Genomic DNA, 239,694 nt, shown 5'->3' on the forward strand with positions numbered 1-239,694 from the left:
GAATTGCTGTGCTATTCTGCTCTGGGCTGGAGAAACCTGTAGTTAGAACAAAGGGACAGCTAGAAACATGGTGTCTGGCCTCCGGGACCCAGGGCAGGCTTCGCGGCTGTTTGCAAACTCCTGCACATAGATGTGGGGGGGTGGAAGCAACGTGGGTCCCCGCCTCTAGTAAAGTGAGGCTGGCGGATTGAGGACGCTCCCTGTGACCACCCACATCTTTTGGTCTCAAACAGTTGTCATCCCCGAGGAAGAGTCCCTTTGGGCAAAGCGAAGAGAAGATCCGTAAGAGCTACCGAAAGTGAAGGCGTCTTCTTTCTTCCAGCCTTAAATTCATGGCCAGGCTCTGGCCTTACCATGGCCTTATCATTCGTCTTTGAGTTATAACTCAGAAATAAACATGTCCCAGGAATGCAGGTTATCATTCTCACAACCCCCCCCCCTTTTTTTTTTAGCGGCCGCATCTATGGCACCTGGACGTCCCCAGGCTGGGGGTCTAGTTGGTCGAATATCCGCAGCCACAGCCACAGCCGCCACAGATCCGAGTTGACCTTATGCAGCAAAAGCGACCTACGCTGCAGCTGTGGCATCACGGGATCCCGAACCCACTGAGCGAGGCCATTGGCGGAACCCACATCCTCATGGACGCCCTACCAGATTCTAAACCCCTTGAGCCACAAGGGAACTCTGACAAGTACGTTTTAAAGGCCAGTCTCTTGGTGGTGGAAATTGTCTAAGTTGGCTGATTGAGATGACAATGATGGCTAATTTTGCCAATTAGGTTATAGGATGTAAATTTTCCGTAAAATGAATGAGCTAATCAGCAGTTGTAAGGTTTTGATGGAAAAATATTTAAGGCATGTGAGATTAAAGAAATAATGTGCGTTTGGGTGTGTTTGTGGAGAGAGGGGGCAAAAGCGTGTTGAAGCTAATACTCTTTCATTTTGTCCAACCTAAGTGTTCAGATTGAGCTGGTGCCCTCAAGAGAAAGAGCAGTAGATATAATCAGTAGCAATATGATCTTAGAAAGCCTTTTTGGTGTACTTCCCAAGAATTTAAGAGGTAAATAACTCTGTTGATTAGGTGTTGACCCCCTTTGCATGAAATGCCTTTTGTTAAAATTAAATTCTAGGAGTTCCCGTTGTGGCGCAGTGGTTAACGAATCCGACTAGGAACCATGAGGTTGCGGGTTCGGTCCCTGCCCTTGCTCAGTGGGTTAACGATCCGGCGTGGCCGTGAGCTGTGGTGTAGGTTGCAGACGCGGCTCGGATCCCGCGTTGCTGTGGCTGTGGCATAGGCCGGTGGCTACAGCTCCGATTCAACCCCTGGCCTGGGAACCTCCATATGCCGCGGGAGCAGCCCAAGAAATAGCAACAACAACAACAACAAACGACAAAAGACAAAAAAAAAAAAATTAAATTCTAATAATTTTATTTTGGAATATAATCATTACCAAGTGGTTTGTTTATATCACTCTTTCCCAAAGTGCTTTCTATGGAATAAAATAAGGTTCCGTGATCAAATACGTTTGGGGAAATGAAAGGTGAATGGGCTAAACGTGTTTATCGCAGGCTCCTTGAAATCCTTGTGTCAGTCAGCTCTTAGTGTGTAACAGCCATCACAAAATCACAGTGACATATAGCACTAAGCATTTTTCTTCCTTTCTTTTTTTTCATCTTTTGTCTTTTTAGGGCCACATGCATGGCATATGGAGGGTACCAGGCTAGGGGTCCAACTGGACCTGTAGCTGTCAGCCTATGCCACAGCCACAGTAATGCCAGACCCCAGCTGCATCTGTGACCCACACCCACAACTCATGGCAGTGCTGGATCCTTAACCCACCGAGTGAGGCCAGGGATGGAACCTGTGTCTTCGTGGATACTAGTTGGGTTTGTTAACCACAGAGCCACGATGGGAACTCCAGCATTTTTTTTCCTAACTTTCATGTCTGATAGGGCATTTCTCCCCAAGGCTAGGTGTGGATTTCACGATTGTTCCCCTTGTCTCTGAAGCAGACTGGAAAGGTCACATTCTTAAAAGCTCCCAGAGGAGCAGGTAGAAACATACAATACCTCTTAAGGTCTACACGAGGAGCTGGCACCCTGTTACACCCACCCTCTTTCTGTTGGCCAAAGGAAGATGCATGGCCAGGGCTCAGGTCAATGGATCGGAGAACCATGCTCTGAACATGGAGGCTACAGAAGCAGTGAGTTGTTGCTGCAGCGTCATCTACCCTCGCCTTTCATGTGGTACCAGGCATTGAGCATCTTCAAAAGGGAAGATGTAGTACATGGCATTTTCAAATCTCACACCAAAGAACCCCTATGAATTTCATAGGACTTAACTAGTGTTTTTTCTAATGCACTTTAAGAAATGCTAGTTTCGCTCACAGATATAGAAAACAGACTTGTGGTTGCCCCGGTTGCCAAAGGGGAGACCAGTGAGGGAGGGATGCACTGAGAGTTTGGGATGAGCCGATGCAAGCTCTTATGTACAGGATGGATAAACACACCAGGTCCTACTGCATGGCCCAGAGAACTATATTCAATATCTTCTAATCAACCATAATGGAAAAGAATATGAAAAAGGAGATATAGATATATATCTGAATCACTTTGCTGTTCAGCAGTAATTAACAAATGTAAATCAACTACAATAAAACAAAACCTTTAAACATTAAATTTTTAAATAAATTTTAAAAAAAGGAAAGGAATGCCAGTTTAAATGTATAACAGTTGGAGTCCAATCAGGAAAACCAAAACCACACAAGATGTTTCCAGCAGAGAAGGTTTCATACAGAGTTGATGACACACATGTTGAAAGGCTAAAAGAAAAAGGAAGGGGCCTGAAGTAGCTGCAGGAAGAGGGTCCCACCCCTAGCGCCCCCTATGGCAATTTCTGCCTTAAGACGCAAGTTTAACCCAAAGTCAGAGGAAAGGGAATAATATTCTTACGAAATAGAAACAAATTATGGTGAAATAGCAGTGATTGCCAAGGTGTGGGTGACTTGGCAGTGATGTGAGGAGATTTCCTTTGGAGAAGGAAATGTTTCATACCGGGATGAGGGTGGGTTGCTTGGGTAGTTTGTCAAAATTGGACAATTTAGATCTGTAAATTGCATTCTAATGTAATTTCTCCTCAAAGAAAAGAGAACCGTCAATAATGAGGAGGGGGGATTGGGTGGGGATAGAAATGAAACAAGAATGGTGGAAGATGAAAATTCTAGAAACTGGGTGACGGTACATGGGGTTTCATTACGCTATGTGTACTTTGTATATATTTGAAATTTTCCATATTAAAAAATTGGGGAAAGTATATCTTTAATAACGTTTCTAGGATACAAGTGATAAGGGCCTATTTTTAAAAATCAGAAAAAATAGAGCTTTGTTAATCAACTATAATTTAAAAAGTAAAAAAAAATGAAAATCAGAAAAAAAAAATCACCTCTATGTTCCCAAGAGATAACCATGCCTGATTTATTTATTTATTTATTTATTTTTTATTTATTTTTTGTCTTTTTGCCATTTCTTGGGCCACTCCCGCGGCATATGGAGGTTCCCAGGTTAGGGGTCAAATCGGAGCTGTAGCCACAGGCCTACGCCACAGCCACAGCGATGCGGGATCTGAGCCTCGTCTGCGACACACACCACAGCTCACGGCACGCTGGATCCTTAACCCACTGAGCAAGGGCAGGGATCGAACCCGCAACCTCATGGTTCCTAGTCGGATTCGTTAACCACTGCGCCACGACGGGAACTCCCCATGCCTGATTTTTGGAGAACTGCAGCTACTTTTTCTTTCTTTCTTTCTTTCTTTTTTTTAAGATTTTTGATTTTTTTCTATTACAGTTGATTTACAGTGTTCTGTCGATTTCCGCTGTACAGCAAAAGCGACCCAGTCATACATAGATATACATTCTTTTGCTCACATTATCCTCTATCATGTTCCGTCCCAGTGACTAGATAGAGTTCCCTGTGCTGGACAGCAGAGAACTGCAGCTCTTGGTGGTAGTAGGAATGGACCTGGACCTGTCTAAGAGATGACATTGCTTTTCACTGGTGGCACCGTGAATACCACTGTCAACCTCATGGTAGGGCGGGCTTTGAATCAAGTCATCGGTGCATCAGGGGGCTTTTTTTTTTTTTTTTTTTTTTTTTTTTTTTTTTGGTGGGAGGTTTCTGTTCTTTGCATTTGCTGGCTTCTTTTTTCAGAATGAGAGTGCCGGGGTCCTGGGTGTGTCAAGCCAATTGCTGGTAATTACAAATTACTGCTTTTCTCTGAAAGCCCTGGGGCTTAGGATGGGTAATTAAGCTGGCAAGCGCCACCAACCGAATGCTCCAAATGCCAGCCCCACTGTTTCCAGAGTTCTTGCAAAGCAGGAAGGGTCCAAAAATTCCTTTAATCGAGTTATTTCCTTTATTTTGTTCATGTATTCATTTGTAGCCACTCAGTTTCAAAAAGGGAAGACTGCAGTATGACACACCTTCTCTGGGATACAGGCACTAAAACCAGGGTAAAAGCAAAGAAACCTTTCCGGCGATTTTTTTTTTTTTTTTTTTTTGTCTTTTTAGGGCTGTACCTGCAGCATGTGGAGGTTCTCAGGCTAGGGGTCTAATCAGAGCTATAGCTGCCGGCCTACACCACAGCCACAGCAACGCAGGATCCAAGCCTTGTCTGCGACCTACACCACAGCTCACAGCAATGCCAGATCCTTAACCCACTGAGCGGGGCCAGGGATCAAATCCACAGCCCCATGGTTCCTAGTCGGATTCATTTCCCCTGTGCCACAACAGGAACTCCCGTTTCTGGTGATTTAAGTGTAGAGAAGCCAGAGGGTTAAATGGTCATTATGTGGAGACCTGTGTAGGGTTTGAGCTTTTACTCTTTGCCAGCTAACACCTTAGCCTCCACGCTTCCATGGATGTTGGCTGAAGCCATGAGACTCTTGGGTGGGAGAAAAGATGGGTTCAGAGCCACAGCAATAGCTAGAGACCCAGCGTTTGGTCATGGGTTTCCAGAGCCTCAGTTCCCATGGGGTGAAGCAGAGGGGCCGGGGGCACTAGGACATGAAGGGTCTGTTACAGGAGAGGGATGGTGAGCTTCGGGATCAAAAACCACAAGATCTTCCAAGGCTATTGGTCACACCAACGTCCTTCGAAAGAACCAAGGCATCCAGGGACTCAGCTCACAAATGCACAGGCTCCTGAGGGATCTGGGAAATTGCCTCCCAATCACTGGGGCTTCTCAAACATCAACGTGCATGGGAATCACCTGGGGAGCTTGTTAAACTACAGGCTCTGATTCAGGAAGTCTGGGCTGGGGTCAAGATGTTTCTTACAAGCTCCTGGTTCTGTGGGCGCTGCTGGTCCCAGGCTGGCATGTGGAGCCTCGAGCCTTGGCACCATCCTCGATGCAAGCCGTGGTGGTAAGTAGCTACAGGTGGGAGCATGGGCGTGTGACAAACTCAGACCCTTCCCAGCGATGGTTAGAAGAGGGTGTGTTCCAAAGACAGGATTTGACCATGAGCAAGTACTCAGCGAATGAAGCCTGGCTCCTGCCTGCTGTGCGAGCTTGTCGGAGACACGCAGCATAGCAATAAAGAAGAGCTGGCCCTTGGGTACCAGCCGGTCTTGGGTGTGACATCCCAGATTCTCCCCTAAGTCCCCGCGTGACCCTGAGCAGGTCCCTTTCCCATCTGGGTCCATTTTCTCATGAGCGAATAGGATCCTGACATCTCACATCTCAGAGGTGGCCGTGAGGGTGGGATGGAATTGCACAGGTGGGGTCTGTAATTCCTGTCTCCGTGCTGGACCAGGAGGAGCCCATCTGTGGGGACAGTTGGGACCAGGGAAGTGTGGACTGAGCAGTTGCTTGATAAACATTTTCTAAAACCACCATCACCACCTTGGAGTCAAGGTCGGGGAGCAAGCGACCTCTTCTAAGCCTAAACTGTCACATGGGGAGAGTAATTCCCACCCCTCGGGGAACAGCTTGACTGAGGGGCCCGAGGGCTGGAAGAACCCATACGCCAGAAAATGACCTCAGACGGTATCATGACAAGGGGGCGGGGCAGGACCCAAAACACGGACCATGAAAACGTAAAGAGCTAAGGACAGCTCCACGTGTGAGCATAACAAGTAGAAACCATTTAGTCTTAACTGGCACTTAACTCACCCCGCAGCCCCCTCAACCCTGCCAGACACAGCAGCGTTTCTGGAGATGAAGAAGCCTCCTCTGAGCGCTGGTGGTAGGAGTGTGTGAGGCCACCTGTCTTAGTAACAAAATTACCCTCGGAGTGAGTGGCTTCAAACAACTTGATTATCCGGAGTTTCTGTGGGTCAGGGATCTGGGTGCGGCTTGTTCTAGCCACGTGACCAGGCTTCAAGGTAGAGACCCACCCTGGGTGCCTCCAAAACCAGGTGAAAATCACCGACCCAATTATGATCACTACACGGTGCTGAGCGGCTGATTCTGCTCCAAACAACTCACGGACCACGGCTGGGCAGCCTTGTTCATCTTTAGTTGAAAGATTCCATAGTGTTGGCCAAGGGTCAGCAGTTCTGAAGATAAGTGTACAGTCAATCCAGACCGTTGAGATGAACTCCTGCCGTGCAATCCACCCCCGTGACCCTTGGCCGACGTCTTTTAGAAATGAATCATTCTTTACTGGGAGGGTAATGGACAAGCCTACTTGGCATCTCTTTAGGGAGTCACTCTGTGTTCTATGTAGGTTTTATAGATTCCATGACAATCTGTTGGGTGTATGTGTCTGGTGGGGTTGCCTCTGCCTACCCGTGCCACATCCCCACCATACCCTAGATCTGTGCAGCAGTCGAAGTCTCCGTGCTTCCTTGGCCCCCGTGCTTAGTCCAATGATGGGCATAACCCATGCCAGGCCAGAGACATTCTCTAGGGTTGATATGGACACTAGATAGGGACACATCTGTTTTCTTTGATGAACTATGAGGATGTGGGTGGCCATCTTTGCAATCCTATTATGAGAACCTGCCTGAATATGAAGCCAAGCAGGGGAGGCAAAGGCAAGATATGGAGCAAGAGAGAAATTTTGATGACATTCTACGATCTTCTGGATCCAGCCATGCCTGAAGCCACAGCCAACCCTGGACTATTGGCCTTATAAGTCAATCACCCCCTTTTGTTCAGAGGCCAGTTTTCACTGGGTTTTCTATTCCTTACCATTGGAAGGGTCCTCACTGCAACAGCCTGGCTATAAGAAAGATACATAAAACATCTAACCCCACATAGTTTGAGATGAAGCCACTTCTGTGCTTGTGGGAAAGTTAATACCCACCTGCTTCTTCTATTCATATCTTGAACACAGACCCCCATTGGGTTCTAGGCTACAAGCAGGCACATTCTTATTTAGCCCAAAGCCCTCTCCCTAGAACCCTGGGCTTTGAGACCCTCAATTCACTCCTCACCCCTTCCCTCTTGCTCCAGACCCCTGTAATTTTGTTGGGGTTTTTTTGAATTCAATCAGCCACCCACTGACGCCATGTTTCTTTGTGAAGCGCACCCTTTGAGAAGGGGAGCGCTACACCATCACCCAGGACAGTCTTTCCCGGGGCTGTGTAGCTACCCCAACCAAAAATGTCACTGCTCAGGGAGTTCCCGTTGTGGCTCAGCAGGTTACAAATCCGACTGGTATCGATGAGGATGTGGGTTGGATACCTGGCCTCACTCAGTGGATTAAGGATCTGGCATTGCTGTGGCTGTGGGATAGCAGCAGCTCTGATTTGACCCCTATCCTGGGGACTTCCATATTCTTTGAGTGTGGCCCTAAAAAGAAAAAAAAATCATTGATCAAAACTCTTATAATAGATTGGGTGATTCCTAGGGGCCAGGAGCTTTATGTAATTACTGCATTTGATTCCCGTAACACTGAGGTAGGTAGGTATTCGCAACCCTGTTTCCAGATGTGGTAACTAAGGCGCAGAGAGGTTTAGCGATTTGTCTCAGGTCACACAGCTAGCACATGGTGGGAAAAAGAAAAGATGCAGCTCTGAGGTCAAAGTGCAGAGTTTTCACCACTATCCCAGCATATCTTGTGGCAGAAAGGTGCCCAAGGCCCCCCCCACCCCCGCCCGTGGAAGACAATGCAAAGCGACTAAGGCACCCTGAGGCGGGGGAGCCCTCAGACTCCCCCATGCACCGCGGCTGAGCCAGAGGGCACAGGAAATGCCACTTCTCTGCCCCACCCTCTGCTGTGTTCACCTGGAACCCGGGGCCCTGGGTGCGGTCTGAGGCTGAGTGTTAGCACATTTCCCATCTCCTCCCCACCGAGCCGCACCCGAGCCCTCGGTCCGTTTTGCTTCATTCAACCTGGCAGCAGAAGACAGGCCTGGTCGTAGCATCGGAAGGGCCCCTGCCAGACCTGGCTGCCAACCTCCTCTCCAGGAGAGGGCAGGGCTCTTCTGAAAGCCCCTCCGTGTATCTTGCCCGGTGAAAGTCTGTAACTGGCCTTTTAAGGAAGGGGGGAGAAGGCGGCTCCGTCAGTCGGGGGGCGGGGCGGGGACGGGGCGGGGGCGGGGTTTCCGGAGACCCAGATCCCCTTTCAAATAAGCATTCTGAGATGTTTTGCGTTGGTTTTCAGCTTCTCCCTGAGAACACCGCCTGTCTTTAACTCCTTGCAAGGCAGGAGCCTCATCTTAAATGTCCCCTCTGTCCTTCTCGGGACACAGGTGTGCTGGACACAGGTGTCCGATGCTCTCCCAGGACCACCCCACCTCTCCGACCTTTCAGGCTGCATCTTTGTGCCTAAGGGCGATTTCCGCCCCCACCACTCAGGCTGGCCTCTAGCCCTCGTGTGGCCCGCTGGAAATGCCAGGGAACGAACACCCTGTAGGACCCTTCAGCCAATGCCTTTGGGAGGTATAAATAACACCAGCCCCCCACCCGCCCGCGGGCGGGACAACCCTGGCAGCGCTGCCCAGTGTGGAAGCTGGCTTCACAGTGTCCCTGGACTGGGTGGCTCCCCTTCCCTGCATCCTCTCTGCTCCTCTCACCTGCTCCTCCCAGACCAAGTACCTGCATTGGAGTCTTTGTCCGCTTCTGGAAGAACCCAAACTGAGGCAGCACATGGCCCTCACTCAATATTTGTGGAAAAGAAGAATATTAATCTAGAATATGTAGAATATTATTTAGAATATGTAATTTAGAACTTGGCTTGAAATGCTGCTGTCTTGGGGGATTATGGAAGGATCATATCAATTCAGAGAAGCAATATTCCTTTTGAGACTTCCCATAAAAACCTCCCAGGAGCGTTCCCTCCCAGGGGAGTTCCCAATGTGGCGCAATGGGATCTGCGGCATCTCTGCAGCACCAGGACAAAGGTTTGTTCCGGGCCAGGAACAGTGGGTTAGAGGATCTGGTGTTGCTGCAGCTGAGGCATTAGGTCACGACTGCGGCTCGGATCTGATCCACCTGGGAATTCCATATGCCGCAGGGTGGCCAAAAAAGAAAAAAAAAAGCTCCCAGGGATAAAGTTTTGGAACTTACTTATCTTGAAAACCACGTAAGGACTAGGGAGTATATTGCATTAAAGCCTCAAGGACGTTTGGGGCATTTTCTTTGGGCCTTGGGCATGCTGTGCGAGGAGGTTTACCCATGAAATCAGTTCAAGGTTTAGAACTGATACAATCTACAACGCTCTTTTTTGTGGGTGGGGGAGGTGAGAGAAATCTAACAGTAATGGGAAGTTAAATAACAAAGAGATGGCAGCTTATTTGAGAAAAAGGACACTTGGAAAAGAACTGCATTCATTCAATGGCTTACTCTGCAGGAACCACGGCTTCCTGGGCAGCGAGGGGCCTTGTGGTGGAAGGAGGGCTGGGTTCAACCCCAGACGTCTGCTCCCTTCAGAGGTAGGTCTGATTTCCTTTTATTTTTATTCTTTTTTTTTTTTAACACATCAGCTTGCAGTAGGATAAATGATAAGCGCATCCGTGTCCCGAGCGGGCTGTCACTCGGGCAGAGTAGTTGCTAAATCCGAGTGGAGGAGCTTCGGGATAAGGTTTCCTTCAAAGCCGAGACTGGAGCGCTCCGCTTTCAGTGGGGCTGCCGGCCACCGCCGCCACCGCCGCCACCGCCACCATCCTGATCCGAGGGGTAGGCTGAGCTCTCCGGGGCCTCCTCAGCCCCCGGGTCTGAGTGGAAGCCCTTCAGGGCCCACATCCGGTAGCGCTTCCTCCGGTTCAGCTTGTACACGCGAATCCGTTCGTTTTCGGCCTCTGGGTCGGCGAGGACTCCATCCCACCGCAGACTTTCGTTGACCTGCTTGGAAAGGGTCTCTTCTATCTCAGCAAGGTGGGGGAGGCTTGGGGTGGAGGGGTAAGGACGGGTGAGCTCTGGCTCCGGGCCGTGACCTTTGCCGGGGCTCAGGACGTCATGGCCGGAGGAAGACAGCTGCTGGCTCTTCGCGCCTCGGCTCTGATGTTTATCTGCTGAGCAGATGGGCCGTGTTAGTGCTCGGGATGCGGGCCCTCCGCCTGCCAGGACGATCCCAAACCCGCGAGGACCTAAGGGGGGACTGGAGGCCCCTCCTTACCTAGGGCTCAGCTGGCCACGCCCACCAGCTTCACTGTGCACCTGCTGCCTGCACGCTTCGGGTTGCCTTTGGGGGGAGGGAGAAACCCTTTACAAGCACGTGCTGGGAGCCGGGGTCTCTGGATAAAGGCTCTCAGCGCTATATTACAGGTGAGGAAACAGACTCCACAAGTCTCAGTCACTTGCCAATGTCTCAGAGTAGGGGGCAGTGCCAGGGTTGGAACGCAGCCCCGACTCCCTGTGTCCGGTTCTCTCCGCGCTGCCCGCTGCTTCACCTCGCCACGTGCTCGCCAAGGTACTTCCCAGTCCTGGGACTCTGACTTAGCCCTGTCTAGACACTTTATGGGGACGAAACGGAGAACAACAGCAAAGCTTCCTAAATCTGACTGCGGAAAGCCTTATGCCAAGCCAGGAAATACTTCTGCTGTGTGGCCTGTACGGATTTAGAAATATATGTATTAATAGCCCTTCTGAATTATATAACATGTGTATAAAATACTACACGTTGTGATTCTTTCATCACTTCATCCTCTTTTGGGGGAGAGAAGAATTTCCCTCCCCCCCCAACAATAAAAGGGGGGGAATAAGAAAAAAAATCTTCTCTTGTCATTCCTACCCCTTCCTTCTTCCCAAAAACTTTTGGTGTCCCCTGCTGACGGTATGAAGTACGTGCTGCTATAATTTTTAGAGTCAGAAGCTAAGCCAAAAAGATAATGAATTCCCTAATTTGGTTTGGCAGACACACATAGGGCTTATTGACCTAAAGTCCAGAATTGTTTCCTTGCCTTGTTCTTATGATTCCACCTGGAGAAGTAATTATACTTGGCCCATTGGACCCTTCCCCTGACTGCAAGGTTGACGTGGGCAAAGCTGCTGCCCCCTCTGCCTGCAGCTTGCCAGGGAGGCCTGCTCTGCACAAAATGAAAACTTGAAATCAAGACCAGGTGTGCTGGAGGTTGGGGTGGCCATGCCAGGCTCAATGAGAGCCACCTCCCTGACAGCCAGAGCTACCGAGGTGAACCACACAAGTCCACAGCATCCACGGAGAGGCGCGTTCTATGTCACTGATGTGCTCTCTCCGTAAACGAGTGCTCAAGGCCTTTGTCCAGACCCCAGGGGTTTTTAGGAGAGGAGCTCGGGGAGCTGCAGGGCTCTGTGGGTTTGTGACAGCTGTTGGTGTGTGTATGTCTGTTAGATGTCCACAGAGAGCCTGGAGCCAGAACCCCGTGCATGTGGTTGTATGTGTGAGTGTGTACCAGTGTCTGTTTGTGGGTGCAGATTGTGATGTGTGTGCCCGCTGGGGTGTCTGTGCTTTAGCTTTATTTGGTGGTTCTATAGATATAGGGGCGTCGTGTTGGGGCTGCTGGGGAGCATCAGAGTGTGTGGCAGCGACTGGCGGGAAGGTGTGTGGTCAAAGGCTGGCCTTGGTGGATGAGGGCAGGGCAAGGACTGTCTGTGCAGGGAGGAACTTTATGTGCAGGTACCGGGTGTCTGCATAGCATCCAGAGACAGGGGGCCCTGACCTGAGAGGGGTAAGGAGGGCCTCCAGGTGGAAGGCAGGAGTCTGCATTTCGGTGTATGAGTGGGAGCGTGCGTCACTAGTGCCTGAGTATCTTAGGATTGGGAAAGTCTCTGTGTGAGGATGGGGGCATCTCTGTAGGAGGGCTTGATGTGGGGAAGGTATGGATGCTCAGGATTTTGAGTTTTGGACTGATGGATTAGGAAGATGACTGTGTTAAGGTAGGAGTCGCGTTATCTGTGGGGATAACGCTGGGTATCTGGGGGGTGTCTCTGTGCGTGGTTGAAGATCTCCATGGATGTTGAGAATTCTTGAGGCAGGATCTGGGGTCTCGGCGGACATGGATGGTCTTTGTGGGTAGCGCTGGGGCATCATTGTACGGGGAGCAGGAGGACCTCTGATTGGGACTGGCGAGTTTCTGTTTCTGGGCTCAAGTGGTCTCCAGGGGGTTGGGGGCCTCTGAAAGGTGGGGTGGGTGTTCTCAGAGAAGAATCTCAGGTGTGGGGGCTGAGGCTCCCGCCCTAGCTGTTCTTCTTACCGTCCCCCTTGCCCGACCCCTTGGTCTTTTTCTTCTTCCTTTTCTTCTTCACCTTCCGTTTACTCAGTTCCGCAGAGCAGCCCGCGATGGGGGGCAGTCTGGACCCCTGCGAGCCCACCGCGCTGCCCTCTCGCTCCTCCTCCTCGTCCTCGCCCTCCTCGCCGCACCCCGATGTCCCAGCCCCTCCGTCGTCCATCCGCTTGCAGGGCTTCCCCCAGTGCCTGGGGCAGCCCAAGGCCGGCGGCCGCTGAGCCGGGTGGCTCTGGGCGCCGAGCGCTGGGTTCCGCCAGGCGTCTCCATGGCGACCGGTACACATTGCGCGCGCAATCCGGAAGCAGCCGCCCCGGAGCCGCGCTGCATGCGCAGATGTACGCATGCGTGTTTCAGCCGGAGCGCTTGGGTTGGTCCGCGGTGCTAAGCAGAAGACTGGACGGAGAGATTCTGAATGTCTGCGGGCGCGTGGCTTCTTCACTCCTGTGCCTTTTAAAATGCTGTGTGTTCTCTCCTAAATGTTTATCTCCGAGTTTCCAATCTCGTATGACCACCTTGGCCTTTCAAGCCCAGTGTATCCAAAACAAATTCATTTCTCCATCGTTTTCCATCTCCGAGAACAAAAGCAGCTGGTCAGAGACCTGGCGGCATTCCTTGGCCTCACTCTCTTTCTCTGTGGCGTCACTTATGCCAGGGCTGACCGCCATGTCTGGGACTTGAACTTCTGGACCGTCTTCCTAAATGGTCTCTGCTTCCAAACCCACCCCACAGATTCCTTATCCACACAGCTGCTAGAATAAACTTCTTATTTTTATTTTTTTATTTTTTGCTTTTCAGGGCCATACCCACGGCATATGGAGGTTCCCAGGCTAGGGGTCTAATCAGAGATACAGCTGCCAGTCTACACCACAGACACAGCAATGCCAGATCCGAGCTGCGTCTGCGACCTATATCACAGCTCAGGGCAACGCGGGATTCTTAACCCACTGAGCAAGGCCAGGGATCAAAGCCACAACCTCATAGTTCCTAGTCGGATTCGTTTCTGCTGCACCAGGAAGGGAACTCCTAGAATAAACTTTTTAAGCTGATGGATAATTTCACTCTCTTGCTTAAAACCCTCCAGTGGGGCCCTGTCAGCAGTCCGTTCAAGACTAAACCTTAGGGAGTTCCTGTTGTGGCTCAGTGGGTTGTGAACCCAACTAGCATCTGTGAGGATATGGGTTTAATCCGTGGCCTTGCTCAGTGAGTTAAGGATCCAGCATTGCTGTGAGCTGTGGTGTAGGTGGCAGACGTGGCTTAGATCTGGCCATTGCTGTGGCTGTGGTGTAGGCCAGCAGCTGCAGCTCCGATTTGACCCCCTAGCCTGGGAACTTCTCCGTGCTGCAGGTGCGGCCCTAAAAAGAAAAAAAAAAAAAAAAAAAAAAAAGAGAGAGACTGAACTTTAGTGTGGCTTATAAGGCCTGGTGTGATCTGTCACCTTTTCTTTCCAGTTTTATCCACCATAGATTGTATTTTCCAAATATGGCTGCAATAACATCCTCGTCCCACAGGCTCTTCTAGAATCTTGCCACTCCCTCAAGAGACAAAGGCTGATTCCTCTCCCTTTCAATCTGGGTGACTTGGTGGACTCACTACTATGAGTCTGTGGTGAAAGTGACAGCGTGTGACTTCTTAAACCAGGTGTAAAAGGTAACGCACATCCACCTTGTTGGCGAAGACTTGCTCCTGGAGGCCGGAGCCTCCTGGAAGGATGGCTGAGGACCCTGAGGCCGCCACGTTGTGAGGGCAAAGCTCTTTCCATGTCTTAAATATAAACCTTTGGTCAGATGTATTTTGTGAAGATTTTTTCTCCATGTCTGCAGCTTGTCAATTCATTTTCTTAGTGGTCTCTTTTGATAAGCAGAAATTTTATATTCTGGTGAAGCCACTTTAGAATTTTTTTCTTTTTGTGTACTGGCCAGGGAATCTTTCCCTACTCTGAGATCACAAAGACGGGTCTTCTGTTTCCTTCAAGAAGCTTTATGGCTCTGGGGCTAAAGGTTAGATTCACAATCTATCTCAAATCAATTTTGTGAATAAAGTCAGATAGGGATCGAGATTCATTTTTTCCCCCAAATGGGTTTCCAGTTGTTCTAGCAATTTTCATTGAAAAGACATTCCTGGAGTTCCCGCTGTGGTGCAGCAGAAACAAATCCAACTAAGAACCATGCGGTTGCAGGTTCGATCCCTGGCCTCGCTCAGTGGGTTAAGGATCTGGCGTTGTGGTGAGCTGTGGTGTAGATGGTGGACGTGGCTTGGATCTGGCATAGGCGGGCGGCTACAGCTCCAATTCCACCTCTAGACTGGGAACCTCCATGTGCCGCGGGTGTGGCCCTAAAAAGACAGAAAGATGAAAGGACATTCCTTTTCCCATTCACTTGACTTGGTACTTCGGTGGAAAATCAATTAACTATATATGTCTGACTATTCACGAGGCCCTATCCTGTTCCATTGATTTGTTCGTCTCTCCTTACAGCAATGCTACACCATCCTGATAATTGTAGCGTTATATTAAGTCTTGATATTAAATAGTGTTAAGTCTTCCAACTTTGTTCTTTTTGAAAATCGACCTGACTCTTCTAGGGCCTTTGCTTTTCGATATTCATTTTCAGATCATCTTCCTTATTTCCTTAAAATAGCTGGCAGGGATTTTGATGGGACTGGCATCAACTCTATGCAAGTGGGCACTCTTAGTCCTCAGTGATGACAGGCGTACCGGTCCCTACACAGGCCTGGGAGGTGGATACACTGCTCTGTAAAGGACGTTTCTGTTTTTCAGTTTTTCTTAGTCTCTTGTCTGCTGTCAAGCTCCCGAAAAGTTTCCAGCACAGCTCTGCACACAGCGAGTGCTTGGAGGCTGCCCTTTACCTGCCTGCTTCTGTCCCTGGGAGCCAAGTGAAATGTAAATGACAGAGGTCCTTTGTGCAAGTGACCCCCTGCTGGTGGAGCTGTGCCAGGCTTGCTTTCCGGATGCCTTACCCTGCTGACCCTCACGCTCGCAGACAGGTGCCTGCAAAGAGACCAGCTGCCCTCCTTTCCAGGAAAAGGCTGGCCTTTCTTCCCTCTCAGCCGGTCCTCTTCGCCCGGATGCTTATCTGGCAGGAGGCAGCTTGACTGCCTCTCTTCCTGATTTTCGTGAAGGGTACATCGAGGTTATGTTGAACCACTCGGTCAGCTTCGAGAGAGAAAATGCACATCCAGCAAAGGAATACATGTTTTTTTTTAGGAATTATTATCATAAAAATCTCTGGCAAGTAGAAGGAGACAGAGCAAGTATATCCCTGTCTGATAGATGCAGAAACAGAGATACAAAGTGATGGTTCACCTCTCAATGCTTATTAGCCTCCACGTGGGGCCCGGAATCCATATTCCCCTTGCAGGAAAGCAGCTGACGTTACAAGGATGTACATTGACCAGTGGAAGAGATGGCAGTATTTTCTTTCTTTCTTTCTTCTTCTTCTTTTTCTTCTTCTTCTTTTTTTTTTTTTTTTTTAATAGCTGTACCTGCAGCATGCAGAAGTTCCCAGGCTAGGGTCTGAATCAGAGCTGCAGCTTCAGGCCTATGCCACAGCTACAGCAACACCGGATCTGAGCTGCATCTGCAACCTGTGCCACAGCTTGCAGCAATGCCAGATCTTTAACCCACTGAGTGAGGCCAGGGATCAAACTCATATCCTCACAGAGACTCTGTCTGGTTCTTAACCCATTGAGCTGCAACGGGAACTCCAGTAGTGTTTTCTTTTTATGTTACAGCTTCCTTGTTTATACTTTCTCTTTGTGGTTTTAGCGGCTGTTACAGTTATGAGCAGGTGGGAGCTGAGGTTTCTTCCTCCGTTGGCATTAGCAGCACTGGTGTGGGCCTGCTTGGGTAGAGTGTGTAGCTCTGTCCCTTCCTGCTGCCTGTTCAGCTCAGCTGGCTGGGCTGCTGGTTCCAGCTCTCTGCTCTTTGCTGCCCACTCTTTCCATGCTGTCAGTTCCTTCCACGAGGAGGCAGGCAGTGTCCACTCTTCAGCAGCACTAGCCTTAGACCTGGGCAGGTGGGCGTCCTGTCCTGAGCCTTGTGCTTCCCAGGACCTCGATTTGACTCTCCCCCAGCTTATCCCAGGTGGTCTCGTGGAATCAAGGTGTCCTGCCCACCCAGCACCTCCCACTTCTCCCAGCACTTCTAGCACACAGTCTAGAAGTGTGCAATTCCTCGCCCAAATGGCCCCCACCTGCTGGTAGGGTGAATGTGGGCCTCGTTCCTGAATCCATGCTTCTGAGTGGCCTTAGGCCAAGGCCAGCATAGGTGGAAACTCAGCAGGCAGGTCGAGGTGTCCAGACCTGTACATTCGAGGCCCTTCTCAGTGCAGGATGGAGCTGGGAGTCGGAAGACGAGGGGCAGGCCATGGGCTGGGTGCAGAGGCCCAAAGCGCAAGAAATTCTAAATTGAAACCTGACCTTCCACGCTGGTACGGGCATCTATTTGTCAAGGTGGGAAGGTAGTATGTATTTTATTTAACACTGTGTCAATTTGTTTTATAACTTTTTTTTGTGTGTGTGTGTGGTCTTTTTAGGGTTGCACCCACAGCATATGGAGGTTCCCAGGCTAGGGGTCTAATCGGAGCTGTAGCTGCCGGCCTACACCACAGCCACTGCAACGCAGGATCCGAGCCACATCTGCAACCTACACCACAGCTCACGGCAATGCCGAATCCTTAGCCCACCGAGCGAGGCCAGGGATCAAACCTGCGTCCTTGCGGATGCTAGTCAGATTTGTTCACTGAGCCATGACGGGAACTCCTGTTTTATAACTTTTAATATTTAGCTATATGGTACATGGGCCTCCATTTCTACTCTCGCCTTGGGCTTTGCACCTGTGAAGAGCAGGCTTGCTCTTTATTTTTCCTGCTTTTGTGAGCCACTATCTCCTTCTGGATTTTCACACCATACCTCATGGTACCCCCCCCAAAAAAAAAGGAAAAGAAAAATCTTACAACCTATTAAACAAATCGCATTATATCCTTTTGGCTGACTACTTGGGAGTGTCTAAAATAGAATGAGGCAGCCTGACCTGGGCTGACTCGGGACAGAGGCCAAGAGCATGTCGATGGAGAAGCAGCAGAACCGTGTAAATGGGGTGCTGACACCGGCTCCCCTGTTCTCCTCCCCTCCAGCCGCACCTGCCGCCTTGCTGTTTCTCCTGGTACCCAGACATCTCAGCCCAGGCCTTTGACTTGCTTCTCCCGCCCCACCCAACACACCTGCTCCAGAAGTCCTGCTCTCATCCCACAGGATACCAGAAGAGGCCACCCCCAAATATGCGTTTTTGTAAGGGTCGGGGTGTTCTTCGGTTGTGAATGGTCTGTTTCTCATGTCTGAGCCATCGCTACCTGTCTCTTTATATGGCAAATTGCAGGAAGCTGGGAGCGACACAGGCAATTCTGTTTGCACAGGCCTCCCCCACAGCATCTATAGTTAAGGGCTGTGCAAACGAGGATGCTGAAGCCTCTGGAACTTTAGTTTCCTTCTGAATGTTCACTGCTTGTGTCTACAGCTTGGCCCCCAGGCTATTTCCGGAACTCAAAGATTTACATTTCTTCCTTTATTTAGTTGTTTTTGATTTATGCCGCCGTCTCTATAGGAAGCCTTGTGCCTCTTGAGGCCCCCCCCCACCTAGGCAAGGGAAGATCTTTTTGTGCCACTAGATCCAGGCCTTGTCAACTGCCAGCTGAACAATTGCCCCGTGTTTGGCTTTGCAGGCTGCTATTTAACTCCAAGTCCCGGAGGCCTGTTGGTTCAGAGGTAGCAAGGGAGCCCGAAAGCTCTGAACACCAGGAACATTTCTAGAAAGTATTAAAGAAAAACAAAGCTGGAGTTCCTGTCGTGGCTCAGTGGTTAACGAATCCGACTAGCATCCGCAAGGACGCAGGTTTGATCCCTGGCCTCGCTCGGTGGGCTAAGGATTCGGCGTTGCCGTGAGCTGTGGTGTAGGTTGCAGACATGGCTCGGATCCCGCGTTGCTGTGGCTCTGACGTAGGCCTGTGGCTGCAGCTCCGATTCGACCCCTAGCCTGGGAACCTCCATATGCCATTGGTGCAGCCCTAAAAAGAAAGAAAAGACAAAAAAAAAAAAAAAAAAAAAAAAGGAAGGTAGAAATCAATGAGGTCATCCTGCTGAGGTTGTGCGGGACTCAGAAATGAGCAGTGTTTGGGCCCATGTTCTGCGCATGCCCAAAAAGAAGTAGGCGGCAGGGGTCAGCTTGGCGTCTGTAGGAAGAGAGCAGACAGAGACCCTCCCTCATGTGGTACCCTGACTGTGGATGTCCCATCCTCTCAGAAAGGGTCGGCCTTAGAGCGCATCGGAATCCTTGGGGAACCATATCAAGATGTGATTCCAGGCCCACCTCCAGATTCAGTTCTAGGGCCTGTGAATCTGCTTATGTAACAAGGTTCTGACACACAAGGCCTCGAGGCCACATTTAAGAAACTGGTTTAAAGCATAAACCGGTCATCTCTCAAACAGAGAGAACCAACTTTATATCAAGCCTGTTTAGACACTCCAACTTTCCTAATCCTTTATGTATTATTATTATTTTGCTTTTTAGGGCTGCACCTGTGGCATACAGAGGTTTGCAGGCTAGGGGTCGAATAAGAGCTTTAGCTGCCAGTCTATGCCACAGCCACAGCAATGCCCGCCAGATCCGACCACGTCTGCGACCTACACCAAGCTCATGGCAACGCCGGATCCTTAACCCACTGAGAAAGGCCAGGGATTGAACCCGCAACCTCATAGATCCTAGTCGGGTTTGTTAACCACTGAGCCACGAAGGGATCTCCTCTTCACCTTATTTCTTAATAACCACTTAAACGTTTCCTCTACGCTTAAACCTGTCCCTTGACTCTCTCTGCCTTTCCCTATTTTCCTGTTAATTGACTGAATATTTTATTAGTGTAAGACTCATGAGGGGAAGCCGAGCCAGAAAATTTGGTGAGGCTTCCCGAACTGCTGTTGGGTTTTGAAGGAGGAAGGTTATGTGTGGGGGGCATATAAAAAGCACCCCATTAACCACAGCATTTATCATGACCTTGGTAATAGACACTAGTGACTAGTGACTTTCCCAGTCATCATAAAGCCTGTCCTGTGGGGCTGACATGACAGCATGTGAGCTGCTTCATCTGGGGCGCACCACTTGGCATCTCTAGGGAAAGATGGACCGTCCCCTTTCTCGGGGTGTTCCGCTTTTGCGGTGGCTTTTGTCCCATCCGGCAGGTTGACTGTTCCCTTGGGAAGAAGGTGCTCTTGTGTCTGGATCCTATCCGTGGTCATTCCCAAGTGAGGTATTGGTGCTGAATTGACGCTAACGTGCCCTCCTGCTCTCAGCGTTTAAAATCAGTCACCGCCCCTAAATTACTCTAACACCCCTTGTTAAGAAAGTCTCCTCAGCCTCTACCCATGACGCTGACCTACAGCAACCAAACACCCCCGTCGCATCCTAACCCTCGCCTTTACTGGCTGCTCAGTTTTGCCCTCTCCACGTGTTCTTCTTGGTGACCAGAGGTCTCGGGGTACTTTCCTTTCTGTTGCCCCTGCATGATTTTTCTCTCCTGGGGTGGCTTTGAGGCTAGTTGCCACAGTTTAGACTGACCCCAGCCTGGTCCAGCATAAAGTCCAACTGAGAAGGCCCTTGTAATTTCATGTTGGCTATTCCGACAACAACAACTAGGGGATAGACTATTTTGCCTCTTCTTCACTCGTTTGCCTTTCCTCGTATAACCAGTGGACCAGCTGCCTGGGAAGGGCATCCATCTGTACATTCCACTGGTAGCTTTGACCTTCAGGAACCATTGCAGCCCAGTGGCTGCTTCATACCACGGGGCGATCCCGGGGCCACCCGGACATCAAGGGTGCCTCCCCCTGCACCCTTTCCTCCTTTCTCTTCCCCCAAACACTTTCCCACCAGCCAGGGCCATTTCAGCAGATCCCACCTCTCCGACACCCAGAAAGGAACACTTTTCTAGTTTCCATTTAGTCACACAAGACCTCTGTCATCCGTTCTGTGGGTTCTGTTACACGAAGCAATTCTCCAGTTCTTGGCAGATACCACTTGGAGGACCTACAATTTAATTCTGTTCTGACCCTAACTTCCCAGAGTTAACGCAGACCCTGCCGATAAAGGGCTCGGTCCCACAAGACGGTACCTGCCCCATTCAGATGTCAATTGCAAGTCCAATAGTTCTGACTGGCTGGTTGTAAATCAGGGCTTCCCGGGACCTGCTCCTCAGGTTCAATGATTCGCTAGAATGGCTCATGGAACCAAGAGAATCAGTCTCTTTATTATCACCAATTTATCACAATAGCCATACTAAAGGGTACACGTGACCAGCCGGATGTAGAGAGGCAGAGGGCAGGGCATGTGGGAAAGAGAAGAGGGCAAGGTTTTCATGGCCTCTCTGGGGGCACCGCCTTCCCAACCGCTTGATTCACCAGCTTGGAAGTTCTCCAAAGCCCTTCAGTTGGGGCGTTTATGGAAGCTTCATCACGTAAGCACAACTGATCAGATCATTGGCTACTGATGATTCAGTCAACTCTTCAGCCCCCCCCCTCTTCAGAGGTCAGGAGGTGGGGCCAACCCCCTAATCACTAGGTTGGTTCCCATTGCAACCAGCTCACCCATCCTTTGGGGCTTCCTAAAAGTCATTTCTTGGATATAAACTCAGGTGTAGGCGCTTGTTATGAATAGCAAAAGAGGCTCCTTTTACCTTGCTCACTCTGGAGCTGCTTCAGGAGCCCGAGACAAAAACTGAATATTTTAATGAGGTAGTTCTATAGCTCTTACCACTTCGGAAATTAGATGTTTTGTTGTTGTTGTTCTTGTTGTTTTAGGAGCTCTGACTGGAAGCCAGGAAAAAGACCACTGTATGTGTGTGTGTATATATCTATTTTATGTGTATATATATATTTCTTACTATATCATAGTATCATAGGGGAGAAGAGACAGGTCTCTCATATAGAAGAATTCCCAAGAAATTCCTAAAGGAGGGGAAACATAACTCTCTACTCCTTAAGTGTGGGTTGTGTATTTTGACTTCCAAGGAGAGGGTAATTTTCAGTGGAGAAACTTGACAAGTCCTACCTCCGCCAAGTAATCAAGGTCAAGCTCAGCAATGGGAAATCACTGAGCAGTATGTGCGCTTGATACGATGTGGTGAAAATGCCTCTTTGCCCCTACTGTCTTCCTCTCAAAACCTATGGCCCCTGTCGAATCAGGAGAATACCAGATACATTTTTTTTTTTTTTTTTTTTTTGTCTTTTTTGTTGTTGTTGCTATTTCTTGGGCCGCTCCAGCCGCATATGGAGGTTCCCAGGCTAGGGGTTGAATCGGAGCTGTAGCCACTGGCCTACACCAGAGCCACAGCAACGCGGGATCCGAGCCGCATCTGCAACCTACACCACAGCTCACGGCAACGCCGGATCGTTAACCCACTGAGCAAGGGCAGGGACCGAACCCGCAACCTCATGGTTCCTAGTCGGATTCGTTAACCACTGCGCCACGACGGGAACTCCACCAGATACATTCTGATAATGGAGCATCCTACATTAAAACTAACCTGTACTTTTCAAAACTGCCAAGGTCATCTCCGATAATGGAGCATCCTACACTAAAACTGACCTGTGCTTCCCCAAACTGTCAAGGTCATCAAAAACAAAGAAAGGCTGAGAAACTGTCACAGCTAAGAGACGCCGGAGGAAACATGATAGCTGAGTGTAATGTAATATCTTGGATGGAAACGGAATGTAAAAAGGATTTTAGGCCCAAACTAAGGAAATCTGGAGAAACTATGGACTTTCATGCTAAGGTATCGGTATTAGTCCATTATTAGCCAATGCACCACCCTGATGTCAAATGTCAATAGGAGGGGAGACTATGGGGGGGGGTAGATATGGGAGCAGTGTATCATCTACTTAATTTTTTGTCAATTGTAAAAATTAATGAAGGGAAATCTCATTAAAACGGAATCAGGAAGCCAGAAGGGGAACAATCACAGACATGCCATTCAAGGTAAATAAAGATCCCAGCTGGAAGAAAGACACCTGTATGGCAGGAGAAACGGCTTTACCAGAACCAGCAGGAGGAAGAGTGGTTTTCTCCTTGCCTGGCAACAGCAGCTCAGCCAATGAGAGACTGTTACCACTCAGCCAACGAAGAGCCACCATACATTGAACTCCAAGTCTCTTTCCCTGGGCTTTTTGTTTATGACAGTCCCTCCCAACGTCCCCCTTCTCCTCTGTCAAAGAGTTTCTTCTCCTTTGCTTATGGTTCAACATAGTTACATGTCCTGAATTGCAATTCTCTGCTGCTCCCAAACAAAGCCCATTTTGTGGGCTAAATAATTGGCTGTTTTATTGCTTGGGGTTACCAACATTTAAAACTGTTTTTAAAATAGTCTGTTATTTTTTTAAAGGCAAGGAGGGGAGGTGAAAAAAGCACTGGGAAACTCCCTGGGTGTCAGAGGAAGGAAGGTGAGGGACCGCCCCCCCCCATCTCCTCCATATGTGACTCAGAGGGAGCTAGGGCTTTTACAGAAATGTCCTGGGGTGCTTATAGCTCCAAACCAACCTGGAGAGATGCCATTTGGGAAGCCGAGCGTGAGGCTTTCTGGGTCTTCCACCTGATTAGATAGCCAGGGGGTGCAGGCCAGGAGGGTTCTGGATCCCTAGGGATGCCCAGGAATTCTGTGTTCTTAGGGGTGTCCTACCACCTGACTTGTCCCCACGGCTCCTCATCACCAAGCTTCTGAAAGTGTCATAGGAAACATACAGAGGCTGCTGTGGTTTACGGGATCAAAAGAACACCACGTGCCTTGAGTATGAAGAGACTGAGCTTTTTTTTTTTTTTTTTTTTTTTTTTTTTTTTTTGTCTTTTTGCTATTTCTTGGGCTGCTCCCGCGGCATATGGAGGTTCCCAGGCTAGGGGTCTAATCGGAGCTGTAGCCACCGGCCTACGCCAGAGCCACAGCAATGCAGGATCCGAGCCGCGTCTGCAACCTACACCACAGCTCACGGCAACGCCGGACCCTTAACCCACTGAGCAAGGGCAGGGACCGAACCCGCAACCTCATGGTTCCTAGTAGGATTCGTTAACCACTGCGCCACGACGGGAACTCCGAGACTGAGCTTTAATCAGTCATTTCTGCCCGTGTGTCTCTGGGCACATAACTGAGCACATCTCTAACCTGAGGACATAAATATCTTTGCCACAGATTATTACATCAAGCAGTGGTACTTGGAAATACATAAAACTCTATAATCAGCATGCATCTTATTCATAAAGTCTCCTGTTAGCAAGCAGTCCCATCTGTGGGAGTGAATCTGTATCAGCCAATATCTATTTACCTTTGTCTCTTAGACCCAAGAGAAAAGAGGCGTGTCTTCTTCATGCACATGCACAGAGATGGCTGATTCTCTTTACTTCTTGATGGAGCCTCAGATCTCAAGGATCCGAGACTAGCCATGGCTGGCTGGCTGGCTGTAATCCACAGCCTCGGCAGGGTGTCCGGGACCCTTCGCACCCTGGTTCCAACCTCCCGCTCTGGGCTCCTCTGCTCCCTCTCCCCGTGCACCATTCTCGACTTTCCCACCTTCCCTTTCTTGCCTTCCCTGCGCCTTGCCGTCTGCTCTTCCTTCTCTCTGCCATGTCCTTCCCGCCCTGGCCCACCTGGCAAACTCCTACCCCTGTGTGTCCCAGAGCAAAGGTTTCCTGATCGGAGCCCTGCTGCACCATCCTCTGTGTCTTTTGAATCTTATGCAGCCGCAGTGGTAGGGTAGCATGGTGGCACTGCCACTACCTGGCTGTAGGACGTTCGGCAAATTTCTCAAGGTGTTTGTCTCAATTTTCTTTCTTCCTTTTTTTTTTTTTTTTTTTTTTTGGTTTTTTGTCTTTTCAGGGCTGCACCCAAGGCATATGGAAGTTCCCAGGCTGGGGGTTTAATCAGAGCTACAGCCACAGCCATGGCAGATCTGAGCCGCATCTGCGACCTCCACCAAAGCTCACGGCAATGCCGGATCCTTAACCCACTGAGCGAGGCTAGGGATCGAACCAGCAACCTCAGGGTTCCCAGTCGGATTTGTTTCTGCTGATCCACGACGGGAACTCCTTCTCAATTTTCATAGCTATAAAATGAAGATAAACAATGTCCTGGAGTTCCTGTTGTGGCGCAGTGGCTAACGAATCCAACTAGGAACCATGAGGTTGCAGGTTCGGTCCCTGCCCTTGCTCAGTGGGTTGAGGATCCGGCGTTGCCGTGAGCTGTGGTGTAGGTCGCAGACGCGGCTCAGATCCCGAGTTGCTGTGGCTCTGGCGTAGGCCAGCGGCTACAGCTCCAATTCGACCCCTAGCCTGGGAACCTCCATGTGCCACAGGAGCGGCCCAAGAAATGGCAAAAAAAGTCCTGCTTCCGTGGGACACGTCTACTGTGAGATCAGCACACGGTAGCCAGCATGTTGCAGCAGGTTTGCCACTGGAGATTATTTATGTTTCTGTGTCCCCACTTAACTATGAGGTTCTTGAAGACAAAGTATTTTATCTCACGTAGCAGATTTCAGGGCCCCTCCAGGTCACACACCTGCTGTGGCCTCAGGAACACTGGGCCTTTTTGGCAGTGCAGGGCGCCAACCTGCAGAAGCAACCAGACAAGACCGCTTAATGACTAGGATGTCAGCTGGAGCTCCCTCAAGCCTTGAAATCAAAGCCAGACCCGTCCCTAAAACAATGCGCTTACTGCCAAGGCTCCCTGCCTTGACCCCTGTCCTTGCTGTTCTGTCCTCTCAAAACGCAACACTTTGGGAGTTCCCGTTGTGGCTCAGCGGTAACAAACCTGACTAGTATGCATGAAGATATGGGTTCCATCCCTGGCCTCCCTCAGTAGGTTAAGGATCCCGCGTGGCCACGAGCAGTGGTGTAGGTCACAGACACAGCTCGGATCCCAAGTGGCTGTGGCTGTGGTGTAGGCTGGCAGCTGCAGCTGCAATTTGACACCTAGCCTGGGAACCTCCATATGCCGCAGGGGCGGCCCTCAAAAGACAAAACAAAAAAACACAAAACAAAACCCCCAAAAACACGGCACTTTGAGTTGTCCAACAAAATGAACTCATACAGACACGAAAGAGAGATAAGTAGACTTCACTGAGGGTTTTTAGGGGAGCCACTCATTTTTTCTTCTGCAGTGTCTAATCTGCCATTAATTGCATTCAATGTATTTTTCATCTCAGACATTTGTAGTGTTCATTGAAGTTCCATTTGAGTCTTTTTTTCCCTTCCATATCTGCACATGACATGGTCAAGCTTTCCTTTAGCTTTTTGAACGTATAAAATACGCTCTTATAACCGTTTAAATGCCTGTGTCTCCTAATTCTATCATCTGTGTCATGTCTGAGTCAGTTTCAATGAATAGAGTTGGCTCCTCGCTACGAGTTGCATTTTCCCGCTGCTTTGTGTGCCTGGTCATTTTTGTTGGATGCCAGACATTGTGAATCCTTCCTTACTGGGTACAGGATATTTCTAAATTCCTATCAACATTCTTGAACTGTGTTGCAGCAGCTAATTTACCTGAAAAAGTGCGCTCCTTTCCAATCTTTTAAGCTTTTGAAGATTTTAAGCTTAAAACCTAAGGGTGGGACCAGCCCTGGATTTCTGGATTTAGTCTGGGGTTAAATTTTTGTTTTTTTCTAGTCTTAAGGCAAGACCCTTCTGGGTATTCTAACTAGTGGCCCCTGAACGGTGGTGTTTTCCACTTTGGGAAGAGGCATCATTCCTGCCCTGCGTGAGTACTGACTGTTCCCACAAATCCTGTTGGGTGGTTCATCCTCTAGGCATGTGTAATTTTCTCACACACCTGTGCTGAGCGGTACTCACTGAATATTTGAGGGGAAACGTCATCACATCTCTAGATTTCTCTCTGTGTGCTCCTCCCTCCTCTCTGGTCCTCTGCCCTGCAAACTAGTTTCATTTGCTCGGGTTGCAGCTCTGTCTCTTCCATGCAGCTACGCCGTTGGACTCTGGCTGATTTTTCCTTCTCGGAACCACAGTCTGGAAATTCTCCAGGTGGCAAGGCGGGCAGTGCGGGGGTCCCTCCGCTGTTTCCTCTCTCCCAGGGATGACTCGTCTTTGCTGCCTGATGTGCAACGTCTTGAGTGTTGTCGTTTCCTATATTTTGTCTGATAGTTTAGTGATTTCGAGCCTGACGCTAACTGTGGCCCCTGCTACTCCATCTTGAACGAGGCAGAAGTCCAGCTAAAAATATGCTTATTCGACGATGTCGTGAATTTGTTGAACAAATGCCACTCGATGGGGCTGAACCAGGAGATAACCTGGTCTTTCCCTGGGGGAGGAAGGGGGAGCGCTGGCTCCTCTCCCTTCTCTTTCTCCTGCTTCGATCTCCTCCAGAGTCGAGCATTTGAGACTCGGGAGACCCTGCGTGGTACCCTCTCTTGCTTCCCTCTGAGCATCTGTCTCCAGAGCAACATCCCACAGCCTCTTCCGGCCAGGGTTCCTCTGCCCCACAGCCACTTTCTTGGAGAGGAGCCTCCTCAAGACCAAAGCCTGCTCTCTTCCACACCTTCCTCTTGGCCTTTAGGAAACGTCCCTGGCTTAATCGTGGAAATGTGCACCTGTCCTCCTCTACCCACAACTGCAAGCACCGAGCAAGCCCCCCCCCCCCCCCGCCCGGTCCTCTAGGCTGGAGACACCAGGCTCTGGGTCAGTGGTTCTCATGGTAGGGGGTAGGAGGGTGGCCCCTCCCTGGGAAAGGTGACAATGTCTGGTGACATTGTGGTTTGTCACAGCTGGGGAGTGGGCGCCGGGGATGCTGCTGAACACCCTGCAAATGCACAGAACAGCATCCCCTCCACACACGAGTAACTGCCCCAAAGGTCAACAGAGCTGTGGTTGAGCGACCCTGTTCTAGGTTCATGCCAGCCCCAGACTCTGGAGGATGAGTCAACTTCTCTAAATGTCTTCTCTCACCATGCTCTGCTCCTGGAGTAGGAGAGAGTCACCAGCTCAGCCAGGATCCTGCTGGGAACAAGATGCCAATCTTATAGGCACCCTCAATTAACTAACTTTTTCCTTCCTTCTTTTTTTTTTTTTTTTGCTTTTTAGGGCTGCTTCCTCAGCATACGGAAGTTCCCAGGCTAGAGGTCGAATCAGAGCTGTAGCCACCAGCCTCAGCCACAGCCACGGTCACAGCCACGCCAGATCCAAGCCGCGTCTGCGACCTACACCACAGCTCACAGCAATGCCGCCGGATCCTTAACCCACTGAGTGAGGCCAGGGATCGAGCCTGCATCTTCATGGCAACTAGTCGGGCTTGTTACTGCTGAGCCACAGTGGGAATGCCTAGAAATCTTTTTCCAGTGGTCAGCAGTCCAGAGGCTAGGTCATCCCAGAGATGGTGAGGATTCTGTGACAGGCTGTGCCAACAGCAGCGTGCGAGACTCCTGGAGGCGTGATTGTGGGAGGTGGGCTACAGCCTATAGAATCCCTGTAGCCTTGAGGTTTCAGGGTTGGTGAGGTGGTGATGGTGGTGAGAGTGATGCCAGCAACTCAGCCGAGCTCTTCCAGCGAGCCAGGCTGGGAATCAGGGGCCTCCCCCACACTGTCCCATGCAGTCCTCACAAGAGGACAACCACACCCCTTTGGCACATAAAGAAGCTGAGGCTTGGGGATCCCGCTGTGGCTTAGCAGGTTAAGAACATGATATAGTCTTCATGAGAATGCAAATTTGATCCCTGGCCTTGCTCAGTGGGTTAATGATCTGGTGTTGCCTCAAGCTGCGGTGTAGAGCTCAGATGAGGCCTGGATTTAGTGTTGCTGTGGCTGTGGGGTAGGCCGGCAGCTGCAGGTCTGATTTGACCCCTAGCCTGGGAACTTCCATAAGCCACAGGCGCAGCCCTAAAAAGAAAACAAAAACAAAAAAAGAAAAGAAAGAAAGAAAATGAGGTTTGGCCACTAGCTACATTAGTGGTTTAAATTTAAACAAAGTAAAATTAAGTGAAATCAAAAAGTCCAGCCCCTGGGATCACTGGTTGGTGGACAGCATGGCCATATGACATGTCCATGATGGCAGGAAGTTTACTGGACAGGGCTGGCTTACTGAGATTTGCTCCCCTACCCAAGACCACATCTCCCCTGGGCCAGATCCAGAACCTAAACCGAAGTCTGACCCAAGGACTTGTGGAGGCTGCTTTGTAAGTCTGGAAACCAGGACCTCCAGGTTTGGTCATCACTCAGCTGCAGATTCTGGGGTTAGCTCCGGAAATCTGTTCATAAACTGGGTTTTGCTTTTTGTTTTTGCTTTTTTTAGGGCCGCACCAGCAGCATATGGAGGTTCCCAGGCTAGGGGTGGAATCAGAGCTACAGCTACTGGCCTGCACCACTGCCACAGCAACGCAGGATCTGAGCCATGTCTGTGACCTACAACCACAGCTTATGGCAACGCCAGAGCCTCAACCCACTGAGCAAGACCAGGGATCGAACCTGCAACCTCATGGTTCCTCGTTGGATGCGTTTCTGCTGTGCCACACGGGAACTCCCATAAACCGGTTTTTGATTGAATTCGTCTTCCCGGTCGAGAATGAAGGGTAACAGGGCTTTAGCGCTGCCTGTCCTCACTCGCACCCCGCCTGGATCCAAAAACCTGGGCACCGAGCCTCCCGGCGGGTGGAAGTGGAGAACACAGCAGTTCTTGAAGTGGTAAAGTCGACAAGAGGCTGGTGAAAGCTTTAGGGTTCCGTGATGATTTCCTTTAGTGACTGTGGCAAGTTGCCTCAGCTTGCCGGCCCATGAGTGGCGCCTTCCCTCCTTCAACCAATGAATTGAACTGAATTGCAGCAGGTGCCAGGTGCCGTTTCCGGCCCCAGAAATCATACTTGCCCTCCTCTTGTCTCCTGGGGTTGTTAGAGTGGGTCATTTGGGCGGGTGGGGACGTGGAGCTGCTTGGGGAACAGAGAGTACTGTTTGTTACTCAGTAACAGCAAGGGGCCAGCCACCCCGAGGGGCCCTGGCCTACGGGGTGACCTCAGGTCCCAGGTCCGGGCGGGGCGGGGCGGGGCGGGCGCCGGGTACCCGAGGCCGCCGCCAGGGGGCGGTCAGGGAGCGCGCCGGCGGCCGGGCGGACCCCGGGTAAGTCTGGTTCCCAGGGGCCGCCCCCCTTTCGGGGCCGGGGCCCGCCGAGCCGGGGCGTGTGTAAGGCTCGGGGGCGGGGGCCGCGGGGCCGCTCGGGCCGGCCCGGGGACAGCAGGCGGGCCCGGGAGCTGTTGTGCGCGGGTCGGGGGCGAGCCCGGGGCAGCGCCTGGGCCCGGCCCCCGGAGCGCCTGGCGCTCGGCGTGGGGCCCGCCGCCTGCTTGGGGCCCTCGGGGAGCCGGTGGTGCGCCGGTGCTGGGGGTCGCGGGCCCGGGCCGGCCCGGGGCGGCGGAGGCGGGGAGCAGGTGGGCGGCCGAGGTCGGCGGCAGACAGCAGGCGGCGCTGGGGCGAGCGCTGCGGGCGAGCGCGTCAACAAGTGCGGTGTTTACCGAGCGCCTGCGGGGCGCGCACGTGCGCGGGCAGGGCCCGGGGGTCGCCGCTGCCTCCGGGCCCGCGGGGACGGGGACGGCGCGCACTGCCCTCCGCGCCCCGCCTTGCCTGCGGTGAGGATCCCACGCTCCAGACGCAGGGCGCGGGCACCTGGCTGGGCCTGGGCCCTGGCCGTTTGGGCTTTCGGCCCTGGTTAGGTGACCAGGAGTGGGATTCCGATGGCACTTGGTGCCCAGGAGGGTGTGAGGAGGGCGGGACGGCGGTAGCTTTCCCTGGCCAGGCAGGATTCCTCACCCTGCGCGCCTCTTTCCTCCTGAGTGTCCTGCCCCGGGTTGGTTTTCCAGTCCTCCTGAAACCCCAGGTCAGGCCCACCTCCGTTTTTTCCAGGCCGGAGGTCTGGAGGAATTGTAGAAATCCGGCCAGCCCTGCCATCAGAATGAGGCTCTGGCCTCACGACTCACGATGGTGCCCTGTGACACCTGCGCTGTGGCGGGAGGCAGGGCGAGGGGTGAAGCCCCCTTTCTTGGTTTGCTGTGAGGGTTCTGCAGGGAAGTTTGAGAATTTGGGCCCCTGCCCGGCTACTCAGAAGGCTGAGGACCCGATTTTCCTACCTGTGTGATCTGTGACACCCCTACCCACCCCCTGGACGCAGTCCTGGTGAGAGGTGCATGCGAAAGGTGGAATAACCCATCCTCAGTGAGTTCAGGACCGAGGGATTCGGGAGAAAGATCAGGCCCCATGTGTGCGGCTGCGTGGGAATCTTTGACCGCCCCATCCCCCACCCACAGCATTTGGAGGTCGGGGGGAGTCAGTGTCTCTGACACCCTAGGAAGAGCATGGGCCGAGCCAGGGCAGCCGTCCAGGCTCTGCCCCTCCCCTCCCCCACGCCTCGAGCCATCCCGCCCTTCCGCGCAGGTCCAGGCCCCTCCGTCCTCCTGCCTCTGACATCCACTTGGCTTCCCATCTCTTGGGGGAAAAAAATACATCAGAGCAATAAGCTTCGTTTCCTCTTTTCTCTCACTATCGCGTTTTCCCGACAAGTGCTCTGCACCTGCCTCCTGGCTCCACGCCTCGCCTCTTAATCCCTCGCAGTCTAGCTGCTGGCCCCACCGCGACGCTGAAACTGCTTCTCTGAAAATCGGCTTGTTTCCAAACACTGCTCTTCTGTCGGCTTGTCCTGCTGCCGGCCCTTCTGTCCGGGAAGCAGACCCCTGTGTGCACGTGCCCTCTTTGCAGCCTTCTGTGCTGTGATTCCTCTCTTGGATTTGCTCTTATTTTTCCTTCCTTCCTTCTCCTCTTCTGACCCCCACCCCCTTCCCTCTTTTCTGGGGTGTTTTGTGAGGCCTGGTGTTTAGCTTCTCAGAGAACTTGCTTCAGGAGCCCTCAGCACCCGCCCCCAATTCTAGTCCTGGTCCTGGCTCCTTGGATGCCCAATGACACCCAGACTCAGCGTGTCCCCCCCTCACAGGCAGCTGCCCGCCCTTGTGTCCCAGCAGTGGGTCTCCCCTCTCCCTGCCCCTGCCCTCCATGACCAGGCTACTGCTTTAGGTCTTGAATGTCTCAGGCCTGAGTTCAGAGGCCCCTTTTCTGGGCTGATGCCAGAATCCCTTCCGTCCCCACAGTCTATGCAGCATGTCATCTCTAGGTGGACGGACCCTGCTTTTACCCGATCGCCGTTCCCCTCTGCTGGGAAGTCTTTGGAGGCTCCACTTCCCCTCCCCTGCAGAGCCCAGCTCCTCTCCCTCCTGTAGCCTCAGCCGTTCTCAGAAGCCACTTCCCTGGGGACGCCCTGCCTCTCCCATCTGCACAGGGCCCCTGTCCTGGTCTTCCCACCCCACTGCGCCCTGGGGACCACAGCTGACTGTCCCCAGATGGCAGGTCCCTATGTGTCCTGGAAGCCTCTTCCCTTCCTCCTGGGCCCTGGGGCTGGGTACCCTGCTGGCTGTCAGTAAAGGAATTCCTCCCCCAAACCTCCAAGAAGACGTCCTGTCATCCTTCAGAGTCTGGTTCAGATCCCACCTCCCTCCAGGACTGTTTTAGTCGCCCGGATTCCCACTGCCTGGTGCTCCTGCTGGGCTCACGGCTGGATTCATTTACAGTCCGTCCACCCAACTTAATACTTTTTTCTCTGCTATTAGCCTCTGATTGTATCAAGGCTGAGAGAGACACTTTTCCAGCTCTTAAATCACAGCAGCCTTTTATTGGGTGGTCGGCATGTGCCGGCCTGTGCTGCTCTTTGCAGCACCCCTCCTGTGCGTTATCCTTGCCACCCCCAGGGGGCAGGGTGCCAGGCTCCTTGGCTTCGTTCTGCCCGTGAGGATATGACCCCAGCGAGGTCCAGGGACCTGTCTACACCACACAGCTTGTAGGTGGGCAGCACATAGCTTGGCACTCCAGTCTGTCTGACTTTGGAGGCTGTTTCCTGATACTTGGATTTGCAGTTTTTCCAGAAAAGCATAAGCCTCAGTCCGCAGTGTGTTACAAGTCCTTTGGTACCTGGTCCTTTGGTGTGCAGGTGTACTGGTTGCTTGGAACTCCACTGGACTAAGAAAAGGACTTTGTTGGGAGTTCCCATCATGGCACAGTGGAAACGAATCTGATTAGGAACCATGAGGTTGCAGGTTCGATCCCTGGCCTCGCCCAGTGGGTTAAGGATCTGGCGTTACTCTGAGCTGTGATGTAGGTCACAGACCTGGCTCGGATCTGGCATGGCTGTGACGTAGGCTGGCAGCTGTAATTCCAATTTGACCACTAGCCTGGGAACCTCCATATGCCGCGGGTGCAGCCTTCAAAAGAAAAAAAAAGAAAAAAGAAAGAAAAGGACTTTGTTTTAGGTTTTTTGTTTTGTTTTGTTTTTCCCTTTTGGTCATCCCCAGCATATAGAGTTCCTGGACCAGGGATCAGATCACAGCTGCACTTGTGACCAATGCCACAGCTGTGGCAACGCCAGATCCTTTAACCCTGTGCCAGGTGGGGATGGAACCTGCGTTCTGGTACTATAGCCTTGCCACTGATCCCGTTGCACCACAGCGGGAACTCCAAGGAAAGGATTTTGAAACACAACAGATGGTTAAGGGCGGGACCAGTGACTCAGAGAAGCTGTGACAACTGCCCCAGAGGCCTTTGACACAGGCTGTGTTTTTGTGTGAGTGTGTGTGTGTGTGTGCGTGTGTGTGTGTGCGCGTGCGTGAGAGTTGTGGAACAGAGAACTGCGAGGAGCCCTCAGGTCATTTCTGTCGCTTAGGACACTTTTGAATGCCTTTTGTTTTTTTGATGCAGAAATCAATGCCACCCTCCAAACAGGAGCGCCTCCAGTTAAGTTTCTTAGGAGCTGTGCTTCCCTTCTGTCCACAGGTCACTGTCATATGAAAACAAGTTCCTCTTGTGAAAAACAGTTGCCATGGCAACTGGTAGTGCAAGGCCCCGCTCTGGCTCCTAGGTCTCTGCACCGAGTGCTTCGAGGGGCGTTTTCCATCTCTGTCTCCTACACAAAACCATCAAATGCTTCGCTCCGCTCTTCCTTTTGCATGGACATCGGAGCCATTGGGGTTTTTTGCAGGCTGTGATTTCTGGGCACTGTTAGTGCCCCAGCAGCTTGTCCCTAGGCTGCTGGCACACCATTAGTAATGACCCCGAACGGCGCCCCTGGTTTAGGTCACATTTTGAGTGAGATCCAGTGCCCTGTGGGTAAAAGGACAGTAGCTGTGGCCTTCACGCATCCTTGATGACAGGAGAGGCCGAGGGAAGAGCGCAGTCTGGCGTAGGGCGGGCACGTGGGTACAGCTCTGTTCCCGTGGGTGGTGGCGGAATTGTTTGTCTGCAGTTGGTGTCTCCTCCGATGTGAGGGCCTTGCTCAGCTATCCTGGCAGGGGGCTGCCAGAGCAGGGGGCCTCAGGGGTGCTGAGAAAGACCGGGTGCCTTTGGCAGTAGTAATAGCCACTAACGCCGAGGGGTTCTTAGCTTATGTAGACCTTGTTCCCATGTTTAATCCTCAACCAAATGAAGACAGAAGTACTGTTGTTTTCTCCATTTTATTGGTAAGGAAAGTAATGCACAGAGAGGTTAAGGGCTTGCCCAAGGATGCACAGCCAGTAGGTGGTAGAGTAGGGCTTTAGTCCTAGGAAGTCTGACTCCTGTGGCCAGTGCTCTTTACTCGGTGCTGCATAGCCAGTGGGAAGACCGCATTTAATGAAGGAAAGGGTGAACTGGAGATGTAGAGCAGGTTGGTCTTTCTCAAGATGTGATTTAAAGCAGTGATTTTCAACATTTTATGTCTTCGGAGAGGCAAAAGGCTGCAATGAAAAGATGTGTACTAGCATGTTCACGGCAGCACTCTCTGCAAGAGCCGACAAACTGGAACCGCCAGTGTCCGGTGGCGGTAGAGTGGCCGGGGACATCGGGGTGAATATGTGCAGTAGAACGCTGTCCCTCGAGACAGCTCGCCGCCACGCGGAACGACAGGGATGAACCCGCAAACACTGAGCAGAGGAGCCAGACGCAAAAGAGCACGTGCAGAAAAAAGGTGGCATGAGCGTAAGTGCTGGAGGTCGGGGAGGGGTCCCCGGGGGCATGAGGAAGGCCCCTGGGGGGCCAGCGATGTTCAGTGTCTCCGTCTGGGTGTTGGTCACATAGGTGTGTTCATATTCTCAAAATTCACCAGTTTTGGGGTGTGTGTGTGTGTGTGTGTGTGTGTGTGTGTGTGAGAGACACTTCAATAACATTGACCTAAACAGGGAAAAGGGCAACAGGGACCCTAAAGTCGGGACGAGAATACCAACACTCCACTCCTGTATGAGGGCCACACACTAGTATTTTTCTTTTTTTCTTTTTTTTTTGGTTTTTAGGGCCACGCCTGTGGCATATGGAAGCTCCCAGGCTATGGGTTGAATAGGAGCTGTAGGCGTCAGCCTCCCCCACAGCCGCAGCAAGGCCAGATCTGAGCTGAGTCTGCAACCTATGCCACAGCTCATGGCGACACCCGATCCTTAACCCACTGGGTGAGGCCAGGAATTGAACCCGCGTCCTCATGGATACTAGTTGGGCTCATTAGTGCTGAGCCACAGCGGGGAACTCCCAAGGGCCACACTCTTGACACTGTACCTGGAATCTTGGATTTCTTGTGAGAGGTGGGAGGTGACATGAGGGTGAGCGCCTGGGGTTCTGGGGCGGGGGGACGCCTCTGGGGATGTGGCAGCAGGGCCAGGGGCAGCTCTGCTTTCCTTCTGTCTCTCTCTACTTTGTTGGGTTTGGGGAGCGCTTGCTCAGCTGGGAGGTGGCTGGTTGGGTTCTGCCAAGTCCGTGAAGTGGCCCTTTTCTCTCTGCCCGAGGCCTGGGGTGGGGGGTGACACAGATCCCTTTCTGCTGGTCAGAGCTGTCCAGCGGGGCTGCAGAAACTGCAGAATAGGGCTGGTGCTGTGGCCCTGCAGCACAGACATCCCCGCCCTCCAGCGGCAGCCTGCTGCCTGCAAAAACAGCAGCATTTCAAGGACTGCCCCAGCCCGGGAAGCGAGCAGCGTTCACTGGGAGATCTGCTCCTCCTCTCACGTGACAGCCACATGCTGCTAAAAATACTGGAGCACCTTATGTAAGACGGCAGTCACATGGTTCGCACCTTATGTAAAGGCACTTCGCGTCCCACGGACAGCGAATCGGTCGGGTGTTGCGGTGCGGTCGGGTGTTGCGGTGCCCGTGGCGGGCATCGTCTTGGAGTTGCTGGTTGTTGGGCCTGGTGAGGAGAGCGAATGGTTGACTCACTCAGCTGCACTCACACACCATCGACAAGGTGATGCTGTTTCACCTTTGGGTCCGGTGCGTCCAGCCGTGGAGCGGATGCGGGGGTTTGTACAGATGCTTCTTGCTCAGCCCTCCGCCCCTTCTCGTTTGCTGGGAGAGCAGCCTCTGATTCCCAGAAGCTCAGAAGGGGCTAGAAGGGTCTCATCCCCGTTCCAGAGGCCCCTCGGTGCATAGCCAGGAGAGAGGCTGTTGGCTTGAGGGCTGCCAGGGAGCAGAGTAGCCCATCCCATGGCCGGATGATGATTGGAATAGTTAAGGAAGAGCAGTGGAGCGAAACCAAGGTGCGGAATATGCCCGGCGGGCCAGACTGTCAAGCTGAAACTGACAAGACATTTCACAGGGATGGGGGTTTAAAGCCCGGGGGGTCTAAGGCTTGGAAAGGAACTCTGTGATGGACCACAGTTTGGCAGGACGTGTTCAGATAAAAAGCATCTGCCCTGCATCGTGGGGATTCTGCCTCTCAGGGCACCCTGGCATGCATGCACAGGTGGAAAGTTCTGGAACAGCCTTTGTGGCAGGATGCCGTCAGCGGTGAAAAACTGTGTGTGGTTTGAATGTTCGTTGGTGGCGGGACAGTTAACAGCTCCATCAGCTCACATTTTTGTACCTGGGAGTATTAAGAGGTTTTGAGAATTGTGGGATCTTTCTATACCAATAATGATGATCCTTATATAAAGATTATAAGGTGAAGGAAGCAAGTTTCAAAGTGATAAATACATTATGATGCTTTTTATAGAAATGCTTGCACATCTGCCTTTGTACTTTGTATGAATACAAATATATGTAACACATACCTACATACAAAAACACATAAAAAGGTCTAGAAGGACACATTCCAAACCTATAGTAGCTGCTCTCTCCAGGTGAAGGGGGAGGGAAAAAGGATTGTACGTATGTGTGTGTGTGTGTGTGTGTGTGTGTGTGTGTGATATTTAAACCTTTAAACATAATTTTATTGCTGTATCATTTTTATGTCTCAAACAATCCATTCATTTTAAGTATACAATCTGCTTTAAATTTTTAAAAGGAAAAGTAATTATATAATTAAAAATTAATGTCTAGGCATTCCCGTTGTGGTGCTTTGGGTTAAGAATCTGACTGCAGTGGCTTCGGTTGCCATGGAGGTGTAGTTCGATCTCTGGCCTGGCACAGTGGTTAAAGGACCCATCGTTGCCACAGCTGCAGTTCGAATTTGATCCCTGGCCCAGAAGCTTCTCTATGCTGCTGGTGTGGCCATAAAAAAAAAGAAAAATTAATGTCCAATTTAACCCCTTCCCTGATAGAAGAAGCCTTAAGTTGTGGGTGGACCATGACACAAAGCTCACCCCGTGGTGGTTTGCATTTAGGGGCGGCTCACATAGGTAGAGCTTCTTCCTTCTCTTATGTGTTTACTTTGGCCATGCCCACGGCATGCAGAAGTTTCTGGGCCAGGGAGGGAACCTGCGCCATAGCAGTGACCTGAACCACAGCAGTGACAATACCAGATCCTTAACCCAGTGGGCCACAAGGGAACTCCCAAAATTCTTCCCTCTTTTGAGCTGAGATCTTGAGATCCACCTCTTTGTCCCTCTGCTTCTGGGCCTGTCCCTTTGGAGCCAGCTCAAATTTAGTGTCCCCTTTTCCATGGGGCAGGATTTTCAGCAATACAAGATCCCTGCCATGCCTGCTTCCTCTGGGAAGAAGGACCTGCCTCTTTCAGGGGCTTCTTGTAGAGTCTGTAGCTGTTATGGATCACCCTCCAGGCTGTGCTGGGCACTGGCTCATCAACCATCCTCCTAACATTTTACAGAATTGGACCCTCTTACCCTGATGAGGCTTGACCTTGCCATAACACCTTTAAAAAAATAATGGTCATCTGGAGTTCCCGTCGTGGCTCAGTGGTTGACGAATCCGACTAGGAACTGTAAGGTTGCGGGTTCGATCCCTGGCCTTGCTCAGTGGGTTAAGGATCTGGCGTTGCCGTGAGCTGTGGTGTGGGTTGCAGACGCAGCTTGGATCCTGCATTACTGTGGCTGTGGCGTAGGCCGGTGGCTACAGCTCCAATTAGACCCCTAGCCTGGGAACCTCCATATGCCTCGGGAGCAGCCCTAGAAAATGCAAAAAGACAAAAAAAAAAAAAAAAATTTAATAATAATGGTCATTTTCAGTGGGTTAAGGATCCAGCATTGTCACTACTGTGGCTTGAGTTGCAGATGTGGCTCAGGTTTGATCCTTGGTCCAGGAACTTCTGCATGCCGTGGGTACAGCCAAAAATAAAAATAAAAAAAATAAAAAGGAAAAATGTCGTTTTTAAAAAAATCTTAAAAGTAATTCAGGAGTTCCCACCATGGCACAATGGGATCAGCGGCATCTCTGGAGCACTGGGATGCAGGTTTGATCCCCGGCCCAGTGCAGTGGGTTAAGGATTCCATGTTGCCACAGCTGTGGTGTAGGTTCCAACTGTGGCTTGGATCTGATCCCTGGCCTCGGAACTCCATATGCTGAGAGGTGGCCAAAAAAGAAAAAAAAAAAAAGTAATTCCTATTCATTATGGAAAATGTAGACAAATACACAAAAGCACAAAGAAAAAATAAACATCTGTGATTCCCGACCTCCACAGATAACCACTGTTTAATATTTGAGATTATTCCATATAAATGATTTTATAACCTCTGTTTTATTTAATGTTTGCTTATCCATAAGAATATTGACCGACCTATATGTCGTACATTTTTTTCAGTGCAGTGCCTGTTTTTCCGTTATTATCATTACACGTAGAGAAGGTTCTAAGGTTTTGGGGTGTTGTGAACACACGTTTGTGTTCTCCTGAGATGCGTATGTTGAAGCCCTAATTCCAACCTGACGGTCTTTGGAGATGGGATGATAGGGAGGTAATTAGGGTTAGATGAGGCCGTGAGGATGGGGCCCTTGTGATGGGATTAGTGCCTGGAAGAGAGCCCTCACCAGGAACCGGATGGACTGGCACCTTGATCTTGACCTCCAGCCTCCAGAGCTGTGAGAGAGAAACATCTGTGGTTTAAGCTGCCCAGTCGTGGTATTTTGTTTCGGCAGCCTCAGCAGATGGAGCTGTGTGGTTAAGTCTATCAGACCTTTCATGACTTCCTTCTTGCTTTTGGGTTTGAAAGCTCTGCCCCACCCCAAGTTCAGAGAAATAGTCACTGATATTTTCTTCTAGTTCTTTATTTGGCGTCAGCTTTCCCATTCAGCTCTCTCTTTTGCATTCAACTCTAATAAACCAAAATGGTTTATGGTAGGAGATAAGAGCCTGATTTTCTTTCTTTCTGAATTGTCCACCAATTCTTTTTTTTTTAAAGGCGTGGTTTTTTTGTTTGTTTGTTTGTTTATGTGTGCTTTTCAGGGCCTCACCTGTGGCATATGGAAGTTCCCAGGGGGCCAACTGGAGCTGGAGCTGCTGGCCTACACCACAGCCACAGCAATGCCAGATCAGAACTGTGTCTGCGATCTACACCACAGCTCACGTCAACACCGGATCCTTAACCCACTAAATGAGGCCAGGGATCGAACCTGCAACCTCATGGTTCCTAGTCAGACTTGTTTCCACTGAGCCGAAAGGGGAACTCCTCTTTTTTTTTTTTTTTTTTTGGCTTTTTAGGGCCTCTCCTGTGGCATGTGGAAGTTCCCAGGCTAGGGGTTGAATCGGAGAGGCAGATGCTGGCCTACTCCACAGCCATAGCAACTTGGGATCTGAGCCACATCTGCAACCTTCACCACAGCTCATGGCAATGCTGGATCCTTAACCCACTGAGCAAGGTCAGGGCTTGAACCCACATCCTCATGGATCCTAGCCAGGTTCTGTGGTGAGCCACAACGGGAACTCCTCCACCAATTCTTTTAGTTTCGTTTCTTCTCCTACCAACTAGATTTGAAATTTAAATTTATTTTTTTGAATAGCCAATTGACCCTTGAACAACACGGGCTTGGACTCTGTGGGTCCGCTGGTACCCAGATGTCTTTTCCCTCAGTAATTACTACAGCATCACCCAAGCTGTGGTTGATTGACCCTGAGTACGTGCGACTGTGACAGTGGATCAGGGGGGCTGACTGTCAAGTTACACGGGAATTTTCAAGTGCAAGAGGGTTGATGCCTCGGACCCCCCCCCCACATTGTTCGGGGTCAGCTATGTGTGATAACCATGTTGTTCAAAATTCAAAAAGGCAAAACACCAGCGTCTCCCTCCCCCTTTACGCTTCAGCCTCCCAGGTCCAGTCCCCCGTGGTACTGGGTTAATAGATGTTAGTCTTGGATCCCTGGTTTCCTTCGCTCTCGCCCCGCCTGACTCTGAATGTTAGTTTTATGATTGTGCGCAAACATTCGCGCTTCCAGGGTTTCTCTTTTTTCATCACCTGACCTTTTTCTTCCCCTCTCACATTTTTTATTATGACTTTATATAACCCCTGGCAATACAAATTCTTTCTCAGCGTGTCCTTGTTCACACCTGCCCATTGATTCACTCCTCTATGTAAAATTTATAATCATTTTATTGCTCTCCTGCCCATGTCATTAGACTCTCATTTGGAGTGACATTACATTTATGAAATAATAATGATACTGAGGTTTCCCTCTCTGGAAATATGGTCTGTACAATATTGATGCGTGTCTTCTCTCCTGTCATTCCTTTTTTTTTTTTTCTTTTTTTTTTTTTTTTTATGGCACCCACTAAAGTTTCATTGATGTCTTTATGGAGGCTGTGAACATTTCTTGTGAAGTTTGTTCCTAGGTGTTTTATGTTTTCTGTTGCCAGGGAATAGCGTCATTTCCACTCTCCCCTCTTATTTTTAACTGGATATTGTTGGACTATCAGAACTAATTAAAAGTTATTATGAGATATATGTCTACACATATAAAACACATGTACAGTTTAAGGAAGGATAACAAAGCAGGCATATGCCCACCTAACTGAAGACAGAGCGTTAACAGCCCTTTAGAAAAATTGCTTTTATGCCTCTTCCTACATGGATCGTCCTCTCTCCGCATTCCCACGGGGCGCTCTAACCTCAATTTCATTCTCATCATTAACCTGCTATTCTCTATAGCTTTATCATCTTTATCATGTAGGCGTGTGTCTTTTTTTTTTTTTTTTTTTTTGCTTTTTAAGGCTGCATCTGCAGCATATGGAAGTTCCCAGGCTAGGGTCGAATTGGAGCTACAGCTGCTGGCCTACGCCGCAGCCACAGCATTGAGGGATCCGAGCTGCATCTGTGACCTATGGCACAGCTCATGGCAACACTGGATCCTTAACCCACTGAGCAAGGCGGGGATCAAACCACATTATCGTAGAGACAACAGTTGAGTCCTTATCCTGCTGAGCCACAACAAGAAATCCAAATTTTGTATACTTTTGAAATTGCATTAATGGAGTCACACTGTATTCCAGTTTTTAATAGATCCATTTGCATGTGTGTTTATGTTTTTGAGATTCATCATGTTGTATGGAGCTACAGGTCATTCCTTTTTTACTGCAATTGTCAGGTACCCAGTGTTTATCCCCCTGCACTTGATTTTTTTTTTTTAAGGGCTTCACCCTTGGCAAATGGAAGTTTCCAGGCTAGGAGTCCAGTCGGAGCTACAGCTGCCAGCCTACCCCATAGCCACAGCAGTGCAGGGTCCTAGCTGTGTCTGCCACCTACACCACAGCTCACAGCAATGCCGGATCTTAACCCACTGAGCGAGGCCAGGGATCGAACCTGTGTCTTTATGGTTGCTAGTCAGATTCATTTCCACTGAGCACTACGGGAACTCCCGAACTTTGGGCTTTTTTTAGTTTAGGGCTAATATAAATGGAGTGGCCATAAGTCTTATTGACATAATTTTCATTTCTTTTATGTATGTTATTTCTCTTCTATATTTTACTTCTGTGAGGAGTAGAATTGCTGGTTAGTTGTAATTTTGTTTTTTATTGACACATAAGATCCATTCACGGAGTTCCCTGGTGGCTCAGCAGGTTAAGGATCCAGTGTTGTCACTGCTGTGGCTCTGGTTACAACTGTGGCACGGGTTCAGTCCCTGGCCCAGGAACTTCCACATGCTGCAGGTGTGGCCAGGAAAAAAAAAAAAGATCCATTCAGAAACAGCATACATTCTAAGTGTACTCCTTGTCTACCTTTTTTTTTTCTTTTTCTTTTTATGGCTGTACCTGTGGCATATGGAAGTTCCCAGGCCAGGAGTTCAATCAGAGCTGCAGCTCTGACCTACGCCACAGCTGCGGCAATGCTGGATCCCTAACCCACTGAGCGAGGCCAGAATCGGACCTGCATCCTCACGGAGACAACATTGGGTCCTTAGCCCTTTGAACACAGTGGGAACTCCTGCTGGTCTCATTTTTACAAAGTGAACACACTCATGTAGCCATCACCCAGGTCAAGGCCTGGGGTCTGGCCCAAGTTGGGCCACGCTGCTGGACCGGCTTTCGGGATCTGGAATCTAAGGAGGCGAAGCAGGAAGGGAAAGGGTATTGGAGCCACTTATTCTTGAGGCCCCGGCTCTGCAGCTGTGAGGGATCCTGTGTTCTTCCACGTGGGGATTTTCAGGCTTCCCATCAGTTCTGAGTTACCAGGTATCCTGCCGGTAGGTCCCTTTCTGCTTAAGTCCACCAGACCTGGTTTCTGTTGCTCGCCATCCAAGAATCCTGTTGATACAGTGTGCCCACCTGCCAGCACCAAAAATGTAGTGGAACATGCCCCTCCTATCGCTAAAATCCAGCGTAGAAGCTGCCTCGAACCAATCCTTGAGTCTTTGCATGACCCCCCTTGAACGCTTGGATTCCTGGGCTGATGTGACAAGGTGAACTTTCAAACAGAGCGTCGCTTGACCTGTAACTTTTTAAAATGGGAGGCAGAGCCACTTCAAACATTTGCACTTGGTGAAGGCTAGTTTTAATTTTTTCCCTAACTTTAAATTTAGTTCCCAATTTTAAACACTTTTCTCTCTCTCCCCGGTGGAAAGTTAATGGAGAACACTGGCTTAATTTAGAAGGGGAAATGTAGGAATGTATATGATTTTGGACTTCGTTTTTGGAAACCAGGTTTATTTCTCTTCGAGGTAGAGCACAGGGGGTTGGATGAAGAGGTGCTTGGTGCGGTGATCAGAAAACAAGGGCTAGGAGTTCCTCCTGCACTTGGTGGGTTAATGCATCTTGTCTCTGTGGAGGCCACCAATTCAGTCCTCAGCTATGGTGTAGGTCACAGCTCTGGCTCAGATTCGATCCCTGGCCTGGAAACTTCCATATGCTGCAGGTGCACCCGAAAAATAAAAAAATAAAAAAAAAAAGATTAAGGAAAAGGAAACAAGGGCTGGATCCCAAGTTCTTTGGCACCGCCCCCCGCCTCCCAGGGATCCTTTGTCTAAGAAGATTCGCATTGAACTTGTTCTGCTCTAAGTGGGCCTCATTTACAAGTAAAAAAAGAAATGAATTCTCTTCTGGTTTCTTTTTTAATGTCATTGAATCACACAGATTAGTGGCAGGAAACGACCCAGTTTCAACTGGTCTCAGAGTTGTCAGTGCTTGTCCTCGTTAATGTCAGGGTTTGGGCAGGTGTTTGATCGGGGGCATCGGTACCATGGGCGAGGCTCACCACGAAAAGGTCAGAGATGAATGTGAACTTCTTTCTACCTCCAAACAGTCGTGATCCAGCCAGGCCATGTTTGGAGCAGCGCCAGGCTGCCCACCTTTCCCAGACGTCATCCCTCTGCTTTTCCGAGGTCCCTGCAGTGACGTTCTTACCGCCAGCTTCTGATCCTGCTGGTGGTTCCCCTCATTTGCAAAAGTCACTGCTTGGGGACCAGGGACCCTGGTCTGAACATAAAGCCCTTTCTCCCACTCCCTGGCTTTGTTCGGACCTTACGCTTCTGCCCTGAGCACAGTGGAAAGGGCGCATGGCTCTTGGCCACGTGATCGCCCCGTCTGCAGGCTTCTGTGGCACAGGTGACCAGCCGCTTTGAGGGTCTTGCTTGGCCTGAGCTGCAGGTGGGTGTGGGGTCTGCCAAAGGCGTATTTGTGGGTTGAGTGCCATACGGAAGAGGGCACCGCACAGAAGAGGGTTTCCGTCTGTGGTTTATGATGGCAATTTTCCCGCAAAGGGCTGTGAAGCATCTTGTTTCAGAACTGTCCCGTTACGACAGAGATTTTTCCAACTGGTGGAAGAGATAATGCCTCCAATGCTTCTCACTTCACGTAAAAGGGCCTCTTAGGCTGGATGGCCTCAGATTTCCCCAAACCCATCTTCAGGTTTGGGTGGCATGTGGTGAACTGGGTCACCCCGGACGGGGAGTTGGGGGATAATTTAGCAAAGGGAGAAACTCGGGGTGAGAAGGCCCTGCATGGAATCTAAATTGCCTTTACAGAATCGAGACTTTGCATCTAGGTCACTCTGAGGTCAGGGCAGAGAGGACAGGCCCGGGGGACAGCCAGACTCAACTGTGGGCTGGCCTCACTTGGTGACCTAATGTCCACAGGGTGGGCCCACACAGCAGTGAGTCAGGAGCTGAAGGCTGGACTCTAATCCCAAGCCAGGGGGCAGGGACATAAACTGCCCACCATTAGGCCGTGGCCGAGCGTGGCTGCCTCATACTGTAACAGAGAGTGAAGGATGGACGCCTGGTGATTCGGCCGACTTCAGGACGAGTTTCATTTATTTACTCAGTAAATATTTTTTGAAAGGCTACAGTATGACCAGTAGTGTGTTCCCTCTGGGGATAGAGTGCTGAACAAAGCAGGTTCATTCCTTGCCTTGTCCTTATGGAGCTTACATTCTAGCGATAGAAACAAACTAGGGGCGTTCCCATCGTGGTGCGCTGGAAGGGAATCCGACTAGGAGCCATGAGGTTGTGGGTTTGATCCCTGGCCTCACTCAGTGGGTTAAGGATCCAGCTGTGGTGTAAGTCGCAGACACGGCTTGGATCCTGCGTGGCTGTGGCTGTGGCGTAGGCTGGCTGTTGTCTCTCCAATTGGACCCCCTAGCCTGGGAACCTCCATATGCTATGGGTGTGGCCCTAAAAAAGAAAAAAAAAAGCAAACAAACTAGGGAGCTACTTCTGTGATTGTTTAATTACAATCATGATCATCTCTGATAGCTATGCAGCCCTGGGGGGGGGGTCATATACAAAAGGGAGTCCAGGGAGAAAGAGATGGTTGAGTCCGAATTGAAGGGTAAGACTTCACTAGACAAAGGATTCTTAATCAGACCAACCGTCAACTTCTCATCTGAAACTGGAAGCCAGAAGGCAATGGGATGACAGTGCGGAGACAAAAAGATGGGCAACAAGAAGTCGATATCCAGAAAATGATATTCTTGAAAACTGAAGGGGATGCGAGTTCCTGCTGTGGCACAGCAGGTTAAGGATCCAGCATTGCTGCGGGATAGTCGTGGCATAGGTCACATCTGAGCCTCGGATTTGGTCCCTGGCCCAGGAACTTCCATAACCTGCAGGCACAGGTGAAAAAGAAAAAAAAAGAAGGTGAAATCAAGACATCCCAGATAAATAAAACCTGAATGTGTTGCTATGAGACCTGCCCTCCACGAAATACTATAGGGAACCCTTCAGGCCGAAGTGAAAGGACCCGAGACAGTGACTCAAATTCACATGAGATGAGGAGCACCTTTAAAGGTAGAAAGGTATTTTGTTGTAACTCTTTTCTTATCGGTGTAAAGCAAGAATTATAAAACTGTATTGACAAGCTTATAATGTACAAAGACGTCATTAGTATAATAATAGCATAATAAAAGGGGAAGAAAGCTATATTCGAGCAAAGTTTTTGTGTGTATTAAAATTAAGTTGGCATTAATCAGAGCCAGATTGTTTTAAGTTAAAATGTTAGTTGTCATCTCCAGGGCAACCACTAAGAAAATAATTTTAAATATGTAATGAAAGAGAATTAAAATGGTATGCCAGAAAATACCTGTTTAACACCAAGGAAGGGAGGAATGGAAGACGATAGGAACAAAGACATATCAGACCACGTAGAAAACGAATAGCAAAAGGACATAAATCCTATCAGTCAGTATATTAATTGCTCCAATAAAGAGACAGAAATTGACAGAATAAGTTAAAAAAAAAACCCAACTCTATGCTATCTCCAAGACACTTTAGATTCAAAGATACACATAGATGGAGTTCTCACTGTGGCTCAGTGGGTTAAGAACCCGACTAGTATCCCTTAGGATGCGAATTTGATTCCTGGCCTTGCTCAGTGCAGCTTAAGGATCCGGCATTGCCACAAGCTGTAGGTTGCAGATTCAGCTCATATCCTTTGTTGCTGCAGTTGCAGCTCCGATTAGACCCCTAGCCTGGGAACCTCCATGTGCCGCAGGTATAGTCCTAGAAAAGACAAAAATGGCAAAAAAAAAAAAAATAATAATAATAAGGTTACAGCATAAGAAAGTAGAGAAGAAAAAGAGCACCTGTTGTAGGATCCCATTCATATGAACTGTCCAGAATATGCAAATCCGTAGAGACAGATTAGTGGTTTCTTGGGGCTGGGAGAAGACGGATGGGGAGTGGCTGCTAATGGGGACAGGGTCTCTTTCAGGGGTGATGAAATGTTCGGGAATAGTGGTGATGGTTATATAACTGAATGTGCTAAAACCGGTGACGTGTACATTTTAATAGGGTGAATTTGCTGGTATGTAATGGTGTTGATACAAAAATCCAAACAGAGGTAACTAGGCAGCAGGGGTTGGGGAGGAGCAGGGTCAGGGGACGCGCTCCCCAGGGAGGAGGACCAGGGCGTCTGCAAACCCCATGGGGAAGGGGTGTGGGCTTACGGAGGCCCTGGGTCGGGTGGGACGTCTTTGCTTGTATCGTTTGAGCAGGGGAAAGCCACGGGAGGATTTTTGCAGGCGGGTCTGCTGCGGGGCTGGCATTTTGAAGAGCTTCTTGTGACCGTGTGAGAACAGACTGGAGAGGCCAGGAGTGGGTTTGGGGAGGCATCTGCCATACCTGTCAGGGAGGTTAATTGTTCAAGGTCCCCTCACCAGACCAAGCCGGACCTGAGTCCCGCCAGCCCCACCACCTCTGCTGTCCATTTTTTTGGCTGCACCCACGGCATATGGAAGTTCCCCAGGCCAGGGTTTGAATCCAAGCCACAGCTGCAACCTACGCAGGATCTTTAATCCACTGCACCGGGCCAGGGATCAACCCGAGCCCCTGCATCAACCTTCACTGCTGCAGAGACAACCCCGGGGCCTTAGCCTGCTGCACCAGAGTGGGAACGCCTCCCCACGCTCCCAGGTATTCTTAAATCAGCCGGAGAGCAGTGGAGATTCCCCTGTTTACTGGAGAGGGTGGGAGAAAAACGGACCTGATATTCATCAGGCTAACGAGGGCTAGCCTCCTTGCAAATAGTAGACTTGAACAAAAAGGGGATTTATTTCCAGGACACTGGAGTATCTCGCAGAAGCCCAGGCCCCTGGAAGGGCTGGATCCAGCATGTGGACCAGAGGGCAGCCCGGGAGCCCTGGCTCTGCCTTTGTTTGCTCGCCTCTCTTCGGCTCTCCTGTTCTTTCCCCCACTGATCAGCACCTTTCCCGTCTCTGGGCGTTTCCACCTGGGGAAAATGCCCCTCCATCAGCGCCTCACTTTGCATCCTGGTATTGCAGAGAGCAGCTGAATCGAGAGGTCGGTCTCTTCGCTTGTTTCCCAGGTTCTCAAGGAAGTGACTTCCATACGCCAGCTGGGCTGATGGCGCCCCTGGAAGGGTCAGCTGGGCCCAGGGGGCTCGTCCCAGTGCCTACATGGGGCTTCTAGAGCCCACCCTTGAAGGCCACTGGGCAGCTACGTCGGGCCGAGGAGAAGAAAGGACATCCTGCAGGATGCCAAGGGACCTTACCTCACACATCCCTGACCCCCACTTTGGCGAAGTCACTGCCTAGCATGGGTCTGCCTCCGGGATAAACTACACAAGGCCTTATTTTGTCCCTTGAACTCGTTTGCACAACAGCCCTCTGACTGTCCATCCCCCCCGCACTTCCCCCCCGACCCCAGGCCCTCACGTTCAGCCCCTGCCTGGGCAGGGAACATTCCAGAATCTAGAATTAGCCACATTACCTTTGTGACGTCTGTCAGTTCCCCTAGAAGAGCAAGGCCTCGCCCATGCTCTGCTGAAAAACTTGTTGAAAAGGAGCCCAGTTATTGTCACGGTCTCATTTTCACCTGCTGTTCGACACGCAGGGCTGTCGATTCAGGTGCCTGGAACCCTGGTGATTGTGGAGTGAATGGGCCTCTGATGGGGGACAGGAGGGGTCAGGAAGTGTCGGGGAGGTGTGGTGGGAGCCCTGCGGGAGGGTCACCCGCCAATCGCGTCCCTAGCGCCACTGTTTCCAGCCTCAGCTCGTTTTTCTCCAGCTGGCCTGCCCTTAACTGCGCAGGGCTGCCCTCCCTTTCTGCAGGGGATGCTGTGGGCAGGGGACGGTGGGCAGGCGCTGACGGGGCCTGGGAGCCCCAGCCCTTCACGAGGGGGGCAGCGATTTCCAGTGCCAAGGAGGGGGATGGGTCCTGGACGGGGCTTTTTCTCTTGCCGGGAGAAGCAGGGAATTGAAGTCCTTGAGTCAGGCGCTCTCTCAGACATCCGGGGTGGGGGACAGGAAGGACACTGCATACAGATGTCTTTTCTCTTTGAATTCCTGCAGCATTTATAGGAGGCCGTGCGGTTTGGCAGGTTCTTCACGGCCGTGTGCTGGTTGCCTGGAGTGTTGTGCCCGATCTAATAATGACGCTGGTGGCGTGCCCGCAGCTGGTGCCTTCCCTATGATTGGCAGTCACAACCCTCTCCGCTTAATTTCTGCTGTAACCTAGCAAAGGAATAAGGCAGATGGTTGTAAATGCATTTAAGAGCTGCGAAGCTCTCAGGTCGCCTGGGTGTGTGGTGGAGGGGGTGTGGGGGCAATTTTTTCCCCTTCGCAGCCACAGAGCTGATCAGAGCTGGGACTAAAAGCCTGCCTCCTGATCTCAGGTCCCAGACTCTGGCTCTGTTCACAACAGAGTGTAATGATCTGAATTCTCTCAGGCACAGACTGTAGCTTCTTCTTCCTGGTTTTCCTGCCTGTCATCCATCCATCGCTCCATTTATTCCTCCATCTTCTATCAAGGAAGTAAGATACTCACAAGAGCATGTGCTTCTGTATGTATCTTGACTACATAAGAAATATAAAATATATATTTATAAGAAAAAGATACTGTAGATGCTAAATGCCAGAGCTATGGGTTGATGTTTTTTTTATATATGCTTGTATACGTGTGTATGTAATTAAATAGAAACCCATAAAAATAAGATCAGGAAAAACACAGATTAACTGGAAGGTCACAACCAGGGAGAGTCAGGATATATATTCAGGCTGCAGAACTGTGCACCGTGTACTATGCTTGAATCAGAGATTTAGCTCTGAGCTAATGAGAGATCAGAGCAGGAAAAAAATGTGCTATTTACATGGTTCATGGGGTCCATAAGGAGCAGGAGACCAGACGCTGAGTGCTTTTCCAGGCAATTAGATCTGAAGGAAATTTCTTGCCTGGGTGGTCATCTACGAGACCCTGAGTGGCAAGGGAAATACGTGGCACGCGTGCCGCTGCTCTCTGCTCCGCTTCCTGTGCTAGGCATGACGAATCAATCATGGCCCTTTCCCACGGAGGCCAGAAGAGCCCAGTGAACGGGGTCAGCTTGCAGGACACAATCCACTTGCTATTCTAGCCCTGGGGGGGTGATGGTGGTATCGGGAGTCAGGAGGGAATTCTGCCGGGAGAGCCACATGAAGTTGTGGCAAGACTTCTGCAGGACATGAATGGACACCATGTCCTGTTGTCTGCTGTAGGTGTGTTTGCTGGAAAAAACCCTCTAAAAGCCATTTGGGGGAGTTCCCACTGTGGCTCAGTGGGTTACACACCCAACTAATATCCATGAGGATGCAGGTTTGATCCCTGGTCTTGCTCAGTGGGTTAAGGACCTGTCGTTGCTGTGAGCTGTGGTTAAAGTCAAAGACATGGAGCAAATCCTGAGTTGCTATATCTGTGGTATAGGCTGGCAGCTGCAGCTCCAGTTCGACCCCTAGCCTGGGAAGTTCCATATGCCACAGGAGTGGCCCTAAAAACAAACAAAAAGCCAGTTGGAGGCACCCATCAGGGTGATGATGGGTGGTAAGTATGTCTAGAGGGGTGCAGGGGACACACCAGGAATCTCCTACTTGGTACATTCACTTGTTTTGCAGATAGAGACACCGTCTTGACTCTTCCTTTAAATCAGAGCTCACAAATCGTGTCCCCTTTGTTACCAGGTCCAAGCCTGTACTGATAGCCCCACGACAAGCCAGTAAATCGAGAGATGAGTTGTTGGGACAAGGAAAGCTAGTAGACCAAGAAGACGGTGGGCTTGTGTCCCAAAGAACCATCTCACCCGAGTTAGCACTCAGGCTGCTTTTATACACAAAGGGGGAGGGGTGGGCTTAGTTGTTGCCAACTTCTTGGTGTCGAACCCTTTGCTCTTGCACCCGACCGCATAGATCAGGTCACCCTGGTCCTGTAAACCTCCAACAAGAGAACTGTTAGCCTCTGTTCTGTAACTTATTACCTCCATATGAATGGAAAAATGTTGCACCGTTAAAGGTCAGAGCCTTGAGAATGGGCTCTCCTGTATATTTTAGACTCTAGGTAACATTCTTTTTTTTTTGGCTGCACCCACAGCATACAGATGTTCCTGGGCTAGGGATCAAACCTGAGCCACCGCCGTGGCCATGCTGAGTCCTTAACCACTAGGCCACCAAGGAACTGCACAATCATCTTACCTTGTAGCAAAAGCAATAGAATGCAAAGGTTAAGGTAAAAGAAACAGATTCAATATGGAGTCAGAGTTGTTCTTCCCGGTATACCTGCACCTGTATCATAATGCTTATGGGTTTATTTAGTTATGTTTCTTTGTTTGTGTTTCCCCCTCTGAGATGTGAGTTCCAAGGTGGCGGGGACAGTGTCTGTCTTGTTGGTTATGGTATCCCCAGTCCCAGCACAGGGTCCGGCACGTGGTCGGTATTCAGCACATGTGTGTGGAATGACTGAAGGAACGAATGAATGAAGAGGGCACAAAGGTGAGGCAGATGCAGACTTCCCATTAGACGACAGAATGTATGTATAGCATAAGGCGGCCGATGCTCAGTGCTACAGGCGAGGAGCTGAAGGACTTCAGGGAAGGAGAGGCTGCTTCCAGAGGGAAGGGGAGGGCAAGGCAGGCTCCGAGGTGCAGCAGGACCTGGAAGGATGAGGTGGAGGGAGGGACATCCTGGGGCCCTGGGGGGCAGCAGGAGCTGAGGCAGAGAGGCAGAGCTGGAGGAGCGAGGAGCCAGCATCACGTTGGGGTGCTCTTAGGGCAGTGATGGGGGGGGCAGGAGCAGCGACACCAGGAAAGGTGGGTCTGACCCAGTGGCTGGAGCTTCTGCAGCTTGATTTGGAGAGCAGATTTGTGCGTGGAGCAGAGATGGGGTGGGAGGGGCCCCAGGCAGGCCGGGCAGGCTGGGGGAGAGCTGGAGAAGTCAGGGAGTTTGCCCTGGGGCGGTGGAGGTGGCGCTGGGGGATGCTCAGCCTTTGCTCCCTGGCCTGGATTTACATCCTTCCTCCCTGTGGCCTCTTGACCCTTGGGGACCACCCTCTGGTGGGTTCTGGCTCCAGACCTCAGCCCCAGCCATGCTCTGCCCCCCCTCCACCTGGCCCCCCTGTCTAGGGGCCTCTATGTAACTGGTTTACCCAATGACACTGTTGCCAGCAGATTTCTAGTTTTGTTTATTTTTTTTGTCTTTTTGCCATTTCTTGGGCCGCTCCTGCGACATATGGAGGTTCCCAGGCGAGGGGTCTAATCGGAGCCGTAGCCACCAGCCTACACCAGGGCCACAGCAACGCGGGATCCGAGCCACATCTGCAACCTGCACCACAGCTCACGGCAACGCCGGATCGTTAACCCACTGAGCAGGGGCAGGGACCGAACCCGCAACCTCATGGTTCCTAGTCGGATTCGTTAACCACTGCGCCACGACAGGAACTCCCAGATTTCTAGTTTAGAAATAGAATGTGCATTCATCACATGTAGCATATTATCTTGAGTGTAGTCTTTGATCCTCTAGATTGAGGTTTGTTTTCCTAATTTCCTTCCTCTTGAGCTCTTTAAGGTTTTTTTTTTTTTTTTTTTTTTTTTTAGTCACTTATCTAGGGAGCTTTTCTTTCCTATTTATGTTAATTAGCAAATTATTCCATTTCACATATGGGTCATTCAGTTTATTGCTATTGGCCTCCTTGCAGTTCTTACACGTGGCTGTGTTAAGCAGTTTGGTACCTATTTTCACCTTCTAACCTGCTTGGTGAGGTTTTGACTGGGAACAGGAGAGGCAGCAGTGATGGGGCCTTGCTGCTGGTGATTCATGGGTCCTCGGACGATGCTGGATGGAGAGATGCTGAGGGATGCCCGTGTTCGTGCGGAAGCTTCTGCGTTCATGCTGGCTGCGCTAGCCTGAGGCCCGGCTAAGCTGGGGTGCTCGGAGGTGGGGGATGGCACTTGAACTTGGAACCTGGGAAGTGGGCCAAGGGACCAGGGTGACCGGGGACAGTGTCTTGTGTCCCTAGGGGAGTGAACAAGGGTGAACTTCCTGTAGTGGTCTGGGCAGATGCCGAGGCAGGGGAGGTTTCCATGCCATCCAGGGGCCATGAGAGATGCCCTCAGTGGAGGGGCCACGTGACTGCTGCAGAGCTGCCAGAGCAGGCCTAGGAGAAGCGAACATGGGGTGCTTCAGAGGAAAGCAGCTGCCGCCCTGGCATCTCTGAACCAGACAGCTGCTGGCACAGACTCCAAAGGGGCAGTTGACATGGGAGCAGGAAGCTGACTTCCAGGGTTTATGTCATTTCTATAAAGACGTCAGGCTCACTCACGTTAGTACCTGCCATGCATTCTCATTCCTTCTCGAGCCAAGACGGGCGACTTCATTCCAGTCCCTTGATTGTGAATGGCAAAGACCCAACTCAGAAAGCGGACTCTGTGGCGTTCCTGCTGTGGCGCAATGGGTTAGGAATCCGACTGTAGAGGCGCAGGTTCATCCCCAGGCTTGGCACAGTGGGTTAAAGGATCCAGCATTGCCGCAGCTGCAGCCTAGGTTGCAGCTGCAGCTCAGACTGGACCCCTGGCCCTGGGAACTTCCAGATGCCGTGGGTATGGCCATAAAAAAAAAAAAAAAAAAACGGTAGGGGGTGGGGACTCTGAATTTGGCAAATTGGGAATCAGCAGAGTGGTTCAGGCATGGCTGGATCCAGCAGTTGACAACACCATCAGGATTATCTAGCCTCTCAGCACTGCTTGGCTTTATTCTCAGGATGTTTCCAAGTGGCAGCAAGATGGCCATCCCAGGCTAACATTGTTCTTACAGCTTGCTGTCACAGAGAAAGAAGGTGTTTCTCGGTGACTCTAGTGAGAGCCCAGGGAAGCCTCTGTATGACTGAGATGCCACATGCCAGCCCCGAACCAGTCCTGGTGCCCCGTGGGTGGGGATATTCTCATCAGCCGGCCCCAGTCACATTCACCCCGAGGAAGAGGAAGGGAGAGCCCGTTTCTCCCACCCAGAAGGACTGGGAGTGATTTCCTCAGCCCCAAGGTGGAATCATTCTCAAAGAGGAATTCGGGGCAGACAAAGTGTCCATGCGTTGTGACAGGCCAGCAGAGGCCCCGGCTCTGCACGGGGGCACACAGCCCTCTGGAGGCTGGAGGCAGCCTGCAGGGCGCCATCTGCACAGCAGGGCAGCAGCATACCCGCTGTGGTCTGTTGAGTGGATTGTGGACACTCAGGCCTCCTCAGTCTCAGGTCTGGTCCCTCCAGGACCTTTCAACTATACGCTGGCCTTTCTGGGCAGCTAACTGCTGGGAGCACATGGAAACCAAACCCTCACCACTGTGTCCAGAAGTCACCCCCAGGCACTGACCCCGCATCTCTTTGGTCTCTGGTCCCTGGATCCACACATCTGGCTCTGGTGTCTGCATTTGGTCCCCATCCCTGGAGAGGCTCGCTCTCTTTTTTTTTTTTTTTTGTCTTTTTGACTTTTCTAGGGCCGCTCCCGCGGCATATGGAGGTTCCCAGGCTAGGGGTTGAATCGGAGCTATAGCCACCAGCCTCCACCAGAGCCACAGCAACACGGGATCCGAGCTGCATCTGCAACCTACACCACAGCTCACGGCAACGCTGGGTCCCCAACCCACTGGGCAAGGCCAGGGATTGAACCCAAAACCTCATGGTTCCTAGTCGGGTTCATTAACCACTGCGCCACGACAGGAACTCCAAGGCTGGCTCTCTTTTCTGGACACTTGACTTGGCTCAAGGCTTGTCCTGATTGTGGTGACACATGCAGTGTCCAGCCTGTGGTCCTGCCAGGAGAAGGGCACAGTGGCCAGGCTGGACCTGGAGAAAGAGGTGCCCTCCTTCGTCACCTCTCCTAAGTCAGAGTGCCTGCTGAGGATGAAGGGCCCGTTGGTCCCGACACACCTGCCGGCCACACGCTCAGAGAGGCTCGCATCACATTCATTCTCCCGCGTGATACGACCGGAATCACACAGTCGCATGTCCCAACATTTTTAGCTACAGCATCTTTTCTTCAAAGGCCCTCTTCCCTGGAAATCCGGGATGAAGCTGACCTTGTCAGCTGTCCTGGGCTAGGTTGGAATATATCCCTTTATCCACCCACCTCCACACCCCACCTTGGCGGCCCCCAAAGAGGTGCATGGCACCCCTAGGGCTCCTTGGAACCCAGTTAGAGAACCTCTTCAGGATGCTGTCCCTCTCCACAGAATTTACTTTTACTTTTGTTTCCCATGGGGGAGAGGCGTCAGATGTGGTGTTTTTCTTCTCCCTACACCATTTTTTCTGTCGTGAGCTTGTTTGCATTATGAAAAGGTCAGCAAGGGGATCCTTGTCACCTTCTCCCTGCAAGCAGATGACACAGTGTGTCATCTCCCCAGGGCTCCTTCATGAGACTTGTCCTTTTTTTTTTCCCAAGGCCACATGTTCGGCATATGGAGGTTCCCAGGCTAGGGGTCGAGTTGGAGCTACAGCTGCTGGCCACAGCAATGCCAGATCCTTCACCCACTGAGCTGGGCCAGGGATCAAACCCACGTCCTCATGGATCCTAGTCAGGTTCTTAACCCGCTGAGCCACAACAGGAACTCCGTCATGAGCCTTGTTCTTCTCAAGCTGCGTGTGGGAGGCTGTTCCCTTTGGGCCACGGGTTCAGTAACCTCGGGCTTTGTTCATCTTCTTCCCCGGGGAAGATGGGTGCCCTGCCCGCAGCAGTTGAAATTTCAGGAAGTTATGAGATGCTGATGTCCCATGTATGACCCCTGCCTAGAATGAATATTTTGGATATTTTTCCCTAAAATGTGCTTTTTTTTTTTTTTTTAAATGGCCCCACCCTCAGCTTATGGAAGTTCCCAGGCAAGGGACTGAATCCAAGCCACAGCTGCGGCAAGGCCGGATCCTTTAACCCACTGCGCCAGGCTGGGGATCAAACCTGCACCTGCACAGCAACCTGAGCCGCTGCAGCCAGGTTCTTAACCCACTGTGCCACAGCGGGAACTCCACATATGCCTTTTTTAACAACAAATTCCTCAAAATCTTCTATGCGAGGTCAGGCTTAAAGAAAACCCCCTGAAAAGAATGCCACCATTCCCACAGGAGGCCCCCCTCTAATAGAAAGTGTCCTTTATCTGTTCCGTTTTAGAAGATGTCCCTGGGGGACTCGGGCACCCGCAGACTGGCCATGGGCAGCCTTCCGCCGGGCTTCCGTCCACCCCAGAGAATCCAGGCCTTGTTTTGGCTCCAGCTGGGCCTTCCCGCGGCCGCCACTTATTGACTTAAGGCCGTGATTCAAATCTGCATCAGGGTTGCCCCTGACAACGCGTGGTGGGCGGGAGAGTGCCCGCCTCTGCCTGCCTGCCGTCTGGGGCGCCAGCAAGCCCCCCTCGGTTCCTGGTAGGTGTTTGGGGGTCTCTGGCGATGTGGAGACAGGAAGGTGTTGTGGTTTCTGGAGCCAGGGGGGGGTTCCCCGAACTTTGCTGGCTCCCGGGAGGGCGTGTCTGGGCCGGGAGAGTGTTGTTAACGGTTGACTTGCCTTTTCCGGCCGATCCCAGGGCCTGCTGCTTCCCAGGAAGGGGCCCCTGGGTGGGAGGGGGGCGGGGAGCCCCCAGCGCCTCCCCGAAGGTTGCTGCACTCTCCATACCACCCTCAGAGGGACGCCGGGGGCCAGGGATTGATTTGGGGGTGGCCGGAGAAGGGGCGGTGTGTTTTTGTAGAAAGTTGGGCAGCACGGGGGCCCAGGGCCAGGTGGGGAGTGGGGCCCTGTTACTGCAACTGAGCAAACTGGAACTTTCTGTCTGCTAAGTATTTTCATCGCATGCGATGCTGTGTTTAAGCGCTGGGAGAGGGGCTGCAGCCCCCTCAGGTGCTCTTTGGGGTCACCGAGGACAAAACTGTGACAAGTCCCCAGATGACGAAGACAGGACCAGAAAAACCAAAGACCGGAAGGAGGCAAAAATAAAACTCCAAGGCAGCGTTTCTTAGCGTGAGAGAGGAGTTGAAGTATAATTATACAGTAATATTAAGTCTTTTATACAGATGAGCATTTAAACATTTTAATGATTATTTTCAGGTGCATTAGAACATAACTTTTTTTAAGTTTCCTTTATAGCTGCTTGATACGGTTTTTAGGGTGGGGATACACAGTTGCCTTTGAAAATAAATTTAAGATAATGAGATGATTTAAAGGAAAATATTAAGTAGGAGTTCCCATCATGGCTCAGTGGGTTAAGAACCCGACTAGTATCCATGAGGATGCGGGTTCGATTCCTGGCCTCGCTCAGTGGGTTAACAATCCGGTGTTGCTGGGAGTTGTGGTGTAGGTCGTAGATGAGGCTTAGATCCCATGTTGCTGTGGCTGTGTTGTAGGCCGGCAGCTACCGCTCTGATTAGACCCCTCGCCTGGGAACCTCCCATAGGCTGCGGGTGTGGCCCTAAAAAGACCAAAAAAAAAAAAAAAGGGAAATATTAAGTAAAGAGTAATGTGGGTGGCAGGCTCATGGCTGTGCTGAGGTCTGGGAACAACGTGATGGAGAAATTCAGAGGCTCGGAAGGGTCAGCTGGGGTCGGGGAGGAGCAGCGTCTAGCCAGGTGGAGACAGGAGAGGGTGCGTGTGTACTGGCAGGTCCAGACATGTGCGTGCACATCTCTGTATAATCGTTTTAGCTGCGACGTATGAGTCCTGCAGGCACTGGAGGGTGGGTTTGGACTGTCCTGTGGCGGATCTCCAATCCCAGGATACAGACTCCGCGCTTAATTCGGGAGCCCTTGCAGGTGCCAGGGGGTCAGGAGGGAGGGGGCGTGATGCCTGACTGTCTTGGAAGAGGCTCATTTATTCTTAGCGGTCCCAGGACTGGAGGCAGGATGATCCATCCGCCAGGGGCCTAAGGAAAGAACATAAGAGGCCACACTGGGACCGCGGTGGAGGGCCGGCAGCCCAGCTCCCTGGCCTGTCTCCCACTGGCTCTGGCCAGCAGCCTAGAGACGTGGAGAGAGACAGGTCTGGGGCGGGCGAGCCAGCTGGTGGTCTCTGGGGGGTGCTGGGGGTGGGGGCCCGCAGTGAGAGCCAGGCGGAGGGTGCGGGTCAGACCCTGCATGGAGGCCTGGAAGAGGGGTGCCTGCCTCTCCCCTCCAGACCCAGGAGCTTGTTCCTGGGCTCTCCTGGCTGAGCATGGAATGTTCTGGGGGAAGCGGGTGGGGTCGGCTGAAGGAAACCCCTCTCTGGGTGGGAGTGCTGATCCTGCAAGAGGAGGAAGCACGCCCTTTCCTGCCCTGCACTTGGGCCCAAGCAGCCTGGCTGACAGCTCCGGGCCAAGGGTTCATTCATTTGCTGGGCCCTGGTCATTTGGGCCAGAGATTTTTTTTTTTTTAACTCTCGCATTTCCTCCTTCTAGTGCAGAGACGTTCCCCAGGAGTTCAGAGACTGGCTTGGTTTTAAAAAACAGGGTTGTGGAGAGTTCCCCTTGTGGCTCAGAGGGTTCTGAACCTGACATAGAGTCCATGAGGATGTGGGTTTGGTCCCTGGCCTCCCTCAGCGAGTTTAAGATCCAGCGTTGCCTCGAGCTGCAGCCTAGGTAGAAGATCTGGCTCAGACCCCGCATTGCTGTGCCTGTGGTGTAGGCTGGACGCTGCAGCTCGGATTTGACCCCGAGCCTGGGAACCTCCATATGCTGCAGGTGAGGCCCTAAGAAGAAAAAAAACAAACAAAACCCACGAAACACAAAAACAGGGTTGTGGTGGCTCAGCAGGTTGGGGACCTGGTGCACTGCTGTGGCTCAGGTCACTGCTGTAGTGCAGGTTTAATCCCTGGCCTGGGAACTTCTGCATGCTGTGGGTGTGGCAAAAAAAAAAAAGGCGTTGGCTTTTTCTGCCCTTTGAGAGCCAACTATGTGCCGGCACTATTTGAAACTTTTAACTCTGCTCACCTTGCCCAAAACCTGCTGGGGAAGATACCACTACCCGCGTCATACCGAGGACAAAGCGGGTTGTGGGGAAACCTGATTTGTCCCCAAACTCTACACTCGGTTCCCTGCTGAGCTGATTCCAAATTCACACACTGGGACTGTCGTAGGAATGAGGCCGTCACCTGGGAGAAAGAACTCACCGTCCATGCTGCCCTGTCTGGAGTGGGGCTGCTCCCTGCAGCGTGCTGGGGTGCATCTGTAAATTGGGGGTGCTGGGCCCCCAGCAGTGTTGCGGTGGGGATTGCATGAGTTACGGTCGAGCTAAGGTGCTGTGTGTTAGCTGCTGTTACTGCTGTTATGACATAAACCTAGAATGTATGAATCCTGAACATCAGTTTTACTGGGGGACATTTTTTGGGAGGGCATGACTCAGGGTGGGGGAGAAGCTTTCTTTTAATTTAAGAATAATTAATACAGGAGTTCCCGCTGTGGCACAATGGGATCGGTGGTGTCATGGGGCGCAGGTGGGATCCCTGGCCCGGCACAGGGGGTCGAGGATCTCGTGTTACCGCCCCTGCGGCTTAGTTCAAAACTGCGGCTCGGGTCTGATCCCCGGCCCGGTTCTCCATATGCCTTGGGGCGGTCAAAAAGGAAAAAAATTAATATATATGGTGAAGAATGGGAAACTTGACCTTGGAGATAGTTTGCCTTTGGGCCGGCCACATCCTCCATCCGGGGGAATGTGTGTGGGGAGGAGGGGGAATCCGTGTTCGCTCTCCTGTTACTGCCCTTACTCAGGTGAAAGCTTGAGAATCCAGGTGCACCTTGTTCGTTTCACCAGCTCCCAGGAGGCCCCAGGTCTCTGGCCTCACCTGCCCCAAATTGGTGCCCGGGAGCCGCGTCCTAACTGCCTAAAGCCCTTAACTAGCTACTCTGAGTTACTTTCCAGCTCTAAATGCAGAGAGGCTTCTTCCGCTCTGGCAGTTCTACCAGGGTGATTCTCTTCCTGGAATGCCTGCCTGAAGCCTGCCAAGGCCCTCCTTTTCCCGTTCAGCTCTCGGCCAGACTCCCCTCCACTTGGGAGACCTCTGGGATTGCTGCAGAATGAAGTCCTTGCTGAGTCTGCCCTTTGGCTCCGCTCTTGTTGGTACAGCCCCAGCGTTTTTAGGGCTGTTGTCTGATTCATTCAGGATTCATCCCGCTCCCTTGCGATCCGCCCTGGGTATTTCACAGTGCACAAAACAGAGGCAGCCCCTCTCCCTGTGGACCTGGCAGAGATGAGCACGTAAGCAAAGAAATAAATGCACGCATTCAGATGGTGACACATGCAGTGAAGACAAAGCATGGGCAGTTGGTGTTTGTCGACCTTGCCATCTTCAGCGCTAGACTCTGTGCCCGTGTGGGTCGTGTGGTGTAGACGGAAAAGATGTTTGTGGACAAACCGTGTGCACTTTCTTCATTTGCAGACAGAGGTGCCATCAAATTGTTAATCAACACAAAAACAATGTGAGGGAGTTCCCGGTGTGGCTCGGTGGTTAAGAACCCGACATAGTGTCCGTGAAGTTGTGTGTTTGATCACTGGCCTTACTCAGCGGTTAAGGATCCAGTGTTGTCACAAGCTGCAGTGTAGCTCACAAATGTGTCTCGGATCTGGCGTGGCTGTGTCTGTGGCCTCAGTTGCAGCTCCTATTCAGCCCCTAGCCTGGGAGCTTCCATATGTTGCAGGTGCAGCTACAAAAAGAAAAAAAAAAATTGAAAAGTACACATTATACAAATCTGACTTTAGTAACAGTAGTGTTGCCGAATTCTTTCCCATTGATGAAAATTGGGGTTGTATTTTTTCTTCTCTGTAGAAAAAAATTAAAATTTTGTCCATTGCCTTGGTAGCATTTGACTTTTCTAGACACGATTTTAAGTTTACCAAAAAAAAAAACTTGAGTGAAATGTACAGAGTTCCCATACACCCTCCTCCTTCCCCAACTTCCTGTTATTAACATCTTGCATTGGTGTGGTGCCTTTGTTGCAACTGATGAGCTGAGAGTGATACCTTAGTATTAACTAAAGTCCAGGGTTTACATGTGGGGTCCCTCTCGGTGCTGTAGGTTCTGTGGGTTTTCACAAACATATAAGGACACATATCCACTTTTAGACAGTGTCATACAGACTAATGGTTTTCACTGCCCTAAAAATACCCAGTGCTCCACTTACTCATCCTTCCTTTTCTCCCCTCAAACCTCTGAGCTCTTTACTGCCTCCAAAGTTTTGTCTTTTCCAAGTTTTCAAACAGGATGTGACCTTACAGATTGGGCTCTTTCATTGAGCAATATGCACTGACGTTTCCTTCATGTCTTTTCGTGGTTTGGTAGCTCATTTTTGTTGCTAAATTTTATTCCCGTGTCTGGATCTACCATAGTTCATTTACCCATTCGCCTGTTGGATGACATCTCGGTTGCCTCCAAGGTTTGGCAGTAATGAATAGAACCGGTCTAGATATGACTGTGCCTTCTTCGGGGTGTGTGGATGTAGGTTTTCAATTCTTTGGGTAAATACCAAGGCGTGTAATTGGTGGGTCACGTGGTACGAGTATGTTTAGTCTCGTAAGATACTGCCTTCCAAAGCAGCTGGACCATTTTGCAATAAATGAGGGTTCCTGTCGCTTCGTATCCTCGTTGGCATTTGATGGATTTGGGCCATTCTGATAGGTCTGTGGTGGAATCTCATCATTATCTTAATTGGCAATTCCTTGATGACACGTGACATGGAGTCTCTTTATGCTTGTTTGCCATCTAAGTATCTTCTTTGGTGAAGTATCTGTTCAGATCTTTTGCCCATTTTTAACTGGGGTCGTTTGTTATTTTGAAAAAAATGAAATGTATGAATCTTATTGTCTCCAATTACCTGAAAGGATAAGGAAATATTGTGTGTGTAGGTGGGGTGATTGGCATGAGAAAAGGCCCCAAAACACACATAGTTCTGTTAAGTGCCAAGAAATTGGGATGCCCTTGAGAGTAAGAGCTGAGCTTGGAGTTCAAATTCTGGCCTTTGTCACTTACTGTGTAACTTTGGGTACATCCTTCACCTCTCGGAGTCTCAGTTTGCTCACTTGTAAAGTGGGGATGTTGAAACCTGCTGCCGAAGTTCTCTTACAGTGCAGCAGGTTAAGGATCTGATGTTGTCACTTCAGCAATTTGGGTCACTGTGGTGGCACGGGTTCGATCCCTGGCCCAGGAACTTCCATATGTTGCAGGGATGGCCAAAAAAAAAAAAAAAAATCCCCAAAAACCAAACCAAAACAAAAAACCAACTGCTGCAAAAATAAAGGAGGTGATTCTATAAATTGCTTGGCACCAAGCTTGACAAATAGTAGAGGCTCAATAAACGGTAATTAGCAGACATACCTGTCACTTCTCCCACGTGATATTTTGGGTGTCCCTTGTGCCTTAGTGTTCGAGACCCCAGAACCCAGTAGGACTCCGTTTGTGCATTCAGTGCCAAGTTGGGGTGTGTGTGCATGTGGGGAGCGTGCCATGTCCCAGCAGGTGCCCCCTTCTCAGCCTCAGCCCTTCCCCAGCCTCCTTGCACTTCCCTTGTCAGGGAGCCCCATTCTCATGTCTTCTGCCCACCGTGTCCCCTGGGCTGCCCTTCCTCCAAGCCTGGCTGTCAGGGCGGACCCCCAGCCGCTCCCCGCTCTGACCTCTCTGTGGGTGACCCCTGGGATGAGCTCTGAGGGCACTCCTGCTGGTGGCCGTGAGACGTCAGAGAGATGGGAAAGTGACCAGGCCGACGGGGTCCTCCCAGCAGTGGCCCTGGACTGGCCGGCTCCTGGCTCCTGTAGAGATGGGCCTTGGGGTCAGTTTCCAAGGTGGCCTCATCAGCACGTCTCCCGCCCCCTCAGGAAAGCCAGCCAGCCTCGCCCCCCTGCTGACTTGTCTTCCCAGACGGTGTACAGTCTGCTCACCAGGCATCCGACCTGCCCAGAAATGCCCCCTCTGGGCATTTCCCCCAATCCTGAATGGGAGCCCCAGAAACCATCCACACTGATGGGAGACAGAGCAGTTCGTTTGCAGGCTCTTTGTAGAGTAGTCTGGTGACAGGACTGGTCACAGGCAGGGGGTGAATTTTTGCAAAGCCTCTGTTTTCCCACCAGGAAAGCAGCAGTTCAGTGCTTATGATCCTAGTGGGAAGTAATCACAGAACATTATTATAATATAAAATATGATTCTATTAGGAACAGACCTCCCTGGTTATTGAGAGAGTGAAATGAATTAACACGTGTAAAATGCTTGGAACAGAACTGACACATATTCAGTGTTGGGTTTGGTTTTTTTTTGAGTCTTTTTTTAATTTTATTTTTTTCTGACTGCACCCAGGGCATGTGGAAATTCCCGGGCCAGAGATCGAACCCTCGCCACAGCCATGACCTGCGCCGCTGCAATGACAATGCTGGATCCTTAACCCACTGCACTACAAGGGAATGCCACATATGTGGGCTGGTATCACCATCATATGGCACCCCTTTCCCTAAGGCACCCCTGCTCCCACGCCCCTTACCCACCTCCCACCTCCTGCCTCAGGCTGCTTCTGTTCCCTCGGGTGAGCTTAGGGGCTTGAAGGGACACTTTGGAAGAGGGCAGTGCTTAACCCAAAGGAACGCCTGTCTGTTCAATGTGTTACCGACCAGGGTTCTTGGTCGTCCTTAGTCAATAGAAATTGATGAGAGGGAGTTCCCGTTGTGGCGCATCAGAAACGAATCCAACTAGGAACCACGAGGTTGCGGGTTCAATCCCTGGCCTCCCTCAGTGGCTTAAGGATCTGGTGTTGCCTTGAGCTGTGGTGTAGGTCACAGATGTGGCTTGGATCTGGCGTTGCTGTGGCTGTGGTATAGGCCGGCAGCTGTGGCTCCAATTCGACCCCTAGCCTGGGAACCTCCATATGCCACCAGTGCGGCCCTAGGAAAAGACAAAAGACAAAAAAAAAAAAAAAAAAAAAAAAGAGAAATTGATGAGAGGCCAGACAAGAAGTTCAGCCAAGGCTAGACTCTGGGCCCCTGCTGCAGCAGGAGGGGTGAAAACAGCAGCAGGTGGGGCAAGCTGGTTTCTCATACAGGGTGATGGTGGGGGCAGGTCCGGGGCTCAGCCCAGAGGAGTGGCTTAGGGGTTTGCCCGCCCCCTTGGGGGTGCTGTGTGCAGGCGGCATGCTCAGGAGCCTGCTTTTGCTCCTGGCTCTTTGGAAGTGGCAGGTGGGGAGTTCTCTTATGGCACAGCATGTTCAGGATCCAGCGTGGTCACTGCTGTGGTACAGCTTCGACCCCTGGCCAGCGAACTGCCTGCCAAGAGGGTGGCCCCCAAAAAAGTGGCACTTGGGTTTTTGATCGTTATTTATTTATTTTTTTTTGTCTTTGTAGGGCTGCACCCAAGGCCTATGGAAGTTTCTGGGCTAGGGGTTGAATCTGAGTATAGTTGCCAGTCTACACCACAGCAACGCCCGATCCGAGCTGCATCTGTCGCCTATACCACAGCTCACAGCAATGCCAGATCCTTAACCCATTGAGCGAGACCAGGGATTGAACCCGCATCCTCATGCACACCAGTCAAGTTCGTTACTGCTGAGCCACAACAGGAACTCCGGGTGTTTTTGTATCTTGTTGGCTGTAATTGGCCCCAACGGTGCATGCACACAGTCAGCGTTAGTCCCATATAGTTTCTTTGTCTTTTGTGGCTGAGGAAGCACTCCTGAAGGTGCGAACACTGCAGCAAAGGGTCCCAGTCCCAGCCTGTCTCAAATTGGGTACAGCAGAGTTCCCTGATGCTCCCTCCCTCTGCTCCTCCGGGTACCGGAGATTCCAGGCCAACAATACTGATGATGGTGAGAAAGACGATGAGAAAGACGATGAAGTGAGGTGACGATGGTGGTGACGATGCCGATGGCAGCCTGCCCTGAGGGTGCACAGTCTGTGCGCGGTGTGTACCATGTAAATCAGGGTTTTTTCAAACTTGGGGCCTTGACCTTTTCAGCTGGGTAATTTGATGTTGTCAGGGGGCCATGCTGTGCCTTGTAGACTATTCAGCAGCATTTTGGCCTCTACCCACTGGGTTGTGGCCAGGGCTACCCCCGTCCCCCACCTGTCTCCAGGGGGAACAAAATCACCCCGATTCAGAACCTGATCTAGTTTATTTTTTCCAACCGGCCGGGAGGCAGCTACTCATTTTGCAGCGGAGGCAGCTAAGGCTTAGGGCAATGACCGGAGCTGCCTGCGGTCCCTGGATTACTAATTCACACGGGGCCAGGATGCAGATCCCGATACCTGGCCCAAAGAAGGCTTGGAAGGGACCACACTGCCCTTTATTATTTGGCAGAAGGAGAGAATTCATCAGCCATTGGCAAGGCCACCTGGCCTATGTGACCAGGTTGGGGCCTGCTTGGTCAGCCGGGCATCCAGTGCCAAATTCCTTTGGAGCTCATAAAAACCGTGGCAGCCGCACATTTTCTGACTTGGTTGGCACCCAAGGAGCTGAATGTATTTATGTGGAGATTGTCCCCACAGGCCCCCGGCCTTGGCCCTCACCCGGCAGCCCCACTGCTTCTCCTGCCCTTGGGCAGCCCTGGGGCCTGCTGACACCTGTGGGGAGAAGGGACAGGCGTGGGCGTGTTTTCCTGCAAATGGGGCGTCCTGGGCGCGTTCTCCCGCTGAGGCTGTGGATCTGGGTTTACAATTTGAATGCCCCAAATACTCATTTGTAATTTTACTTTTTTTAAAACCACACTTTATTGTGAGAAATTTAAAATATAAGGCAGAGTTAAAAAAATTTTGGAGTTCCCGTCATGGCACAATGGTTAACTGAATCTGATTAGGAACCATGAGGTTGCAGGTGAGGCCTATGCCGCAGCAACACCGGACCTGACCTGTATCTCTGACCTATGCCACAGCTTGCAGCAATGCCAGATCCTTAGCCCACCAAGCAAGGCCAGGTAACAAACCTGCATCCTCATAGACACTCTGTTGGGGTCTTAACCCGCTGCGTCACAATGGGAATTTCTATATGCCTATCTCTTTAGCTTCTATTTTTTTTTTTTTTTTTGGCTGTGCCCACAGCATGTGGAAGTTCCTGAGCCACAGGGAGCTCCTGCTGTGGCACAGCAGAAACGAATCCAACTAGTATCCACAAGGATTTGGGTTCGATCCCTGGCCTTGGTCACTGGGTTAAGGATCCAGCGTTGCCGCAAGCTGCAGTGTAGGTCATAGATGCAGATCCAATCCCACGTTGTTGTGGCTGCTGTGGTGTAGGCTGGCAGCTGTAGCTCTGATTTGAGCCCTAGCCCAGGAACTTCTATATGCCACAGGTGCGGCCTAAAAACAAAAAACAAAAAAACCCCAAAACCCTGACAATTATCATAATAATGAAAAAAGTTTGTAATATTGCAAGAATGAGAATCACCGAAATGTGACACAGCGACACAAAGGGAGCCAACACTGTTGGAAAAATGGCCCTGATAGACTTGCTCCATGCAGGGTCACCACAAACCTTCCATTTGCTAAAAAGCACAGTATTTGCCAAGCACAATAAAGTGAAGCACAGTTGAATGAGGTGCATCTGCATTTATTAACTGATAGCCTTTTTTCAGCACTGCCTTCTCCCCTATTGATTTATTCAATTATTTATATCATATGGGCTCACAGATATTTCTTTTACCTTATGGGTTATCATCCAATACTTTGTTTCATTTTGGCTGCACCCGTGGCGTGTAAAAGTTCTGGGGCCAGGATCAAACTCATGGCAAAGCTGTAACCAGAGCCATAGCAGTGACCATACCAGGTCCTTAACCTGCTAAGCCACCAGGGGACTCTGCATGGTTATTTTTTGGTTACTCAAAGTCTTCAAGCTTTAGCCATTGAGAACTCGTTATGGATGTTTTATTGTGAAAGTTTTCATCCTTTATAGAAAAGCCGGACAAACAGTGCAAAGAGGGCCTTCTACCTAGATTCAGTAATGCTTCCTGGCACTCAGCTACATCTGCTTTCTCTCTCTCTCCCTGCCCCTCTCCTGCCGTGTTTTCACAAATGCACCATCTGTTGGTTTTTTTAATTGAGTTTAATTTGCAGTTAATCTGTCCCCAGACCATCAGGGGGTTGACAGTAACATGAAAGTGGCCAGTTCTTTGTCCCCTGGAGACTGTGTACCTGGTTGCCTTGTCCAGACCCCCAGTTCATTCTCCACTGTACCCCATACCTTTTTTTTTTTTTCTTTTTAGGGCTGTACCTGCAGCATATGGAAGTTCCCAGGCTAGGGGTGGAATCAGAGCTGCAGCTGCCGGCCTGCGCCACAGCCACAGCCACACCAGATCCAAGCCTCGTCTGGGACGTATACCACAGCTCACAGCAATGCCGGATCCTTAACCCACTGAGCGAGGCCAGGGACCGAACCTGTGACCTCATGCATTCTAGTCGGGTTCATTACCGCTGAGCCACACCAGGAATTCTCCCAGGCTTTTTAAAAACAGCTTTATTGAGATGTAATTTGTATACCATATAGATGACCCACGTAAAATATATAATTCAGTGGGCTTTAGTATAGTCACTGCTGGTTGCAGCCATCACCACAGCTGGTTTTAGGACATTTTCATCTCTGTAAGGAGAAACCCCATGTTCTTTAGCTGTTACCTCCCCTCCTCCCTGATACGCCCTAGGCAACTACTAATCTACATTCTGTTTCTAAAGACTTGCCCATTCTGGACATTCGAATCAGTGGAGTCACCTGCTCTGTTGCTGTTTGCAGCCAGCTTCCTTTAGCAGCATGTGGTCGAGGTTCATCCCCGTTGAAGGGGGAATCGGCACTTTGTTCCTTAGGCTCAGGAGATGCTCTCTTGTGTGGTTACACCACGTTGGTTTATCCAGGCATCAGCTGATGGATGTTGGGTGTGTTCCTACCTTTTGGCTACGACGAATAGTGCTGCTACGAGCCTGTGTGTACAAGTTTTTGTTTGAAAAACCTGTTTTCCGTGCTTTGGGGTATGTCCTTAGAAATTGCTGGATCATAGGGTAATTCTGTAACTTTCTGAGGAACTGCCAGACTTTTCCACGGCGGTGGCACCATTTTATACTCACCCCGGCAATGGATAAGGGTTCCAGTTTCTCTACATCCTTGCTAGCTCTTGTTATTTTCCATTCTAAAAATTATAGCTGTCCCGAGTTCCCGTCATGGCACAGCGGAAGTGAATCAACTAGGAACCCATGAGGATGCAAGTTCGATCCATGGCCTCGCTCAGTGGGTTAAGGATCCGGTGTTGCCGTGAGCTGTGGTGTTGGTCACAGACGCGGCTCGGATCCGGTATTGCTCTGGCTGTGGTGCAGGTCAGCAGCTACAGCTCCGATTCAACCCCTAGCCTGGGAACCTCCATGTGCCGAGGGTGTGGCCCTGAAAAGACAAAAGACAAAAAAAAAAAAAAAAAAAAAGAAATTACAGCTGTCCTAGTGGGTATGAAGTGGTGTGTCCTTGTGGTTTGGGTTTGCTTTTCCCTGGTGGTGAATGGAGTTGAGCATCTTTTCCTGTGCTTTTAGGCACGCGTGGATCTCCTTTGGAGAAATGTCTGTTCAACTCCTTTACCCATTATTATTATTATTATTTTTTTGCCATTTCTTGGGCCGCTCCTGCGACATATGGAGGTTCCCAGGCTAGGGGTCTAATCGGAGCTGTAGCCGCCAGCCTACACCAGGGCCACAGCAACACGGGATCCGAGCCGCGTCTGCAACCTACACCACAGCTCACAGCAACGCCGGATCGTTAACCCACTGAGCAAAGGCAGGGATCAAACCCGCAACCTCATGGTTCCTAGTCGGATTCGTTAACCACTGCGCCACGACGGGAACTCCCCATTTTTTTTTTTTTAAGCATGTTGTCTTTTTATTGTTGAGTTGTAGGAGTTCTTTATATTTTCTGAATACTAGACTCTGTCTCTCTTTTTTCTTTTTAAGGCCACACCTGAAGCATGTGGAGGTTCCCAGGCTAGGGGTCAAATTGGAGCTGTATCCACTGGCCCACGCCATAGTCACAGCAATGCCGGATCCGAGCCACATCTGCAACCTACACCACAGCTCACGGCAATGCCAGATCCTTAACCTACTGAGCGAGGCCAGAAATCGAACCTGCATCCTCCTGGATACTAGTCTGATTCATTTCCGCTGAGCCATGACAGGAACTTGTCTGAATACTAGACTCTTCTCTGATGTGTGATTTGCAAATATTTTTTCTCCATTCTGAGTGTTACCTTTTTACCTTCTTTTTTCCACTCTGTGAGTCATTTATTTATGCATCTCCCTCCACATGGACATTTGAAACTATTTCCTGTTTGGGTGCATTAAAGACAATTTAACTCCAAACATACATACACATATCTTTTGTCGCACATGTGAAGACATTTTTGAGGGTTGACAACATTCCCAAGACCAAGGAGGCAGCTTTATTAGTGTTCTTAATAGTCATATACTCAATTCTAAAAGATCCACGTCCACGAGGGTCGCACTGGCTGTGTGAGCCCAGATGGCAAGGTGCAGGCTATGAGGCCACCCATTTTGTTCAAGATCGTGAAAGGCAGGGTTTATTAAAAGACATTTTTCTTTTTCTTTCAAACTTCCTGAGATAGACCTGAGCCTAAAAATCAGGACAATAATTTGAATCAGGCTTATGGAAATAGGGACGCCAGACCTAGGAAGTGAAAGACCAAAAGCAGCAATAATTCTGCTGTTGATGACATTTAATAAAAGGTATGTATGGTGAGCATTCTTGTCATATTTCTTCTATAAACACACCCTGAAATACTGAAATAAATATTTGTCCAGGAAAACATTTAGGATTAAGGTTAATTCTTCGGTGCGTGAATTTTTTTTTTCTTTTTTGGCCATCCCACGGCACATGGACTTCCCAGGGCCAGGGATCAGATCTGAGCCGCAGCTGTAGCAATGCTGGACCCTTAACCCACTGTGCCAGGCCAAGGATCGAACCTGTGTTCCAGTGCTGCAGCAGTGCCTCTGATCCCATGGCACCACAGCAAGAACTCCAGTGTGCAGAATTTTGTCATGTTGATGGCATCCACTTTTTTTCTTTTGTTGCTTTGCTTTTGGTGGGTAGGAAGTGGTATCTCACTGCGGCTTGGGTTTGCATTCTCGTGTCTAAGAATCCACTGCCAAACCTGAGGTCATGAAGATTTAACCCTCTTTTACCTTCTAAGCGCTTTATAGTTTTAGTTCTTCCATTTAGAAGCTGTGATCCATTTAGAGTCAATTTTTTAAGTGGTGTGATGGAAGGGTCCAGCTTCCTTCTCTTGCATCTGGCTGCCCCATTGTCACCGTACCATTCGTTGAAGAGATTCTTCTCTCCCCCATTGAGCGGTCTTGACGCCCTTGTGGAAACATCCGTTGCTCACAGATGTACGGGTTTATTTCTGGACTCTCAGTTCGATTCCACTGCACGTGTTTTGAGTGTCATCTGGGCATGAGCTTTGTGCTGCTCTCAGGGCGTGTTTGGCCCAGTAGGAGAGGACACCTTCCTAAATCACCAGAAACCGGGAAGTGCTAGGAAGAGGCAAAAAGTGTTGCTGAGGATGCCAAGGAGGGAACCTTTGCTCCAGGCTAGGCCTGTGATATGGATTGGGGAGCAGGAGGAGGGCTGCCCGGAGGCGGTGTGGCTTTGGACACACGGAAGGATGCCAAGTGTTTCTGCTGGACTCGAGACAGATTTGGCAGGTGGCATAGAGCCTGGGGATGGCCACACACTCCCAGGTGATGATGCCAGGATTGATGTGCCAGTGTCTGAGCAGAGCTGGGCTTTGCAGGGCCCTTCCAGTGGCAGAGTAGGCTGGGTTGGGTGGGAGACGCTGGTGGCAGGGGAACCACTTAGGATCGTGGGGAGGCTGAGGTCTGGGTGCTCACCTGGGTCGGGCCGTGGGAATGGTGGGGAGCAGGGGCTATCCACGACCTGCGGGCATAGATGGGGTCACAGCAGCCCTTGAGCCCTTGCTGCTCACCTCCCGATCGTTGCGCCAAATCCCAGCCACGGGCTGCCTGCTCTGGGAAAGCCACGCAGCAGCTCTGCTCCAGCCCAGGTGGCCCCAGGCCTTCTCAGAACTCCTGTTGGGCCAATTCCTATGGGTCTTGGTTTCTGGGAACTCCTGGCATGCTCTTCAGTGCTGGGTGGATGCGCCCTGGCTGATTGCTTCCAGCAGGTGCCACGTGCTGCAGCCAGGGGCAGAGAGGGTGACAGTGCCAGGGTCCAGCTCTGTGGCCTTGAGCGAGTGGCCATACCTTTCCAGCGTGGGGTCCCGAGCCTCTTCTCTGGAAGGGGAGGATGGTCACGCCATGCTCTTGAGATGGCGATGAATTTCACAGGCCAGCCTGTGACCCGCACCTGGCAGGTCGGCGGGGCCCTGTTATGTCCCGCTTCCCCTTCCGGGTTAGGTCTCCCCGGGCGGCTGAGCATGCGCAGAGACACTGTGACGCGCGAGCTCCTCCTGAAAGCCCCCTGGACACCTGCCGACGAAGTGCTGGTGGTTCTTTCTGGCCGGTTCCCTGCTCCTCTCCTCCATACCAAGCCATGTTCTCCCTCTCAGGTGTCCCCCCCTCGTCCCAACCTTGCTTGAGGCTTGGGCAGTCATTGGTGATGGGCACCCTCACCTCTGCAGGGTCTGAGGCTCTGCCAGGGGAACAGGGAGTGTGCAGAGGAGTTGACAGCTGGCACCTGGGCATCACGTGCTTCACCTTGGAGCTGGAACAGAGATCCGTCTGTTTGCGTTTCCATGAACGAGAGGGGACAGCTGGCCGCAGATAGCAGCGAGGTCAGCGGGGTTGCCTTGGCTGCCGGCCTTAAGCAAACAGCCCGGGCCAGGGTCCCCCCCGCCCAGCCCAAGGGAAGAGGGAGGAGGGAGGTTGAAGGGCCTGGCAGAGCCGGCGCCCTGGCAGGGTCGTCAGAGGCTGCTGTTCCTGGGACCTGAGCACATGGAGGACCCGCCCGTCAGCACACCTGAGGTTTGGGTGAGAAGGGGTGGGCCTCTTTTCCTTCCAGAGGCTTCTCTGTTTCATGGAGAGGTTTCTCTTGGGCTCCTCTAACACGCAGCTCTCAGGGGTGAGCTGAAACCAGATTTCCTTGGCAAAAACTCTGTCTGCCTGGGTCTTGCCACACCGGTTGCATAGATGGAAGGTGGCTTGTATTTCTGCATTGGAAGACACACAGCAGGAATTCCCGCTGTGGTGTAGTGGGATCCTCAGCATCTTGGGAGCTCTGGGTCGTGGGTTCGATCCCCAGCTCGATGCAGTGGGTGAAGGATCTGGCATTGAGGCAGATGTGACTTAGGTCACAACTACAGCTCGGAGCTGATCCCTGGCCCCGAGAACTCCAGATGCCGTGGAGTGGCCAAAAAAAAAAGGGGTGGGGGAGACACACAGCATCCAGACCCCTCGCCATGTGCCCCAAGGCAGGTGCCTGACAGAGATGGGGGTGACGCAGCACTGCCAGCAAACAGCAAAGCGAAAGGAGATTCCACTCTAGACGGAGTCTCCTCTGGAGCCTTCGGAGCGCATTGGCCTTGCTGTCATCTTGGCTTGGGGCTTCCAGACTCTTGGACTGCTGGAGGCCTCCCAGCTCGTGGTACTTGTTACAGCAGCCCTAGGAGACTGATGCCACGTGGTCTGGCGCTGCTTTGGGCCTGGCAGCCAGCCTGGGAGGCCTCCCTCCTCCCTGTGTGTTTGGGGGGGTGAGTCCTGCCCGAAGCATCTGGTCACCCTGGAGTCAGCCGCCGTCAGCTCTGTGATCCGGGCCCTCCACCTGCCCTGTCCCAGGCCTTTGAGAAATGACAAAAGCCAGCTGTGCCTCCGGAGACCTGTAGGCCGAGCTTGTGGCTGTTGAAATCGGAGGGCTGGCCCCTGAAGGGAGAGGGGGAGGAAGTGGGAGGCTCTGCATTTCATTTCAGTCGGGGGCTGCAAGTACCATTTCAGCCCGGGAATGGGAAAATGGTCTCGGCGAGACAAAGAGACAGGCAGGGATTTGGGTCTGTGGGAGTGGGCGTTCGGGGTGAGGATTTGCTTCCCTGGGGAGAAGACCCCTGCAGCGATAAGTGGGGCTCCTTCCTGTGCACCATGTGAGGCCTTCTGGGGTACAAGATCCTGCCCCTGCCCGCCCTGCAGTCCGCGGAGGTGCGGCACGTGCTTGGTGCTGAGTCGACACTCTGAGCTTGTTTGTTGAATGACTGAATGAGTGAGGGCAACGAAGCCAAAAGCAGGCCTGCTTGTCTTCCTGAGGACAGCAGGCGACTCAGCCCTGTGACTCAGGGGCATCCAGGAGGGAGTGCTGCTCACAGGCCATAGACGGGAAAGGCCGCAGGAGCCTAAGCAGGGCTGTGGGGCCTTGGGAGCCCTGCCCAAGAGGAGGGATGTGAGGGGGCCCTGAGGACAGGCAGAGTCCCCTCGCTTGTCTGACTCTTAGTCATCCTTAGAAAATGGTTCCCGAAGTTCGTTCACACGTAAGTCCAAACCCAACCCTCTGATGGTGATTCTGCTTATGTTGTGTCATAATATGTCGTATTGTCTGTGACCTGGTCTACCTCTTACCCCTACTCTGGCTGTAAACCCTTTCCCAAGTCATTTTTGACACTGACTGTGACGTGGTACATGGATCAACCACTGTTGATCATTCAGGATTTAGAGCCCTTTGGGGCTCTAATTTCCCGTGGTTTTAGTTGGTGTCAACCGCTTTCGCAGAGCGGGCCCGCGGCAGGACAGGTGAGCTCTGCTCAGTGCAAGGGCCTGCGTGTGGCCGGGAGGAAGGTGAGGAGAGGCAGGTCATGCTGCCCAGCCTTAACTTCCAGGCCTGGGAAGCTGGGCTTTATCCCTGGGCTGCAATAAACTCTCGAAGGTTAGTATGCATTCTGTAGAGGCGATCAGGGGAGTTCCCGCTGTGGCATAACAGGATCAGTGGTGTCTCGGGAGCTCTGGTCCACAGGTTCAATCCCCAGACCAGCCCAGTGGGTTAAAGGATCCGGCATTGCTGCAGGTGCAGCGTAGGTCACAGCTGCTGCTCAGATCTGATCTCTGGCCTGGGAACTCGTTATACCACAGGGCGGCCAGAAGAGAAAAAAAAAATAGGCAAACTGGTACCTGCTGTGTTCTGAGCATTTCGCAAGCCCAGGGACCCTGAGAGCTGCAGGCTTTGCAGCGGTAACAGAAGTAAAGACCCCTCTCCAGGACACAGAGTGGAGGGAAATGCTGAGGGAAGGCCAGGGGGGCCGAACCGAGTGGAGGTTGGGTAGGGAGGAATTGAGCGTCCAGAGGAGGTGGTGCTGAGCCTCTGCAGGTCGACGGTGAGCAGGAAAGGTGGGTCACGGGAGAAGTTCCAGAGAGAAAGCCGAGTAGCCAGAGCGTGGCCAGGCTCCTGGTGACAAGAGTGTGGGCTTCGTGGAGGGATGTGGTGGCAGGTGACACTGGAAGGGTGGTTGCGGCCAGATCATGAATGACCTTGAGCACTGCTTGGGCGTTTTCCTTTGGCACTGGGGAGCCATTGAATGTTTCGGAGCAAGGGAGTCGCCTGGTCTGGCTCCACGTTAAGGATGCCTCTCTGGATGCAAGTGCAGGGGGTGAGGTGAGCCCCAGGAGATCCAAAGACTGATTGAGAAGCTTTCGCCAGAGTCATGGAGAAGGCGGTGGGCGGGGGAGGATCTAGCGGGGGTGGGGGAGGGAAGTCACCCACAGGAGCCGATTTGGCTGGACTCCCGCGGACAGGGTGAGTCGTAGGGACGTTTGTCAGGCAGGAGCTTCCCCAGGGTGCCCATCTCATCGCCCGAATCCTCTCCAGCCCTGCCTTGTGCATAATTAGCTCACAGAGAGGTTCCCTGGAGTTTCAGACAGGCCTTTGAGGCTGCCTGTCTGGGTCTTTCATCCCCAAGTGCAGTGTGACAGGTGGAGGAGCTGTCGATGTCTCCGCTCACCTTATCTTGCTGCTCTCACCATGTTTCCCGTATCATAGTAACAGAGCAGGTGTCAGGGCCTGTTGCTAAGGGTTCCAGGAATATTAATACCTGGGTGTAGAACTGCGGGCTCCCACACGGTGTCTTGGAGGCCTCGGGAAGCACCAGCTGGGGGGCAAGTATTCTTTTGTATTCGTCCCTGCTTTTTTCCCCTCCTTTAGACCCCCTCTTCCTCCCCCGCCCCCGACACCCCAGTCCAGGCCCAGCTGGTTTTGTCTGGAGGACAGACTCAGCAGCAGCAGTGACCCAGGGCAGGCATGACTAAAGGATCACAGCGTTCTTTCCGGAGGCTGAAAGCAGGCTCTCCAGGCGTCAGCTCAGATTTGACCCTGGGGTGACGCCCCTTTTCCAGCCCTGCACAGGCCCCCTGAGAAGGCTCCGGCCCTCCCCCAGCCCCCTCTCCTCTGGGCTTTTCCTCTGGCACGTGGGTCGGGAGCAGCGTGGGTTTTGCTTGGTTCTTGTGCCTCCTGTTTTGCTTGGTTCTTGTGCCTCCCTCCTCTGGTCTTTTGGCCTTTACGCTGCTCACAGTTTGAAAATCAGACTCTGGGAGTTCCCTGTTGTGGCTCAGCAGAAATGAATCTGAATAGCACCCATGAGGATGTGGATTCAATCCCTGGCCTCGCTGGGTGGGTTAAGGATCTGACATTGCCGTGCACTGGGGTGTAGGTCGCAGGTGCAGCTCGGACCTGGCGTTGCTGTGACTGTGGTGTAGGGGGTGGGGGCTGGGGGCCCGGAGGGCTACAGCTCTGATTCAACTCCTTAGCCTGGGAACCTCCATATGTTGCAGGCGTGGCCCTAAAAAGATGAAAGGAAGGAAGGAAGGAAAATAGAAAGACCAACCGACCAGACTGTGAATGGCTTTGGGAGGTTGGGCTCAGCAGGATATTGAGGTCAGGCTTGGGCTTTTGTTTTCCAGCTGCTGTTTGTATCAGTTATCTCTTGCCATTGTAAGGCCGCATAACAACCACTCCCAAACTGGGTGGTTTCCAACATGTCTTTATTATTCCTGTGTCTGTGGGCCAGCTGCTGCTCTTGGCCGGGCCTCACGTCTCCTCATCATGGTTTAGCCACTCCCAGAAGACACACACACACACGCACAACTGTGTGGAAAGATGCACTTTTGTTTTCTCGGTGGCCGTTTGGAGCCAGCGTCCTGCACTTGCTGGTGACTTGTGTTTGCCTCCCAGATTTGGCGGCTCCTTTCAGCCCTTCCACCCCTCCTGCCTCTTTCCCTCGTTATCCCTGCATCATCTTTGCTCTTCCCATGAGTTGGACCCTATGGTGGGTTGGACCCTGTGGTGGGTCCATGAGAGCCTCTCCATCCGCATCCCAGCCTGGGCCATCTGACTCAGCTCCGTCGTATCAGTGACGGTTTCCCTGAAAAAAAAAAAAAAAAAAAAAAAAAACCACAGAGGTGAGAGGGTCGGGGTCTGAAGCTGGGAGAGGAAACTCCACCAGAAGGAGGTGCGGGTGGTGAATGCTGAGCATTGGCCTTTGTCCCCACGGCCCGGCAGGCGGGGCAGAGCCCCAGTGAGTGTGTGTGGTCCTTCTCAAAGGGCAGCTCGTTCTGCCCTCTGGCATCTTTTTCAGAATCTGGTGCATCTCAGAGACTGCTGCGGGCTGGAAAGGGTGTAAGTAGTTGTAAGACTTGGGAGGGTGGGTCACACGGCCGTGTTTTCCTGGGTTGGGGTGGTGCCCACGCTCTCTGGAGTTCTCAGGCATGGGTTTTCCCTTCGCCCTCAGCACAGGCCTGTGTGGAGGCAGAGGCCCCGGCCCTCTGCAGGGAGAACTTGCGGCTGGCACAGTGTTACCTGACCGCCAGGTTGCCGGATTCTAAGCCCCTGAAGTGCATTAGGAGGGAGAAGGCTTCTTTTCTTTTTATTTATTTATTTATTTGCTTTTTTTAGGGTTGCACCTGTGGCATAGGGAGGTTCCCAGGCTAAGGGTCGCATTGGAGCTACAGCTACTTGGCTACACCACAACCACAGCAACGTGGGATCCGAGCCGCATCTGTGACCTACGCCACAGCTCACAGCAATGCCGGATCCTTAACCCACTGAGCGAGGCCAGGGATCGAACCCATGTCCTCCCGGATACTAGTCGGGTTTGTTACCGCTGAGCCATGATGGGAACTCTGGAGAAGTTTCTTTTAAATAGACGTGAACGTTTGCAGAGAAGAGGTCTTCTTTCAGTGATTAGGACCGTGCACATTATTAAAAGCAACTTATTGGAGATTTTCAGGTAGATTCTTCCATCTCAGTGCTGAGTTTGAAAACACAAAATCCACATGAGGCTGACGGGATGCCGCTGCCTGCAGCAGAGTGTTTTGTAGTGAACCATTCTAGATGCACTTTAGAGACACATCATAAAAAACAAAAAAATCGGAGCTCCCATCGTGGCACAGTGGTTAACAAATCCGACTAGGAACCATGAGGTTGTGGGTTTGATCCCTGGCCTCGCTCAGTGGGTTAAGGATCTGGCGTTGCTGTGAGCTGTGGTGTAGGTCACAGATGCAGCTCGGATCTGGCATTGGTGGGGCTGTGGTGTAGGCCGGCAGCTACAGCTCCGATTTGACCCCTGGCCTGGGAGCCTCCATATGCCATGGGTGCGGCCCTAGAAAGACAAAAACAAACAAACAAAAAAACCACTTCCCTTCCTTCTGGGGAATTTATCCTGAGGAATTAATGAGAAGTGGGCACAAAGACGTGGTCTCCCAGCAGAGCCGTTTTAGGGCTGAATCTAATAGAACAACATTGGCAACAACCTGTTGCTTCTCCCAACAGGAAAATGATAAACTATATCCAGAATACTAAATTACAATTAAGAATTATGTTTTTAAGGACTTTTGATAATGTGATAAGAGAACGGAGTAGGAGTTCCTGTTGTGGCACAGTGGAAACGAATCCAGCTAGGAACCATGAGGTTGCGGGTTCGATCCCTGGCCTCGATTGGTAGGTTAAGGATCCGGCGTTGCCGTGAGCTGAGGTGTAGGTCACAGACGTGGCTCAGATCTGGTGTTGCTGTGGCTTTGGCATAGGCTGGTGGCTATGGCTCCGATTAGACCCCTAGCCCAGGAACCTCCATATGCCGCGAGTGCTGCCCTAAAAAGACCAAAAAGAAAAAAAAAAGAAAACAGAGCAAACAGCATATGGAGTAAGAACCCAATTTTATTTCAAATCAATACACAAAGATCTCAGAAGAAATGGGAAGAGGGAGTTTCCATTGTGGCTCAGCCGTAATGCTAACAAACCTGACTCGTATCCATGAAGCTCAGGTTCAACCCCTGGCCTTGCTCAATGAGTTAAGGATCTGGTGTGGCTGTGGCTGTGGCTGTGGCTGTGGCTGTAGAATAGGCTAGGAGCTGCAGCTCCATTTGACCCCTAGCCTGGCAACTTCTATAAACCACAGGTGTGGTCCTAAAAAGCAAAAGTTAAAAAAAAAAAAAAAAGGAAGAGAAAAAGGAAAAAGAAATGGGAAGAGCTTACGTGATGATGGTAAGATCTTCATCTGGGGGTGGGTGACAAGGGTGTTTTCTCTGGTGCCCGGAGAACCCACAGGAGGTTGCATCTTGACTGTTGCCCAGTGGAGTTCAAGGGTGACTTGCCTGCAGCAACTCATGTCTAGGGTGCCGAGGTTTGAGAGGAGACTCTGAGAATGTGTTTGCTTTCATAGATCTGCCCAACCTCCACCCCCTTGCAATTTTCTCAGGACATCACCACCAGGCAACTCCTGTTCCTGTCCCCCCACCCCACCCCCCAGGGTCCCCTGAGCCCTGCGCTGCAGGCTTCAGAAGCTCTGGTGAGGGAGCAGCCTCCGCTCAGCTAGTCTCGCCCATCGGGGAGCGGGCGGCACCCAGGGGCCCTCGTGGGCACACCAGCCCCTCTGCGGGGAGGTGGCTCAGCCGTTAGATGGAGCCCCTGGGTGCTGACTCCCGCGCGGGGGATCCTGAGGAACAGACTGCCTGGGAGGGAACAAGTGACAGAGCCCAGTCCTGCTCTGAGCACTCTGGCAAGTTGTCTGAATGCCTCCTTGCCTGGGAAAGGCCATCTCTCTGAGGAGGTGGGGCCTCTGCACGGTTGCCATGGACCTTGTAGCTGGTCCTGGGTGGGGATGGAGAGAGGGCGCAGGCCCCCAGGGAGCCCGGGCTGGTGGGGGAGAGAGGGCGCAACCTGACCAGAGGAGGAAGAGGTCTGGGGAGGGTTCCCAGGTCCAACAGCTGCCTCCCCCAGGGCGGCTGGTCTCACTTTCCCAGCAGAACACACGTGTGTACACACACACACACACACACACACACTTTAGGGCAGAAGCGAGCCCCATCTTTTTTTTCTTTTCTTTTTATGACATATGGAAGTTCCCAGGCTAGGGCTTGAATCAGAGCTGCAGCTGCCAGCCTCCACCACAGGCCCACCAACGCCAGATCCGAGCTGGATCTTCCACCTACACGCAGCTCACGGCAACGCTGGATCTTTAACCCAATACGTGAGGCCAGGGATCGAACCCGCATCCTCATGGAGACTAGTCATGTTCATAACCCTCTGAACCACGGAGTTCCCGTCGTGGCGCAGTGGTTAACGAACCCGACTAGGAACCATGAGGTTGCGGGTTCAGTCCCTGCCCTTGCTCAGTGGGTTAACGATCCGGCGTTGCCATGAGCTGTGGTGTAGGTCCCAGACGCGGCTCGGATCCTGCGTTGCTGTGGCTCTGGTGTCAGCCATCAGCAGCAGCTCTGATTTGACCCCTAGCCTGGGAACCTCCATATGCCGTGGGAGCGGCCCAAAGAAATAGCAAAAAAAAAAAAAAAAAAAGGACATAACCCTCTGAACGAGAGCAGAAACTCCTCTTCTCGGTCTCAGCCTCACTCTTTTCACTCTAGGACAGTAGCCTGTAGAGTTGTTTTGGCTCAAGTTAAAAAAAATCCAAGAAGAGCAGAGAAAAGGAATGGAAACCTCACATGGGCCAGAGGGCAGAGGAGTGTTAGTTTGGGGGCTCTCTTGCCAGGGATCTCAAAACACTGGCCCCCTAGGAAATGACCCAAAAGGGGCAAAAGAGGTTCGTTCCGTAGAGATTCCTTTGGGGGTGATGTGTTTGGGGCTGTGAAGGGTTGCTGCCTCTCCTCTGTGTTTGCTGCTGTCTCCTGGGCGTTTCCCCCACCCCCTCCCACCTTAAAGAGGTGAAGGTTGGAGCTGAGAGCACAGGGTCCCTTCTTTCTTCCCGCCGCCTCCCCCTCCACCTCCACTCCCTTTTGGTTTGGAAGTTTCTGTACAAGATGGAATAATTCCCACCCCCAAGGTTTGCTGGTTTGCTCCTCCCTCTGGGGTCACCACAGGTGCATCCCTCCTCTTGTGGGGGTGCCTGGCAGAGCAGAGGGGCCACCTCCATGCTCACTGCTCCCAGCCCCAGCAAGGGCAGGAAGGCTCAGGGCCTGGTAGTTCTGGAGCAGTGGCCCCGAGATGTGGTGCCCCCTGCAGGCCATGTCAGGAATGACAGTGCCTGCGAAGCTTACGGCCTGGGCACCCCCGTTTACCCCACAGCCTCTCCCGGACAGGGACACCCCACCACTTCCATTTCTTGAAGCGCTCAGAATAGTTTTAAAATGATAAGGAAACAGGGCTACTGAGTTGCAGCATGTTATAAATGTTTACTTGAAACAGAGTAACGCTTTTCACACCCATGCAGCAGTGAGATGGCACTATTCGCAAGATAACAGAACTTTAAAAACCTAACTATAGCTAGAAGTGGGGTACTGACTGGTTTAAAGTTGTCTGATGACTGGATCATTTTTGACCCCACTTGTGTTTTGGACTGAATGTGAGCCTCATTTGGGAGAAGGTCAAGGCTTTGGTGATGGTGGCACCTGCAGCCCTCCCACACCAGGCCTGGCCATGGGGTGTCCACCTGCAGCTCTTTGGGGCCTGAGGATACCCAGGTCTCTCTCCTGGGGTGGCTCACAGTGGGGAGTGGGTGCCTGGATGAGCTGAGTGGGGTGGAGAGACCCCTGCAGGCAAGGTCAGTTAGCAGCTTGGTCCCTGTGGGGGTCAGTTAGCAGCCATCTGCACGCTGCCCCCTGCTGGTCATCACCGAAATGGGTGACATTGGTCTGGAACAGCTGGTCTCAAACCGGGGTCCAGGGATCTCTGGGGGTTCCCATTGCTTTTCAGGGAGTCCCTAAGGTCAAAACTGTTTTCGTAATAATGATAAGACACTTGGTCCACGCTCTCACACAAATGTACAGACACAAATTTCACTGACATGGTTTCAGATGCCACATTGGGACTAATCTGCCACCGTCTGATCAACTATCGTCTGTGGAGTATGAATGTAGGATGAGAGGAGAATTTCCAGCGTTACGGGAAGGCTCTTAAAACCCTCCACCTCCACCCTTTTCCAACTGTAATGCACATCTGGGAGCGGCTGGGTGCCCTTCATGTGCTTTAACAAAACTACATGTCACACTTCAGATATGAAGTGTCAGAAACGCACATCCACCTGTCTTTGGTGAAGCCACACATTACACACGTTCATAAAAATGCAAAACAGGAGCTCCCATCATGGCTTGGCGGTAGCACACCCACCGAGGATGCAGGTTCGATCCCCGGCCTCGCTCAGTGGGTTAAGGATCCGGCATTGCCGTGAGCTGTGGTGTAGGTCGCAGATGCAGCTCGGATCCAGCGTTGCTGTGGCGTAGGCCAGTGGCTGCAGCTCAAATTCAGCCCTTAGCCTGGGAACCTCCTTATGCCAAAGGTTCGGCCCTTCAAAAAGAGAGAGAGAGAGAGAGAAATGCAAAACAATGCCATTATTCTCAGTAATTGTCTTGTTTTGAAAACACAGTTTTTAAACAAAATATGTGAGCATCTCATGGGTTTATTGTTTCGTGATGAATTAACTTTTTTCCTCAGTGTTAAATACATGGTAAATAGCAGGAGAAAATAGCCCATACTGTTTGGAGGTCTCAAGAATTGTTTATGACGGTTTGATGAGGTGTCGTTCAAATACCATGAAATGCAGACATTAATGGCTATGATACGGCTGATTGAGGGCATATTCGCAAACGGGGCAGCCGTCTCCACTGCCTCATTCCAGACCATTTTCATCACCCAGAAAGGAAACCCTGAACTGATTAGTCACCCCCATTCCTCCCTGCCTCCATCCCCAGCTGCTGGCAACCACTAATCTATTTTCTCTCGCTGCAGATCTGCTTATTCCAGACCTTTCTTCATAGAAATAGAACCATGCGGTCTGCGGTCTTTTGTGACTGGCTTCGTGCACTTAGCTTGTTTTCAAGCTTCATCCGTGTTGTAGCACGTGTCAGTACTTATAAAATTCCATCATACGGATGTGCCGCGTTTTATCCATTCATCATTGATGGACATGGATGGTTTCCACTTTGGGGCTGTCGTGACTCAGGCCGCTGTGAATATTTATGTACAAGTTCGTGTGTGGACATATGTCTTCTGTTTTCTTGGGTTTATACCTTGAAGTCCTTTGTGGGTTTCCTGGTAACTTTGTGTTGAGGAACTGCCAGACTAGTTTCCCACCTCAGTGCCTTTTTCTTCTTCTTTTTGTTTTTGTTTTTTTTTTGCATTTTGGGCTGCGCCTGCCATATGAGAAAGTTCCCAGGCTAAGGGAGTAAATCGGAACTGCAGCTGCTGGCCTACACCACAGCTCACAGCAACGCCGGATCCTTAACCCACTGAGTGAGGCCAGGGATCGAACCCACATTCTCGTGGATACTAGGTGGGTTCGTTACTGTCGCGCCACACGGGAACTCCCTCCGTGACTTTTAAGTGTGCAAGGAGTCCTGTGTTTGGGAGCCACTGGTCTGGAGGGGATTAGAGCAGAGGAGTGTGGCTGAGTCAGCGCCCCCCCCCATTGCTCTGGGACTGGGATTCCCGCAGACTCAGCTCTCTCCCCCTCCCTCCTCTACCTGCCGCCCCCCACATCCTTGGTGGCAAGGAGAAAGCCAGCTAAGCTGGACCGTGCAAGTTAAACCACCAGGAAGTCCTGGAGCAGGGTCGCTTCCCTGTGGGATTCCCAAGGGGGCTGTTTACGTGGTGGTCCCGGTGGAATAAAGCAGGGGTTTATCAGGAAGGCACGGGCATCAGCCGTGCTCGGGGCTTGGCTGCCAAGTTGAAGGCCACCGAGGTGTGCCTCATCTCTCCTTTCTGATTCTGTCCCTTTGACGTCCTGCCAGTCAAGTCCAACTTTGTCACTTAGCGGCATGATCCCCCACGCGCCCCCTCCCAGGATCAGGTCTTTTGAAAGAGGAGCTTGGAGGGAGCAGCGTTTAGCTGGAGGAGGGATGCTGGCGGTGAAATTCTAGCTGGACATCATCTGGGATGGGGGGTGGGGGACAGGGCGGGGACAGCAACGGACTGGAATAGGTTGGAAGTCCTGTTGTTTGGTGCCCAAGGTGCACCTGTTGTTGTCTGCCTGCCATCTGCACCCCCGCCAATGAAGCGCTCCTCTCTTTTTTCCTCTTGTCGCCTCAGATGTGACTGCGCACCCTGGCTGGGCGCCCCCAAGCCATGGCCGACACCATCTTCGGCAGCGGGAGTGACCAGTGGGTCTGCCCCAATGATCGACAGCTCGCCCTGCGAGCCAAGTGAGTACCTCCCTAGCCGGCCAGGCCTTCCCTCCCGCCCCCTCCCCGCGCCCTGCCCGCCTTTGACAAGCTTCAACGCCAGGGCCCCCGAAGGAGCAGCCTGGGGACAAGTGCCTGCCTAATGCACATCACACTCCTGGCCCTCAGCTGGGCACTTAGGAGCCACTCACTCGTTTCAGCACCCTGCAGAACTTATGCCCGTTTCTCAGCTGAGGACACTGAGGCTGAGGTCCTCGCCCACATCACTTACCTGCGAGTGGCAGAGCTGGCACTCCCCCGGGTGCATCTGACTCCCAGGCCTGTGCTCGCTGTATCACGATGGGCTGCAGAGAGCCAGACCGCTTCCTGTGCCTCCTCTGTTCAGAGTGCTGATCCCCCCCATCCCAAGGTTTTTGGTCCCCAAGTCCCCAGGGGTGGGGAGCCTCTGGTCGCCAGAGCCCACTTCATTGTCGTGGGCCTGGCACCGGCAGGCAGGAGACAGCACAACCTTGTCCCGTCCATGAAGAGCTGCCCTCTGGGCTGGAGCACACAGAGCACACAGCCAGCCCAGAGGCGCCCAGGTCTCTGCCAAGCTCATGTCAGCATCTCTCTGGTTCTGGTTCATCCCCAGTTTTCCTGGTACCTCTCAGCCTGGTGACCCCTCACTCCTAGTTGGGTCTGGCCGCCTCCACCCACTGTGGCTGCAGACCAGGGGCTCCCTGACGCCTCTCTAGTCTTCCAGTCTCCGGCGATCCCTCTGGGGGAGTGGGGGTCCCCGAGATCAGACAGGCCCAAGAGCACCTCGTCATCCGCCAAATCACACCAAGGACGGGAGCCAGCAGATCCCAAACAGGACCACGTGCAAGAACTTTGCAATTAGGTGTTGCGAGCCTGCGGGGGACAGAGCTGAAACAGCAGAGGAGGATAGAAAAATGAATCCCACATGCGCCCAAAGAGCAGAGTCCTGCCTGATTTGCAGAGATCTTTGCATCACAATTCATCTGTCCCCCTCCCCAGGATGGTTGCGCTCTTTTCTCTCCCATGCAGCCCCTGCCAGGGCGAGACTAGGGGTGAAACCGTCCCCCACCCCACCCCCGGCACCAGGTGAACTGATGTGGCCTCTGTGGCTGGATGTGAGGAGCCGGTGGTGGGGCGCGGGGGTGGGGGGTGCTGTGCTCTTGCAGGAGGGCCCTTGACGCCTGGTGACAGCCTTCCCTTCTCCCCAACCTTGTCTCATGTGCAGCAGCAGCCAGAAGCTATTGTAGCACCTCTTAGAAGAGCAAATGCTTTTATCTTCTCCCCGGGGTGTGCTGCCTTGTACTGCCGGGCTCCCGAACAGGAGAGAGCTACACATCCCCGCCGCCAGGCTCTGTGCCCCCGGGATTCTTCCCAGGCCGGGGGGCGTTACTCTCCCTGGCTCCGGCTCAGGTGTGTCCTCTCGTCCTTCAGGCACCATCACACATTTTCTAAACCCCTACTGTGTGCCAGGACGGTTGCCCCGCAGTGAACAAGACCGATATGGTCCTTTGTCTCATGGCACTGATGGGGGAGGAACGGGCATTACCCATGTGCTGCTGCTTTGCCAGTGGAAACAGGCATTCGGATGAAGGGGCGGCCAACTTAATCTGGCGGTTGGGGGAGGCTTTCCTGAGAGTGCGATGCTTGTGTCAATTCCTAGAGGAGGGGTGAATATTGGATGGACATATGGGGAAGAGCATCTAGGCAGAAGGAACAGCATGTGCAGAGGTCCTGAGGTCGAAGGAACGTGGCACGTAGAAGACTCGGCAGGAGGCGGGTGTGGCTTGAACGCAGAGAGTGAGGGGCAAGTGGCAGGGAAGGAAGATGGAGAGGTGAGGCTGGATGGAGAGATGGGGCAGCGCTTGGTCCTTGGGGCTCACATTCTAAAGAGGGAGACAGGAGATCCCACCTTGCCTCGCTGTAATGTTTAGGTCTAGTGGTGAAGCTCTGCCTGGGCCTTAGGGAACGCCCAGAATGGACTCAGCCCATCTTGGAGGGGATCAAGGGAAAGCCATCTGTTGAGAGCCTGTCTAAAAGATGTGTGAAAAAATACAAGTGAGGAGTTCCCTGGTGGCTCAGTGGGTTAAGGATCCAACATTGTCGCTGCTATGGCATGGGTTCAGTCCCTGGCCCTGGAACATCTGTATACTCTGGGTGCAGCCATAACAAATAGGAGTAAGCCAGCAGAAAGGGAGAGGGGCAGGCACGGGTGGCAGGCAGGGCCTGAGTAAAGGCCTGGAGGTGGCATGAAGCCCAGAGCACCAGGGAATCCGGGGCGGCTGTTGGTGATGCGCACTGTGCAAGGCCAGCCAGGCCCAGAAGACGATACCCCGTAGTCCAGGAGAGGGTAGCTGGCGCACAGGCGGGCACTGGCTTCTTCCCTGAGGTTTGCAGCCCCATCCACATCCGGCAGCCTTGAGTTGGCCTCCCTGGCTGTGTGGAGGGCACTGCAGTGGGCACGAGGTTTGGTGGCAGCTGTGACTATAGGTGGGAGTCGGGGCCTGAGCCTGGAAAGGAGGACCAGTGGGAGGACGTGGACCGTCGGGGCTTGTGGGCGAGATGGAGGCAGAAAAGAAGGCTCAGAGGTACCCCCCGGGGGAGCCTGGCATGGCTCTTGGCAGCCACTGGATGTGGGCTCCCCAGACTCAGGGGCCCACCGACCTCCACTTGTCTTTGGAAGGCCACCTAACCACGCTTTGCCTCTTTCCTCCTCTGAGAGCTGGGGAGGCTGCCTTGCAGGGTGACGGGGTTGGGGGAAGGGGGTGTCCCGCAGCGCCCCAGGCTGTGTGGCCCCGTGCCTTCCCACCTCTGTCCCTCAGCCTGCCTTTTTCCCATGCTGGGGGGTGCCCCTGAGCTTGGGGGTTCTGGCCCAGGAGAGTGTCCTGGCCAGTTCCTGACCACCTGAGTCCCTGAAATGTTCAAATGGAGAAAACCAGCAGTTGGGGTGGGGTGGGTCCCTTTTCAAGACCTAAATCCCCCGAGTTCACTCAGCCCGCGGAGGAAAGGCGGGCGTGTGCACCTGCCCACTCCTTGGCCTGGGGGCCTCTCTTCCTCTCTCTGCCCCATTCCCCTTCTTTGCTTTCCCAGCTCTGTGAGGGTCCCTTGAAAAAGTGTTAGTCCAGGGCAAGATTTTTTTTTTTTTAATTGTAGAGTATAGTTGATTTACAATCTTATATTAGTTTCGGGTATAACACATAGTGATGCAACATTTTTATAGATTACATTCCAATTAAAGTTATGAAATATTGGCTAGATTCCCTGTGTTGTACACTCTATCCTTGTAGCTTATTTATTTGATACATAGTAGTTTGTACCAAGGCATTTTTTTATTTTTTATTTTTATTTTTTATTATTATTATTATTTTTTGTCTTTTTGCCTTTTACTAAGGCCGCTTCTGCGGCATATGGAGCTTCCCAGGCTAGGGGTTGAATCGGAGCTGTATCCTCCAGCCTACTCCAGAGCCACAGCAACGCAGGATCCGAGCTGTGTCTGCAACCTACACCACAGCTCACGGCAATGCTGGATCCTTAACCCACTGAGCAAGGGCGGGGATCGAACCCGCAATCATGGTTCCTAGTTGGACTCAGTTAACCACTGCACCACGACGGGAACTCCAAGGTACTTTTTTTTTTTTTTTTTTTTTTTTTGTCTTTTGTCTTTTTGTTGTTGTTGTTGTTGTTGTTATTATTGTTGCTATTTCTTGGGCCGCTCCCGCGGCATATGGAGGTTCCCAGGCTAGGGGTTGAATCGGAGCTGTAGCCACCGGCCTACGCCAGAGCCACAGCAACGCGGGATCCGAGCCGCGTCTGCAACCTACACCACAGCTCACGGCAACGCCGGATCGTTAACCCACTGAGCAAGGGCAGGGACCGAACCCGCAACCTCATGGTTCCTAGTCGGATTCGTTAACCACTGCGCCACGACGGGAACTCCCAAGGTACTTTTTTAAATTCGGGGAATAAGCAGTCTAGAGGTCTAGACCACCAAATATAGCACCTGACTTTGTAGTAATGTGTCGCCTTTGCATTTGCAAGGTCCTTTGCCTGCATGCCAACTCCCTACTCTCATTGGGGGAACTCCTATTCATCCTGCAAAACCCAGTGCAAATGCTGCCTTTGGCTGAGCTGCCCCTGATGGTCCCACCCCAAATCATTATGAATATATCATCACTGACACTTATTAAGCAGTTGGGCGTTTGCTGCATACAAAGCACTGTATACACGTGTCCTCATTTCATCTTCCCGGCATCCCTTAAAGAGACAGGAAATCAAGGATGGGCAGCTGCTCGAAGGGACAGAACTGTAAGATCAGAGACCATCCGTTGGACTTCAGAACCTGAGTCCTTCACCTCACCCAGCCTGGGATGGCTTTCTCTCCACTCCCAGAGGAGGACGTGCTTTCTAGCTCTCTTAACTTCTACGGTATCGGCAACGCAGGAACGGTTGGCTGCAGTAGCTGGACAGGGTGGGGATGCGATCCGCAGCGGGTCAGGGAACCCCTCGGAAGGCGGCCGCATTCTTATCCCCCTGCCTGGTGTCCGGCACCACTGTCTCTTGCCTGCCGCCGCTTCCTTAGGGGAGCCACTCGAGAACCACACCCCCAGGTTAGCCCCCTTATATATACGACCTCCTGATGTCCACCTGCATGGCCTGCCAGCAGCCTGTCCCGGCCCCTAACGAGCTTGGCATCCCAGTGGAGGCTCAATACCTATGTGTCGAATGAATTGCTCTCAAAATTTTTCGGTAAATAAATATTTGAATAATTGGTTGGGCATCCGTCTCCCCGAGAATGTTGTAGTTCTTGAGGGCAATGACCTTGCCGTCTTACCCAGCTCTGGGTGCCCAGTACTTGGCCCAGAGCATCTGGGAGAAGGTGGGCCTCAGGGCAGGGAGGCGGAGCTGGTCCCCTGCCCCCACTCTCCCCCTGTTTGAGTTTTTCTGTTTAGCTTGGGGCCCTGTTGGGGGAGACGGCTGAACCCTCTGAGACCCCAGCCCGCCTCACCACCTGCCTCTCCTCTTGGGCAGCTGTTGCCCTCCTGCCCCGGAACCCTCCTGTTTCCAAAATGCTGTGTGAATCTCCTTTTATCCTCAGCATTCTTTTTTTCTTTTGGTCTTTTTGTTTTTTAGGGCCACACCCGAGGCATATGGAGGTTCCCAGGCTATGGGTCAAATTGGAGCTACAGCTGCCAGCCGACACCACAGCCAGAGCAATGTTGGATTCTAGCCACTTCTGTGACCCACACCACGGCTCACAGCAACGCAGGTCCTTAATCCACTGAGTGAGGCCAGAAATCGAACCTGTGTTCTCATGGATACTAGTCAGGTTCTGAACCCTCTGACGCACAACGGGAACTCCCATGTCTCGCTTTCTTGTACGACTCAGATCCGAGTGTTTCTTCTTCTCCTGCTCATCTTCATGCTCCTCCCTCGAAACCTCCTGCTCTGTAGCCGCAGCCTTCTGCCCACCCCTGCTCCCCCCACCGCCCCGAGGTGCTGCTCTCCCTGGGGGACCCAGTAGCTGGCAGGTGGTGGAGGCGGCATGTGGAGGCTGGTGTCCGAACCCCTTGCCCCGACACACACACAGCGTTCGGGGGGTGGGGGGGCGCTTTGCAGGGGGGGCGGCGGCTGGCTGGGTTTGCATGGGGCGGCCTCGAGGCCTGTGTTGCTCTCTCTCGAGGCTGCAGACGGGCTGGTCTGTGCACACCTACCAGACAGAGAAGCAGAGGAAGAGCCAGTGCCTCAGCCCGGCCGAGGTGGAGGCCATCCTGCAGGTCATCCAGAGGGCCGAGCGGCTCGACGTCCTGGAGCAGCAGAGAATCGGGTGAGCGCTGCACCCAGGATGCGACGGGGGCGGCGGCGGGGGGGGGGGGGCTGGAGAGGGGAGCAGAGGCGTTTAGTGCCAGATCCACGGGCTGGGAGTCTGGGGCCCTGGGTCCTCAGGCTGCCTTCTCACCGGGGGTGCGTCAGCTCTGTCTGAACACCCCTGGAGTGGAGACTTGTCAGCCAGTGGAAGCCTCCGTGTCCCCCTCTGTAAGATGGGGACAGCGGCTGACATGTGGGCCCCGGGCTGTGGGGAGGATGAAGGAGCCTGGGGCCCGCATCAGGGTCTCTTCTGCTCTGCCCATGCCAGGGCCCACTGTGGTTCGGCCAAGGGAGGGATTTAGTGGAGGCTGAACCATGGATGGTTCCTGAAAGACCACCAGAGCCGCTCTCCTGCTGCTTCCGAACTCTCCTGGCTCCCGGCATCCAGAGCTGCCGCCTACACAGGCCTCAGTTTCGTCCTGTCTTTTTTGTTTGCTTGTTTAATTACAGGAGCAATTCATACTTCCTAGACAGCCTGAAAAGCACGGGCAGACACAAGCAGGGAAACAGAGAGGCAGGGCACCGGCAGGAATTAATTTGATTCTGGACTCCTGGCTCTTTTTCTATTAATCTTTCTCTATTAAATATACGATCGTTTTAAAAAGTCTGACATTGCAGGAATGCACAGTTCTAGGAAGTGAAAGCACCGCTGTTGTCCAAATATTGTTGTTTGTGCCTCAATAATACTGACGTCTGACGACTCTTTCATTACCGAAAGGGTTATGAATGGTATCAGTTGTAAATTGGATACCGACGGCAAGGTCATTGCCCTCAAGACCTATCAGACGGACGAGCTGTCTTTTGCTCTGTCTCCCCACGTGTCTGACTGGGCCCCCCCACTCCTCTAGCAGCCCCAGAGGCTCCGTAGATCTCTGGTGTGCCTGTGCTGATAATCAGCGGGCAGCGCTGCATCCCTCAGGCACCCTAGGGGGTGGGCGTATTGAGAGCCCCTGGGGGGTGTGCCCCTGGGCTCCCCGAAGCTGTGGGAAGCATTTGTGGCCCCTTTGCCTTCCCTGCGCCACTTACCTCGTCGGGCCCCTCCGTGAGCGCTGGGTTTGCCTGGGGCAGGATGACCCAGGAGGCGGCACCTCGGGTTCATCATCTCGGAGGGAGGAGGTGCATTCTGTGTGTTTCCATGACGTGGAAGACACAGAGATGTACCCATAGGGGTCCCCCAAGAGCAAGCGGGTGGGTCCAGGGCCAAAGCTGGGTTTGCTCCAGGGACCCTGTGGGTCCCTGGCAGAGGGACAGTGACCCCTGTAGAGTCAGGAGTGCCTGCCAGAGGGCATGTAGGTGGGGAAAACCTCAGTTCCCAGTCTGCCTTCTCTCAGCCCCCAAGGTGGGGCCTGATCACCCTTTGGGAGATACTAGGGTTGCCTTGAGACTTGGGGTGGGGGGCGGCTGGGGGTGTCCTGGGCTCCACCTCTGAGGAGCTGTGTGATGGTGGGCAAGTGACTTCACATCCAGGAGCCTCAGTCTTTTCATCTTTAAAATGGGAGGAGGAGTTGCTGTTGTGGCTCAGCAGTAACAAACCCAACTAGTATCTGTAAGGACACGGGTTTGATCCCTGGCCTTGCTCCATGGGTTAAGGATCCAGCATTGCTGTGAGCTGTGGTGTGGGTTGCAGATGCAGCTCAGATCTGGCGTGGCTGTGGCTGTGGGGTAGGCCAGTGACTACAGCTCCGATTGGATCCTTAGCCTGGGCACCTCCATATGCTGCACCCATGGCCCTAAAATAAATAAATAAATAAACGAAGTGGGAGGAAATGGCATCCGCCTTGGTGGGAAGTTGTGACGGTGAGAGGCAGTCAGGTACCCACACCCTCCACCCTGTTCCTTGATTTGTTGCCGAGAGTCCCTTGGACACTGGAGACAGTGGGCGATGACACAGGTGCCCGCTGTGCTGCGGACGTGGTCGTGCGTTGTTACAGGCTGTCATGAAACCGAGGTCCCAGTGGGCTCAGGGGCCATGGGACTTGAGGAAAGGCACTGGTCCAGGGCTCAGCAGGATTCAGGGAATGCTCCTGGACCTCGGCATCAGAGGTTCAAAGAGGACCTCTCTCTGCCTCCAGCTTCTCCATCCACCCTGTTGCTTAAACCAAAAGCCTCTACTCCATCCTGGATCTTTCTGTCACCTCCCCTCACCCCAGATCCACTGCCGCTGCTTCTGAAAGCAGGTCCCAGTCTCCGCCCCGCTTCCCTGGACCCCACCCCCCCGCCCCCACTGGCGTCCTCACCTGGCTCCCCCCGTAATCCCAGCTTTCCACAGCAGCTGGAGTGCACTTTAAGAAATGTCACTTGGGGGTTCCTGCTGTGGTGCAACGGGATCAGTGGCATCTCTGCAGTGCCAGGACACATGTTCGATCCCTAGCCCGGCACAGTGGGTTAAAGGATTCGGTGTTGCCGCCCCTGCAGCTCAGATCTGATCCCTGGCCCAGGAACTCCATATGCCATGGGGTGGCCAAAAAAGGCAAATAAAAGAAAATAAAACGTAAGCAGTATGCTACAAGGAGTTCCCGCTGTGGCTCAGCGGAAACAAACCCAACTAATATCCACGAGGACACAGGTTCAATCCTTGGCCTTGCTCAGTGGGTTGAGGATCCAGTGTTACCATGAGCTGTGGTGTAGGTCACAGAATCAGCTCAGATCTGGCGTGGCTGTGGCTGTGGTGGAGGCCTGCAGCTTCAACTCTGATTCAACCCCTAGCCTGGGACCTTCCATATGTGTGGCCCTAAAGAGACCAAAGGGATTGGGGGGGAAAGAAGAAGAAGAAGAAGAAGAAGAAATATGCTTCAGGAAAAACAGTGACTATAAAGGAAGTTAGAAAATATTTTTTTACAATGTCACTTGGATCAAATCACTCTTCCACCTAGATTTCTCTAGTGTGTTTGAATTTATCCTAAAAATAATCCAAACCATTTTATGATTTACCAACCCCATGTCCTGCTCACCCCTCCAGTCCCCCTTATCCAGTCGCCCACAAGGCGTCAGCCCCCCCCCCCCCGCCAGCCTTTCTCAGGGGCGGGACCCTCCTCCTCCTCGCACTCACCATCCCCTCTGCCCGGGATGCTCCTCCAGCTCTTCACATTTGGTCCTTGTCACCTTTGGCTCTCTGTGCAAATGCTCTCCAGCCTTCCCTGATCCCCATCTAGCATGCCCTGTCCCCCTCGGTCTGCCTCCCACCCCCACTTATGTTTTTCCGTAACACCTCCCCACTTCTGAATTCGCTCTGCCTGTTTATGGATTTTATCCCTTTATGGAGCCAAAGTTCCTTGAGAGCAGGGCCTGTGTCCATCTCCGGCCTCTTTGCTTCTATGTTCCCAGTGTCCGGCCTCCCCTTGGTGCCCGGTTAATGGCTGGGGAGTGAATGAATGATTAGAAGTCAGCCAGGGGAAGGAGTGGGGCAGGGGACGGTACCCCAGCTGGGGGACCAGCCCCCGGGGCATGGTTTGGTGTTGGTCGGGTTGGAGTCCGGAAGCAGCTCTCTCTGACCCTGTCCTGTGCTGCAGGCGGCTGGTGGAGCGTCTGGAGACCATGAGGCACGGTGTGATGGGGAATGGCCTCTCCCAGTGTCTGCTCTGTGGGGAGGTGCTGGGCTTCCTGGGCAGCTCATCGGTGTTCTGCAAAGACTGCAGGAAGGTAAGGCCCTGCTCTGGCTCCCCAGCCTGGACCCGCCCTGCTGCCCTGTGGTCTTGCATCCTGGTTCCCAAGAGTGATTGTGTGTGTGTGTGTGTGTGTGTGTGTGTGTGTGTGTGTGTACGTACATACAGGTGTGCACACCACATGATATCCTATGCTTCTTGGCAAGGATGGGGGCCTGAAGGTCAAATGGCCTGGCTTCTAGGACCAGCTCTGGGGAGTGGACCTATGGGTCACATAGCCCTGAGTGTGAATTCAGCTTGTTGGAAATGAAGATAACTCTGGCTCGGGTCATCCGTGTGGGAAAGTGCGACCCGTGGGCAGGGAGACATCTCGACAAGGCTCTTTACTTGTGCAGAAGGGCGCGGGTCCTCCAAAAAGCACGCGCCGAACAAAGGACCCTCCCCCGTTTATCCCTAAGGCAGGTGATGTACCTGTCCCCTTCCCATGGGTCGGGTCAGGGCACACATTCTTCCCGGTCGGCTGATCGACACAAATTGTTGCTGGGAGAAGAGGGAAAGAGGAAGGGGTCGCAGGGGATGTCTTGGCCGAAACCGGAGCCAAATGGAGTCACCAAGATTTCCTTTGATAGAAGAGACATGATGTCACTTTCCACAGCTCTTCTGCTACATGACCTCAAAAAATTGTTTGCTGTGTCAAGCTTCACCTTCCTCATCTATGAAATAGGGACAATGATAATGAAATAGGGATAATATGTACCTTAGAGAATTATGAGGATGAAGCTTTATATGCATAGCTCTTAAAACCTTGTCTGTCACATAAGTACTCAACAAGTGTTATTAGTTGTTATTAAATAAATACTCTCCTCAGGGCCAAACAATTTACTGGGATTACATTGCCTATTCTCATGGGCTGCTCTCTTGAGCCCTGGTCACTCACAAGAGAATGGTCTTTGCAGCAAGGTCATATGGATTTGCTCCTTTTCTTATACTCCACTGACAGTTCTAAATTGTGCCACATATTGAAATTGTTTCATATTGAGTCCATGTCTTCTTAAAGTAACTTTTGGTTTTTCCTGGAGTTTCCAATTGCCTTTCTTTTCTTATTGACCAAAGAATAATGGGCCTTCCAATCCTCAAGATTACTTAGCATCTGAATTTTATTCTTTTACACAAAGCCTACTTTTTTGTCCCCCTGCCAGAAACTCTTCTAGATTCTTGTTCTCTTATTCTCGCTCCAGCCTACAGTAGTTGCTGCATAGCTGTCTTCATGGGACTTCCCTTTACTGCCCTCTTAGGTTAGAGACACGGGTCCCAAGATACTATAACTTCTTTTTTCACCCTAGTTTTACTGGAGCCCATCTTCAAGTATCTTCCATGTGCCAGTCATGGAGTTATTGTGGTGAACAAAACAGAGAAAGAGCTTTCTTTCTTAAGGTTGCATTGGGTGAGGGAATCAAAAACAAGCCATCATCAAATAGATAAGAAAATGTCAGGAAGAAATAAATTCTGCGAAGTAACAGGGGATAGGAGACTGGGGGTGGGGCGTTACGAGTTGCGAGGACTGTGAAATACGGGACAGTCAAAGAAGTAAACATGGACGTGGCAACACAGAAGCCATTGGCAGTCTTGACAAGGGTGTTTTCAGTGATGTTCAAAAGCTGGATGAAAGAACCAAGATGCAAAAAAGTGAATGTACCAAATGCATAGGGGGAAAAGCCAAGATTTCAGCTAAGGTCGTTTTCCCTCTGTCCTGTCACATGTTGTGACCTGGACTGAGGAGTGTAGATTAACTGGTGGGGGGTCCCAAGAACAGTGGAGGTGTGGCAGGGGCCTGAGTATCAGGGAGGGGGTGGGCCCTTGGATGCCACTCTTCCTTAAGCCCCCAGAGGCCTGGACTAGATAGATTCCAGTGCAGGTGCTGGGCGCCGGGACTCAGGCGTGTCTGGCTCCCTCCCAGCACCTGGGCAGGTGGGGTCTATTGTGTGTCTTCTGCTGGGAGAACAAAGCCCACCAGTCTATTTCCTCCCTCTGCCCCTCCAGCCCAGGACTGCTATAAATGTCTAGCTTTGTGGGACCATGAAGTGGGCATCAAAGTCTTGCATCCTTCCCCTGGAAAAATCCGAGGCCTCTGCTGCAGAGGCAGGCTGCCGGCCCTGGTTGCTGAAGGGTTAATGCCAGCTGCCTCTTGCAGAGCCATTTCCTAGGCAACAGGGGCAGTCCCCGGGGAGGACCTCAGTGTGGAGAGGTGGGGGTGCTCCTCCAGACACTCTCACCCTCACCCCATGGTACCCGGAGCGCAGGGCTGGTCTGAGGGTATTTCCATTTGGATTTGTTCCTATTTTGCAGCAGGTTGAGGACTTGGTCCCGGCTTGGACGGCGAGATGAGGAGTTTGGTTTGGAGAGGACTTGTTCCTGGGTGAAAGTGGGAGGAGAGGGTGCCAGTTGGGGCCACAGCTGAATGATGAGCACTTGGAAGGTTTGCTTTGTCCTTGAGAAGATGGTGTCATCCTGTGACTCATAAATAGTAGGGGGCCTACTGTGTGCAGGCCCCATTCTGGGTGTCAGTGATACCCTGAGCAAGATAAAGTCCTTGCTCTCAGGGAGATTGTTTTCCAGGCATGGGAGAAGACAGACAATAAACAAATAAATATAAAATAATGTTAAGAGTCCCCTGGTGGCCTAGTGGTTAAGGATCTGGCATTTTTACTGCTGTAGTACAGGTTTGACCCCTGGCCTGGGAACTTCTGCACACTGCAGGTGTAGCCAAAACTTTTTAAAAATTAAATAAAAAAATTTTTTTAGGACCACGCCTGCAGCATATGGAAGTTCTCAGGCTAGGGGTCAAATTGGAGCTGCAGCTGCCGACCTAGCCACAGCAACTCGGGATTCAAGCCATCTCTGCAACATACACCACAGCTCACGGCAATGCCAGATTCTTAACCCACTGAGTGAGGCCCGCATCCCCATGGATACTAGTTGGGTTTGTTACATGGATCGAACCCGCATCCCCATGGATACTAGTTGGGTTTGTTACATGATGGGAACTCCTAAAATTTTTTAAATAAAATAATGTTGAGTGAACTGAGGACTCTGTGGTGGATGAAAACAAACTGATTCAATAGAATGTAACTGGAAGGGCCTCTCTGAACTCAGGCCTGAGCGCAAGCAGGAGCCGGACCGGCAAAGATCCAGGTGGAAGAGCGTTGTGGGCAGAGGGATCAGCAGACATGAAGGCCCTGAGGCAGAAACTGGCTGGGCATGTGCAAGGAACTAATGAGGAGAAATGGGGCGGAGAGTATAGGAGGTTGGCACCGATCACCCAGGGCTTTGTAAGTCAAAGCTCTCAGGAGTTGAGATTTGATTCGAAGTTGGATGGGATGCCCGTGGAGCGGTTTAAGCAGGGATGTAATGTGATCTGATTTGTGTCCTTAAGAGATGAGCCCAGCTCCTGTCTGGCCAGGGCTCTACATGGGGACATAGAGTGAAAGCGGGAGATGTGTCAGGTGACAATGGCTGTCATTGGGAGATGACAAGGTTGGGGACAAGACAGCATAGGAACGGGGGTCACATGCTAAGAGAATCAGGCAGATGAGGAGGGATTAGAGCGGGCACTAGAGGGCGCTAGACTGCACATGGTCCAGAGCCAGAGGCTACTTGGTCCTGCACGGGAGGGGGCAGAGGTCAGCAAGCGCTGTTCCCATGCAGACGGACCTGGGTTGTGGTCCCAGCTCAGCTGCAGTGCAGTGACCTTGTACAAGTCACTTAACCTCTCTGGGCCGCTCTTTCGTCCCCTGTAAATGGGGTGATAAAACCACATCATCTTCGAGTGGGTGTGAGGTGTGAGTGAGCTAATGCAGGGAAGCCCTTGGGGTCAGATCCACGGCAGACCCTCAGTAAAGGGACCCTGTAGTTATTATCGCTATTATTTTATTCATTCCCTTTGAGGTCCTAGCTCTTCAGACTTCCCAAGGGTTAGACAAAGAATGGAACTGACCTCACAGGGGTCTCAGAAGAGGTTTGGTGAAGTCCCGTGGATCAGTCAGCTCTGGCTGCCGTAACGGATCAGCCCACCCTCGCCCACTTCAATGACAAATTGGTTGCTCACGGTTCTGGAGACGGGGAAGTTCAAGGTCGATGTGCCGGCCAGTTCAGTTTCTGGTGAGGGCTCTCTTCCTGCCTTGAAGAAGGCCACCTTTGCTCTGTGTCCCCACATGGTGGAGACCGCGCTGGCCTCTCTCCTGCTTTACACCAGGATACCAGTCCTGTTGGATCAGGACGCATGACCTTCATTTAACCTTAAGTACCTGGTAAAGACCCTCTCTCCAGATACAGTCACGCTGGGGATGGGCTTCAGCCGAAGAATGTTGATGGCACACAATTCAGCCCTTAGCATCCTGCATTCTCCTTGTTAGAAGTCGTGTTTCCTTGGAGTTCCCGTCGTGGCGCAGCGGAAACGAATCTGACCAGGAACCATGAGGTGTGGGTTTGATCCTTGGCCTTGTTCAGTGAGTTAAGGGTCTGGCGTTGCCGTGAGCTGTGGGGTAGGCTGGCAGCTGTAGCTCTGAGTCACCCCCTAGCCTGGGAACCTCCATATGCCGCAAGTGCGGCCCTAAAAAGCAAAAAAAAAAAAAAAAAAAAAATCATGTTTCCTTGAACTGAATGCTGGAGTTCCCACAGTTAGTCCCATATATATATATGTAGTAATTTACATAGAAGCCTCTGGAAGCTTCTGTAGCTCTCCTGCACCAGATGTCTTAAGCAGGGAAACCAAACTCCTTGATTTCTGTGCAAGTTTCTCACGTGACCCTAACACTCGATCGCTAATATTCAGCCTGTTCTGGGCTAGTTCTGGGTTCGGGGTATCCGAAAGGTGTCCAGAACGGTCACCCCCCTCAGGTCGTCATGGTCAAGGTGGGCAGACGATGCTCTAGAATGATGCTGACAATGGCTGGGACCAACATGTCCAGGACCGAGAAGGATCAGGAGGGCTGCCTGGAGGAGCCGGCTCCTGAAGGGTGGGCAGGTCTCTGAGAGGCTGAGAGCAGTATGAAGGGCATTCCAGGGAGGGGAGAGCAGCATGGCCAGGGCACGTGGCTGGACGTGTTCTGGGCACGTGCCCGACTGAGGATGCAGACCCTGAGGGCAGGAAGGACACCCCGGGCCACTCAGCCAGCGGGTGGTCACTGAGGAGCCGGGTCCCTGGAGAATCAGGAGGGAGGCCCCGACTTAGCCTCAGAGTCCCCCCTGCAAAGTTTTCGCCCTCGCTGAGGCTCCCCGGCACCTGCGAGAGGAGGACAATGTCATCCATTCACTCTCTCACCAAATCTTTATTGTACGCCTACCGTGCAGGCACGGGGGCTGCAGAGTAAAGACGCACAGATGCCTCCCCTCTGGGCGGCAGCTGTTAAATGACTGTGGGTCGTTGATTACACATGGGGTTGGGGTTACAGAGGCAGCCCTGGGGGTGCTGAGAGAGCTCGAACAAGGTACTGGCCTAACTGGGGGTACTCCAGGCTCACTCATTTCTGGGATGCCTTCTTGTTTATTTCTCTCTACCTCCCCACTGTTTGCAATGGCCAGCAGCTCTGGGTCCCAGGAGATATGTGGGCAGGGGGCCAGCTGCAGAGAAGGGATCCTGGGGAGAGCTCTGACATGGGAAGTGCCCAGGTCAAGGCCTGGGGGGCAGGTGCTCAGGTGCCCCTGGCCACACGGAGCCGTTCCCAGCAAGAGCCCTGGCAGCGTTCAGCAGCCACAAGCTAGTGAGCATACAGGTGGAACTAAGGCTGCTGGTCCTCGGAGCAGCGCCCCCTCTCATTGGGCCTGCATGCCAGGCTGCCTGCTCTCATTATCAGGAGGCTGTGGTGGGGAGGGAGAGGGGCCGGCTGGCTAATTAGAGAGGCCTGGCCCTCCTAATTGCTTAGGCCTGGAGTCCACCAGCTTTCAGTTTAATTGAGCGTCTGGCTTCATCAGTGATGGAGAGAGAGAGTAGGCAGGGCTGCAGGAGAGCCTGCCTGGGCCCAGGATGGCGTGGTCCCTGTGCAGGGGAAGCAATCAGCTTTTTCTCTGGTCTTGGCTAACATGTGCTCCACGGTGTGGGAGCAGAGGTTCGCCCACCACGGGAGCTGATGATCTCGGTAAAGTGTGCTGAGACCTGGTGAAAGAGAAAGAGGCCGCCCCTCCGTTCGCCTAAGCCTTTAGGGGATGTCCAACTGGGAGTTGGGGGGGGCAGGCACCCCCACCTGGGATGGGGGGCGGCCACTGCCAGGCCAGACTCTGGTCCCTGTCCCCCACCCTGCTCAAGGCTCTGAGGAGGTGTGTCCCGCCGAGGTCAGCCCAGACCACACAGCAGGCAGCACGCCTGGGCCACTAATCCCCTGGCCAGGGCCTCACCCTCGTGAAGGCTCATTGAACGTGAATCACCCCCCAAAGGCCCACCTCCCAATACCACCACGTTGAGGGTTAGGACTCCGGTGAGGGGACACAGACACTCCGTGCATGAATAGGAACCTGCCACGCTCCTGGGATCCTGATCCTCCTTGGGTTTGAAAACATTTGCACCCCCAAGCCTGGCTCAGGGCAGGGGCGAACGACCACTGGTGACCGTGCCTCCCCTCTGCCCGTCTCGCCCCCGCTGCCCTCCGCACGCCTCCCCCACACCACACCCCCCCACCCCTCCACTGAGAGTCCCTGGCATCCTCGCTCGGGCCAGCCTCGCTAACTCTTCCCAGTGGGGCATGCGGCGGCCACTGTCTTGCCTGGTGCTCTTCCTTAGAGGGTGTAGATCCCTTGCACAAAACGCATCCTTTTTGGTCCTTAGGACAAAGCCACAGGGAAGCAGGGCAGGCGAGGCTGTTCCCCAGCCACAGGTGGAGAATGGGGCCCCGTTGAGGAGGTGTGGTCTGCTCGGGTCCCCTACCAGGGAGTCGGGAGCTGGGTCCACAAGGGAGAGTTGCTTTGCCGTGCTGCCCCTGCATCCCTTCAGACCAAAGCATTCCCATCTCGTGCTTCCCTTCCTTGGAGAAACAAGGATATCTTTCTAAAGAACACAGGAGAAGAAGCATCACACTCAATAGTTAAATGTTGAAAACTTGTCTCATAAAGTCTGAAATAAAATCTGCGTATCTTGGGAGTTCCCATTGCGGCTCATCGGTAATGAACCCAACTAGTATCTATGAGGAGGCAGGTTCCATCCCTGGCCTCGCTCAGTGGGTTAAGGATCCGGCATTGTCGTGAGCCGTGGTGTAGGTCGCAGATGCAGCTCAGATCTGGTGTGGCTGTAGCTGTGGTGTAGGCTGGCAGCTCTAGCTCTGATTTGACCCCTAGCCTGGGAACCTCCATATGCCGCAGGTGCGGCCCTAAAAAGACACACACACACACAAGTTCTATGTATCTTTACCACTTCTCTCCAACATTGTACTGGAGGCCTAACCAGTGCAATCAGGCAAGAAAAAGAAATGTATGGCTGGAAAGGACTGGAAAAGAATAGCTGAGACTGTCATTATCCATGAAAACATGATTCTATAGCTAGAAAATCTGAAAGACTCTAAATATCAGTGGATCGTGTTAGTTGGCGAATTTAGCAAAGTGGTTGTATCCGAGTTTAATATATAGACATGAAAATCAGAGCAGGCGTTTCCACTGTGGTGCAACGGGATTGGCTGCGTCTCTGGAGCGCTAGGATGCAGGTTTGACCTCTAGCTGGGCCCAGTGGGTTAATGATCCAGCATTGCCACAGCACACTGCAATTGCAGCTGGGATATGATCCCGGGCACAGGAGCTCCTTACACCGCAGGGTGGCTGGAGAAGAAAAAAGAAAAAGGAAATCAGTACAGACATGATACCTTGGAGATACCGTGGGTTTGGTCCCAGGCCACTGCAGTAAAGCAAATATTGCAATACAGCAAGTCACATGGATGTTTTGGTTTCCTGGTGCATATAAAAGTTATACTTACACTTTACTATAGGCTATTAACTGTGCAATACATAGCATTACGTCTAAAAAAAAAAATCAGTGTACATAACTTAACTTTAAAATGCTCTGTTGCTGAAAGATGCTAACCATTGTCTAAGTCTTCAGCCCGGTGGATTGCTGGTGGAGTCTCGCTCAGTGCGGATGGCTGCTAACTCATCAGGATGTTGGTTGTTGCACACTGGGGTGGCTGTAATAATTTCCTAGAATAAGACGACAGGGATTTTTGCCGCAGTGATTGATTCTTCCTTTCGTGAACTGTTTCTCTGTGGCGCGCACTGCTGTTTGATAGGATTTTACCCCTCATAGAACTTCTTTTAAAATTGGGGTCAGTCCTCTCAAACTCTGCTCCTACTGTATCAACTAAGTTTATGGCATATCCGAAATGCTTTGTTGTCCTTGTACCAGTCTTCACGGCATCCTCCCCAGGAGTAGACTGCATCTCAAGAAACCACTTTCTTAGCTCATCCCTAAGAAGCACCTCCTTACGCATGTTTGATCATGAGATTGCAGCAGTTCAGTCACGTCTGCAAGGTCCGCTTCTAATTCTAGTTCTGTTGCTGCTTCTGCCACATCTGCAGTGAATTCGCCCACTGAAGTCTTGAACTCCTCAAAGTCACCCATGAGGCTTGGAGTCAACTTCTTCCAGATTCCTCTTAATGTTGATATTTTGACCTCTTTCCATGAATCATGAATGTTTCTTTTTTCTTTCTTTTTTGTCTTTTTTTTTTCCTAGGGGTGCACCCTCGGCATATGGAGGTTCCCAGGCTAGGGGTTGAATCAGAGCTATAGCCACCAGCCTACAGCACAGCCACAGCAATGTGGGATCCGAGCCACGTCTGCAACCTGCACCACAGCTCATGGCAACACTGGATCCTTAACCCACTGAGCGAGGCCAGGGATGGAACCCACAACCTTGTGGTTCCTTGTTGGATTCGTTTTTCACTGAGCCACAAGGGAAACTCTGAATCATGAATGTTCTTAATGGCCTCTGAAAGGTGAATCCTTTCCAGAAGGTTTTCCATTGACTTTGCCCAGATCCATCAGAGGAATCACCACCTATGGCAGCTATAGCCTTATGAAATATGTTTTTTAAATAATAAGACTTGAGGAGTTCCTGTTGTGGCTCAACAGTAATGAACCCAACTAGTATCTATGAGGGTGCAGGTTCCACCCCTGGCCTCGCTCAGTGGGTTAAGGATCCGGTGTTGCCATGAGATGTGGCATAAGTAGCAGTTGGAACTCGGATCTGGCGTTGCTGTGGCTGTGGTGTAGGCCTGCCACTGTAGCTCTGATTAGACCCCTAGCCTGGGAACCTCCATATACCATGGGTACAGCCCTAAAAAGACAAAATAAATAAATAAAATAATAAGACTTGAAAGTCAAAATTATCCATGATCCATGGGCTGCAGAATGAATGCTGGTGAGCAGACCTGAAAACTGCATTGGTCTCCTTGTCCATTAGAGCCTTTGGGTGACCAGCTGCGTTGTCAGCAAGCAGTCATATTTTGAAAAGAATGTTTTCTTTCTTTTTTTTTTTTTTTTCGGGGTTGTAGTTCTCAACAGTAGGCTTAAAATGTTGAGTAAACCATGTTGTATGCAGATGCGCTGTCATCCGGGCTTTGCTGTTCCCTTTCGAGAGCACAGAGTAGATTTAGCAGGATTCTGAAGGGCCCTAGGACTTCAGAATAATAAGTGAGCCCTGGCTTCAACTGAAAGCTGCATGAGCCCCTGATAAGAGGGTCAGCCTGTCCTTTGAAGCCTTGAAGCCAGGCATTGACTTCTCCTCTCTGGCTATGGCATCTACTTTCCAACAGAAGCCTGTTTCAACTACACCGAAAATCTCATGTTGGCGTATCCGTTATGACTCAGCGGTAACAAACCCAACTAGTATCCATAGGACGTGGGTTCTATCCCTGGCCTCGCTCAGTGGGTTAAGGATCCAGCGTTGCCATGAGCTGTGGTGCAGGTCACAGATGCAGCTCAGATGCCGCATTGCTGTGGTTGTGGTGTAGGCCGGCAGCTACAGCTCAGATTCGACCCCTAGCCTGGGAACCTCCACACGCTGCAGGTGCGGCCCTAAAGAGACAAAAAGAAAGAAAGAAAGAAAAAGTCCAGTTTGTGACAAAGGGATCATGAATTCGCAGTGGGGAAGAATGGTCTTTTGCATAAATAATTCAAGGTCATTTGGACACGCACATGGACAAAAACGGATCTTGACTTTGACCTCATACTAGGCACAAAAATCAATTACAGATTGATTTTAGATTTACATAGGAAAGGTAAAATAATATTTTGGAGGATAAATGAGTAAACCAACAAATATCAAAGAACACAGAGGTCCCATTTAAGGTGAAGCAGCAGCAGATGTGAGGACCCCAGCTGCAGCCAGATGCCCAACCTGGAACACCCCTCCCTGCTCCCCTGCCCGGTGCCAGCAGTGGCCCCCGCCTGCCCTCACCTCCACGGGGGGAACGGCTCTTCTACCTACTTTCTCAAGATCTTCAGAAGCAGCCTGAATGTTCCCAGGATGTTCCCAGGGCAAAAGTTAGGCACCTAGGGCTGCACCGAGTCTACTCAAGGGGCCCAGGGCCTGTGGGGGCACTTTTACCTCGTTGGGAGCCGACTCAGTTCCGGGCCTGTCCTTGCAAATGAAATTGAATTTCATGAAGGGCTTATCTTTCTGCAGAATTTTTGATCCATTTATTATACAGGGTTTTTTTTTTTTTTTTTTGGTTTTGGGTTTTTTGTTTTGTTTTGTTTTGTTTTGGTCTTTTTAGGGCCACATTTGTGGCCTATGGAAAATTCCCAGGCCTATGCCACAGCCATAGCAACGCCAAGTCCAAGCCGCATCTGCAACCTACACCGCAGCTCACAGCAATGCCAGATCCTTAAGCCACTGAGTGAGGAGGCCAGGGACGGACCCCACATCCTCATGGATACTAGTCAAGCTCATCTCCACTGAGCCACGACAGGAACTCCTCATTCTGCAGCATTTTATTGGCTCCCGACTCTGTGCCAGGCTCTGGAGATACCCAAATGAACCAGGTAGGAGGAAGCCCTGCCCTTATACCATCACTCGTCGTAATATGAGCTTGCGCTGCTCTCACTGTGTGAGACACTATCCTGGGGACTTTTCACATTATTACCTCCTCCAGTCCTGCTACAAACCCTCTGGGCTCAGCATCTTTATCATTCCCCTTTTACAGATGGGGAGACTGAGGCTCAGAGTGGCTAAGTACCTTTCCCAAGACCACCCAGCTAGTCCGTCATAGAGGCAGGATTTGATCCCAAGCAGTCCGGTTCTGAGCATCCTCTCCATTAACCACTGTGTTCCTTCGCCCCCATGGAGCTTCTGGCCGAGAAAGATGAGATGGACCAGACCAAGTAAAGACACCTAATTCTAGAACGTGATAGGCAGAGACATCAAAACTGGGTGTGGGGGAGTTCCCTGGTGGTCTGGTGGTTAGGACCCTGTGCTTCCACCACTGCAGCCCGGGTTCAGTCCCTGGTCTGGGAACCAAGATCTCACATCATGCTGAGGCCTCCCACTGCCCCAGAAAAAAAACCCAAACTGAGGGGGGGGGGCTCTAACAACCAGTGGGAAGGGAGTGGGAAGGCAGTCATTTGGCGGGGGCGGGGATGCACAGCCTGGGCCTCTATGAAGAGGTGACATTTGAACTGAGACTGGGATGAGAAGGGGTCGGATCTGGCAGGAAGTATCCCAGGCAGAGGGAACGGGGGCCTGGAGGAGGCTCAGGGTAGGAAAGAGCACAGCGCAGAAAGGAGGCCGGTGCGGAGGGGGCGGGGGAGGGCATGGCCCCCCCCAAATGACCTTTCACAGCTTTGCAGCCTGGCGCTCGCTGGGCCAGGTGGTGGGGACCGCCCCCGCTGCTCCTTGGATTGACTTGAGTTCTCCCCACATCAGAGGCCATTTTTAAAAGTATTTTTTGACTTGTGTCAAAATGTACCTAACATTTAACCATTTTCATCATTTCGGAGTATGCGGTTCAGGGGCGTTAGGTACATTCATTGCGGTGCGGCCGTCACCACCAGCATCTCCAGAACTTTCTCGTCCTGCGCAGCTGGAACCCGGACCCATAACTCAGTGACTCCCCACTCCCACCCACCCCAGCCCCTGGCACCCCGGTTCAACTTTCTGTCTCTGTGCCTTTGGCTACTCTTGGTACCTCGTAGGAGCCAGTCGTGCAATATCTGTCTTTTTGTGACTGGCTTCTGTCAATGTCAGGTCTGCCAGGCCCGTCCCCGTGGTAGCGTGCGTGAGAACTGCCTTCCTTTTTAAGGCTAAATAATCCTACTGGGTGTGTAACGCATCTTGCCGATCCATTCGTCTGTCCGCGAACACGTGGGTCGCTTCTGCATTTTAGCGCTTGTGAATTGTGCTGCTGTGACGGTGCAGGTCCCTCTGAGACTCCGCTTTCAGTTCTTGCAGGTGTAGACCCAGGAGTGGGGCAGATTGCTGGATCATGGGGTGATTCTGTTGCATTTTCCGAGGACCCGTCATACTTTTTTCCCCAGCAGGTGCATCATTTTACAATCCCACCAAGAGTGCGCCAAGGTTGGGAGCGGGCATTGTTCTGCAGGGCTTCGCTCTCGAATGGGGGTGCAGTGAAAGCCATCTCTGTCCCCTCCTCCCTTTCCAAGCCTAGTGCTCCGTGCCTCTGTCCCTCGGGCGCAGCCACAAAAGCAGCCGCCTCCTTGAGCAACAGCCACTTTGTCTGAGCTGCCTCCACATGGGCCCTGCAATGTCCTTTCTGCTCCTCGACCTAATTCAGATACAGAAGACGTGTGTTGGTGCCTCATTACGAAGATGGATTTTTCATTCAGCTACTGATGTTACCTAAATTCCCGGAAAAAGTCACTTAATTCGTCTGCCCCGAGGGCCCGCTCCGGCTGCTTGGCAGGAATTGACTTGGCTGCTGTTGCCGGGATCCGAGGATCGGACCCGACACCGCGCAGCATCTTGGAACATCTGCCTCGCTCTGGAGTCTGACGAGCAGGATGTCTCCATCAAGGCGTGATTCTTTCTTGCTGCCCTGGTGCCCGCGCCGTGGCTTTCCCTCCCTGACAGCGGCTTCTTTCTTGCCACTTTGTGTGGTTCAGAGCCCTTTCTGGTACCGGTTCTGACACTGACCTTCAGCACAGGGTCGTTAGGACCAAGGCAGGGATCGGGGGAGGCTCCCGGAGTCTCCTGGAGAGGCCAGCGTCATAGTCATTGGCCTCCTGGAGACCCTGCTCTCCAGGAGCTCACTGGTGGTGACAGATAATGCTGTGACAAGTGCTGTAGACACAGATGGCATGGAGTGATCCCAGAATGGAGGGGTGGCAGGGCTGGCACCTGGGAGGTGCTGGAGGCTGCAGAATGGAGCTCACTTTAGCTGAGCCTGGAAGGGTGGATCCCCAGGTGCCAGGGTGGCATGGGGGGCATTTCAGGAGAAAGGGTGGCAGAGGCAGTGCAAGGACCGGTGGGCATTTGGCAGAGCTGGTGGATGTGGGGCAAGGAGCAGGAAAGGGGGTGACGGCACGAGGCAAGCTGAGGGAGGGGAGAATGGAGCGAGGATCCTGAAGGGGCCCTGGGTGCCAGGCTGTTGGCAGCAGAGCCATCAGCGGATGCTGAGCAAGGGCTGCCAGTCAGGTGGGTCTCTGGGAAGCTCTCGTCCAGAGGCAGATTTGGAGGAGAGAATGTGTAGTGGGTTGGAGAGCGCCTGTTGGATGCTGAACTATCCAGTTAAGCAATAACAAAGGGCTGGATTCAGGCAGGAACAACCCGGATGGGGACTCCAAAGACAGTTGCGAGTGAGAAATAACAAAATCGGAGTTCCCGTTGGGGTGCAGTGGAAATGAACCTAACTAGTATCCATGAGGATGTGGGTTCCATCCCTGGCCTTGCTCCGTGGATTAAGGATCCAGCATTGCCGTGAGCTGCAGGGTAGTTTGCAGGTGAGGCTCGGGTTTCCCGTGGCTGTGGCTATGGCTGTGGCTGTGGTGTAGGTTGGCAGCTGCAGCTCCCACTTGACCCCTTGCCTGGGAACTTCATATGCTGCACCCGCCGCCCTTAAAAAAAAAAAAAAAAGAAAAAAAGAGAAGTAACAAAAGCTGCCAGTGATGGAGAGCTCAGCTGGTGCCAGGCCCCTGCCCACTTGTGTATCAGCTCCCCAGGGAGGTCCTGATCCACATTTCCTGGTTCTTGACCAAGAAAGTGTGACGACCCTGTCCCAGCCCATCACCCCCACCCACTGGGAGTGCCAGGCCACTCCGAAGGGAAAAGGGGTCTGACTTCCTTCCCCTCCCTGTCCCCTGTTGTGGGGCCCAGGTGGCTGGTGCCAGGGTGGGTTGCTTGGGCTCCGAAGTATTAAAGAATTTAGTGAGGTGGCATTCTTTTCTTTTCCTGTTGGTTTTCTTTTCTGAGAATTTTGAAAATTAATTTACAGTATTGCTTAGGAGTTAAGAGCCCTGGGTTTGGGCTGCCTGTGTTCCCCTCCTGGCTTGGGCAAGTCACCTCACCTCTCTGGCTCAGTTTTCTGGAAATTGGGAATAATAATAGCACCCATGTCATCGGGTGGTGAGGATGGAAGTGAGTGAGATGTGTGGTAAGCTCTTAGCAACACAGCCTGGTGCAGAGCAATTGCAAAATAATTATAAAAGTCAAACCATACAGAGCATATGAAATATTAACACCCCACCTCACCTCTGGCCTGAGCAGCCTACGCCTTTGTCGTTCTAGATCTTTCTCTCTCCACACGCATGCCAATGTACACAGGTGTATGTGTATACATACCTTTAATGGGACCATATCCTGACTCTGTAATTCCCTTTTTTTTTTTTTTTTTTTGTCTTTTTGCCATTTCTTGGGCCGCTCCCGCGGCATATGGAGGTTCCCAGGCTAGGGGTCGAATCGGAGCTATAGCTGCCAGCCTACACCAGAGCCACAGCAACGCGGGATCCGAGCCGCGTCTGCAACCTACACCACAGCTCACGGCAACGCCGGATCGTTAACCCACTGAGCAAGGGCAGGGACCGAACCCGCAACCTCATGGTTCCTAGTCGGATTCGTTAACCACTGCGCCACGACGGGAACTCCTTTTTTTTTTTTTTTTTTTTTTTTTTTTTTTTTTTTTTTTTAAAGGCTGCACCCTTGGCCATTGGAGATTCCCAGGGTAGGGGTCTAATCGGAGCTGTAGCTGCCAGCCTACACCACAGCCACAGCCACACCAGATCTGAGCCCCGTCCACAACCTACACCACAGCTCACGGCAACGCCGGATCCTTAACTCACTGGGCGAGGCCTGGGATCGAACCTGCATCGTCATGGATAGTAGTCAATTTCCTTTCCACTGAGCCACAGTGGGAACTCACTGTAATTCCCTTTTTTCATCTTTTTCACTTAATAACGTATCAAAGATGTCCCCACCAGGTCTCTACATGGAAATCGAATCCCATCCTTAGCTGTGTGATATAAGGGACTTTTTGCTCTTTCCTGTAGCTCCTTTTCCAGGCTGCTCACACGCCCGCTGGGTGTGGGCAAGACCAGGGTGGGGACAGGGGGCCTGGACCCATCTTCCCTCACTCCAGATAGCCCTCATCCTGCTCCCTGTTAGGCCTGGCTCTCCCTGGTCAGCGTCTCCCCGGAGGGCACAGCTTCTGCATTTCAGCTTCTGCATTTCAGCTTCTGCTGCCTTCTTTTGCTCAGCAGCGTCCCTCTGGCCACATGTCTCACCCATATCTGAAGTCCAGGTGAGGGCACAGGTCCCTGTGTGCATCATAGGACAGATGTAGCCGGGGGAATGGTGGTGCGGAATTGGGGGGCAGTGTTGCCTAAATTCCTATCTGCCTGCTACCCCTGCCCCTGCGCTGAGTGGCCAGGAGTCAGGAGTGCAGGACAGCTCTTCTCTGGGCTCCCCCTGTGACCTGGGTTCACTCTTGGCCTCTTTTGCTCCTTGTGGATGGAAGTGGTTGGAGGGACGGAGGCGAGGCTCTCCCGGGCCATTCGGGACTCTCCTCCTGGGAAGCTCAGGTCAGCCCGGTCTCTGCAGGATCACCGCCCAGAACCTGCTTGCCAGGGACATGCCTGGCCCCCACAGATCAGGGAGCAGCTGCAACTGCAGCCGCAAGCCAAGGCTCGTTTCTCTTGGCCTCCAGAACCCAGCTCTGTTTGTTGTTATTTTAAAGCCATGACAGGTTTGCTTCCCAATTCGCTTTGAATCAGGCTCTGGTTGAGTCTGAGTCTTCTCAGCAGGACAAAGCCAGGATGGGGGTTGCTGTGTGCTTCTGAGAGCCCCCTCTTCTTCTGATGTCCGTGAGGCCATAAGCCCCCACGGCCCCCTGGAGGTCGGTAGGCAAAAGGCAGTGATCATACCCATTTTCCAGATGGAGAAACTGAGGCTCAGAGGGATGGTCCTGGTGGCAGAGCCAAGGCCTTGCAGTTCCTCCTACAGCTCAGAACTGCGCCCTTTGGGAAGTAAAGAGGGCCAAAGACATGCAGGAGACCTCAAAGGATGGAGTTCCCACTGTAGCACAATGGGATCAGCATTGTGCTGATCTGGAACTCTGGGACGCAGGTTCAGTCCCTGGCCTGGCGCAGTGGGTTAAGAATCCGGCATTGCCACAGCTGACCTGGGAACTCCATACGCTGTGGGGTGGCCAAAAAAAGGACAGGGGAAAAAAAGAGGGGGAAGGTGCCATCTGTGCCAGCTGGCCTGGGGTACGAAGGCCATTGGCTAAGCGCCCCCAGCGCTGGGGAAGGGCTCGTGACCCTAATACGAGGGGCTAGCATCCATTGGCAGGTGCGGTGCCCTGGGACCCCTGAGGCAGACTCCCCCTCTCAGAGTTTGTCACACCCCCAGGGTGGCTGAGCAGCAGCTGGACACGCAGGGGAGTTTGTGGCTGTTGCGTTGTGGAGCGGTCGGTGTGAGGCCAGCCCCTCACTGAGTGGGCTTGGGGTGGGGCTGGGGACACTGGCCGGGCTTCTACCCTGGGAGCCCTGTCCGGCACCCCCTCGGGCCCCCTGCCCACCCCCGCGGTGGCTTTTCTCCCAGGTCTGCTCAGGGTGGCTGCGAAAGCAGGAAGGCATCAGGAAGCAGTATTGGCAAACCTGTTTAGCGGCTGTTACCAGAAACGGTTGTTTTGTGCAGCCTCTCGTCCTCGGTTGTGGTAAATAGCAGATAATGACATTTCCAGTCCGAGCCGTGGCCCAGCGCCGCACATGTGGCCCTCACCTCGCCGGCTGCACCCTGCGCCTGCCACCCTTCCGAGGGCCTGCGGTTCTTCACTGCTCTCAGAGGGCCCCTGTTTTTCCAGCTGCGCCGTTTCCCGCACAGCTGTTTGCTGTTCGCTGACCTTAACCGGAGATGGATTTAGCCCGTCCTCCCGTTCCCCCGCCCCCGGGAACCCCTCACCCTCTTCTCTTTGGCCCAGCAGCTCAAGCTTGTTGTCTGGCCGACCCTCTGCATCCAGCCCCAGCCCTGTGGGCATGCTCGGGGGCCCCTCCTGCTCCCCCAGGTCCTGGCCCCCGAGAAGGCCCTTCCTCTTCTTGTCCCCCGCCAGCTCCACCAGAACCCACGTGCTCATGTCCCTCAGCCTCAACAAACATTTATTGAGCACCTACAGTATGCCAGGCCCCAGTCCATGTTCCAGAGTGACCTCAGGGTCAGGTGAGGCCTTGGCCCTCCCGACGCACCTGGTCCGGGGGTGGTGACATCAGCAGTAAACACCCTCTGATCAATATCGAAGCTTCCCTCATCAGGAAGGCCTCTCCCCTCCCTTGAGCTCCTAAGCCTCGGCCAAGGCCGGGTGCTGGCCCTCCTTCTCTGTCCCCTGACGTCCTCCCAAGCTCTGGTCCTGGGTGTCAGCTGTCAGCTGCGGCTGGACAGCTCCGCCCAGGAGTCTGCACACATCACTGTGCCGGCAGCCTCAGAATGAACCAGAGTCCTTTTTCCTCACCTTCCACACCCAGCAAGGAGCTGCGCGTCCAGAAAAAAAGAGCTTCTCCTGAGACTGTGGAGGAGATGTTGACCAGGAGAGAGTGATTGAATACATGTTTTCAGCAAAGGCGCTTTTTCGGAAACCCAGATCTATCTGCCCGTGTCCCTCCCTCCTTAAAAGCCACCATCGGCCCCCAGATATCTGCAGAATCCCAGCCTCACAGCACATGGTGTTTGTCAGTCAGCCCTTCCCTCGCCTCCTAGCCAACCACCTGCCAGGTATCTGCTAAACTTGGGGATTTAAACACAGTGAATGTCCATTTTCTAGAGGGGCTCAGTCATGGGAGAGACAAGTTCTGTAGGATGCAGTTAACACCCCTCTAGAGATGTCAGCCCATATGGGGAGCACACAGGAGGAAGTAACTCATGCTTCCCCTGAGAGGGAAATCGAGGAAGGCGTCACGGAGGAAGAGACATTTGACTCGTTCCTGAAGGATGCATAGGAGTTTGCTAGCCATGAGGCACAGCCTGGGCAAGACCATGGAGGTATGGAAGTGCCTAGAGTGTTGCCAGAATACTGGGAGGCTTTGGGGGCTGGAGTGGTGGGCTTGTCGAGGCTGGAGAGTTAGCAGCCCAAGAGGAAGGTTCTTAAGTAGGTGTGCATCCACTGTCTTATCTCTGTGCCCTCAGCCCGTGAGCCTTGCCGTGTTCTCCGCCTAGTCAGGACCCAGTAACAGCAGGACCTCAGAAGGTATTTGCTGAATGCTCTTGACATCATTGGCCCAACCTGCGGCTAAGTTGCTGTCCCCCAAATTCTAGGAGGTGGGATGGTGAAGGTTCTCAGGAGGCCCCAACCTCACCTTCCCACAGAGACTTCAGACTTTCAAAAATAGGCCTGCGACTTCAGTGTCTTTAGGGGCCGGCCCCCAGGCTGGTCACCATAGAATTTTTGAGCTAGGGTCTGCCCAGCACCCCTGGCCAAGGGCTCCTTGCCTGGCCCCCTCTCCAAGATGCGACTTTGTGGCGGCCACAGAGGAGCCAGGCTCACCTGTAGCCCTCACTAGGGCACTGCTGAGAGGGGCAGGGTATTTTCAGGACACTGGATATGTGCACCAAAAAACCGCAATGATCCAGCCTCTCCCTTGCCTGTGGCTCTGAGATCCAAGAGCCAGACTCCTGTAACAGAACCCGGGCCAGGTGGCTACCAGGTGGCAGGCACGCCTCTGGGTGAGAAATTGCCTGTGGGAGGCCCCGGCCCAGTGCCTCGGGAAAACAGAGGGGGGTTATGCAACCAGAGCCTGGCTGGGGGAGGCCAGAGCCGGCTCTCTCTGGGCCTTTAATTCCCTGAGTTCACGTTCCCAGGCTGGCCAGGGTCTGTCTCAGCAAGCGGGCCACCATGTCTGCAGACGGCTGCTGTCTCAAGCAGAGCCCCGTCCACTTCCTCTCTCTCAGTGGCATCCATTCCTGGGCCCCGTTAGCATCCTTTTCAACTAGCGTGCGGGTCATAGAGGGCGTGGGTTAGAGGCAAGACCCCAGCCCGGCCCCCCAGTTGCTGTCCCTGCGTGACCCTGGATAGACTGCCCGCGCTGTCTGCCCCAGTGCGTCATTGCTGAGTGACTAATCCGTGGGAAGCGTTCCTGCCGTGCCCAGCACACAGGACGTGTTATGTAAGCTCTTGCTTTTGTGACGATGAACCTGGGTCCCCATCCTGGCTCTGCCACCACCTGGTGACATACACTTAGCCAAGCCACCCAAGATCTCTGGGCTTCTGATCCATCATCCGAGATGTTCAGATCCTAACACCTCCCTTCCGGGGCTGTTGTGAACATGAAGGAGATTAAATGTGATGATGATACTGTGTGTTCAGCGCTGTGCTCAGTGCCACGCGTGGACTAAGTGCTCAGTATATGGTGACTACAGGCATTATTCTGAGCTGTAGCTCTAAGTAAGCGCGCGACAGGGAGCATGAGTCTGGGAGCTGCCTCCTCCACGGCCACCCTCCCGCCCCCTCCCGGGCCTCCTCTGCCCCGACTCCCTCCCAGCCAGAGTGCCCCGGCCGGCATGTGACCTGGTGGCATGGGGGTCCTGGGAGACCGCTGGCCCGAGTGTCATCCCCCAGGGAGGCAGATGGAGCCACATGGACCTGCAGCCCTGCGGCTGGAGGGCTTGTCGAGCTCAGCCGTTGCCCCGGCCCTGTCGGTTTCAGGATTGAGGCGTTCTGTCCCTTTGGGCTGGAAGGAATCAGTGAGGCCTCCAGGAATCCAGTTCCTGAAGGACCGGTGGGAGCCAGGCGGCAGGGAGCGGGCAGTGTTCAGAGCTTAGGCAGCCCCGAGGTGCTGAGGGCCTCTGCCCACCCCAGGCTTCCTCCCTGGACAGGTGGCCTCAGAGACCAGGGGCCGGGGAGATTTTCAGTGGGTTGTGTCTGAGAACCTCCGATAGAACTGTTTCCTTACATCCATTGATTTCTTTATCATTATTATTGCCTTTTGTGTTTTTTTTTTTTTTCAGGACCACACCCACGGCATATGGAGGCTCCCAGGCTAGGGGTCCAATAGGAGCTACAGCTGCTGGCCTACCCCACAGCCACAGCAACTGGGATCTGAGCCGTGTCTGCGACCTACGCCGCAGCTCACGGCAGCACTGGATCCTTAACCCACTGCGCAAGGCCAGGGATCGAACCCGTGTCCTCATGGATACTAGTCAGATTTGTTAACCACTGAGCCACGACAGGAACGCCTGTTATTATTATTGATGTATAGTTGGTGTACCGTGTTTCACGAGTATAGCAAAGTGTTGAGTTATATATGTATATGTCCTGTTTTGGATTCTTTTCCATTACAGGTTTTTATAAGCCATTGAGTAGAGTTCCCCGTCATTTATCTGCGTGCGTCTGCTAATCCCAATCCTAGCATGTCCCTGCCCCCTTTCTGTGGCTGACACACTGATTTCTATCCTCACACACACCCCGGGGACAGTCGGCTATTGCCTGTCCCCGCACAAGGCCCCATGAAACCCAAGGTCCCCTTCGGTGTCTTTTAGGGACGAGTGCGGAGCCCCCCACCCGGCCGCCTGTCCAGGCCCCTCCATCAAGACTTGGGAGCAGCGTGGCTTAGCTTTTCAAAACCCAGGCTCCCTTCTGATAAATGTGGAAACTGTTCCTGCTTTGTCCTGCTGTTCGAAATTTCAGAATGACATTGTATGTTTGAAAACACACGAGCCCACTGTGGAAGGTGCTTTTCTCTTTCCGAGTGTCCTGTCCTCGGCCCTGGAAGGTCTGACACGCCTTCAAAGGAGAGGGACCCCCGGTAGAGTCACAGATGGGGGGGCCGTGGCAGGACACGTGAGCACGTGCCGGGAGGGGCCCGCCGCAGCCTCGGGGGCCACACTGGGCCTTTTGTCTGAGACCAGCCGGCTCGAGGAACCGTGCCTGCCTGTCGCATCCAGCCCGTTGTCCCTTCCACGTTTTGTGCTTGTCTCCCCTCCTCTCGGTGTCTTTGTCGTTGCTCTTCAGTCTTGGCAAAACTTAGGGCTCCGTCCACGCGGGCCGGCGTTTGAATGTCTCTCCCCGCCCCCCCGCCCCCGAGGGGCTGTCGTGGGCCCTTCTCGACCCCACGCTGAGCGCAGATCACACGCCCACCGTATCCCGCACAGATGCTGCTGAACGAAGGAGTGAAGGCCCGGAGACCCGGGGCCGTGTCTCACGGGGTCCCCCTTTGATCGTACGTTGTCAGATGGGCTCCCTCTCGGCTTCAGAGTCACTGTCTCCCTTCCTTTGCCCAAACTGTCGCTTGCAGCCTCGGCTGCCTCCACTCACTCTCCGGTCCCCGACCCTGCATGTCCCCAGGGGCCAAGACAGCCCAAATCTCTGTTTCCTGTGTATGACTGGAAAAGAGGCAGAAGCCAAGCACGGCGTCTCTGGTTGTTGCTGTTGTTTGTTTTCTTTCTTGGCCGCCCCATGGCCCACGGAGCCCCTGGGCCAGGGGTCAGATCGGAGCCGCGGTTGCCACCTCACCCGCAGCGTTTGGATCCTTTCCCCACCATGTCAGGCCAGGGGTCGAACCTGTGGCCCAGCGCTCCCAAGACGCTGCTGATCCCGTTGTGCCGCAGCGGGAACTCTGAGTCTCCATGTTGAGAATGATGCTGAGGAGAACCAGGACCAGGAAGGGCTAACAGGGGCGGGTGGGAGTGGAGAGGCAGCTTCATCCTGCCCGAAGCACCCAGGCCCCCGTCCCAGAAGCGGTGTACGCGGTCCGCCGTTCAGACGCACAGTGCACCCAGGCCCCCATCGGACCTGCAGTGGGACGCGAGCACAGGCTTGATCCACAGCCACCTCCAAGGCATGATTTCTTATTCTGCTCTCGTGAATGTTCGTCTAGAGCTTCTCCCATTGCCTTTTTCCCCCTTCAAGACGCCGAGTTGACTGTAGCGAGTGGCAGGTGGAGGGAGGGGGTGTTTTGGAAGCTAATCCTGAAATCGGCAGTGCTGCTGTTCGGCTGGGAGAGGTGGCTGGCCGCTGGGGGCTGCTGGGGTTAGCAGGTGGTCCTCGCTCAGAGGAGGTGCCGCAGCCTTCCAGAGGCCTGCGGGAGGTGGAGGCCCAGCCCTGCATGGGTCCATTCACCTGCCCCCCCACTCCCCCGCAGCCGGGATGGAGGAAGGCTGACCCTAGGGAGGAAGCACAGAGGGACTTGTCTTCCTTCTGAAATTCTTCTCTGGACGCCTTCTGGCTTCTGTCTCAGACCAAGCAGCAGGTGGCTGGCATTCTTGACTGTGCGTCATTGGGCCCTGGTGACTCAGTATTGGCGGCAGGATGGGCTCCGGTCAGCACGCCCTCAGCCCTGCTGGTCCCCTGGCCGTGTCCCAGTGAACAGAACAAGGACCTGGCTCTTCCCTCCATCACCTGAGGTTTGACCTTGTCTGGAGTTCGGGGTGGGGGTAGGGAGCCCACCCTGCCTTCCCTTGAGCCGCTGGGAGAAGATGAAGGCTTGGCTGAGTCTCTTGTCTGGGCAGAAACCTGGGGGCTCAGACAGCACGGGGTTCACATCCCAGCTCCCCGTGGTCAAGTTATTAGCCTCAAGCCCTGGATTCCTCGTTTATGAAACTAGGACAATAATACCACTTCCTAGGGTGATTATGAAAACTAAATGAGATTCTACATAAAACAGCTAGCTGGGTGCATGCTGCAGCATCAGTGCTCAATACAGTATATAAATATTTCTAATAGGTACACCACGATCTAAAGGAGTTAAAGTCATTTGGCAGCAGAACCTGGGTTTCAGATCCTGAGTCTCTCTACAGCAAGGAGGCCATTTCTAGCCCCTGCACCCCCTGCCCACCAGGGCTGGTGGTGCATCTCCGAGCCCGGCTGATGCTGTCTCAGGGTTGAGCAGGGCTGAGCCTGTGATCAGGGGGGGCAGAGGGAACCATTGACATCATCTGTGGGGGTCTGGTTGGGGGAAGCTGGTGCCAGGGCTGACTATCTGCCTTTGAGCCACACTTTAATAAATCCTGTCTCCCTTTGACTTGGGTGTATGCTTTCGGCTTCTTTAATCCATCCTGACCCACAAAATCCAGATCTGGTCCAAAAAACGAAGTTGAGGAGTTCTCATTGTGACTCAGCAGGTGAAGAACCTGACTGGTATCCATAAGGATGCAGGTTCGATCCCTGGCCTCCCTCAGTGGGTTAAGGATCCGGTATTGCCGCAAGCTGCGGCGTAGGTCGAGGATGCAGCTCGGATCTGGCGTTGCTGTGGCTGTGGTGTAGGCCAGCAGCCGCATCTCCAGTTCCACCCCTAGCCTGGGAACTTCCATATGCTGCAGCAAGTGCAACCCTAAAAAGACAAAACAATGAACTTGAGATAAGCGGTTTCCCAAAACATTTAGCACAAGCTCCCTTTGAACCAGGAATCCTGCTCACCCATTTAAAATGGATTTTGACTTAGCACAGTTTGATTTACATTTCGGCCGGTCTCCTTCCAGGTATTTTGCTGTGCATCTTTCACAGAGAGCCACAGGCACAAACCCATATTTATGTGGAAGAGAATCAGACCAGGCTTTCTGCTTGTAACGTGGTTTTTAAACTTAATTTCTTGGCGTCCTTGGCCATGTCAGTAAATATGCAGTTCCATTGTGATTACTACCACTTTTTCCGTTTACGTGGTCATCATTTTTATGGCCACGCACCTTGCTCCAAAAGACAGATTTTTCTTGGGTGAAGATTTCGCATTCTAGTCTCAGGAGTGCACTGGGTGGCGTGAAACGCACACCTCTGGGCTGACCTCTTCACGCTGCTTCATGCTAGTGCTGTGATTGTCTGGACCTAGCGTGTCCTTCCCCGGCTTCCCTGGGGCGGTGGGGTGGGGGTGGGCCACTCCACGAGCATCCCTGGCGCCTGGTGCCCCATGAGATTCCGTCTCACCTACAAGGGGCAGTTGGTGAGGACTCTGGGGCAAGACCTTTTCCCGAGGACTTCTGCTTGTTCATCAGCTCCTCTGCTTGAGGGGAGCCTCGTTAAGGGCAAAGGGTTAACGAGGTTCATCCTCGTTCATCCTCCTCGCTCCCACAATGGTGCCTCCTCTCCAGTGTTGAATAAATGCTCGTTGAGTCGAAGCAACCAATATTTTCGAATTAACTGTCTCCATGACTCATTCCTGCAGCACAGCGTATGTTTTCCTGGCCTCCTTGTATGGAACATTTGAGCCCAATTTCATCTTTTTGTGGTTGGCTGAGCGTCGGGAAACCGCGTTCTGAGTGATGGATGATGATACAGCAAAGCCTTCAGGGCCTGTGAGGGGGTGTGGCTGATTCCCGGGTACTAAGTGCTCTGGGGGGGCCATTTCCAAGGGCTGCAAGCATCCCCCCGCCCCGCACGGGTACCGCACCCGCTCTCATCGGCGGCATCTTGGGATCCCTGCCACGAAGCATGGGGAGCTCTGCATGAATGGGATCAGAGGCTCACGATGAGGTAAAGGCTGGCCTAGGAGGGAGGAGCCCCAGCTCTGTGGTCCCCCAGACCTTGTCCTGCCTCTGACTCTGGCCCAGAGTCAGAGAAGTGGAAGGCGGTGATGTTGGATGGTGAGGTCGAGGTCCCAGGGAGTCTTGGGGTGACCAACGTGGCCTGGAGAAGGAGGAAGTGGAGGCCAGCCCCCACTGACCTTGGATCAAGTCTCTGTGCACACAGGTGGGCTTTCGGATGCCCCCTGGGGAGGCAGGCAGGAGAGGTCACAGGGAGGGTGGGACATGCATCTCTGTCCCCCCAAACCCTTAGCGAAGGACCTCAGTGTCATTTCCTCTGTGGCCAGGCCAGCCGGGATTCAGGCCCCACAGGCTAAGAGGGAGCCCACCAGGCAGCCATCCTGTGACTTCCTGGATGCTCCATCTTCACCCCAGACCAGGCTTCCCCCTGTCTGATGTCCAGTCACCCCAACAGTCAGCATCACTCGGTGTAGGTGGGACACCCCCGCCCCCTGCTCCGAGTGAGTGTTACCTGTGTCTGTGCCCCCTCCCCTCCCCACCCCCAGCCACCAGCAGATGGGCACATTCCAGAAGGGACAATATCTTGCCTTCTCGGCTGTACTGTTACAAGTAACTCTCATTTGTTCATTCATTTATTCCACAAAAAATCATTGTGCCAGATTCTGGAAATAGGAAGGTGAACAGAAACAGATATGGCCTTGCCCTCTGGGAGTCGACAACCTTGTAGGGAAAGTGGGGTTAGACAGCCACACGGGTAGGCTCTGCGGGTGGAGGAGAGGAGGCAGCAGCCTGTTAGGAAAGCTCCAACTGGGCAAGAAATCAGGGAAGGCGTCCCTGAAGAAGTGGTGCTTTTGCTAAAGTCCGAAGGCTGCAGAGACACATAAGGATCAAGTGCATCTGAGACAGAGCAGCACACCCCAAGGTCTGATGGCAGAAAAGCAGATTGGGGACCAGAGACTAAAGTCAGGCAGACGTGGCTGGGGCTGGGAGAGCAGAGAGCGGGGCGCTGGGTAGAGGGAGAGTGGCGTGAGCTGAGACCACAAGGATGTAGGTCTGGCCTGCGCAGGCCTCACGCACCATGTGGGAGGGGGCGGCCTTCATCCAGAAAGTCTCTGGAGGCTCTTCAACCGGCTAGGATGGGAGGTAGGACATGATTCGATTTGCATCCTGAAAAGACCACTCTGGGAGTTCCCGTCACGGTGCAGTGGTTAATGAATCCAACTAGGAACCATGAGGTTGCGGGTTTGATCCCTGCCCTTGCTCAGTGGGTTAAGGATCCGGTGTTGCTGTGAGCTGTGGTGTAGGTCATAGACGTGGCTCGGATCCTGCACTGCTGTGGCTCTGGCGTAGGCCGGTGGCTACAGCTCCGATTAGACCCCTAGCCTGGGAACCTCCATATGCCGCGGGAGCGGCCCAAGAAATGGCAAAAAGACAAAAAAAAAAAAAAAAGAAAAAGAAAAGACCACTCTGGCTTCCATGGCAGGAACCAACTGGAGGCTGGCCAAAGTGGGGCGGGGCTGTGGGGCCAGCCCAGAGACGGCGGTGTGGACGGGGAGAGGGGCGGAAGGGCCCTGGCAGTTGGAGTGAGACTTAGGGTTCTTGGAGATAGGTTGTTCAGGTGGGCCTGAGAGAGAGGAGGGTCGAGGATGATTCTGGGGTTTCAGCTGATGTAACCGATGGGTGTGGCATGGTTCCCTGAGTCAGCTGGTTGTTGCCTGCTCCTTACCGTGTCCTGTGCTGGGCACAGTCGGGAATCACCTTCCTGGAACTTCCCCACTATGGCATAAGCCTGCCTCTCACCACCATTTTAAGGCCAAGGAAATGAAGTTCAGAGAAAATTAGTAACAGGTCCGAGGTTGCATCTCAATGGCAGGTGCAAAGGTCACTTGTGGTGCAGCCGGTGAAGGATCCGGCATTGTCACTCTAGTGACTTGGGTCACTGCTGTGGCACGGGTTCAGTCCCTGGTCCGGGATCTTCCACATGCCATGGATACGGCCAAAAAACATAACAAACAAAAAGTAAAAGGCAGGTGCATGTCACAGGTGCTACACCCTGAGTCACCGCCTCTCCCGTGCATGCTCGAACCTGGGATGTAAGTTTTCAAAAGGAATGCATGGAGCATCTGAGTCAGGCCCAGAAGCTAGACTTGGTTTGTTTCACATTCAAGTCGCTGTTCCCGGCTGCAAGAAGCAAGAGGCAGCCAAGCCTGGGAAGCCAGTGCTTACACGCCGGGGGCAATTCCGCTCAGTGGAAGCCCGCTCGGCAGGGAAGCAAAGCGGCCACCCCCAGGCCCAGCCGTCCTCCACACGGCTGGGCAGTGTTCCCTTTGCCCTGAGCTGATGGTGCACCTGGCTCACGCTCTCTCTCACTGGCTTTGAAAAATACTACTTACTTGGAGTTCCCGTCGCGGCTCAGCTGAATCAAATCTGACTAGTATCCATGAGGACGCAGGTTCAATCCCTGGCCTCGCTCAGTGGGTTAAGGATCCAGCATTGCCGTGAGCTGTGGTGTAGGTCACAGATCAGGCTCGGATCTCGTGTTGCTGTGGCTGTGGTGTAGGCCGGTGGCTACAGCTCCAATTCAACCCCTAGCCTGGGAGCCTCCATGTGCTGCAAGAGTTCAGCCCTTAAAAAAAAAAAAAAAAATACTACCTACTTAATTTTCTTTGTTGGAACCTGGGAACAAAGACCAAACCCATAAGGGGAAAAGGCTTGTTATTCTCTTGTTATTCTCTTATTGATCGAGATTTGGTAGCAGCAAGTATGTATTCTTTAAACTGGGGCATGTTCTCTTTCCGCTGGCCCGGATTCCCCAGCCAGAGACGCTGCAGGTGCATAAAGACAACCAAGAGATGGCAGAACTGCCCTGGGTTCCACCCATGAGGGCTCATAGCCTGAAAACGGGGCCGCCTATGGGCTCAGGAGGGTACCCTGTCGTGCCACCTGCTCCCAGCACCCCGCAGGGGAAGGGGGAGGAAGGAACAGGTGGGGGATACCACCCACCCCTCCCCCACCAAGCTGACCAGCCTTTGACCCAGCCTCTGGAGGGCGACTGGTCCACACGGCTCCTGCCCCCAGGTCAGGTGGTTCTGTGTGCCGTGCTCTGTGGGTAGAAGACAGGACGCAGCTTTCAGGTGCTATCCCCTGGTTTCTCTCCCTGCCCAGATGATCAATCAGACACTATTTATCAAAGGCAGGTGCACGCCCAGCCTTCAAACCCCGCTTAAATGTCACTTCTACAAGGCAGCCAGACATACCCCTTGGCCTGGGCAGGCAGGCAGGCTGACCAGGGACTGAGCCTTGCCTGCCTTCCCAAGGCAGGGCTGTGTCCCACATGGGTGCTCGGCTCTCCTGAGCTCTGGAAGAAGGGGTCACCCAAATCCTGATTGTCGCTACCTTCCCGCGGGACCACGGGCAAGTCTTCAGCATCCCTGAGCTCCAGTTTCTTCATCCATATAATGGACATCATGACAACCGCCTCCTTCACACTCTGTTGCCAGGGTGATAGGGTCTGGTGCTCAATAAATGGGAGCAGCTGGACTTCTCTCCTGATTCCAGCACCATCGTCTCATTCAGCCACCTCAGGAGAGGGCAGGGCATGCTGCGAGCTTGGAGGGCAAGCTGTCATCGAACCCTACAAGCGTGTGGAAAATGCAGGAGGAAAACCTTGCCTCTAAGATGGCTCCACTCACTTTCCCACGTGCGCTGTCTACACGGGATCGTGGGAAAGAGCAGAGACCACAGCCGACTGGCTTCAGCCCCTCCTTCCTCGCTTTACCCCATGGGGGAGGGGTGTGTTTATGGAGGCCCATCTTTTTTTTTCCTTTTCAGGGCTGCACCCATGGCACGTGGAAGTTCCCAGGCTAGGGATAGAAATGGGATTGCAGCCACCGGCCTACGCCACAGCAATGCAGGATCCAAGCCACATCTGTGACCTACACCACAGCTCAGGGCAATGCCAGATCCTTAACCCAATGAGCGAAGTGAGGGATTGAATCTGCATCCTCATGGATACTAGCTGGGTTCGTTCCACTGAGCCACGACAGGCACTCACGGGAGGCCCATCTTATGGGCTTATGGGGACCCCTGTCCCAGAGATAGAAGGGTTGGGGTGAAAGGCAGCCCTAGTGAGAGGGGCAGCCTCCAGACCAGGTCAGGGATGACAGCTTTGGGCTGCATGGGGACAGGCTGCTGGTCCTCTGATAGGCTAAGCCCCAGACTGGCACAGAAGTGGCCGTGCTCCTTCCCCCTTCGAGGGACCCTGGGAGCTGAGAGAGAGCGGCAGGGCCGGCCGGGAGCAGCCCAGCAGCACCCAGGGCCCCTTCCCAGACGTACTGCACTTCCCAAGATCCGAAGCCTGGGGCCTTCGAGAGAGCTGGGCCGAAACAGCTCTGGGATGGACTTTCCCGACCACCCAGAGGGACAGGACCTGGGAGCAGATGACGGTGTGTTTGGAGAGCTCAAAGACAAGTGACATTTATTGTACCTGAGTGTCGAATGGAAGCAAATGCACACCCCCCCGCGAATGGATCATAGCTTCCCTTCTGCCAACGACTGGCTCCCCGCTTCCTCCAGCTCAGCCGCCCAATCAGGCGGTGACAACAGGCTCTGGGAAGCCAAGTTGGTGACATTTCCCTCTCTGCAGAGAGGTGTGCTCCTTGCTCAGTTGGCAGCCTGCAGAAAAGGCCAGGCAACAGATCCAGCCTTCCCTCAGAAGGGGGAGGCTGGGAAGATTCCCCAGCCCCCAGCCCCTGACCCGCAGAGAAATGGATTAGACTGGTCTCTAAGGAAGGTGGGCGGGGCTGGGATCAGGGTTAGCCAGGAGCAAGGCTCAGCCCCACCGGGTTTCCCCTCTGCCTCCGGGGGCGTTTCATCTGGCTTTTCTCACCCCTGCTTGTGGCTGTGCGTTTCAGGGAAGCAAAATACGGATTTAGAAGCTATGAGCTTAAGCATCCCTGCAGAAGGAACAACACTGCAGCAAGTAGGTTCTGGCGACTGCTGCGTCCGGAGGCAGTTACGGAGCGAGCGGCTCTGGAGGCAGACCTGAGTCCACTGCTTACTTGCTGTGTGAACTTGAGCAAATTCTCGAGGCCTGTAAAATGGGCCTCGTAACTATGGAATAGGGTTCCGGGGACTGTTAGATGAAGGGGCTTGGCCCCAAGGAAGCGCTCAAGCTGTGGCTGGTATTTCTCACTGTATGTATCATCATCTCACTTTGTGAGGCACACAAGGGAGTGTTTTGCATGGTTGTAGGTTTCCTTTATTGAATAACATCGCTTCCTGCCCATATTTCCTGGGACCGGCACAGGAATCGTATCATATTCAGCCGTGTTTGCCTGGATCTGCCTCTGGTATAGGGTGTTTGGGTGGTTTCCAGTTCTTTGCTATTGACAGGAATGCAGCTGTGACTCTCAGCAAGCTTTTTTTTTTTTTTTTTTTTTTTGATGTGATCCCAACCGACGTGCTTGTGGGGGTGAATTTATACCACAGAGATCCGTGCATGGGCACATCTGTGGTGCCCCCAAGCCAGCTACGGGCTGCAGATGATCTGCACACTTTGGGTTATGGGCTCTTGTGGCCCGAAGCCAAGGCGCCTCCTCGGAAGATGCCAAAGGGCTCCCTGGTGCCGTGTTCCCAGCCCCTCGGCTAAGGAAGCGGCTGAGTGTTTACATTCCCGTGTCCTCTCTCTTGTAGAAAGTCTGCACCAAATGTGGGATCGAGGCCTCCCCCGGCCAGAAGCGGCCCCTGTGGCTGTGTAAGATCTGCAGTGAGCAGAGAGAGGTAGGGTACCCAGGGCCCCGGGGTGGGGGCGGGGGGCTGGGGTGGGCGTGGGGCCTGCTTGAACCGGGGGCCATTCATGGTCGGTCGCCGAGGGGGTGTCTCAGAAGGGCACGGAGGGCCGGGCTGGGGCAGCCGGGACAAGGCTGCAGAGGGGCAGCTGGTTGGCTTGCCCGTTCCCCACTGCACGGCTGGCAGTGGGCTGTGGTTCTGCTATGCCCTGGGCCCGTGGTTTCAGTGGGGAGCCCCTTGCACTGGGTGTCGGTGCAGGCAGCGTTTTGGGGGGGCTCTGAGGATAATCGCAGAAACGGCTGCTCCAGGTTGAAGGTTTCCTACGCGCCGAGCACGGTGCCAAGTTCTGTACACATGTGAATTCCTTTCACCCTTAGACAGCCCCATAGGTGGGTGCTATTCTTATGCCCTTTTACTGATGGGAAGTGGAGACACGAGAGGTTAAGCATCTTGTGGGCGCCCAGCTAGTCAGCGGGGAGGGGTTCGGAACTAACTAACACAGCCAGGGTCGGCTGGGATGGCACCACCCCCAAAGTCCTTTCTGGTTCTAAGTGTCTATCATTCTAGTTCAGATCCCATTTTAAGGGAAGGAATCAAGCCTCGGCGAGGATTGAGGCAGTACCGGATGGGGGCGGGGTTCGAACCCACATCTCCTAACCCCAGGGCCTTCCTCCCTGGACCAAGATCGGAAGCAGGGCCCGAAGAGTGGAGACCACTGACGGGCAGCCCCAGGGGAAGGGCACGGGACAGGGATTTCGGGAGCAGAGGGAGTCGGGGAGAGGGAGGGTGCCCCTGGGTTTATTATTTTTTTTACTGCCTGGTGATGAATATGCACCTTTCATCTGAGGACCCGCGAGATGTCTCTGGCGATGGGCCATCCTCAGCTACGAGGTCCTCCGACACTGCTGTCCCGCCATCCAAGTCGCCTCCCCTGGCCACCCGGTGCGATACCTTTCCAGGCCTCTCCCTCCATCCTCCGTGGCTCCCAGCTGAGCTTTCCTGACTGTTTCCTTATCTTTCTGAGATACTTTCCAGGTCGGTTCTTCAGTACGCCTGCAGCTCATTCTGTCTTTGGGACGGTGGTTGTCTCTCTCAACGGCCGCTGTCCTGGGCGTGTTGGAATTCGCCTTTATCCGCGCATCTCGAGCGGGAGTCAGTTTCTCTCTCTCTCTCTCTCTCTCTCTCTCTCTCTCTCTCTCTCTCCCTGCTCATCCCTCCACCCAGCTCTTCTTGCCGAGCGACTTCGCGTTGCCTCTGCCCAGGTCCTGGGTCCCCGGGTGCAGGGCCAGCTGTCTCGGGTGAGCGATGAGCTGCGTGTCCCCAGTGATCCCAGGATTATTTCGGAAGCCGATTGTCAAGTCCGCGGGCAGTCTGGCCAGGCCCTGGCTGTGTGTGTGCTTCTTCCAGCTTCCTTCACTGTTCGTATTTTTAGATAAGCCTTTGTCTTGGAAGGGTGGGAGGGTGGTACCTCTGCTTTTTTCAGCCTCCTTTCCCAAGTAGGAAATGCCTTCGCCAGCCCCTGTTTTCCAGGACTCTGATTCTGGTCCCCTGCCTCCCACCAGAAACTTGGAGATCCCGTACCTGGGAAAACCAGTCTTCTAGCTGCTTCTATCTGCTCTGGACCCTGAGTTCAGCCGGCCGTGCCTTCGGCCCCTCAAAATAGTAACTCTCTGGTGCTTCTGATCCATTGAGATACGTATCTTACTTTGCTTGGTTTGGTTGTTTTTACGGCCCCACCTGTGGCATATGGAAGTTACCTGGCCAGGGGTCAAATCGAAGCTGCAGCTGAGGCCCACGCCACAACCACAGCAACTCCAGATCCGAGCTACATCTGCGACCACAGCTTGTGGCAACACTAGATCCTTAACCTGCTGAGCAAGCCCAGGGATTGAACCTGCATCCTCACAGATACTATGTCGGGTTCTAAACCTGCTGAGCCACAACGGGCATTCCTATGTCTTGTTTCTGAGCACAGTTGAGCTTACTTGTTAGGCTCTTTTCCTGTATCGCTGCTGCGTCATTGGAACAGGGGAAGGGACAGCAGGCAGGGCCTCCAAATGCACTAAGGTTCTACTCTGTGTCGCCTGGAGGCCCTGATTTCTCAGCCTGAAATGGAGATGATGATTGCACGCAGTTGCTGCAAGAATTGCATGACAATATGCAAGAGGTACAGAATGTCCAGCCCGCATAGGCGCTTCACCCCTGTTAGACGGGCCCCCTCTCTCCCCCCCTTTGAACTTGAAGTCTTTGTGGTCTTCAAGGTGGGCGGGGGGCGGGGTTGGTGTCCCCTTTGCGAAGCCGATACGCACAAGAGGAGAAAATTCCTTAAAACGGTACCTCGTGGGAGACACCTTAACAGGATGAAAAGACGGCTGAGCTGTGGGAGGACAGAGCATTGTCAAGGAAAAGGAGGTGGTGAAAGGAAAGACGAATTTAGCACGTGTCATGATTCAGTGGAGGGCCTGGGGGTGGGCAGGTGCCCCCATCCAACCTCCCCCCGATGAGTTAACCTCACAATTGTCCTGCGCTACCGTGGACAGCGCCCCCCACCAGCCTGTCCTAATCTCCAGAGTGTCCCGATGCCCAGAAAAGTCTGAAATAGCTTAGGGTGCATTTTCTTATCTTTCCTCAGGCAAAGAATATAAAGCTGCGAACTATGTTATCAATTTGTCCTTGAATTTCTAGAGGCCGATAAAACCGAGCAAGATCAAGGGTGGCGTGTCCTCTCTGCAGGACCAGGTGGCCTGTGCAGGTTTAGGAGCGTGGACGGGCTCAGAAGGACATGTGTCTATGAATCTGGGTGCCTGTGGGTGCCATTACCAGCTGCTGCATTTTCCTGCCTGTTTTTGGGGTGAGAGTGACAGGATATTTGGTTTCCTAATGCCTTTTTTTTTTTCCCTTTGGAGAAAATATCTAATCACAACAGAGAGATAGCTAAATAGAAAGAGCATTTGAAATGTCATTTTAAGTGCTGCCTAGAGCTGGTTCTGAATCTGTGATAAAAACGTGGAATTCTGTCCTGCAGCAAAAACCATGTCCCAATGGAAGAATTCAAATTTTCTGATGGGAACTCTCATACTCCTCTGCCCAGACACTCTTATCTTCCTTTCCGTTTGACGTTTCACTTCCATCACTTTGGCTGTGATTGTTGAGTATTTTTTTTCTGGAAGTGAATCAAATGCTGGTTACATGTCCCTGGGGCTGTCAGGTTGGCACTGCTGCCTGTTTGTGCGCTTTGGGGATGCAGTGATGTCAGCCTCGGCCCCTCTGCTCTTGAGGCGTTTACAATCTACTGCATTTATTTGTTCGGGCATGCAATGCGTCTTTATTGAGCATCTCCTAGGTGGCACGCAAAAGAGCTCTTCTCATGGGAGATGGATATCACAAATGCAGTCAAGTACATTCTGCTGTGTCACTGATGCTGAAAAAGTGCTCAGGGGACAGGGGGAAGGGGTGATGACAAGGGGTAGCTGCTGTTTTATACAGGGCTCAGGGAAGGGCCCACTGACAAAATGATATTTGAGTGGAGGTCTGAAACACGCTCTGTGGCGGTGTAGACAGAAAGCATTCCAAGTAGAGGGCACTGCAAGTGCAAAGGCCCTGAGGCAGGTGGGCCTTTGGTAGGTTTGAGGAACTGCAAGAACAGTGTGGCTGGAGCAAAGTCAGGTTCAGGAGAGGACGTCAGAGACTTGGCACGGGGTCAGATCATGTTGGTCCTTGTAGACCCTTGTGAGGACTTCAGCTTTTACTGTGTGACACAGGGACCCTTTGGAGGGTCTGGAATACCCATGGGGAGGGTCTTCCCCCCACCTTTTTTTTTTTTTCCGGCTACAATGTGCAGCAGCTCGATGTGGGATCTCAGTTCCCAGACCAGGGATGGAATCCAGGCTATAGCAATGAATGCCCCAAGTCCTAACCCCTAGACCACTGGGGAACTCCTTCTTCCCCCAGTTTTTTGGGGTTTTTTTTTGGGGGGGGGTTTGAGCTGCACCTGCAGCATATAGAACTTCCCAAGCCAAGGATGGAACCCATGCCACAGGAGAGACAGCGCTGGATCCTTAACCTACTAAGCCACCAGGGAACTCCACTGCCAATTTTTAAAGGATACTCTGGCTGCTGTGTTAAGAATATATTATAGACTATAATGTCAGAGTTAGAATCGTGCCATTTCCTCTTATTTAATATTACCCCAGACATTTAAGTTCTTGACTATTGTTACCCTTAGAAGTTTTCATTTTAAAAAATATTATATACATTTTCCTTTTTCTCATTATAAAGTTAATATGAATCATTGACATTCCCAATGTGTAGAAGGCATAAAGAAATACACACCCTGGAAATCCATAAACTTGCCATCCAGAGATAATCACTGTTGACATTTTGGCGTAATTACTTTCTGTCTTTTTTCCGTGTCTTTCTCTTTATACTGTTGAAGCGCTCTTTTAAAATTAACACTCTATCGTCAGCAGTTCTCAGTATAATCAATAACTCTTTGTAAACATTCTGTCATATGAATATTTTTCTAATTTAGGCCATCTGAGTTATTTCCTTTTTTCCCTCTCGTTGCTAAATGCTTTATGTATCTGTGTGCATAACTCCTTGCCTGCATTTGAGATTATGTCCTCAAAATGGATACTTAGAAGGGCACAGTGTTTATATTACCTCTTCTTGACCCTTGAGTTCATGCTTTTTGACTTACAGTTCACTGCTATAGGTGATCTTAAATGATGACATGTGGACAGTGTGTTTTCTGAGTCTTTTGCTATCTGTTAATAGCTGTTACCTTTATACAAAAAAAGACAGTGACTGACAGATGATACAGTTCAATCACAATCTTTCCCACTCAGAATTCTGTGGTTTGGCTTCTATCATCTAACCAGTCACACAGTGAAAAGAGCCACCATGAGGGAGAGTCAGCAACTGTAACAACTAGGAGAATTGGTGCCCAGAGAATTAGCGGTAATAGTGAAACTGTGAAAAAAATATACATACTACGTTTTTAAATTAGGTAAAAGAGCTAAGAGAAGGAATGGAAACCAAACTGAATAAATAGGGCCTTTGAACAAAGAGTGAACAAGTTTGAAAAAGAGCCAAATAAACTGGGAGTTCCCATCGTCGTGACTCAGGAGAAGCAAATCCAACTAGTACCCATGAGGACGTGGATTCAATCCCTGGCCTCGCTCAGTGGGTTAAGGATCCGTCGTTGCTGTGGCTGTGGTGTAGGCTGGCAGCTGCAGCTCTGATTCAGCCCTTAGCCTGAGAACTTCTATATGCTGTGGGCGCAGCCCTAAAAAGCAAAAAAAAAAAAAAAAAAAAAGAAAGAACCAAATGAGCCATTTTCATTTCTAAAAATGAAGAATGTCATTAATGAATTTTAAAACTCAGTTGAATGATACTTCAGTAATTTTTTAGAGCAGTAAATCTTGTCATTCCCACTAATAGCCACAGAGGCTTTCCTTATCATTTGCTTCTTATTAACTGTTTATAGTTTTCGTCCTTGTTAGGTGCTCCCACAGCCTGGGGTCCATGGCCTCTGATGTGCACTACACCAGCTGCCTTGAGTAGGATGTTCCTGTGACCACAGGAAACTATAGTCTTTACCTAATCAAACCAGCTGTTTGTGTAAGCACTCGGCCTCCCCGCGCCCGTCCCCACCTCGTTTCCATTCCCGCTGTGAACGAGCGTGCTCTCTGATCCCGTGGGAGCATTTTTAACTTGAAGAGTGCATTCCCAATCTCTGGCTCCCTTGTTGGCAAATGAATAAACTCTGATATATGTTCATGATTTAAAGACACAGAAAAGGGAACGCAACAGCCCTCAGTGGACCAGGTAAATAGCACATCACTCACACCTGAGGAACCCCAAGAAAGACCTTGGGAACCAGAAGACAGTTTCCAGGGTGCACTGTAAGCAACAAACAGACGCAGCAGGTGATGTCCAAGCTGAGAACCCGGGAACCGGAGAAGGCAGCCTTGGCGGACACAGCCTAAAGTAGCTGTGAAGGCAAGAACAGAGAAGGTCTGGGGTGGGGGGAGTCTGAAGCCAGGCTTATGCTTTTAATTCCCCTTTAAGTAACCTGCTCGGGTTATTTGTATCTATATTTGGCGATTAAAGATTTTGTCAGGGTATGCCTGGGTCATTTTCGTTGGTTTTCATCTAGGTCAAACATATTTGGATCTTCAGTTCAGGAGAGCTTTTCAATTATGTTTTTGCTTGTTGCTTTGTTCCCAAACTACTCTGGTTTCTTCTTGGGAGCACACTGAACTTGAAGAGTGCATTTCCATTCATCATCTTCTACCAAGTCATTTTCATTTTTCCCTCCATTCGGAAAAATCCTTTTCTTTTCATGCTAGGGAGTGTCAATATGTTGCTTTTCTTTTTGTAACTCCATGAATTTTATTGCATTTAGAGTTGTACAGCAATCATCACAACCCAATTTTAGAGCATTTCCACCCCAAACCCCCAGCCCATCCCCCCACCCCACCAACCTGTTTCCTTTAGAAACCGTAAGTTTTTCAAAGTGTGTGAGTCAGTATCTGTTTTGCAAAGAAGTTCATTGGGTTCTTTTTTTTTTGTCTTTTTAGAGCTGCACGCACGGCACATGGAGGTTCCCAGACTAGGGGTCGAATTGGAGCTGTAGCCACTGACCTAAACCACAGGCACAGCAATGCCAGATCCAAGCCGCACCTGTGACCTATACCACAGCTCATGGCAATGCCAGATCCTTAACCCACTAAGTGAGGTCAGGGATCGAACCGGCGCCCTCACAGTTGCTAGTCAGATTTGTTTCCACTGAGCCACGACAGGAACTCCTGCGTCCTTTTTTAGATTCCACATATTAGTGATAGCATGTGATGTCGGTGTCTCACTGTCTAACTTCACGTCTCATAATTTCTAAGTCCATCCATGTTGCTGCAAATCCCATTATTTCTTTCCTTTTAATGGCTGAGTAATATTCCATTGTGTATATGTACCACATCTTCTTTATCCACTCCTCTGTCGATGGACATTTAGGTTGTTTCCATGTCTTGGCTGTTGCAAATAGTGCTGCAATGAACATTGGAGTACATGTGTCTTTGCGAGTCATAGTTTTCTCTGGGATAGATGCCCAGGAGTGGGATTGCTGGATCAAATGGTCGTTCTATTTTGAGTTTTCTGAGGAATCTCCATCCTGTTTCTCACAGTGGTTGCACCAATTTACAATCCCACCAACAGTGTACTAGGGTTCCTTTTTCTCCACACCCTCTCCAGCACTTATTGTTTGTAGACTTTTGGATGATGGCCATTCTGGCTGGTGTAAGGTGGTACCTCATTGTGGTTTTGATTTGCATCTCTCTAATAATGAGTGATGTTGAACATCTTTTCATGTGTTTTTCAGCCATCTGTATGTCTGCTTTGAGAACTGTCTGTTTAGATCTTGTGCCCATTTTTGATGGGGTTGTTTGTTTTTGTGGTATTGCGCTGCAGGAGGTGTTCATAAATTTTGGCAGTTAATCTCTTGTTAGTTACTTCGCATTTGGAAAAATCTTAAAGCTTTTCTTCCACGTCACTTACTCCTGCCCCACCCCCCCAAACCCCTGCCTGCATCTGACGTTGGTGGTTGCCCCTGTTGGGTCTTGGAGGCTGCACCTGTGCCTTCATCCCCCTTCTGAAGCTATGAGCTCTGCCGGCTCAGCATTTGTCAAAGGCAGCTCGAGCGCCACTCACAGCATCTTTCCTTCATCCGGGATTTTGCTCCATGGAGGAGGTACCTTGACTTCCCCGCAACCTAGCCCTCTGGCCATCAGCACTAGGGAGGACTTGGAAACCTGTGGCCTCTCCGCTCTCCCCGCTCTCCCATGGAGCTTGAGGTCTCCCTAAGAAAATCTACCTTCCCGGGTGCAGCTCACCGTTGCCAGCTCCTTCCCACTCCTGCCTAGTTATTTTCTGGGCGTCTGTCTCCCATCTGTAAAGACCAAATCGGAGGAGGAGAAACAGCCCCTGTGTGGCACCAGAAACCTGCGGACATGCCATGCCAGGAAGGCCACCCCGGGGGGGCTTCAGACCCTGCACCCTCATCACGGCCAGGCAGGGCGGACCAGGGACACCCATTTCGTCCATCTCACTGGCCTGTTTTCACAGAGGGACTGACTCTTGGTTGAAGGTCAGGTCCCTTCCTCGCTGCGCTTGCCTGCCCTTTTCTCACGTGCTTTCTTGGATGTGACGGTGCGAGCTTGGGTCCGACTGCGTCGGGGGCTTCCAAACACAGCATGTTGCAAGCCGGAAATTCATGTCATTGATGGTTTGGCCTTTAATTGCCATTCATTTAAACAAGCAAACACACAAACAAACAAAAACAAGCATAACATCAGAGTGACTCACTCACAACTGTTACCAGTGAGAAAGTTCATTGGAATCCATACTCTTCAGGATTCTAGAAACTGTTCCTCCAGCCGTAAAGGTACCTTTGGGGTAGAAAGCCTTCTTTGAGGATGGAGGTGTTTTCTGAGAGGCATGAGCTCGAAAGGGGAGAAGGCCAATTTGTAAGTAATTGGAAACTGAGGCATGTAATTTGAGCGTGCCCTTCCGCTCAGCATCCGCTCTGCCCTCGCGCTTTCAGCTTTCCCCGCATCCTGATGAGAACTCGGCTGCGGAGGCCGGGCTGTACCAGCACTTACTGTGTTTCCCACAGTGCTTTGCCTATAAAAGGTGCTCGGGAAAGGTTTGCTGATTGAAAGAGGAGGAACCAGAGGAGGAACGCCGGTTCCTTGTTTAGATCACTTTAGAACCTTTTCCCAGCACACGGGGTGGGGGGCGCGGGGGGGGGAGTTGATTTCCCTGAAGTCTCACTGCAAATGGCCCCAGCCAGGGTCCCGCTGTGCCCCCTGATGCTGGGTCCGTATTCCTGCCTCGGGCCCCTCTCTCCTGAGTGTTGACTGACTGCAGGAGGAATTTGCGGAGCAGGAAAGTGGCTTCACACGATGGTTTTGACATCATCTCACCCTGCCCCCCCCCCGAAACACACACACAGGGTGACGAATACCCCAGTTAGGGCCCCTGAGGAGAGTCCTCTGTGGCACAAGCCTGCGAGAGGCCGGGAGAACCAGGGGCTCCCTCGCTCCCAGCCGGTGCCCGTGGGAAGCAGCCATGCCAGCCGAGCCCAGCATCCCCGTGGCACCTGCCTCCCGGGCGGGCAGCCTGTGCTCACCGCGAGCTGCCATCTGCTTCCCCACGCTGGTTCTCTGCTGGCCCTGCTGTTACTTGCGGTTTGGAGTTTTGCTGCAAACAGCTTTGCCAGAGGGCCCCCCTCCGGAGGCCCGTGGGTGCCATCAGGAGTGGGTGGCTGGCGCTCAGGCATGCGGGGCGGGTGGCTGCCTGAGGTCCCCACCCTCCGTGTCTGGCTTGCTCAGGGCTGCTGTGGCTGTGGCCCCAGGGCACCCGGATGGTCACACTTCCTGGGTGTGTTTGTCACTACTCACATGCTACAGGTGGAGCCACGATGGGTGCAGACCCCGGCATTGCCTGTACATGGAAGTGGCAGCAGGAGGAGGGTCCTGGGACCCACCAGCCCCCCGTCCTCCATGGGCAGGCAGAGTGGTCTCCTTTCGTGGGGTGCCTACCTGAGCCTGTATCCGTGCCCGGGACAGAGAACTTTCCTCTCTAAGATGCTGCCTCATGCAGGACGGGCTGACTTCCTCACTGCTGTGCTGCAGTCCGCGCTGAGCCCCGTGTCCCACCCCTGCAGCGGGGAGCCCGGTCTGGCGCTGAGTTGCAGGCATTAACCCATGACGGGACAGTAGCTCTCCGCATCCGCACCAGAGCCCAGTGACATATTCGCTATTGTCTTCATGTGACAGACGGGGAAACTGAGGCTTAGAGAAAAGAGGTCGCTTGTTCAAAGACATCAGGCTGTAATCGATAGAGCCGAGCACGTCTGCCTCCCAGACGCCTTCTGACACCTCTGCTGTCCATTCATTCATTCATCCACTAGTCATCGCGTACTTACTATGAGCAAGGCACGGTTTTTAGGCCCCTGGAAAGGTCTCTGCCTTGAGTTTATTGTGTAGCAGAGACCAGGGGAGGAGAAAAAAGACAATAAACAAAACCAATCTAATAGATAAGCCAACGGTCTTGTGTGTTAGATGTTGCAGGGGAAGAAGAAAGAGGAGAACAGGGCAAAGCGATCAGGAGTGTGGGGTGCAGGGTGGGGCGGGAGGGGCCATCTTCAAAGCAGGCCAGCCGCTGCGTCACATCCTCCAGGACGGCTGAGATCTAGACTCAGGAAATAACAAGTGCTGGCGAGGATGCGGAGAAATTTGAACCCTGTGCACAGATGCTGGGAATGTAAAAACAGTGCAACCGCTAAGGAAAACAGAATGGCGTCCCCTCCAGAAATTAATCATGCAGCAGTTCTCCCTCTGGGCGTAGACCCAAGCATTGAAAGCAGAGACTCAAATAGAGGTCGTACACCCGTGTTCATTACAGCAGGATTCGTAGGATCCTAAAGATGGATGCACCCCAAGCGTCCACCAGTGGACGCATGGATAAACAAAATGCAGTCTTTGCCTGTTATTCACGGGATTCAGCCGTCCAAAGGAAGCAGAGTCTGACACCTGCTGCCACAGAGAAGAACCTCGAGGACATTGTGCTGAGCGAGATAAGCTGGACACAATAGGACACATATCGTAGGATTTCCATTCATACGCGGCCCGAAGCATCGTCCTATTCAGAAGAGACAAAGTGGAAGGGACGTTGCCAGAGGCTGGGGGTGAGGCGAATGAGGCATTATGTTTAATGGGCACAGAGTTTGGTTTGGGAAGATGAAAGAGGTCTGGAACAGACGGTGGGGACAGTAGCACAACTGTGTGAATGCACTTCACGCCCCTGGGCTCTACACCCACAGAGGGTTAGAGTGGTGAATTTTATGGCATGCGTATTTTACCACAGCAAAAATTAAAAGGGGAGGACACTGGCCGGGGGGCCTCTTTGGGAAGGTGGCAGGTGAGCAGAGACTTGGAGGAGGTGTAGCGGGGAGGCCCGTGGCTCTCCGGGAAGGAGCAGCCCAGGACGGGGCCACAGCCGGTGCCTGTGTGTTCACAGAACAGCTTGGAGCCTGCGCGGCTCCACGCCTTCCATGCACAGGGTCCTGGGTTCCCCTGAGGCAGGTGCGGGAGCGGTTGGTCCTCGGAGGCTGTTTGGCCAAAGGGAGTAGGGGGGAGGTGAGGTGAGCCAGTCTGAAGCCCTCGGCCACCAGGAGTGAGCCCACAAGTCCTAGCGTTTGACTGTCACACCACTGGGGGGTGCCCCCCCCACTTACTCAGCCACCCTGGTGTGCTCAGGGTTCTCGGGATTGGGAACCCTGTGCGCTGTGTGACCAAGCTTGAGAATAACGGGGTGTGAATCAGTATCACTACCTCTGTGACCAGATGGTGTGACACAATCCCCAACCACCCTCTCATCCCTCTGATGGGCCTGTACGGCCTGGTTTTCCCAGCTCTGATACCCTCCTCTGCCTGGCCCTGGGCAGGGAGATAAAAAGCTAGAGAGAAAGCATCTGAATGTGGTCATTTTTTTTTTCCCCTTTTTTGGCTGCCCTGCAGCATATGGAGTTCCTGGGCCAGGGATCAGATCCCAGCCACATTTGCGACCTAAGCCTCAGCTGCGGCAAGGCCGGATCCGCAGCCCACTCTGCCAGGCCAGGGACCAAACCTGCGTCCCAGCGCTTCCAAGACGCCGCCGATCCCATTGCACCCCAGCAGGAACTCCTAAGTGTGGTCATTTTCTTGCATGAAGCTGAATTAAAAGTGGGATGATCCGATTCCCCTGCCCGTTTTTCAGATGCCCAGTGACATTGGCTGGCATGATTGTGCCCTTCCCCCAGCGGGTGTCTCTCCTGTGAAGACCAGGGAGTAGAGGCTGGAGGTATTGGGGTCTGGGTGGTGCCTGGCCAGCCCCTCTCCTGAGGAAATGACTCACGACGCGTGTGCTCCTGCGGTGCCAGAAAATCCTGCTGCTAAAAAAGGAAGCAAAAGAGAACCAACCGTTTTGGGGTCCACATCTGGGCCAGACGGGGGGCTCTGTGGCCCCAAGCTTTCAGCCACACAGAAGATCTTAAGTGACCAGCCCTCGGTGGCATGACAGGATGTGCAGACCCTGGCTGACACGCTCTTGCCATGAGACCACTCCTGATTTCTACTGCACTGGGGACCCCCGCCCTCAGGAATAAGCCCTCCGCCCTTTCTGTTCCAGGATGGCTTGGGGCCTGGAGGAAGACGGGATGGATGAATGGAGGTTATACCCGCAGGGGCCAGCATACATCCCCTATTCTCTGGGGACCCTGGGACCCTGGCCTGCTCCCCTTGCCTTGCCTTTCTAAGTCATTCCATCCCAGCGAGGCTAATGCACCCACGGCTGAAGCCCAGCCTGGCCCCAACTGTTACCTGACTGCTTACAAGCCTGAACCTGGTTTGGGGGTCCCAGCACCTGGTGTCTTCTTCACCCTTGAACTTTGTCTGCTTCCTGCCCCGCATCAACCTGAGGGTTGTGCCATGGTTGTGGGCCTGCTCCTCACGCTCCCTGTTTGCAGACTGAATCAGAGAGCCCCATTCGGTAGGAGTCCCGGCTGGTTCATCTCCGTGTTGCACCTGGTACCTCCTGGGCGCCATCTGTGCGGGACCCTCAGCCTCACACCCCACTCCTAACTGTCCAGCCTGGAGGAACGCTCGCACCGACTCCCCGTGACCAAGAGTGTGCAAAGCAGCATTTGTTGTAATTGCCAAAAACTGGAAGCCACCCAAATGTCCTTTTGTGGGGGAATAGATAGATGAATTTCACAGGATGAAGTAAAAACCCAATGAGTGAAAGAAAGAAAAAAAAAGCAAGTCACTAAAGAATACACAGGGATTCAAAAATATAATGTTGATTTTATTTAGAAATAAACTGCACACATAAGCAGTTTTTAAAAATTTTTTGTTATCGTTGATTTACAACGTTGTCAATTTCTGCTGTACAGCAAAGCAACCCAGTTATACATATATACACGCATTCTTTTTCTCATATTCCATCATGTTCTATCACAAGTGACTGGATATAGTTCCCTGTGCTGTACAGCGGGACCTCATTGCTTATCCGTTCTAAATGCAGTAGTTTGCATCTACCAACCCCAAGCTCCCAGTCCATCCCACTCTCTCCCCCTCCCCCTTGGCAACCACAAGTCTGTTCTCAGTGACTGTGAGTCTGTTTCTGTTCTGTAGGTAGGTTCATCTGTGCCATACCTCAGTCTCCACATACAAGTGATATCATATGGTTTTTGTCTTTCTCTTTCTGACTTAGTGTGAGAATCTGTAGTGGCATGCATGTTGCTGTGATTGGCACTGTTTCATTCTTTTTTATGGCTGAGTAGTATTCCATTGCGTATCTATACCACATCTTCTTAATCCATTCATCTCTTGATGGACATTTAGGTTATTTCCATGTCTTGGCTATTGTGAATAGTGCTGCAGTGAACATAGGGGTGCCTGCGTCTTTTTGAAGGAAAGTTTTGTCTGGATATATGCCCTAGTAGGATTGCTGGATCATATGGTAGTTCTCTATTTAATTTTCTGAGGAACCTCCATGCTGTTCTTCATAGTGGTTGTACCAACTTACATTCCCAGCAGCAGTGAAGGAGGGTTCCTTTTTCTCCACACCCTCTCCAGCATTTGTTATTTGTAGACTTATTAATGATGGCCATTCTGACCAGTGTGATGTGGTACCTCCTTGTAGTTTTGATTTGCATTTCTCTAATAATTAGTGATGGTGAGAGTTTTTTTTTTTCATGTGCCTGTTGGCCATCCATATGTCTTCAGAGAAATGTCTGTTTGTAGCTTCTGCCCATTTTTCACTTGTGTTTTTCTTGCTGTTTTGTTGAGTTGTATAAGTTGTTTTTATATTTTGGAGGTTAAGGCTTGTCGGTTGCATTGGTTAAAACTATTTTCTCCCATTCCATAGGTTGTCTTGTCTTTTTTTTTTTTTTTTTCTGGTTTCCTTTGCTGTGCAAAAGCTTGTAAGTTTGATTAGGTCCCCTTGGTTTACTTTTGTTTTTATTTCTATTGCCTTGGGAGACTGACCTAAGAAAACATTTGTACAGTTGATGTCAGAATGTCTTGCAAGTTTTCTTCGAGGCGTTTTATGGTATCTTATCTTATGTTTAAACATTTAAGCCATTTTGAGATTATTTGGGGGCATGGGGTGAGGATGTGTTCTAGTTTCATTGATTTGCATGCAGCTGTCCAGTTTTCCCAGCTGAAGAGACAGCCTTTCCCCCATTCTTTGGTCTTGCCTTCTTTGTCAAAGATTAATTGATCATCGGTGTCTGGGTTTATTTCTAGCAGTTTTTTAAAATAGAAAATCAGGAGTTTCCACTGTGGCACAGTGGGTTAAGAATCTGACTGCAGATCCTCAGGTTGCTGCTGAGGCACAGGTTTGATGCCTGGCCTGGCACCGTGGGTTAAAAGATCCGGTGTTACTGCAGGTAACAGTTGCAGCTTGGATTCAATCCCTGGCCCGGAAACTTCCATAACATTAAAAAAAAATTTTTTTTTTAATAGGAAAGCAAAGGATTGCTTGACACAGGATTCCAGATGGTGGTTACCTCTGGAAGGAAGGCAGGAAGGGCCTCTGGGACCATCTCGGATCCAGCTGTGTCTAAAACTTGTGGTTGCCAAGGGGGAGGGGGAGGGGGAGGGAGTGTGATGGATGGGGAGCTTGGGGTTAATAGATGCAGACTGTTGCCTTCAGAATGGATGAGCAATGAGATCCTGCTGGGTAGCACTGGGAACCATGTCTGGTCACTTATGATGGAGCATGATAATGTGAGAAAAAATTTATACGTGTATGTGTCACTGGGTCACCATGCTGTACAGCAGAAAATTGACAGAACACTGTAAACCAGCGATAATGGAAAAAAAGAAAAACCATTATATTAAATAGAAAAAATGAAAAAAAGAAAATAAAATCAGACACCAGGAGTTCCCAGCATGGAGCAGCAGAAACAAATCCAACTAGGAACCATGAGGTTACAGGTCCGATCCCTGGCCTTGCTCAGTGGGTTAGGGATCTGGCGTTGCCGTGAGCTGTGGTGTAGGTCGCAGACGCAGCTCAAATCCTGCATTGCTGTGGCTCTGGCATAGGCCGGCAGCTACAGCTCTGATTTGACCCCTAGCCTGGGAACCTCCATATGCCTCGGATGTGGCCCTAAACAGCAAAAATAAATAAATAAATAAAACCAGACCCCGAAAGTCTTGACTCAGAAAAACCCTTAAACTCTCCCAGAATGCAGGAGGAGAAAGGGCTAAAAACAATGACGGAGACAGTGATGAGTCTGGAAGACAGAGAAGGCGAGGGAACCCCGTAATCATAGGTTTTCCCCAAGAAGGAACAAGACCAATTGGAAGCAATAATCAGATCCATTACCAAGGAAGGCATCTGTCACTTGAGAGCACACTCTGGAAGGCCCCCAAGCATTGCCGAGTAGGGGTCAGCCCAGAAATGGTTTCCTGTTGGCTTTGGAATAGGTTCCTGAGACTGTATTTAAACATAAGCGTGTTTGTTGTTCTAGGAATTGAATCAGAATCACAAAGCCCCTCTGAAAAGACCTGGCCGGGATACCAGCCTGTCCAATTTTCTGACTCCAGCCCCATTCATTTCCCACACGCAGCCCAGTCCATCTGGGCACAGAGGCGGACTTCGCAGCCAGACACCGCACGGCACGCTTGCCCTCTCTCAGATCTGTGCTGGAACAGGGGAGAGCGTTAAATATTTGAAATTCAAAGGGATTTCATGCTCCATGCAAATGACGGGTCAGAGGCGGCAGGCGTACAGTGTTGCTAAAGCAGGTAATTAGGAACCGCAGCACAGGCGCTCCTGTTGTGGCTCAGTGGGTTAGGAACCCAGCTAGTATCCATGAGGATGCGGGTTCAGTCCCTGGCCTCACTCAGTGGTTAAGGATCTGCCGTTGCCACGAGCCATGGCGTAGGTCGTGGATGCAGCTTGGATCCCACGTTGCTGCAGCCTCGATTCAACCCCTAGCCTGAGAACTTCCATATGCTGTGGGGGTGGCCCTAAGAAGATGAAAAAAACGGGGGGGGGACAGTCGTGTGAGTGCCATTCTCCTTCATGGGATTCATAGACTTGCAAGACCATCCTAGACCAAGGAGGAGACAGTCCCTCTGGGTCCAGAGAGATGGGGGTCTCTGTTTTCAGCCACTTGTCGCAACTTGTCTCGACGTGCCCCAGATAATGTGGGAGAGGCAAGGGCTATGCGAGGGGGTGAGGCCAGGGTGGAGGGTGGCCTGCCTGCCCCAGAAATTCTCCCTGACCCCAGGGCACACGGTCCCCACAGCCGTCACGAGCCCTCGGGTGTCACCGCCCTCTGGAGCTGGCAAATGGTCCTCACCAGTAATTGCGCGGAAGCCTCGCCCCAGCGAAGCCCTCACCAGGGGTTAATGGAAGCCAAAGCATTTCCTCCGGTTCTGAAATAATCTAACCAGGGTGTTTAAATTATCTGTCAAGAAAACAGATAGCACCCTCGGAATATTCCTTCTCACTGCATTTTCTCTTTTCTGCTATGCTAGCAATTGCCTGCCGCCCAGACTGACCCGGTTGCTCAAAAACCCACTTGAAATGAAGGGGAAATTCAGAAATTCACTCAGGCCCTGGCGAGGGCTCGTGTTCCTGGGCTGCATGAGCAGCTGCCGGGGGTGGGGCTGGGGGGACTGGGGGGTAGGAGAAGGAGCAGAGTGCACGCTCTGTCTTTGCTGGGGCTTAATGTCCAGCCCACCTCCTGGTGAGGCTTGGGCCCCGGGCCGCACTGTGGGGGAGCCTGCAATGCAGCCAGCCATTTGGGGGGGGTGGAGGTGCTTTCCAGGCAGGATGAGCTTGTGCACCCCCGGGGCCTGGCATGAGCAGGAGGATGGGGGAGGCTTTTTCACTGGCTCACCAACACACCCCGCCCCCAAGGTTTTAAAGTGTTATCCTTCAAATTACAAATGTGCAAATACTTCTGCGAGGGGTCCCACTTAGCCCTCCCCCAGCACCTCCATTATTACTTAGCACGTGAGAAGGGATTAGTGGAGAGCCAGGACCTCATGAGTGCCTGCTGGATGGGGCGGGGGGCGGCTCTGCCCAGCTGCCCTGGCTTCATAAAGCCCCTCGTGGACTCCAAACTGCTTCCTTGTGTCCACACTGCAGACCCAAGGTTTCACCCCAGGTGGTGGGGGGAGGGGCACACGGAAACCCTCCCAGACAGGTGAGCCCCTGACCACACACTCTCAGAGCAAAACACCCCAGCTGTTTGTGCCACCCATCTCTAAGGACATTTGATCCTTCCCCTCCATCACTTTTTTTTTTTTTTTTGGTCTTTTTAGGGCTGCACCCTTGGCATATGGAGGTTCCCAGGCTAGGGGTCAAATCGGAGCTGTAGCCACCGGCCTACGCCACAGCCACAGCAATGCAGCATCCGATCCACGTCTGCAACACAGCTCACGGCAACGCTGGATCCTTAACCCACTGAGCGAGGCCAGGGATCGAACCTGCGTCCCCATGGATGCTAGTAGGGTTCATTAACCACTGAGCCTCGACAGGAGTGCCCCATCACTCAGTCCTCCCAAAGGAGGTCCTGAATAAATGCTGCCAACTCCCTCGTCAGAAGTTGTTTGTAAGCTGCCCCCTCCTGAGATAGGCTAACAGGCCATGAGGAAGGATGGCCTCTCTGAACTTAATTCCTATCGAAGGAAAAGAAGGCAAGAACAAGGGGAAAATTTTGAAACAAGAAAGTAAGAGAGGGGTGGAGAAAGAAGGAAGAAAAAGACAAAGAAATAGTTAGAAAATCAGGTGTTCCAGCATAACGAACCCTGGTTTTAATTCTGCTGGTTGTCTTGGACAGACAGATAAACAGGTGTATATATGCGTATATGACTCTTAAACCAAATTTGTCTAATCACGTCCATTATAATAGAAACAGTGTCTGGAGTTCCTGTTGTGGCTCAGTAGGTTAAGAACCCGACTAGTATCCATGAAAACACGGGTTCGATCCCTGGCCCTGCTCAGTGGGTTAAGGATCCAGCCTTGCTGTGAGCTGCAGCGTAGTTCACAGCTGAGGCTCAGATCCGGCGTGGCTGTGGCTGTGGCGTCGACCGGCAGTGGCAGCTCCGATTCGACCCCTAGCCGGGGAACCTCCATATGCCACAGGCGTGGACATAAAAAGAAAAAACTAGAAACGGTATCTATTAACTCTGTTTGCCAGGGAGCGCAGGGAATCCAACAACTTTTTTTCGCCTGCCACTTCTTGTCTTTTGTTGAGACAATCTCGAATGTGGGGTCAGATTATTAGTATTACTGATGATCTTATATCTACTTTTTAAGACTGGTTTCTTTCCCCTTTTTTGTTATTTCATAGTCATATTTACATTAGTCATTTAGACTGGATTCTGTCTGTAATTTACTTTATGGATCACAGTGAATTTTCTGGTGTCACTGAGTCCGCCGTTCCTGAGCTTTTTGTTTCAGCTCAGCTGTGGGTCACCTGGAGTATACTTTTGAGCAATTTGGGGGGAAGACTGGATGCACGTCTGTTTTCAGCCGTTGCTGGTAGGGTCCACAGCCTCTTTGGGGGGTTGAGAATCACAGCCCTTTTCCAGATTACAGAGGCAGGTACACAGCTCAGCAGATTGCATAGTTGCCGTTGTGTAAGACCGGCTTTTCACCTGCCCCGGCCCCACCCGCTGCACACGCTGGAGAAACCTCCCCGTCACAGCCCACACACTGTATGCCTTCTGCGTCTCCATCCTGCTTGAGTAGGGCAGCGGGTAACCCAGCCGTCAAGTAGGAAGGTCCGCTTCTGGTTTGACCCGACAGATAGGATCTCCAGAAGAAAATAAGATGTGAAAACAAATGTGTGTGTTTTATTAGCCCATCTCACATTGACTCGCCTCCCTCAATATCAGCGTGTTGTCCTGAGTGGTAACCATGGCTTTTCACGCTCAGCTTGTCACCATGGAAACCGGGTCAGAGGGTGCTGCCCAGTAGCCTTGAGAGCAGCATCTTTTCCAACCAGCAGCACAATGCCCCGGGGCCCTTCCTGTTTTCCACGGGATCTAGCTCCGTCTGCCTTTATGCGGGAAACCCTGGTTCCCTTTGAAAACCTGCCCAGGTTTTCCCCATTGTCACAATTCTGACTCCCGGGGGTCAGGTGGGTGCAGTGACTTCCGAGCGGGAGCTTGCTTCTCTGCAGCGGCGGAAGTGTCGGTGGTGGTGAACTCATGCTGGTGTTTTCATAACTTGGCTAAGCCTTTCCTATCTTGCGCCACTACAAAAAAAAAAAAAAATTAATTACTGCTTTCTTTTCCTTTCCTACCAGCTTTTCTCCCTGAAGCACATCCAGATTGAATGTACCAGCCATGGGCTGTCCAACTCCCCATGTGTCAACCTGCCAAGGAGCCCAGGGATTTAATAACATCCACATCCAATTACCAATCTGTTATACTTCCATTTAAATCAAAGTCATACATGCATGTGCTTTTTAAAAAAATCCAGTTGTGCTGAAGAGCGTATGCGGGAGGGTGGCAGTCGCCTGTCCAGCCCCTCCCTTCCCCAGCCCATCACCAACCCCGTGCTGGCTCCTGCCTCGACTTCCACTTCCTTGGTTTGTCAACCTCACCTACTCTACCGACGCCACGCTCTGAAAGGTGAGGAGCTGGGTAGCTTGGGCTACTCCGCTTCCCGTCTCTCCTCCTAATTTTTGATGCCATGATTATTTTTAACTCTGATTAAATTTGTACCTTTGTATTCTATTTGCCTTTCTTCTTCCATCAACTTTTCACATCCACCCCTGGACACCCTCTGCTCGAGTTGTGGGTGTAAATGTCTCTACTCTTCCCTCCCTTACTCTTACCTCCCTCCTTTTCTGGATGATACCTCTTCTAATAGATGGCCAGGATCGTACGCTTAGATTGTTCTGTTGCCGTAATTCATTCTTCCATGCTTTGTGATTTGCGCCTGGATCTTAATTTGCCAAGGTGGCCAAGTGGCGACAGGGGAAGAATGCCATTGAAAGAAGAATTTATTGTGTATCTGCCCAAGAGAGGGGGGCGTGCCAGGCCACGCAGGGCCATGTGGGGAAGCACCAGATTGAGTCAGGAGGCAGAAAGGAGTGCAGGGAAAGCCACAGCCTTTAATGAGGTTTCTACAGGAAAGGCAGGGCAGGGCAGGGTCGGTATCTTAGCAGTGGCTATCTGGACTAGGTCCAGCAGATGTTGGGGCCTGGGGGCTGGCCTTAGTGGCCCAGTGCCTGGTGCTGTGTTGAGTTAGAGCACAGGGGATGTTGGCTTGGTGAGGGAGAGTCAGCTAAAGGAGATGCTTGGGGTGTGGATGCAGGATTGGTTGGAAGGTTTGTAGTAGCTCTTTTGCTTGCCCACAGAAGCTGCATCGCAGGGGAGGGGTGAACAACGTTGGCCATTGGTTTGGCCCTTGTGATTAGCGGATACCAAAGAGACAAATATGGAAACTAAGAAAACAGAACACCTGTCTCTAGGTTAATTCTAAGACTTGAAAAACAATAAAGAGCGTTTACGGTCCCAAACCTGTATGTGATTCTGTAGGGGAGTGACGAGGGCAGGTTCCACAGCCGGATCACCCAGATTCGTATTTTGTTCTTCTTCCCTATTTGTGGCCCACGTTCTTCTCTCTGTGCCTGGTTTCCTCGTTTGCAAAACAGAGCTGATGATAGGACCCACGCCATAGGAATTTGACAAGCGTTAAGTAAGTTATAGATAAAATTCTTGGAATGGTGCCAGACACAAAGTGTGTGTCAATCACTCTTAGGAATTTGGAGTTCCTGTTGTGGCTTGGTGGGTTAAGGCGCTGCCCTTGTCTCCATGAGGATGTGGGTTCAATCCCTGGCCTCACTCAGTGGGTTAAGGATCTGGCGTTGCCACAAGCTGCAGCACAAGTCAAAGATGCAGCTCTGATCTGGCGTTGCCCAGGCTGTGGCAGAGGCTGGCAGCTGTAGCTCCAGTTCAGCCTCTAGCCCAGGAACCTCCATATGCCGCCGGTGCAGCTGTAAAAAAGAAAATTATTCTGGTGATGGTGATGAATTTAAATTTTTGTTCTTTTGTAAACAGTAAGCACCTCAGAGTCAAATGGTATATGGAGATCGCATTTTGATCCTTTGTGATACCTTGACCCCGAACCGCTCCGAGGAAAATGTTCCCAGTACAAGATCCAGTGGATTTCTTATTAACTCTTTATTTCCTAAAACAACATCACATTTTAAGTTACCCGATATTTGGCCCATGATTTTCTGCTATGCGTTTTCGTTCTCTCTGGAATTGTTCATTGCCCTTTTGTCTCACTGACAGAGAATAATGGAACTCTCTGTCCTTTTATGCAGCTTATTGATTTTAGCATCTGTTACATGGAGTCTTCTCTTCTTCTCTCAGAAACCCCTCCAGGCCCTTTCCTAGCTCTGCCCTGTTTACCGAAAGCTGTCTTTTGGGAATTCCCACTGTGGCACAGTGGGTTAAGAATCCAACTGCAGCAGCTCAGGTTGCTGCAGAGGCGCAGGTTCAATTCTGGTCCAGGGCAGTCGGTTAAGGGTCTGGCGATGCTGCCACTCAGATTCAGTCCCTGGTCCAGGAACTTCCAATGCCGTGGATGCAGCTGGGGGTGGGGGAGTGGGAGGGTGAGGGAGCTGTCTTCGTGGCATTTCCCTTCAACCCACCTCCCGCATTGGAGACGGTTTCCAGGATCCTGTGTTTTCCTCTTCCTTGTTTTTCACCTGGGTTTTGCTGGATTGCAGCCTGAAGTGACTTCTTAAAAAGAGAATGTGCATAGAAAAATTGGAGCCCTTGCAAGTCTAAAAATCCCCTTATCCTGTCTTCTTGTTTAATAGATAATTTGGTAGGATTTTAGATGCATAGTCTTTAGCATCCAGTGTTGCCGATGGTGAGTCTGATGCCGTTCCTTGTAGGAGACCTCTTTTCTCCTTTCTGGAAGCTTCTAGGACCTTCTTTCTATATTTGTAACGAAGCGATTTTATGAGGATATGTCTCTTTTACTTTTCATTTTTCCTATCTTATAGTCAATTTTAAACCTTTAAATCTGAAATCTCATGGCCTGCTTCAGCTTTGGCCATGTTTTTCTATTGCTCTCTTTCTGGAGAGTCTGTTATCGGGAATTTGACCCCTCAAATTGAACATTTTTGTCTCTTATCATTCCAGATTTTCTCATTTTTATCTTCCAGCCTTTCTGTTACATTTTTATATACGTGCACTACATTTTTAATTTCTGAGGACCTCTTCTTATTCTCCGATTGTTCCTTTTTCATAGCCTGGTGTTTGTATCTGATGAATGAGCCTATATATATTTTAAGTGCCTAAATTTAACTTTCCTACATTACTCAGTTAATTAGCAACACATGCAGTTGTTTCTTCTTCTAGAAGTCTGTAGAGGTTGGATGTCTTATGAGAGGTTTGGCGGCTTAAATGGCTGAAAACAAGAACCATTTATTGGCTCACGATTCTGCAGGTTGCGCTGAGGTCAGGAGGGTGGTTCTTTTGCTGGTATCTCCGGACGTCACTCAAGGGCTCTTGTCATCTGAGGTCGGGATCCAAGGCGCACACCTCGGCAGCTGGTGTCAGATGTTGGCGGCCGGGGGGAGTCTTGGTTCTCCTCCGTGTGGCCTTTTATCTTCCATACACTGGACGAGGCTCTGTCACCTGATGGCAGCTGTGCTCCCAGGGGCAAAACAGGAAGCGCCTGGCTCTTGAGGCCAGTTAGAAGTCACATGTCATTTCTGCCACGTTCTGTGGGTCAAAGCAAATCACAAGCTTAGACCAGATGCAAGGGTTTGGGGAAAGAGACTCCACCTCTTTAAACAAATATATTAAAAAAAATAAATAAAACTCACTATTTTATTTTTTGCCTTTTTAGGGCCGCACCCACAGCACATGGATGTGCCCAGGCCGAGGATCGAATTGGAGCTACACCACAGCCATGGCAACATGGGATCCGAGCCACGTCTGTGATCTACATACACCACAGCCCATGGCAACGCTGGATCCTTAACCCACTGAGCAGGGCCAGGGATTGAACCTGCGTCCTCTTGGATGCTAGTTGGGTTCGTTACACCTGCGCCACCACGGAACTTCTAAAAAATATTTTATTCAAGTATAGTTGATTTACAATGTTGTGTTAATTTCTTCTGTACAGCAAGTGATGCAATATATACAAATATATTCTTATTCGTATTCTTTTCCGTTATGGTTTGTCACAGGATACTGACTCTAGTTCCCTGCGCTGTACAGTAAGACCTTGTTGTCTGTCCATCCTGTGTGTGACGGTTGGTCTCTGCTAACCCCAAACTCCCAGGCCGCCCTCCCCTCCCCTCGCTCCCTTGGCAACTGCAAGTCTGTTCTCTGTGAGATGCCGCCTCTGGATGGAAGGAGAGAAAAATAATTTAGGGCCGTGTTTAACCTACTACGACCTCCCAGGCAGCTTCTCCCTCTGTCTTGACTCAGCCTGCCACAGCAAACTAACTTAGACAAGGGGCTTAAACCACAGGAGTTTATTTCCCACAGTCCTGGAGCTGGAAGTTCAAGACCAAGGTGCCAGCACACTTAGCTCCCGGCGAGAGCTCTCTTCCATCTTGCTGCATCCCACACAGAGGAAAGAAAGCCAAGTTCTCTGGTGTCCCTCTTTTTTTCTTTCTTTCTTTTTTTTTTTTTGCCATTTCTTGGGCCGCTTCCACGGCATATGGAGGTTCCCAGGCTAGAGGTCGAATCGGAGCTGTAGCCGCCGGCCTACGCCAGAGCCACAGCAACGCGGGATCCGAGTCATGCCTGCAACCTAAACCACAGCTCACGGCAACACCGGATCCTTAACCCACTGAGCAAGGCCAGGGATCGAACCCGCAACCTCATGGTTCTTAGTCAGATTTGTTAACCACTGAGCCATGACGGGAACTCCTGGTGTCCCTTCCTATAAGGACAATAATCGCATCACGAGTGCCCCACACTTAGGACCTCATCTAAGCCTATTTACTTCCCAAAGGCCCCCATCTCCAAATACCATCACCTTGGGGGCTTTGGCTTCAACACACGAACTTGGGGATGGAGCCAAACTGTGGTTCAGCCCATAGCGCCCTCTAAGGGCCAGTGTTTCCCTTAAGTAACTTGAGTTCCTTAAAGTCTGGAATTGGAACATGGGTTCCGTCCTCTCAGCTGACGGGTCTGTTAGGCATCTAGCGTGTGGCAGCAGGTGCCGGGGACCTGGGGCTCCGCCCATCATGGAGCTTTCTCTTTGGTGTAAGAAACAGACATGTAGATAGGCATTCAAAACAAACACCGTGCATGCATGGCAGTGGGGGCGCCTGCACGGTTCTATGGAAGTTTCTGGCTGAAAGTTCCTAAAGGCTGGATCTCATGATCCCAGCCCAGGGACGGAAGAAGGAACAGCCTGTTCAAAGGCCTGGAGCCATGAGTTGGCTTAGCGAGGTCCGGGAGGGGGAGCGGCTGTGTCTGGCTGATCCCCATTGTGGGGGAGGGAGGGGGCAGGGTTTGGCAGAGCTCTGGGGCCTTATTGGCCATGCTGTGGAGGCCAGCTGGCCTCTTAGGGCTCCTGGGAGGCTAGCACTGTGTGTCTGTCTGTCTGTCTGTCTGTCTTGCCAGGGTGGACTGACCCTTTCAGAAACGATCACTACCAGGCCATTTCCCGTGGTTTTTCAAGACCAGAGCTTGTTGAGCAAACGGATCATGGTCTCCCTGAAGGCAGAGCGTCACTCTGTCCCCTGGAGACAGTGCCTTTGCTTTGCCTTCTTGATTTGTTCATTCAATCACTCAGGTAGCAACATTCCTGCCACACCCAGGCTCCTTGCTGGCTCCTGGGAATACAGGGTGGGCTCCGGCACAGCCCTGCCCCCTGAAGAGCTCATAGCTTCCCAGCGGGCTGTGGGACTGGGGCAGCAGTGCCACGTGGCCTCCAAGAGCAAGGCAGAGGCACTCTGATGCTGCCCTGGGTGACACGGAAGACTTCCTAGGGAAAGTGTCCCTGCTTCCTGGAGCCGAGGGTAGAAGGGCACTCCAGCTGGAAAGAATAGCATGTGCCAAGGCCACAGGCTGTCCCCTGCTCCGACCTGTGGAGGGGGAGTGTGACACCTCACCTGAGTTCATGCAGGTGCACTTCCCAGTTGCCTGGGAGGCAGGGAGAGGTGGTAACACACCGAATTGCAGGGCAGTGGACGGGGACAGAAGTCTTAGGGCCACCCCTCCCGCACCCTCCACAGCGGCCACCCCCGAGGCCTGCCCTTCTGTCCACCAGGGCCTGCCAATTACCACCTTCTCCAGCCACAGCCATTTAGGAAATGCCGATGATTAGCGATTGTTATCATGGTAATTAAAATTCCCTGGGAGCAGCTTGGCTAATACCCATCAGTATCTGCAGTCAGGTTGGCCGTGAGCTGAAATCGGAATGAAAACCTCGAAGCAGAGCACAGAGCTGGAAGCAGTGCCCGCAGAGGATCGAGGCCCCCACCGCCACCCCCGCCACAAGGGCCATGGCGGCCGTGCGGGTCTTTTCTCGTTAAATGGCATTTTCAAGGCTGGCTGCTTCGCTGGCCTTATCACAGCAAACCACACGTGGGGAGCAGCGCCGGGCTCTGCAGAATCGCGGAGCTTCTGCAGCAAGTGAAGGTTTTCCCATCTGCGGCCCTAGACAGGGCGATTAGGGGTTCATTCCCACGGAGGGCTTTTCCTGCCGCTGTTCTCTGGGAGGGGGTCAAAGGAAGATGCCAGGCCGTAGGTGATGGGCTCGGAGGCAGAGAGCGGAGATCACGTGATTAAAAGCTGCTGCTGTGCGGTTTGCAGGGTGGGGATGGGTGGCGAGATGAGAGAAGGTGTGTCCTGTAGAGAATGTGCAGGGACTGGCGGCAGGGGCGGTGGCGGGGGGGGCAGCAGGGATGCTGCTGCTCAGAACCAGAATCCCTCGCCCTTCCCCTCACCAGTCTTGCTCTCCCATGTGGAAGGCGTTTTCCGAAACACTGACGGTGTGTTTAATGCATCTCGTGCCCCCCGCCCCCTGCCTTCATACCAGGGAATGCCCCTGCATGCTCTCATCCCCCTGCCTTGGGGACTCAGAAAGTTTTGGGATCACCAGCCAGGCTGATCCGGTCTCTGCCCCTCGGCATCTGGCCTCCACCCGGGCTGCAGCGCCAGCTCAAGAGCAACAGACACCCCGAGGCCCCGTGACAATGAGCTCACTCGCCCCCTGGACCCCAGGGACGTGCTGCAGGCCTGGCAGACCCTTGGGGCCATGGCCCCTGCTGAGCATAAATATCGGGGTGCCTCGTGTGAAATTGACAGGGATATTTAAAGGTCACAATGGTTGAATACCAAAATAAATAAATAGGAATAAAAGGTTGAATATCTAGATGTTTTCCTATAATACAACTTAGTACTTTGGATCCTGTGCTCTTTATCCCGTTTCCCAGAAGCACATGACAGGTTAAGTGTTTTTTAAGCGGGTGGGAGGTGTAGGCTGTTGCAGCAGGAAGTGAGGCTGGTGGCGTGGGGCCCACAGGCTGTGATATGCCAGGGTGGGCAGGGGCAGCCAGGCCGTGGGTCTCAGGGATACGAGCACGTGGCTCCCTTGTGGCCTGGGGTTCACAGTCAGGGAGGCGCACCGGCTCGCCCTGCTCGGAGCTTCCCCTTTGACCCTCTTTTCATCTCAAACAGTAACTCTGTTTGATTAATTACAAGAACTTGGGTGACGCCCTCAGGCCACTTCCCCAGGAAGGAGACAGGCTTTGTGTGGATTGGGACGTGATCCGGCAACCAACCCACAGCCGCCAACTGAGTCATTCAGCCCGTGTTTCTGGAGCGCCTGCTGTGTGCCAGGTGTGTGCTAGGCGCTTGGAGATCGGTGGTGAGCAGAGGCGCCCTGAGCCTCCCTCCTGGATGGTAGGCCCTGGGGGAGAGACGTAGACATAGAGGACTCGCCAGAAGGGGGACGCCACCCCAGTGTCCATCGACATATGATGAATAATATTCTGTGTATTCGTAAAACGGAGTCCTATTCAGCCACATAAAGGAAGATGTTCTGGCAGGTGCTGATGAACCTTGAGGACAGCACCTGACTAGTATCCATGAGGACACAGGTTTGATCCCTGGCCCTGCTCAGTGGGTTAAGGATCCGGCGTTGCCGTGAGCTGTGGTGTAGGTCGCAAACTTGGCTCGGATCCTGTGTTGCTGTGGCTGTGGTGTAAGCCGGCGGCTACAGCTCTGATTCGACCCCTAGCCTGGGAACCTGCCTATGCTGCAGGTGCGGCCCTAAAAAGGGGAGAAGAAAAAAAAGACAAATAATATATGATTCCGGTAGTACCGAGAAGAGGCAAGTTCATATACAAAAAGCAGATCAGCAGTCACTGGGGCTCGGGGGAGAAGGGGCGGGGAGTTGTCCGAAGGGTAAAATTTCAGTTTCACGAGATAAAAAGAGTTCTGGGGACGGACCACCCCACAGTGTGAATGTACTTAACACACTGCCGGTACCCTTCGAAACGGTTGCCATGGTAAATGTTCTGTGCATCTTCACACCGTTAACGGCACAGTGTGGGGTCGCCTCCCTGGAGACCCCGAGTGCCCGGTTGGAGGGCTGGCTTTTCTTTCTGGAGGGCAGTCTGCTGATACACGGCATCTAAATGGACACCCATCCCTTGATCCGGCAGTTCCACTCCCGGGAGTATTTCCGAGGGCAGGAACCGACACCTGCCTGCTGCGGGGGGGTGCCAAGGTGATGGCTGTGCCAAGATGATGGCCGCAGCACTGTTCACAGGAGTGAAACATCGGCAGCAATTTAAATGTCCATCGGTGGGGGGTTGATTTAATTAAATTCAATAAATCTAAACTCTAGAACCACAGTAGTTTCATGTGGAGACCATTGCATATTAACACAGAACAACTGCTATGACAGATAGTTAAGTGTCATGGAATCGCATCTACATGAACGCATGCCTCAAAAAGAAAAAAGAAAAAGGACTGAAAAAATTGTGTCTATGCCCAGGAAAGGGTGTAAGAAAATTCACAGCACATTGTCAAGCTGGGCTCTGCGTGGCTATGGGGTGACTGTATGGGGACCTACAGTTTCTTTATTTTGCTTTTTTGTTGTTACCCTAATTTTGCATGCTACCTGTCCATTTCTCAGGCAGGAAAAAAAAAAATGGCAAAGCAGCATCCACAGCAGGAGTCAGGGAGGCATTATGGTGCAGGTCCTAAGCCTACCTAGACCCCACTGTTCACAGAGGGTGCTCAAGGGCTTGCCTCATGTGGTCCCTGCCCCATCCCCACCCCCAGCCCAGCGCATGCGGGGCAGGAGGCTGGCACGCCTGAGGGAGGGCAGGCAAAGCCAGCACTGATAGGTGCCCAGGGCTTTGCTTAGCAGAGGGAGGCCGAGTGAACCCCTCGCCAGCCCCCCATGGCCTTCTGGGCTTGGGCACCTGTCCTCAGAGCCACGCAGCCATTCTGCAGTGTCAGGGTGGCCTTGGCACGCTTCCTCTCCCTACTCTCCCTTACTTCTCTGCCATCTGGGCTCCCAGACCCTCATGTCCTTGACCGTGTCTGACCCACTGAGGATTTATCCCCCCACTCAGCTGCAGCTTAGGGAGCCCCCCTGCTTCTATCTATAAGCTGTTGGGATGAGACTGGGACCTCTGGTGCAGGGCAGAGGCCAGGGGAACAGTAGCTTGGCACTGGGCAAACTTCTTAACTTGTCTGAGCCTCGGTTTTTGCATCTGCAAAGTGGGGACGATAATAGAGCCTCCTCAAAGAACAGTTCTCCCCGGCTGCCCCTGGGAATGGGAGAGGAGACTTTTTAATTTCACACTTTGTGACTTTTAGATCGCGGGCATGTGTTACTGATTCAAAAATATAAATACATCTCAGAGGAGGGTTGTGAAAGGATCCAAAGGGTTTTCCAAGGCGTCTCCTCGAAGCACCCATCCCACCAGATGTGTTCCATGGTATTCAACGGCCACGCGGTAAAGCAAGCCCTTCTGCGCAGGGGAGCTGAGAGGGAGGGCTGAGTGATTCATGCCAGGGACAGGGTTTGGACTCAGGGGTCCTGGGCCGGGCACTCTGGGCGTAAGGAGCGAGGGAACAGTCAGTGCTGTACAGTGAAGGGCTACAGTTAAGGTTATGCAGACCTGTTCCCAAGGTTCAGTTTCTCTAGAAAAACCTGCCAGGTAGGTTCCATGTGGGAAGCACTGGATATCCTTTCACCCTATTGGAGAACTCTTTGTGCATTGGTATATTAAAGGCTCTGAGAAGTCCTGCAGTGATGGAGCTTGGGTTAATCTAGTGCTTCCTGGTATAGATGATTGAAAACATCTTTTTCTTTTTCTTTTCTTCTTCTTCTTCTTTTTTTTTTTTTTTTCACCTGGCTCCTGCTAACATCCCACAGAACCAGTGCAGTACAGAGAAAGTTTGGGTGGAGTGGGAAACACCATTCTCTAGAGAATCAGGGCAGACTCTGGCCTTCGGATTGTAAATTCTCCCTTTTGCATAGGGGACCAGGTCCCCTGGTTGTAAAGCTGCCCACGTTCATCAGACGAGAGGAGGAGGAGGGTGACAGGGATGGTTGTGGGGACCATGTCTGTCAAGTGGCTGCCCTGTGCCCCGCCGGGCCCTGGGCTGCAGGAACTTACATGCATTAGCGAGTCTGACCTCACGGGGGCCCCGGAGATGGCGCTGTCCCTGCATCCCACCTACTGATAATGGAAGCGAGGGTCGGGAAGGTTAATGCGTCCAAATCTCCGGGCTGGGGGGGTGACAGGTCCAGGATTCAACCCCGGCACGTCTGCTCTGACCCGCCAAGCCTTCCTCCTTGGGGAAAAGGTCACATCCTTCCTTCACGCGCTCGCGTTCTTCTTCCCAAAGGCCCCAAATGCATTCCCTTCATCAGAAAAGAGGTCACGGAGCCCTTGGCAGTCGCCGAAGCAGGCATTAAGAGTTCAGGGACGTTGTCGCGGGGGCTGCTCTGAATTCTAATCTGCGGCTCTTTCTGAGCTCCGGGCCTGTCCGGATGATCACATCCCGAGACGTCGTCCTAGACCGCGGCCAAGACCAGGTCGTGGCCAGTCCTGCTCTTCCTCCAGCTCCTCGTCCCTCTGTCCAGAGCCTCGAGGGCGGGGTGGGCAAGAGGAACGCAGTGGCTCCTTGCGAGCCTTCTGGGTGCCCTGCACAGCGCCCAGCCCTTTCCAGCAGGAGGGGAGGGAGGGCCGGCGGGGAGCACTGTCCAGGGAGGCTGCTCTGTATCCTGTGCTCTGAGTCGCTGTCTCCCCGCCCAGGTCTGGAAGAGGTCGGGGGCCTGGTTCTACAAAGGGATCCCCAAGTACATCCTGCCCCTGAAGACCCCCGGCCAGGCCAGTCACCCCCACTTCCAACCGCTGCCTGTGGAGCCGACCGAGCCAGAGCCCAGAAGCACTGAGACCAGCCGCGTCTACACGTGGGCCCGAGGGAGAGGTAAGCCCCCCAGGCCCCCTCTCCTGGGACAGCAGCCAACATTCGGGCCGTCAGCCAGCCAAGCAGTGCCATGGGCACCAGGCCAATGCCCAAGGTACTTCCAAGTGGCTCACGCTGGTCTCCATCCACCTCTGTGCCCTTGGCTCCCCACCTGCACCACGTGGGCAGCTGGACCCTAGCAGGGAGCTTGATTGCAGCAGGAGGGTCTGCAGAGGGCCGTTTTACCCCCGGGCACTAATTTAGGGGCGAGGGTGCTATGAACAGCATTAGGGGTCTGGGCAGAAATGTGATGTTAGCGGAGGGTTTTTGCAAAGTATAAACACGCCTCTTGGAGTTCCCGTTGTTGCTCCAGTGGGTGAAGAACCCATCTAGGATCCATGAGGATGCAGGTTCGATCCCTGGCCTCATTCAGTGGGTTGAGGATCCGGCGTTGCCGTGAGCTGTGGTGTAGGTTGCAGACGTGGCTTGGATCTGGCGTTGCTGTGGTGTAGGCTGGCAGTTCCAACTCCAAATTGACCCCTAGCCTGGGAACCTCCGTATGCAGCAGGTGCAGCCAAAGAAGGAACGGAAGGAAGAGAGGGAGGGAAAGAAAAGAAAAGAAAAGGCGTCTTTCCAAGGTGGGCCAGTACCACCTCCTCTCGGCACTTGTCTTGTGTCTCAGGAAGTGGGGACTCCTGGCTTCTCTGGTCCTAACAACCAGAGTGACCTTGTGCCCAAGGCCCCAGGTGTTTGTGGTGGCTGCACTGATGTGGGTGCGTGCCAGGTGGCCACCATCGGCAGGAAACTCTGCCCCGCTCTGCCCCCGTTACCTGGGGTAGCAGATGGCTCTCCACTGCTTTCATGACGCTTTAGTGTTTGTGATTTTATCTTCAAAGTGCCTAGTCTCACAGCAGGTTCCAGAGGTGGACAGGGCGGGTGTTTCGTTGCTCCGTTTTACAGATGAGTAGCCTGAGGCCCCAAGAAGAGGAGCGCCTTGCTGGTGTGCGGCAGAGCTGGGACCAAAAGTTGGGGTCCTGCCCTCTGGCTCCTTCTGCCCTGAGGTGCCTGAGTTTCAGCCCCAAACTCAGGGTTTTAGGGTCCTACACGAGACAGGGCCGCCGGAGGGCTAAGGGTTCTCCCAGGCTGAGGACAGTGGACCCAAGAAAGCTGCTTCTGAGCGCCTCTCGAATAGCCCTGTCTTTGGATTATGACCTGGCATTTGGCTTGGACTTGGGTTTTCCTGTCATGAAAGCAAGGCATGTTTAGTATAGAGCTTTGAAAAATTTCAAATGAGAGAATTTAGGAAGTAAAAATGCTCCGTAAGTCAGCCCTTCCAGACACACCCGGCAGTAACAGCGTGGCGTCTGTTCTCCAGATGTTTTTGGGTCGGCGTCACTCGGCCAGGTGAGCTCTTCTTGCAGCCAAGGCCTCCCTGGCTAATCCTCCTGGACTCGGTGTGCACGTCCACGTCCCAGGAGCTCACCTTCCCATCGCCTCCTGCCACCACTACCACAGACAAGCTTGGTGGGGACGGGGGCGAGTGCAGGTGGAGCGGGGCAGCAGGCGGCCGGAGGGGAGTCCCTTTTCCACCCGCAGCGCTGGGACTTCCTCCTGGCCCTGCTCCAGCCCCATCTGGGTGCATCTGTGTCCCTCAGACGGAGGGCAGAGGATCCCTGGAAGCAGAAGCTGGGGTCACTGGCAGGTTTAGATGGTTTTGCTTTAAGAGGTTTGAGGAGGAGAAGCCCTGAGGCGCCACCTCTGTCTGTTCCAGCAGCAATGCAACACACACACACGCACACGCACACGCACATGCACACGTCCCTGGGGAAGGGCAGAGCCTTCTTCTGTCTCTTCAGCAGCCCAGACATACAGATGGCCTTTTAATTATTTGGGTGAGGAGGCCAGCGGCCTTCACACTTGTACTTGGCTCTGTTTATTAAGCGAGTTTGCACTGAGGCCAGGCCAGGCAATGTGGAGGCCCCTGGTGTGAACTCAGTCTGAGTTCGAAGCCCCCCAGGCTCCCAGCGCACAAAGCAGCTGGCAAGTAGCCACCCCTCCCGGTCCGCAGCCCCATCAGCCCTGGGGCCGAGTGCTGCTGCAATCTGTGCTCCAGATCGGGGCCTTCTGGCAAGCCTGGCCCTCCTAGCACCCCATTCAGCCCAAACTGAGCTGGGGCCGGACAAAAACAGAGTGCCCCGCACTGGGGTGTGGGCTCCCCCACCACGCTGGAAGCTGTCTGCAGTCAGGGCCACATCTGTCCTGCACAGGCTGATTCCTCAGCATGTAGTGAGTGGGGCAGAGGCACAAGGCAGAGGCTTATTAGATGGTTGAATGGAAGAATGAATGAACTACCCCCCGGCTCTGGGATACGTGAAAGGCCTACAGAGGGATTTTCATAGGGGCTCGGGTCAAGGGGCTTTTAGATCAGTTTTCTTCCGGGGCTCTTGTCTTCAGGGACCCCAGAGCCAGCATCCCCTCCTGCCCCACAGTCCCTGCTCCCCGGCCTGGAAGCCGATCCTGGCACCAGCTCCCTCTCTGGCTTCCCCCCACCACCCACCCACAAGGCTCCCTTCTCCTTCTCTCTCTCCTCCTCCCCCCCCTCCCTCCCTCTCTGCTCTTGGGCTGGGACATCTGTGTCCCCCAGCTTCTCCCCCCATCCCAGCTCACAGCACTCGGAGGAGGAAAGGGAGCCAGTAGAAAGAAATCGCAAACTTTGCCACCCTCGGAGCAATCAATCGGGTGAGATGGATTGGGGTTTCTGAGGCAGGTCCCTTTTCTTCTGCCTTTAAATTTTCTTTGTTAGTTTTTAAGTACAGGAGAATACAGGATCTACTTTTAATAAGTGAAGCAATTCAAAAGTCTATGAAAAATTAAAACCTCTGCTCCCTGCCATCATCTCCAAACCCCCTTTTCCCTGTTCCTACCAACATATACTTGATGCAGGGTTATCGTTTGGTTTGGTTTGTTTTTATTTTCACAACCAGAATAGGCTCTTACCCATAACTCTGTGTGTTGCTTTTATCTTTGAAAAGAGAATCGTGGGCCTCCCTCCAGGTCAATAGATATAGATTTTACTTTATTCTTTTTTAATGGTGGAATAAAATCCCATCGTATCATGTATTGTGATTTAATTATCCACCTATGGAGAGACATTCAAATAGTATCCGGCTCTTTGCCACCGCGAGCAATGCTGAAACGCAATGTACACGACGCTTTTATTGCCATGGGGCAGATTTCCAAAACTGAGTCATATGTTTTAAATTTTAGTGGACATCACCAAACTGTATTCCCAAAATGTTCCAGTTGTTTAGATTCACTTCTACCTGCATCCTTGCCTGCCGTGCATATTATTGGTGTTTATCCTTGTAACCAGTATACGAGATGAAAAATGATTTTTCATTTTCCACCTTGGCTTGTTGACTCTCTCTCCCCAGCCTCATGGATTACTTGCGTCTCCTCTTTTAAAAAGTTGCTCTTTAAACCCAATGCTCATCTTTTATTATGTTGTTTATTTCTTGCACCTAATTTCTAGATGCTCCTTACGTGTTAGGGATACGAAATGAGTTGCAGATATTTTTCTCCTTGACTTGACGTTCTCTTTGACTTTCGTCCTCACTGACAGCATCGTGCCACTCAAACGCAATTTCTGGAGACACAACTTTTGGAGGCATGAGCCGGCTGTGTCCCCCTCTGCCTCGCAAAGAAGTAAAGCTCTTTTCTCCTTCTCCCAAAACTTTATCTCTGTGGAGTTCCCAGGGTGGCTCAGCAGGTTAAGAATCCAGTGAGTATCCATGAGGAGGTGGGTCTGATCCCTGGCCTCGCTCAGGGGGTAAGGATCCGGTGTTGCCACAAGCTGTGGTGGAGGTTGCAAAGGCAGCTCAGATCTGGCATGGCTGTGGCTCTGGCAGGCGGCTGCAGCTCTGAGTAAACCCCTCACTTGGGAACTTCCATGTGCTGTGGGTGTGGCCCTAAAAAGACAACGGGGGGGGGGGGGGGGGAAACACACTCACACAATTTCTCTTCATTTTTCCGAAGTCAAGCATGTCTTTCTTTTGCTTTCCGGTTTATAGGTTTCCTATCTTGCTTTGAAATGTTTTCCTTTGCAAGGTTTAAAAAAAAAAAAAATCTGCTAGATAAAAAGTTGAAGTAAGATGAGAATAAAAGGAAATTACTTAAACACGATACGGTTACCAAAAAAGCCGAAATGGGACACCAAATAGCATAGTAACTGGTAAAGCATGGACCATGTTCTGTCAAAATGCAAGAGTTCCTCCATCATCCCCATCATTCGGCAGACAGCATTTCGTTGTATTTAACTGCTGTACCCAGGCAAAAAAATAAAAAAATCCGTTACTCTTAGAAAAGAAAAAATTCTGTTATTTGCAAATGATAACATTGTATACGAAGAAAACCCAAGAGGGCCTCTTAGAACAACCCACTCGGATTTATCAGAGAATTTGGGAGGTGACAGGACACAAAATAAATCAATAGTTTAAACCAAAAACTTAACAGTTTTTCTCCATACTGACTAATTAGAAGTAGAAATGGGGGGGAGGGTGGAATCCATTCATAATTACCACAAAAATTATAAAATTCCCCAAAACAAATTTCTAAAAAAATTACAGCTCAGAGTTCCCACTGTGGCTCAGTGGGTTAAGAACCCGACATAGTGTCTGTGAGGATGCAGTTTCGATCCCTGGCCTCGCTCAGTGGGTTAAGGATCCAGCATTGCTGCAAGCTACAGTGTAGGTCGCAGATGCAGCTCACATCTGGCGGAGGCCAGCACCTCCAGTTAGACCGCTAACCCAGAAACTTCCATATGCCACAGGTGAGGCCATGAAAAGGGGCGGGAGGGATTGTACATTGAACGTGGAGAAAATTATAGAATCCTATCAAAGGACAAAAAGTAAGGCATGAACAGTAAGGCAGACAGGACTCTTAGGACAGGACTCCAAATTAATAAGTATAACAATTCCTCCCTGATTCTCAGCAGTTTTAGAAAGGAATGGATTGAAATGTTTTCATTATCCATTGGATAAACAAAATATAGTATAATCAGGTGATGGAATATTACTGAGCCTTGAAAAGGAATGCAGCACTGCCATGTGCTATAACATGGATGAACCTTGCAAACACTGTGCTGAGCCAAAGCAGCCAGACACAGAAGGCCATAGAGTATATGATTCCATCTATGTGAAATGTCCAGAAAAGGCAAATCCAAGAAGACAGAAAGTAGATGAGTGGTTGTCATGGGCTGGGGAAGATGTGGGGAAACTGAGAGGGACTGCCTGAATGGTATAGGCTTTCTTTTAGAGGTGGTGAGAATGTTCTGGAATTTGAGAGTGGTGATGGTTGCATGACTTTATACTAAAAACCACTGAATTGTATACTTTCAATGAGTGAATTTTACAGTATATGAATTATATTTCAATTTTAAAACTTCGTAAGGAAGCTAGAGAGTGGTTTAACAAGGCATTTTTTTTTAAGAGCAAGGGTATTGGGAGGAGTTGCCTGACCAAATAGTGATGCTTACTATAAAGTTACTATAATCAAGAGAAATACTAGCATTTAGGCCCCAGAATAAATAGAATATTTATTCATAGAATAGATACATAGGAGTTTCCTGGTGGCCTGGTGGTTAAGGACTTGGCGTGGTCACTGCTATAGCTCAGATTCGAATCCCTGGCCTGGAAATTTCTGCATGCTGTGGATGTGGCCCAAAAAAACCCCCAAACCCAATGACTAAATAGATTAGTGGGCTAGAATAGAGAAATAATAGACCTGAGGATGTATGGGAGCTAAACACAGGTAGCTCTTCAATTCATTGGGAAAATATCAGGTTTATTTAACAACCAGAGAGGCATGATCAGATTTCCATTCCATTCCATGTGTATCCAAGACATATTACAGACAGATTAAAGATCTAAATATTAAAAAGAACGTAATGAATGGATTAGAGAAAGACTAGAAGTGTTTCTTTCCTCTGCGTTCAGTACGGAGAGCTGATGGCTCTCTGACCCCTGGGGACCAGGTGGACTGCCTGCCTGAGTTGGCACTGTCTCCCTCCTCTGGACACTGAGTGCTGATTTTGGTCAAGGACTTGCCTGCAGACCCCTTGGTGAGCCCCCTGCAAGCTTGCTCCTAGCAGGACCTCCCTTCTTTCTCCAGGATGGAGTGGGGAACAGGGCGACCTGAGTTCCTCCTGGTGACTGGCCCTGGGTCTGACCCGGCTGCCTCTGGGGAGAGGTTTTCATTCCCCTTCCGCATCAATCCAGTTGAAATGTGTGGTCTACGCTGCTTTTCCTTGGCAGATCATTGTGCCAAGGTTATGGCCGCAACAAACATAGTCAGTTTTTGTGCCCTCCTGGGTCTCTGTGTTCCCCTATGAAATATAAGGTGTATATGGCGGAACCAGTACTGTGGGCTCTTGGGTCTTCATTCGTTTAGAGTTGGACCCGCCTCTTCTGCAGGCTTCCTTCCTTTCAGCCAGATTCCTACCCTTGGCTGGGTATGGAAAGCTATTTGCTGGAAGTAGGGGTATTAATTTGACATATTTGGGTAATAGGTGACATTTCCCTAGTATACTGGAAAGCTTAAAGGAAGCTACTGCGGCTTTGGTTCAGCAGCTTAGCAACGTCAGGACAGATGTCTTTGTAATCCTTGCTCTTTCCCTCATGGTCGCAAGATGGTTGCTGCAGTTCCAGCCATCGCTATTAAAAAAAGAAGAAAGATGAAAGAAGAGGCTAGGAAAGTAAGCTTTCTGCTTCGGCAGCCTTACGAGGAGCTGATTCCCTGTTAAGGGAGAGCTGATTTTATCTGACTGAACTCGTTGCATGGGGCAGTTTTGCTCAGATAGGATTTTGGGATTCCAGTGCTGAGAGTACCTAACAGGACGGGGCTTATTTTCTTCAGCCCCCAGACCTGTGACTGGGAGGCAGCCCTGCCTGGGTCTGCTCTGTGGCGGATCTGCCCCTTCCTTCCAAATGGTACTGAGCACCTGAGATGGGGCGGGAGTGGGAGCTGAAGCCCCCAGTCTCTGGTCCACACAGGGCCCCAAGGGTATTTTAGGATGTCTGTCTTGTTCTCAGATGGGAGCCGGAGAGCCGAGGTTCCTCGGAGATTGACTCCTGGATCAGTGAGACTTTGCTGCGTTCGCCTCTCCTAGGGAGCCGGGGGCCGGGCCGGGGAGCAAAGCCCACGATCATCTAAAGCTTTTGTCGCAGCCCCGTGGCGTGGCCGAATCAAGGAAGCCTTTCTACTCTGCCCGCCGCCCCCCGCCCCAGATCCCAAAAAGCCCCAGCTGGGCGCAGGCAGGTGCCTTGAGCCCCCAGTAGCTGAGAGGTAAACTCACTTTCCTGTCCCTGCCGAGGCCTGGGTCACAGTCCCTCCCCCCGGGTCCCTCTGCACCCCCCCCCCATCCTCCGCCTGAGCAGAGCACGGGCTCCTGGACGGAACTGAACAGAATTACACACCGGTTCACTTCCAGGTCTGTTCTGGAAAAGTACTTCAAGGTTTTGGATGTGTTCCAGCTGGGTGGATTTTAAGAAAAATCGGGGTTTCATGAACACTTTCATTGGTTTGTGAGACTTTAAGCAATTTTTTAAATCCTGGACTCTGGTTCTATTGGCATTCCGGTGAAAGCAGGCTTCGGGGTTGAGTGGTCTGGTTCAGCTCAGTTCCAAAGGTTGACCTGGAGCAGCCCTTCTGAGGGACCCCTCAGGCTGCCTGTCCACCCCCACGCCGCTGTCTCCTGTCCCCCGGAGAAGCCAAGTCATCGGCACTGCGCCGGCCTCACTCACAGCTCCGTGACTCCTAGCCCTTATTTCATCTGATGCTTGGAACGGCCTGGGGGGCCGTGTTGGACCTGAAATTGACTCTAAGTGATGGATGAGGAGGGGGATGTCTGGCCAAGGTCACGTAGGCTGCGGCCAAGAGGGCCGAGGACCTGGACTTCTGAATCCCAGCCCACACGCCTCCCCTGTGAGGGTAGCACAGAGCAAAGCCGCTGACACTGGCGTGTGCTTTCGGATTTACAGGGGTGGAGAAGGCTTTCGCGGCCTCTAGGGATGGGGGAGTATGGTTCCTGGGGGAACTCTCGGATCAGCTCCATTCCCCGCCCCCTGCCCACCTGCAAGTCTGCAGCCCTTCCGTCTCACCTCTGCTCCCACTCTCAGGACCCCACATCCACACATGGGGAGGATGGGATTAGCCCAACCCCCTCCTGCTCAGGCTGCCTTTTATGCATCCAGCCTGTATCCAGTCGGACATTCTAGATGATGTGGCTAGTCAGGCCCAGTTGAAGCGCCTTTCCCCAAAATCACAGCCGGGACAGAGCGAGAGGAAGTCTGTGTCTGGCTTAATAGCCACTGAACCACAGAATTGGGAGTTTCATATCTCATGAGGTGGTGAGTTCCCTGTCACTGGGAGCATTCAAGCAGAGGCTGGACATTATAGTAGGGATGCTATGGTTCAGAAACTGGGGGACGCTTGCTGTGGGCTTGTTGCTGTGTATCCAGAGTGATGTTCCCAACGTCTTGACCAGGGCTGGGGGGATGGTGACACATTCTATGGCCCAAGATCGAGAAAGCCACATGGCTTTGAACCCGAGACCTCTGTCTCATTAGCAGAGAGCTGCAGCCGACTGAGCTAATAAGCAGTTTGGTGGCAGCCGTTTTTCCATCAAACGCATATGCTGTTTCCTGACTTCTTAACGCAGCGTGCTATTTATACCAGTAGATCCATTCATTCTTAATGAGCCACGGTTGTGGATTGTAAAATGTTTTATTTTCAGACAGGATTGCTCACTGCCCAGAGCCAGTTGTTGCTATGCCTCCTTCCTTCTTTCTCTGTTCCTGAGAAATTCGCATTTTGGAAGCTCCTGGGGCGCTCAGCTGCCCTCTCCCACCTCCCACCCCACCACCCATGTCTCCCCAGCAGACTCAGGACTTGCCGTTTCTGTCGCATCTGCCTGGACCTGGTACATGAACTCTCTGCAGCCTTTGGAGCTGCCAGGAGTGTGTGTTGTGTGCAGGGGGCCAGGCTGGCTGAGGCTTGGAGAAACAGGCAGAGCAGAGCAGGAGGGCTTCCGTGTTTGGAGGTAGATGCCATCTGTCCTTGGAAGGTTCGACATTTGCCGTTGTTACAGGTCACAAACTGGTGGAACGGTGACTCGATCTGGCTCACTGCTTTAAATTCATAGACAACTTTTCAAAATGTGGAGAATTCTCAGAGCTCCTGCTGTGGCACGGTGGGTTAAGCATCTGAATGCAGCAGCTCGTGTCTCTGTAGAGGTGCAGGTTCAATCCCCAGCCTGGCACAGTGGGTTAAAGGATCCTGCTGCAGCTCGGGTTGCAGCTGCAGCTCGGATTCAGTTCCAGCCTAGGAACTTCCAAATGCCACAGGTATGGCCATAAAGTACATTTTTTTTTTTTTTAATGTGGAGAATTCTCGTTTTTAAAAAATGTGGAGCTCTGGCTTCTTTTTTGAAACTCAGAAGGCCTGGCAACACCGCCCCTCCATGGAAAAATTGGACAGGCTAATGGCTAAACCCCTTCATGCCGGACTCGTGGTTTCTGGTTTAACCGCAGTCCCCACTCTTCCCTTTTGTCTCTCACACTCTTTGCTCATCACCCCTGCAGGGTTATTAAGAACATGAAATAGTTCTTCTTTCCACATCCCTGTGAAAGAAAGAGAATAGAAGACACCAACAGGGACACCATTGCCGAAAACATAGGCTCACGTGTCTGGAAATGAAGGAGTCTCACATCCAGCCCAACCCTCCTCACTGCTGACCCTTCCTCCTGTCCCATCTGTGCATCTCTCTTCCTGATCCCAGCCCCGCAAACTGCGCCCGCGGTGGCTCTGGCACTTTCTGTGGAGGTGACCCGCCATCGTCACCCCCAGGACCTCAGAGCTCCTGTGCTTCCACAGGGGACCCCCGGGCAAGAGAACTTTCATTTTTGGAAGTCCTTCTTCTCTGGGCCTCGGTTGCCCCATGAGTAGGAAGCGGGTGACAGGGGCCGGGAGAGAGGGTCTGTTCCCTTCCAGCTTTCATAGCTTCTGTTCCAGATCCAGGGGCTGAGACTTTATGGGGGATTCTCCCAGAGGCAGTCAAGCAGCTCCCAGACTGTACACAAGGCTGCCTCCGCTACAAAGAACAGCGGTTCCCATCATGGCTCGGTGGTTAACAAATCCGACTAGGAACCATGAGGTTGCGGGTTCGATCCCTGGCCTCGCTCAGTGGGTTAAGGATCCGGCGTTGCCATGAGTTGAGGTGTAGGTCACAGATGAGGCTCGGATCTGGCATTGCTGTGGCTCTGGCACAGGCCGGCGGCTACAGTTCAGATTCGACCCCTGGCCTGGGAACCTCCATATGCCATCGGCATGGGCCTAGAGAAGGCAAAAACAAACAAACAAAGGACAGCCGCATTTCAGCAGCGGCCCTGTCCACACACACACACACACACACACACACACACACGGCCGCATGCATGCATACAAACACAATCCTGCTGTGTGCTGCTGGTGAAATCCCATCAAACCCACCCAGCGCATGCGCACGTGCGCGCGCGCGCGCGCGCACACACACACACACACACACACACACACACACACACACACACACACACACACCTGTGCCCTGGGCTTGTGGTCAAGGTTCCCTGGGTGCTTCTGATCTTCCTGACTCTCCCTTCACCGTCCTGGCCCTGGGAGCGTCTCTTAGGCGCCATTATCACCTTCCCTGTCGCTATGTGTTTTACACCCTGCGTGGGATCTAGAGTCCTGGGGAGCTGGAAGTACCTGGGCTTTTTATATAGGTACATAAAGATAATAGAATCCAAATACATAGACATGAGCCAGAAAGGGCTGTTGAGAGAGGAGGGAGGCGCGGCTGCCTTCGAACCATCTGAGGAGGCTGCTGTGTGTCCAGCCCGGCACCCGAAGCCCCTGACCCAGGCCTTCATCATGTAGGCCTGCAGTTTGGGTCTGGAAAGTAAATAAAGCTGTGGAAGTTCCCCTGGGGCCCCGCCTTGGGCTAAGGAGCCAGCCGTGCCACAGCTGTGGCACAGTGGCAGCCGTGGCACGGATTTGATCCCTGGCCCGGGAGCTTCCACATGCTGCGGGTGCAGCCAAAAAAAAAAAAAGCCATAATTGGACAGTCCTGTCTGTGGCTCCCACTCGGGGACAGAAACACCATCCATCCCACGGAGGCAGGAGAAGGGGGTGGGGTCGTGCCGAGTTGGGATAAACACTGACAGTCAGTCTTCTGTGTGGCCATCGTCCTTCCGGTCAGCCGAGGGCCTGGGTACCATTTACGTGGGTCTGTGCCGGTGAAAGAGGCAGGTCTCAGGCCCCAGGTGCTGTGCTCTGCCTTGGTGTAACCCCCCCAACACCTGCCCTGAGGGTACTGCTGCCGTCTGAGTTCATGGAAGAGGAAATAAGACACGGAGGGGCCAGATCGCTTGCCCTTGGACGCGGTGTGGGCAGAACAAGGAATGCGCGCGGTGTTCGGGAAACTCTAAGTCTCCGGGAGACGGAGGCCTGGCCGCATCTTGTGTGGCTGTGTTTTGAAAGGGCAGCCCATGCGTTACTAATTTGTCTTGACCTTCGGAGCCCTTGGTGAAGCCAAACGCTAGCTCAGTGCCAGCGAGTGTGAATGGAGGGGCCGCCCCCCCACCCCCCAGAGCAGAAGCCCTGAGCTTCCAGGAGCCGCCGTTGTCCCCACTGCTGCGCCCCACCCCCAGCCCCTGCAGCCCTCCTGCCTGTCCTGGGGGTCCTTGCTGGCCTGAAGGTTGATTTCCCAAGAGGAGAAGGTCCCCATTAGCCACACCACAGAGGTCAGGGGCCTGGCTGTCGCTTCTGATCTGTGCAAACCTGATGACGGCCTCTGCTGATTGGATGATGCCAGCTGCAAGGTGAGGTCTTGGGACTCCTTGTCCCCCCCACACCCCCAGCCCCGATCTGAGCTGCATTGGGAAAGCAGGCCCCAGCCCCACCCCAGCCAGCCTAGCTTCAGGTCAGCAGATGACCGCAGAGCTCCGGCCCCGTGCGGCACAGCACAGCCCGCTCCAGCCGCTCACCTGTCTGGCCGTGTGAACCTACAGCTTAATTCTGCCCACTCGAGATTTCTCAGCCTCTGGGGACCTGGGCCTGCCTGCTCTCTTATTCCAATAAAGCCTGGGAGGGAGCAGTGCTGGCTCCACTCAGCTCAGCAGCGCTCTCCCTGGGGCCTCCTGTCCATCACAGGGTGGGGACCAGCCTCGAGGAAGGGGCTGGGCTGAGTCCCACTCGCTGGCCCAGGAGCGCAGCAGAGGCTGGGAGGGTCTGTGTGCCTGGCGATCTCCTTACAGGAAGGAGGGGCTGGGCTGCCCCTGCCTCGGTTGCCCCTGGGGTCCATGTGAGGTCCAGGCGAGGCTGGCAGCCCATCCCCACACCCAGGCTCTGAAAGCAGATGCCACGGACCTGTGCAGGGAGGGCGGTGCTGAGGTCCCAGCCCCGCTGAGGGAATCTGACGGCCACACCCCAAGGCCCTGCTCTGAGGGAACGTGACAGAGAGACAGAAACCCAGAGACAGATGGCCAGAATTGTAGAGAGACTGGAGAGTAGGAGAAAGGGACCCAAGTGGAAAGGGGAACCCGGGGACGAACCCAAGACTCAGAACACGTAGGGTCACAAGGAGAGGAGGAAAGAAAGAGAAGCAAAGGCAGAGAGAGATCTTTTTTGACCATCAGCAAGAGAGGCCCCAAAAGATGAAGTCAAAGACACAGGCCCAGAGACACACAGAGACGTAAAGAAAGACAAAGAGAGCCCTGATGTCACAGAGCAGATGCATTTCGCATCCCAGCAAAGGGGCAGGCAGGCGGTGCGGACCCGCTTTGCTTCATCTCTGCCATAAATCAGAAGCAATAACCTGCCAGAGTGAAACGGTGCAGAGCATACCCAAGCCAGACCAGCCCCTCACCCTCCTAACTGCCTGAGCCTGGAACCTCCCTTGAGCCCACACAGCTGTCGTGGCCCCCAGAGAAGCCCACCACCTGGCCTTTGCCTTTCCTGTTCTCCATCAGGGATGCCTGGCACACCCCAATCCCAGCAAGTCTTCTGTCCAAATCATGGCCGTCTTTAAATTCTACCTTTTCCAGGAAGCCCTCCCTGATTTCTCCTTTCCCTGAACACTCTCCACCACCCCTGCAGAGTATCATGTTCCCTCTGGAAAAAGCTGTTCTTATCTTCCATCCGCCCATCTCCCGTTTTATCTGGAGCTCCTCCAGCCAGGGCAGGACCACAGGATTTCAGGGCTGGCGACCACATCACCATTGATCTGAAGATTCGTCTTCATTATCTGGTGCCTCCTGTCTGTCTGCAAGGCCCAAGGAGGGAGTTAATTAAAATCAATGGCAAAGGAATAAACAAGCCTAGGAAACCCTCTGCTCCCCAGCTCTCAGTTCCCGTCCTGGCCCGTGCTGTCCCAGATGGCAGCCTGGAAGGGGGACCAAGGAAGGAGGGCTCCCAGGTGCCACACCCTCACCACACCCTCGAGGGTGGTCCTATGACTGTCCCCGGCTCAGAGGCCCTGGGCGATCAGGCAGCTGGAAAGGGAGGGTTATCCAGATCTCCTGACTCCAGGTCTGGGAGGGGGGCGCCAAGCCCACCCCGTGAGGACAGACCCCCCCTCCCCCAGCCTTGCAGCCACCTTTCTGTCGTCCAGACCCTGACTCTCTGGGGCCCTGGAAGGAGTTTCCAAAACAAAGCAAGAACCTGTTCTTGGGGCTGCAGTTTGGAAGAAGAGAAGGTTTTATGGGAAGCGTGCGCTCCCCTCCCTGCCCCACTCATCCTGTGTCCATGGCAACCAGCCTCTGACAGCCCCTCCCCTCACTGAGTCTGTCCCTGGCTCAGCTGAGGCCACCATCCATCGCCTCCTGTACTTGAACGTCCTTCGGGAAGAGGCTGCGAGAAAGCTCCTGCTTGGTGGAAAGCCCGGCCCTCGCTGGCTCCCACCACCTTGCTGGCCGCGGTCGGTCCTGCTGTCTCTGCAGCGCCGTGTCCTCTCCTGGGGAGGTTTTCTCAGAAAGCAGTCAACAGGCCTTCACTGAGTGCCTGCCTGGCCCAAGGCCCAGTGTTGGGGGCTGAAGGAAGGAGACAGACACTGATTAAGATGTGGCCCTGGGAGTTCCCTGGTGGTTCAGTGGGTTAAGGGTCCAGTGTTGTCACTGCTGTGGCTGGAATTGCTGTTGAAGCACCGTTTGATCCCTGGTCTGGGAACTTCCACACACCATGGGAAGAGCCAAAAAAAAAAAAAAGGAGGGCATGGCCCTGCCCTCATGGGGTTCCTGATACTGTTGGGGAAGTCAAGACAGGTGTTCGAGGAGTTCTTGCCGTGGCGCATTTGCTTAAGAATTTGACCGCAATGACAGGTCGCTGAGGAGGTGCAAGTTCAATCCCTGGCCTGGCGCAGTGGGTTAAAGGATCTGGCATTGCTGCAGATGCAACTCGGATTCAGTCCCTGACCTGGAACTTCCATATGCTGTGGGTATGGACATTAAAAAAAAAGAAAAGAAAGAGCTCCCATCGTGGCACAGTGGAAGCGAATCCGACTAGGAACCATGAGGTTGCGGGTTTGATCCCTGGCCTTGCTCAGTGGGTTAAGGATCTGGCGTTGTTGTGAGCTGTGGGTGTAGGTTGCAGATACGGCTCGGATCCAGCGTTGCTGTGGCTGTGGTATAGGCTGGCAGCTGTAGCTCCAATTAGACCCCTAGCCTGGGAACCTCCATATGCCGTGGGTGCGGCCCTAAGAATAAGTAAATAAATAAATAAAGACAGGCATTTGTAGGGAAAAAAAATGCAACACCAGACGGTGTCTGAGATGGGCCAGAAAAGCTGACCAGCAGTTGTGGGGACAGTGAGGGAAGGGCTGTCTTCCATGCTTCCTTCCCCAGGGCTGGAGAGACTTTCAAGTAGATGCACAATTTGGATGGGTTCCTAGAGGACGAATTGGCATCTAAGTTTTAAAAATATTCATAGAGAGTTCCCGTTGTGGCTCAGCGGGATGTCGTCTCCATGAGGATGCGGGTTGGATCCCTGGCCTCACTCAGTGGGTTAAGGATCCAGCATTTCCACAATTTGCAGTGTAGACTGCAGATGCAGCTTAGATCTGGTGTTGCTGTGGCTGTGATGTAGGCTGGCAGCTGCAGCTCCAGTTCAGCCCCTAGCCCTGGCACTTCTATGTGCCACAGGTGCAGCCATAAAAAGAAGAAAAAATAATCATTTTTCAGTGCTGCACCCAGGGCATATGGAAGTTCCCAGGCTAGGGGTCAAATCGGAGCTGTAGCCGTGGGCCTACACCACAGCCACAGCAATGTCAGCTCTGAGCCACATCTGCAACCTGCACCACAGCTCGCGGCAACACCGGATCCTTAACCCACTGAGTGAGACCAGGGCTCGAACCTGTGTCCTCATGGATGCTAGTCAGATTCGTTTCCACTAAGCCACAAAGGGAACTCCTCCCTTGTGTAGCTTTTTAAACGTACAATGCCTTTTGTCCTCCTTGATCTTGTTTCCTTGGTAATTGATAGTGTCTCCATTTTACAGATGAGAAGATTGAGGTTCAGAGAAATAAAGGTATTTGTCCAAGAGTATCCAAACAGAGCTGTAATTCAACCCATGACAGGAAAAGGCCTGCTGGGGAGGCAGAGGGTAAACTGGCCTGCCTGGAGGGGGCACTGCTGAGGGACCAGACCCTTTAGGGTGAGGCCAGATCCTGAGGTGCCCTGTATCCTGAGTGAGGAGGAAAGAGCAAATTCCAGCAATAGGTAGGCCTGGGTTGAAATCCCAGCCCAGCCTCCCAACAGCTTCTGAAGGTATCTAGTGCCTTCGGCATCTTAGGAAGCACAACTTGGTAGTTTAAGCTCCCTTGGAAAAGGTGAGTCCACCCCTGTGAGGTTAGCCTGGGCTCCGAGCTTGGAGGCCAGCCCCACGCCAGGCCCTGAGAAAGTTCAGGATGCCCCTCTCAAATAAAATAGCTCCCGTTTATCAAACCTACCATGTGCCAGATACTGTCCATGTTACTTACCTCTGTTAATGCTCAAAATAGCCCAGGAAAGGAGCCATCCTCCCCCACCCCCTTTGATTGGTGGGCCTGCTGAGCACAGAGAGGTGAAGAAACCTGCCCAAAGTCACACAGCTGGGAAATGGTAGAGCCAGGACACTGTCTGTCTGACTCAGAGCCCGTGCCTCTTCACCACGCCCACACCTCCCTCCGGCTGCCACCAAACACAGCCCCAGACTTGGGAGGCATCCCGGTGGAATTTCAGGCTGCAAGCCTGGCCCTACCTGCAGGCGGGTCAGCCCTCATCTGTGCCAGCGGGGACAGCTCTGTGACTCTTCTCTGCAGCCGTGCCAGCCTGGTGGGCTGGGTAAGGCTAATTGGGGATGTCTCTGCACTCCCCAAGGCCCTCTCATCGTTCCTTTACATTAAAAAAAATTTTTTTTGTTTTTAATATGCAAAATTTTCCACCATCTGCTTTGCCTTGGCAGAATGTTTGCTGAAAATATCTCTTCCTCACTAATTCTCATAATTTCTGGGGGCTTTGGGAGCCTCCAAGCAGAGCAGCAGCAGCTTACATATAAAGCCCTCCCAAGCTCACAGACTGATGGCTGTCCTTGTGCCAGGCAGGCGGATGTTGTGTGGCCCAGAAGTCACATCTCCCCGCCTCTCCACCAGAGAGGGGCATCAGGGCCTCCCCACTGATGGAACAAAGCTGACCTGAAGTTGAATCCTTGGATTCACACCCAGAGTAGCTGCAGAGGTTGGCCTTTTGTGTGTGTGACGAAGCCCTAAGTGCCCCCACGGTCACACAAAGAGATAGTGGCAGAGCAGAGCCAGGAAGCAGGTCCCCCAAATCCCAATGCAGTGCTTTGAGGTCAAGTGGCCAGCATCCTGCCTGTCCCCTGGACTGTCCCAGGCAAGATGTCTCCACAAGACAGCCACTGCCACACATGTCCTGTGAGGCAGTCAGAAAAGACTCCAAAAGGGAAGACTTCCCCCCACCTTCATGTACCAAAACTCTGAGTTTCCATGGTGACAGTCAAATTGCAAATCCATCCAAGAGTGAGAAGGGGGTTGGGGGGAAGCTGGCCTCTCCCCAGAGAAGCTGGCAGGGCTGGCACTGAGTCTGTCCACTGCTGAGGATGAGGGGTGGGCAGAGTAGGGTAGCCCTGCTGTGGCAGGTGGAAAAAATCTCAGAGATGCCAAGTCCCCAAGCAAGTGGTCCAGGAGCCTAAGCCACTGCAGCAGGGGAGCTCCCCTCGCCCTCCACCCACCTCCTGGGTGAATCCATTTGGTGACATCTCCTTTTCAGGGAAGGTTTCGGGACAGTCTTCTCCCTGGTGTTTTCCCATTTTCAATCTGAAAGATCAGGCGTGGGCAGAATACAAGCAATCATCACCGACCGAGCCATTCTAGACTCAGCCTTGGGGGAATTAGAGGGAAAAAAAAAAAATCAGCCTTCAGACACAGATATTTTGTTGAGGATGGAAGAGCAAGGGCCAAAAGATTTATGAGCCTAAAATCTTTGTTAATAGACCTGGAAGATTGACGATTGCAGCTGCTATGCAGAGAGAAAGGCGGCAGCGGCGATCGAATGGCAGATTAGCCAAAGTTTGGGTCGGCAACATTTGGAGGGGTGGAGGAAGAAAAACTTCTTCCTTTGCCACCGGAGGAGTGTTTGGGTAAATGGCATTTGTACTGGTTTGTGTCCAGGGACATTCTCCAAAATGTCACCTCAGTGTGTTTCTTTCCCGCCGACAGTTAAGTGCCAAGACCGGGCGTGAACACTGCCAGCTTCCTTTGGTGTGTTCGTTTCAAGTGGGATTTATCCGAGTGCATTAGAAATGGGATTGGGTTTGCACCACAAAGACCTCGAAGCTGTAGGCCTGGCCCCCTGCTCGAAATCCCAGACACAAGGAGCAAAGAAGCCTGAGCCCGGGGAGACGCCTCCAGAAGGAATGAGTCGTCAGCTGTCTGCTTCTTGGCTCTGTGACACCGTTGTGATCTCAGTTGTCATCCAGGCTGTTCCTCTCTTCCACGACTGTGGCCCTTTGGGGGCTATAAAAGGAGACAACAAGCCAACTGACTGTCACACGGGGGAGGTTTCTCTTCTCTCAACCTTGCACTGCGTAGGCACGGGCATGGTCTGTGCACGCGGGTCAGAAAAAGAATTTTCCAGATTCATAGCAGGGTGAAAAGAAAGAAGAGTATCTCAATAATGAGTTAAGGGATGCTGCTGGCGCAGCTGGACGGCTTCCCGATGATCAGGGGGCGCCGACCCCGGGCACAGGCTCATGTCTGTTTTCATAGTCCAGGGAGAGGAGAGGTCTTGTGAGGCACCTGCCAACCTGCTGATTGGTTGGGCAGAGAGGAGTCTTCCGATACACTTGCTGGTTGGTTGGGGCCTATAAGGCCCCTGCAGGGGGAGGTGAGGAGTGGGCCACATACCTTTCCTAGGAGGGGGTGGGAAGGAGTAGGCCAGGTTGCTCAGGAGGGGGAGGGGACGTTACAGTGAGATGGGCGGGGTGATGATAAGGGCCTGGTGATTCTTGCCTTGGCCAGAGGCTCTGAGTTCTGTCTCCTTCCAGAGGCCTTGACGTCCCACGGACACCACGTGGGAACTAGGCAGTACGGCGTCTGAACCCCATCTCCAGGGTTGACGCCGTGGACGAGACAGACCCCTCCCAGCAAAAAGTGTCCGCCCAACATAGCACAGCCGTCTTCGTGCAAGGCAAGCCCCCTCCCAACCCAGCGCGGTGACCAAGCACAACAGATGACAGAACAGGGAGCAGAGGGAAGAAATGGGGCGCCTGAGTGGGCCGCCACGACCCGAGTCCCGAGACATCCTTTCCCATCATCTCCCTTCGAGCTCCGGGTATGTTGTACCCTGTGGCATCTGCTCGTTAACGCAGAAGGACCCAGGCATTATTTCAACAGATGCACGGCCCCAGCCCCAGGTTCCCCACCCTGCCCCAGAAGTACAAAGATCTTACGCATCAGTCATGGGGAGACAGAATGTTCCAGGTCAGGAAGACGGAACACATGATCTCTGCCAGAGGGACGGGGACACCGGTGAGATCAGTCACCGTGTTCTCGGGTTTCCCTCTGCTTAACCAGCTGCTGGACCCCCCTTCCTGCTGGAGGAAAGGGGCAGAATCCTCCCCCAGTCCCTTGCCGCTGCCCGCAAGGAGATGTGGGGAGCTGCTTGGTGCCTCTTGCCACCTCCCACTCCCTTTGGGACCCACAGGGGTGGCGCTTAGTCAGTCACCGAATGAGTCAAAAATATGTAAACACTTATAAAACGGATGCCCATTAAGTTGGATCTCGGTGGATTCATGATCACAGCAACCCAGTCTGGGACCTGAAAAGCACCTGCAAAATAAGTCAGACCTTTGCTAGCATTTGTCAAATGCTGGGAGGAGGGCGTATGGACCCCCAACCCCTCCCGGGTGAGGAAAAGCCCAGAAAAGTAAAGCAGAACTCTTCCTAGAGCCTGAGGAGGGAAAGAAACAGAGCAGAAAAGGCAAACTGAGCAGGGCAAAGCTGGAAGCAATCCCGTTAGCATCGCTCTTGGGCACCCTTCCCCCCCCCCCACGGATCAGGCTCTGTGGAAGAAGCCAGCCTCCATCACAGCATGATTTAGCCCCTGCCCTCGAGGAGCCCCAGGCTGGCCAGGCAGGGGTCCTAGGGAAGGCTTCCTGGAGGAGGTGATGCTCAAACAGACCCAGGAACAGGGGGGTGGGCAGGGCATTCTGGGCAGAGGGAAGCCAGGCACTGCCAGCGATGCTGATGGGCAGTTTAGCAGGTGCTCCAGGCCGTGTATGGCCAGAGGAGCCTGGGGTAGAGATCAGGTGGTGCAGGATGACACAGAAGTAGTCAGAGGGCAGGGGTCTGGGCTCAACCCCATAGGTCACGGGGTGCTTGTGGAGAAAGGTAAGCCAGGATTTGTGTGTTAGTGGAGCCTTGGGGGCTATGCAGAGGGACGCGCCTGCGGATGGGCTCCAGATGGGAGGCGTGGCGGGAGTCCAGGCCAGAGACGTTGAGGCCTTGAGCAAAGCAAGGGCAGCGAGCAGGGTGCGGAGGCCACTGATTCACGAGCCACTTAGGACATGAAGCCAGCAGGATGTGGGGCGGCGGGGAGGGAAGAGCCGATGAGTCATCAGCTTCCCAAAGCACCTACTGTGTGCCAGCTGCTCTGCTATGGAAGCACAGGGCGGGGCATCTCTTAGACTCAAGTGGCCAGCCAGCTCCAGCCCCTCTGGTGGCTTGGTTTTCTGACCTGTGATTTCCTGAGCTGAAAGGTAACACAGGCTAAAGCCTTAAAGACCTTCCAGAAGGCTCCAGATCCAGGTGGGCACTCCATGGCGTGGGTCCAGCGTTTCCCCTCCTGTACCTATGACGTATTTCCCTAACTGACCAGGCTTGCTCCCTGCTGGGCATTAATGCACTTTCAGGAGTCTCCTTGTCACACTGCTCCAGAGGGCCTGGAGCATCAGATGAAACCTATTCGGAGTTCCCACACACATGGATCGGTGGCACCTTGGGAACCCTGGGATGCAGGTTCCATCCCCGGCCCAGCACCGTGGGTTAAGGATCCAGTGTTGCTGCAGCTGCAGCTCGGATCTGATCCCTGACCCAGGAACTCCATGTGCTAAGAGGCAGCCAAAAAAGGAGGGAAGGAAGCTGGGAAGGAGGAAGCTAGGAAGCTATTAACTGCCCTTGGTGGAGATTGGTTCTCTTTCCAATCTCATCTCCTACCAAACAGGTCCCTATGGCTCAGGGTTCTGTAGGTTGAGTAAGATAACGCTTGCTAAGGATCTAGCACAGTGCCTGGCAGAAAGCAGGCAACTGCTCCTAACTCTCTCCATAACTAGCAAGTTGTGTTCCGGGCAAGGCACACTGAGTTAGTCACCTGCACAAGCCAGTTGCCTGCGATCCCAAACCTTTCTGTGCAGTTGTGTTTGCTGTTACAATTGCATCATTTAATTACATGTTCTATAGATCCATGAAAAGAATCCACAAAGACTCAGCATTGTTTCATTAAAACCAAGACTTTGGAAAGCGTAGAAGCCACTTGCTTTAAAATGCTATTGAGTTAGATGTGGGCAGCGTAACTGTAAAAAAATAAAAGAGAGAGAGAGAGAGAGGGAGTTCCCTGGTGGTCTAGTGGTTGGCACTCAGTGATTTCCCTGCAGCCCAATTTGGATCCCTGGCCTGGGAGCCAAGATCCCACATAAAGCAGGTGCATGCTGGGGCAAAGGTATAAAGGGGGATGGGGAGAAGAAATGGAAAAACAGAGAAAGATTCTGCCTTCATTGTGCTTTGCCCGTGTCTTTAAGCTCTGCTCCACATTAAAGAAACTCAACCTGGGAATCACACACCACACAATATGGTGCAGTTAGACGTGAGAGATTTTTGTGGGCCAATCTCAAAGCAGCACCCAAGCCCTCTGTCAAAAGATTGGCGAATGGATGTACATTTCTATACTTAAAATAGAGTGTTTCATGTATGAGTAGTTCCTGCATTATGACTCCCACTGTTGAATAACTGGCCAAATATGGTCCCATTTAGTCCAGAAAAGACGATTTCCACTACAGCGGGGGTTCACTGTGACAGCTCAGCCACTGGTCCCCTGGGATTCCAGCCCCATCAGCCTGGCTCCCTCCTGCATTCATAGGACACCCCTGAGAGTTGCCGGATGAGCTGGGATCAGAGCAGTTACAGACACAGGCTGTGAGGAGTTCCTGCTGTGGCTCAGTCAGTTAAGAACCCACCTGGTATCTAAGAGCATGTGGGTTTGATCCCTGGCCTCACTCAGTGGGCTAAGGATCTGGCATTGCCGCAAGCTGCAGTGTAGGCAGAGGCCGCTCGGATCCCGCCTTGCTGCGGCTGTGGTGTCGGCTCAGCTGCAGCTCCCACTCGACCCCTAGCTCGGGAACTTCCATATGGTGCAGGTGCAGCCCTAAAAAGCTTGACAAACAAACAAACACAAGCGGTGGAGCCAGGCCGCTGGGGCAAGAATCCCACGTTGGACAAGTGCCCTGGCTTCCTTGTCTGCGAAAGTGCTACCTCCCGTCTTGCAGGGTGGTTCTGAAGCTTCTGTGAGTCAGCGTAGGTAAGAGACCAGGAGCCCTGGGGCAGGGTCGGTGGCGAGAACTGGGATTGTTGGTGCAGAGCTGCAGAGCGTGGCTGTGCACCTTGAGGCGTTGCCAGGTACGAGCCTGAGGGCAGAGCGCCTGCACGGAGGGGACCATCGGCTCCTCCCAGCAAGAGCCTTCTGATTCTGCCCCAGGGAGGGGGTGACGGTGGAGATGGCTGCCAGAGGGCTGAGCCCCCCCCCTTGCTGGGGCTGGTTATGCCTCATCCCAGCCCCCTCACACTGGGACTCACTTCTTTGACTGGCAGAAAAAAGCATCCTGCCATCCTCATCCCCAGACCGCTGCCCCTGTGCCCCAAACACCAGGGCCAGCGAAGGCCCTCTGCCTCTTTGTCCCTGGCAGGAGGAGTCCGGCCCTGGGCCCCTCTGTTCCACATGCTTGCTGGTGGTGGTCAGTGGGGGTGACCTCCTGTCCTGGTGACTCTTTTCCAGTGGTATCCAGCGACAGTGACAGTGACTCTGATCTCAGCTCCTCCAGCCTGGAGAACAGACTTCCAGCTCCTGGGACCAGGGACCCAAAAGGAGACAAACCCTGGGGGGAATCAGGTAAGTGTGGGAAGCAGCACTGTTTGTTTTCCAAACCCCAGGTGCAGTGGCCTCGCTGCTTCCCTGGCTGCTGCTCTCCATCTGGGGTCTGCGGAATCTTCTAGATCAGGGAGGGGAAGTGGGCCTAGGGCTGGGGTGACGAGGACCTAAAGTGTTAGCACCACTCGAGAGCAAATGGGGAGTTCCTGCTGTGGCTCAGTAGGTTAAGAACCTGACATAGTATCCATGAGGATGCGGGTTCAATCCCTGGCTTTGGGGGTTACGGATCTGGTGTGCCACTGGCGTAGGCCACGGATGTGGCTTGGATCTTTCATTGCTGTGGCTATGGCTGTGGCGCAGGCCGGCAGCTGCATTTCTGATTCAACTCCTAGCCCAGGAGCTTCCTTGTGCTGCAGGAGCAGCCATAAAAATAAAAATAGAGTAAAATACATTCTCTAAGAGACCAACTGGGAAAGATGTTTTTAAAAGGGGAGGAAAAAAGCAGGTAGAACAGAGGTTCAAGTGTATATGCAGAGAAGGCCTGGGGACACGTTTTTCTTTCCTTGAAACACATGAAGGGCCTTCCCAGGAAAAGAGCCAGCTTCACCCAGTTACACCAGAGGTTAGAACTGGGATGTTTGCAGGATGTTTCGGGGAGGCTGATTTTAGTACACAAGAAGAAAGCTTTTCAAGGGGAGTTCCTGTCGTGGCACAGCAGAAATGAATCTAGCTAGGAACCATGTGGTTGTAGGTTCAATCCCTGGCCTTGCTCAGTGGGTTAAGGGTCCGGCGTTGCCATGAGCTGTGGGGTAGGTCGCAGACGTGACTCGGATCTGGCGTTGCTGTGGCTGTGGTGTAGGCTGGCAGCTGTAGCTCTGATTCGACCCCTAGCCTGGGAACCTCCATATACCGTGGGTGCAGCCCTTAAAAGCCAAAAAGAAAAAAGAAGAAGAAGAAAGCTTTTCAATAAAGCTGAAACTGAAAGGGAATGGATGGCTGGGCAGCGATCTCCTGCCAGAGTGGATACAGAAGGAATTCCTGCCTGGGCCAGACCAGAGATGGTAAATGCCTGGCACACGTACTAAGACTGCCACGCCTATGCCCAGGGCAGACATTACCAGTCGATCATGATCCTCTCTCCCACAGAGCCTGACATGGCCTCAGAGTCCTCCTCAATTCCGTTTTTCACTTGTATCAGTAGGCGGAAAGGATGCTTGAGATGAAAACTGTCCCTGGACGAGGTGATCTCTGAGGCCCCTCCAGGTGAAAGAGTCTGTCTTAGAAACGTGGGGAGGAACCTCACCTGCCAGCCCTCCTCACCTGCCAGCCCTCCTCACCTGCCAGCCGCGGTGGCGGAGCGGGTTTTCCAGCCCCTCCCTCCCCTCACTGCCCAGCTCTTGTCCCTTCTCATCACACCAACGCTCATCTGTGACCAGGCGGGTCCAGGAGACAGACGAGCTGGGGCGCAGGCTGACAGGCCCCATCTCAGCTCCCCGGGCCGGGCAGGGACTGACAGCCGTGTCTGTGCAAAGATGCCGTCGTTCATGAAGGCAGCAGGGACTGTCCCTCCGCGGCGTTAACAGGAATAGGCACGCCTCCCCTACACACACCCTTCTTCTCTGAAGGCAGGCCCCCCTCCCTGCCCATTCGCATGTGGGGAGCCTTGCTTATTCCTTCGTGAAACGCCCCAGGGCCCCCTCGATTGCCTTTAGAGATCGAGGGCCAGTCAGCAGGGGTCCGAGGGTCGGGTCCCACCAGGACATAACAAGCGTGTTGGGGGGGGGAAGGGGGCCCTTTCCGGGGCTGGGGGGCTCTGGCAGACAGTCCCACCGATGTAAGCCACATTTCCAAATGAGGCGATTTTTTTGGTAATCTCTTTAGTTTATTTACTTATGTTTTTTGGGCCATACCCAAGGCATGTGGAAGTTCCCAGGGCAGGGATCCAACCCACGCCACAGCAGCCACCTGAGCCACACCAGTGACAATGCTAGGTCCTTAACCCGCTGAGCCACCAGGGAACTCCTAGATGAGAGTTTAGAACAGTTCCTTGTCGGACTAAGATCATCCCTGTTTCAGCTCAAAGTCCAGAGGGCTCAGCCCTGAGCCATTCACGTGGTCTCTTGCAGGTGGCAGCATGGAGTCCCCCAAGATCGGGCCCTCCCGCCCACCCAGCCACCTCTCAGGGAGCCAGAGCAGCCTGGCCAGTGAGGCCGGGACGGGAGCAGCAGACCCACAGGTGGGGACCCCCCCCTGGCCAGACCCAAAGGGCCCTGGTGAGTACCAAGCCACTCCTCCCACCCACCCCCTGTCTTCTCCCCTCCCTCATCAGTGCTCCTGGACTAGGAGCTAGGTGGCATTTTCAGCCCTATGCCAGGGGCTGGGGGAACAGAGGGGAGCCAGACCCCAGCCCTGCCCTCAGTGGACAGAGAGAGGAGCCCAGAAGAAGAACAGTGACCATCCCTCTCCGTCCTCCGAAACTACCACAGTGGCTGTCACCATCCTCCGCTTTATGAAACATATAATCTTTCAAAATATTTCCCCATCTCCAGAACAATCACGGTAACTCCATTTTTAGAGCACCTACTATGTGCCAGGCAGTGTGTGCCCAGCTTGGGTAGGGTGCAGGGGGGGACAGTCCTGGACCTCCAGAAACCTACTGCGTCACTGAGGAAGCCCAGCCAACTGAGTGAAAACAGAGCCCAGGCCAGGGCGGGCCCAAATCCTAAGACGGAGAATTAGGGACCCCTGGAGGCAGCAGCACGGAGCCCAGCCTGCCCCTGAACCTCCGAAGTCTACGCAGAGTGCCTGCCTGGGTGGGTCTTCAGCCAATGTCCAGTAGTCAGCGAGGAAGGCTGAGCACAGGCAGTGCATGGACAGGCTCCCAGGGCTTAAGTTGTTACTCGGAAAGGACTGGCCTAGAGGAATGTTTGTGTCCCCATGTCGCTTTGCTCCTTCTGGCGTCCGGCGATCACCTGCTTGGGTGTTGATGGCCACACTGAAGCACAGGGAGTAGGTGACTTGCCCAGAGTGATACAGCAGGCACCCTCTGCCCAGGCCTCAGCCCCGCTCAGTTCCAGATGGAGAAGCTGCTTCAGGTGTGGCTGGTTCCAGCAAGAAGTCTGCCGTTCCTGCATTTCACTCCCAAAGTTCAGTCCCTGGGAGGGACTCTGTCCCTGCTCACTCTCTAGTGGCCTTTTTTTCTCTCTCCTCCCAAAGGCAAAAGGCACACCTGGGCGAGTCCCCGCTGCTGATGTGGCCTCCGACAGTCCCCTCCACCTGCCAGGCAGAGATGGGCTTGGTGCGCAGGGTGGACTCTCCAGTGGAAGAACTCAAGAGAGGGAAAAAAGCTGGAGCTGGACCCTTCCAGGCTCCTTCCTGCCCCAGTCCCGGGGCCTCAGCCGCCAGCCCTGTCGGACGTGACCTCTGATGCAACAAACCAGTGTTCGGCGGGGGGGCTGAATCCGCTTCCCCCACCCAGTGCCTTTCTGCACCCCCTACCCGGCTGCACCCTACCCAGCCGCTCACTCAGCCTGACCTTAATTTATTGCCCCCCACCACCACCACCACTGCATCTACCCCAGGTTCATTTAAAGTTGGCTGCCTTGGACTGGAAGAGCCTTCAGACCCCCCCCCCCCCGCCCGAGGGGCCTCCCCACATGCACTGCAATTTCAGCCTTTGTGATCATGCAAGGAGAAATCCCGCCCTGCACGCAGACCCTTCACCCCCAAGCAGGTGGGGTGAGAGACGCCCCCTTCCCGGGGGGGAGCTGCGACCTCCGGCAGCCCAGGAGCTGCTGCTGAAGCTGGCTCTCTGCTGGGTTTCCTGGAAGCCCCCCTTGGCCTCCCAGCTTCTGCTCAGCCTCTCCCCCAGGCCTGGTGGAGGCAGGAAGGCTCTGGTGAGCACTGATTTCCCTCACTGCCAGCGGCCTTCCGCTGAGGCCCCCGCTGGGGCTCGGGTTGGCAGAAATATTTCATTCAAAGGGCAGGCAGATGTGTCTGGAAAACCCTTCCCTGAGGAGAGAGCACATGTGTGTGTGGGGGGGGGCCCACACCCTCCCAGCCATCCTGCCCACCCCATATCTGGTCCTTGAAGGGCCTTCCTCTCCAGGCTCTCGAGCCCCCACGGTTAGCGCTTTAGCCCTCATCACTGGCAGACTATTTCAAAAAAAAAAAAAAAAAAAGTCCTCACTGTTTCCCTGTGACGAGTTATGCTTCAGAATAAAAACAATATTAGAATTTGCATTCGAGCCAGTGTGTTGATCAAAAGGCCGCCATCCCTTGTGTCTCTGAGATGCAGCAGGAGAGAAATGCATGGAAAGAGACGTGGTACGTGGATGCCGGGAACGCTTGCTGGGCTGAAGGAAGAGGAAGGAGCTGGTCTCTGCATGTTATAGGGGCTCACGGACCTCAGGGCGAATGGGAAAAACAAGGCCATTGACGGCAACATTAAACGTTAGGTATACGCACAGATAAGCAAAATGAGTTCTATGAGCTTATACATATATATGTAAAAATGTGTGTGAAACGGACAAGGACTTCTGGTTAAACCTGGTGGACTGAATGCATTTGGATTTCCTCTGCCTCCCCAAACCCACCAACGTGACATAAAGGAGCGAAAAAGTGGCGAACTTCAAAGGCAAGAAGAATACGAGAAGAGACAGCAGCAGGTAAGAGAGGTCCAGAGACTTTGGAAGGTAGAAGAGCATTAACTTGGAGTTTTGTTTTGTTTTGTTTTGTTTTAGGGCCACACCCACAACATATGGAAGTTCCCAGATCAAATCAGAGCTGCATCTGTGACCTACGCCACAGCTCACAGCAACACCAGATCCTTAACCCACTGAGCAAGGCCAGGGATCGAACCCACAACCTCATGGATACTAGCTGGGTTCTTAACTCACTGAGCCACAATGGGAACTCCCAGAAGAGTATAATTTATTTAGGACCAGCTTCTCCCACTCCCCAAAATGTCTACAAGAAAGAAAACCGATGGTTAACAAGCCCATTTATTTGCCCTGCAGAATCCCCCAAAAGCTCAGAACCGGGAGGGACCGGGTATCCTCCTCAAAGCGGAAGTTCAGGATGGGTGTGAAAATTGTATCAGTTGGAAGAAGTGGTTAGACCCCAGGTCTCTTCTCCCAGCCCAGATGGCCCATGCCTGCCCTTCTCTGGCCCTGGCAGAAGACAGGTTTAAAGCCAGCCCAGTCTGAACTAGAAGGATTCTGGACTGGGAACCCCCTCGCACAGGCGATGACTAATGGGGAGACCCTCAGCCTCCCTCTGCTGGGCCTGTGCCCCATCCAGCCACCCCCCAGGCAGGACATCATCGAATTTCTCTCTGGGAAACTGAGCAAAGAAAAGAGACGGACAGATCCCAAATGTGGCAATTTCCTGGTCCCTGCCCGGTCGGCACAGTAAGCCCCCCACCCCATTCCCAAGCCCTGCCCGCGTGTGCAGAGCCTCTTGGTAGCTTTGCTGAGTTGCACTCATAGTGGCACCAGCAGTTGACCGAAACCAACAGCGAAAGATACAGGGACCCTCAGAGACAGGAGAAAGGGGTCAGGGAACAAACCTCTGAAGATGTTTGCCCAGGAAACAGGAAAAGAATGTTATTTTTCTAAAAGGCAGTGTTAAAGCTCTTGAAAATTTTTACAAATCTATACGAGCAGAAATTTCAAAATGCAAAAGGGATGGGAAAAGGTGAGAAAGTCTCCCAGAAGGTAAACCATCAAAACCCAAGTCGACATAGGAAGAAAAAGTCAAGAGCATTGGACAACAAAAGATGAGATCCGGGCCAAAAACCCAACCTCCAGCTAAGAGAATTTCAAACTGAGAAGCAGAAAACAGAGGAGAGAAAATGGCCGAAGAAATGACACAAGAATAACTTCTAGAACGAAAGGAAAGGAACATCCACAGAGAAGGAACCCACCAAGTGCTGGGCGTAGTGACAAAAAACCACAGCCGAGAGGACGGGTGGCCGCCACCATCATGAGCTGCCGAGCGGCAATAGCTGGAGATGAAAATGCACCTGACCTGCAGCTGCGGTGGAATTAACACCCATCACCTGCCACCTGGCTGAAACAGAGCCTCACCCACTAGGTCTGAGCCAGGGGCTGAGCGTGGAGGTGTCTGTTGCGCTCCCAGATGCTGAGGCTGCTGGCTGGAAGACCACACGCTGAGGGGCACTGGTCCAGGGCGGTGGCAGGGCAGCACGGGCAGTTCATTGGAATCACCTGACCAGCTCTAGAGACCCTCACGCCAGAGGTATCCCCAGAGAGGCTGGTTACATCAATTGGGGGTCCAGCCTGGACATCAGAATTTTATAAAGCTCCCCAGAGGATGCCACGTGCGGGCAGAACCCAGGACCCCTTCTTTCTTCTAGAAACTTCTCTGTGTGGGTTCCAGAAGACATGCCCTGGAGATTTAGAGCAGTGCCTTTTTATTAGCTAAAAATTGTTTGCCACCTAAATACCATCACTAGAAGGAGAGATCCTTCAGTTGTGATACAGTCAAAGAGGCCACGATCAGCACGCTGACTCGCACAAACCACGCTGAGCCAAGAACCAGATGGCAGAAAAAATAAATACATTATGACACTGTCTATATAGAGATTTTTAAACATGCAAAAATGTTATATGTTAACATATATTTTATGCAGTGGAAGAATAAAGAAATGCATAGGAAGGATAAACAACAGATTTCAAGATACATCTTGAGAAGAAGAGGCAGAAGGAGGGCTTTCAACTACTGGTGGTGGTGTTTTGTTAACTCAGAGATGGAGAGATGGGTTTGTAATATTTATAGCATTTCCTTGTGTTTGTATTATTTGTATGTGTCTGAAATCTCTCAGAATTAAAATTTTAGGCAACTATCGCAAGGCTTCTCATGAAATCTTAAGACACTAGGCTAAAACTCCTAAAGAGAAAAAAAATTCCTACACCCTTCCAAAGAGAGAAATATTTTTAAAAAGAGATCACATGCCAAGGGTCAGGGATTAAAATGACTTTGTAATTCTCTAAGCAGATTTTGAAGCCAGAACACAGTGCAGCAGTATCTCCTGATTTCTGGCAGGAAATGATTTCTCATCTGAATGCATATCTACCCAAATTTCAGTGGCGTTGGGATGAAGATATTTTCAGATTAATGAGGTTTGGTTTGGGTTGTTTTTTTTTAATTCCCATATATTCTTTTTTTTTTGGTCTTTTTAGGGCCATACCCACAGCATATGGAGGTTCCCAGGCCAGGGGATCGAATCAGAGCTAGAGCTACCGGCCTACACCACAGCCACAGCAACCCCAGATCCGAGCCACATCTACAGCCCACACTGCAGCTCATGGCAGTGCTGGATCCTTAACCCCCTGAGTGAGGCCAAGGATTGAACCTGCATCCTCATGGATATTAGTCAGGTTCATTACTGCTGAATCGCAACAGGAACTCCCCACATTACCTTTTTAACAATGGCGTCTTTAATGGAAAAATACATATCAAACAGGACAAATCCGTGGGGTGGAGGTGAAAGCCCTGAGGCCATAGCAGGTAAGGCAGGTAAGGAGGTTATGAGAAAACCCATCTCCAGTGGCCCCTATATCCAAATATCCGGCCTGTGAGGGGCTGGTGCCTCTGCCTCCCGGCTCTCAGGTGCTCTGCGCTGGGACCAGACCCCTTAACACCTCAGACCTGATGTAGCACAAGCCGCCACACCCAGCTCCCGCCAGAACCCCCTGCCTGGACCAGATCCAGGCCAGGAGGGGGGCTCAGGCCCCGCAGCCTCCAGGGTGAATCCCAAGGTGCTTCCGAGAGACACGTGGCACAGGGGGGATGGGGTCCTGAAGCAGGTTCATCACGTGTTAACCCCCGAAGCCCTCAGCTTTAGGGCAGTGATGGGATCCAGTTCCCCCCACCAGGAACGGGAGCTGTCAGGGGTCAAGCTTTGTGTGCTTGTCTGGGAACCGAGAAATTCTTTCTCCTTCTCCTTCTCCTTCTTCTTCTTCTTCCTCTTCTTCTTTCTTCTTCTTTTTTTACTACATCTAGGCCTTGCAGAAGTTCCCGGGGCCAGGTACAGAACCTGAGCCACAGCAGCGACAATGCCAACTCCTTAACCACTAGGCCACCGGGGAACTCCAAAAAATCCTTTCTTTACAAAAAAGCTTTCTGAGTCTCAGGCCCCCAAACTTACACATTAACTTTGGGACCGGAGACTCTCATGGCCGGGGTGGAGGGTGTTGTGTGTCATCTGTAAAAATCGAGGTGTGCAGAAATGACTCGATTTGCCCCCGGTACCAGGTAACCCAAGTGGTCCCTAAAAGAGGCCGCAGGTGGACAGCTTACGAACTTTGGACAGGCAGTTTCGAATCCCAGCTCCACTACTTAGTACCTGGAATGATAAGTACGTCTCGGTCTCCGCTTCCCCTTCTGTGAAATGGGGGTAAGGCTTCCTTCACAGGAACGTTGTTGAAACTAAAACCCTGAAGGCACAAGTAAAGCTCCGAGCCCTGCTATGAGTCATGACTCCCACCCGCTGCAGATGTGGTGCTTGCCCTGGGAGCTGGTTTGATGACGTAAGAAGGTAAGTACATTGGTTGCCGAGAGCCTGGGGCATGGCAATTGTTCATGCTCTTCCCTACGGAGAATAATGGTTCATCCATCCAATATGAAGTGGGCAGCTGCTTGGGGGCCAAGGGCCGTGTCGAGGCTGAGGTTCAGTAGTGGCCACGACAGACATGGCCTGCACACACCCGTGGCGTCTGAATCACCCAGTGGGCTTGTCGTTGTTTTTCCGCTTTGTTTTTAGGGCCACACCCGTGACATAGAGACGTTCCCAGGCTTGGGGTCGCCTCAGAGCTGCAGCTGCCGACCTACACCACAGCCGCAGCAATGCCAGAGCCAAGCCACATCTGTGACATACACCACAGCTGATGGCAGTGCTGGACACTCAACCCACTGAGTGCGGCCAGGGATCAAACCCACATCCTCATGGATGCTAGTTGGGTTCGTTACTGCTGAGCCGCCGCAGCAACTTCCCAGTGGGCAGCTGGTTAAAACACAGGTCACTGGACCCACCACAGAGCTTTTGAATCCAAGGTCCAGGGTGGGGCTGAGAACGTGCGTTTTTTTTTTTGTTTTGTTTTGTTTTGTTTTTAGTCTTTTGTCTTTAGTCCTTTTAGGGCTGCACCCGCGGCATATGGAGGTTCCCAGGCTAGGGGTCTAATTGGAGCTGTAGCCGCCGGCCTATGCCAGAGCCACTGCAACGCCAGATCACAGCCGCGTCTGCAACCTACATCAAAGCTCACGGCAACGCCGGATCGTTAACCCACTGAGCAAGGGCAGGGACCGAACCCACAACCTCATGGTTCCAAGTCAGATTTGTTTCTGCTGCACCACAACGGCAACTCCAAGAATGTGCATTTTTAAGTTCCCAGGCGATGCCAAAGCTCCCCACTGGGAGACCAACTTTGAGACCCATGGATCTAGTAGAACCAGTTTACCTGTGTCTCCTTGGACTGACAGCTCTACACCCACCCGGGCGGGGGAGCAGAGGGCAGGTAATGAGGACGGGGCTGGCAGAGAAAATGCAGGGCCCCACTGGACAAGGACACAAGCCTGGGACCCAGTCCTGCTGCATCCGCCCGCCCCCCCCACCCCCCGGACAGAGGTGCCACCCCCAACTGTTCCTTAGCCCTGGAGCAAAGAGCATCCACCAGCCCAGCAGGTAAGAGTCACTTCCATCCACAAAGGTGGGGACCAGCATCTTTTCCAAGTGGGAAAACACCCAGGAGCTTGCCATTTCCAGCAATTCTCGGGCAGATCTCTGCTTCCGCCCCGTGAACTGTCTCCAGCCCGCGTGGTCTGCCCAGCGCAGCAGCGGAGAGAGCAGAGCTGCCCAGCGGGAGGCCCATCAAGGACTCCAGGCAGTGCCTTCCCTGCTTCCCTCGCTGCCCCGCCTCCTCACACCACTTTGTTTGCTGACAACAAACAGAGCCCTCAATTCCACTGAGCCAGGGCCAGGGAGAGAGAAGCATTTTGCTGTGTAATAGCCATCATGGCCACCATCTGTTGAGTCAGGCACCTGCTACAAGCTTTAGGGATCCTCACTCGCACCTATGCGGCCGATACTTCTAATGTTCCCATTTTACAGAAGAGGAAACTGAGGGCCAGAGAGGTCAAGAGAGCCTGGATTGAATATATGGTGGTCGGATGCCAAAGACCATGCTCAGCACAGGAGGCAGGGGTTTACTGGTGAGAACAAGCCAGGACTCCAAGCAGAGAAGGATCTGGGTGCAGGCAGAGGATGGCACTGATGGAAACTTCTAGATGAATAGGATAAAGTCAGTCCCCTGTCCCACAGGGGTATCTCCCCAGTGTAACGACTGAGAATAAAGCTCAGATGCTGCAAAGATTCTGTCCCCATGTTGGACACTGTCTGGTGCCCCAGACAGCAGGCTGAGAACGCACCAGGCTCTTATCAATCTTCCCTCACCCGACACCCAGGTAGGTTCAGTGAAGCGACTGTCTTTTCAGGCCATGATAGGCAGGTGGTTCTGGCTTAGAGGGTTTCCAGGAGCTTCCATCAATCAGGCAGCCTTGGAGTTCCCGTCATGGCTCAGTGGTTAACAAATCCGACTAGGAACCATGAGGTTGCGGGTTCGATCCCTGGCCTTGCTCAGAGAGTAGGGATCCAGCGTTCTGGTGAGCTGTGGTGTAGGTTGCAGACGCGGCTTGGGTTCTGCATTGCTGTGGCTGTGGCGTAGGCCGGTGGCTACAGCTCCGATTCAACCCCTAGCCTGGGAACCTCCATATGCTGTGGCAGCAGCCCAAGAAATGGCAAAAAGACAAAAACAAACAAACGAAAAATCAGGCAGCCTCTCAGCACCTTTGGAGTCAGAGCCTGTTTCTGGACAGACCTGCAACTCCTCCCAGGGCTGTGGGAGGCGCACCTGAACATGACCCCTGAGCTCCAAGACGAGGAGCTGCAATTCCACAGCCCCCCCCCCCCCAACTGACCACCCCCACAACTGTCTTATCTTCCCATAAGCCACCTCCACTCTTTTATTTCTTTTCTTTTTGGGTTTTGGGGTTTTGGTTTTTTTTTCTGTCTTTTTAGGGCCGTGCCCACGGTATATGGTGGTTCCCAGGCTAGGGGTCAAATTAGAGCTGTAATTTCTGGTCTACACCACAGCCACAGCGATGCCAGATCCGAGCCACATCTGCAAACTACACCACAGCTCACAACAACACTGGATCCTTCACCACTGACTGAGACCAAGGATCAAACCCACGTGCTCATGGAGACTAGTCAGATTCATTTCCCCTGAGCCATGACAGGAACTCCTGCTTCCTTTCTTTCTTTTCTTTTCTTTCCTTCTTTCTTTCTTTCTTTCTTTCTTTCTTTCCTTTCTCTCTTTCTCTCTTTCTTTCTCTTTCTTTCTTTCTTTCTTTCTTTCTTTCTTTCTTTCTTTCTTTTCTTTCTCTCTTTCTTTCTTTCTCTCTTTCTCTCTTTCTCTTTCTTTCTTTCTTTCTTTCTGTATTAAATTATAGTTGATTGTGCCAATTTCTGCCGTACAGCATAGTGACTCAGTTATATATACATTCTTTTTTAATATTCTCTTCCATCACGGTCTATCCCAAGAGACTGGATATAGTTCCCTGAGCTGTACAGCAGGACCTCATTACTTATCCATCCTAAATGGAATAGTTTGCATCTACTAACCCAAACTCCCCGTCCATCCCACTCCCTCCCCCGGCCCCCTTTGCAACCACAAGTCTGTTCTCCACATCTGCAAGTCTGTTTCTGTTTTGTAGATAGGTTTGTTTGTGCCATATTTTAGATTCCACGTATGGCTGATATCACATGGTATCTCTTTCTGACTTACTTCACTTAGCATGAGAATCTCTAGTTGCATCCATGTTGATGCAAATGGCATTATTCTGTTCATTTTATGGCTGAGTAGTATTCCATTGCGTATTGTACCACATCTTCTTAATCCATTCATCTGTTGATGGACATTGAGGTTGTTTCCATGTCTTGGCTGTTGTGAATAATGCTGCAATGAACATAGGGGTGCATGTATCGTTTTTTGGGGGTTTTTTTTTTTTTTTTTGCTATTTCTTTGGGCCGCTCCCACGGCATATGGAGGTTCCCAGGCTAGGGGTTGAATCGGAGCTGTAGCCACCGGCCTACGCCAGAGCCACAGCAACGCGGGATCCGAGCCGCGTCTGCAACCTACACCACAGCTCACGGCAACGCCAGATCGTTAACCCACTGAGCAAGGGCAGGGACCGAACCCGCAACCTCATGGTTCCTAGTCGGATTCGTTAACCACTGCGCCACGACGGGAACTCCGCATGTATCTTTTTCAAGCAAAGTTTTGTCTGGATATTTGCCCAGGAGTCGAATTGCTGGATCATCATATTTAGTTTTCTGAGGAACCTCCATACTGGTCTCCACAGTGGTTGTACCAATTTACATTCCCGCCATCAGTGAAGGAGGGTTCCCTTTTCTCCACACCCTCTCCAGCATTTGTTATCTGTAGACTTATTAATGATGGCCATTCTGACCCATGTGAGCTGGTACCTCATTGTAGTTTTGATTTGCATTTCTTTAATAATTCGTGATGTTGAGCATTTTTTCATATGCCCACTGGCCATCCTTATGTCTTCTTTGGAGAAATGTATGTTTAGATCTTCTGCCCATTTTTCGACTGAACCATTTAGTTTTTTGCTGTTGAGTTGTATATATTGTTTGTGTATTTTGGAGATTAAGCCTTTGTCAGTTGCATCATTTGCAACTATTTTCTTCCATTCTGTAGATTGACTTTTCGGGTTTTTTATGGCTTCCTTTGCTGTGCGAATAGCTTTTAAGTTTGATTAGGCCCCATTTATTTATTTTTGTTTTTATTTCTGTCACCTTGAGAAACTGACTTAAGAAAACATTTATACAGTTTTATACAGTTTTGTACAGTTTATGTCAGAGAATGTTTTGCCTGTGTTCTCTTCTACGAGTTTTTTGGTATCATGCCTTATGTTTAAGTCTTTAAGCTATTTTGAGTTTATTTTTGGGCTTGGAGTGAGGGTGTTCTAATGTCATTGATTTACATGCAGCTGTCCAGTTTTCCCAGCACCCCTGGCTAAAGAGACTGTCTTTTATCCCCATTTTTTTCTTGCCTCCTTTGTCGAAGATTCATTGACCATAGCTGTCTGGGTTTACTTCTGGGCTCTTTTTTCTTTATTTTTTTAATTGTTGTAAAATACACATGGCGTAAATTAACCATGGTGACAATTTTTACGTGTATGGTCCTGTGGCGTTAAGTACCTTCCCCTTGTTGGGCAGCCATGGCCACCATCTCCAGAACTTTTTCATCATTGCAGAGCCAACTCTGTCCCCACTAAACACTACCTCTCCATTCCTCCCACCCCCACCCCTGGCATCCAGCATCCTACTTTCTGTCTCTATGAACTCGCCTACCCTAGGTACCTCGTATACCTGGAATCATACAGTATTTGCTCTTTTGTATCTAGTTTCGTTCACTTAGCTTGGGGTTTGCAAGGTCCATCCATGTTGTATAACCTGTGTCAGAATTTCATTCCACTTTATGGCTGAATGATATTCCGCTGGGTAGGTAGATCACATGGTTTATGCATTCCTCCGTTGGTGGACATTTAGATTATTTCCCCCTTTTGGTCATTGTGAGTAATGCGGCTAGGGACAATGATATGCAAGTATCTGTTTGAGACCCTGCTTTTAATTCTTTTGAGTATAGTCCTAGAAGTGGGATTGCTGGATTATGTGGTAGATCTACATTTAACTTTTTAAGGGATCACCACTGTTTTTCACCAAGGTTGCCCCATTTTCCATTGCCGGCAACAGTGCACGAGGCTCTGCCTTTCCTTCTAAAGCAGGATGCTGTCCTCCTGCATCTCTCTGCACCATGTGGCTCATGGCATGGGGAACAGCAGTCACCCAGGGCTGTTCCCTCGATGGCTGGAACCCCACTGGCCTCGGTGCCAGCCTCCCGAGCACACGCTCAATCTGTGCAGTCACATAAGGCCCCAAGCTTATTTTCAGTTTCTGCTGTCACTGTCTCAAAATTCTTGATAATGTTGAGCAGGGGGCCCCACATTTTCTTATTGCATTGGGCCCTGCAAATTATGCAGCTGGTCCTTGCTGGCCTGGCTCTTCTTTCTGGATGCAGATTCTGTAAGTGTGGCCAGATCTACAGTCAAGGGTTGGCAGTGAAATTCCTCAAACTCTGCTGCGGGACAGCCCGGGGGCACCTGTCATCCTGGCCCCACTGCCAACCCTTCTATGCCATGGGAGAACTGGCTAAATAGAGAGTCTTCTCTTTGTGTTCCCCAGAGGTGCCCGGTGTGGGAGCAGGGGGATGGGAAGTTCTAGGGAGCAGGAGGAGCCCACCCCCACCCCACTGCTAACATAGGACTCTCTTTGATCTGTTCACTCTATTTGGTTCCACAGCAGGAAGGAAGCCCAGAGCCCTGGAAACTGACCTGTCTGGATCCTCCACCCCAGGCCACCCCAGGCCTGCACTCTGCCTCCAGGGGAGAAGAAGCTTCCGGGAGGGCCACACCGTGGGAGGAGAGCCCCAGGCAAAACCACAAATGCACTGGAGGGGCCCTTGCCAGGGGAGCTGGACCCCATATGCACACGTATGCACACACGCCCACACACACACACTCACTCACACTAGCGCACACAGACACAGGAAGATCCAATTGTTTACAAAATATGTGTGACCAGTTGGTTCAAACTGCTCATCTGAAGGGCCAGCAAAGGGTCTTCTGCCCACGGGAGGGATGAGACTAAAGGAAAACCTGGCACTGGCCTTGCCCAGACCATCTGGGGAGAAGGACCCTGCCAGGCAGACATCGGCAGGGCCCCTGGCTGGGCTGTCCCCTGCAGAGAAGGGCCTCAGTGTTCCAGTCTCCTCGTCCCTGTCCCTTCCCCAGTAGCTGGCTCTGCAGATGGCAGGGGCTCTGACCTGTACACGCCCAGCCCCACCCCCCAGGCTGCCCTGTGCAGAAAGCAAGGAAGATCGTGGTGGCCCCATCAGGACGGGTGGGGTGGGGGCTCGTGGGGGGAGGTGGGTGGGAGCTGGAAGAACCCTGGGAGACCCAGACAAGCTGCCCCCACGGCCTCACCGAGACAGACCGAGCTCTGAGCTCTTTGATGCAGACCGCAGGACGCCTGCAGCTTCCTCAGTGCCAATTACGGAGAAATAATTCAGCGTGCTCACCCCCTGCCTCTCAGCAGACACTCTTTGGGGACATTTTAAATCTGACTGTACCTGCTGAGCAGCTGACAAGTGAAGCCTTCCCTCCTGACTGCCTGCCTGCCGTCTCCTCCACCTCTCTGCCCAGGCTCTTTCATGGGGAAGAGAGGACCTCAAGCTGGGGGTGGTCAGCCCTGCCCCCAGAGCAGGGCCTGCTCCCATCAGCGCACATTGCTGCCCCCGGGCTCTGCCTCAAGATAAGGTGAAGCTGAGCCCAGTTCCCTAGGGTCCATCCCCCCGCCCTGCCCTCGGCTCCTTCAGGGGGAGGGGAGGAATGGGGGAGGAGGGGGGAAGGGAGGGGGGAGGAGGGGGGGAGGGAGGGGGGAGGGGGGAGGGATACAGGAAGGGAGAAGATGGAGGGATGGAAGGTTGGACAGACGGATGGAAAAATGAGTGAATGGGAGTTCACGTTGTGGCTCAGTTGTTAACGAGCCCAGCTAGCATCCATAAGGACACAGATTCGATCCCTGGCCCCGCTCAGTGGGTTAAGGATCCAGCGTTGCCCTGAGCTGTGGTGTGAGTCACGGAGACAGCTCGAATCTGGCGTTGCTGTGGCTGTGGCGTAGGCCGGCGGCTGCAGCTCTGATTCGACCCCTAACCTGGGAATTTTCTTCAGGTTGCCCCCCACCCCCGCAAAAAAAAGAATTTCTAAAAATACATAAATAAATAACAGGTTGAACCAGCGGTGCTCCAGGCTCTTCCGGTCCCGAAGGTGGTGACTTTCTAGTGTCTCTTCTCCAAGCTCCAGGGTAAGAGCCGGCCTGGGATCGGTGTCAGCTGCCGGGTCCGAGGGCTAAGCCGGGCTCAGGCGCAGGAAGACCAGGAGGACAAGTGCTGCGAGCCCCGGTTCACAGTCTCTGAAAGAGCCAGGGATGGGCGCCCTGCACAACCAGGAACAGACCCCAAAGCTGGCCTCTCCCACTCTGCCGGCCTTCCCAGTCTAAACAGGTAAGTCCTAAGTTCCTCCCACAGGCAAGCAGCTGCTGTCATCTGCATGGTTGGCCTCGCAGGTCCCGTTGGGGCAGGAACTGTCTTTGTTTAGGAAAATTCTTTTTCATTTTTTAGGGCCACTCCCATGGCACATGGAGGTTCCCAGGCTAGAGGTCGAATCGGAGCAGCAGCTGCTGGCCTACACCACAGTCATGGCAACGCGGGATCTTTAACCCAGTGCAGGAAGCCAGGGGTCAAACCTGCATCCTCATAGGTACTAGTTGGGTTCTTAACCCACTGAGCCACAGCAGGAACTCCTAGGAAAATACTTTTCGAGGCTGATTGTGGATGATCCAGAGAACACAGTCTAACCAGAGGCCAAGGCCACAAAAGAGATAGAAATGAATAGGAATTTAGAGGAAGGAAGACAGGTCAGACCGTGACACCAGAGAGACGGAGTGAGGCTGGCGGTCCCTGAGAGAAGCCACCCCTGCCCCTCCGTGGCCACACACCCCACGGGGGTCCGGAGGACTGGCCTGTCTTGTTCCCTGTGATGCTCTTTGCGCCAGAGGGATGTAAGCAGCTCCTACGCTACCCTCCACCTCCATGGCGTTGCCTGCACACACACACACACACACACACACACACACACACACACGCACACACCTTGTGGAGGTGGACGTGGGGGAGGAGGGGCCGAACGGCACAGCTGAGTCTCTGTGGTTCGGAATCTCAGGTATGGAAGCGATATTCACCCCCCAACATGGAGTCAGCTCAGCCAAAGCAGGTCCCCTGAGCCAGAGAGGCAGCTCTCCAGGACTTTGCAGAAACCTCAGCAAAGACCTCAGCCTTTCCCAGGACACCTCAGTGGACTTTGCAGGCTCCCCTCCCAGATCTGAGGAGCATGGAACCGCAGCCGGGGTGACCACCCCTCCCAGTGTCCCCACAAATAAGGGATTTCCCACAATGCAGGACTTTTGGTGCCAAAGCTGGGAAATGTCCTGGGCACACCAGGAAGGGTTGCTCACCCCAGACAGCCAACATCCTGGTCGCACGGGCCACACTGGATGCTAGACTAGGTCCCCTCACCCTTCGCCTCAGTCACAACACCGGGAGGCAGGAGTATTCCTCCCACTTCGCTGATGAGGAAACTGAGGCTGGAAGCGGATAAGCCACAGCCAGCGAGTAGCCGAGCAAGGCTTTGAAGCCTAGTCCCCTGCTCTTTTTTGTGTGCGTTTTTGTTTGTTTATTTGTTTGTTTTTTAGGACTGTACCAGTGGCATATGGAGGTTCCCAGGCTAGGGGTCAAATCATAGCTACAGCTGCCGGCCTACACCACAGCCACAGCAAAGCCAGATCCAAGCCACATCTGTAGCCTACACCTCAGCTCACGGCAACACTGGATCCTTAACCCACTGAGTGAGGCCAGGGATTGAACCCATATCCTCATGGACATTAGTTGGGTTCTTAACCCGTTGAGCCACAATGGGAATGCCCAATTTTTTCTTTTTTTTTTTGGTCTTTTTAGGACTGTACCAGTGGCACACGGAGGTTCCCAAGCAAGGGGTCCAATTGGAGCTACAGCTGCTGCCCTTCGCCACAGCCACAGCCACACTGGATCTGAGCCTCTCTGTGACCTACACCACAGTTCATGGCAATGCCAGATCCTAAACCCACTGAGCGAGGCCAGGGATCGAACCCACAACCTCATGGATACTATTCAGGTTCATTACCATTGAGCCACGATGGGAAGTCCCCCAGTCCCCTGCTCTTAAGCTGTGTGCTCACCTACACAGTCCCCTGAGGATGCTCAACTTGTCAAAAACTGAGGTCAGCATCCTCAAGCAGCTTTACTCCAGGCCCTGGTCCAGCCCCGCTTCCTGCCAGTGCCTTTGCCTCCCTTGGGCCCCCTGGCTGTGGGTCCCTACAGGCCTCAGCCAGCCCCACCCTTCAGCCCAGCAGAACCCTCTGGAACTCCACCACACACCCTCCTCTGGAGTCAGAAGAAACAAAAATGTCCCCTCCTTCCTGCCCTGGTTCTTTAATCAGCGCCCCCTCCCCGCTGTGTTCCCCATCATGCCCCCTGCCCCACCTGAGGGCAGCCCCTCCTCGTCTCCTAGGACAGAAAGCAGTATTTCCCGCCCAGCCCAGGGATTTCCAAGCTGGGAATTCAAACAGCTCAGCATGGAATAGGCTCCAACAGAGTCAGCTAATGGAAATAACAAGATGATAAATTATTCCAGGGAAGAGCGATTTTCCTTATACCCTGCTTGACTCAGAAAACACTGTGATCGCAGTAGAAATTGGAGGTGTCAGAGCTAGTAGCTGAGAAATGAAAGCATTCTGCTTGCTGCCATCAGCCCAGCCCTGGGGGTGAGAGAGCGTGAGGTCCATCCCGGGCCGGGCGCACAGCTGGCCCCAAGCAGGCGTGCCCTCCCTGGAAGCCCCAGGCGGGAGGACCTGCCACCAGCTGGCTGAAGAGTCTGGGGAGTCAAGGGCAGAAGGCCCAGGCCCTGGAGTCAAACAAAACCGTGTTCTCTTTTCAGCTCTGGCACCTGCTGGCTGTGTGACCTTAGGCAGGTACCTTAACCTCTCTGAGACTCAGTCTCCCGGAGCTGGCAATAGTGAGGATTACATGAATATGGCACCTCCTCTGAGTGGTGCCTGTTTCATGATAACAGCAGTAAATGCCCTGACTCGCCCGCTCTCTTGGGCTGTGCCCACTCCACAGGATCACTGCGGGGACAGAATAGCTACTGGGCTCGGGGTATGAGCTCCAGCAGGGGAGGCCCCGGACTGCAATGGGACCCACGACCCGGGACCATCTGGGGTACCAGGCCTGTGCCGGAAGGCAGCTCCCCCAGGTAAGCTCCTGCCCCTGCACAGCCCTGCTAACTCTGGGGGTACCAGTCTGGCCCCCACCTCCCACCCGCCCAGGGACTCACCCCACGGTCTTCTCCACTCTCTCTGCAGCTTCCGTACAACTGAAATTCACCCTTGCCTGTTTGGTTGGTTTTATGCTTGCTTTTTAGACAGTTTTATGGAAAACTTCTTTTTCTTTTTCTTTTTCTTTTTCTTTTTTATTTTAGAGCCAAACCTGTAGCATATGGAGGTTCCCAGCCTAAGGGTCAAATCAGAGCTGCAGCTGCCGGCCTCCACCGCAACCACAGCAACGCCAGATCTGAGCCACATCTGCAACCTACACCACAGCTCATGGCAACGCCAGATCCTTAACCCACTGAGCGGGGCCAGGGATGGAGACTAGTCAGTTTCACTACCACTGAGGCCTGATGGGAACTCCTTACGGAAATCTTTCTGAGCGGCATTAGGGACACCTTTTTCTTCCAGATCAACATGTAAGTGGTAAACTCTGACCACCCAGGGTGCTGTGAAATAAGGGAACCTCTGGCTCCCCAGCTCTGAACGGCCCCAGGCTCTTGGGCTGCTGCCTTCCCCTAAAGGCTCTGGTCCACAGACCAGCCCCAGACAGCCCTCCCAGCCTCCTGCCCGGGGCCCCTGAGGGCACCGTGTTCCCTGGTGGGAAGGAGATAAACAAGCTGGACCAAACCATTGTTCTGAATTTCCGTCAAGGCCAAAGCTTGGACTCAGAGCTGAGCTCTGCTCTAAAGACATTTTTTTTTTTTTTTTACTGTTCAGAGGCCTTTGATTCCTTCACTTCCCAGACACTGGCTGAGTTCCCAGGTTGAAGTTGCCTTGAAGCTTGACGACTAAAGAAGAAGAAAAAAATTGTCCTCTATTTTGTCGTTAACTCAATCCAGAGTCTGGACTGGTAGCATAAAGATTTCAAACATCCTGGATAGGACTGCCTCGGCTAGACGATTGTGGCAAATACAGATGTGAACCAGAGAGGACAGATACAGGAGCAGGATCCCAGTTCCAGGCTGAGGTAGGCCAGTGGTGGGTCCCCCCAAAGAGGCCCAAACTTTCAGGGGTCTATAAACCAGAAATAAATCCTCCCCCAGGTTTGGGGGGCTGGCAGGCAGCAGCTGCTCACATTTTTATCTTGCCAAGTAAAAATATAAAATGCTAACTGTCCTAGGAGATCACTCTCATTTCAGAAAAGAAAGGAAAAAAGAATCCATAAAGAGACCATCTTTTTTTGTTTGTTTGTTTGTTTTTGTCTTTTTAGGGCCACACCCACAGCGTACGGAGGTTCCCAGGCTAGGGGTCGAATCGGAGCTGTTGCCGCCAGCCTACACCACAGCCACAGCCATGCAAGATCAGAGCCGCATCTTCAACCTACACCACAGCTCACAGCTACGCCAGATCCTTAACCCACTGAGCGAGGCCAGGGATCGAACCCACAACCTCATGGTTCCTAGTCGGATTCATTTCCGCTGCGCCACGGCGGGAACTCCACCATCTTTTTTGTATTAAGGGACTTGAACTTTGTGAAAAAGTTATGACATCGTCCTCTGTTTTCGCCATTCGGCCACAGGGTAGAACCCTCATCACAAAGCTGACCCCTTTTACAAACCGGCAGCCAGGACGGAGGCTTGGGGTCTGGAAGCCAGAACTCCTGGGATCCGGGTTCAAGGCAGCTGCTGTGCTGTTGCATGGCCTGGGGCCAGGTATTCCTGGGGCCGAGAGGAGCAGACACACAGCCGGGACGGCATCCAGGGCCCGCCTCTCGGTAGCCGCCCGAGGCCCCCGCGCCTCGGGTTCCAAAGGGCAGTGGTGGCCGCGCACACCTCCTAGACCTGCGTTGAGGCCCGTGACTGGCGCGCAGCACGTGGCCCCTCGGCGTTTGCTCGTGCCTCCTGCACGCGGCTCCCGCGCCCCTTGCAGGTCTGGGGAGAGTCACAGGAGTCCAGGGACGGGAATGATCTTTGGGGACAGGAAGCATCTAGGCCAGTGAGCAGAGACACAGTGGATTTGACTCCTGGCAACACAGGAGCCGGGCTGGCCCTGTGGCTCCAGCAGCTCCATGAAGTCCCCAGAGATCACAGGCAGCCTGGTTCCCTGGAGCTGAGACTTTATTTAGCAAAGGCCCTCAGAGGCCCCAGGGCCGGAGAGGGGGCTGTGGGGACAGAGACCCAGCCCCCAGCAGGCAGGACCCTGCCCCATGCATCTCCCAGGGCCTGGACCCTAGCAGAGGGGTCAGTGAAGGACCTGGCAAGGTTGGACCCCCCCCCCCAACTCCCACCATACACACACATGCACGCACATTCATGTGCACACACACACACACAATCGCAGACATTGCCTTCATTCTGAGCACAGAGGACCTCTGAACACTGACTCTGTTCAGGTGATCGTGTGTGTAGCTGGGCATGTGCACCTCGGTGTGAGTGTGGGCAGGTGTGTGCATGCACCACTCTGAGCATGCGCAGGTGTGTCAGTGTGTTTGCAGGTACACTCATGAGCAGAAAAGAATTTAGACGTCGGTTCTGACATCTCTGCCTCTCCCGTTCCACCCAGGCACCCCCTGCTCTCCCTCTCTTTTGCCGGAGGACGGGAGGCACACAGGCCTGGGCCGAGTCCCCGCTCTGCTGGTTCCCACCCCAGGGGTGCCGAGCGCATCCCTTGGCCCCTCTGAGCCCCAGTGGCTCATCCGTGGGATGAAAGTCTTTGCCTGACATAGCGCAGATTCAGAGCGGGATTGTTCTGTAGGCTCTGGGGTCAGGCAACTGGGTTCATGGCCTCTTCCACTGGTTTCTAGAAGAGTGACCTTGGGCAGTTTCTCACCTGCTCTGGACTCCCAGAGGCACAGCCAGGGTTAAATGAGTGACAGAGGTAACACTCTTAGAACACATGGCACGTAGTAGGAGTTTTATAGAGAGCAGTTATTAAGATGTGTATCAAAAGGAGTTCCCGTTTTGGCTCAGTGAAAATGAAACCGACTAGCATCCATGAGGATGCAGGTTCGATCCCTGGCCTCGCTCAGTGGATTAAGGATCTGGTGTTGCCACGAGCTGTGAGTAAGTCGCAGACACAGCTTGGATCTGGTGTTGCTGTGGCTGTGTTCTAGGCTGGCAACTGCAGCTCTGATTCAACCCCTAGCCTGGGAACCTCCATATGCTGCAATGTCAGCCTTAAAAGGGAGAAAAAAAAAAAGTGTATCAAAAGGCATTTAGGAGTCCCCTCTGTGGCACAGTGGGTTAAGAACCTGACTGCAGCAGCTCAAATCCCTGTGGAGGTACAGGTTCCATCCCCAACCCCACACAATGGGTTAGAGGATCCTGGGTCACCGCAGCTGTGGCATAGGTTGCAGCTGTGGCTCAGATTCAATCTCTGGCCAGGAAACATCCACATGCTGCAGGTGCAGCCATTGGAAAAAAAGAAAAGCAAAAGCATTTGGAGAAAAAGAAAGCAAGAAAGCATTTGGACTTTGGGGGAGGGATAGAAATGTTCTAAAATCAGACGGTGCTGATGGTGGCACAACTCCGTAAATTTACTCGAAACCATTAAATCGTCCACTTGAAACGGTTGAATTTTATGGTGTATAAATTATACCTCAGTAAAGCTGTTTTTCTGGTAAAGCATTTAGAGTGGAGTGAAAAAGCAAGTTGCAAGATAACACACGCAGTATCGATGCCCCTCGTAGAACGTTTTAAACTTTAGAACAGCATCTAATACAAGTCTGCATGGTAAAAACATCCAGCAGAACCTGGAATCATAGGTCGTGATTCTGCTTGACTGCTGGGTGGAGGGGACTCAGGAAGGGAAATATTTATCTGGAATGTTTTATTTTGTTGATAGATTTAAAAGACCAGGAAACCTAGGCAACAGTGCCATAAAGATCAGCACACACGGGGGCAGGGGGAGCGTGGAATGAGAAAGAGACTTCAAGGGCAGCCCAGGGGTGGGGTTCCTAACTTCCTGCTTGACGACCCCTGTGAGGCCGCCGTGGTGATTCTGCTGGTGTTTGCTTTATAACTACTCGTTACAGGGGCATCTGTGTTTTACACAGTTTTCTGTGTTATGGTTCACATGCTTTAAGTTAAAAAAACAAAACCTCAGGAGTTCCCACTGTGGCTCAGTGACAACAACCCCGACTAGTATCCATGAGGATGTGGGTTCGATCCCTGGCCTCACTCAGTGGGTTAAGGATCCGGCATTGCTGTGAGCTGTGGTGTAGGTCAGGTGAGGCTTGGATCTGCTGCTGTGGCTGTGGTGTAGGCCGGCAGCTGCAGCTCCGGTTCGACCCCAGCCTGAGAACTTCCATATGCCACTGGTACAGTCCTAAAAAAAAAAGACAGGAAAAAAAAAAAAAAGACTCAAAAAAAGATGAAAATATTCATTTCGGTGGGGATGTTTTGGGGTTTGCTCTGTCAACCTCTATGCTCTCAGGTATTGAAATTCCAAATAATTAAACACAAGAATGACCTGCCTTGCAGGATGGGGCAAAAGTGGTATCAGGTAACTGGCCACCCACTGAAGTGCCTGGGGATGGGTGGGGGGGTACTGGGGTTGCCTTGGCTGAAGCAGCCCCTCTGCCCGCCCCCCAGGCTTCCAGACATCCAGAGCAGCAGGCAGACGTTCGGTGGCGGAGCCCCAGCCAGCCTCCCTGATTTACCAGGCTCTCCACGTCTCCAGCTGATGGATGGCCCTCCCCTGCCCCCCCCCCACTCTAAATGCTGCTGTCTCCAAGGCCACCGCCTGCCCGGGGTGGGAGCTGGTGCGGGCAGGGCGGAGCTGAGTGGGCTGGAGAGGCCCCTGCTGGCCTTGCTCCCACGTCTTCCACAGCTTCCCTGCCTATAACCCCGAGTTTCTCCCCCACAGCCTCGCTGGCCTGGCTGCCAACATGCTTGATTCTTTCCTTCAAGCCCTGTGAACTGAGGGCCCCAGCCTGGGCCCGGCACTGTGCTGGCTCCCTGCCTGCAAGGAGCTCGCAGGCAATAAACAATTGACAGGATCTGAACACAGCTGCTTCGTTCGGGTTGTCAGGCTGAAGAGGTGGCCTTGAGCTGAGATCTAAAAGCTGAGAGTGACACCACCCCCGCCCCCATGATTTGGTGCAAGGACATTTTAGAGGAGTTGCTGGCTCGTGCAAAGGCCCTGAGGCAGACCCAGGCTTATCTCAATGGGCCTGGGCAGGGGAGGGTAGGATGAGGGAAAGGAAATGGATCCCTCTTCTGGATTAAGTACCTTCTGCCAAAGCCCTGTGGGAAGGGTCAAGGTACAGGCCCCACCAGGACCACCAGAAGCCAGCTAGGAAAACCCCTCTGGCCCAACTGGGATGTGCTTCAATCCCTGGGCTGGAGCCTGTTGTGCCCAAAGGATGCCAGATGGCCACAGAGGGTAGAGCCACCCTCTTGACCCCCCAGACAGCAGGCACAGAGCCACGAGCCCCAGCCCCACCTCAGAATCACTGAATGACCTTAGACGGGTCGGGTCACCTCTCTAGACCCAGGTTTCCCTGTTAGCAAAGATGTGCTCTGCTTGGGGAAGAAGGCTGGCCCCAGCTTCAGAACTCTGGGGTGGCGGGTGAGACCCAGGCTCACCCTGGTGAGTCCTGGGGATCTCCTCTGGGACTTCAGAGGCTCCTCAGCTTTGACCCCTCACCTTGAGAGTCACAAAGATGCAGCCATCCCTCCTGGTCCTCCAGAAACTCAGACAGACAGAGATGAGGTCACAGCAAGTGAGGTAAGTGCTCTAACGAGGCCCAGGCACAGCCACGAGGGGGCGTCATGGAAACGACACCGGGAAGAACCACACCTGAGCAGGGGGCGGGGCAGCCCAGGTGTGCAAGGTGGGTGGGGGAGGGGAGGGCCAGCGGCGGAGGCGGAGCTGCCAGGCCCCCGATGGGCATGCTGGGGCACAAGGCTGGCCGTGGGAGGGGAGAGTGGGTGAGCCGGAAGGACCCTTCGCTGTCCTGGAGTCTTTGACTCTAAATGCAGATGCAGCGAAGCACCCACGCTCTCACCTGGGAGGCAGGGGAGCCCGAGGGTGGGTGGCCCCCAGAGCAGAAGTGGGGGTCGTGAGGCTCAGCAGAGCCATCAGGCCTCCTGCCTCCTCCCCTGTTGGGCCCCACCTCCCCTCTGAGCTCCAGCCGGCTCTGCTCACTCAACGGCTGCTCTGCCTGGACCCCTTCCTCCTTCCTCCACCGGCTCTTTCCCAGCATTCACGTCTCAGGACTGAGGCCAAGGCCTTGCCACCTGCCCTGGCCGGTGGCTACTAAGGACCTAGCGCTGGGGGTCACCACCCAGCTGTGGGGCAGGGGAGGTGAGGCTGCCCTGCTGCCAACCTGACTCAAACCCTGGGCTCCCCAAGGAAGGTAGGACGTGAACCCGACCCCTACGGTCTGGCCCTGCGCGGCAGTGTGGTCCCGAAGGCCATTGCCCTCTGATGGGGAGGGCTGGCCAGGGCTGGCTGATGCCATGAGGATGCTGAGCAAATCTCAGCCAGGCTCGACCCCCACCCAGCACACCTGCGGAGCTGTGCTCTGTCACCTTCAGCTTTAACGTGTGGCACACTTGGTCTCTTGATAGGGGTTGGGGGAATAGGAATGTCACAGCCCCGGGGGGTGACAACATGGAACACACCAGCATGTGAATTCTGGAGCCAGACCGCCTGGGCTCAAGAGTTAGCGCTGCCTCTTTCTGGTTATGAGACCCTGGGCAATTAACCTCATTTACTTAATGAAAACTATTTTATTGTCATAATAATATGTGGATTTCAATGTGCAGTAGAGAAATATAACCAGCACATCAATTCCCATCGCAAATATTACGGGTAGGACAAAGCTAACCTGAGTCTTTAAAGCATTTTTTAATGCAAGTGGATTTAAAGTAAATAACAAGGCAGGTCCCAGCTGAGAAGCTAGTTCATAAGTGATGGAAGCTGGAGAACGCCAGGTTGTAAGGTCTCGCCGGCTTGGTTGTGTTTTGGGCTTTTGCTGGAGACTTGGGACTCTCCAGAGGGTTTGCAGCAGGTGGAGCTGCAGGGACTAGCCGGTGAGAGTGTCGGCAGCAGTGGATGCTGCTGTGCCCCGTGAACAGGTCCTCCTTCTCTGGCGTCTGATCCCCGCGTCCTGCCTGGGCTGCAGATGTCATTTAGGAAGTAGCACGGCAGGGACCCACCTGTGGCTGTGGTAAGTGGTGGCTGAAATGAAGCCGTGGTTGCTGGTGGATGGGTACCAGAGCGGGGCTGTCATGGTGGGCAAAGGCATCGGGAGCCGGGAGAGGGTCGTGGAGGGGCTGGTGGGTGCACCAGTGGGGGCTGGGGCTCTGCATGTTAGCAGAGCCTCAAAGGGGGTTGAGGGGACTCCACTGCCTGGGGGAGGGCCCAGCTGGGCAGAATGCTGATAGGTCTTCAGAGGTCTTGTTTGCAGAGAAACAGGGATCTCTGAGGCCTGGGGACAGGGACAGGCAGCTGTGGAAGGATGCACAGAGATGCGCAAGGCACCCAGGCCACCAGGTCAAGGCCACCAGAGTCTTGGTGAGGATTTAGGAAGTGCTCGGCCAAGGTGAGGACACAGGAGCTGGCCTCTCTGCCTTCTGGGGGGACTCTGGAAGTTACAGCTCCCCTCCAGTGAGGACCCCTGCCTGCTGGACCCAGGTCCTGGCTCCCAGCTGCCACCATCCCGGCTGGAGGGCCAGGATTAGGACTTACCTTCAGGGGCTAGAGATTCAGAAAGCAACAACGTCTTAAATAATTATATTTTTGTTTCTGATTTGGCCACACCCAAGCGCATGGAGTTCCCGCGCCGGGGGTCAGACCCGAGCTGCAGCTGTGACCTAAGCCGCAGCTGTAGCAATGCTGGGTCCCTAACCCACTGTGCCGGGCTGGGGACTCAACCTGTGTCCCAGTGCTCCCAAGACACCACGGATCCCATTGTGCCACAGCGGGAACTCCTAAATATTTATAATTTTTAATGGGTACAGTTAAACTTTTTTTTATCATGGGCGTACTCTTCTTACCTTTTTATTGTGGCAAAATAGACATAACATAAAATTTACCATTTTAACCATTTTTAAGTGTCTGATTCAGTGGGTTAAGTACTTTCACCGTGTAGAACAATCATCACCGCGGTCCATTCCCAGACCTTCATCCCAAAAAGAAACTGTACCCATTGAATAAGAACCCTCGCTCTCCACGCCCAAGCCTCCATAACCTCTATGCTACTCTCTGTCTCTACAAATCTCTTCGTTTGCTTTTTGTGTTTTGTTTTGTTTTGTTTTTTCGGTCTTTTTATTTAGGGCCGCACCCTCGGCACACAGAAGTTCCCAGGCTAGGGGCCTAATCGGAGCTGTAGACACCTGCCTACACCACAGCCACAGCAATGCGGGATCCAAGCCTCGTCTGTGACCTATACCACAGCTCACGGCAATGCCGGATCCTTAACCCACTGATCAAGGCCAGGGATCGAACCCACAACCTCATGGTTCCTCGTCAGATTCATTTCTGCTGCCCCACGATGGGAACTCCACAAATTTCTTTTCTGATGGGAATGCATGCATCTAGTATAAACGCACGGAGCAGGAAAAACTCCCTGAACCCTAGTTCCCTTCACAGAAGAACTATTTTTTTTTTTTTTTTTTTTTTTTTTTTTTTTTTTGCTATTTCTTGGGCCGCTCCCGTGGCATATGGAGGGTCCCAGGCTAGGGGTCTAATCGGAGCTGTAGCCGCCGGCCTACGCCAGAGCCTCAGCAACACAGGATCCGAGCCGCGTCTGCAACCTACACCACAGCTCACGGCAACGCTGGATCGTTAACCCACTGAGCAAGGGCAGGGACCGAACCCACAACCTCATGGTTCCTAGTCGGATTTGTTAACCACTGCACCACGACGGGAACTCCAGAAGAACTATTTTTATCAACTTCTTGTTTGTTCTTCCAGAGGTTTCTCAAGCATGTGTAATATACATGTGTATATGTATTTGGATTTATACAGGAAGGGGACACAGTGTTTTATGCCTCTTCCTTTTTATTAAATAGTATATCTGCAATGAAAAAAATTTAGTATATCACAATATTCACATATCTTCCATTATATAATGGCCACAGAGTTGCCTTGTTTTTTTGTTTTTTGGGTTTTTTTTTCTTTTTAAGGCCACACCCATGGCATATGGAGGTTCCCAGGCTAGGGGTCAAATCAGAGCTGTAGCTGCCAGCCTACACCACAGGCACAGCAATGCAGGATCTGAGCCGCATCTGGGACCTACACCACAGCTCATGGCAACGCCAGATCCTTAACCCACTGAGCAAAGTCAGGGATCAAACCCATACCCTCATGGATACTAGTCAGATTTGTTATTGCTGAGCCACAACGGGAACTCCCTGCCTTGTTCTTTTAATGGCTACATAATATTCCATTGGAAAGGTGAATTATACCATATCTAACATATCCTTTACTGATAGAAATGCTTCACTTTTGGAGTTCCTGTCGTAGTGCAGTGGTTAACGAATCCGACTAGGAACCATAAGGTTGCAGGTTCGATCCCTGGCCTTGCTCAGTGGGTTAAAGATCCAGCATTGCCTTGAGCTGTGGTATAGGTCGCAGACGCTGCTCAGATCCTGCATTGCTGTGGCTCTGGCGCAGGCCAGGGAGGCTAGGCTCCAATTAGACCCCTAGCCTGGGAACCTCCATATGCCGTGGGAGCAGCCCTAGAAAAGGCAAAAAGACAAAAAAAAAAGAAAAAAAGAAATGCTTCACTTTTCAACATGCTACATTTATCTGTTGTCGATGAGGCCTACACTTTGTGGAAAAAAACACAAGAGCACCTCGTTAGTAAGAAGAACAAATTAAACAGAATGAAATGCCCTTTCATACCAATCAGACCAGCACAAATTCAGAAGTCAGGTGACATCAAGAGTGAATCGGGATGTGGAAGAACTGGAACCCTCAGACACGGCCGATAGGAACGGAAATAGTCATAACCACACATGGAGAGCCGCTTAGCAATATCGGGTCATGCTAAGGATACACAGGCCCTGCAGCCCAGCCATTTCCTATCCGAGAAGTTGCAAAGGAACTCTCCCATGTGGGCCAGGGCACAGGACATCCACAGCAAAGTGTGGGAATCAACCTAAATGTCTAACGATAGGACAGAGGAGAAACAAATTGTAATATAGTCACAGGATGGAATATTATACAGCAAGGAAAACAAATAAATTATAGCTACATGCTTCAGCAGGAATCAATCTCACAAATAATGGGAAGTGAAAAAATAAGTTGGATAAGGATGTACACGGTAGGATACCATTTATATAAAGTTTTAAAATGTGCAAGACAATATCATATACTGATTCCGGATGCATGCATATTTAGTCACACAAAAATGAATGGTGCATAGAGTCGTAATTGTCAAATTCAAGACAGTGACTTTCTCTAGAGAGCATGAATGGGATGGAGGAGGAATAGTGACAGATTTCAAATGCATATGGAGTTTTTTTAAATTGTGAAATATATGTGACACACAATTTGCTGTTTTAATCATTTTTAGTCAAGTGTACCATTCAGTGACATTAATTACATTCACAGTATCGTACAACTATTTCTGAAGTGAAATTTCATCACACCAAGCACACACTCTGTGTCATTAAGCGCCCTGTTCTCCTCACCCCAGACCCTGGTAGCCTCTAATCTACTTTGTGTCTCTCTAAATTTGCCTCTTCTAGATAGTTCCTATAAGGGAAGTCACACCACATTTATGCTCTTGTGTCTGTCTTATTTCACTTAACATGTCTTCACAGGTTTCAGCACAGAGCAGCACTTCATCCCTTTTCAGGGCTGAATAATATCCCATCGAGTGGATACAGCACCTTTTGTTTCCCCAGTCATCTGTTGATGGACAGGTGAGTTGTTTCCCTTTTGGCTGTTGTGAATAATGCTGCAGTAAACATTGGTGTACACATAGCTGAGTCCCTGCTTCCAGTTCTTTTGGGTTCACACCTAGGAGTGGAATTGATGGGTCATAGGGTAATTCTGTGTTTAGCTTTTTGATACACTGGTCAAGTTTGTTTTTAGGCTGGCTGGTGGGTATGGCCAGTCCTTACATGATACTCTAGGCCTTTTCTGTTTGACTGAAATATTTTATTAATGTAAAGAGTAGAATGAGGATGGGAGTTTCTGTCGTGGCACCATGGGAACGAACTCGACTAGGATCCATGAGGAGGCAGGTTCGATCCCTGGCCTCACTCAGTGGATTAAAGATCTGGTGTTGTTGCCATGAGCTGTAGTATAGAGTGCAGCAGCGGCTCAGATCCAGTGGAGCTGTGGCTGTGGTATAAGCCAGCAGCTGCAGCTCCAACTGAACCCTTGGCCTGGAAACTTCCATAGGCCATGTGTGTGGCGCTCAAAACACCAAAAAAAAAAGGTTGGGTGAATTAAAATTGCCAGCCACCATTTGCATCGGTAGCATCTTCTGAAGTGAATCCTAATTCAAAGCTCTTTGAGGGACATTTGTGGCTGCCAGCTCTCAGTTTCACAACTGCCCGGTAGACCACCTGCCCCGGGGAGCTCATTCTAACCCATTCATCATGCTGCCATGTTCACCCCACACCAGAAGACACTTGAACAAGATCCTGGGCTCCAGCAGCCCCCGGCCTCTTGGGGTGGGGGCGGGGGGCACTGCCTCCTCCTCGGTCCCTTAAACCTCAGGCCATACCCCCCTGTCCTCCTGCAGGTTATTTCTGGAGCTTCCCCTGAGGATTCGGTGCTATCCCTCCGCGGCACCTGACCTCTGGCCCGAGGTGGCCTGATCCGGGGCTAAGCCCCTCCTGGCAGGTGAGCCTCTCACTTCGGCCTCTTTCCAACCCCACAGCCCGGGCCACTCAGACTTTGGCTTTATGTGAAGAGAGACAGAGCCATGGTCCCTCCCTGCAACCCCTGGGCGTGAGTCCCGCGTGGGCCTCGTGTGACCTTGGGCCAGGTCCTCCCTCGCTAGGCCTCTGAAAGGGGGAGGTGAAGGGCTCACCGGCCTGTGGTCTGCACACCAGTGGACCCGTGTCCCAGGAGGGAAAGGAATCCAGCAGCTCTTTGAGCCATTGAGGCCGTGGTGACAGCTCTGAGATCCCTGACAGCTGCGCAGTAACATCCTTGGCTAAGTGTTAACTTCGTCCCACAGGTAGGCCCAGGGCTAAGAAATGTACTGTGACAGGAGAATGTGTTTAGGAAATGTGCAAACCAAATGACCAGGAAGAGCTGCGCTTTTCATATCGCTTCATACAGCCAGTGTACCTCGCAGCAGCCCCAGGCAACGCAGCCCACGCGGCCCTCGGCTTGCTTGTGTCCACTTGCCACGCACTTCCTGGGCCGAGGCCCTGGGGTGGGCCAGGGAAGAGCAGGGGACAGTCAGAGCGGATGGCGCCCCTGTCCCTTCCTGATCTGCCCTCCGTCCTCTGGAAGCTAAAGAAGGATGGAGCTTTGTTCATCACCAGGCCCCCTGCATTCCGCAGCCTGGCACCTATCACGGGGTAGGAGCTCAATACATGTTGGTTCAAGTGTGGTTCTTAAGAAATGAAAGGACCAGAGCCCTGGAAGTGCCCTCTCCATCAGACAGCAAGTGTTTGGAATTCCTCCAGCAGCCCCTCCTTGGGGTTGAAATTTCCTGTTAATACAGACAAGTTTCTATCAGCACCGCAGGCCAAAAGCTCTTCCCAGCGATCCAGGAAGGGGGGAAACTGGGGTACATGTTAGGCCAGGGCCAGGGGGCCCTTCCTCCCAGGGCACAAGGACACTAGCCAGAGAGGCCAGCCAAGGGCAGGGGGAAGGTCATTTCCTGTAAGTGCCTGTCACCTTCAGGAAGGACAGGCTTTAAGGGGTCGCACTCAGCCAGGAAAGAAGTCATCATAGGAGATCCCCTCGCGGCTCGGTGGAAATGAGTCTGATTAGCATCCATGAGGAGGCAGGTTGGATCTCTGGCCTCGCTCAGTGGGTTAGGATCTGGTGTTGCGTTACCCTGAGCTGTGGTGTAGGTCGCAGACGCGACTCAGCTCCCGCGTTACTGTGGCTGTGGTGTAGGCCGGCGTCTGCAACTCGGATTCAACCCCTAGCCTGGGAACCTTCATATGCTGCAGGTGCGGCCCTAAAAAGACAAAAAAGAAGAAGTCATTGTAATGCCCAATGTGGGGTGTTTCAGACTCCCTGGTGGGACTCTGCCAAAGCATTCTAGAAATTCCAACCAACCCTCCCCCAAGTATTACACACCGAACAGCAAAACAGGTGAGAATATTAAACTGTTTGCACCTTCTAATCCAGTGATTCTCATAAAAAGATCTGTCTATAAAAATAGTCCAGGGATGCTTGTTAAGATGCCCCCTGAGTCTTCACACACACATATCTGAGTTGGTGGGTGTGAGGTGGGGGCCTGGAATCTGCATTATTAACGGGCATCCCAGTGACAGAGGTGTCTGGACCACCTTTGGAGGAACCCGCTTCCACCTGGACAGGGCCTTTGTGTGCCTCGAGGAGAGGGAGGCGCCCAGAAGCCTGTTGGGAGAAGCCGGTGGGGAAGGATCAAGAGTACAGGGTGCCTGAGGGCTGTGACTTTGCCACTTGACTTTGCCAAGGACAAGTCCAGCTGCCCAGCTGCCCGCCCCAGCGTGGGGAACGGAAGGCAACATGATGGATGGGGCCTGGACCCGTCCAGCTGTTTAAAGATGCCCACACACACCAGCCGGTGCCCTGGCCTTGGCAGGGACGTTCACTTCTCAGTGCCCTTTACCCAGTGTCATCTGGTCCCTGCTACAGACCGGAAGAGGCAGCCAACTGCATTTCACCAGTGGAGAAACTGAGGCCGGCACAGGGCGACCGGCGATGCTTTGCACCGAGAGTGACAATTCATTGAGCCAGGCGCCTTATGCATCTACACGCCTTCATTTCTCATGGGGCCGCTCCCGTCTCACAGGTGACACTGAGGGCCTGAGCTAAGCGACTTGCCCCAAATCAGACACTGTCGGGGGAGGGAGACACTGGCTTGTGAGTCCATCTGCCTAACTCTCCTGTCCTTACTCTTTCCAGAAACTAGACACCAGTCCAGACAACACCAATTCTGCCCCCTCCAGGGGGTCCTACCCCATCTCAGCCAGGCTCATGGCTGGGTGAACTCAGACCTCAGAGTGGCTCTCGACTCTGTCACATGCCAGAGGTTGGCCCCACCTACGCCACGTGTTGCTCCCGCAGGCATCCTGGTTTCCTGACTGGGTGCTTTGGACCCTCCCCAGAGCTGGGGACTGATCCTCCAGAAAGCCAGACCCCCTGATGATCAAGAAGCCAGGAGGAAGGGGTCAGTCCCCCTCTGTCCCCACTCCCAGTGAACACAAGAGTAGAGCCTTGACGTCAGAAGGGCAGAGGGTCAGGGGTCAGGGGTCAGGACATCCAGGCTCTCACTCCCAGTCGCTTGACCTCCTGAAGGCTCAGCGTCCCCATCTGTAAGTCGCTGACAACCCTCTCCTGCTCCCCCAGTGAATGAATTACAACATGATGGCTCAGTGTCAGTATCTGAATACCCTGTGTCATTACATAATCACTGTGTGATGCAGCCACCTCTGGCACAGAAGTCACTCTGTGCCTATTTAAGGACTAATCCCCCTAAGCATTCCCGGAAATGCTGTGTTAGGCTTCCAGGCTCTTCTGTCCCCCGCTCGGCCTTTGATTCTTGGCCTTTGACTCTTGGCAGACTGAATTTCTCTCCCCCCAGGACCCCAGATTGTCCTTAGGGAGGCCTGATCCTTCCCACTGCAACCCCTGGGACTCTTGGCTCCCTCCCCCTCCCTTTCCTCTTCCTCCTCAATTTGGGCTGTGTCCCCCTCCAAGACGCTGCGGGAAGACCTCGGGGGAGCAAGGTTGTACCAGCTCTGCTCTGCAGGGGTGGGGGCCATGGAGGCCGCCAAGAAATCAGGACACCTGGGTTCGAACCCCAGCTCTGCCACCAACCAGCAGTTCCCCGGGCAAGTCGCTGTGTCTGAGATTTAATTCTGCACCTGCAAAGTGGGACTATTGTACCCTGCCTACAGCATGGGGCGATTCGAGGAATCAGTGAGACGACAGCCACGCGGGCCCCTGACAGAGTAAGCCGTGGTTTTCAAGGCTGGGTGTGGCCGTCACCACCCAGTGGAGAACTTGCCTCAAAATAACCTGCGGATCGTCATCACGAGTGTCCCCAGGGAGTCCCATCTCCCAAGGGCAGGGTGAAGGGAAAGCCGACACAGGTGAGCACTCCTCGCCGGCCATGCTCTTTGCCAGACGCGGCCTCCCTATGACACTGTGAGGGTGGAACTAGCCCCATTTCACAGATGAGGTAACTGAGGTTTGGAGAGAGCTAACCATGTGCCAAAATGACGCCGAGGGCGAGGCCTCCTCTGCCTTCTCTCTGCTCCCCACCTCCACAGGGGTCATGGGCGAGGGGGACACGGGCTTGGGGCCCCTCATTCAGGTTCCTGGAAGGGACCCAGCCAAGAAGATAAGCATTTCAGCGGAAACTGGAGAGTCAGCAGGATTCCAGCTATGCCCAGGTGTTTCTGGGGGACACACCTGTATAGGGAACAGCCATTCCCCATGGAGCTATGTTCCCAGAAAGCAGGACAGCAGCCAGGGCTGGGCTGGCTGGGGTTTGTTTGGTTTTCGGACCATGTGGGAAGCCTGAGCCGAGGGCCCGCCACGCCCAGGCCCAGCCGCTCCACCTCTGCCTCTTTCCTCACACCCCCCCCCCGGGGGGGGGGGGGGAAGGCCCAGGTCCTGCCCACCCCCATCCTCTCCTGCCCAGGGCTCGTGGTCAAGGTCCTCACTCACCCTGTCCCCGTGGGGGGGCAGGAGGGGCCTGGGTCCCTCCACCTACTCACTGACCCAGTGAGAGACTGGGTCTTGGTGAGAGAGTGTCTGTGTGTGTGACCTGAGAGGAAGTGGGGACAGACTGTGCCAGTCGTGACCTTGGACAGCTAAGGATGTACATGCAGCACTAGCGTGTGAGCATCCTGTCCCTGCACCCCTGGGAGTGTAGCTCTGTGTCCTGCTAGATGGGGGGGGGGTTGCCCTGGAGTCCCCTGATCACTTTTTGGGTGTGTTTGTATGTCCTGTTTCGTGTGCTGGGAACATGGGTGCCCTGAGTCCCCCGACCACCTGGACAAGTGTTGTTTGTGTGTCCTGTGAGGGATGTGTGCGTATTGGGGGGTCACGGCGCCACGCTAGCCTCAGCCAACTCCGTATGCGCACGTGTGTCCTGCACGCGTGAGCAGTGGGCTCTTCCCCCCAGTTCTGCACACGTCTCTCTGTGCGCTTGCCGTGTCCTTGCACACTGGCGTGTGTCCTATGAGAGTGAGCGGAGCCCAGAAAGTGCGGGCACACGCGGGAACGTGCGGGCGTGCGTCCGGCGGGTCCCTGCTCGGCTCCCGCCGGTCCCGCCGTGCGTGAGTAGAAGGCGCCCTGGGCCTTGCCCGCCGAGTGTGCGCGCGCGGGGTCCCGGGCCCGCGTGCGCGCCGGTGTGAGTGCGAGTGAGTGCGGCGCCGCTCGGCTCGCTCCGCTCTGCACCGCCCGCGCCGCCCGCACACTCGCACTGCTCGGCGGCCGCCGGTGACGCGGGCTGGGCCCGCCCCCTGCCTGCCGGCCCCTGGCACTCACTCGCGCCGGCCGCCGCCGAACAGGCAGCAGCGGCGTCAGGGCCGTCCGGGGGCGCCGCCGGCAATGCCCGCAGCCCTAGCCGAGCCCCGCCGGGCCTGCTGAGCCGCCCCCGGGCCGGGGCCGCGCCGGGTCGGTTCGGGCCGCGCCCAGGCGGGGCCGCGCTGCCTGCATGACCCTCCGGCGGCGCGGGGAGAAGGCGACCATCAGCATCCAGGAGCATATGGCCATCGACGTGTGCCCCGGCCCCATCCGGCCCATCAAGCAGATCTCCGACTACTTCCCCCGCTTCCCGCGGGGCCTGCCCCCGGACGCCGGGCTCCGCGCCGCTGCACCTCCAGACGCCCCCGCGCGCCCGGCCGCGGCCAGCGCGGGTCGCCGCAGCCCCTCCGACGGCGCCCGCGACGACGACGAGGATGTCGACCAGCTCTTCGGAGCCTATGGCGCCAGCCCCGGCCCCAGCCCCGGCCCCAGCCCTGCGCGGCCGCCCGCCAAACCGCCCGAGGACGAGCCGGACGCCGACGGCTACGAGTCCGACGACTGCAGTAAGTTTCCCACCCGCCGGCTTCTCGCCCCCACCTCGGCGCAGCGGCTTGCGCTGGCGACCTCGCCCGCCCTCGGTCCCGCTGCGGTCTCGGATCCCCCGGCACACCCCCTGCCGGGTGGCAGCCCCTGGCTGCGCGGTGCGCTCGCTCTCCGAGCGCCCGGCACTCACAGCCCTGACCCCTCCCCCGAGCGGATCGGAGAGGTAGGAAGTTTGGGGGCGCCCCCTGGGGGTGTCCCATTTCCGGGGTCGGGCTCCCCAGATCCCCTCTTGGCCCGCTGGCCGGGAGCCCCGGCGCGGGCGGCAGCTTTTGTTCCCGGGCAGGGCGGAGCTGGGGAGACACCAGTTGCTGCCGGCCGCGCGGTCGCTCCCCGCCCCGGAGCCCGCGGCGGACCAGCCCCGCGGCCGAGGGTAGGGCTGGGCGGGCGGTGGAGGGCGCCGGGGGCCAGGGCCAAGCGGCCTCCCAGGTGGGCCCGGCGGCGGCCGCAGAGCGCGGCGGCTTGGCTGGCGCGCGGGCCGAGGACCGGGGGACCGCGGGGCCGCCTGTCCTTTGGAAAATCCTTGGCGGTTCCGACTCCCGCGTCCACGGAGCCCGCCGCTGCGCTCGACCCGGCCGCCGACCTTCGTCCACCTGTTACACCAGCTTCCCCGGCCAGGAAGGGCCCCCTCACCCCAGCCCGCGCCTCCTCCTCCTGGGCTGAGCCCCGAGCCCCAGAGAGTAGGCAGGCGGTCTCCGGGGCCGAGGCCCGGCCGGCTGGAGCTCCTGGCACCTTTCTGGGTTCTGAGGGTGCTCGGTGTGCCCGCGCTGGGACCAGAGGGGAAACCGGGAACCAAGAGGTCGCCACCCTGGGCGGGATGGATTTGCGCGGGGTGGGGGTGGGGATGGGGGTGCTCGCCCGGCCCCCGGCCCGGCTACAACCCCAGCCTCTTCACTCTCTGAGCTGGAAAACGGCGTCAGACGCCAGCCCTGCCTGAAATGTGGACCTTTCCGGACAGGGGTCGCTCGAAGTCTCCCCCGAGCCGGGCCCGCCCGATCGCATCACCCGGTGTAGCGCAGCGCAGCGCGGGTGACCGCCCCTGGCTTGAGCGCCCACATGGGCCTCAAGCCAGGGGGTCCGGAGTTGCCTCCAGCATAAAATGTGCCTCTGGAAGCTGCCGGTGGGGGTTACCAGCACCACTGCGGAAGAGGGGGGGGGCAGACCTCTCATCACCCTACCTAGGGAGGCCCAGGAGCAGCGAGTGGGAGGCGGCCTATCGCACCCGTGGGTACAACCCCGCCTGTGCTGGGAAGCTGCCTGCTCTGCCTTTCTCTGGCCTGGGCCACAGCCCTCTGGCCAGAACCTGGCATGTTGAGGCCCTGCCCCTGGGCGTGGGGATGGAGAGCAGCCCTCTCCCTCCACTTTGCTGCCAGCCTGGGGAAACTGGGTCGGGAGAGTTTATTGCCCTCCTGGCTGTGCCCTGGATCTTCCCCATCCTGGCTCCTGGTACCCTGGGCAAGGTGCACCCCTTTCTTGCTGTGCCTCTAGGTGGGCCCTGAGACCCAGGTCACCCCTTTGCCTGCCCTGAATCTACAGCCACCTGCAGAAGAAGGGGTGGGGAACTTGATCCCATTTCCAGTGTCTTTCCTGCTATGCCAAGGGAGCAAGTGAGCAGGGCAGGGCTTCTCCCCGAGCTTCAGGCCAGCCTAGCGTCACCCAGGGCCCTCTCATGTCATCAGGCTAAGAGGTGAGAAGTCTGGCTGTTTCTTTGGGTTGTCCCTGAACCCACAAGCAAGGAGGGAAGCAGAAAGTGCCAAGCCCAAGCCGCTGCCCCACGCCCAGGCCATCAGTTCAGCGGTCCTTCACAGAGCACAGTCCTGGCAGCAGGGAGGGAACAGGGCTGCGGTTTCCAGACCCTCACTGTCCTAGCAGCGGACAGATGCACTTGGGGTCAGCATACAAGGCAGCCTGGACCGTGGGCTGGCCACACCCAGGTCACCAGGGCACTCTGCTGAAAAGAACGTGTGGCCGAGCCAGGGCCTCATCCGCTTCAAGGGGCAGCCACCCTGGGCTTAGATCCCATTCGTGGCTAAACAAACATCCCAGGGAAATCTTGGCTGCTGCTCACGGGGGGACCAGGCTCTAGGATGGAACCGCTCCCAGCTCAGTACCCCCAGGCTGCACCCCCTTCTCAGCTCTGACAACCAGATCCCTGCAATGAGCCTAAATGATTCAAGCCAGATGGTTCATTACGGCTTTAGCCAGGGTTATGCTATTTGCTGCCCTAATTATTGGATTATCTCTGTTCTAACAAAAAGAAATTAGGACGGTTGCTCTGTCGTCCAAGGCCAAGAGTGAAGTGCTGTTTATTTCTTGGGCCTTTTCTTCCTTCTCTTTAAAGCCCATCCTTTATTAAGGCACCTCAAGGCACAAGCACAACATTGACAGGCTCCAAACTGATCTAATAGAGGAGCGATGACGGAGACGAGACACTGAACGCCAGAGTCAGAAGGGCCCCCCCCCCGGGCCCTCCCCTCCCCGTGGTCCAGAGCACGGCCTGGCTAAGTGGACTCGCCTGCTCGCTGCCCTCCCCCTGGGTCCTATGCCCCACCCTCCACACATGCTGCTCCCCTGCCTGAGATGCTCTCCCACCCAGTCTCACCCGTGGAAGACTCACCAGTCTGTTCTTCAAAGCTGTGGATGCTTTGGGTTGTAACCACAGAGAAGGCAGAGTGCCTTGACAGTGAGGACGGGCGAGGCCGTGCAGCCCCGAGGCAGATTCATGTAGGGGCTCAGCAGCAGCAGCGGTGGTGATGGTTCTGCCTGTCTTTCCACTGCCCAGGGGTGCTCTCTTTCTCGTAGGCAGCCCTCCCTCGTGGTCCAGGGTGCCTGTTGCCAGAGCAGGTGCCACAGGTGCAGGAAGATCCTAGATTTGAGAAGGATCCGTTTTCTCTCCCACGTCTCAGTTTCAAAGCCACAAAACGTCCCCCAGAAATCCCTCTCCTCTGTCTCGTTGGCCAGAATGGCATCTCATGCCCCTGCACGATTCACCCTGGGCTGGGTCAGGACCCATGATGCCCACGGAGGCCTGAAGCAAGGATGGCGCAGAGGAGTCGGGGTTAGGCCTGCCCAGAGGGCCCTCAGCAAGAATACTGTCCCTGTCCCCCACTGGCCGAGAGCCCCTTTCCTTGGAGCCCCGTCATAGACTACCCGGACCAGATTTCTCCGCAGTCAGCCTCTTGAGACCAAGGAGGTGTCAGATGCTGGGTATGAAGGTTCTAGAAGGCCTGAGACACCGATTTCTGACCTCAGGGAGTTCATGGAACCTGAGACACAGAGAAGCGAGAACAGGGAGTCAGGAGCCCAGATGAGACACCCGGCTTGCACAGAGTTCCCCCACGGGGAGGGGCTCTGAGGCTGGGAGGAGGGAGGACGCAGGCGGGCAGAGTGGAGGAAGGAAGCGTCAGGTGGCTGGAGCAAGGGGGAAAGACTGCCGATGAGGCCCAAGCGGTCATATCACAAAAGGCCTTGAAGGCCCCACCAAGGAGGTTGAACTGAGCCCCAGAGGCAGTGGAAAACCTGCGAACAAGTTAAAGCAGGGGAATGAAGGGTTTATAACTGTCCTGACCCTCTGCCTCGGAGCTCCTGGGAAGCTGGGCTGTGTGATGTGTGGTCCATCCCTCTTGGTACCTCCCCCAGGGGCTGGTCAGTGCCTCGGGTTCCCCAACTTGAAATGCTTTCAGCTCAGGCTTGGTCATTTTCTATGGTTCTTGCCACATCTTTTTTAAAAATGATTTGAGAGGCTGACATCTTTCTGAAAAAAAAAAAAAAAAAAATAGGGCCGATTTCCTATTCCCAAGGGTGAGGAAAGTCCAGGTGCAAACCAAGGTCAAAACGACGCTGACAGCCTCCTTCAGCCGAGCAAAGGGATGTTCTGCTTTAGAGGAACCGACAGGGGCTGGAGCTTGATTGTCTCTGAATTAGCCCCATTAAAGCTCTATAATTATCAACAAGCCGGTGGCAACTCTCAAAGGCCCAGTGGTGCCCAACCCTCATTGTTTATCCAAGGATGTCCACTTTAGGCGGGACATGTGATTTGAGTGACTCGAGGGCAGGACCCTGTGGCTCACACAGACCAGCACCTTCACCTGCCCTTAGGGCCCACCTCACCTGCACCCAGGGTGGTTTCAACTCAGTGGCCCCCTCCAGGGCAGCAGCCCCCTCGCTGCTCCCTGCGCCGCAAGAGCGATTCTGCTTTTCTCTCTTCTGGTTCTCCGCTGCATCCTCTTGAGCTTTCAGCTAAGCAACGTGGCAGCCAAAAAATGGGAGGAAGCCACTGGGCTTTACCATGGGAACCATCAGGATGGAAGGGAAGAGGGATTCTGTGTCCAGCTCTGCTGTGCCACCCCGACCAGATCACCTCCCCTCTCTGAGCCTTCTTTCTCCAAATAGGAAATAAAGACTCTCTCTGAGAGAGCTCTATCACCGGGAAGTCTCTCAAAATGGTGACCGAGCTTCTATTTATAAACTGTTACTTCTTATGAAACTTGCATTAGAGATGAAAGAAATTCATCAATCCCATCCTGGGGCGGTACTGGGCTTGCCAGTTCCTTCTGGGAAGTGATAACAGGTGTAGGTCTCACTGAGTAGCCGTCGGGCAGACGACTGTAGAGCAGGTGGAAGGGCCCCTCGCCCTGCCTGGAGCTGGGTTTTCGAGTGGGGACTCAGGCTGCTGGCTTGTCCTTCTGTGGGATTGGGAACCAGGCAGAAATCGTGGACTGTGTTTTTTATTTATTTATTTTACTTTTTTTTTTTTTCTCCCTGTCTTTCTAGGCCCACACTGGCGGCATATGGAGGTTCCCAGGCCAGGGGTCGAATCGAAGCTACAGCTGCCGACCTACACCACAGCCACAGCCACAGATCCCAGCCGCATCTGTGACCTACACCACAGCTCACGGCAACGCCAGATCCTTCTGAGGGAGGCCAGGGATCGAACCCACATCCTCATGGATGCTAGTCGGGTTTGTTACTGCTGAGCCACGGCGGGATTCCAGTGGACTGTGTTTTTTAACATAGACGATCACCCCATATCTCTGCTCCCGGGAGCAGCTGGAGAACGAGTTGGTTTGGATTAGACCGGCCATGGGGATAGAACATCTGCTTTTTGCTGGTGTCACAGGCGTGGCCGAGGCATGGTCCCTGCCCTCAGGAAGCTCATATCTGGGGCGAACAAGCCATAGGCTAGGCCTGAAGGGAACAGAGACTGATTTACTGTCTAGCAAAGCCAAGAGCTTTGCAGAGTGTCATTACTAAAGCCTGAGCCCGGAGACCCTTGGGCCCGTGGCTGTTAGTGGTTACAGGTGCGGCTATAGAAAGCCCGCTCACTGCACCCTCAGCTGCCCACCTGCAGAGGGGGGCTAGGGTGTCACAGCAAAAGGCAGGTACAGATGGACGAAAGCACGCACACACTCCACTCGGGAGAAAGAACTTTAGACTCCCCTGGAGGCCCACTGACTTTTAGTTTAGACGCAATATTAACAGGTATTCTCACCTGCTTCTGTAGCGGAAACAGGAGGGTGGGTGGGTGGGTTGTGCCGTCAGAGGCAAGGACTCTAACAGGACTTGCAAGCTGACAGCAAAGGAGGAAGCAGGGAAACATGCAGAAAAGCCTCAAAAAGAGTGGCCACTGGGATCCCTGGGTGGAAGAGTCATCTCACCCGCCCCTCTGGGCCAGGGCTCTGACACCCAGCACCGGAAAGTAGTCACAACAATGACTCAGGCTGTTCAGAGACGCCTAAGTGACCGTTTGTGTATTCTGCTCACAAAGGCTGGGAGGGGAATGATCCAGTTTGGAATGAGTTCATTCCAGAAGGTGTCTCAGAGGGGCAAGTACAGTTATCTAGAAAAATCACCTAAATGGATCTGTTCCTTCTATAATTATCTAGCGAGCACTTTCTATACCCCAGGCACGCTGCTAAAGCACAGTGCTGTGAGGTGGATATTGTTGTGTCTCCATTTTGCAGATGAGGAGACTGAGGCACGAGGAGACTAGATAAGCTGTCTCAAGGTCACACAGCCAGGAAATGCAGACCCGGGATTTGAACCCATGGTCAGACGTCAGAGGGCGGATCTCTAACCCTACATGTGCCGCCTCCTAGGTTGGCCTGTGGTTGGAACACCCCTTCTCCCAGCCTCACTGTGCACTGGCCTAAGCCCTGCTCATCTTTCATGGCTCGGGTGAAGCGTCACTTCCTCCAGGAAGCCTTCCCTGATGGCCCCAGGCCACATCCAGACCAGGCATCCCCCTTGGGCCCCTCATCGATCCTGACCCACCAGACTTTGTTGTGGCAAATCCCTCTCATCTGTCCCTCCCATTAAGCCGTGCTTTCCTTGGGGCAGGAACCCTGCCTTATTGATATCGTCATTCCTAGGGTCTGGCTTATTGTAAACACTTGGTAGAGAATGAATGAATAAATGCATGCATGAGGTGCCAGTTGACCAATGTGGCAGCCTGCAAGCAGGACCTAGGCTTCTAAACACATTCTGTGAATGTGCATCGCAAGGTCAGAGACTTGCCCCCAGGGTCTGCCCCCCGCAACCCCCGCCTGCCTTCATGCTGGGAGCCGCGCAGGCAGCATCGAGGGCCACAGCTGCTGTGAGTGATCGCGCCCAGGGCAGCAGCTGCATCCATTCACGGCCCACAACCTCGCCCCACCCTTGGGAGTTACTCCCTGCCTTTCAGAGGCTGAGGGTTGCAGCATGAGGGCCCAGCTGGCGCCTCGCAGCCTCCCCAGGGCTGCCCGGGGCCAGAGAGACCGGGGAGCCGAAGCCCCCAGTGCTGCTGAGGGGTGGTGAGCGGACCAGCCAGTCCAGGGCCTGCAGCCCCGCGGAGCTCTGCCTTCTCACAATCCTGTGACCGCTAGCAGATGGGGGGACTGAGGCCTGGAGCCCAGGCTGGACCAGCCACAGGCCGCGAGGCACGGCACAGGGCTCAGGGGCCCGCCGCCTGGGTTGGACTCTGGGCCGCCACTCACGGTATCTGGGGGTGACGGGCCTAACCCCCCTGAGTCTCAGCTCCCTCCCCGGCTTGGGGGGGTTGGCGTGCAGAAGGGCCTCCGTCGGTGGCAGTCGGCGTGGGCACCGCGGCCTCTCGTCTGACAGCACAGGGGTCGGGGACCAGGCGGCCCCTGCGTGACCCGAGCCCTCCTTGTCCGCAGCCGCCCTGGGCACGCTGGACTTCAGCCTGCTCTACGACCAGGAGAACAACGCCCTCCACTGCACCATCAGCAAGGCCAAGGTAGGCCCCGCCGCCCGCACCCAGGGCGCGTCTGTGCCGTGGGCACAGGGCCGGGAGCCTTCTCAGCCACGTCATCTCAGCTGAGAAGCCCTGAGCGGCCAGGCGTCTGGGCAAAGAGTAAAACAGAGACGCCGGAGAGGGGGAGCCAGGGGTAGGGGGTTGAGGGGACAGAGGCCCCCTGAGCTGGGGAGCTGGGGAGCTGGAGAGGGAGGGAAGGGAAGGCGGGGGGTGACCGGCCTGTGCTGCAGGCCCAGGGGGCGGGTGGGCCTCGGATGCCTCAGCCTGAGGTTCTCAGCACCCGGGCCTCTGGACGCCCCAGCAGTGGCTGGCGTGACCTCTGGCTCCAACGGCCCTGCTCACACCGGCCCCCCTCGCTCTCTGGGTGGGTGAGGGGTGTCTGTAAACCCCCCGTGGCCTGGCCCCAGCTGACACCTGTCAGCTCTGTGTTCTCAGCCATCCTGTTCCCTTCGTCCCCCCACCGCATCGCTCCCTCTGGGAGGAAGGTGCCCAAGCTGATGTTCTCCCGCAAGGTAAGGGCGGCCCTGCGGCCTGGAGAACCTCCCCGCAGAGCTGGGGAAGGGCCTGGGCCTGGGGCAGAGCAAGGAGCTTCCGGCCGAGCCGCCCGGGCCCAGCCCCCACCCCAAGCTGCCCCCCCAACCCTGCCAGCTTCTCTGCCCCTCTTCCCACCCTCTCATGGCCCTGCCCACCCAGAGGGGCAGGCTGCCCGGTTCTGCCTGCCTGGGCCCACTCGGCCTGGGCTCCCATGGCTGACTGCCCTGGCAGGGCTGAGCAGTGGCCCCGGTGGGCCTGAGCCATCCCCGCCCTGCCCTCTCCTTGGGTGCTGCTCAGGCTGGGATGCAGGGCACGCTTGCCTTCCCGCCAGGGGCTCCACACCTGCTCTCTATGCCAAGCTGGGAATCTGATAATACCCAGCTGCGCTGAGGTGGGGGCAGGCCGCGGGCCCTGGGCAGACCCCTTCCCCTCTCCCTGCACCGAGCTGTGTAGAGGTTATCCAGGCCCGGGGGCTGGGAGTGGGCACTGGCTGTCAGGCCACTCTGGCCAGAGCCATCCCTTCTCCTCCCCACCCAGACCCCAGCACCCCCCCTACCCCGTGCCGTGTGCCTCGCTCTCCCTACCTGGGCTCCAGAGAGGCTGTGTGAGTGTACGTGTACTTGGCGGGGGTGTATATGTCCCCCCAGGATTGCATCAGTCATGGCATCAGAGGTGGGGACGGGAGGACCGTGAGCCATGGCGACTCCCCCATTGTCCAGTTCATTGGCGCTTAGAGGCAGTTCTGCAGCAGTGGGGGGGGCGGGCATGGGCGGGGCTTGGGTGTGGGGAGGGGGGAGCCCCAGGGAGTGGGAAGGCTGAGGCTGATGGGCCGGGAGTTGCGGGGGTTCTCTGTCCAGCCTTCCTTCTAGGTGGTCAGAGCAGCCTCAGTTTGCTCATCGGTAAAACGGGGTTCATCATCCCCCCTGGGCCTGCCCGCCCCCCCAGTGGTGTTGTTGTGGGCATTAAGTGCTTTGTTCCTGATGCTGTCCTGGAGGAGACGCCCCCTCCCCTCCCCTCCCCCACACACGTGTACACACACACACACGCACGCACGCACGCACGCACTGGTTGCATCCGCAGCAGAACTGGGAGAACTGAGCACCACCAGTCCTGGGAGGCTCCACTCTCGAGGGAAAGGGTCAGAGGCGGGATGAGAGGCATACGCTCCGATGGGCCAGCCTCATCCCGAACCAGCCCCATGGGGCAGAGCAAAGCTCAGACACCCCACCTCCGCCCTCGGCCTCTTCTCTGGCACCTTCCAAGCGGCCTGGGATGTAGGGAAGGGGAGCAGATGTGCCGCCGGCCAGGCCTCGCGCCAGCATTGCCTCAGCTCCTACAGCCACCCCAGGATGTGGGAACTAGAGGCTCAGGAGACACATGCACTCATCCACTCCCACAGCAAAGCGGGAGCCGAGACCTGACCAGCCTGGCTCTGAAACCTGCGTGCCCCTTCCCACTAGCGGGAAATCAGAAGCCCCCACCTCAGATCTCACCCCCACCCGAGGGCTCCTCCAAACCAAGGCGGGATGGCTCCCCGCTTGCAGTTCACCTTTGAATGGTGTCGTGGGGCTGCCGGCTCTGCCCCCCACATGCCACAGCTGCCCCCCTGCATCCCCGTGCACCATCCAGGAAAAAAGTAGCTTTCAGAAACAAGAACGGGCAGGAGGTCAGCTAAGCCCCTGTCTGTTCATGATGCCAAGGGCTCCCTGGCTGGGCACACCTGGCTGGTTGTTGGAAGTGCATGAGGGGTGCCATCTTGTGGAGGGACCCTCCGTGGTTGCCCAGTGTGTGTGGCCTCCGGGAACACAGGGTGGCTGGGGGCTGTGGCAAAGCCAGAGAGGGACTGAGCCTGGTGTCCAGGACAGGGGACGTTTCTCCCTGGCCACGGAGGGAAGCGTGTGGATGAGTGGACGGCGGGTCCCAAGGACTTGGGGTCGGTGAGGGAAGTCGTGGTGTTCGAGGAGCAGGGGGAAGGGAATCGGGGAGTAGGAAGGGCCTGACCACAGCGGGTTAACGAGGGCCTCGTTCAGGGAAAGGCGAGTCACCTGGCCTCCGGGATAAGGGGAAGAGAAAGGCTGATGGCAGGTGCCCCATGTCCCCTGCCCAGGGCCAAGTGCTGGGGGAGGGGAGAGTCCCCCAGCATCCGCCGTACTGGCTCCCCCATCCTGGGGGTGGGGCAAGGTTGCTTCTACGCAGAGGGTCATGAGCGGACCCAGCCCAGAGGCCCTGGGAGCAGGGAGGCCTGCCGACCCAGCTTCCCAGAGGCCCTGGCCGCTCTGGGTCCCCAGCCCCCTAATTCCACCCTTTGCCGTTCTCCTCTGCTCAGGGCCTGAAGCCGATGGACCACAACGGGCTGGCGGACCCCTACGTCAAGCTGCACCTCCTGCCCGGAGCCAGTAAGGTGAGGGGGGCCCACCCTGGGCCTGCTGATCGGCTCTACCCGCCCACCGTGACTGGGGCCCAGGCTGGGCTTGGGGCATCCAGGGAGGCCCACAGCCCCCACACCCACTCAGAGCCCAAGCAAGCAGATGGGTTCATTCGCCCTCCACCCAGAGCACCCAGTCAGCCCCAAGCCGCATCCTCTAGGCCTCCCAGGACCATCTGCCCGCCAAGCTGGGGAGATTCCCCCAGAGAATTTCCAGGCCAGCGTTTTGTTAAGAAACATCCCCAACTGATGGTTAATGCTATGTGTAAACAAAAGGTTCTGTGGCTAGAGAGCATTGGGAAACATTGCTAAACAGGTTTCTTTTTTTTTTTAGCTTTTTTTTTTTTTTTTTTTAGCTTTTTAGGGCTGCACCTGCAGCCTATGGAGGTTGCCAGGCTAGGGGACAAATTGGAGCTACAGCTGCTGGCCTCTGCCACAGCCACAGCCACGCCAGATGGGAGCAGCATCTGCGACCTCCACCATAGCTCATGGCAACGCTGGATCCTTAACCCACTGAGCAAGGCCAGGGATCAAACCCGAATCCTCATGGATGCTAGTCAGGTCCATTAACCACTGAGCCACAATGGGAACTCCCTAAACAGGTTTCTTTACTGCAGGACTTAGCAGAGCCTTTAATTCCTTGATAGGCCCTCTGTGATTTCCACCAGGGGGATGAAGATCTGCCTCCACCCAGATTATCTGACGACAGGACCCTTGTTCCTGTACCAGGTGACTTGACAGGCAGACCAGCCCAACGGGTGCATCTATGAAAGGAGATGGGGGAAAAAATTTTTTTTTAATTCGCTCTTGAGCCAAAGCATCAGGTTGGCCATTAGCCCCAGAAGCTCAGAGCTTGATTAGACTTCCTTTCATAGTCTTACAGTTCAGTGTAGGTTTATTTGCAATTTCCTGGGAAAGACGGTCACATCATCTTTTCAGAATCGGGTCCTTCCCTGGCCCTGGGACCCACCGACGTCTCAGGGCTGAGTCAGGCAGAGGCCATGCGGGGTGGGGGGCGGGCCCGGAGTCCAGCAGCTTTGTTTCTGAGTAGAGACCTGGGTGGAGGCAGAGGGATGTGAGATGCAGGACACCAGAGCCTGAGCAGCAGAGCCTGGTGGCTGGTGTTCTTGTCCTGGCCTCTTTCTCCAAAGCCAGGGCTGGGAACTTCCTTCGAGGCCCTCGAGACACCTGAAAGAGAGGAAGAATCACCAGTGGGGACAATTGCCCACCAACTGGGCGGTCCCGCCCCCTAGTGGCCACATGGGGCTGAGTAGCCACAGGCTGCTGGGACCTGAGTTAACTTTGGGGCTTACAGCCCTGGATGAGGCTCCCGCTGGTCAGGGGCGGAGGGGTGGGGGCGGCTCAGGAGGGGCAGTTTCTCCCTCGGTAGGGATGGCGGGGCAGCGGAGGAACCTTCGGTGGCCCCGCCTGCACCAGTGGAGAGCGGGCTTTCCACTCCAGGCCTCTGTGTCCTCAGGCTGCTGGGCGACCCCTAGGGAGGTGAGAGCTGGCCCCATGTGACCAGGGGAAGGTGCCCAACTCGGGAGCTCTGTGATTGTGCCTCTCTAGACTCCTGGGACCTCAGGTCGCTGTACCTGGCTGCCAAGATTCAGGGACCCCACAAGGGGTTGATTTACTGCATGGGGCAGCATTTTATAGAGCACAGTCTCCTTGGAAAGAAGGCTCCCGAAAACAAGGCTGAGAGAAAGGTGGTGTTAGGCCCTTTGTACAGCGGGGAGCCTGACCCCTCAGAGAGGGTACATAACCTGCTGGGCACCAAGGAGCGTATGTGAGTGGTGGGGCTGAGATTTGAACCCAGGGCTGTCTGACACAAAGCCTGGACCAGTCTGTGGCAGACCTCGGAGAGAATTGGACGCTGAGCTTAGCGTGTAAAGGGGGCAAGACAAGCAAGGAGTCTCAGAACCAAGCCCTCTGGAAGCACCAAGGAAGGAGGGGGGGCAGCCCCCAGGCATCCTCCGCAGAGGGGTGCATTCCAGGCAGGGAACAGCCTGAGCAAAGGCAAGGAGGCTGCAGGAGAGTCCAGCCCCATAGCTGGGCTTCCAACAGCCCAGATCCCACCTCCTACAGACACCCTCCCCCACCCTCCACGCACACACGCACACGCGCACACATACACACATCTGCACACACACCGAAGAAGCAGGGTCCTCCTATTGTAGTTTCCTAGGCCTGTGCTAACAAATGACCACCGACTTCATGGGTTAAGACGCCACAGACGGCTCACCTTCCACTTCTGCAGAGTGCGCGTGCCACGCGTGAAAATCCACTGTCAGCAGGGCTGCATGCTTTCCGGAGGCTCTGGGGGAGAGGCTCCTCTCCAGCTTCAAGAGGCACCCCCCCCCCTTGGCTGGCGGCCCCTTCCTCCGTCTTCAGAGCAGTGCTGCCTCCTCTCTGACTTTCCTAGTCACCTCTCTGACTCTCCTGCCTCCCTCTTCCGCTTTTAAGGACCCCAGGGTGACACGGCCGGATCATCTGGCCGTTTTGAAGTCAGCTGAGCAGCAGCCTTAGTCCCCCTTTGCTGGGGAAGGTGGCGTGTGCAGAGGTCCCCAGGGGATTGGGAGAGGCTGTGCTTGGGGCCGTTCAAGGGTCCACCCTTCTCCTTGATACTCAGGGGATCCTTTGTGCTCTTCCAGGCAAATAAGCTCAGAACAAAAACTCTTCGAAACACTCTGAACCCCACGTGGAACGAGACGCTCACCTACTACGGGATCACGGACGAAGACATGATCCGAAAGACCCTGCGGTGGGTGGGCCCCGCGGCCGGCCGGCTCCCCCAGCGCCCCCGCCGCGCACAGCCTCGCCCCCCCACCCCCGTCCCCCCACCGCTTGCAAATCCCTGCTGCCTCGGGAAGCCAACTGAGAGTCCCCTTGCCCTCCAGGATCTCCGTGTGTGACGAGGACAAATTTCGCCACAACGAGTTCATCGGGGAGACGCGGGTGCCCCTGAAGAAGCTCAAGCCCAACCACACCAAGACGTTCAGCATCTGCCTGGAGAAGCAGCTGCCGGTGAGTGCGCCGCGGGCGCCCTCCAGCCGCGGGCTCCGCTGGGGTCCAGGGGCCACCCTGCCGGGGGTGCAGGACCGGGAGCACGAGGCCTGGGCGGGAGACGACCAAACGTGAGATAAACACCCAGAAGACACCTTGTGAGTCCGGCAGGGCTCGGGGCCGCAGAGGAAAGCGCGAGAGGGCTGTCAGGCGGGATGGGTGCTCTGGGAGGCTCACCCAGCGAACAGGGGACATTCCCAGCAGAGGGACCAGCAGGTGCAGAGCCTTGTGTGGAAAAGCGCACGGCCTGCGGGAGGCACAGGCAAGAGGCCGGCTGAGCGGGGCGAGAGAGTAGCGGGGGGTGCGGGGTGAGTGCAGAGGGTGGGCGCGGGGAGGACTCCGGCCTCTGCCCTGAGGGTGCTGGGCAGGGGCTGAGGCATCTGAGGACTTTTGAAGAGGCTCCTCAGAATGGGAGGGAGTGGAGGCCAAGGGCGGGGAGACCAGCGGGTGGAGGCAGGAGCAGGACTCAGGCCTGGGGGGCAGCACCTGGAGGATGAAGGGTCCTTAACTAGGATGTGGAGGAGCCACTAGGGGATGCTCGGAGCTCAACGGGAATGTGTTAGGCTTGAGGTGCCTGAGAGATAGCCAGAGAAGATGGAAGATAACGCTTTCCTAGAAATTGCCCTTGTTTGAAAATGATGACAGGAGTTCCTGTCATGGTGCAGTGGTTAACGAATCTGACTAGGAACCATGAGGTTGCGGGTTCGATCCCTGGCCTTGCTCCGTGGGTTAAGGATCCGGTGTTGCGTGAGCTGTGGTGTAGGTCCAAGACTCGGCTTGGATCCTGCATTGCTGTGACTCTGGTGTAGGCCAGCAGCTACAGCTCCGATTCGACTCCTAGCCTGGGAGCCTCGTATGCTGCCAGAGGGGCCCTAGAAAAGGCAAGACAGACAAACAAACAAAAGAAAATGATGTCAAAACCGATTCTGCCCCCTCGCTGTCTGTGGCCGCTGAGACCCCTGCTCAGCCCGCACCCCCGCTCCCCCAGGCCCACCTGGCTGGGAGGGGTTGGCCAGGAGGTCCTCAGAAACCTGGGCCTTCCAGACTGCATGGTGTTCAGGCCACGGTCCCCTCCCCAGGACTTCTCCCGCATGCCCCGAGGCCTGGGCAAGGGGAAGGCTTGAGAGGACAGAGCCCAGCAGGGGTCCCCCAAGTGCCTGTATCCCAGCAGGGCCTGGGCCCTGGGACATATGCTCAGCACAGCCTGTCCTGGTCCAGTCCTCCCTCCCAGCATCCCAGCTCTGTCTTTTTTTGCATAACTTGATCAAATTGTATTTTCTCATCACACTCTCTCCTCCTTGTAGACATTTGCGTGGTAGAGGGAACCTTTTCAATTTTATTCTTACTCCCTACTCACACGTGACCCGGGTTGTCCGGATGATCTAATGATCTATGTCACTTATAAAAAGCGACATCAACTCCTGCTGGAGTTGTGTTCCTGAATTTTGATCCCTGATGTAAACAAACACCTGTGCGTGGGAGAGCGTGGAACTCACGTGTGAGCACGTGTTTCATGCCAGGGGTGAGGTGAGAGGGTGCAGGCTTGTGCACAGGATGTGCCCAGGGCCTGGCCAAGCCTTGCTTGAATTTAGTAGGAGCTCTTTGGTCCTGGTCCGGAACCCACAGTGACAAGGGTGCCTTTTGGGATATCTGCTTGGCAGTGAAGATTCATCTCGATAGTACCTTGCAGATTTTACCTGCTCCTGTAAAAATTATGCGTTCTCCATATCTACTGAAAACCATAAGCTTTTCAGCATCTGTGAGTCAGTTTCTGTTCTGCAAAGCAGTTCATTGTATCCTTTATTTTAGATTCCACATGTAAGGGATAGCGTATGATGTTGGTTTCTCACCGTCTTATTAACTTCTTACCATGATAATTTCTAGGTCCATCCATGTTGCTGAAGATGCCATTCTTTCTTTCCTTTTTACGGCTAATATTCCATTGTGTATCTGTACCGCATCTTCTTTTTCCACTCCTCTGTTGAGGGGGAGTGGACACTGAGGTTGTTTCCATGTCTTGGCTGTTGTATATAGTGCTGCAGTGAACATTGGCGTATATGTATCTTTTCTTTGAGTCATGGTTTTCTCTGGATAGATGCCCAGGAGTGGGATTGCTGGGATCAAATGGTAATACTACTTTTTTTTTTCTTGTTTTTTTTAAGTGCAGCACCCACAGCATATGGAGGTTCCCAGGCCAGGAGTCTAATTGGAGCTATAGCTGCCAGCCTACACCACAGCCACAGCAATGCCAGATCCAAGCCACATCTGCAACCTACACCACAGCTCAAGGCAATGCCAGACCCTTAACCCACTGACCAAGGCCAGGGATAGAACTTGCAACCTCATGGTTCCTAGTCAGATTTGTTTCTACTGTGCCAAGATGGGAACTCCTGGTAATTCTATTTTTAGTTTTTTGAGGACTCTCCATACTGTTTTCCACAGTGGTTGCACCAATTTACATTCCCACCAACACTGTAAGAGGCTTCTCATTTCTCCACATCCTCTCCAGCATTTATTGTTTGTAGACTTTTTGAATTTTTTTTTTTGCTTTTTAGGGCCACATCTGTGGCATATGGTGGTTCCCAGGATAGGGGTCGAATCAGAGCTGTAGCTGCTGGCCTACACCACAGCCACAGCAACGCAGGATCTGAGCCACTTCTGTGACCTACACCACAGCTCATGGCAATGCCAGATCCTTAACCCACCAAGCGAGGCCAGGGATCAAATCTGTGTCCTCATGGATGCTAGTCAGATTCATTAACTGCTGAGCCATGACAGGAACTCCATTTTTTTTTTTTTTTTCGCTTTTTAGGGTATTGTTTGTAGACTTTTTGATGATGGCCATTCTGGCTAGTGTAAGGTGATACCTCATAGTGGTTTTGACTTGCATTTCTCTAATAATGAGTGATAGTGAACATCTTTTCGTGTGTTTTTGGCCATTTGTATGTCTGCTTTGGAGAATTGTCTGTTTAGATCTTCTGTCCCTTTTTTGATGGGGTTGTTTGTTTTTTGGTGTTGATTTGCAGGAGATGTTAATATGTTTTGGAGATTAATCCCTTATCATTTCATTGGCAAATATTTTCTCCCATTCTGTGGATTGTCTTTCCATTTTGTTTAGGATTTCCTTTGCTATGCAAAAAGTTTTAAGTTTAATTAGGTACCATTCGTTTATTTTTGTTTTTATTTTCATTACTGTAGAAGGCGGTTCAGAGAAGATATTGCTGTGGTTTATGTCAGAGAGTGTTCAGCCTATGTTTTCCCCTAAGAGTTTTATAGTATCTGGTCTTATATTTAGGTCTTTATTTCGTTTTGAGTTTATTTTTGTGTATGGTACTAGGGAATGTTCTAATTTCATTCTTTTACATGTGACTGTCCAGTTTTCCCAGCACCACTTATTGAAGGGACTGTCTTTTTTCCATTGCATTTTCTTCCTCCTTTGTCATAAATTAGTTGATTGTAGGCGCATGGGTTTAATTCTGGGCTTTCCATCCTGTTCCACTGATCTGTATTTCTGTTTTTGTGCCAGTACCATACAGTTTTGATAACTGTAGTTTTGTAGTATAGTCTGAGGTCAGGGAACCTGATTCCTCCAGCTCCATTTTTCTTTCTCAGGATGGCTTTGGCTATTCTGGGTCTTTTATGCTTCCAAACAAATTTTAAAATATTTTGTTCTAGTTCTGTGAAAAATGTCATTGGTAATCGGATAGGGATTGCATTGAATCTGTAGATTGCCTCTGGCAGTATAGTCATTTTGACAATATTGATCAAGAGCATGGTATATCTTTCCATCTGTTTGCATCATCTTTGATTTCTTTCATCAACATTTTATAGTTTTCAGAGTACAGGTCCTTTGTCTCTTTAGGAAGCCTTATTCCTAGGTATTTTATTCTTTTTGATGTGATGGTAAATGGGATTGTTTCCCTAATTTCTCTTTCTGATCTTTACTGTTAGTATATAGAAATACAGTCTATTTCTGTGTATTGATTTTGTATCCTGTGACTTTGCCAAATTCGTGGATGAGCTCTAACAGTTTTCTGGTAGCCTCTTTAGGATTTTCTAGGTATAGTATCATGTCATCTACAAACAGTGGTAGTTTTACTTCTTCCTTTCCAATTTGGATTCATTTTATTTCTTTTTCTTCTCTGATTGCCATGGCTAGGACTTCCAAAACTGTGTTGAATACTGGTGGCAAGAGTGGACATCCTTGTCTTGTTCCTGATGTTAACAGGAATCTTTCAGCTTTTCACCATTGAGAATGATGTTAGCTGTAGGTTTGTCATATATGGCCTTTATTATGTTGAGGTAGGTTCCCTCTATGCCCACTTTCTGAAGGGTTTTTCTCAGAAATGCGTGTTTGATTTTGTGAAAAGCTTTTTTGGCATCTATTGAGGGGATCATATGGTTTTTATTCTTTAGTTTGTTAATGTAGTGTATCACACTGATTGATTTGCTGATATTGAAAAATCCTTGCATCCCTGGGATAAATCCCACTTGATCATGTGTTATACAGACCTTTTAATGTATGCTGGGTTTAGTTTACTAGTATTTTGCTGAGGATTTTGCATCTATGTTCATCAGTGATATTGGCCTATAATTTTTTTTCTTTAAATGATTTTTATTTTTTCCATTATAGCTGATTTATAGCGTTCTGTCAGTTTTCTACTGTACAGCAAAGTGACCCAGTCACACATACATATATACATTCTTTTTCTCACATTATCCTCCATCATGCTCCATCGTAAGTGACTAGATATAGTTCCCAGTGCCATACATCAGGATCTCATTGCTTATACATTCCAAAGGCAATAGTTTGCATCTATTAACCCCAGATTCCCAGCATATCCCACTCCTTCCCCCTTGGCAACCACAAGTCTGTTCTCCATGTCCATGAGTTTCTTTTCTGTGGAAAGTTTCATTTTGCTGTATATTAGATTCCAGATACAAGTGATATCATATGGTATTTGTCTTTCTCCTTCTGACTTACTTCACTTAGTATGAAAGTCTCTAGTTCCATTCACATTGCTGCAAATGGCATCAGTTCTTTTTATGGCTGAGTAGTATTCCATTGCATATATCTACACCATATCTTCTTTTTTTTTTTTTTTTTTGCCATTTCTTGGGCCGCTCCTGCGGCATATAGAGGTTCCCAGGCTAGGGGTCTAATCGGAGCTGTAGTTGCCAGCCTACACCAGAGCCACAGCAATTCTGGATCTGAGCCTCGTCTGCGACCCACACCACAGCTCACGGCAATGCTGGATTGTTAACCCACTGAGCAAGGGCAAGAATTGAACCCGAAACCTCATGGTTCCTAGTCGGATTCGTTAACCACTGCGCCACGACGAGAACTCCTACACCGTATCTTCTTAATCCATTCATCTGTCAATGGATATTTAGGTTGTTTCCATGTCTTGGCTATTGTGAACAATGCTGCAATGAACATATGGGTGCATGTATCTTTTTCAAGCAAAGTCTTATCTGGATATATGCGCAAGAGTGGGATTGCTGGATCATATGGTAGTTCTACATTTAGTTTTCTGAGGTACCTCCATACTGTTTTCTGTAGTGGTTGTACCAATTTACATTCCCACCAACAGTGCAGGAGGGTTCCCTTTTCTCCACACCCTCTCCAGCATTTGCTATTTGTGAACTTATTAATGATGGCCATTCTGACTGGTGTGAGGTGGTACCTCATGGTAGTTTTGATTTGCATTTCTTTAATAATAATTAGTGATGTTGGACATTTTTTCATGTGCTTGTTGGCATCTGTTTGTTTACCTTCTTTGGAAAAATGTCTATTCAGGTCTTCTGCCCATTTTTCAATTGTGTTTTTGATTTTTTTGCTGTTGAGTTGTATAAGTTGTTTGCATATTTTAAAGATTAATCCTCTGTTATTTGCATTGTTTGAAACTATTTTCTCCTATTCTGTAAGTTGTCTTTTTTTTTTTATGGTTTCCTTTGCTATGCAAAACTTGTCAGTTCGATTACGTCCCATCAGTTTATTTTTGCTTTTATTTCTGTTGCTTGGGAGACTGACCTGAGAAAATGTTTGTAAGGGTGATGTCAGAGAATGTTTTGCCTGTGTTCTCTTCTAGGAGTTTGATGGTGTCTTGTCTTACGTTTAAGTCTTTAAGCCATTTTGAGTTTATTTTTGTGCATGGTGTGAGGGTGTGTTCCAGTTACATTGATTTACATGCAGCTGTCCAGTTTTCCCAGCACCACTTGCTAAAAAGACTTTTTCCCATTTTATATTCTTGTCTCCTTTGTCAAAGATTAATTGACAATAGGTGTCTGGGTTTATTTCTGGATTCTCTATTCTGTCGCATTGGTCTGTACATCTGTTTTGGTACCAGTACCACACTGTCTTGATTACTGTGGCTTTGTAATATTGCCTGAAGTCTGGGAGAGTCATGCCGCCTGCTTGGTTTTTATTCCTCAGTATTGCTTCAGCAATTCTGGGTCTTTTATGGCTTCATATAAATTTTTGGATTGTTTGTTCTTAATTTTTTTGTGGTATCTTTGTCTGGTTTTGATATCAGGGTGATGGTGGCCTCATAGAATGAGTTTGGGAGTTTTTCTTCCTTTGCAATTTTTTGGAATAGTTTCAGAAGGATAGGTGATAATTCTTCTCTAAATATTTGATAGAATTTGCCTGTGAAGCCATCTGGTTCTGGACTTCTGTTTGTTAGTTTTTAAATCACAGTTTCAATATCAGTACTTGTGATTGGTCCGTTCACCTTTTCTATTTTGTCTTGGTTTAGTCTTAGAAGATTGTACTTTTCTAGGAATTTGTCCATTTTTTCTAGGTTGTCCATTTTATTGGCATATAGTTGCTTGTAGTAGTCTCTTATGATGCTTTGTGATTTCTGCAATGTCTGTTGTAACTTCTCCTTTTTCATTTCTAATTGTATTGTTTTGAGTCCTCTCTTTTTTTCTTGATGAGTCTGGCTAAGGGTGTATCAGTTTTGTTGATCTTTTCAAAGAACCAGCTTTTCGTTTCATTGATCTTTTCTATGGTTTTCTTCATTTCTACTTCATTTATTTCTGCTCTGATCTTTTTTTCTTTCTTCCTGCTAATTTTGGGTTTTGTCTGTTCTCTAATTGCTTTAGGTTTAAAGTTAGGTTGTTTATTTGAGCTTTTCTTGAGGTAGGCTTGTATTACTATAAACTTCCCTCTTAGAACTGCTTTTCCCGACAGAACATTGTAAATCAACGATAATGGAAAAAATAAAAAAATTTTTTTAAAAAAACTGCTTTTGCTGCATCCCAGAGGTTTTGAATTGTTGTGTCTTTTCTTGTCATTTGCTTCGAGGTGTTTTTAGTTTCCTCTTTGATTTCTTCAGGGATCCGTTGGTTGTTTAGTAACATGGTGTTTAGTCTCCACATGTTTGTGTTTTTTGCAGTTTTTTTCTTGTTGTTGATTTCCAGTCATTATAGCATTGTGGTCAGAAAAGATACTTGATATGATTTCAATTTTCTTAAATTTACTGAGGCGCTTGATTTGTGACCCAGAATGTGATCTATCCTAGAGGACATTCCATGTGCCCTTGAGAAGAATGTGTATTCTGCTGCTATTGGATGGAAAGAATATCTACATATACTTTTTTAACATTCTCTTCCATTATTATATCTAGTTCCCTGTGCTGTGCAGTAGGTCTTTGTTGGTTATCTATTTTATATGTAATAATATGTATATGTTAATCCCAATCTCCTACTGTATTCCTCCCTAGCCTTTCCCCTTGGGTAACTACAAATTTGTTTTCTATGTGAGTCTGTTTGGTAAATAAGTTCATTTGTATTGTTTTTTTTAGATTCCACATATTAGCAATACCATATGGTATTTGTCTGGCTTACTTCCCTTAGTATGATAATCTATGGGGCTGGGGGGGGGGGAGTTAGGGCCCCACACATGGCATATGGAGGTTCCCAGGCTAGGGGTCGAATTGGAGCTACAGCTGCCGACCTACACCACAGCCACAGCAACACAGGATCTGAGCCATGTCTGTGACCTACCCCACAGCTCATGGCAATGCTGGAGGCTTAACCCACTGAGCAGGGCCAGGAATCAAACCTGCATCCTCATGGATGCTAGTTGGGTTCATTTCCGCTGAGCCACAGTGGGAACTCCAAATGTATCTTTTTGAATTATGGTTTTCTCTAGAAATATGCCCAGGGCAGGATTGCTGGATCATATGGTAGCCCTATTTTTGTTTCTTTGAGGAACCCCCACACTGTTTTCCATTGTGACTGCACCAATTTACATTCCCATCAACAGTGTAGGAGAGTTTCTTTTTCTCCCCGTCCTCTCCAGCATTTATTATTTGTAGCTTTTTGATGATGGACACTCTGGTGTGAGGTGATACCACATTGTAGTTTGAGTTTGATTTCTCTAATAATTAGTGATGTTGAACATCTTTTCACGTGCCTTTTGGCCATCTGCATATCTTCTTTGGAAAAATGTCTACTTAGATCTTCTGAGCACTGTGTGGAGAAGATGCTGAGGCTGTGTTTGAGCTCAGGGTGAATTCGGTGATCAACTAGCCATGTCTGCTCTGGGTGTGGGAGTTGGGGAAGGTGGGCCTTCCTTCACCTCACAGGAGCCCCTGCCTGTGAGGGGCCACATGAGGCACTGCTTTAGTGCCAGGCAGAGGACAGTCAAGGGCCAAGTGACTGCATGTGAGAGGAGACTGGCAGAGAGGCCTTGGGGAGGGGGGCCCTCAGGGGTCATGAGGCTCAGACTGGGAGGACAGAGGATAAAAGAGAGGGGTTCCAGGTGAGTGAATGGGTTGACCTCAGGATGGCGAGGAACGGAGAAGCATGGGGCTGGCTGGGGTGGGGAGGCCACGGTGCGGCCTAAGAGGTCTGGGCAGCTGCTGGAGGAGGAGGGGGCTGGGGTCTTTGCCCACCTGTCTCCTTGCTCCCCCGCCGCCACTTGCCTCCTGGCACCCCCTGGGATTGGGATTGTGCCAAGCTGTCTTCGGGGTCCTCCCAAGGGGCTCCCCCTGCTCCCTGATCAGAGGCTCCAGGAAGCAGCTTCCAGGGGGCCGGGGCTGGGGATGACCCCTCACCACCCAGCGGGCTCCATTTGGAGGGGGCGGGGGAGGACAGCCGAGGGACAGCCCGCCCGCTCGCTCGCCCCACAGGTGGACAAGTCGGAGGACAAGTCCCTGGAAGAGCGGGGCCGCATCCTCGTCTCCCTCAAGTACAGCTCGCAGAAGCAGGGCCTGCTGGTCGGCATCGTGCGCTGCGCACACCTGGCCGCCATGGACGCCAACGGCTACTCGGACCCCTACGTGAAAACGTGAGTGTGCGGCCCAGGCCGGCCGCCTCCGTCGTGCTCCTTCCTCGAGGGACAGGAGGTCCAGGTGACGGGATCAGTAGCTCATGTGGCGCGTAGTTGTGTGAAGCACAGGGGGCGCTGTGCCCACAGGGTTGTCCAGTCTTCCCTGCTCCTCGGGGAGCTCTGGGCGTCGAGTCTGGCCAAACCCACTTCTCAGATGAGGAATCTGATCCCCAGAGAAGCCGAGCGGCTCCCCGGGGACACGGAGGGCAGTGATCTCCTGACGGCTGGTTCAGGCCTCACTGTGAGTGGGGGGCCCAGGAGGGGCCGTGAGCAGGTTGGAGGAGGGGACGGGAGAGCCACGTGGGAGCTCCATCAGGACTTAGGGTTGGGCACACGTGGGCGGTGCCATGGTGGGCCACAGGGACAGATAAGGGTCTGCCCAGCCCTGCCAGGTGGGGCTCATGGTCGCGTTTGGGAGAGACGCTAACTCGGGGGCCACGCCCGGTGACCCCAGGGCTGAGAACACAGGACAGGCTGGGAGCCTAGCTCTGAGTGGCCGTTCGGAGGGGGATAAAGCAGGGGTCTCAGTGACCACCGTCTGTGCTCGGGGGCTCCCCCCAAACAAAGGTGGCCCTTCGTCTGCGTTCACAGTGAGCTCGTCTTGAGGGGGAGGCCTTGGCTCAGCAGAAAGGAGGTGTCTCTGCTCAGGGAAAGGGACAGAGGCATTAAGATACAGAAGCAGGGATGGTCCTGGCCTCAGGGGATGGTGAGGAGGCTCAGGTGACAAAGGCCATCACGCAGCCTGCTGGTTTTCTGCTTAAAAAGCGATGAGTTGGGCCCCCACCTCAACTATTTACAAAACCGTGATTTGCAGTGGGTCAGAGACGCCGCGAGAGGAAATGCTGAGATAGCTCAGAAGACAGTCAGACCCTTAAAGGCAGTGGAGGGAAAGTGAGGGATGCGTGGTGACCTGGTGAGGTGTCTGCGCCTGCGGCCCCATCATTTCCCTGCCAGGCCTGTGTCCTGAGACCCAGGGCCCGGCGTAAGCTGCTTTTGCAGCATTGCTTGCGAGCGCGAGAAGCTGGCCATAGCCCCGTGTTCATCAGCAGAGGAACAGAGTAATTCCATGTGGAGCATTATGCAATTGAAGTGAATGATTGAGGGCCCGATGAATTAACGTGGCCCCTCTGCCCAGCGTGCAGAGCCCAAAGCAGACTGCAGACGGGAGCCCGCGGTGGGAGACTGTAGCGATGGTCCCTGGCGACGGCCGGTGCCTCCACTTGTCTCTGTGATGCTTGTGTTTTCTTAGGGAAGAAAATAGGCCCTGAAGTCAAAATGGTGTGAAATTTTAAAATTAGGCTCAGTGCCCACCTGCCAAGTTGACAGGCATTCCAGGGTGCCATGCTGGGTCACCCAAAACGCAGGGTCTTGCCTGGCACCACAGAGGGTCCCCCGCCAGTGTGGGAGCGGCTGGGCCAGCTGCAGCCACGGCCACCCTCCAGCACAGGCCAGGGCAGCATAGCTTTTCAAAGCCAGGCAGCTCTGTGGGTGGCCCCCGCTATCGGAGGGAGACCCCAGCGGCCTAGGAACCCCCACATCTGAGTAAAATTCCCCAGGCGAGATGCCGGGGCAGGTGCTCAGGCCCCCTTTGCTGTGCTGCAGGGGCAACCCCTTCCTTCTGCAGCCCCTGGTGTCTTCTAAGGGCCTCAGGCAAGCAGAAGGGACCAGAAGTGGCACTGGTAGGGAGTCAGTGGCCAGGGCCAGAGGGGGTCCTGACAGGGAGGGAGGGTGAGAGGCCCCAGGTGGGCCCCACCCCGCCCCGCCCCGCCCGCCCTCGGGAAGCCCCCCTGCAGTGGAGGCTGAGGCGGGAAGGGGCTCCAGGCAGGGGGATGAGGGCACAGGCCAACCCCTGGCAGGGGCCGAGTGGAATCACTGGATGGACAGCAGCCGTGGGGAGCCTGGGACCACTTCCTTCCAGCGGCTTCCGAAGGCAGGGCTGAGAGACGCCCCCACAGTGCAGGACCCCCCATCCCTCCTCGGCCCCCAAAGCAAAACAAGCAAAGAATCTAGAAGCGCGTGGAAGCTAGTGAGGAAATGAAGAAATTCACTGTCTCTGACGGGGGGTCAAGGAACCCCCCAGCTTGTGTAAAGAGTCCGGTTTACTGAGGTATAACTTACATCCAGCAGGTCTCTCCCCATTTGAAGGGAGAAGGACCTGCAGTCTGGTCACCACCACGGCTCAGACACCCACACCATCGCCCCAGAAAGGTCCCCTGGCCCCAGGCCACGGCTGGTCTGTTTTCTGTTGCCATAGGTTTGCGTTTTCCAGACTTTCTTATAAAGGAAGTGGGATTCTAGCTTCTTCCATGGAAGCTAATGCTTGGGCGAGTGCGCCCGGAGTGCGGTCTGTAGGCCCGCGTGGCCGAGCGGTCACCTGCCAGGTGGAGGAGCTGAAGGCTGTCCGCCAGGTCCCCTGGTGGCGAAGCGCACGGGGTGGTCGCGGGGTCCGGCGGCTCTCTGAGGCTGCGGGAGAGACCATGTCTTCGCTCCTCTCCCCACCGCCACGCGGTCAGTGCTTAATTTCTAGTCTTTCCTGTAATGAATCCATATAGGTCATTACGTAATGACAGTCACAACTTTTTTGCCCAGGAAAGCGACAGTGCAATACCCGTTTCTTTTGTTGTTGTTGTCTTTTTAGAGTCGCACCCATGGCATAGGGAAGTTCCCAGGCCTAGGGGTCGAATTGGAGCTGCAGCCACCAGCCTGTACACCACAGCAACGCCAGAGATGGGACCCCCTGGGAACTCCCAAGATACCACTTTCTACGTTCTCTGATCCCCTCCGTGCTGGGAAGCTCGTGGTGGGTGTGACGGATGTGGTCCTCACGCCCAGAGCCCCCTCAGCAGGGGGCAGGGCAGTTGTCACGCCAGTGGCCGGGCAGGGACAGGGTGAGAAGCTTTGCAAAGGTCAAGAGGGCCTGGCCCTGTGCTGAGCAGCTGTGGGACCTTGGGCCAGTCCCTCCACTTGTGCATCAGCGCCTGGCAGCCGATGCCTATGCAGGGAGCTGGCCTCTTCCTGTGGGAAGCACTGTGCTCATTGCCCGGAAGGCCTTTTTCCTTCCTCGGAGCCCCAGTCCCGTAGTGGCGCTGCTTGTACAACGCAGGGATGATGCTGAAAACTGCCACGGTTCATATTTAAGATCAATTTTAGGGCCTGTGGATTCTCTGTCATCTGCTATGAAAAAAGGAACGCTCTAACGAGGGACGAACTCTGCTAAAACTGCTTTTCTGGTGGGAAATGTGAGCTTTGGGAAACTTAGATTTGCAGAAATAAGAAAAGTCCTCTTTCCGAGAGGGACGGAGGGGACTCTGTGACATCAGGAACGGGCTGTGAACCGAGGTCCAGCTGATGAAGGAGCCACAGGCTTTTCCTACGGCCGCTGACCACTCACCTTTGTCACAGAGTAGAGCGGGGGACATCCGACAACTGGGACGAACGGGAGGCTGGGGAATCAGCGGGGACGGAGCAGTTCCACGCCCTGCCGGCTCCATGTGTCCTCAGAGCGTCTCCCCACCTCTGCTTGTCGCTGGCTTATACTGCAGGTACCTGAAGCCAGATGTGGACAAGAAATCCAAGCATAAGACAGCGGTCAAGAAGAAAACGCTGAACCCGGAGTTCAACGAGGTACGAGGGATGAAGCCTCGGGAAAGCGCCCCCCTGCCCCCACCGCAGGGCAGGGAGCCCTGGAGGGACTGGACCCCGTTTCCCTAGGGAGCTGGGGGGCAGGGAGGGGCTGACAGGCGAGCCCCCAGCTATCAGGGGGTGGGGGGAAGAGAAGTGAGGCCAGGCTGTACCCAGCCAAGGTTGGTGCATCTAGAGGTGAGGGGAGGCCTGGAATTGACAGAACTGTACCCATGTTGGTGGAGAGGGGACCTGGCAGCAGGTGGGGAGGTGGGAGGGGCAGCGGAGACGGTGCTGCCAGAGGGTGAAGGGCCCCGGTGGCTGCTGGGAGAGAGGGTTCCACCAAGGGAGGGGTCCCCAGAGGCAGACCCAAGAGAGGGCATGCACACCGGGGCCGCTGCATGTGCAAAGACTTGGCAGTAAGGAGATGCTGGGGACCTCAGTGACCAAGGGGCAGGTGGGTTGGGGGAAGGGCACCCTGGGGACCCCAGCTGGCCCTCCGACGGACGCGGGTGAGGTGGGTGGGAGACCATCGCCATCCACTCCTGTGCCCTGGCCACTGGCCGCCTCCAGGCCCTGCGGCCTTGGCCCTGACACTCCCCTTCGGGCCACCAGGAATTCTGTTACGAGATTAAGCATGGGGACCTGGCCAAGAAGACCCTGGAGATCACCGTTTGGGAT

At 53.0% G+C, this 239,694-nt stretch overlaps 3 protein-coding genes and 2 long non-coding RNA genes across 20 annotated transcripts in view; 3 read left to right on the forward strand and 2 right to left on the reverse strand.

Annotated features, from left to right (window-relative positions):
• RPH3AL (rabphilin 3A like (without C2 domains)) lies at positions 5,302–180,701 on the forward strand. 15 transcript variants are annotated; one of them, XM_021067542.1, is made up of 10 exons: positions 5,302–5,422; positions 9,800–9,881; positions 82,988–83,100; positions 88,775–88,918; positions 92,469–92,598; positions 123,137–123,223; positions 153,582–153,756; positions 176,367–176,480; positions 178,586–178,732; positions 179,676–180,701. In XM_021067542.1, the coding sequence occupies exons 3-10, from the start codon at positions 83,024–83,026 to the stop codon at positions 179,708–179,710; spliced, it is 909 nt and encodes a 302-aa protein (XP_020923201.1). In that variant the 5' UTR covers positions 5,302–5,422; positions 9,800–9,881; positions 82,988–83,023; the 3' UTR covers positions 179,711–180,701. The 15 variants fall into 15 exon arrangements, 14 of the variants coding, with proteins under 14 accessions (XP_020923201.1, XP_020923197.1, XP_020923198.1 ...); XM_021067538.1 differs by lacking the exon at positions 5,302–5,422 and adding an exon at positions 9,362–9,532; XM_021067543.1 differs by lacking the exons at positions 5,302–5,422; positions 9,800–9,881 and adding exons at positions 55,597–55,986; positions 57,984–58,265.
• On the reverse strand, positions 9,883–12,936 carry C12H17orf97 (chromosome 12 C17orf97 homolog). Its single transcript, XM_013980200.2, has 2 exons — positions 12,621–12,936; positions 9,883–10,457 (listed from the first exon to the last, which is right to left on the reverse strand). The coding sequence occupies exons 1-2, from the start codon at positions 12,934–12,936 to the stop codon at positions 10,066–10,068; spliced, it is 708 nt and encodes a 235-aa protein (XP_013835654.1). The 3' UTR covers positions 9,883–10,065.
• LOC110256071 lies at positions 202,616–208,523 on the forward strand. The gene is made up of 3 exons (XR_002337298.1): positions 202,616–202,726; positions 206,331–206,432; positions 207,263–208,523. It is a non-coding gene; the product is annotated as an uncharacterized LOC110256071 (long non-coding RNA).
• DOC2B (double C2 domain beta) overlaps positions 212,180–239,694 on the forward strand; it is a 28,854-nt gene continuing 1,339 nt past the window's right edge. Inside the window, exons 1-8 of one of the 2 annotated variants that reach the window (XM_021067535.1) lie at positions 212,180–212,735; positions 219,930–220,009; positions 222,888–222,962; positions 225,641–225,750; positions 225,887–226,013; positions 235,193–235,350; positions 238,935–239,016; positions 239,629–239,694. The exon at positions 239,629–239,694 is cut by the window's right edge and continues 31 nt beyond it. In XM_021067535.1, the coding sequence (XP_020923194.1) occupies positions 212,363–212,735; positions 219,930–220,009; positions 222,888–222,962; positions 225,641–225,750; positions 225,887–226,013; positions 235,193–235,350; positions 238,935–239,016; positions 239,629–239,694 (1,071 nt within the window). In that variant the 5' untranslated portion in view covers positions 212,180–212,362. Of the gene's footprint in view, positions 212,736–219,929; positions 220,010–220,247; positions 220,540–222,887; positions 222,963–225,640; positions 225,751–225,886; positions 226,014–235,192; positions 235,351–238,934; positions 239,017–239,628 lie in introns of those variants that run through there. The other variant, XM_021067536.1, reaches the window with a different exon arrangement.
• LOC110256070 overlaps positions 237,474–239,694 on the reverse strand; it is a 16,125-nt gene continuing 13,904 nt past the window's right edge. The window contains exons 6-7 of the long non-coding RNA XR_002337297.1: positions 238,784–238,938; positions 237,474–237,925 (exon numbers count right to left, since the gene is read on the reverse strand). This is a non-coding gene — a long non-coding RNA (uncharacterized LOC110256070). The remainder of the gene's footprint in view (positions 237,926–238,783; positions 238,939–239,694) is intronic.

This window comes from Sus scrofa, chromosome 12, assembly GCF_000003025.6.
Source record: "Sus scrofa isolate TJ Tabasco breed Duroc chromosome 12, Sscrofa11.1, whole genome shotgun sequence".
In the NCBI taxonomy this organism is placed as follows: Eukaryota; Metazoa; Chordata; class Mammalia; order Artiodactyla; family Suidae; genus Sus; species Sus scrofa.

Coding starts and splice junctions, on each gene's coding strand:
- C12H17orf97 (XM_013980200.2), bottom strand. CDS start 12,936: ATGTGTACCGGTCGCCATGGAGACGCCTGGCGGAACCCAGCGCTCGGC. Junction 10,458..12,620: donor GGGGTCGGGCAAGGGGGACG/GTAAGAAGAACA, acceptor TCTGCTCAGCAG/ATAAACATCAGAGCCGAGGC.
- RPH3AL (XM_021067542.1), top strand. CDS start 83,024: ATGGCCGACACCATCTTCGGCAGCGGGAGTGACCAGTGGGTCTGCCCC. Junction 88,919..92,468: donor CTGGAGCAGCAGAGAATCGG/GTGAGCGCTGCA, acceptor CCTGTGCTGCAG/GCGGCTGGTGGAGCGTCTGG. Junction 178,733..179,675: donor GCCAGACCCAAAGGGCCCTG/GTGAGTACCAAG, acceptor CTCCTCCCAAAG/GCAAAAGGCACACCTGGGCG.